A 254,443-nucleotide genomic window follows, 5' to 3' on the forward strand; every position below is an offset into this window, starting at 1 on the left:
TGCAGCTGCTGGAGAGGCAGTGGCCAAGCAGGGGCTGCTCCAGCCACTCCCTTGAAGGGGAGTGCCAAGACATGTTGGAGATCTGTGGCAAAATTGTGCCAAGATGGGTGATCAGGAGCCTTGCTCAGGCTGCTGCATCCCCGAGGGCAGAGCTGGTGCTCGCTGTGCCTTCCACGCTAAGTGCCACCATCACCACCTTCTCACATCCTGCCAGGAGAAAGCAGTGGGACAAGGAGGCTCTTGGTCCTCCCTACTGAGCACTCTGCACACACTCAGTACCAGGCAGATCTGGGACAAGGCGTGCAACCAGAGGAAGAGTCCACACCAACCCTTACAGTTGCTCCTGTTTTTGGAAAACACTTCCAAACATGGGGAATAAAATAGGATAGAGCCGGAGGGATGGCCAACTCCTGGCAGACACAATGCCCTGCTCCTCCTCTCCATCCCACTCTCCAGCACCTGCCTGGGGGCAGAGCTGCCTCCTGCTCTCCCGCGGCAGATTTTTAGCTGCCACAATGGCGCAGGCAACGATGCCGGGGCGATGCCAGGCACATCCCGGGCGAGCGCTGCCGCCCCTTTTGTCTGAGGGCATTAAAACCCCAGAAACGTTGGGGTGGCGGTGGGGGACCGGGGGGCTGTCAGCGCGTGATGAGTGGCTGCGCAGCGTTACCCGTCTGGCACCGGTGCCCCTCACCACAAATGCCATTGGCACAGCTCTGCACAAACAGCTTTTCAGGGCTCGCCTGGTTCTCCCGGCTGCCATAGAAACCCCTGTTCAGCTGAAAGTATATTAAAGGGTGGTGCTGGCCCTCGCGCTGAATTCATCACATTGTATTCCCCCAGAAAAAAAAGAGAGAGAAGAAAGCCCACCCCTTTGTGCCTCTGCCTTTGCTTTCTCTGTCCGAGGGAGATGGGTGCTCTCCGGTCCATTTGGAACCTGCATCCCCCCTCCCCGAGCACAACCCAGCCCTGGGAAGGACCCCTGTGCCCCACCAGCCTCACTACTGGGCCTCCTCACACTCCATCTCCCCAGACACCACCAAGGCAACACAGAATAATTAAAAAAAGCAGATATGAGAAAATATGGGGGTAAATGCCTCCCTACTCTTCATCGTTCCTCCCCAGCACTGCAGACAGTCACGGAATAAAGCTGGAGTTCCAGCCAATGGGTCCCCACAGGGTTTTTTGGGAGGCAGAAGCATATTTGGGCACACACGTCCGTTTCCTTACAGAACCAGGTCGAACAGGAAGTGCCCAGCTTGAACAGCAGCAAAAATGCAATGGAATACATCTCAAATACAGATGAAATTATAGGTTTGAAGAGGAATAAACCTGATTCTCCCCAACTGCCGAGAGAGCTCATCCCCTCAACACAGGCGAGGACCTGGTTCCAAAGCCCCCCTGAGCTGTGCAGAGCAGCCTCTCCTGCCCTCAGCAGCCCAGGAGGGACCTCGGGGCAGCAAAGAGGTAATTTAGTCATTTCAGGCACATCGGCCGGCGCGAGCTGGGAGTCACCAATTCAAGCAGATTTCATGCCCTGCCACTGCCCGTATCTCTCTATCAGGGTGGCCGGCGGAGGTCTCACAGCAGCACCCGGGGGAGATCTCCAGCCTGCTCTGCACAGCCGAGCATTTGTCCCACCACAGCAAAGACCCAAGGAGCCTCAGAACACTCCAGATTTACACCTGGGACAAGTCAAAAGCCCGTGTTAGTCCAAACCCAGCTCTCTGGGGTTATAACCTGTGTTTGCACTTCCAGAAAGAGAAAACTTCCCTCTGTCTTGCAGAATTTGCTCAGGGTTTGTAACAAATTCTCCTGCAGTGTCACCACGTCCCATTCCACCCTCCCCCCACCCAGGATTTAAGTTTATTGGATAATTCCTCCCCAAGCTTCCCATTTCAGCAAAAAGGATCAGTTTTGCCCAAATTGATTGGCCTTTGTTTTTAGCCAGAACAACAACCCTACACTGACTTTACTTCTCATTGCTCATGCCAGCCCCCACAGAGGTGCCTGAGCTCGGCCACAGCCTCAAATCTGCTGTGAAAGTATTGCTGAAATTTAAAAAAAACCAAACCTCGCACCAATTTAATTTTTAAACCATTTATTTTACCTCCACCGACAATAAAAGCAGAAAGGATCAAAGTCAGGCCCTTTTGTGGCTCGGGGTGCCCCCGCCATCAGCGCGCTTTGTTCGAAACACCCTCAAAGAAACTCTCATTTTGGTCAAGAGCCAATTATAAAAATTGGGCTGGGGGTTTGCTTTGCTTTAGAGGTGCAAAATTGTCATCACATCTGTAAAGCTACCAAATGGCCCTGCTCAGGCGGTGCACGAGGCAGAGCGAGGGGAGGGTGCGGTTGGAGGGGACGCGGATGGAGAGGACACGTTGTTCAAAGGCTGGTGCAGGAAAGCAGTTTCTCAGCTCAGGAACGAGCCCTCTGTCCTCATCCCTCCTGCACAGCAGCATTTCCCCTTCCCCTGCCACATGCAGCAGGTCCTGGGTTGGGTCCTCAGGAGCACAGCATGGGCTTTGCTTGTCTCCAACAGCTCAGCTGATCCCCACAGATACCTGACCCCACACAGCCCCTCAGGTCCCAGCAGCAGGACCAGGACCGCAGGAATCACCTGGATCGAGCTGACACAGGTGCAGCAGTCCTGGGAAGAGTGACCCAAAGCCATCCCCTTCAGGCCCACACGGGCAGGGGGAGCTGGATGTCTGCTCTGAGGTGGCCCCACACCAGGAGCCAGCCTTGCTGCCAGGATGCCCCTGCCCCAAACGGTTTGTTAACGTCCTCCCGGTGCTGCAGGAGCACCCACACCCACAAATCCCACACCACAAACCAGCTGAGGGCAGCCCTCGGTGTCCCCCACAGTGCCCCCCACTGCCCGGGGAGAGGGGCAGACCCCCACTCCGGCCCATGCCGGCACATCGGTCCCGCTCGACGTCACTGTGGGGGGACGTCTGGCCGCTCTCTGCCGATCTGCATCACAAAAGCCCCATTCTTGCGAACTTGGGCGACCTCCCGACCTCGCCAGCTCGGGGAGTGAATGGCTTTAGTCTGCCACGACCATCATGTCACTTTGATTAGTGCGTGAATAAACTCTCAATCCCGGGCTGGGGGAGGCAGGGCTGGCGGGAGCTGCGCTGGATCGCGGGACCGGCACTCGCAGTCCCACACCCAGGGATGGCCACAGAGATCCCACCAGCACCCAGAGCACCCTCACCCCTCTGCCAGCCAAACCATACCCACCACCCTGCCCTGCGTGCATTGAGTCCCACCCCAGTGTTTGGGGGGGACCCCAACCCCTTTCCACCACTGCTGCCTGCCCACAGGACCTTGATGGTGAGCAGAACAGCCAAAATTAAATGTTTCAGGATGTACAGGGAAATACTGAGTTTCCCACATCACTTCAGTGCCAGAAACTCAGGCAGCAGCACCCAAAGCATCAATGGAAGCTCCCTGTACAAGCACTGTTGGAGCAGACTGGCTTGGATCCAGCCAAAGGTCCCCTCAGCCCCTGGAGGGGTTTGCAAAGGGCCTTCCAAAACATTGGACTCTTCCCAAATTGCACAGGGAAAGAGCAGCGAGGGCAGTCACCTCTCCCCAGCCTGGGGAAGGATCTCCCGAGCACACAGATCTGTGTGGGGCTCAGTCATGTATTTCTGTGACAGCAGGCAGCTGGGTCCCACTCACCCAAAGGAGGGATGGGTGCTGTGGGGACAACTGGGTGCCCCAAGGATGCATCCAGCTCACTCAGGTCCAGTGGACACATCCAGCTCTGCAGAGGTGGCCGCACTCTCCACCACAACTCCCAGCTTCACTTAAAAATCAAGCATCAACTGGGGGATCAAAAAGGTCCACAAAAGTGGAGAGCAAGCTTTTGGACAAGCAAAAATTTGTCCTTTCAGGGGAAAACCGGGGGGATCTTGTCTTTCAGGAGGTCCTGAAGTACACCTCAATTTATAAGCCAGCCTGCAGTATGTAACAAGTCTCAAACATCTGCTTTCGAGGAAAAGCTGAACTCCTGCACATCCCTCCCACTCACTACTACAACATCTAATAAACCCTGAGTTGCTCAACACCCATCAAACCTGCCAAAATATCACGATTTTAAGTCTGAAAATTCAAGATTTGTAGGAAAGGGTTAGGAAGACAGTAAATTAGGCCCTGCATGAAGGGCTCTACATGGGAAGCTAATGACCTTTTGTCTCTCCTGTCTGCAGACAGGCCTCATTTGCATGTATGCAGTTGGAATAATCTCGCCCATATTTCAAGCGTGTGGCTGCATCCCCGTGTACTCCTCCAGAGAGGTTCCCTCCCGCTGTGCATGCCATTATCCTGGTGCAGCCACTTCAGGCTGCCTTTAAAGCCACCTAGACACCAGCCAGGCTTCTCCAGCCCCACAGGAGCCTGTGCAAGAGAAAGAGAGGTTTGAGGCCCCATGTGTGACAAAAGAGAGAAGCCCTGATGTGCCATTACTGGGGGTCACTCCAAGCTGTGAGACCCCGACAGCAGTGCCCACACCTCAGCTATGGGGAGCATCCCTGGGCTTTGGGGGAGCTGCTCCAGGAACAACCCCCTGTCCCTCTCTGGGAACCAAGATTTCAGATTGATCTAAGGTTTATGGAGCCCAAGTATTTTACCAGATCCCTGTGCTGTAAGCTGAAGCCCTGGAATGCCCTTTCTTCAGTGCTTTTGGAATATTTTTGAAGCAATTCCAGAAGTTGCAGGTTAAAAATGTTGGAAGTGGAAAATCTGGATGTCACTTGAGGTCTCTCCTCACATCTCCCTCCTCATATTGCTTCTCCTCAAAGCCTGGAGGTCTTTCAGAGGTGGTTTAACAGCCTGAGGAGGAGCTGTGAGCCCGACGGGGGCCAGCTGATGTTACTGGGGCCAGATCAGCTTCTTGCAATGCCCACAAACCCAATCCCCACTCAAGGTGAGGGGCAGCAAGGTGACTGCTCTGGCAGGGTTGCCTTGCCCAGCAGAACCATCTGGTACCCCTTGGCTTCACACTGGCCAGCCTCACCCACAGAACCCCACAGAGCTCCCCACAGCAGGACCACAGAGATCCCCAGAGCAGGATTAGCCCCAGTTCAGATCCATCCAGATTGCAACAGCCAGAACAAAGCAATCCAGGTCCCCTGGAGAACTCTCTGTGCCAGCACCACCAAACGCTGAGCACCGATGTCCCCCCACCTCCTTCCCAGCCCTTCTAAGGCTTCTAGTATTAAAAATAAAATCTCTCTCATTTATGCTCACATCCCACTCCACTGAGCCCCAAGAGCTGGTCTCAGCCCCTCTCCCTGTGCCAGGATCGGGCCCGCGCGGGTGCGGAGCGGCTCCGTTAACAACAAACACCTCCCGTCCGGGAGCTGGGAAGGCAGAGCCGTGGCAAACACAAGCCCTCAGACAGGCAGAGCTGTCAATCCGGCCCCGATCTCTCAAAAGATTGATTAAGGACAAAAAAAAACAAACAAAAGAGAAAAGAGAACTTATGGACATGAGCTGAGAGGCGGGGAAAGAGGGGAGGGGAAATGAGCCGGGCCAAGTTAAAATTCCGACAGAGAAGTTGCAGCTGAACTATAGAGTCTAGACAAGCATTCACAGCCCCGGCCCCGATTGTTATAGAGCCTCTATTGTCTTAATTAACCATTTTAGCTGCAATGGAAGCAGACAAACCTTTTCTTCTCCATCCCACCCCTCCTCTGCTGCACACTCATGCAGACAAACACCACCGAGTCAAGTGCTTTGATTTAAAAACCCCTCGGCATATCCACACACACCTTCTTTCGAGGCAGAGCTTTGCAAGGTTCGTTGAGAAAATCACTCGCCAAACAAGCAAGGGGAGAGGGGCGAGCTGGAGGTGGGGAAAAAAGAAATGCAAATCCTGACGCAACATGAATGGGAACAAATGGGTTGATTCTTTTAATCTCCTAATGTGCTTAATAAAGCATTATTGCAATGCAAATTTTATTTTAATGCTGTACATATTTTATTTGACATGCTGGTAATTTTAGTTGGCTGAACAATCCACTGCTTTGTTTTACTGAGTTATTTCTGTTTGGGGGGATATTTTTGAGGGTGTCATGGGACTTCTGCCAGTCGATACCCCCTGGGAATCTCTGCAGCACTCTCTTCAGAGGCTTAAGCTAAAAAAAATAAATAAATAAGAGGGCCAAATTCTCCTCTCATGACCCCGGTAGAAAGGCAGGAGCAATCCAGAAGCACGTCTTTCCCCCTTCTCTGAACCCTCATGAGCCCCACAGACTCTCCTTACTCATCCCACACTGCCTTGCTGTAATTCCATCCCATTTGCACTGATTTAATGGGTTTAGTGGGAAAAGCCTGACCAGCAAAGCAGGTGGTTCCCCTCACTGAGGACACCAGTGTGAGGCTCTGCTCGGGATGCCCAGGGGAAGTGCATCAGTGCAGAGCCCTGCCCTGTCCTGAGATGCTCCAGCCCAAATCAAATCCAGGGAAGAGCCTTCCATTTCTGCATCCAGACTTCTCTAGAGTGGGGTTGGGATTTGCCTGCTCAGGAGGGTGACTGCCCCTTCAGAAGGGGTTTGCACGAGGCATTCCCAGTCCCTGGCTCATGGTGTTGTTAATATTGTCCTTCCCTCGCCTAAAGCCCAAACTTGGCATCTCTGCAAAGGCACCACAGAGCAACACCAGCTTCCCCTAAAGAAATCAGGGGGTACAAGAATTTTGAGAGTGAACCTTGCCCTGAATGGGGGGGGGGATCTCTTTCATTTTATGCCAGTGTGTCAAGGTACAAACTGATTGCCAAAGAAAGAAATTAGTGACAATTATAATCACCGTGCTGGGCTGCAGCTCTCTAATGGAAAACTGTCACTGTGGAGGATAAATGCAGCTCAGGAACTTTGTAACACAAACAGGGACGTGTGCGAGTGTGCAAGACTGTGAGTGCTCCCAAGGCCACTCAGAAAGGGGTTTTTTCAGGACAGAGATGAACATCTAACTGCTTCTTACACATCAGAAGCTTATATTTTATATAAGGAAGAAGGTTTTTACAATGAGGGTGGTGAGGCCCTTGCCTAGAGCAGCTGTGGCTTCCCCATCCCTGGAAGTGTTCAAGGCCAGGTTGGATGGGGCTTGAAGCAACCTGGTCTAGTGGAAGGTGTCCCTGCCCCTGGCAGAGGGTTGGAATGAGATGAGCTTTAAGGTCCCTTCCAGCCCCAAAACAGTCTGTGATTTTATGTAGGGAATCCAGGGACTGCTCTGCTCCACCAGGAGATGAGCTGAAATCAGGGAAAAACCACGTGAAGCACTTTAGGAGACAAGAGGCGCAGCTGGAGAAGCACAGAGAAGGGATGCAAAAGTCTTTAGCAAATGCATTTGTGGGGTCCTGGAGCTGGAGGTCCCCACAGCAGAGTCTGCAACCCCTTCCTGTTTCACTGAACTCCTGCCATGGCATCTCATCAGGGCAGATGGAAGCACTGCTCTGATGGTGGAGATGGGTCCTCTGACGGGGGGGAGAGAAGGGAGCCTTGATGTTTTGCAGTGCAGAGGGAGCATGCCTTGCTGCAAGCCTGGAAATGCAGACCCCAAATCTGTGTGGCTGCAGATTCAGGAGCAGGCAGGAAGCTCTCCCTGTCCTCACTCAGGCCTACAAGTGACCAAGACTTTGCAGCAGAAGGTGTGGAACCCAGAGACACAAAGCAGGTCAGTGGTCATCCTGTCACCTCTGGGGAGCAGGGATTCCTCTGCAATGAACTTTAGCAGTTCAGAGATGGTGTCAGGAAGCCTTTCATGGCTGATCACCACCAGGGAATGGCTGCAGGAAGGTTTAAGGGGATTAACATGATCCAGGAGCTACTTCCAAGAGGTTTTCCCCAACCAGAAAGCTGGTCTGCAGCACAAGAAGGGCCTAGCAGGGACCCTTGGCCTCATCGAGGGAGCACGGAGTCTGCAAGTCAAAAGGGGTCCAAAATGTGCCCTGGCCTGTAATGGTCCTCCCTCAGGACCTGCCACAGCTGTGCAAACCCAATGAGTTTCCACCAGTGCATCCCTCAGGATGCAAAGGGCAGCATTTTTGGGGAGAAAAAGCCAGTTCTGCCTAGCCATGTTCACAGCCACGTCTGCAAACTCCTGAATTCCCATGGCACTTCATTCCTACAGAAACAAGGACCCCAGAGGCTCCTCACTTTGAGCCATTACTGGGGACACCTGAGGAGCATGAGACCCTTCATGCCACCTTGACCTCCAGCCACCACACAAGGGGGGGGTCCTGTTCTGCAGCAACAACCCCAGCTACACATCCCTTCCCACCTACACCACCTTCACTAGGGCACTCCAACCACTGCAAAAGCAGCTTTGCCATGGTCTTTCAGAAGAGCGGATCCTACAGAGATGATCAGGGTCACCAGCACCCTAACCCTTTACCATCACCCTCAGCACCAGCCAGAGCCTTCAGCTCCCACAAAGAGCAGGGGCAGAGCTGAGAGCTGTGGTGCAGGACTGACCAGGGTGTGGATGCCCATCACAGCCTGCAGCATGGGCAGAGGCTGAGCTGAAGGTAGAAGGAAAGCAGAGCCTTTCCATAACCTCCTGGCAATCAGATTGGCCCCTGCCCTGATGGCTCATGGGTCCCAGGTGGCATCTCCTCAGGCTTTTTTTCTACCACTCAGCTGCTGACACACTGCTTGATGCCCACGCAGGAGGGTGCAGGAGGGACCTGGAGCAGGTCAGATGAGGGGGGTAGTAGCTTGGTGCATGGTCTGACCATCACACGTGTGCTCCATCACATGTCCTACAGCCATCACATGTCCTACAGCCATCACATGTATGCTCCATCATGCGTGTGCTCCATCCATCACATGTGCTACAGCCATCACATGTCCTACAGCCATCACATTCATGCTTCAGCCATCACAGGTGTGCTCCTACCATCACGTGTGTGCTCAGGCCACCACATGTGGGTTCCAACCACCACAGGCATTATTCCGACCATCATGTGTGTGCTCCAACCATCACACGTGTCCTTCATCCACCACATGTGTCCCCCAACCCCCATGTGCACACTCCAACCATCACCCACGTGCTCCAACTATCACATGCAAGTTCCAACCACCCAGATCTCTCTTAGGGAGGGCACAGACAAGTCCTATGCCCTGGAGAGGGGCTGGAGAGGCCCAGAGGATGGCGAGGGTGTTGTTGCCCCTGCACACACACTGGAGACTTCATCTTTGTTGAAACCTCCAGGCGTGCTCTTAATGTTACCTCTCTAATAATAATATTTCATCTGCCTGGTCTGATTAGGTTAGGCTCATTTGATTTTTGCAAAACACCTTTAATCACCTTGCGAATTCCCCATCATTACAAACTGAGCCACCACAAACATTATCGACAATCCGAGTTTTATTTTCAGCAATCTTTTTTTTTCATAGGCAAGAAAGACAGTTGTAAAAAAACATAATTTTAAAAATATGAACAAGACAGAGGCTGAGAAAACATTAACAAGGCCCTGTGCTTTCTGCTAAAGTGCCTTCATTTCATTATCATTAAATTTGCCTAGTAATTAGATTTCAGTGCATGAATATTTTAAAAAAAATGTAACAGACAGCCTGTCAAAAAAAAGCACTACAACATCAATTTGATAATTTTTTAGACAGAGACATTCATAAGCAATTAACACAGATTTCCTGGGGTTGGAGACTCTTTTTCCCTTTTTTCTTCCCTTTTTTTTTTTCCTTCCAGCCTTGTGTTCTTGACCTGAAATTAAAAGAAAAATAAAATCACCGTAAACATCAGCACTTTGTGCCATTTTTTCCTGGTTTGCTGACAAGATTCCAGTGCCATTTCCCCCTCGCTTAGCATGCTGGGGCGCTCCTCTCCCCTGCCTCCCACCCCAGCCTTGCTAAACACGGGCAGGCACAAGGTTGGGTCATCCATCAGACCTCCCCACTCCTGCAGGACCAGATTAAATTAAGGTTGCATGAAGCTTCTGTCTTGATCTTCAGGCATTTCTGCTGAAAACAGTGATTTTGATCACTATTTGCATAATTGTACAGCTACGTATTCACCGGGTCCCTAATTACACGATCCGTGTTTGACACCGCTCCTGACGTGGGGAGGCTTGTGAGGGGCACCAACCACTGCTCCAGCTCCAGGTGAACCCAGGATGATCCATCCCTTTCCCTCAGCTCCTCCCTGCAGGCTGGTGGCCACCTGACCACGGTGGGGACAGCCCTCCCCCCTTGTTTCGGGGGTGATGTGCGCTGAGAGCGACACCAGCCCCCCCCCAGTGGGTGGGATATCAGTCCCTGCCCTACAGCTGCCAAAACACCCTCCTGCAGGGCCATCGTCCTCCCATTTTTACCCACAGCCAAGCTCCAGCACCACCACCCTCTCTCTTGCCCATCCTGCACATTTCCAACAGGGCCAAAAGGTGGAAGGAAAACAGCATAGTCCCAAATTTTCACCCTTTTTCCCCTCCTCAGCCATCCCAGAAGAACCTCAGATGCCAGAAAGAAATCCATCTGGGAACTGTTTGCTGCTGTGATGCAAGGTCTGAGCTGGTTTGGAGGTGGGGGTAGCACAGAATAGGTTCAGTCCATGCCTGGAACTAACACAGACCCCAGGACACATTTCCCATACAGCTGATACAGTGTCACTGAACCCGTGGAGGTGCCCAGGAAGGAGCTGATTGCTCACCATCGGTTTCTTTCACCTGCACAGGGCAAGTTCCTGCTCCCTCCTGAATTCTTTGTTTGGAAAGCAGCAACATTTGTGGGGATTTTCATAGAATCATAGAACCATCAGATGGTTTGGATTGGAAGGGACCTTAAAGCTCATCTTGTTCCACCCCCCCTGCCTTAGGCAGGGACACCTTCCACTAGACCAGGTTGCTCCAAGCCCCTTCTAACCTGGCCTTGAACACCTCCAGGGATGGGGCAGCCACAAGCCATTTTATTTCAGACAAAGCTTCCAAAATTCCTGGGTTTAGTCCTAAATCAGGACCAACACCTGAAATACTCTAAAAAGACTGTGCATACCAAGTCCTTACTTCAGTGGAGCCCTTGGAATGCCAACAGCCCACCCAAACCCTGGCGTCAGGGCTGTGCTCTCTTACAGGAGCAACGTTTTACAGTAAGTCCCACCCAGGACAGCTCAGGGGTACTGCAGACAGGTAGCCAAAATTAACTTTTCAGGTGTTAAAGACCATAAGCCAGAGCTAAGAGGTGTGTTGGGAAGAGAAGACAATAACCAAAACCCCAAAGCCCAATTATTTGACCTAAACGTACGCGGATGTTAAAAACCCATGTCTATGTTATTTTTGATTATTGCTATCATCACGATCATCACCTCTGGCAAATTAGGAATACACAAAACAGCCACACACAAAGAAAATCCTGGACCTCAACTCAGGTCATGCCTTCCTAAAATCTCCTTTGCAAGGTTTTATCGGCAAGAGCAGGGAGTAGAAGCAGTTGGTACAAGCAGCTGAAAGACCAAATCAAAAGCATGTGAGCAGATTAAAGAATCAATCTCTCCGTTTGATGCAGAGGAAATCCCACTAATTATAAAGAAGGGGCTTATTTCCTGGAGTCACTCTGTTTGAAGTCATCAAAACTAGTAATACTTAATTACTCTACTTTATGGAATATATAACATCGAGGCCCTTCCCCACTCGCCAGCCCTCTGCTGCCCTCGCTGGCGCTGGGTTTCCAGGGGCTGTGGTGATGTTCCTCCTGTACCTATGCCCTTATTTATTCAAATGAAGCCCTTAACAGCCCTCACACGAGCCTGCAGGGGAGCATTTAAACACGCTTTAAAAGGAGGTTATAATGAAAAAAAAACCCGGAGTGATTTAGCCCTGTGAGTTACCTGGCTGTTCCTGCAAGCGTGTGTGCACTGTGCATGTGCCAGCAAACTCCTTCAGAACCAGGTCCTGAGGATTAAACCAAACTGAAGGTTTGCCTCATCCTAATCCTTGAAAAGGAAGGGGACTGGCAATGGTGTGACTGAAACACGGCCTCCACAAACCATTCAGACCCTGCTGAGCATCCTTTGAAGGGCCAAGAGCAACCTGCCAGCTTCTGTTTGTGGGTATATTTAGGTGACATCCATAGATAGGGGGAAAAACACGTTCAGGTGTCTTGAGGAAACCAAAGGAGGCACAGGATCTTCTCAGAATTGGGATAAAGATATTTAAAATTGAGGACTCTCATTCCTCATGTCTCCAGGTGGCTGTAGGGCAAACCTGGTCAGCATGTGCTTTGTCCAAGGACTGACAACCCTCAGCCTCATCAACCACCACAGTAACGCTTGAGTTTCTGACACTGGGTGATTACCAGGGAGGGGAATCATAGCTTCCAGAAAAAATAGCAATAATCATATTTTTAGAGGTTGAGAAAAACCTCGGAAAATGTGACCCAGGAGATTCAAGCAGGGAAAGGCAAGTAAGTTATTTTTTGCCAATCTTGGTGAGATCTCAAGGGGAGTTGAGTATTCCTGAGTGCATCCCTGGCACTGATGCTGCTCCCAGGACCTGAGTCCTCAAGCGAAGCTGTTCCTGGCAAGGGAGCAAAGCCTATGGGATCAAAACCTTCTCCCAGGATGCAGTGAGGCTCTTTAAGCCCATCACTCATCTAAAGGCACCTCCAGGGAGCAGTTTTGGTGAAGAGCTGCCCATTTCCATGGCTGGGTAGCACCAGATCAACCCAGGCGTGGGTTTGTCTTGCTCAGGCCTGCCTGGCTATGAGACTTTTTTAGAATTGCTCCTTTTCCAGCAAAGCTGGTAAATTTTGCAGAGGAAGGACAAGATCTCAGCTCTTCCTTCATCACCACCTACACACACCCACCTGGGGCTGCAGGAGCTGCACAGGCAACACTATTACTAGTGGCAATAATAAATCTGCTCCATCCTGGAGTTTCTCCCAAATAATGGAGTCCAGCTGGGGGAGCAAAAGGAGATGTGGAGCCATGTGCCACTGTTTGAAATTCTGCACATACCACCGGCAACAGGAATGTCCCAGGAATGCTGCTATGGAGTCATGAGGCCTCACAGCCAGGAACTGGGAGTGAAAAATGGTTTTTTTCCCTAAGATGGAAAGGGAAGAAATCTGCTAAACCCAGGTTTGACCTGACTGGGAAATGCAACTGGGCTCCAGACTAGCTCGGCTGCCCTGAAAAATCCCTTTTAAGATGTCTGAGCTTTGTGAAAGCCCCAAGCAGAGCACATCTCTAAAAACCCTCCACCTGCACGAGGCTCCTTGGATTCTGCTGCCAGTGGGAGAACAGGCAGGTGTCGTGCAGAGCAGCATCTGCAGAGCAGGGATTGGCACCTTGCTGCTCCTCTTGCTCTTGGCTGTGCCCTTCCTTGGTCCTTTTTTGCAGATCAGGCCCCAAAAGGGCCCCAGCACTGCTGGGCTCTTCAGGAGGATGGATGTGCAGTGAGGCATCCACACAGTTATGTGGGGTGAGAGCTCAGTTCCCAGCTCAGTGATATGTTTGCTCCAGGTGCCCAGGACTTCAAGGCCCCACTGGGACTTTTCCTTGGGTTTCTCCTTTGGAGAGCAAGAATCCACCTGGAGAAGCACAGCTCAGAGCTCTCTTCACTGCTTTTTGATGCTTGGGAGACATGAATCAATATATTTCCCTGAGCAACACAAAGAATTCCAGTATTTTGCCCATTGCAGGTGGTGGGAATAGTTCAGGGAGGACATGAAACAAAACTCTCACATCTCAGTCCCTCTGGACCCGAGAAATACCCACAATGAGCCTATAGCTGAATTTTTTGCCTCACTTCTGCAGCTCTAAAGTATCAAAGGAGGAAAAGAAGAATCCTCTGTGAGGTGAATGTCCCTATCTTTGCTGGCTGGCAAGAGACCAGCAAGGAAGGAATTTTTTTTTATCCGAAGAGGATTTCTAGGGCTGGACACATCCTTCCCTGACATCTATCGTGCCCCAGGCAGCAGTGGACCAGAGCCAGGACTGAGCCCTGGGTCTCCATCTCAACCACCAGAGAGAGGACCGGCTGCAGGTGGGAAGGAGCCTTGGCTGCATCCCCCAGAACTCCAGGCAGATGGATGGACTCGACTCCCTGGTTCTAGCCCTGTCCTAGGTCAGAGCTCTGTGCTCTGCTCCTGACAGTGGAGCACAAACTAAAAGCTTGGGAGCTGCTGCTGTGCCCTGAGGCCACAGGCAATGGACCTTTTCCCTGTGCAACCTCAGAACGTGAGCTCGAGCTAAGGTGGGTTTTATGCCTGGAAAACAAACACGTCCACAAAACCTAAACCTTCCTGAAAGTGAAGGACAAGGGCTTAAACTCTCTGCTCAGAGGGGTGTGGAAGGGGGTCCCCCTCCCTGTTGGCTCTCCCCAGAGGAAGGGGTGAGCCAGTCACCACCACCACCGTCGAGCGAGGACCTCGCCACAGCCTGGCCGAGGTCTGTTTGTCACTTTTCCTTCATTATTTGCAGTTTGTACACAGCGTCATTAGGGATTCATTCGGTTTCCCTAGCAGCAGGCATTAGTCTGGCTTCCCTTTCCCCCTTCTCTCGCCAGCGCCCTTTATTTTTAGTGTCTTATTTACAGTTTGACAGAGTAACTGTAACCCTTGCAAGCTACTCCAGCGGCTTTAATCGGGGGAATAATGAGTCCTGTCTGGCGATGAATAGAATTTAGGGGACAGATTGTTCCACACTCGCCCGGTGGGGTAATTTATTTATGTGCGCACTTGTCAGGAGGAGAAAGGGACGGGGGATCTGTATGCACCGAGGACACTGCCGGCGCTGAAAGGGAAGGGAGAATGGAGCCAAACGCCCCAGATCCCGCTGCCCCCCCTCCTCCCCTCCGGCAGCTGAATGCCTCCGGTGGCCGTGAACTTGGATGGGCCGAAAGCCCCATTCCCAGGCCCTCGGCACGTCAGCGGGGCCGCCGAGGGCCCGGGCTGCCGGCAGCGGGCTCGGGGCTCCAGATGGGTCCGGGCGCGGCGGGCAGCCCTCCCCGGCACTGCCCCGCATAGCCGCGGCGCGGGGAGCAGTCCCATAGCAACCGTACAGTAGCGGGAGCACAGCGGGGGGCTGGGAAGAGAGGCAAAGCCCTCGGAAAAATACAGGATGGGTCCAGACAATGGCCCTCTCTCATATCATAAATTACACGGCAGCAACAAAAGGCGACGGATCCTGCCCCCTTTCCCGCTCCCACAGCCCGTGCGCTCGCTGGGTGCCGTGGGCATCCTCGGGCACGGGGGCAGTGGTGGCATGAGGGGTTTCTGGAGGAGGGAGGTGAAGGTATTGCACCTCCCAGCTCTCAACATCTCCCTCACCCTTTCCCTCTCCCCTCAAAGTGCAATTGCCTTTGCTCGGCAGCATTCCTGCTTTCTGCTCCCAGATGCTCCCTGAGCATCCGCTGCCTCAGCACTGGAGTCGTCTGTCCCACCATGGCTGTGCTCCTTCAGCCAGTGCTGACCGTGTGCTGGATCAGAGAGAAGCGGCTCCTGGTCCAGAGGTGGGATGCTCTCTCCTTCTGCTCTCCAGGGAAAAGGCCCTTTTGCTCCTCTTTGCTCTCCCTGGCTCAAAGCCAGGAGCATTTTGCATCTAGAGATGACAGCTCAGTGTCTTCTAGAGGATGGCTGGGGCTGGACCAGACTCCACCGCAGCCATCCCTGGGCTCCTGTGCAAAGCAGGACAGTGGGATCCACCAAGCTCCAGGGTCTCCTCAGCCGGGCAATGGTCCCCCTTAGCAGAGAGGATTCACCCCAAGAAAAGGCAGGAGAGATGTGCAGGGGGTCTCTTTGCCCCCCCAACTGCCAGGCAGGATCAGACTAAAAGAGAGGGGGGGCTGAGGCTGAACCCATCTGCACTTAGACATGGAGGTGCTCCAGCTCCATCTGAATTTGTTGCTGGTATTCCTTAAACCTCTCCCTGCTTGGCCCAGCTCCCACCTATGTTTGGCACCTTTCCTTTCCCAAATAGCCTCAAAGAGAGCCCACAATTACACTTTCTACCTAAGTTTAAAGTTTGCTAGTGTGGCATCAGGATGCTCTGGCTCTGGCAACACCCTTTTCACACCCATTTTGGCTGCAGGGGATTTGCCTTCACTACTCTGTCAGGCGAGCCAGGACTGAAACGGTAGCAGACTCCAATCCCCATTACCAGCAGCCACGTTGATTCCTGGGGTTTTACCAGTTTAGTGGTGTACTGAGAGAGATGCTTAGAGATGGGTGAGCTGCATAAGTCTGGGAGACATCCAAGCAAGCACCCCCACACACCTCACCCAGCCCAGGTTCTTCTCTGCAGGTGAGGATGCTACAAGGACCACAAGTTCTGGCTACATTAGACTCCAAACCATGAAATCGGGAAGCTGCCGGGTGGCAGAGAGGATTAAGCCAGGCAGAGAGCACTTGTGATGTCATCTCCAGGCCATGGAGCAGAGAAGTGCCAAGTCTTCTCTGTATCTCCACTGTCTGGAAGAGAATCCATACAATGCTTCTGGCACTTCGCCACCGCAGCCCGGGGACCAAAGGCAATGTGCTGATTTCTTCTGCCCGATGGTTCCCACCGCCCAGTCCCATGGTTGGAGAGAGCCCTTGGCCAGCACACAGGTGTCTAGAGGGTGGAGACAGTGTCTGCCCAGACCCCCAGACAGGACCTCACCCCAGGGACCCTCCACCAGCTCCCAGCCAAGGGACACTCTCAGCCCAAGAGCCTGTTCCAGGGAACACCGTTCCTTTGGCAGAGAGACCGAGAACTCTCCTTGTTTGGCCGAACCCAAGGCGAGTCCTCACATACACTTAAAAAACGCAAGAAAAGGTCTTTGCACCAGGAGCCTGTGGGGCTTTTTCTGCCCCAGGCAAGGGCTCTGGCGGGTGGGCAGCCCAGCCCTGGGGTCAGAGGCAGCCCCTGCCCTGCTCCATCCCAGCTCAGGGGCAGAGCGGTGACGATCGCAGGGAGACCTGCGGGGCTACATCAGGCCTGGGGAGGGGGAAAACCTCCTCCTCGGGGTACAATGACTGTCTATTCTGCTGATCACAAGCCTAATCCTCTTTGGTTTTTAATTGGCATTTGGGCTAAGCTGATTTAAACCTCTTCACCTTGTTGGGTCCCCCCCTCCCCACTTCTTTCTTTTCTTTTTTTTTCCCTTTTTTTTTCTTTTACACCAAATAACAACGCTGCCATCACCAAGTCCCCGGCACAATGACAGCTTTGTGCGAGGGCGAGAGGAGAGGAAAGGGGAAGGGAGGGGGAGAAGGGAAATGTGCTGAACCCACTCGGAAACAATGAGGAGTTTGTGATTCAGACTTGACCACTGGCAAAGGACCCGCTTCAGCTGCGCCTCAATAATAAACACACTGTCCCTTCCCAGCACCTCTCCCCCTGCCCATCACCTCCTCCTCAGGCCAGCTGCCCACCGGTGTGGGCTCTACCTGAGGTCCCCATCCCTCAGGGGATGCAGTTTCCCCGTGCCCCAGTGTGACCTGCCAGAGAGGTGCCCACGTCCCATCCCAGTCTCACCAGCAAGTGGTCCCTGGGGTGTTGTGCAGCAGTGGGATGGGGATGTCCCGGTGTCCTCTCCACCCATCCATCCCTGAGCTGGTGCTGTGTCCCCACGTCGAGGCTGCTCAGCAGCCCTGCTCAGCCTGGACGGACGCTGGTGCAAATCATGATCTAAGTCGTGCTGCAGGCCGGGGTCTGCTGCTTGGAGGAGGAGGAGGAGGAGAGTGCATGTGGGATCAGCCGTGGTGAGGGGCTTCTGCTGAGGGTCCCACAAGGCAGGTCCTGTTGTCAGATCCCCGTAGGCAGGGGCTCATGGCTTTTGGAGGGTGGGGGTTTCCATATAGCCCCCACTCCTGGGTTCATGTGGTAACGAGCTGATCTGAGCTACAACGAAACACAAGAGAAACACCTTTATTACCCCCTTTCCATTTAAAAGGTAGAAAAAACTCCCCAAAGACCTTAAAGGAGCCCTTTGTTCCTGCATGTGGGACAGACATCTCTCCCGGGGTTTGGGAATAACAAACCAACAAACCCACAAGAACAGATGTTAAGTACAGAACAAAATCCCTGGATGGTTGAGACTTTGGGCCAAGTGGTCAGCAAGGAAGGTGCTGGTGACCACAGAGCTGGTGACCACGGAGCTTTTGGCCCCTCTTTTTCCCAACAATGTGGTCGCCGTGGGCAAGCACCAGTCCCCAAACACTTGCCATAGTGACACTCGGCCCATCTCAGCAGAGTGACAGTGCCAGAGCCTGGTGTAAGAGCTTAGGGAAAGCCTATAAAACATTAAATTTTTTTTAAAAATCCACTTACCAGGATATTCCCTGTGAACTTTCACGGGGGACAGAGACCTGCGACTCGTCGGTCAGAAAATGAGCTTCACATGGGATGAACTCACGTCCTCCCTGACAGGAAGAGAAAGAAAAGTGGATGGGAACACTTTAAATGTCAGCCCCATGTTCCCTGTCTGCATTACACCTGGACAGGGAGATTACAGCCACTTTTCTGGCAGGAAAAGGGAATAAGGAAGAGAGAAGAAAGTTGGAAAACTCTCAGCATCAGGGCAGGTTTACAAATCTGAGATGCCCCAGTGGAGCTTCTGCCCCGTGGGGAGCGAGAGGAGCCGGGATCTGCTCCGGGGGGATTTGAAATGGGGGAAAGCTCTCACTGCACCATTCCCTGCCCCCGGCAAGTGTGGGGCCAGCCAGCATCCTGCTGTGGCCACGGTGGCAAAGCCAGCCCCAAGTATTCAGGAATGACAAGGCAGGACCAAACCCCATAAATCTAAGGCAAAAACCCACCTTTATTTATTCTTTGCCTTCAGGGAAGCTGTGTTCTCCAGGCTTCCCTCTCTGCCCAGGGCAGTGGCTGCAGCACCAAGGCCGAAAGCTGAACCCAAACCCAGAGCACCCTGTGGCCCCTGCTTGGGGGGATTTATCCTGATTGCCCCAAGCACTTCCCCCCCAAGCCCAGGGACACCACCGGTGGGAGCCACAGCAAGGGAAGAGGCTTGGGATGTACTCTGTGCTCTGCAGGGTTCCCCCTTGCTGATGCAGTAGGAACCAAGCGGGAAAGCTCCAGCACTGCACATCCCTGCCTAAAAATAACAAAACCAGGCAGCCCTGACCCTTGTGCTGCCAGCCCCTGCTCCAGGCTGCTTTGGAGCATCCCTACAGAATTGTTTTATATTTTAATAATGTATTAATATTCACTTTGTATATTTTTCCTCTGTGTAAACTCTGCTTTCAGTTGTGGCTACTCACAGGCTACACATCGATTTAGACACCCAGTACAGAACTGACGTGGCTTGTTTAAGAGAGGAAGGGCTCAGGCCAGAGAAAGAGCCTGTTCTCCCGTCCATTAGCCCCATAAATCATTTATAACGCTACAGAAATCAGAGACAATCCAATTCTGTGGAAATTCAGCAACGGGGAGCCCGAGTGGCACTGATGGGACCAGAGCAGGGACACCCAGACCCATCCTCTCCTTCCAGCCCCACTTCCAACCCACTAATGTGCCCCATCCCAGGGAAAGAAGGAGAAAAAAAAAGGAAGAAAAAAAAATAAATCCCCCAGCATGGACTGAAGTTTATAAATAAAATCAGTGAGAAATGGGCTAAGTAGCTGCAGCTTAGCCCAAGAGCTAAGAGCCTTAGTGCATTTTTGCAAGTTTTAGGGAAGTATTTCCCATTCCTGACTAAGCACGTTTGGCAGGCGGAGCAAGCGCGTGGCCACACACCCTTCACAGCTCGAGCTAAAGGGGTACGACTGTGACAGTCACCCCTTCCCCAATCCCTTCCCACCTCACAGACCCCACCAGGGACCAGGATTGAGACGAGCCCAGCCACGGTTCCCCACGGGGCCACCCCCAGCCAGGTGTGTTCGGGGCCCCACCGTCAGCCCACTGGCAAAAAATGTGATTTATTTTTCTTCTAAGGATAAATTTCGAGGTGGTTTTAATCTGCTTTCAAAATTCCCGTCACACCAGGGTTAAACTCACTCAACATATTTAGGCTTTTAAGTTTCCAGGTCTCATGGCAACAGAGGGATGGGGAGAAATTAAAAAGAACAACTAACGCTCACCTAACCCACAAGCCTCTCACAACAGGTCTTCAGATAAAATACCCCAGAACATTTCAAGTGCTGTAGTAAAATTAACCAGTTCACACCCCACCAGGTTCTATGAGGAGATTTTTCGCCTCTCTCATATTAACCTGAGCACAATAACTTTGTGCTCACAGATCATCTGGACTAGGTGAAGTCTCTCACACCTCAGCCCATCATGCACAAGGAGGGGATGGAGTCACTCATGATTCACATTGATTTTTTCCCCCCTTTCCTGAATGGCCACAAAATGGTTTCAGCAGCAGAAAAAATGAGGCCGTTGAATTTTTCTAGTCCAAAAGAAGGAGGAGGGGTAAAAAAAAATAATTAAACAGCTGTTTCACTAATGCTATCATAGTACACAAAGAATGAAATGTCATCCATTGCATCGAGGAAAAAATCCTACAGCCGAGCCTCAAGCCCCACAATGTCCCCAGGAGGGCATTCCAAACAATAATTATAAAAAATCTGGTGAAAAAAGGACCACGCACTCGCCTTTGGTGCCGTCCCCATTGCAGAAGACGAGACAAGAGGAGGTTGGTTTGGGGTTGGGGTCGGTGCCTCGTGCGTGACCCGGGGGGTTTCGTGGCTGCGACGCCCTGAGCTGGGAACAGGGACCAGGGAAATCCGCGGCCGAGGCCGGGACGAGCCCCGCGGTGCTGAGGACACGGGACCGGGGGCACCACGGGCAGGATCCATCCCCGCCCGCGGGATGCAGCCGGGATGGAGCCGGGATGGAGCCGACCGCGTGGCGAGGAGCAGGGGAAGGGAATCAGCCATTTTACACGGCAGTGCCTAAAATGGTGGCTCCCACCTTCTCTCCTTCCCCTCTGCCGCCGTTCCAGCACGCATGCACCCGCGGGGAGGGGAGGGAGAGGGGCCGCAGCCCCCCGCGCGAGAGGGCGCCGGGAACAGGAGCCAAGATGGAATTAGAGGCAGAAATTAGAGGAGGGGAAAGGGGGGGAGCGGGAAAGGATGCGCTTCGCCTCGACACGGCCCATCCGCCCCTTGGTCGGCTTTGTGCGTCCTGCGGAAAGAGAGGCAGGAAGGCATCGAGGGGGGAAAAAATGGGGGGAAAGAAGGGGGGAAAAAGAGCATTTGGGCGAGGCTGGCGAGGGGCAGGGATGCGCGTGGGGTGCAGGGAAAAATCTTCCCTTCTTTCTTCGCCGACCCCCCTTCGCCCTCCCCGCAATCCCGCTTTGACTTTTCCCACAGAAGTAGCCAACCTCCAAGAATGCAAATGACATTCATTATGCAAATGCATGCAAATCAGGTTTAACTATCGGAAGAAGGGCTCGGAATTTCTAATGGGTTAACTCTTTCGCGCGCGGCCAGGATAACAAGAGCCCCGTGTCTTCCTTGGGGCTTTGTGTTTCCCAATCCATCCCAGGCACCCCGATCCACAGCCCTCGGTGGGCACCGTGGGCCCTGGGGAGGGTCTTGGGTGGAACAAAGCATCAGGAAAATACCAACAACAACAGACAAACCCCATTGGCGTGGGAGCGGCTGCCCTTCGATAAATGTTCTGGCAGGAGACAAGACAAAGCAGGCTTAAATGAAGAATTAAGGAAAAATGGAAATGGATAGAAAACAAAAAAATAAACAAAAAATAAAAGCAACGGCAAACCCAGGAAAAATAAAATTAAAGAAAAATAAAAAAATAGAAAGGAAAATAAAAAAATTTCAAAAGAAAATTAAAAATTTAAAAGGAAAATTAAAAAAATAAAAAAAAAAAATTTAAAAAATTAATTAAAAAAAGGAAAAGGAAAGAAAAGAAAGGGAAGGGATAAGCAGGCCACTCTCAGCAGAAGGTGAAACCTTCCCTGTGGTGCGGCGAAAGGTTCTGGCAGCCACGAGGGTTCTGCTGTTCACACCCAACCCGCTCACCAGGGTGGGCACGGAGCCACCGGCTCTTCGTCCACTGGAAACAAAGTCACAAAACGCACCAAGATCCCGTTCTTCTTTTTTTTTTCCAGCTTTTTTCAGTGAGGAAAAAAAATAAATTATGGTTTCCCCCGGTGCTGAATGAGCCTGTTGTCCTCCAGGGAGGGAGAGAGGAGCAGAAGGATGGCAGAGGTGGCACAGGCCCCCCGTCCACATCCCCGTGACCCACCTGGCATCTCGGGATGCTCAGAGTGTATTGGGAACATACACAGCATCGGCGTGGGATCACTGCCCTGCTCCTCCAAACCTTTGGAAAAACCCCGATGCCCAATCCCAGCCCCAAAAACACAAAGGCCCCTGTGCTGGGAACTGAAACAGGAAAATTCTGGGTGCGTGGCCTCATGCTCACCAAATGTTGGGATTGCAGGAATTATAACTATTACAATGGCTGTAAAGTGGAGAAATAGATGCACTGCAGAATTCTAAACATTTTGTAGCAATGCTGTGTTGATTAGCAATAATTAAGCGGTTTAGGATTATTGCTGTGTTTGGCTAAAAATTATTCCTCATTTTTTCTGAAATCTCCTGATTATTCTGTTGTTTTCTATACCTCCTTTTACATTTGATTTTTTTTTCCCATCTAATTAAAAACTCTTGTTATTTAATCTGGAAGCTATTGAGAACAGGAGAAATAATCTGTGCAATGGCAAGAATTTCCCAAATTTTAGGGGTTTGGTTAGAGACACCATAAAAATCATTGTTTTAGAGTCAATCTGATGTGCTCTGAAATGCAAAAGCCCAGAACTACTGGTCAGTAATAAAAAAAATAAATCCTTTTGTTTTGTTAAGGTGGTCCCAGGCTGGTAAGGCCTCTGCAGAGTGTAAAATATACTCAAGGTTTGCACTTTGGAAAATTAAAAAAAGAGCAAGCCCTTTCCCTACCAAAAAAGAAAAAAAAAAAAGGGTGAGGGAAAATAATAAAAAAAAACCCAAACAAAGAATAATAATTTTTTAAAAAAATAAAGCACCTGCAATTTGGTTTCTTTGTCTTCTGCCCCCCAGCCTGCAGAAGCAGAAGCCTTGCTCTGCTCCACTCATCTCGTTTTGACTCCAAGCCCCAATTTCCAAGTTCATGCATCATTCCAAAACTGGAATTAGGTGGTTTTGTTTTAATAATTATTGTGAAATATATTTCTTAAAAAAAAAAAAGGAGGCAAGGAAAGCCCAGTCCTGTGCAGCAGAAGGGCTGGGGGGTGCTGGTGGGCACAGCCGTGCCCGGGCACAGAGCTGGCGCTGGCAGCTGCTCCTCACTAATGGCTAATGTGCAACTGCCTCACCCTGGCGTGGGGCTGAGGGGACAAACGCCTTCCATGCTGCCTCATGAGCACCCAAACAGCACAGAAATTGTTGTTTCCCAGGAAAATAACAAGTCAGGATGCACTTAACAGATACCTGGTGTCACGGGCACCCCCGGAGCTGCGGCAGAACGGACCTCGGGCTGCAGGACAGAAAACCAGTGTTGGGGTTTAGCACAGTGTTAAGTTAAGGACTGGTGCAGAAATTGCTGAATTTAAAAAGTCCCAAGTGGAGTCACGTGAAAAGGGGTTCGGCACCAGCTCCCAAAGGGATTTTAAAATTTTTACTAGTTTTTTTATTTAAAAGGCCCCTGTTCATTCACCTCTTTTTGCCTTTTCTTCTCTGTCAGGTTTCACTGCTCACATCCACATCTGTTTCAAACCCAGTTGTTCTGCTTTTCCCTATTCTTGATGCATCTCTTTGGCCCTGGAAAACTCCCGAAGGCACCTGGTCGTGGCCTTCGGGCACAGGGTGAGAAAAGAGGTGCTGTGGGCATTTGCAGCCTCTACATCAGCCCATCAAAAAATTCAACTTTCAAAATGTTTTAATCCCTTGGTATTAGAAATAAACTGCCAAGTAACACTCTCCAGGAGTGTTTATCCACACAGAGGGTGGAATGGAGCCTGGCAGCTTCCACAGCTATTCCTTGTGTGGAGGGACCTGTAAGATCACAGGAATGAGGGAAAAACAAGAGAGGGGTAAAAGTTACAAAGGAAACATATTTCTTGTCAATAATTTCAAGCAGCTTCTCAGTGAGGTGCAGGGGCTGCACGTCCCATGGGAGATGAGCGACGGAAGCAAAGTGACTCCATACAGCCACTTTCTTCCCCATTTCTCCCACCAGCCACTTGAAAAGCCACTGTCCAACCTTTCCAACATGCCAAGGAGTTTTCTGCCTCAAAAGTCCTATTTTCCCCCAAACCCCTATGTTCCCTCCTTGCCATAGGGGTGTTTTCCAGGTGGGATGCTCTGGGCTTCACATGGCCCTGCTGTGGGGAAAAGACAGGCTGGGAGAAGGTACTGCTGGTCCTTGAAGGAACCCAGCATAAGATCACAAAAGGCAGGGACATATGGAAAACGCCAGATCCTTGGAATGGGACGTGGTGCAGCAGGAACACCACCAGGAGTGACAGTCCCAGGTGCCCCAAACCAGCCTTCCCAACGGAGAAGAGTCTGGGCAAAACTGTGTGGCAAAACTGCTGTGGCAAAACCTTTCGGTTTTCTTACCAGCAGGACATCTGTGGGTGTTTTAAGGAAGATCTGAGGTTTGGACTATTCCAGACAGCAGAAGGCTTCCCTCCTGCTCGCCCACACCATCACTGGTCCTGCCAGGAGTGACCAGGGGACAATCCTGCACCAAGCACTTTTAGGGAGAATCTCAACTTTTCCTCACTCCTGTTTAAGGGCAAGAGGAAAAGAGAAATTTTGCAGCAGCCATTCAAACCACCTTGTGATAGTTGATGCTCATCACCTCTTGGAATGCAACGGGATGTGGAAGCGCCCTTGGACCATGAAACAATTTCCATTGGGGAAATTTGGAGTTTGATTATTGGGCCTTAAAAAAAACATCAGTCAGAGGCTCTCGATACTGTTATTTTTGGAAACAAGGGCTCTCGATACTGTTATTTTTGGAGGCAGGGGCTCCAGATACAGTTATTTTTAGCTGGTTTAAACTCATCTCACCAAGCCCTTTTTTTAAAGCCAGCTCCCCAACCTTGCAGGGCCAAAAATTTATTTTTTTTTTGCCAGACTCAATTCTCCAGTGACTGGGGCTGCCGATAACGTTCTAAAAAAAAAAAAACCTACCCCCTCCCCCCCCCCCAAAAAAAAAAATCAATCCCACCACCCTTTTTTTCTAATTTTCCCAAAGAACCCGAAGGCGTGAGCACTGAGAGTCAAATTTGCCCAGGACCCGCGTTCCCTAAGAAAGCAGGGCTCATTCGCCTTCCACAAACTCCGCAGTGGCAACAAAAGTCCCTTTCAAGCCCTTCCAGACGCAAGTCCTTCAGCTCAATTAGTCAGGCACACAGAGACACAAAAAAGCCTCCCATTCAGGCCAGTGGCTGGCTGTGGAGGACAAGGGCGAAGAAAGGATCTTTCTCCCACGCTTTCACTGGGTGTCATAACAAGCAGAAAGCCCTCTTACGGGGGGATTATTGGAGATAAGAGTCCGATGGAGGGGTTGGGGCAGGAGCTGGGGCTGCAGAAGGAGGGGAGGAGGGGATGGGGATGGGGTTGGAGGTTGCAGCTCCCAAGGTCGGGTGAGCACGGCCGCCGACGGCATCGCACTCTATCAAAAATGTTTAAAAAAAAACCCCGATATTCCCCCCACCCCGCGCACACACGCGCAGAGTAATCCCGGTTCTCCATGGCAACCCGCGCCGTGGCCATCCCTTGCACCGGAGGAGGGAGACAGCTTTGCCTTCTCTCCGGCCTCTCGGCCGGCTTGTTCTGGTGCTGGCAGAGCCTTGGCTGAGGGGGCAGAGTGGCCAGGCAGCACAGCCAGGCTTCCTCCTGCTCCCCACCTCTCCAAAAATCAGTGGTTTTCTAGAGCAAAGAGCACCAAGGAGATGCACAGCTCGGTAGGAAAGCTCTCCCTCCAAAAACCCACCCCGCCCTGCTGATGCTCCTGCAGGTGGATGGGTTTAAGGTTAAAAACAACTTTTGTTCATTAAAAACAAAAAAAAAAAGAGAGACAGAGAGAAGAAGAAGAAGAAGAAAAAAGAAGTGTTTGTTAGTGTGTGTTAGTGGGTTTTGCTGTTCAAAGCCAAAACAAAGAGGAAGATGGGAGAAAATTCTCCAGAGAGTGGGGTTTGTCTGCAAAATTGTGGGGTGGGGCAGTGGCCCAGGGCCATCCATCCCCCATGGTCCCTGTCCAGCCCAGCACAGCATCCAGAGACCTCAAACCTCCCACCAGCCAGAGGGGTTAATCCTGTACCTCCCCACCAGGCCCCAGCGGGGAGAAAATTCCTGGATACTGACAGTGCCCTGCAGGATTAATCAAAGTTCCTGAGTGAATTACGTGCCTAATTCCCTTGAACAATCCAAGTTATATTATTAATTCCCCATCACTCTCCCATTGACTCTATAGGTGGCTGTGGAGGCCAGTGCCCCTCCATCTCTTTTCAAAGGTATGATTCCTCTCCCAAAACCAGGGCACAGAGGCAAATTCAAAGCAAATGCCAGAAAATTGGGGGTATTTTTCCTCCTGCTCAGCCCCAAGCCCCCACCAATTGCCACAGAGGGATTGCCACCACTTGTGGCACCGTGGAGGGCCAGGTGACAAGAACATCCAAGTTCAGCGACATTTTACAAGGATCAGGGAGGGGATATAAACTCTCCAGCTCAGGAATGGAAAGCCAAGAAACTCTCTTGGAATACATTATCCCATAATTGTAGGGTTTCAAGCACTTTCTTCCCAAGCAGCTGGTGCCTGCTGATGCCAGAGGAAGGTTATTTGGCTCTGGCACATTCCTGCCCGGTTCAGCCCAGGAATCCCTAAAGCAATCCACTCCTAAGAAATACTGTGAAAGATGAGTATTTCACTCTTACCTAAAATAGCAGAAATTTACTAAAAGCCAGAGGAGGAGGGACAGATGAAACAAAGCAGATTCCCCAGGGAGAAATCTTCCTCCTTGCCAAAGAGCACCCAGTGCCTCCATAAGGGTGACAAGGATCTTGGGGACCCACTTTCCCCTCCCCAGAGCTCCCATGCTGATCCAGCAGAGCTTTTGTGGGTTTTTTTCAAAGGACGTGTTCTGAGCTTCCAGCAGGCAGGAACCTTCTGAAGGTCAAATTAAACCTGGTTTACCTGCCTTGACCTAAACACCACAAGGCCACAGGATGAGCCAAACAGGCCCCTTGAGCCACACACAGGTCTTGAGGCCAGGCCATCCCACCACACCAATGAGTGTCCAGTGTTTTTCATTCCCCACACTTATTAATCTGCCTTTTTTTCTCTTTTTCCTCTGAGAGCCTGAATTTTCTCCCTGTCCCAAAGCAAGGTCCATCTCATATCCTCCGCCTGCCTGTAAAAATTCTTCACACGAGACCCAGCAGATGCACCCAGTGCGGATGCTCCCTCCTCCTGCTCCAGCATCCTGGCACTACCCCCTTTGTCCCTGCTCCAGCAGTACTAAAACCCCTGAAAGTAGAATTACAATGATTTTTACACCTAGCCTGGGCTGTCAAAGCCAGAGCTCAGGCCGCAGCCGCCACTGCTGGATGAGGATTACACAGCTTAGCTGTACAGTTACAGATGCCAGGTCCAAGTCTGGTCTCAGCTGTAGCAGGATAAATCCTGGAGTTATTCAGCGAGTAAGAGACTGTGATCCACTGATAACCAGAGATGGACTCAGCCAGGAGCACCGATCCAAGACCTCCCCGTTAGCTTTACAGACCTCAGTACATGCAGACACCCCCCACCTGGAATCTCAGCCCCAGGATTCGGGGGGTCCGTCACAGCAGCTGGCACGGGGCTCCTGAACCAGAATTTCTCAGGGCCACCACAGCTTTGCCGGCAGCAGATCCCGCCCGCTCCCGGCGGCTGCCACCCCTTCCCCTGCTCTCGCAGCGAGAGAGGCTGCGAGCAGGGAGGTGTCGGGACTCACACGCACACGTCCCTTTCTATATCTGTCCCTGAAAATCCCGCAGGGCAAGCCGGAATGCGGCCCCAGGACTATTTTTAGGGGCCCCCCGTCACGCTGGCAACGCTGTCACACAAGCCCGGGCCTGCAGAACCTCCCGCCGCGGCGGCGGGCGGCGCGGAGAGGCGAAGCTGCCGGCGCGGGCGGCGAGAACCGCGGCTCCGCTTTCACATCCGATCACCCCGGCTGCATCTGAGCGACCTGCCCGCTGGCGCCCGTCTCCTCCCAGCAGCCCGAAGACCACAGAGCTCATCATTTTCCTTCCAGCTGTACCCTCCTCGGGGCACTGCCACCCGCTTCCCCCCTGGCAGGGTGTAGTGAGAGCCACCCGGTCTCGTTTTTGGACACTCAGCACCACGTTTGCAGCTTGGAATATTAAGAAATCCCCTCTCCCTCCTGCTCCTGCCGTACAGAGACCAGCGCCGGCTACTCTAAAACCGTCACAGGGTGGTGCAAAGCACCTTGCAAAGCGCTATGGGTCGGTGGCCAGACCCATCGGCAAAGCCACGGTGGGGACAGGGCCGAGATGACCCTGCCCGCACACCTCCTCGGGTCTGTGCTCCGAAACGGGGGACGCCGGGGCCCAGAGCCCAGACGGTTAATTCCGAGCATCGCCCCAGCCTCCGTTCCCACACACCCGCCACTTGCTGAAATTAAAGCAGGGCCTGATCTGATTCCTATGGCGGCTTAGCGCGCCCACTCAGCCGGTTTATCATAATCCCGACATAAAAATCGTTCCCTTGAAAACGCTCAGGGGTTTGAAGCCCTGATTGTTTGAAGAGGAAAGACTCTGTTCTCGGCACAAAGACGTGCTCCCCTCTCAGCCCCGGTCCAGCGGCTGGAGGCTTCAATCAGCATTTTGACCCCCATAGGTACCGATGGCAGGAAGCCTCATGCTTTGCTTTGGCACAGAGATCCCCCCCAAGCCAGTCCCGACCAGCTGGACCACACACTACACAACCTTGACACCCCAAAACCAGCAGAGCTTTGAAGAGCAGTGCTGGGAGCAAGTCACTGCTGGCTGCCAGCCCTGCCGTGAGAGCACCTTTAAAAACCATCCCCTCTCCCACCAAATCTGGATGCAACTGCTTGGAGGAAGGAATAATATCTGTATCTGTATAGATACACACATATTCCTATTGTATCAGCATGATTTCTTTGTGGTGGCACTGCAGTGCCATTCCACACCTGCCCAACCCACGGCACATGGGACTGTGCCGAGAGGGAGATGCTGGGGAGAGAAAGGGACAACATGCTCTGGGGAGACCTAGAAGGCTTGAGCCATCAGGGCCTCCTATTGTTTTCAGCTGAAAACTGGAAAAGACCAGCAGAAAATTCCTTCAGTGGGGAAATATCTTTTTTCCTCCAACACCAAACAATCCTGACTATTTAAAAATATTTTTTAACTATTCTTCGTCATTTGAGGGTGAGAATTTTCTAATATTAAATATTAAAAAATATAAATATTTTATCCATCACAAAATAAAAGTTCATATCCACTGGCAGCACCAACCAGCATGAGTATTTCTGCACTTTTGCCAGTCCCCTGACTCACAGCACATCGTTCATATGATGAGAGTGGTGTGAAAGGGCTTTGGACTCAGCAACAAAATGCCCTGCTGCATTTCTGTATCCTTGGCATAAGCATTAAAGACAGGAGCTAAAGGGGATTTATTGAATGAAATTAATAATTTTCAATAATTATGTTTGTATAGGCTTGTTCTCCACAATGACTCACCGAATCATGGAAAAATTAGTATTGCATTTGCTCCTTTTTTTTTTCCCTGCTCCAAGCTGCTGCTAAGCAAGAGAAGGGATGTGGAGAGCTGATCCCTTGCTCCTGAACATGCGAGTGTGTCTCCTATTAATGTCTCCAACAGTTATACGGCCAGAAGGGAGAACAGAGTAGACAGTGCTGAGTGTTAACCAGTCAAATCATAGTGTCCAGGCAAGCTTAAATGGCCACATGTAAACTGCAATTTGGATCAATGTCATACCAATACACGGGGCTTACTGCTAGTGCACTCCAGGAGCAAATCAGAGAGAAAAGGGGGAAAAAAAATAAAAATCAGCTCTTTGCAAGACTATCCTAAAAGCCTTTGAGAGAGCCAAGCTCGCAGCCATGCAGCCAGTCTTGCCACTGGGAATGGCCACCCCCCACAACAAAAATCCAAATTAAAAAGGAATCTCCACCCAGACGAAGAGCAACACGCTCCGACAGCACCCACAGAGCCCACGGGCCACGGCAAAGCTCGTGGCACCGGGACCCCCAAGGACCCACCGAACGGTCAAGGGGCAGCGAGTGGGGTGAAACTGGTTCCCATTCACCCTGCCAGGCTGGGAGCACAAAGGGATGGGTGGTGACCAGGAGATGCTTTAGCCCCATGGTGTCACCACGTCCCTGAACGGGGAGAGTCACAGCCATTTTAAGGGGAGTTTTTTGCAGCTCGAAATGAGGTGCACGGGCTCCAGAGAGCCAGGTCGGGCCTGGTGGGCTTTAAACCCACCCTCTCCATCACAGACCAGCACAGGCACATCCTGCCCCTGGGTCTGGGCCCACCACACATGGTTTGCCAAATTCCTGGCCGAGTTTCGTCCTCATCCCAGTTTGCATCCCCCCACTCCTGCCCGTGCCTTTGTTACAGCCAAGCAAGTGACACCATCAAAATCAGCCTATGGCAGTGCCACACAGACCAGGATTGGTCACCCAGGAACACCAAAAGATGCTCACATGGCATCGCTCCCAGCCCCTGATTGGAGAAAAGGCGCTCTCCCCCCCCTTGAATGAAGACACCGGCCAATGGTGGGTGGCACATGGCAACTCCCCAGTGCTCACCCAGAGGAAGAGTCCCTTGTCCCCCTGGGGAGCCACTGCCCCTCTTCACACGAGGACTTCAGGCCACTGCTCAGTGCCGGTGTCTGCCCACAGACACATCCCAGTCCCTCAGCCTGGCTGGAGCAGCAACTATCCACACTATCCATCTGGACCAGCAACGAGGCTCAGTCTGCCTGGGAAGGATGAAGGAGGAGAGCTCTGTGTGGTAACACCCCACTGTCACCAAAGCCAAGAGTGTCCAGCCTCATCCTACGAGACACTCAGGTGTGAGTGTCCATGGAGTATGCTCTCTCCCCTTCCATGGAGGATGCTCTCTCCCTGTCCATGGATCAAAGCTCAAATGATTTCTGGAGCTGGCTCCCTCTTGCCCTGTCCTCTGCAATGTCCCCCTTTGACTGGGGATGAGCCACCTGGCCAGGAAAGCAGCACTTCACTCGCCCCAGGGAGGAGAAAGAAGAAGGCAACAAGGAAGAGGGAATCATATAAGAGCCTGTAAAAACTTCCCTTGCCACCACCGACATGGGCTGCGGGAACAGCACCAGGAACAATGGCAGCACCCAGGTGAACCTCGATGGGAAGACAGAGAGGAGGTTTTCCCTAAGCTTTCCCCTAGAAGATCATTACATGAACTCCCAGTTAACACAGGCACTAAATTATTTTGAATTACAGGGCCATGGGTGAGGGGGAAAAAATACCTTGTTTATTAATTTCAAGCAATCATATGAGCAGGATAAATCTTTCATGTCACACGCAGCGCTACAGCCCTTCCCTGGATGAGGTGCCAAGGGACAGTTTCTTCTGCCCTTCTGTTTTTTTAAAGATCCTGATGAGCACATGAGCAAAACGAGCGGGTCCAGCATGGGTCAAAAGTCAGCTCATTTCTACATCTCTCACAAGAGGGTTTTCATAAAGTCACAAAGCTATAATTGCTCCTTTCCAAAATTAGTTCAGGTGCCGTCACCCGCATTAGCTCTTTATTATTATTAAGACCTTTCTTTTTTTTTCCTCTCCTTGGAATCACCATTCTGAGATTATTTTTTCTTAATCCACCATGAGATCTTTGTGTTCTTCTAAGCAACATCAAGACACCTTTGCAGATATTTTGCTGTATTTTGAAGGTAGCATCTAAGGCAACCAGTCTCACTATTAAAAATGAGTGGGAAGCACCCAGTTCACCTCTTTGATCCAAAATTCCCTTCTACAGTAAAGCAGGTAAAAAAAAAATCTCAGTTTCCACAAGGAAGAGGTTGACACATAATCCAGTAAAGAGGGGTAAGAACCAGCATGGATTTGCAGAGAAGATAAACTAAGCAAAATCAAGTTTCCCAAATAGTCTCACACGGTTCCATACACAAGTTATATATATCTATATATTTTGTGAATCCCCAGTCTTGGAATCTTGAGTCTATGCAAAGAAGTGTTCATAGACAAAGGGTTAAAAGAATAAAGAAAGTGTTTGGATAGATACTAGGGAAGAAAAACAAAGAAAACTGCAAGAAACCATTTTCCAAATCACCATATCCTTCTTTCTAATCCTGATATCAAGTTATAGCTGTCAGGGAAGAAAATTAAATGTATAACAGATAGGGAAGAGTGGGGGAGGGAAGTAAAAAAAAAAAGGAAAAAGAATCCAGTACTCGTATTTGCAAAACAACCATTAATAAACATTGCTCTGTTGCTGCTTTATTAAACAGATAATCCAACACAGTAATCTGTATTGATTTATGGATTCTCTGATGCTCTACGACTGGTTATGCAATGAAAGTTCATCCTTGATCTGTAGTCTGGGTCCTGGACTTAACTAATTCATAATCTGATTGGAAGTTTTACTTTGTTAATTCAATTACGGTTAACGGCCGAGGAGAGAGCGGCAACATCCTTGTCTTTCTCAACACAGACGGTTTCTCCCCATGCCCAGAATTAGTAAACTCTTAAAATCACAGGAGGAAAATGAGTTCTAAAAAAAATAAAATAAAAAAATCCTACCTCGGGTTTTAATTCCAGACTCTGAAAGTTGTCTTTTTCCCCATTTTTTTTCTGCCTCTCATTTCCTTTCTCTTCCTTTTTTTTTTTTCCTCTTTTCATTTTTTCTTTTCCTCCTCTTCCTTTTGATGAATTTCCTTTCTTCTCCACATCCTCCTCAGGCGTGTAATGGGGTTATTTTTACTTTCGGTTATCTAGCTTTATGAAGAATCGACACCACTCATACAGCTAGATAACCAAAGATAACAACCAACCCCTGGAGTCTACAGCATCATCAGGAAAAAGCCAACCTCCTCTTCTCCAGGGGTTCGGGGGCACGTGGCTTTTAAGGAATGAACGAGGGAGGAAAATGAATAAAAAGAGATGCAAATATTAGCAGCCAGATCCATAATATGTGCACACAGCTACAGCCCTGGCACTGTTCCCGCAGCCCAGCCAGCCCAGGGCACAGAGTCCTGAGCATCACTGGGACAGGCAGGATCAGGCCCCTCGGAAACACAATTTGGAGCAGAATTACAGGATCACCACGCAGGAGCTGCCTATTTTCTGCCGAGTTTCAATTTGTTTCATTTGCAAACCAAATGATATTCTGCAGGTGCCGAGAATTAAGCCCACATTATTTTTAATAACTATCAAATTAATGCATTCAAACTGGTAATAATCAAAGCAAATATAATTTGCGCCCGCAACTTAAGATATGCAGAGAAGACCAAAAGGACATTTCCCCACCCAGAAACGCGTTTAACGCTCTCTAAACAAAATGACTGCGAGAAAAACCTGCCGGTTAATATAAATAATAACTTGTGATGCTTTGGATTCAGCCAAGATCTGGGGGAACAGAAGCGATGAAAAACACAGAGGAAATGATGAAAGGAGGAAAGAAGGAAGGGAGAGACTCATGCTCGCGGCTCAGGACCCCGGCTCTGCACGGGGACCGGGACCCGCATCCCTCCGTTCGTTCGGGGGGGACCGGAGCTTTCCGCTGGTGTGGACCCGCATCCCTCGCCTTCCTCTCCCCGTATCCCTCCGTCCTTTCTTCTTTCGCGGGGAGCACGCATCCCTCCATCCTTCCTTCGTGGGCTCTGCATCCCTCCATCCCTCCTTTCTCCAGGGGTGGGGGAGAACCCTTCTCCTTTTCCGGAGTGACCTGCGTCCCTCCACCTTTCCCTCCTCTGGGAAGGAACGCGCATCCCCGCACCGCTCCTCCTCTCCAGGGCATCCCGCATCCCTCCATTCTCCAGGGGAGGAACCCTCACCCCTCCCCTTCCCCGCGGCACCCCGCAGTCCCGGCCGCCCGCCTCCACCCGCATCCCTCCCCTCGCCGAGCGACCTGCTCCGCTCCCATCCCTCCTTCACCTGCAGCCTCCGCGCGCTGCGGGGAAGACGCGGAGCCCTCGCTCCGCCGAGATGCCGCGGCTCCTCCGCCCCCGCCTTCTCCCGCGAAGCGGAGCGTCGGCAGCGCGGGGCCGGGGCCCTGCCGGCAGCTCGGGGCCCTGCCGGTGGCTCGGCTGGGCTCGGCAAGTCTCGGCTGGGCTCAGCACGGCTCGACTGGGCTCAGCAAGGCTCGGCTCGGCTCATACCTGCTGCCCGCCCCGCTGCCCGCAGCCTCTGCGCCGGGGGGAGCGGCGCGCGGCACTTTTCATTCATGCTTTCCCACTCCCGGCCCTCTCCGGGCGAGCCCATTGGCTCGGCCCCTCCTGACGTCACCCGCCCCGGCTCCCACCCCTCTGCAGCGCCCATCGGTTCATCAATGGGTTTGGGAGGGGCCGCGAGCCGCGCGCACACGCGCGTCGCCGCCGCCCGTCACCCCCCCATCCCTATCGCCCTGCCCTCGTCCCTCTCACCCCCGTCTCTCTCACCCCCATCACCCTTCCCCATCATCGCCCCCCACCATCGCCACCATCACCGTCTCCACCATCGCCATCACCCACCTCAGAACCACCATCGCCATCACCAGCACCATCACCTGCCGTCACCATCACCCACCGTCACCATCACCCTCATCACCATCACCCTCATCACCATCACCCTCATCACCATCGCGTGTACCGCCCTCAGCACCATTATCACCACCATCACCCTCACCATCGTCTGGTTCACCACCCTCAGCACCATCGTCCTCAGCACCATCCTGTTCACTACCCCCAGCACCATCATCACCACCGTCATCCTCATGTCCACCCCGTTCATCACCCTTGGCACCATCACCACCACCATCCTCATCACCATCACCCTCATCACCACCACTGGCCACCACCCATCGCCACCACCCACCCCCAACACTAAGTGTCCCCACCACCAGCCATGACCATCATCCCACCTCTCCAGCTCTCCTCCTCTCTGCCCCCCAGGCTCAGCCCCCCAGGCTCTCCTTTCTCGGGGAGGGGAACCCCTGCTCATCTGCGCTGCCGCCGCTGTCCGAGTGGTGCCAGTGCCACTGGGGCCCAGCCGGGCTGTGCAGCTTCCAGATGGAATCAAATGCTACTTTATTTTTGTAGTTTTAACTAAGTGCTCTGATTTTCCTGCTGTAATACAGATCCCACCAAAAATAAAGCCATGATTTTTCCTTGAACAAGAATGGAGACTGGGGGTTGGTTCCCCCCTCACCCCCTGCATTGTCTCTTAAAATTCCTCTTCACCTTGGAATTTTTTTTCCTAGCATAAAGCCAGCTGGGTTTGGGTCTGTGAGTTTAGAGTGGGAAGTTACTCCCACTGTCACCACCAGTGCAGCTGGTGGCATGCCCACCCTGTCGGGGTCCTCTCTCCCAGTTGCCCCCACTGGGAAAATGGGAGCCCACTGGTCTGGCTCCCATCAGGCCCAGCACTTACAGCTCTGCCTGGGAGTGGGTAAAGGGGGCCAGGGGATGTGGAAATAACCCCAGGGAGGGTCCTGTGAGGCATCGAGGCAGCAGAGAACTTTCTCAGCCCTGGGGGTTCCCAAACTTTCCCAGGGGGGTGGTCCCAACAGCTCAGCGTTATGGACAGCCCAAACCATTCTGGCCCCATTTCCCGGGGCTGGGGCTCTGCCCCCCAGGACTGTCGCTGCTCCGCCGGCAGCCTCTCCCCGTGGCCTCCAGCCTGGCTTCTCTGTGGGCCCCGTCTGCACAGAAGGGTTTGGTGTGTGGGGTGTTGTTGCACCTTTCCCCCTTCCCTTCGTCTGCTTCTAGACTTGGTTGGGGAGGAAAATGTAGACTTCAGGAAGACTCTGTGGGTGCTCGCAGGGGATGGAGGGCCGGGTTGGATGCAGCACCTTTTGGAGGCATCAGGTGATTCCCCCCCACCTGCGACCCTCAACCGAATTGCAGCCCCCAATTTCTTTTAGGCAAAGGGCCCTTCCCACGCCCTCCCGGAGCTGCTCGCGCCCCGGGGCTGGTGGTCCCCGGGATTTCTCCCTCCTCGTTTCCCCGTCACCCACCTGAGCCGCGCTCCCCACGCGAGCGGCTTCTCCCCCGTGGGCAGAGCGGGGCTGGGGCCGGCCGGGGGGGAAGCAGCCACTGGACCCGGAGCCAGGGCTCTCCTGGAAGAGAAGACACAGAGAGGGGCGGTTAAAGAGCCGGCAGCGCCGGGGGTGTCCGCGCAGCCCCCACACGTGGGTGTCGGCGGAGCAGCTCTGCAGGGTCCCGGCGGGGCCGGCTTTAACCATTCCCCACCCTCGCTGAGATGGGATTTTAGAGACACAACCACACGCCTTCCCTCTTTTTATTCTCCTTTTCAGTAAATCCACATTAAAAAAAAATCTAAATTTCTATTTCAGGCTCCTCCAGAAATTATAATTATTTTTTTAACCCGTCAAAAGAAAAAACGACGAATTTTGCGATTCATCCTGAAAAAGGCTGCAAAGACACGGATTTCGCTTTCAAACTCGGATTCTCCCCGGGATTACCCCGATGACAGTGCAGTTTTAGTTCTAATTTTATTTAATAATAACATCGCGTTAGAGTCATCCCGATCTGGGAGGATTTAGGGAAGGACACGAGCGATTAACAGAAGATGCTCGGATGTATTTTGAGTCTCTTGGCAAATAAAAAGCTATTTGCTGTTTTCCCGAAAAAAAAAAAAAATCCAAATCGCCGGGAAACAGAAGGAGCCGCCGCGATCGCGGGATCGCCCCAATAACGGCAAATTTGAGGATTTCCAGCCCTAAAATTTCCACGCACACCAGTGCATAAATAAAAACTTAATTTTCGGGGACTAAAAACGGAGCCGAGCCGGGCAGAACCTGACCCCGTGGGTACCAAGTGGTTTTCTGCAGAGCAGGGAATCCGTGCACGAACTGAAAAATAACCTAAAATAAGCTCGGTTTGATTTTTCCCCGCGCACTCTTTGAGCGCAGCTTCTTCTCCTTCCCCGCGCAGAGGGGAGACTCAAGGACAGACTGCAAGAATGAGGATTTTAAAGACACACACACAAAAAAAAAAAAAAAAAAAAAAAAAAGGAAAGAAAAAAAAAAAGAAAAGGAAAATAAGAACTAAAATACGAGTTAAAAAAAAATACAAATTAAAATAGAAATTAAAGCTTCCTTAGCAGAAAATAAAAAAAAGCCGCGAGGGATTTTCCATCGGTTGGCAGCACCGGGCGCCCGGGCCCGCTGCAATCGAGAGGCGGATTTCGGCCGGGGTGTCACGTCTGGCTCCAGTAACTGCTAAAAAACCCTAAATCCACTTAATTTGGGTGCCCTTCGCAGCCTGATGAGGGGGAGCCTCGGCGGGGCCGCCTCACGGCCGGTTATTTACGGCGGGGGGGGGGGGGGGTGGCGAGTGATGGAGCGGGTCGAACCTGATTGGGGTGGGGGGAGAAATTTAAGAAATGCCACGCAAGGAGAAGTTTGCGAGGCTGGGGAGGGATCGTGTCCTCTCCGCTCCGCACCCGCTGCGCTCCGCCGCGCACGGAGGAGGCGTGGAACCTCCGCACCGGCTCTGTTCCCACGCGGGTTTAATTCACTCCCAGCCCCATCAACTGGGATTTGCTTATTCCATAACGGGGTGCGGATCCGGGGAACACTCGGCTCTGCGTATCCCACTCCCCCCCCTCCCAAAATCTTACTCCGGGATGGAGGTGACAGGTCCCTCCACTTCCCGGGTCACCCGTGTGCGTGTCCCCACGCGACGCCGCCCACGCTCCGCGCTGCGACCCGGCCCGGCCCCTGTCGGCCCCCTCGGCCTCTCCCGCGGGGAAGCCACTTGCAGGAGCGAGGATTTGGGGGTGCCTCTCCCCCCACCGCGGGCGCAGGGATGGCTCCACGCCCCACGAGCATCCCCTCCAGCAAAGCTCAAAGCCCCGTGGCCTGGCGTGGAGGGCAACAATGAGCCCACGGGCGCGCGTGGATGGGGGACGAGGACTGGGAATGGCCACGTCCTGCCAGGCCTCTCCCATTCCCTGCCCGAGGTGGAGAGGGGGATTCCAGCGGGGCACCCGCACCCCAAAACTGGGTCCTCGAGCCGGGAGAAGGTGGAAGAAGTGAAACCCTCCCTCACTCGGAGTGGGTCTGGGTCATCCGCGGACCGAGAGAAAATCACGGCGGTTCGGGAGACCGCGCTCGGCCGTCCCCAAACTCTCTTAGCTCAGATGCCGGGGTGCCGGGATGGGGGGAGAGGGAGAGGGGAGAGGAAGAGGGAGGGAAGCTCCCCCTGCCCTCGGGGCTTTGGGAGAAACTCCCACCCCGCAGCCGGCCTTGGGTGTACCCGCGCCCCCAGCCGCAAGCAGGAGCTGGACCCGCTCCCGGGGCATCCTCCACCCGGCCCCGCAGCTCTGCCGCCCCCAGCCCATAATAAAGACGCTTTGAGAGTCCTCCCTCCCCCCCCGTCCGCCCCCCGCCCCCCCGTGCCCTCCTTATTTTTTTTTTATTATGGTTTTCTTACCGAGTCCAATAAATCGCGCGGCTCGTCTGGCCTCAGACGTGTTCAGCAACTCAAGCCCCGCCGCTTTTGTTCCGCCAAGTCTCACATTGTTTGTCCGGCTGCGGGGCCGGCCCCGCGCGGCGCGGGAGGCTGCGGGGGCTTCGCGGGGGCTCCGCGGGGGCTCCGCGCCCCGGCCCGGCCGCGAGTGCGGGGCGGGGGTGGATGAGCGATGGTCGGCCGGCAGAGTCCGGCCCGGCCGCTCCTCGTTCTTTCTCTCGGGTTCCCCCTACTTCTTCACCCAGCTCGGGGCGTCTGTCGGCGGGGGATGCTCCCGTATGGGCAGTGGGTCCTTTCTGCGCTGCCCTCTCTGCCCTGCTCTTCATCCTGCGCTGCTTGCCCTCCCTGCATTACCCTGTCTGCACCTGCCTTCTCTGCCTGCACTGCCCTCCTTGCCTTCCCTCCTTGCCTGCCTACCTGCCCCCCTGCCTGCACTGCTCTCCTTGCCTACCTGTCTGCATTACTCCGTCTGCCCACCTGCCCTCCCTTCCTGCTCTCCCTGCCTGCCTATCTTGCCTTCCCTCCCCTGCTCTCTTTGCCTGCCCGTTCTGCCCTGTCCTCACCTGTCCTACCCTCACCTGCCCGCCCCCGGCCCGACTCGCCCCCGGGCCCCGCGGCCCGCGGGTCTTCACGGTGGCCCCGAGCCCGGAGCCGCCGCCGGAGGAGCGGGGGCCGTGCCCGGCGTAAGGATATATAGGAGCGGCCGAGGAGCCTCCACGTAGCCGATACGTAAAGTGTACGTGTGAGAGTCAAAAAAAGTTGGGATGCAAATGCGGGGCCAGCTCCATCGCGAGGGGGGGTTCGGGAGGGGGGTTGGGGGAAGGGGGGAGCCGCGCTATTTCCAAGCTTCCTTAACCTCTGGATTGCTCGAAATCGATCAGCAAAGCGCAGCAAGCCTGGCAATTAGGAGCTCATTACCATATATGCAAATATGGCAACCTCTCTCCTCCGCAGCCACGGAGGCGCGGGGGGCGAGAGAACCGCAGCAGGGTTTGGGGTGGGGATTGGGGTGATGCCTGCGGGGGAACGGGGACAAGGAGGGGAAAAGGTTATTTGGGGGTATTTGGCGGGTTTTAAAAGAAAACGGCGAGGCCGCTGGGGCAGAAAGAGCTCGGGAGTGGAGGGGGGGCGCAGACACGCGCTCCCGGGGCCCGCGTGGCTGCTCCGAATTCGCTCCTTAAATCAAATAAAATTTTTCTCCCTTTGAAACAAACTCCGAGCGAGCAGCACGGCCTGGCCGGGGTGTGTGTGGGGGTCCCTCCGCCGGCCGAGGAGCCCCCAAAAACCGCACGGTTCCCGCAGCATATATCGGGGATAACCCGGTACTTCGGGAACACGCGGGGGGCCGGGGCAGGGGCCGGACGGCTCCAGCTCCGCTCCGAAGGAGTGTTTTAAGGTAATTCCTGACTCCTTGCATTTTATTAATTAAAAAAACCCACCATAAAGCGGCGATCCCCGGCGCACGCACTCGATAGCGAGTTTCCTTGTTACCTGCGATTTTATAAGCATCGCAGGGTTTTTTGCTTAATAAGCACGGATTAGGGGCAAAGTCTCCCTGGCATTTCCTGAAGGCTGATTAAAGCCGGGGGGTCATGGCAGGAGCAGCGCGGGGAGCGGGTTTTTTCCGCGGTGTGGCTCGGGGTGGGGGCATCGCAGCGTCTCCCTCAGTGGCACCTCATGAAGTTCCCCCCGGCTTCCCCCCTCGACTGAGGAATTGACTTTGTTTTCCTCCTTCCACAAACCCTAATCACGGCGTATTAAAGATGAACAATGCCCGTTTCAAGCTGGGCTCCAATATTCTACCCTGCTCTAGATTATTTTTAATTTTTCCCGCAAATAAATAATATTTTCTCTCTTTCAGCCGCCGCCCAAACCCCCAAATAACGAGAAATAACTGAAATCAGGAAACGATTCCTTACGCTGAGCGTGTTTTGCGGCTTGGTTTAAATACTAAAAATATAGAAAAAATAGTCAAAGTGAACAAAACACTCCCAAGGGCTCTGGGGGGCATGGGGGTGGCAGCAGCCCAGCCCTGGGGACACCGCAGCATCCCCGCAAGCCCGGCCGGCTCCGTGTGCCCGAGCCCGGGTTATTCCTGCTTGCAAGCGCAACAGCCGTGGGGACAGAGTTAATTGCGTGGATCTTTTTTCTTCTTTCTTTCCAGTTTTTCGAATTTATTTTTATTTTTATTTTATTTGGGGAAAGCTCTTTTCAGCCGTTGCATTCACACCTCGGCAGCTGAGCCGCTTTTCTCAGCCCCGTCTGGGTCGCTGCTCTCTGCGTTCCTCTACCCTATCCCTCTTTAATTCCCGAGTCACCAGGATTTATTATTATAATAATAAATTTTTTCCCATTCATTTTTTTATTCCGAATGGCCAGAACTGGGAACAGCCGCGGCCCCGGGCAGAGGGACCGTCTGTCACCCCGAGCATCTCCGTCCGTCCCATTCTATAGTTTGATTTGGTTATTATTTATATTTGAGGAATTCAGCCGCCCGTTCCTGCAAACCTCCTGTGAGCTTCGAAATGCAGAGAACACTGTTTAGAAAGGAAATTAAAAGAATTAAAATTCCTTTTCGGTTTCCTCTCTCTTGGCAAATTCACGGCTACCGACGACCAACGAGATGAAGCGTTTTCCCTGCAGAAATCATCACTCCAGCTCCGAGACCCTCTGGCATCACTTCCCCGCCCGCCAGCAAGGACGGCGGCTTCGCCCACCAGCTTATGCAAAAAAAAAAAAAAAAAAAAAAAAAAAAAAAAGTGGATTATTGTTTTTTCCCTCCTTATCCCGAAGTAACAATTAAAGAAAGTGGGGACCTTTGCCTTCTGCTGGGACAGACCTTGATTTTTTTTTTTGGGGCGCCGCTCTATCTTACCTAATACTGAACTTTAAAGAGGAGGGGTTGGAATTCCCTCGGCATTGCTGGCTCCTCCAGTGGAAGGCACGCAGCCTTTCCCTCCAGCCCGTTTTGTGCCCGTCTCATCTCACATTTATTTTTCCAGCGCCAGGCGCTGCCACAGGGCAGGAAAAGGGTCGTTAGTGCCGCAAAATGGGCGCTTTAAACTTATTTTTAAAGCGAGTTTCTGCCGGAAGGCAAATCCCGGGCTGCGGCGGCGGGGGCGGTCAGTCTCGGATAATCCAGGAGGATTTTCACCTCGGAAAACCGGGATTTTCGGCGGTGGGTGTCCCGGGGGAGGCAGACGGGCAGGGACCCGCGTAACCCCCGCCGCCGCTCCCGGTCCCGCGGTACTTGGGCTCCGCGGAGGCCGCGGAGAAGCCGCCCCCACAACCCCCTGCCCCCGCAGGGAGCCGCCCAGCCCTCGCACCCGTAAAAAAATGCAAAACCCCCTCCATAAAACCCAAAGAAAACTCGCAAGTCCGCCCGGAAGGGTCTGGTTTGCAGCGCGCAAGGCGAGGAGTGTCCCCAACCTGGTGCAGCCCCCCCCGGGTTTTATTTGTAAGTCTTTGCAAGGTACCACAGCACTGTGGGTGCAGCTTTGTCCTCCCAGCCCCTTCCCCACCCCCTGCCACGGTGAGACCCGGGGAGGGGTCACACGCATCGGGGGGGGACGTGATTCGACAGCAACACCCCCAAAACTGCTCAGAAACCCCCGGGGTGTGCATAAACCCCGCGTGTGCTGCCCTATCCAAGTGTACCCACCTCGTGTGTGCCCTGTGTGTGCATGCCCTGTGCACGAAGGGTGTGTGTACCACAGGTGTGGCACACGGAGGCCCCGGGCAGGGTGGGGGCACAGTGGGATTTCCACCCAGCTGCACGGGGCACACTCCAGCTCCATCCACCCAAGCAGATCCGGGCTCCCTCCTTGCAAGGCTCCTGTAGGGAGATACAGACACTCCCTCTGCCCCTGTGAGTGTGGAGGTGCAAAATAGCCACTGCAAAACGCCCTGCCTGCAGCCCTTCCCTGCCTGGGGAAAAGCAGTGGGTGCTCCCTGTGCTCACTGGTGGGTGCTGGACACCAGCGAGCACCTCTGAGGCTGTGCAAGGTGCAGGGAGCCTGCAGGGCCCCAGCATGGAGCTTCCCTGCTGGAATTTTTAAGGGAAATTCCCTTCTTTTTTCCCTGCAAGCTCAGAGGCTCCATGCGGGAGGTGTTTCAGCTCTGGAAGAAATGTCACATATGGATCAAAGATGATTTTTGGCTTTTTAAGTATTCGCTCTGATATATCCACAAATATGTGTGACTTTAGACAAACCACATGTATTCTATATAAACCACATCTACACAACCACCACTGCCTCTGAACCTGTGTGTGACTGCTACCATGGGATGTTCAGATACAGGTTTTCATTTGGGATTCTCCCAGCAGTCCCAGTCACCTCAAAATTTGGGGTACAGGTGCCTGGGCAGGTTAGTGGCTCATGGATTTGGGTGAGGAAGAGGGGTCTGGAGCTGGGTAATTTCTAAATAAATGTCTTTGTCTCAGTGCAAACCCCCAACCTTGTGGATGGCCCTTCCCTGCATTCGCTGGGCACTTGGGCCGTGCGGTGCCACCAGACAAAGAAAATGGCAACAAAAGCCGCATTTTGAAGCAAGCGGGTGCACACTGAGGGAACAGCATCAGAGAAGCTCCAGGGCCATCCCCAGGCCTGCAGGGCTGTGCCAGTGGTGTAGAGGCAGCCACTGCCTGCCCGCAGCCTCCACCCTGGGCACCTGCTCCCTTTGCTCCAACCTTGACTGGACCCCGTAGTGAGACAATCCCTTCTCCCCTGAGTCCGCTCAGGGCTGCAAAGCCTCGTGCCTTCCTCCTGCCTCTCTCCCCAGCAAGTGTTTTCCTACCTCAGGTAGAGATTTTAACAACTTGGGAGATTTTAATAGTTCACCCCAGAGGCCAAACAGTGGCTCGATGCCTTCAAAGGGACCCACGTAACCTGGTAGCTTCAGAGGGGAAGGGGGCTGGACCCTGAAAACAAGCAAGTTCATTTATATCAGACCATCTCAGTCTGAGACGTGATGTTATTATCCTCAGCTTCAGCTCATCCCCAAACCAATAGCAAGAAAAAAAAAAGCTAGGAAAAAAAGAAACCCAAAGACTAAACGTAAACCAAATATCAAAATTTCCCTCTTGTGAGAAGAGGGGAGCTCTGTTTTGTGTAGGTAAAATTGGGTGAAGTGTCCCCCCGGCACCTACCCTGGCTCACCCAGCTTCCCAGAGCCCTCAGTCCAGCAGGTGCCTTTTCTTCTGCCTCAAAGGGCTTTGATCTGGACAGCTCTTTTGGAGAATGGCTGTTGTAAGAGATGCCTGGCACGAACACGGCCTGATTGCAGCCCAGCTCGTTAAAAAAATGTTCCCTAGGTATTGAAGGGGATAACAAGGATATTTAAACATTCCCAGCGTGCACCTTTAAGCAGCAGAAAATAAGGGAAATTGCTATCGTTTAATTCAGTATTGCTCCTTTTGAACTCCCACTGGCTCTGCCTGCAATTGTTCCCTTCGCAGGAGCTCGGAGCCGACTCTGGATTACAGGGACGATGGGGCTGCGGGTCCGGAGGGCTGGGAGGGCTGAGCACAGCAGGACCAGCCTCCCCCTGACAGCAAAAGGCCGACGAGGCTGGTTTCCATTTGGGCTTTGAAAGATTTCCCTCAATAGCTCAGAGCAGGGTCCAGGTTTGGGGCCCACAGCCTCAGTTTGTAATTACTCTCGTATTTTGTGTGCGCCAGGGAGAGGGTGGAGCGGCGTTTCTTTTTTGTCTGTATCTCTGAGGAAGCTTTTTCCAAAGCGAGAGCAAAAAAATCCACAGCTGGTGTTGGTGGATGAGACACTCAGCCATGTTCTGGTAGGGGGAAAAAAAGACAAAGTCTAATTTTAGATGTTCTGAAATGCTTACAACATGCATCCCTCCAATGGCCTGGCACGGGCACCGGTGGTTATTTCCACCCCAGCAGAAGGAGAGAACAGGGAGCTGGGATCCGCCGTACCCTGCACTGGGCTCTCCCCAGGTGACCCTGAGGGATCTGCCCTGGGCAGGCCCATTACTTAATATTTATGGAGAACAGCTCCTGGCCAGAGGAAGAGACAGGGCTCCCCTTATTTGAGGCAATTTGCTCACATTTTGGCTGAGCCCCTCCTGGCCAGAATTCCTTTGGGAATGTCTCTATCTCCAGAAAAGCAGCTTTGGGAGCCCCACTGATGACAGGCTCAAGTCATACTCCAACAGCCCATTGTTTAACAGGAAGTTCGTTATTTCCCAGGTTTTTTGCCCTCAACACCTATGGTCACCCCCTCCACGCTTCCCCCACGGTCTCCATTCCTCTGCCAACCCTGTGTGCCAGTGGAGCCCCAGCCCCATCCACCCCTCCCACACCCATCTCCCTCCCAGACTTTTCCTGCCAACCCGGTGGATTTTGGACCCAGACCCAAACAATTCCTCGTTTTCCCATTTAACCCCGAGAGAGCTGTTCTGAAGAAGTACTTGAGTACAGGAGAAGCTTTCGGGGGAGCAAAGCCCCTGCGTTCCCGCCCCGGCGTGGGGAATGTGCCATAGAGGCAGGACAAAGCGGCTCAAAGGGCTGCAGCCCCCTGCCCGAGCCGAGCCTTAGGGGAGGGTGAGGGTCTCAGCTTACCCGGCCTCTCATAAAAGTCTCCTCCATTCTAGCAAATAACCTTTATGTCCAGGGACTTGCAAAGTTTGCTTTCTCCCTCCAGGGTTAGTCACAGCAGGAGCGACAGAGAAAGCAACCGCTTGTAGGAGGTTCCTCTGCATAATAACCTCAGAGGAGTTTAGGTCTAAAGACTAAAAGGCTCTATTTACTTTCACTGACAAGGAACAATCTAAGCAGATGTCCTTTGATGGGATTAGTTATTAATCCTTGAATCATGGGTAAATGGGAAAATGATCCATTATTTTCTGCAAAATCCTTCACTACTTTAGATTTCAAGGATGGGGTGGAGGATTGTTAGCAGAAAGGTCTCGACCTGTCTGTTTTGGCCGTTTTAAAATGTATTTTTACAGTTTGTGCCATGGAGCGTGACTCTGAAATAAAATTAAAAAAAAAACCTCAAGAAAAAGGGGTTTGATTTCACTGACGGCCAAGAACAATGTGCCGAGTCAGACACTCGGCAACGATGGACCCAGGCATTTCTTGGATAAATACCTTGAGGTTTAAAATAACAACAACAACAACAATAATGATAATAATAATAATTACTCCCCCCTCTAAAAACATATTCTGCAAACAGCTTTGGCAGCTCTGCCTAAGTGTTTAGATCCTCCCGATGTCTCTGTGTCCCATCAGTGACAAACAGCAGCGGAGCCCCGTCGGTCAGGTGGGGCTCAGCGTCGGCTTGGGCATCCCATAAATAGTGTGTGTAGGTGGGTGCGATGGGTGGGATGAGGGAGGGATGGGAATTGCTGGTGAGACACACCGGGCTGGCTCAGGGGGCTCATTCTCCCCCGGGTGTAAATCCGTGCAGCCGATTTCTGGTGCAGGGGGAGGTGTGGCCACACGAGCATCATCCCACGGGCTGGGTGGAAGATCCTGTCCTGCACCGAGGGGCTGGAGGACACGCTGGTGGAGCTCCTACCCATGGGTCACCACCCCAGCCCCTTGGCCCCCACGGGAGAGCAGAACCAGGAGCTGCAGTTCCCAGCAGCTCATCCATCCCTCGGCGCTGTGGCCGCAGCTCAACGGAGTGAATATTAACAGTCCCGAGACAGCCACTCACCCCGAACTCTGCCTCCAAGTCTCCCATGTAGGGAAAGCAGGAATAGATTCCCAATGAATAATTTACTCCGCTTTCTTTTGATTTGCGTTCTGATTGTGCACAGCAGTGCAGGCTCGGAGGGGAAAACATATTCTGATTAAAGATTTATACTGGGCCTATAATTTTGTTGTTGCTGCTTAAATCTACTTCAAAGTGTGAGTAGGGTGGCTGTAAAATAAACACTCTGGAGAGGCTTTTGGACCATCTCAGTGTGCGAGTGTGGGGGTGCACAGCATGTGCAAAGCATGTGGTTTCATGGATACAAATTTTGCACTGGCTCTCTGGAAAGGTGCTGTCCCAGGCATCCTACTCATATCAAATCCAGCCAAACAGGGATTGAAATGCCCTCTGTTGTCTCAGACTACTGACTCTGGGTTCCTTCTCCTGAGCTGAGACCACATCTCAAAAAATGAGAAATAACATGAATTTGGGCTTTATTCTTTTACTACTCTTTTTCTGTTCTTTTGCTATTCTTCCATCACACAAAGAACAGTGTCTGGCTACAGGGAGTGATTAGACCTGGAGCTGGAAGAGGCTCTAACTAAAGGTAACCCCATATATAGGGAGGAACCAAACTTCAGCTTCCAGCTTCCTCTGTTACCAAAACTTGGAAATATGGGAGTGCAGCACTCCAGGCCCTTCCCAGGCTGCCAGCTGAGTGAGCAGGGCAGAGGATTTTTCTTTCCTTCCTCCCTCTTCCTCTGGCTGCTATGTCCCCAGCAGGCAGACCCACTTCCCAGTGCAGCCGAGCTGTGGGACAAACAGGGTCATCCACCATCCCCTAAAGAGCCTTTGGATAAACCCTCGGTGTTGCCATCCCCATGTCTGGTTGACTGGGGAAGAGGGAGACCCGGCTCCTGGAGCTCCCAGCCTGCTCCTGGGAAACAGCAGCTTGGATGAAGTGGAGTTTTGTAACAAAAATGTTTTGTGGGATATTTTGGGGCTTTTTTGTGGGCATTCAGCTGACTGAACACGTCACTACAAAGCCCTGCCAGGAGAAACCCCTCAGAGATGGATGGCTTTGATCCCACTCTTCAAACTATCTTCCCAGGATGGGGAAACTCATCTCTGGAAGCACTGGGAAGTCTGTGGATGCTCCAGATCCTCAAAGGGAAAGACAGGTCCTTGCCTCACCTGCATGGGTTGGAAACTTTGCAGGCTGCCCACAGACCTGGCTGCTGTCGTTGGCTCGGTCAGCAAAGAGTCAGAGAATCATGGAATGATTTGGGTTGGGAGTGAACATAAAGCTCATCTCATCCCATCCCTCTGCCATGGGCAGGGGCATTTTCAACTAGACCAGGTTGCTCCAAAGCTTGTCCAACCTGGCCTTGAACACTTGTAGGGATGTGGCAGCCACAGCTTCTCTGGACAACCTGTGCCAGGGTCTCACCACTCTCAAAGCCAAGAATTTCTTCCCAATATCCCATCTTACCCTGCCCTCTGACAGTGGAACCCATTTGCCCTTGTCCTGTCTGGCCAGGTCCTTAGGCCATGGAAGGGGCTCTCAGGTCTCCCTGGAGCCTTCTCTTCTCCAGGTGAACACCCCCAGCTCTCTCAGCCTGTCTCCAGAGCAGAGGGGCTCCAGCCCCTGAAGCACCTCCGTGACCTCCTCTGGACTCACTCCAGCAGCTTCACATCCTTCCTGTGCTGGGGGCAGGGCCGGAGGCAGCTCTGCGGGTGTGGATCTCACCTGAGTGGAGCACAGGAGCAGAATGCCCCCCTGAGGTGCTGCCCACGCTGTGGGATGAGCCCAGGCCAGCGCTGGCGTTCTGTGCCGCCGGTGCCCGGGAGCGGGTCCCGCCAAAGCCCATCCCTGGGGTTTTACTCCTGTCCGAGGAATTCAGGCCAGACCGCGGAACTCCCCAGCCACGGAGCACGGGGAACACGGAAACAACCCGCTGAGGCCCGAAATTGCCCCGCTCTGCAGCCTCGCGGTGCCCCAAAGTCGCCCCCCCGGCCCCCCGGCCGCGGTGATTGACAGCTGTCAATCAGCGCCGCCAGCCCCGCCCTCTGCCGCCACCTGGCGGCGACACGGAGAAACGCGCCGAGGCGGGGGCGACCCCCCAACCCCACCCCCCTCTCCCCAAAACCGGGTTGGCATCGGGAACACCTTGGCTGTACGAGCATTAAAGGGAATAAAGGGTCAGAGCAGAGCCCTCGCGGGGTGGGGAAGGGGATCTTTCCCCTTCCCCCCAATCAATTTTGGGGTGAAGAGGCTATTTTTTGCTGGGAGGCAGTTCTTGGCCTGGTTTAGTTGAAACCATACAATCATGGAATTGTTAAGGTTGGAAAAGGCCTCCAAGATCGAGTCCAACTGTTCCCCCAGCACTGCCAAGGCCACCACTAAACATTTCCCAAGTACCATGTCTGTTAAATCCCTCCAGGGATGGGGACTCCACCACTGCCCTGGGCAGCCTGTGCCAGTGCCCAACCATCCTTTCAGCGAAGAAATTCTCCCGAATATGCAATCTAAACCTCCTCTGGTGCCACCTGAGGCTGTTTCCTCTTGTTGTGTCCCTTGCTCCCCGGGAGCAGAGCCTGACCCCTACTTGGCTCCAACCTCCTGTCAGGCAGTTGTAGAAAGTGAGGAGGTCCCCCCTGAGCCTCCTTTTCTCCAGGCTGAGCCCCCCACAGCTCCCTCAGCCTCTCCTTGTGCTCCAGACCTTCCCCAGCTCCACTGCCCTTCTCTGGACACACTCCAGCCCCTCAATGTCTTTCTCATTGTGAAGGGCCCAGGATTCGAGGTGAGGCCCCCAGGAGCTGGGTGCTGCTGCCCTTCCTGCAGGCATCAGCCTCACAGCATTCCTGGGTGTATCCTGAACCCAGAGGTACCCAGCTGGGGTATGTGACTGGGACCCCAAATCAAAGGCAAGTCCTCAGGAGCTCACACTTACCTGGGCATCCTGGCTTTCCAACAGAAATCCACCCCTGGGTGGACGGAGGCCCCGTTCTTAAGTCAAGCCCCAACCAGAAAAACCTTTGGGTAGGAAAGGCAGTGCCTGACCTGGAAGGAGACTGCAAGGGTCCGTGGGAGCCACAGCACGACGTGTCCTGGGGTGTCCATTCCAGCCCAAGGACTCGGTGCCTCCAGCAGTAAGGCACCAGAAACTGGGTGGTGGGGACCACCATCTCCACTGAGAGTATCCCAGGGGAGCCAAGAGCATCCCAAGGCATCTGAGAGCATCAAAGAGCAGCCAGGAGTAGCCCAGGACAGCTGTCACCCCTCCTCAGGGTGGCCTGTGGGGAGGGGACTCTCCATGAGCCAGGGGTATCTTGGTCCTCAGCCTGGCTGAATCCCTTGTGGACATGAGACAGGGAGACTGGGAACACCTGAGCAGGACAGAGGGTAACGCCCTCCTCCTGCATCCCCAGGGCTGCTCCAGGTGTGTCCCTCTGCCAGGCCACTGCTTTTCATCCAGGTGATCTCAGGCCCGTGTGCCCAGTGGAAGCAGGGACAGCAGTGTTACCTGCAGCCACCAAGAGCAAGTGACACAGGAGCAGCCCCACCTTGCTGAGATCTCTGGCAGGAGCTGGAGGCCAGAGAGACACACCCTGCTGCACCCTGCCATGGGGAGGGCAGGAAAGAAAGAGCCAGAGGCACGGAAAATTATCAGAAACGTGTATTTTTTTTCTTTTTAATAGTAAACCTCTTTACAACAAATATAGTGAAAGAGTTTCCAAACAAAACTCATAAGAATTTCTCATGGTAATTATTATTATTATCATCATTTTTTTATATATTTTTTTCTTATTGTGGAATATACAATAACGCATCACCATACAGCACAAAAAAGGAATATTGAAAAAACGAAACAGACGTCTCAACCACGTGCTGCAGTCCCTGGGAAGGAGCCACTGATTGTCAAGGGAGCAGGGACAGGAGGGGATGGGGATGGGGGGCGACAGCATCCCCAGGGTGGGGGAGGTTCTCGGTCAGGCCAGACCCCAAGGGTGCAAATACTCCAGAGAAAGATGGAATTATTCAAAAACCACGGTTGAAACGTTACAAGCTCTCAGCATAAATCCTCCCTCCCCTCCCACTGCTGCTTCTGGGCTTCTGCTGCATCGCCCCTGGAGAGCTGGACACGGGGAAGGGGACACTGTGGTCCCCTGGAGAGCTGGACATGGGGAAGGGGACACTGTGGTCCCCTGGAGAGCTGGACACGGGGAAGGGGACACTGTGGTCCCCTGGAGAGCTGGACACGGGGAAGGGGACACCGTGGTCCCCACTCAGAATCCCTTGACTCGCGCGCACACACACACACACACACGGGTGGAGGAGCATCAGGAAAAGAAAAGAGGTTAAAAATATATATATATATTATAGATACACAGTTTATTTTTTTTCCTTTTAAATTGCTTCTCAAAACAATAAATAAAACTCCTCAGGGGAAGTGCACATCCTGTTTTGTTTCTACCTGCGCAGCACCCTGGGGAGAGGATGCAGAGCTGCCTGTGCTGTTACAGATGGTCTGAGCGGGGAGATCCAACGAACCATCACACAGAGAAGCTGAGGGAGAGGGGATTTATGTTTGTTTTTTTTTTCTTTTAGTGCATCATTTAAAGGGTCTATTCTATTTTACAAAGGTTGTTGCAGACACCCCAGAGTTTGCTAACACCTACCTGCTTTACTGAGCTACAGGGAACCAGAGGTGTGAAGGGGATGGGGGAGACCCAACCCAGAGGCCATGTGGGACACAAAAGGGGAGCAGCAGCACAGCCGTGATGGTCCCCACCTCTTCAGTGTCCTATTTGCCTGCACACTGCTCAGAAAGAGCCGTGGGGAGGAGGGGTGTCGTGGCCCGAGCTGGGCTGCTTCACCCCTCGGCCTTGCAGGAGATGCTGGGAGCCCACGGGGACATCTCAGCATTGTCCCACGACAGCGTGTTTCCCTGTGGAAAGGATGTTCCATAAGGCTCTGCAGTGGGTTTGTGCCCAGAGAGCGAGGAACTGGGCTGGTCTCTACATCTCGGTGGCACCAGCAGGAAAATCCCGCTCTGCAAACCCAGCCGAAGGGAAGAAATCCCTCATTTGTGGGTGGGATGCAGGGGGGGAACAGCTCACCCCGGCTCACCAACGCCTCTCCCCGCAGCACTGGGCTGGGGATGTTGTAAAACTTCCAGTTCCCGGAAAACTACTTCAGACTGCTCGGAGACGATCCCGGCACAGTCTGAGCCACACCACCCTCTTCTGGCTTAAGGAAAGCACATTCCAAACAGGCATCGCTCCAGAGAACGGAGCTCGGGAGGAAGAAACTGGAAAACAACGTGGTTTTCCACTCGCTAGGGAGGAGAGGGGAGCTGGAATGACCTCATCCATTCCTCCGAGGTCCTTGGTTCCTGCCGGGAGCGTAGCAGAGAGCGGGAGCATCCCTGCACACCAGGAACCTCCTTATATCCAAGGCTCACTTAAATATCCTCCTGCATGTTTCTGACTTCTCCAGACCCACGGGGGGACACGCCAGCGTGTTGGGAACCCTGTGGAAAAGCATCCCTGGTGTGAAGCCATTGCCAAGTGGCTGCTCCCAGCTGGGAGCTCGGCCAGGTCTGGGTCTGGGACAAGGAAACCTGGGAAGCAGGGAGGGACGGGGAGGGGAAGAGCAAGGGAAGAGCCAAGAGGGTTAAACAAGAAATCGCTGTACAACTCGGCCATGTCCAAAGTCAGTATTATTACAATATACTCTGACAAAAATATAATCTCATTTCATATCAATACAACAAAAAAACCCCCCAAAACCAGTTTTCTGTACTGTTACCATCGCTAACAGATTGAAACTCGCTATTTACAGTTACAGTAGCCAGGTAAAACACTACAGGTGAGAGACCAGAGAGAGGAGGGACAGAGGGACACAGAGGAGATAAAATCTCTGGAGGAAAGGGGAAAATAAAGGGGGAAAGGCCCTCTTACATCCCAAGCATGGCTTCTGGCATCGGAAAGGGAAGGGTGATGGATGGAGGTAGTGAAAACATAATACTTGGTTTACGGGTCTGGTTGGGATTTTTTGTGGAAGAGAAAAAGAAACAAAAAACCAAACCAAAACGAAACAAAAAAAGATAGAAAAGGAGAAAAAAGAGAAAAGAAAGAAAAAAAGAGAAGAAAGAAAAGTGAAGTGAGAGGGGAAGGCAAAGGATAAACATGGGAAAGGGAAACGAGCAAACGTTCAGCTGAAGCCCATAGTTATGGACTCGCCCACAGCCCTGGGAGAGGTGGATAGAGATGAATTTTTGCCACTTTAAGTGGTAAAAATCCCCAAAATATTCCCAAATTGTGCCCTCAGCCAGAAGGATGGGAGGGCAAGGCAGGATGTGGCACCAGGGATGGCACGACCAAGGCATGGCTGGGAATATCCTTCCTCATCCAATGGATGCTCACCCCAGCAACACAGAGGGACCCGTGCGGAGGGGACCCCTGAAACGTTGAGGGCCCCTCACCCCTGGCAGAGCTCTAGGCTGGCAGAAGCAGTTTGCAGCCTTTTCCCCAGAGCTGGTGACAAACTTCACAATTCCCATCCAAAGCGTTAGGGGGAATCTCCCAAATGAGCAACATAAGGGAAGAAAAAAGTGCAGGAGGTGAAATTTTCAAGGAAAAGGTGGTTTTTTTTGTAAATTTGCTTTTTTCCCTGGTTTGCCAAGATTATTTTGGGAGGGAAGATGGAAGTGAAAAAGGGGGGAAGAAAAGGAAACTCTTTCTCCTTGCCCCACTTTCCCCCAGGCCCACGCACAGCCCGTTGCCAACAGCTCTGGATTTAACACTTCCATCACCCTCCAATCCCAACACTGGCAGCAGCCCCAAACACACAACAGCAGCAAAACCCTTCCCCAAGGGTCTCCTTGCCACCACCCCTGGTGGTGCCCCTCGCACAACCACAACCCACTGCTGGACCCCTCCAGCACCGACGCCCTCACCCAAACATCCAACACAGCCGAGCTCTTCGCCATCACCCAAAACCACCCCAATCAGCAGGGGGTCACCCTGTCCCCCACACCCCACCCTGGCACCAGCTGATCAGCCCCGCAGCCACCCAGAGCAGGCGAGACCATCCCCCTCGATCCATCACCATCCTCACCACAGCCAGCAGCCCTTCCCGGGATTTCAGGTTCGAGATAACATTTAGGGCCCGCTCCATCCCTAAATCTCCTCCCGGGGTGGGCAAGCAGCTTCCCACCCCATCCTGCTCCTATTGCTACCAGTAGCAGCATCACCTGAGCCAGACCCCACAACCTCCTTCCATCCTCCTCCTCCTCTCTGCACCAAACCCCAGCCGCTCCGGCACACGCTGGCGGCAGAGCCCTCGCACGCTCCGTGCTCCTGGCACGTGGGACTCATCCCTTCCTCTGCATCTGCCCCCTGCAACACTGCTCCCCTGGCATCATCCCACGAGGGACACTGCGGTCCTGGCCAGCCCTGTCCCCCCGCTGCCGGCACAAACACCCCAAAAACAGCCAGCCAAGCCCCGGGAAAGACCAGCCTTCCCAGGACGGGGGTCACAGCCCCTCCCACAACACCAGCACCGCGCTCACATCCACCAGCACCCCAAATCAGCCGCCCTGGGGCAGGGAGAGGAGGGGGTGACGCCGGTGCCCCCACCCTGGCTTACCTGTGGCCGCGGCGTCAGGCCCCGGCGGGCGTGGGCTGGAGCATCCACAGAGAGTTCAGAAGGTAAAGATCAGAAACAGACTTTGGTAAGTAACCACACGTTTAGAAAGGAATATATCAGTTTGGAAACATCTCAGTGCATACTTCTTATATGAAAATATACACAATTGTATTTCATTCTCCAAAAAAGGAACAATTAAAAACAAAAGCAAACTAGCCCAAACACAATATATTAGCTGTTTTTTTGTTGGTTTTTTTCTTTTTTTTCTTGTTGTTGTCATCCTTTAAAATCTTTAACGCTACACTTTGTTCAGGTTACACTTTTTTTGTCTTTTTTTTTTTTTGTAAATGTTTTTTTTCTTCATGCATTTTACACCTTTATAGCCTTTGAGAATAAATAAGCTCCATTTTGCTTCCACATCTCTAAAAACTGCAGCATTTTAACTATTGTCATTTAAATCGTGCAATTTTTTTTGCAACACCCCTTTTTAAAAAATGGAAAATATATATATATATTTTAAAACTAAACCCTATACAACGCAAAAATTCCAAATTAAAAAAAAAATTATACACAATTGTAACTGTCAACAGTACAGATGAGCACAAGAAATAAAATTAGATCAGAAACATATTTATAGAAGCACAAAGGAGGGTGTTGGTTTCTTAGATTGTCATTCTTCTCGTTGTCTTTTGAAAATTAGGAGGAGTTTACCGGATACTACAGTCTGGGGGGAAATAAAGGATAATGACCCGGACAAAAAAAAAAAAGAATAATAAAATAACCCTAAGCCCCCAACAAAATGAAGACCCCGACAAACAGCCCCCAAACCCCTTTCACCACAACGTGAAGCCATGTCTGACCCGGGGCAGCCCCGCCTTCCCACGAGCCATACTTGCCCGTGGCACCAGCCCAGGGGATCGTGGAGTTCTGCTGCCGCGCTGCTGCGGATCCGTCCGGCACGACACAGCCCGGCGCTGAGCCGCCGGCGCCTTCCCCGCCAGGCACATCTAAACCTGCATCTACGGAACCCAGAGCGTTTGTGTCTTGGATTTCGGGTTTTTCCAGGCTCTCAGCTTCCAGGCAGAAGTGTGAAATTGGGAGTCAGGGCGTGAAGTCCATGAGCAAAAATGTTTTTTTGGTTTTTTTCCCCGCTCAGGGTTTCCTCTGCACCGGTGGCGTCAAGTGCCAGGGGGGGTCTCGCCGCCGCCTCCCCGCAGGGGTCTCTGGAGAAAACTGCTCTGCTGGGCCCTCCTGCTGTGTCGCTCCCAGCGGGGCAGACCTCGGTGAGTTGGGTTGAGTTTCTTTTTTGTGAAGGAAAAAAAATTGAAATACAAAACAAGAGCGATGAGACGTCGTTATCCCGCCTAATTTCCAAAGCAAAGGCCGTGCAAAGAGCTCAGGTGCGCGTCCGGTACATCGGGCATCGCCGGGTCGGGGGGTCACAGCGGGGGCGAGGAGGACCACGGTCTGCAGTGTCTCCCCCACTTCTCAATGGACAAACGGAGATGGAGGGAGGGAGATCCGCTTCTGCCACCGATGCCGCGCTGGCATTCCGGAGGCGAGAGCCGAGCATGTCCCTGGCACACAGTGGTACCCACTGGGTTCGTCTTGGGGAGGGGAGACAGGGGGTGTAACTGCACAAAGCCTGCCAGGAGCCCTCCCTGGCACCACGGGGCTTCACCCTTGTCTGCCCAAGGCCCTCCAGAGCGCAGGAACAGGAGAGGGAACTCCAAATTTATCATTGGAAAGGAATAAAACCATTATTTGGAAAAGCCTTTGTCGCAGGAATTTGATATGACGAGATTTTGATGGGGCAATTTTATCCCCCACATCGCTCCGTGCCTCGTTCTGCAGGCAGGGGATGCCGGTATCTGGAACCCTGGCACTGCCAAGCATCTGCCATCCTGGACCCTTCCCCAGGTCTCCACACCCAAATCAATGAATCCTTGGGAGAGGAGAGAAGGTCAGGGCAGGTATCAGCTCAGGAGGGATGTGTGGGTGACCCCCCTGCAAGGATTTTTGGAGGATTTCCTCTCCTCCCCCAACCCCTCCCTTTAGGTCACCCCTGTTCATTTCACAATAATCACCAATTTTTTTGTCTAGTTTTTCCAAATTAGAAACTTTGGGATAAAGGCTTGGTTGGGAAACGTTTATAAAAAAACATACATTTTCTTCTGCTTTGCCCTCATTCTGGGACATTTTTATGCCATCCACCTCATTCCAAGGCTCAGCTGGTGCTGACACCTGGCAGAGGGATGCAGGAGGAGGATAAATCCCCCTGTGACTCTGCTCCTCTCCCTCTGCTCCAACTCGGGGGAAGCTGACCCCAAAACAGCTCCCAGCTCCTCTGAAGCCCCCCCAGCCTGGCCAGGCTCCAGCTGCTGAAGGAGTTGGCAAAGGTGGCATCCAGGCAGGTTTTGTGCCAGTTTGTGACCGTGAGCCCAGGGGTGAGCAGGGCTGGGGTGTCCCTGCACAGGGTGACAAGGCAGGCTGGCAGGGGGATGGGGAACCAGCATCCCAGAGGAGAGCGCCTGCAGGGAGGAAGCTCTCCCTAACACCTACACAGGTCGGGAACAGACCCTTCTGCTCCAAATCCTCCAGCCCTGAGTTGGCTGCTGCATTTTGGGATCAGAGTGCTGACACCTTTCCCCGGGAAACCGCCAGAGCAAGCGGCAAGACAAGGAAATTCCTTCTTTTTCCTTTTTCCTTCCACTAAATCACTGCATCGAGACTTGAGTAGATTTTCCACACAGCTCACCCTTACCTCTTGAGGCCTAGAAACCTTCAGGCAGAATCCCAAAGGATCATTATTTCAGTTGCATCCTTCAATAAAAAAATAATTTCTTCCCATTTTCCTGATTTAAAGCTTTGGCCCATGTGGAATGGGAATGCATTTTTAAAATGCTTTTACGGATGTCTTTTGATAAACCCCACCATTTTCTTTGAAAAGCAGCACTAATACATCCTCCCTCTGCACACCCACTGCACCCAGGCAGAGGCAAGGCTTTCCTGGGAAAGAGGAACTCCAGTGTTCCAGTGACCCTGGCCAGAGATGGCAGAGTTCCCTGCTCTGCTAGGAAGGATGAAAGGATGCTGTCTGCATCCATTTGTCATGCAAACTGCAAACGGGATTAAGCCTTAAAAATCTGCCTCTTACTCCTTGCATTAAGCTTTCCAGTATCCCGGAGGCCCAAGCAGGCTGTGGATGCAGCTGCATCCTGTTTCATACCAAAGCCCCCTCAGCCTCCCTTTCCAGCTGGTTTAGGAAAACTGGTGTAGGAAAACCCTTTTTGAGGAAAACTGGTGTCTGCCAAAGCCCTTCAAGCTTTCGGAGAGCTGGATCGTGTCTGAACTGCCCCTTCCTGCGCATGGACCCAGGAGTGTCTGGGCACGGCGTGAAGGTGCATTTCAGGAGTGCTCTGTGCCGTCTCCCCCCGGAGCCCTTCCTGCTGCAGGCGCTCTTCCCAAGGGATACGGTCCCACTTCCCGGGGAGGGGTCTCGCCAGCCAGTGGGCACCGACTGCCCGGCCCGCCCGCCCGCGGGGGAGCATCGCCAGAGGCTGCTGTTTTTGGCAAGCACACAGATATTCCATTCCCGTGCCCCGTTCCCACACCCTTGGCTGTTCCCGAGCCCGCGGCCCCGGCCAAGGAGAGCCGTATGTACTGCGTGCGTCGCCTGCTGCGCTAGAATGAATGCCTACAAAAATCCTAAAGCTATTTCTCAGGCAGTTTATGATAATCTTCCCCCCACCCCAGCCCATCCCCATCACCCGTTTCGCCCCCCCGCCCCTCCCGCCCCCTTCCCGCGGCCCCACCGGAGCCGGCGGCGCTCCCAGGGACGGCGGGGACGCGTTATGTGACCCAGGTATCCAACCGCATGCGCTTTACGGAGGGGCTCTCCCCCTCGGGCTCGCTGCTGGGCCGCAGGAGGCCCAGGGATGAGCCGAAATCGGGGCGGGCGGGATCGTCCCGCTCGCTGCTGCCCTCGTAGGAGCTGGTGTTGCTGCTGAGGCTGTCGACCGGCGAGCGGCCGGTGGGCTCGTGCCGGGGCTGGTGGGGGAAGGTGCTGAGCGGGGTGGCAGTGTTCCTCTCCCGGTTGGGCGAGACGGGCTCCGACTTGATGCTGATGTTGGGGTTGGTGTTGACAGTCAAAGTGGTGGTGTGGGACAAGTGACTCCCTTGTCTGGGCATCCAGAAGGCAGGGGAAGAGGTTGGGAAAGGAGGAGGAAGAGAAGGAGGAGAGCAGGAGGGGAGGGAGGGGGAGAAACAAGTGAAAAAAGAGATAATGGTAAATTTCTCATTATTATCTTTTTCACAGCCTTTTACCCTCCAATACACAGAATTCAAAACCTGCACATTCCACAGCCAAATGAACACAGGATTATGAACCTGGATTAGATTACTAATCTGGATTCATAATTAGAATTATGAATCACTATGACTCCAGAACACACGAGCTGCGCGCTCACCAGGACACGTCGCTGCCGACCTGGGACCTGCAGAACCCTGTGAGCAGCACCTATTCTCCCCCAGCACCCTGTGATCCAGCTCCAATCCTACCCACCGTCCTAAAGCAGCAGGAGGAGAAGGACAGGGTGTGACATCCCTATCCCATGGGTATCTGTACAGCTCTGCCCCCGTGGGCTGCACAGACATGGTGGAGGGTTTTGCTCCAAACTGGGAACCTCTTTGCTACAACCCAAAATTTCATCCAGACTTTCCATACTGGTGCAGGAGGTCTGGGTGGCTGCTGGGAAATCTGCTGTCTGCCCTGCCTGGAAATGTGCTCCAGGCAGTGAGGAAATGAACTGAACTTCCTGCACAAAAGCCTAGTCAGTCCACCCCTCCCTCTCGCCGTCTATCCGTCCATTCCTCCATCCATTCACCCGGCACTTCATGCTGGGCATATCAGAGTTTGGGGCAAAGTCACAGATTTCCCCTCTTCGATTCCTGTCTCTTTCTGTCCCACAGTCTGTGTCATCTCAGGCAAGTTGCTTAAATCTTTATTTTGACCAAGTAACTTGGTGTGTGGATGCTTTATTTCAGACTAAAAGGAGATCCACTTCAGAAAACCTGCTCCAATATGTAAGTGCTTGTGTTTTCTTCCCTGGAGGAAAGCAATCCATTTGCAATACTAAAAGCCACCTTCTTCCTACACCAACAGGGTACAATTCCAGACACCTTATCCTGCAACTTCTGTTCCATCTAATGCTGACTCTGACTGTATCTCTGGCCCCCCAGTTGAGAGCAGGGAGCAACCCTGCTGTGCACAGACAGCAGGATGCAGCTCTTGGAGCATCCCTGAGCATGCCACTGCTCTGATCTCAGCTGGGGACTCTGGGTCACTCCTATGACAGAGGCAGGGACAGGACTCCCCAGACTTCCTGAGCTGGCTGGGCTGGCTCCTCTTGCAGCTGTTCCTGCCCCCCAGAAACACAGCGTGGACCTACCGGGGCCCAGCAGGGAGGAGTCACAGCTGGGGTTCTGCAGGTTTGGCACCTCTGAGGAATTCCCCATTTCTGTCTGAGTGGCCCTGGTACCTGTTCCACTTACATTAAGTTTCCTAATGACACAGGGACCAGGTGCTGCTGCTGCGGCTGCTGCTGCGGCTGCTGCTGTTGTTGCTGCTGTTGCTGCTGTTGTTGCTGTTGCTGCTGCTGCTGCTGTTGTTGTTGCTGCTGCTGCTGCTGCTGCTGCTGTTGCTGCTGCTGCTGCTGCTGCCAGGCAGAGATGTTGCCAAGGGACAGCCCTCCAGGTGAGCTGAATGCTGGCAGCGAGGACAGCTCAGCGCTCGTCAGCTGATAATCTGGAAGAGAAGGAGCCCTTCAGTCATTTCAGTGTCAAACCTGCTCCCACAGCACCCTGAGTGCTGCGAGAAGATGGAGACCTGCAAGAGACACAAACACACAACGTACGGAATATTGTCTCGTGCTGCAAGTGGTACAGGGATGCTAGCTAGAGGACACAGCTCTTGGAACCATGGAATGATTTGGGCTGGAATCACAGAATCATGGAGGTTGGAAAAGACCTCTGAGATCATCAAGTCCAATCTATGACCAAACAACACCATGGCAACTAGACCACGACATTATGTGCCATGGAAGGCACCTTTTAAAGGCCATCTAGTCCAACCTGCAGGGTCACCTTCCACTATCCCAGGTTGCTCCAAGCCTCATGCAACCCAGCCTTGAACACTTCCAGGCATGGGGCAGCCACAGCTTCTCTGGGAAGCTGTGCCAGTGCCTCAGCACCCTCAGCATAAACCATTTCCTCCTTATATCCAGTTGCCTTCTGGCCTCAAGGTTGGCAGGACCCTCCACACCCCCAACACCCACTGGTGCCATTAACCCCCACAGCAGTGGAAGGGGCAACCCCATGGTGCAGCTGCATCCAGCTCCCCCCAGGAAGGCCTGTGGGCATGTGAGACACCCCACAGCCACCCTCCAGCTCGGTATACAGAGCACAGATACACGTCCTCCCCTCCCTGGGCAGCAAACCTCCAACAGCTGGTGAGACCCACCCATACCTGGAGCATCCTCACCCCTACCTGGGGCACCTTCACCCACAGCTAGGGCATCCCCATCTGTGCCTGAGGCACCTTCACCCCTACCTGGGGCATCCCCACCTGTGCCTGAGGCACCTTCACCCCTACCTGGGGCATCCCCACCTGTGTCGTAGGCACCGTCACCCATACCTGGGTCACCCCCCCGTGTGACAGCAGGGGGCGCTCCCCACCCGCCATGGGGACATTCAGCAGCCACCGTGTCCCTCCCCACGGACACCTCACATCCCGGTACCCCCCCACGCTTGCAGGACGATGCCCTTCCCCTATAGGACCTCGGGAGCATCCCAAATCCCCGTGGAGCACCCCATACCAAGGGGGGATTTTACAAGGGGTGGGAACGGCAATGGAGAAAACTGGGGGGAAAGTGCTGCTGCTCCTGGAGATGGTGAATTCTTGGTCGGCCACGTCAACACCTGACACAGACACCACGGACCCACAGGTCAATCGAACCTTCCCCGTGCCCTCTTCCTCTCCCTTTCTCTAATTTTGGGTGTCTCGTGGTTTCAGCTGTCCCTGCCCAGCAGCACACACAGAGGTGGCTGTGCTGGTGCTGAACCGCTGCCAACGCCGCCGGCGGATCCCCGGCACACCCCACCCAACGTCCTTCACCTCCCACACCGGCCGTTCTGGTTTGGGAGCTCCAGACACCCACTGGTTACAGTGGCCGCCCCCACAGCCCCCACCAGGGCTGGAGCTGGAGCCTCTCTGGATCACAGAGCTGGGAATGGTTGGGCTTGACTGAATCCAGCTGCGGAGCCGGCATGGGAAAGGGCACGTAACCCTGGCCAGGCAGCTTGGCACAACTGCACCCACTCAAAATCCAGATAATTCCCACTCAATTAACAGGTGAGTCTTGGAAAGAACAAGTGGCAACGCCTCAGGCTGGGAGTTTGCTCAGGGTATCTGCACCCCACAGTGACCCACAAAATGATCATCCTGGCAGCATCACAGAATCATGGAATTATCTAGGTTGGAAAAGCTATCCAGGACCATCAAGTCCAGCCATTCCCCCAGCATTGCCAAGGCCACCACTAACCCATGTCCCCGAGTGCCACATCCACACATATGTTAAATCCCTCCAGGCATGGTAACACCACCACTGCCCTGGGCAGCCTGTTCCAATGCCTGACCACCTCTACCACGATGAAATTTTCCCTAATATCCAACCCAAACCTTCTCTGGCACAACTTGAGGCCATTTCCTCTTGTCCTGTCACTTTTTACCTGGGCGAAGAACCTGAACCCCGCCTGGCTCCATCCTCCTGTCAGGGAGTTGTAGACATTGAGGGAGTCGCTCTGAGCCTCCTTTCCTCCAGGCTGAGCTCCCCCAGCTCCCTCAGCCACTCCTTGTGCTCAAGATCCTTCACAAATTGAGATAATTCCCACTTAATTAACAGGGCAGCCCTCGTAAAACAAGTGGCAACAGCCCAGGCTTGGAGTTTGCACCCCATAGCGATGCCCCTCACGCTCACCCTCACAGCAAACCCCGTGGCACAGACACCGCTGGTGCTCGGGCAGGAACACGGCTCTGCCCGTGGTCAGCTCTGAGAGAAAATAACTACAGAGAGCTGAAATTCAGCCCCTCCGCCCTGAGCAGCAGCACAGGGCTCAATTAAAACCTATTTTGGGGACTCTGGCTGTGCCCAGCCTGGCTGGCGAACGGCACGGCCAGCGCCGGCTGCCACGCGGGGAGAGGAGCCTCATCACGCACAACCGGCATCTTCAGGGCTACACCTACTAATTTAGGAGAGGGAGTTCCCAACACGCCTGTTCTGGGTTCTTCCAGACAAGCAGCTTTTTACATTTTTGCAAACTTTCCTCTGAGCTCAGAGCAAGTTACACAGGCAACCAGCAAGTCCTCAAAGTTTTCACGGAGGTCTGACAGGTGGCAGATGAACAACCCCTTTGCTTGGGCAACTGTGCTGTCACCGTCGCCTCGGGCTGGCTTGAACCCCGCCAGCCTGAATCAGATGTGCCTACAAGCAGGCTGGTTTGCATTCTTCCCAAACTTTTGGGGGCCTACGCTCATTGTCATTAAGCCCCTATTACAGCATCCCCCGAGCTCTGGAGAGCCCAGGGATGGGTGTAGCTGTAATTAGCATCCACTTGCACAGTTTGATGGGCTACAGTGGGGCAGGATCAGCCCTCACAGCCCTTCTGGCTATGACAGCATTTATATAATGACTTTCCCCTTGATTTTAATCCTGTGGAACCTTCGGACTCAACCATGTCTTGCAGCAGCAAGTTCCGTGAGCGACGATGCAGCTGCTCGGAGAGCACAGGCACATCCCTGCAGCAGCACATTTCCCTCTCCTGTTAATTCACTCAGCGGAGAGCTCAGACCCGGCCACTGCTCTTACCTGTGTTGTACGCTGTGGGCATGGCAGAGAAGGGCAGCCCCTGTGTCAGCAAACTCGGAGTCGCCACGGAAACAACCGGTGTGGTCAGAGAGTGAGTTGCTTGGGAGACACCCAACCTCTGCGTGTTCTGCTGTGGGAGCAAACAGGGAGGGAATTAAAACCCAGATGGTTGGACTCTGTCGTCTTTGTGGGTTGTGGCCCCTCAAGACCCCCTAGGCATGCACTGGGGTTGAGCACAGAGACTGTGGGATAAGCAGGATTGATCCTCTGGCCATTCCACACTGCAACAAAGCAAAGTGCAAACCACACCAGCTACTGCCACTCTGGACCTTGTGACACTCATCTGCAGGTCACTTGGCCTTATGTCCCCTTCGGGCCCAGGGCTGGGCTTCACCCACCAGGACCAGCCATGCCCCTCTGTGCATGGGGGGCAAATGTCAGCAGGATGCTTCAGACTATTCCTCACTGCTTTCCAGAGGTTGTGTGTGAGGTTTGCTGGGCTACCAAGGAGTGACAAAGGGACCACCAGGACCAGCCAAGGCAGCACAGAGCCAACACATCCTCTTCCCTGCAGCTCCAGTGGCCAATATCTGACTCAAGGGAAGCTGAGGACGCTGAGCATTGGCCTCAGGATTTTAAAGGGACTCTGTGGCATCCCTAAACTTGAAGTCCAGTGCTCAGCAACCTGCCAGCTCGGTGCCCTCATGAGGTTTGTGTGACTCAGGCATTAGCAGGTCCACTGTGGAAAAATTCTGCCCTTGGACCAGTGCACGCCAGCCTCCCCCTGTGGTTTTCCAGGCAGTTACGTGGGCGGATCTACAGGTCAGATTCAGCCCTGTTTACAAGGCAGATAATCTGGACTGTCTCTGCTGATCTGATTTAAATCAGACTCAAGAGGCTTGCCTCTAATCCGAAGCACCCCAGCACACGTCACCCTGTGAAGACTGGGGCAGTGCCCAGCTTAAATCATGCCTGGCACGAGGCTGGCTGCGCCCTCAGCACACAGCGAGGAGCCTTCCTCCCACACCGAGGGCTTCCAGGGCCTTGGAGGGCTGGGCATGGACCATGCAATGCTTCATGGCCATGGGGACTCTCCGGGGATAAGGCTGGAGGCTCAAACCCTGCCCTGGCCACCTCCAGAGGGTGATAGCACCCGGCTGTGCTGGATTTGCACACCCTACGCCCACATGGTGCCCAGCCCGCAGGTCCCTCCCGCCGCCCGCCCAGGGAAGGCGATTACCAGGACTCTAATTGCTAAAGCCCTGGGCTCTAGAAGCGGGTTTTCCTGGCACGCATCCTGCTGGCAGCCACCCTCGGCCATGCCCACTGCCATGGGTTAAGGACACAGCAAGAAATGCCTCCACAGAGAGCAGGACCCAGCCCCATCCCTCTCCTGCGTGTACTGGACCCCGAGCCAGCTCAGCAGGATGCAGCCCGCAGCCCCCAGCCCCATCACCTCTGCCCCTTGCTCTGGGGCTCTGCAGCTTTCCCAGGAGAGCGGAGGCACAGGGACAAGTGTGGCCACACTGGAGGGCTGGGCTGCTGGGACACGGGCTGCGCCAGGCATATCAGCCCTGGGAATCACAAGGCGAGTGCAGGGATGTCATCCTGATTTTCACCCCAATCCATGCAGAGAGGAGGTGTGCAAGCTGCCCCCCACCCCGGGCCACTCACTCCATGCCCACACACAATGCTCCAGTTGCAAACTGCCATTCCAGCTGGCACCAAACCATGCACATGCTCCCAGAGAGCCCATGCGTTGCTGTGTGTCCACGAATGGATCCTGCTACCCCTGCCATGTTAGAAGTGTGGAGACAAATGGGGGGATGCCTCTCTGAACCCTCTAAAGGAGCAGAGCGTGCTCAGAGCCCAAAGCTGCAGGAGCGGAGCCGGGGCTGGCAGGGCTGGGGCTGCCGGCAGAGGCTCTGGGCAGAGGGGCAGGACGCAGCGGAGGGGCCGCTGACTCATCCCGCTGCTGCCTGGAAAGAGGTGGGAGCTGCCATTTGGAGAGAGGATCTGGTATGTAGGTTGAGCAATATGGAGGGAGCAAATCTAGGGAGAAGGTTAATGGAGCAGGGGGGCAGCTGTACCGGACAGGAAGGATCAGCAGGGACAATGCTCCGCATTCCCTTTCCCGATCCAGTTGTGCCAAAGTCCCTGTCCCCCACTCACCGTATTTCATCACCCTCCACCTCCCTTCTGCCACCTCAGCTGCGGAGAGGATGTTCTTCACTTCCCGGAGCCTGGGAACGCCTTGGGCAGTGGGAATGGGGATGAGCAGACCGGGAGGAGGGGAGTGACTGCTCTCTCTCTGCACATGGGGAAACTGAGGCAGGGAGCTGCTGGGAGGGGGCCACTAAGCAAGAAGGGTTTGGGGGCACAAAGAGCAAAAGAATCCACGTCTGCCAAAGCCCTGGCCCATCCCTGGCCTGGCCAAGAGTGTCTCCTTGCAGGCTGCCAGAGGGACTGGCTTACTCCTGTGTTTTGGAGAGCTTTTCCCTGTCTGTGATCTGCATCCTGCAGCAGCTCTTGCCCTTCCCTCGCTGCGCTGACCTGTCGCCCATCTGCCCTGCACCAGAATAGCAACAGAGCAGAGTGAATCATTGCCACAAACAAGGTGGCATTCACTTTGCTGGCAGGAAGAGGAAAAAAAAGCCATAAAAATAACACAGAAAAGTGCCCTGTGCACAAGGGAGGTTTAGGGACTGCACTAGCCAGCCCATGGATTTACACAGGCTTTAAATAATATCCTTAATATGGGAAGAGCCTGATTTACTCCCTGTCTCTCATGTGCTGGCAATGGACCAGGTCTTCCCGTGCTGTAACTGTGGTGGCTCCAGCAAAGCCCACAGGGCAGGTCCAGGCCAGTGGCGGCGCCCAGCTTGGCTCTACAGCCCCCAAAGGGACCCTGGCTCACCTCCCTGGGGTGCCCAGCACAACTCTTTTAGCCTTGGTAGAGAAACAGATGCTTTACAGCTCGTGTCAGCTCCTTCTTTTCCATAGGGTACTCGATTTTCCTATAAGTGCATTTTTCCTGGGATTGATTTTCTGAGGCAGGACTGGATGTGTGTTTGGTGCCCACATCCCACCACATTCCCAACGCAGGGCAAAGGAGCCAGTGTCCACCCCTCCGCATGCTCCACGCCTCTGTCAAGCCAGGGCAGGGTGTGGGGACCAAGGGGGACAAGTGGCCCACGTCCCACCCTGCTGCCATGCACACTCAGAGGGAACTCACCAGAGCCAAGTGGTCCTCGGTCTGCCCGCGGGAGAACAGGGAGAGAACCGAGAGGCACCGTTAACTCGAGCGCCCCATCCCCGCCGCACCCCGCGCTCGCCGGCACCACAATGGGAATCCAAACCTTCCTCCTCAGATCTCCCTGCCGGCACAGCCCCAGCCAGCTTCCACTACTACTGTATGGAACAGGCGCCTGCCCTGCATCTGCTCCAGCACCAAGTCCCCCTGCGGCCTGTCCACTGCTAGGGGACCCGCTCCCACCCCAGCTGGTGTCCTGACAGACCCACGGGCACTCACCAGGTGGTGCATCAGCCCCTTCCCGCTCTGCGAGGTGATCACACGCAGGTCTGGCTTGCGGCTGTTGGCAGCGAGCTGCGTCCCATGCGAGGGTGGTGGTGGGGACTTGGCTGGGATGATCTTGCCCAAGCTGCTGCCATTGGACACAGGAAGGAGACTCGGCGAGGCTCTGGCACTCACATAGCCATTTCCTGCAAGAAAATGGGTGACAGAGATGAAGGAGGTAAGTTCATGGTGTGATGGCGAATGCACGGCAGCGAAAGCACGGCAATGGCAAGTGCATGGTGGTGAACAGGTACAAACTGAGAGAAGGGACATTTAGGCTGGATATTAGGATGAAACTCTTTGCTGTTAGGGTGGTGAGATACTGGAACAGGTTGCCCAGGGAGGTTGTGGATGCCCCAACCCTGGCAGTGTTCAAGGCCAGACTGGAGCAACCTGGTCTAGTGGGAGGTGTCTCTGCCCATGATAGGGGGTTGGAACTAGATGATCTTTAAGGTCCCTTCTAACCCAAATCATTCCATGATTCTATGATTCTACAAACACATGGCAGTGGTGAATGCATGGTGGTAAATACATGGTGATGGTGAATGCACATGCACAGAAAGCAGTGCCACAGCGGGGTTCCATGGATGCTCCTCCCAGGGAGAGCAGCACCTCATCCCCCCAGGCTCCCCAACACCCTCCTGCACCCAGGCAGGCTCACCCTGCAGGGCAGGCAGTGGCCCCGAGTCCCCAATGCCCAGGGCAGCTCCTCAACCTGCAGAAACTCCCTTTTGTTCCTGCAGTAACCTGGTACATCTCAGAGGCCTGATCAGAGGCTCTTTACATGCTCTGGCCGGGCACCACGGCTCTGCCATGGCAGGTAATTACTGGCACATTCACTTGTAAGGTCTCCTTATGGTACCAGAGCAGCAAAAAGGGGCTATGGTCAAGTGAGGACTCAGTTCACTGCTCCCATTGCCCCTCTGAAGATCTGAGGTTCCTTCCTCCTCCTCCTCCTGATGCCCCACTTAAGGATTTTATGTGCAAAGAGGGGAAAAAAAAGAAGAAAGGAAAGGAAGAAAAAAATTAAAAAGGAAAAGATTTGATGAACATCAGGAAAGGAATAAATTGGATCAGATTACTGTTCTGATGAGGGTTGTTTTTTTTTTTCTGAATAGGCCCCAAAGATAGAAAGGCGTTCAGCAATCACCAGGATTCAGCCCTCATATTCATTGCACGTTAGACCAGGAAAAATAGGTCGCTGATTGCATTATTAATCACATCTACCATTGCGCTGCATCTGCATTTCAGCAGGCGGCTGTGGCAGTGACGCCGCAGCCGCGGCGTGCGGGGGCCGAGTGCCAGCCACTGCCTCTCCAGAGCTGTCCCGGGGCTGAACGCAGCGGAGATGGGGTCAACCAGGCACAGGGGATGCCCACGCTCCCTGGGAGCCATGGGTCTGATCCCACCGATGCCACCAGGGACGGGAGGTGCTGCCCCACCAGGCGCCTGGGAGCTGCCATTGGGGATGCCCATGGTGGCCAGGCTGCTGCAGGCTGGCAACTCCGGTACCCATGTCCCTGATGGAGGGAGAGGACCAGCTTTCCTGTCCCCAGTGAGGTGTCCTCCAGGCCTGAATCACCGTGAACAGCCCTGCATAAGGCATGTGCCTGGTGCATCAGGTCCCAGTACCGTGAGCTGTCGGCGTCCCGCTCACAAGGCCACTGGCTTTTAGATTTATTAACAACAAAGGTGCAGAAATTTCCTGGGTGACCTTTGCTACCCACAGTGCCAGTGGCCATGGATAAGCCAAAAGAAATGTTAAACCCCTTGATATTATCCTGCCCAAGGTGGCACCGACATGGGTACACACGTGGCTCTCATGGCGACTCCCTGTTTGAGGCGTGGCACGTTATCGTGTGCGTCACCTGGGGTGTGGATCGGGGTGGCCCCTGTGCTGGAGGGGAGCTGGTTTGGGTTCCAGTGCTGCCACTCACCCCAAAAGGCAGGTAGCCTTGAGCATTGTCATCACTGTCTCCACCCAGCCTGGACTCGGCCACCCCAGTGAGCCAAAGAGAGAAGGGCTGTGCTCCTGCCCGGATTTCCCAGCAAAGGCCCCACCCCCAAAAAAAGAGGTCTAAAAGTGAAGCACTCTGGGCTGCCTTTGCACCACCCCAATGTGAATCTGAGCAGAACTGGGGACAGCCAGGGCTCAGCATCCCCTTCTCGGGGCAGGCAGGGTGGGCCGGGTGCCGCATCCCGAGGGTGGCACACGCTGTGGTGCACGGGCAGGGATACAGCCGGGATACAGCCGGGATACAGCCGGTATCGCTGCAGGATCCAGCCAGAGGCACCCGCAGCTGATGACTCAGAGGCAGCAGGTGATCACTCAGTGCTGCAGAGACTGCAAGGGAGGAGGAGGAGGAGGAGAAGGAGGAGGAAGAGATGTCCCAGGTATCTGAAAACCGCAAGCGCAGTGCCAGAGCCAGAGCCAGAGCCACGCTCCCCTCCCGCAGCCGTGAGGGGAGCCCCGGGGCGGGCAGGGGGCCGGGGACAGCGGGGGTCCGGGGCTGGCCCCGGCCGGGCTGTCCCTGCTCCTCACACCCGTTTCCTGCAGTGGCGGCAGGAACGCGGGGAATGCTCCGGTGACGTCAATGGTGACATTCACGGGCCCTGCCAAGCTCCGACCGCCACGGCTGCTCCCGACAGCTGACGTGGGGGCGGCGGGGGGACCAGGGCCGCCAAGGTGCCTGGCGGCCGGGGCACGACGGCCCCTTCCCTCTGCCCTCAAGGAGCAGCAAAGCTTCGTGTCGGGCACTGCGAGGCCCCGGGGAGATGCAGCCTCCCAAACCACGCTGGCAGGGTTTGCTCTGGAGGCGCAGCTGGGAAGAAATCCCGCTGGCACTGGCATGGCTGCTGCCCAGCACAGGGAAAAGACTATTCCCAGGAGGGGCTGTGGTGCAGGGCACAGGGACAGGCGGCCACAGTGCTGCCGAACTGCAACTGGACCAGCCCCATGCACACAACCGGCGGGACCCAGCTCCAATGTGGTTTTAATTGGGGCAATGTGGAATTTCACACTCCTACTCTGTGCTGTCAGCTGGAGCCCTGCTGCAAAAAGGCCTGGAGGGGGTGAGAAGCCATGCTCCTGGAGCAAGGCTGCCTTCACCCTGGGACGGATGGCATCCACCCTGCCAAGCCCAAGCCCATGGCCTGCAGCAGCTTCCCAGCAGGACCTGGGGCCATCACTGGTTTTTGTGCTGTGCCCACACCAGCGCTGGGCTGACACCCTCAGCCTGCAGATGGCAGAGGCAGACGCGGGGATGGAGATGTTGTTAATGCGTTTTACAGCCAGGGAACTGAGCCACAAGGCCTGAGCCTTGTTAGCATTGAGGCTCTCACAGTGGAAAGGGACCTTAATGAGCTTTTTTCCTTGCAGTAAAGTTGCTTTACAGGGCCCAAGCGTGAGGAGGAACTGAGTGTTAATTGATCACCTGAGGTCAGGGGGGGAACTGGCTGCAGCGTGAGGAGCTAAACCCAGTGCTGCCCAAATCCTGGTCCTCAGGGATCACTTCTCCGATCTTCGGCAATCCCAGAGACCCAGGGGAGATGGACACACCTCAGTCTCTGGGGTCTTCACTGAAACCAGCACTCCCCACAAAGGCTAGAGCTCCACATGCCAACTTCTCCCACTGCCAATGGCAGCAAAATTTTCCCCAGCGCTTCCCGCTGAATAGCAAAGCAAAATCTTATTGGACACATGGGGAAACCATGGGCAGGAGTGGCACACGGGGCCCTGGGCACAGGGCTGAAAGGCTCCTCACTTACCCACAGGGCTTGGGCAGGCTCCGTTTGTGTTGTTCAGGTCTCCCCCAAGCATCGCCCCTGCAAAGCAACCGGAAACATGGGGTCACCATCCACACAGAAACAGGGTGAGCATCCCTACTTTTGGGGAGCAGGAAGTGGGGGAGGAGCACAATGGAGGAAAGCAGAGGAATGTAAGTGGGGTTGCAGCACCGGGGAGAAAGTCCTGGGTGAAATGAGCAGCATTCCTGGTGATCAGGTTGGGAAACATTATCCAGGCAGATCCGTTTCCTTTGGGAAGGAGCCAGGTGCACAGGAGCCTGCTCCAAAGGAGGCAGCTTGGAAAACACTGCAGCTATTTTATTCCAAGCCCCCCTTTGGGGTACACGGGGCCGGTGCTGCTGGGGAAGAGAGCCCCAGCAGCACGACGTGAAACACTATCCCCCCTGTAATGTTCATGCCGAATGGAAACCATCCCTGCACTGCCAGGACGCTGCTACGGTCCCAACGCTTGGAAAGTGCCGCCACTCCCCACCAGGCTGGGAAAAAACAGACAGGGGGCTTTTACATTCCCAGAAAACTGAACATTTTGCCTCTCCTGCAAGAAGATTTGACTTTTTTCTGCCATGTTATGGAGTCACTTCTGAAAGCCACCTATTCCCCAGCTGGGGCTGCCTGGCTACGCCGGGGGCGGCGATTGTGGCCAACAGCCGGCACGGAGGCTCTGAAGCTGCAACCGCAGTCATCCTGGAGCCCTGGGCTGGGGAACGAGGAGCCTCTGATCCCAAACCCCACCTCTAACCACCGCCCAGCCCTTCTCAACCCAGATGGGGAAACCTGAGACAGAAACCTTTATTCAGCCCATGGCTCTTGGCTTCAGGCTTGCAGCGAGCCCCTGACACCGGGAGGAGGGAAGGAGGGCTGAGCCATTGCTGTGCAGGGTAGTACAGTTGCTCCCCACATGGGAACAGGGTTGGGAACAGAAGTGGTCCCAAATATTGTACAGCTTGAGAAAGGCCAAGGTGACCCACAAAATGTGGCAGACATGGCACCACAGCATCTTCCCTTCAAGGAACGGGGCTGTAAAGCCAGAGGTCCTGGTGCCTCTAAAGTCCTGGAGGAGGGAACCCACCAGGATTTTAGGGCTGTGCCCTGCTATGGGACTCCACTTGTACCCCAGCCTCTGGTGCCCAGGCTGCTCAAGTGGGCTCACTCCCTTGGGTGAGTGATGCCAACCCTGCTCCCAACCCTATACAACCCCTTGTCTGCCCTTCTCCCATCCCTGAGCCGATGGCACTGGGCAGTGCAAAGGCACCCACCCAGAACTCGCTGCACATTTGCTTTGGAAACAACACTCCCGGCTCCAGTGCAGTGCTAAAAAAAAAATTTAAGGGAAAAAAGGGAGTTTTTCTAACATGCAAGGCCCTGGCTCCCACACGCAGGATTTCTTCTGTGTCCCAGGCAGCAAGCGAATGAGACACAGATGGCCGGACTTGGAACACCTCTGCACTCGCAACCACAAAATGAGCCCCCTCAAACGAACAGCGAGCGAGCTGGAAACGGCGAGCCCCCAGCGGGGTCTGTTTTACCAGGGAGCCTCTTCTGTTCTCAGTTGAGGGGCCTGTGAGAGGGTGGAGATCCCTGCAGCCGGAGCGCTGGCTGCCTGTGCCTGAGGAGGGTTCTGCTGCCCTGTCTGCAGTGAGATGCTGCTCTGTGGGACCAGACTTAGAACGGAATGAGCCCTGTCCTGCAAGTCTGGGGCTTCATCCTGATACTGATACCTGAGCACTTCAAGGCACCTCAAAGACCCCCTGAGGGGAGAGCAGTGAGCAAACAAGCCATCTCTGAACCACGGCTCCTACTCCATCCCAGCCAGGCAATTCGCTGTGCTCGCCCCGACCCACCACATAACGTGCTTCTGGAGGCACCTCCCAGCCCTTCTCCCCAAATCCACCCCCTTTGCAGAGCCCCCACGAGCTCTCACAGCGCCGGGGGGCCAGAGCCAAGCACCCACCGCCCAGACATCCAGGCAGTCACAGGCACCGGCTCTGCCATTTTGCAGCCCATGCAACTTTCACAACCATCTGTGACACCCAAAATAGCAGGCAGGGGCTTTCTGCACGCTATTATTATTTATGATCGCACTGTGGGAGAGCTGGGCTGTGGTCACACGTCGTCCTCGTCCCCCCCCCCCCCCCGGCACTGCAGGGGACACGGGTGACAACTCCTCTCCCCCACCCCGCCCTCCGCCACCCATCACCGGTCCCTGCTGGAAATGATGGCTCCTCCAATCTGTCAGCAGAGCCACATGAGTAATCACTGGGACCAACTGCAACCAGCCCAGCCCGACTCAGAACAGCCCTTTTTAGGCAGCAGTCCCATGTCACCGGAGTGCCACCGGCAAGCGGGATGCCAGCAGCCACCCCCAAGCCTGGGAATGGCGCTGGGTGACTCATCTTGTGCTGTCCAACCTTGAAACAGATCCCTGCGGGGATCCAGCTCTCAAAGAGATCTGGATAAGGCGGGGGGGTTGCCCTTCATTTGGGGCCAAGGCACAAACTGGGGGCATCAACCTCTGGCAGGAGGACAGGAGCACACGGCCAGGGGCAACAACACTTCCAGGCTGCTCCTGCCACCCACGGATGCTGGGACACGGACCCCTGGGTAGGGGATGGAGGCAGCAGGGGCGTCCCCTGCCACTCGGGATGCCCTGTGCTTGGTGCTGCATGCCCAGCCAGGCTCTGGGCAGGGAGTATGGGGAGGGGAGGGTGTGAAGGGTCACGGCGTGGCTCACCTGCGCTGGCTGGCCGCTGCGGCAGCCCCGGGGACACCGTGTTCCTCTGCAGTGCCGGCTGCTGCGGCGACAGGAGCCGGGGGTCTGTCAGCGACGAGGTCACCAGGGACTGGGTCACCAACGAGCTGCCCGGGTTGCTGAACTGCAGCGTGTTTTGGTTGGTCACCGGCACCGTCACGGGCATGGCAAAGTTGGGAGCGGGCACTGCGGACTGAACAGAGAGTGGGGGGTAAAGGGCAGCCGGAGCCGAGTTCCTGCAGCACAGCAGCAGCAACACCCACTGCTGACCAAGGAGGGACAGCCAGGGTCCCCAAACCTCCATCTCACTGCTGGCCTGCACTGCTGTGCTTGAACCCACACTGGCCCTTCAGGAGGATGCACCAGAGCCCAGACTTCACCAGGGAACACGGGAAGAGCAATGGGCTGTCCCCTCGGACACAACAGAGCTCTGCAACCTGCTGTTCTGGCCTCATTTTCAGACTATTTATTTACCCTCAGTGTGTTCAGGGTAGCCACGGAGGAGAAGCTGAGAACATCCCAGAGCATGAAGATGGGCAGCACCCCAGTGGTCTGCCCCACCAGCACCAACAGTGGCCGAGCTCGGCACTACCCTTCACTCCAGGAGCCAGCAGGGGTTTTATGAGGCCATTCCTCATCCAGCGGGGTGGAAAGAGCCCTCCAAGGAGCCAACAGTGGATGTCAGTTTGGGCTGGCACTGGTGCTGGTGGCCGAGCACCTGGGAAAGACTCATTTTGCTCCACACAACCCCCAGGTGACACTGTCATCTACCCTGGTTCCTCTGGGAGCTGCTGGGAAGGAGGAGCTGACCCCAGGGAAGCAGGAGCATCGCTAAAGCCCTATCCTTGGCTGCAGGTCGAGGACCAGCTTCACCTACCAGTGTCCCCGTGGGAGCCAGACCCGCTGCGATTATCCAGGCTGTCTGTCTTATGTCACTGATTTGCTCTTCGTTAACAGGAGCGGGCACCTGCTTAGAAGCTTTAGCAGGGGCTTTGCTAAAGTCCCACTTTAATTTGCTCAGGGATGGAGAGGCAGAGTAGCCCAGCTCTGGGTGGGACCATGGCAGGACCAGACCCAGGACCCCAGAGGCTGCTCTGGTGAGGGCAGAGGGAGTTGAGAATCTCCCCACTACAGCTGGATGGAGGCTGCTGCCCTGTGGCCCCTTCCCCTCCAGAAATCTGCTCTTGGACGGGGTGCTGCACCTTGGTGGCAGAGGGGAGGATGGGAGGAAGGAGTGGGATGGCGCTCACCCACGCCTCGCTGCCAGGAACCCTCCCCACCTGCCTCCAAGGACACCCCGTCCTTCAGAGATATCCCGTGGTCGCAGCCGAGCTGCGAGGACGGCGGCTCTGAGCCTGCGCTGCAGCACTGCTCCTGTTCACAGGGGCAGGGCTCGGTAATCCCCAGGCTGCTGGGGAGAGCCCGAACGTGGAGCCCTCCCTCTGCTCAGCCCCAGGACCTCATCCTGCACAGCAGCAGAACCAGAGGAGGAGGAGGAAGGTTTCTTGGGCGTCGCACGAACACCGGAGCAGTTGTGTAATAAATCACTGCCAACACGTCTGTGTGCGTGCACATTCCCAGCGAGGGAGAGGAAGATCTAAACCCCCTCTGCAACGGAGCGTGAGTGATAGAGCCAGGAGGTGAATACACCGGCCCGAGAGCCGAGGTTTGCCTTAATTCAGCTCTATCCCACTGCACCTGCAGACCAGCGTCAGGCTGATGCTGCCCCAGCGTGCAGCAACACATACCCAGGCCACCAGATTCCCCTTGTCCCAGGGAGGGCACAGCTTGGGACAGTGGTTTGCATATTGGTCCAAAATTTGGGGGAGAAGATGCACACGTCAGCCAAACTCCAGGGTTTCCGCTCTCGTTAGAAGCAAGGACAAACACCAGAGGCAGAAGCCCCGTCAAGGCCTCTCGTTAGCAGACACAGCTGTCATTAAGCTGCCCCGGCCACCCTGTCGGGTTAGTTCTGGTCACACACCAAACCAACCCAGCAGTTAAAATGGAAAAGCGTCATCTTCAACCACACACGCTCCACCTGCACCGCTCGGCCCCTCGCTGCCAGGGAGTTTAGTGGGGGAGCCGGATGCTTCGCCCTGACCAGGAGCCGCCCAGTGCCTGAATGCCACCAGCTGTAAGGACTTTTGGGATTGTCCCTCTGGATTGGCATGTCTGGATGACAAGGGTCTGCTGGGAGCCCTCCCTCTGCAGCAGATATGTCCTGAGGCTGAGCAGCCCCTGCTTCCCAAGGGGAAAGCTCAGGTGGCTTTTGGGCCTGTTCTGTGCTAGTGGCAGGGCTTGTGCCAGGTGCTAGGGAGGTGCACGTCCAGCTGGGGTTGTACACCACACAAGCCCTGGTAAGGTGGACACCTGCCCCCCACTAGTGAAACCAGGGAGGATGAGGTAGACCAAGCCTCACCAGAGCTAATCCTGCCCTGAACCCACCCGTGGGCCTGGGCTCACTGTCACAGCAGATTTGCGAGCAACCATCACCTCCTGCACCCCACTTTTCTCCACTCCTCAGCCCTCCCAGGTCTCAGAGCAGTCTCCTCACCCCGTCCACCCCAAGATGTAAGGGATGGAGATGCAGATTTTGGGGTCCTTGCGAGGCTCCTGGAGTAACACAGCACTGAGTCAGCAAAATAAGAACTGGGGATTTCACAAGACCTAGCTCTCGAGAAAAGCCAGAATTTTAACTTGTGGGGGGTTTGCAAAGCATAGAAGGACAGATTATCTTGCTGGAGGGGGGTGTGTCATTTTTGCTGTGCTGCATCCACCCCTGGAAAAGAAGCCTCCCTCCTGCTCCCACAGCATTAATTATGGCTGCAGCAACTCGGGGCTAATCCCCCTGAAAAGCCGTTGCCTGCATCGACAGACTCTGCTCCCTTGAACTAACAACTAATTTGAAACACGTCCCCCTCCTCCTCCTGTCTCCTGACACAAATCCCTTTCAGCACTGTCCTGATGCCACCCCGGTGCTGGTGACAGCTCTGGGATCACAGGCTAAAACCTCCCTGGATTTCTGCCACGGCCACCAGCTGCCCTGAGGGCTCGGTGGATTTGGGGGGAATTAATGTGAAACAGCCCAAAATGGGCTGAACCCTGCAGGGATGTGAGGGGTCGGCACCCACCACCAGCTCGCATGAACATTGGAATCTTAACCCAAACAAAAATTCTTTTTGTGGGGAAAAGAAGGTGAAAAAGGAGGCCCTAATTCAGTATTTGCAGCAGAGGAGGGAAGAGAGACAATATCCTCCTACACTGTCCAGACAGAGCTAGGAAAGCTCAGGACACTGGAGCTAATGGGAACCGTTTTCTCAAGGGTGGGAAACAGGAGGGACCCTCAAGGCCCCTCGTGCATCTCACCTGTCAGAGCCGGCTGCATTCGGGGCTGTGGGGGCTGCGGGCATCGGCTCCCAAGGCGTGGCACGGCTCCGAAGCAAAGCCATGCAAAATCCACCCCCCGTCACCTGGAGGCACCGGGGAGGGGACCGGGGGGCTGCAGGCCACCAGCTACTCACTGCGAGCCGGTAACTCTGCATCATTTTATCAAACTCCTCATCAATCTTTTTATATTTCTCTTCCGTCTGCGGGGTCAGCGCAAACACTTCATCCCCTTCCGGGCTCTCGCACTCCCTGTGCTTCTTGTTCAGCGCCTGTTACGTTTGGGGGGACACGGGGGGTGTCGGGGAGGGAGCAGGGGACGAGGTTGGGAGGAAGTCGAACAGAAGAGAAACAAAACAGAAAAGAACATATAATGAGGGTTTTCCAGCCATGGGCAGGTACTTACACCGTATCGCTTGAACAGGATATCCAGATCCTCGCTGCCTTTGCGGTATTTATCCTCCATCAAAGGGCTCTGGTCTATGGAGTCGTCACCGTCGGGCTCTGGGCTGTCACAGCCGTTAAAACCTTTCTTTCTTAATGTCTGAAAACACAACCGTGACAGTCTGAGATCCAGGAGTGGGGATGGGGAGCACGGGCAGGTCCCCCTCAGAACACCCACCAGCCCGGACGGATCACGACTTGCCCTCACACAAATCAACACCATGGCCCCAAGATGCTGTTGACCTCAACAGGGTCAAAAAGTCAGGATATAGATCCTAGGTTTTGATGACAGGGTATCTCTAATTTAGGAATTACAGCACACGGAGGAATGGAGAGAAACTTCCTTGCTTTCAAAGGCTCTGTTTATGCTGGAGCTGAACTTGGCCCCACACCAGCTCAGGCACATTTGTCACCTACAAGTACCACATCATAGAGGGGAAATAAACCTTAATGCTCTCTGTTTTACTGCAAAAAACAGGGAAAACCTGCTCACAAACAGAAAAATAAAACCCAAAATTATAAGCAAAGAGTAGCTCATCCTTGACAAAACCAGATGGGTGGCATTTACCAAACACAAAGGTGCCACAGGAAGAGCATCACAGGACAGGGCATGTGGCACAGTGACAGCTGTGAGCTCTGCTGGGGGAGGCACAGGGGGGTGACAGTGACAACACTGGGCAGCAAACCCCACGCCAAGACTGGACTCACGAGCAGGAAAGGTCCCCAGCATTGCTGCACCAAGGTAACAAGGTGACATCTCCTCGTTAGGAGGAGCCCAGTGACCGCCCGTCTGGGCCATGCACAGGGGACAGTGACACCCCAAAGTCCCTCGCTCGTGCTCAGCAGCCAGTTGAGATCCACATTCAATCACTCTATTTTCAACATAACAAAAGCAATCAGGCGTTATGATGGAATCAGCACTTGCCAACTCAGGTTTTTTTAGAAGTCAAAGCTACAGAATTTCCTGGAAGTCTCAGTCCCTTTTCACGCCAAAACCAGCAGTGGGGGGAAAAAAAAGTCTTGACAATTCTCTGTCTTCCTAAACAGCAATAAACATCTCCATTCTGAGGCCAAAGTGTGTTCAGGAGTGGCTCTTCCACTACCTGTGAGCTCTGGGAAACACAGGGCTTGTAGGGGAAGTTTTGCTGGAGAGAATAAAAACCGGGATGTCTCCAGAAAGGCTGGGAATGCCGCGGGTAGGATATGCTCGGCACTGGTCCGCACAGCACTGGTGCCACACGGCTCCACTTCTCCCGCAGGCCTGGCTTAGTGGATGCTTGGGCCAGGTGGCCACGGCCAAGCAATGGGCACCACACCCACCCCCAGCCTGTTCTCCATCCAGCTGAAGCTTTTCACAATATTTTCCATTAAAATTACTCCTTCCGTGGCGCCATTTTCACTCTCGTTGCTGGATTCAGTCACAGAAGGGAAACGTCCTCGTCCAGGTCCAGCTCCAGCAGTGAAGGACCAGGCTCGCTCCCGGCCACAGCGGCATCTGACACTCTGCTTGGCATTACCAGTAATTCCTGCTACCTAATAACTATTAACTAATTACCTAATAATAATGATTCTGAATAATTCTTATACACAACAATAATATTCCCAATAATTCCTGGTACCACGAGTTCCTATGCTGTCCCTCTATAGAGAAAGGCAGTGGGCATTGGAGTCACTGCCATGAATGGGAGATTCCCAGGGCTCGTTCTGCAGGTTCCCGAGGATTTTTCCCTACTATTTTTCTATTTTTTTATGTGTCCTTGTTTGTTCTCAGAATGGCCCAAAAGAGGAAGAGGCACTGCTGGTGGGGAAGGAACAGCTTAGCCTTCTTTTTTCTTTTTTGAAACTGCTTTTTGTGGATTTTTTTTTTCCAAAACCTTTTGTTTCACCAACGCAGCTGAAAGACGGAAAGTTGAGCTTTTCTCTAAAAAAAAAAAGAGTTTTTTCCTTTTTCTCTTTCAGAGGAAAAATGGAAAAAGTTGTTCCATGATCAGCAGAAGGGCTGAGGCTGGGTTTCCTGCGGGTGCTGGGGAGACTCTCCGGTGTCTCAGGGGCTGTGCCCATCTCGCCACAATTCCTTTTGCAGGGACAGGAACTGGACCTCACACCTCTGCCCTCCCATCCCTGGCTGGGAATTGGGAAAGCAATCCCTCACATCCCTGGAAGCTCCTCTCCTCCAGCAACAGCTGCTGGCAGGTTCAGAAGCTGTGGGAACGGACGAGCCATGGCCATCCCCTGGGACCTTCGAAGGAGGGAACCTCACAACAGAATTTTTAAGAGGTTTCAGCCAAGCAAAAACATCCTTCTCCTTCCTAAAACCTGCAGCAATGACACAGAGGCCTGGATGTTTTAGACAGCTCCCAGTGCCCCTGCCTCTGCCCCCCATTCACCACCCAAACCAAGAGCAGGGATGAGTGAGGGGCTGCTGCCACCAGCCGCAGTATTTTGCCATTTCTAAGTCCTCATGAAATCATCCCAGGGATTGCTTCCTCAACAAGGCTGTCAAGGAAAGCAGTGGAATGGGGTGGACGTGGCTCTGCTCACCTAGACCCTGAAACAGCTCACAGCATTGCCCTTTGCCTTTCCCAAGGTCTTTCTCTGTGGGTCTAACATATTTAGTGCCCAACGCAGCTTTACCTTGGTCTCCTCGCTCTTCCCAGCCACCAACTTCTTAAAATCAGTCATAACTTCATTGTCTGCGAGACCCACAGCTCCCTGCCTGGGTGGGTTTGGAGCATCCCGAGCTGTGAGGGGCTGCTGCAGCACTGTCATCCCCGCCCCAAGCCTGTTGTAACCCTGCCTGTAACCCTGGCCACAGCGAGGGGCTGCTGGAGCTGCGGGGAAGGGGAAGGGGACGAGCTCCAGAGCTGGCACAGCCGAGGACGGGGCTGATCTGCAGCGCAGTGGGACGGGAAGCACCGGCGGCGGTGAGTGACCAGGGCCCGAGTCGCAGCAGGACACGAGCCAAGGCAGCCCAGCTCGCAGCAATCTGCTGCTCAACAAGAGGTTTGGGACAACAAAATGCCATTTTCAGCCATACAGGCATTGGCTGCTGGTTCTTTCATTTTTTTTGACAAAAAAAATGTGTGTCCCACATTTTTAGCTTTTTAAGATGATGTAAAAGGAAAACAATCCTACTGGAGGGGGAATCAAACCCAAAGATTCCTGTTTTCGGGATCTCTGCAAGGTCTTTTAGAAAAGAGCTTTCCTTCTCATTCCTCGTCATTCTCTTTGCCAGGGTAAAAACAGAAGATACAAAGAGGTTTTCAGGAAACCTTTCTGTCACTGGGCTGCAGCCAGTGGAACACGACTATTTTTCATATAAAAGAGACTTAAAAGCAATTCTTTCCGAGCAGAAAATTTTCAGAGGAGAAAACCAGGGTGAGAAATTCCCACAGCAAAAACTGACCTCGCTCATCGTCTGCCCCTCTTGCTGCCACCCCCAGGACCCCCATTCTATCAGGATTCACTGCAGGTCCTTCTTTTCCAGGAAATATTCCCACTCCCATGATCCCAGCTCACACAGGAGCACACTTCCAACCTGAAGAGCGTGAGAGAGCAGCAGGAAATGCAGAACATGTGAGAGGAAACGATGCTTGACCAGGATGTGGTTGACTTCCCTTAGAGGAGGGAGACTCAACCATCCTGGGCTTTGGGGAAGTCTGGACGAGGATAAGCATGAGAATAAGGATGAGGATGAAGATGCGACACTGGCAGCTGCCTCTGCACTTCGCCGCCTCCCCAGCATCCTGCAAAATGCCTGATTTTACACATCTTGGGGAATGACAACTCCAGGAAGGAGAATTAGGGGGAAATCAGCCCCCCTGCAGAACATTCAGCCAAGGAAAGGACAGAAATGGCTGTGTGGTTTTAACTGGCTGTGGAGCATCCCAGTGCCCAGTGAGCTCTGCTCTGCCCAAGTCCCTTATCAGAAACTGGCACGTCAGCCGGGCTGCGAGGAAACGAGAAGCGACAGCGAGGAGCAAAGCCGGCGTGATCCCAGGCCGGGCGCGCACGTGGCACCCAGCGTGCCTGTCTGGGGGCTCAGCTGTCCCCCGCCTGATTAAGGAAACCCCCCTCTCTGCATTAGAGAGATTTTCTCAGACTTAAAAGCTTCCAACAGCCAGGACTTTGCCGGGCACGGAGAAGCCGCAGGGGTTGCGTGGCTGAACCCGCTCACGACAGCCACTGCCGAGCCCTGGCATGGCTGAAACACAGGGATGCCCCCGTGGGGGATGGTCCCCAAAAGGCAGTCAGGGGGTGTGGAACCCCTCTTGAACTAGGGCTGTGTACGCTCATCCCAGAGCTGCTCTGCCTCCCGCTAAATATCCAGGGGGATAAACTGCTCCAAGGCATTCCTGTGCAGCATGGGCTGGGGTGCCTCCAGTGCTCCCCACACAGATGCCTCTCCCCACAGCCAAAAACCAGGAGATCCTCACGTTTACTGTTGTTTTAAAACATAATTTGGACAGAGAAACTTGTCCTGCCCTGAGCTGTGGTAACAGTGCCCAACCTCCGGAGCCACCACCCACTCCCCCTCCACCAGGAAAACAAAATCAGGAGGCTTCTGCCTTGATTCCCCCAGGTCCCAGCTGCTCTTCATCCTTCCTGAGATGATGCCAGAGTCCCTCGGAGCTGCATCCCTCGGCAGGAAGGGGCTGTGGGCATCACAGGGAAGGTGGGTCCTTGAAATCCACTTAAAATCATATTTGGTGACAAATTCCCAGCCTCAACCTTCAGGGTCTCTAAATGCTTAACACGGGAAACTTCTGAAATGTGAAGATACTTTCTGGGAGTCATGTTCAACTGGGAGACACCAAGAAACATGAGATAAATTGGGTTTGTGTGCAGTGGGGACACAGTTGGGCTGGTGGGACCTGACCTGGGCGAGGGGAAATGGAAATCAGCACCAGGAGCACCCATGGGGGCATAGATGTGGGAGAGAAACTGGTAAAAATCTTAGAGCAGCCCTAACCCTGTTCCAAGACAAGATGAAGATGAGGAAGGAAGCTTGAGCAGCCTCCAGAACTGCCTTCACCCCAATGGGTTTCGCTCCGTGACAGCTCTGCCAGCAAGATGTGCCGAGCCCAGCGTGTTTGGGCTCTTTTTCTTGCCATCCACCAATATCCTTCCGCTCCCGATGTTCCTCTCCTTGGCTTTGGATGCAGATCCAGCTTTTCATGTGGTGCAAACACAGTGTTTCTTTGGGTGCCAAGGACTGTGTGTAACTTGTCGGCTTGGGAGTGTTTGCATCTTGGACCATACGGGAACAGAGAACGCTGCCCAAAATGTTTACGGTATTTTTAGGCCAAGACAAATCTGTTCGGCACTGCAAGCGCCGCAGTCTGAGCATCCCGGAGAGGCTGCGCTGGCGAGCGTGGCAGGGAAACATGCCTGCAAAACCCAAGCATCTTCAGAGAGAAGGGGCATCACCTGGCTCAAATGGGCCAAAAAGGACATTTCTGAACCATTTCTAAGGCCCCTACGCAACTGTGCGGTGGCAGAAGAGTCTCCAAACCCCAGCGAGAGAAGGCAGATGCTGCCAGATGCTTGGCCATGGCTCAACTAGATGGACAACGAGGTGAAAACCTCAAGTCCAAACCTCTCAAAAAGACACATTTCATAGAGAACAAAAACAAAAAGAAAGCAAGATTTAGGGGGCTGGTTGGGTTTTTTCCCTTCTCCTTCATGAAATCAAAGCCTGAGCATACTGGCCAAGACGCACCAAAGGGATTCAAAGGCAGAAGTGGTTCAGCCCGATTCCTCCAGCAGCACAGGGCTCCTCTCTGTCACCAGTGGTTCTGCAGGCATTAATTGATGCCATAATGCTGCTAATTACCCAGCCAAGCCCTTCATTTGCCCAGATTTAATGGCACCTGATGACCCTACAGCTCTATCTCCATGGATGTGACCAATGGCTGAGGCACCGCTGGCACCTCTTGTGTGAGCCAAACGCCGTGTGCTTGGGTCCGGTGATGCTCTGCCAGCACCAGGGATGAGGACAAAGCAGTGGAGAGGGCCAGCACAGGGGCACTGACAGTACATGGCAGCTGAGCATCTCCTGCAATGCCAGCAGACCGGAGAGAGCAGCCTTGGTATGAGCACCGTCTGGACGTGTCAGTGGCAGTGCCAGGGTGGGTCAGACTGGACTTGGTTGGGTCATCCCTGGAGACCCACAAAACACAGATGGACAAGCCTTGAGCAACCCCACCAACCCATGAGCTTGGCCGTGCTTTGAGCAGGGGCTGGACTAGAGGCGCCCAAGGTCCCTCTCATCTGAACTCCTCGTGCCCTCCCACAACCTCACTGTGCCTGTCAGAACACTGGGCTGTGGCAATGCCACCAGCTGCACCAGGCACCCCAGTGCAGCAACCCCATGAGATGCCTCCAAACACGTGGTTTGTCTGGACCACAGCAAAGTCCCACAAAGCAAACCTGCACCTCAGTTTCAAGGCAGCAGGTCAACACATAACTTGAGACAGCTTCAACTCTACCACCCAAATGGAGTATTTTTGTAGGCTGAACCAAAATGATGCAAAATCCATCTGGCACTGAGTGTGGAAGGTCTGGTCGCTCCACCCCCACCCTGCACCAACCTCCTGCGTTCGGCAGGGTGCCAGACCCAGCCCTGGCTCCACCACAACAGCAGAGCCGGGGAGCGGACGGGTGGCCTCACCTCGATGATGTCTGCGTTGGTCCGGCTCTCATGGGGCTCGTTGTACTCGGTGTACTTGAGCAGCACCTTGTCCATGTCGGTGCTGGCATACTGGAACAGCTTGTTGGAGTGGTTGAAGATGATGAGGGCGATCTCGCAGTCGCACAGGACACTCAGCTCATAGGCTTTCTTCATCAAGCCAAACTTGCGCTTGGTGAAGGTCACCTGAAAGCAAGGACAGCCATGGTCAGAAACTCTGTCCATGCTGCCACAGACCTGACACCTCCCAGAGACAAATGGAATGACCACTGGACAAAGAGCAAAAGGAAAGGGAGGGCAGTTTCCTCAAATGGACCCAACCCCAAGCTCTCCTCTCTTTTTTCCCTCTTCCAACCAGTTCATATCGATGCCTATTTTGGGATCCTCCAAAAGCAGACACTTCACAAGCACAAAGATGATTATCAGCGTTGGAAATCACATATTGCCAAATCAAGAGAAAATAAATTTCAGCAAAATCCCCAGCAGAGCTGCCATCTGTCTGGGGGCTGCGGGTTCTCGGCGGTTTTTAAGTCGAATGTTCAAGTGATGGAGATCTCGTCCTCGCTTGCTGCAGCAGCACTGTGAGCACCCAACCTTAGGGGCTGCAGAGCTGGGGGCTCAGCGCCCTGAAGCTGCCTTGGGGTGCCCACCCCACCCTTGACTCACTGTCCTGCTCACCAGCCCCGACTTCTCCTGGGAGGCTGTGCTTCCCCAAGGGCACCCTGACCCCCCCGTGCTCCCTCTTGCTGTCCCCATAACCCTGCTGGGGGGTTTTCTGCAATGCCTGCCTACTGGGGTCCCCTGTCCCCCAACCTGCCCTGCCTTGAGCTGTCACCAGAGCTGTTGGGTAATGAGGCAGCTTCTGCAGGACTGATCCTGGTGAGCTGGTTGGGGCCCGGGGCCAAACTGGGTGCTGGCTCCAACACCCGCTCCAGCTGCCGGGCAGACATTGGGCTGCGATTCCCAGCCCACACTCAGCTCTTGCTGCCACGCTCCTAACAGGACCCAGCTGGAGGGGAGGGAGCTGGTTTGGGGCTCCCAGTCCCTGCTGCAGTGCAGACAGCTGTTGAGGGTCCCTCACCCCTCCAGAACACGTGGCACACTGCTGGGGAAGGCATGATGCTTGGCCAATGCCCTCTCAGCAAATAAAAAGCAGAAAAAGACAATAAAAGGCAGGAGATCACAGCTTTGCTCTAAGCATCGCTCTGGGGGTGAAGCAGCCGCCGGGTGAAGGGCTGGAGTCGAGCTGAGATGCCCTTGGGTGCCGAGAGCTGCTCCCTCGCTGCACAGGAGGGCTCGACCCCACTTTGGGCCTCCACCACAGCATCGATTTTGCAGCTGAACAGCTTTAATGTGCAGAGCTGAGGGAGGAGAGTGAAGGAGGCTGCTGCCTTTGCTCAACCCGAGTCAGTGGCGTCACAGCCACAGTCCAAAGAGCTCAACATGGAGCTTCCCAGCCCACACCAGTGCCGAGGAGCAGTGCCACCACAATGCTGCCACAGCACCCAGCACACACCCCCCGGGATCCTGCACCCCTTGAGACAGAGCCGTGTCCCCGCGTGTGGTGGGAGGGCAGAGCAGAGGCAGGTCTGGGCACACTCGGCACAGGGAGCTGCTGCCCCTCCCCACCATCTCCCAGAGATGATTAAGCAGTAACGAGATTCGGCTCTAATCACCTCATCCCCTGGAAAGTGCAGGGCTGGCACCCCACGCCGCTGCGCCCTCCACGTGCGCCCGCTCTCGCTGCAGCCGGGCTGTGAGCACTGGGGCTCACGTTGCCAGCGCTGCCCCAGCCCTGGCACGCTCTGACGCAAATTAAATTACTTGAGGGCCAGCTCTGGTGTCATCAGCAATTTCCCCTCCTCGGTGGCATCCTGGGCCTCTTGGCCACCCAAAATCACTGCTGCCAGGTGCTGGACCCGGCTGCTCCCAAGACCAAGAGCTGGCAGTGCCACGTAGCAGCCAGTGGCCGCATGGTCAGCTGATATTCTGCTCCTCCATGGCAGGACAGGCACTAAAACCAAGCCAGGGCTCCCCAGCACTGTGGCAGCAGCGTTTCTGGTCCCACGTCCCTACCAGAGACCACGTGCTCTGCCGCAGCTCCGGCAGCACCACAGCCTGGCACGACCTGCCTCGCTGTCCCGCCGGGACAGCCCCACAGCTCTGACTCACCCTCCAAGCAGCCCGAGGAGCCCCTGAGAGGAAAACACACCATGTCTCTGCCAAGACAGAGGGAACAGCCGAGGGTGGTTGCTTCTGCTGCTGCCAGTGCTGGGGATACCTCACCAAAACACACCTTGCCAAGCACCATGAGACCTCTCATCCACCAAGATCGGAGGCAACAGGGGGAGGCCGAGGCGTGTGAGCAAGGGGGCAGCTCTTGGCAATGAAGACCAGGAACAAGTTTGGTTTGGGTTTTGCCCTTGAGTGTGGGGTCACCTTCCCCAAACCAACCAGCAACCTGGGCAGAGCTGAGCAGAACCCAAAGTACCAAATTATCCCTCTACAGATGAGGAGATATTCCCTCTGCAGACAGGAACAGGGCAGAGGAGCATCCCTCTGTCTTGGCACCCTTGCTTCTTCCAGAGAAAAGCAAAGATTTACCATTTAGCCACCACATAACACAAAGGCATCACCTAATGCTGCCTTGGGCATCCACCCATGACCCGGGACAGAAACCCCAAACCTTCCCCTGACGCTGTGCACGAACCCGATCTAGAAGAATTAACCTCGTAAGTCTAAGAAGGTAATCAAATCTCATGCTTCAGGGCATAAGCCGATCACCAAAGGGGTCAGGAAGGAATTACTGCCCCACACTAGCAGGGGATTTTTGCCTTTCCCCTGATGCAAACCATATTGGCGGTTGCCAGAGTCAGCGGCCTGGCCCTGAAGGACTGATGGCCTGATCTGTCGTGGCAAATCCTCTCCAGTAATTCCTCTAATGACATTAGTGACTCTTACTTGCTCTCGTCCCCTGGTTTTGGCTGCTGCTGTAATTCACAGAATCGCACAGTGCTTTGGGTTGGAAGGGATCTAAAAGCTCATCTTGTCCCATTCTCCTGCCACAGGCAGGGACACCTTCAGTGAGACCAGGTTGCTTCAAGCCCCGTCCGATCTGGCCTTGAACACTTCCAGGGATGGGGCAGCCACAGCTTCTCTGGGCAACCTGTGCCAGGGCCTCAACACCCTCACACAGAAAAATTTCCTCTTAATATCCAACCTAAATTCTCCCCCTTTTCAGTTTAAAACCATCCCCTCCTTGTCCTGTCTCTCTAGGTCCTTGTCCAAAGTCCCTCTCCAGCTCTACTGAAGCCACTGTAGGCACTGGAAGGCACTCCAAGGTCTCCACAAAGCCTTCTCTTCTCCAGGCTGAACAATCCCAGCTGCTCCAGCTTGTCTCCAGAGCAGAGGTGCTCCAGCCTTCAGAGCATCTCCGTGGCTTCCTCCAGACCCACTCCAGCAACTCCACGTGCTGTTGGAGCCTCCATGTGGGTTTGTGGTCTGTGCCCCCATGAAAGGCAGAACGTGGGACATGAGCAGGGTCAGACTCACTGATGCCGCAGGTTCAGTGTGAGATGCAAGGGAAGAACTTCATCTCACAGTGAAGGCTCTGGAGAGCCCCTGTTCAGCCTTAACTCTCCCTGAGGTTCACGATGCCTCAGCAGCCCTCAAACTACGGTTAGGGATGAAATCCTCGGCAGCACAAGCGGAACCGCAGGTGTCGAGAGCGGCTCTGCCTCCAGCTCCTCGCACAACCATTCTCCAGCACATCCCTGCGCTACTCCCATTCCTCATCTCTCCCTCTCCCGACAGGCGCAGGTGCCATGGGAGCCATCCGGGCACACCAAGGATGGTGCACAGAGCTGCCAGCCCTACATTTCCAGCAGCAGCACCGCGGCACAAAGCCCCATCCATAATTCATCAGTGCCAGGCTGCTCCGCTCCTGGGACATGGCACCGTAGAGCCGAGCGTGCCCCCCACGCCGAGCCAGAGCGGGGGGGCTGCCGTGGAGGCAGGGGTGGGCTGAGGATGCTCCCAGACAATGGGTTTAAGCCAGCTTAGCCAACAGCCCACAGCACGCACGGACGCCTCTCACCGCTGATCCGCAATAACAGCCGGAGAGGGAGGACACGGGAGCGAGAAGGAAGAGGCAGCTCCAGGGAGACCTCACTGCGGCCTTTCAGCTTATAAAAAAGATGGAGAGGGACTTTTCACATGGGCAGATATTGATGGGACAAGGGGGGATGGTTCTAAAATGATGAATGGGAGATTTAGGTGGGATGTCAAGGAAGAAGTCCTTCCCTGTGAGGGTGGGGAGGCTCTTGCGCAGGTTGCCCAGAGAAGTTGTGGCTGCCCCATCCCTGGAAGTGTTCAAGGCCAGGTTGGATTTGGCTTGGAGCAACCTGGGCTAGTGGAAGGTGTCCCTGGTCATGGCAGGGGTGTGGGACAAAAAGGTCTTTAAGGTCTCTTCCAACCCAAACCATCCCATGATTCCATGAGATGAAGCAAGAGGGGACACTTCTGACTCTGGGGAGCAAATCCTGGCACTGCTCATGGACAGTGTGGAACAGGAGGGTTCTCACCCCCTTTACAGCTCCCGCTGTGGTGGATAGAGCAGATCAGCAACCCACTGCCTGGAGCAGCCCTTCACAAAATGTCCCATCTTCCTGGTGTGTCCTTGTTTCCCAAAGAAAGGGAGCAGCGAAAGTAACTGATTGCAAAGCTGCACTGATGACCAATTAAACAGCTGCAGCTTTGCTGACACTCAACTTCAACAGGGCTGGGTTTTTGGGAAGCAAAGTGAGACGTGCCGTGCTGGGGTGGGGAGCAATGCTCCCATACTGGGTTTTGGAAGAACCAGCCCAGCCAGGGCTGCAGCTGCTACCAGGGGAAAACCAATGTCCCCCAGCCCAGGGAGCTGGGCTTTGGGGAGAACACGTGACATGGGAGACACGCTAAAGCCACAGCACCCAGCTGGGCAGAGCAACTCCTGCTGCCAAATCCCACCTGGTGCAGCAAGACCCCCAAAACCAGCCCCACCACCTTGACTGTTGTCTCTGGCAGAGAAGTGCCTCCTTCCTTTCCTGAAGCCTTATCCAGCAGGGCCAGGCTGTGCCACCCCCCTCCAGCATTACCAAATATTTTCCATTTGTCTGAACTTCCAACAGGGCTCCAGTCGCTGTGGATCCCTCACTTCCCCCCTCAGTGCTGCCCCATAAAATACAGCCTGGCTCCTTTAATAACCCCTAAGGCCCCGTTTCCTCTTCATTATGGACACAAACAGCGCCAGGAGCAACTGGGACATCAGCAAAACCCATTTGATGTTCATCCCAGCCCCCTCCCCTCAAATGAAGCTGTAATGAGGAAAACCTGCCATTTCCTATTGTTCTGCTGCAGAGCAATAAACTGGTTATCCAATTCTGTTCTTTGCCACTCTTTAAGCATTAGGAATACATCCACACTTTTTTTTGCTGTTTTTTTTTCTGTTTTTATGTAATAAAAGCATCAGGAAAGAAGTGTGGCAGGCCATTCTGGGGTGTGGAGGTTGCTGGACTAAGGGCAGTGGCTTGGATCTGCTTAGCCAAACTCCAGGAGCACAGGAAGCAAAGGGACCTGCCTGGAAGTCTTGTGGTTATGGGGAGTACACCGATGGAGTCATCCCAGAGCAAACGTGGGCCAGCAAAGAGCTGCTGCTCCGCTGCTCCGGCTCAAGGAACACGGCAATTTGGGAAAAACCTGATGGGTTTTTTTCCCTCTGAGATACACAAATGCATTCCTACACACATGCACATGCATGTGTGTCTCGGGCTTGGCTTCAACACAGCCCAAGGAAAAAAACCCTGGAGCCATGTAAGTTTTCAATTGAGAAGAAGAAAAAAAAAAAGGAATAATTTGGGTTGTTTGCGTTCAGCAAAATGGATACTTGTTGTGGCTGTTTTTTATTGGAAAAACCACATGGAAAATGTCAACTGAAATATATTTTCTGCAAGACAAAAAAAAAAAAAAAAAAAAAAAAAAGGGAACTAATTAAGTGGAGAAGATACTTTCTTCTGGAAAAGCACTTAGATGGAAACGGCGCAAGGAGCTCCAAGGCGAGGAGCAACGCCTGGGTGGGGGCCGTGGTGCAACGGGGCTGTTTGCCTGGTTCTGGGATCTGCCTGGATCCAGCCCCAGCACCGAGTCTCACCCATCTGCTTATTTTATGGGTTGGGAATAAAACAGCACCAGTGGCCCAAAATGAGATGGAAATGGGTTGTTTTGAAACAGAACCCCTAAAATCCCCGACGGGACAGGAGGAGAAGGGGTGAGGAGGGGCAGCACCAACCTGCCGATTGCGCTCGTCCGTGATCCGCTGGATCTGGATCTTTTTTCTCCCCATCTTCTCTGGAAATCCTCACTGCACCCGGGACGACTTCGGCTCAGGGGAGGGGAGAAGTAACCCGCTTCAAAACGCTTTCATTAAAGAGTGTCGAGGGGCTTTTTTCAGGGGTGGAAAACAAACCCAAAAAAAGCCAAAACAAAAAAAAAAAAGAGAGTTTTGGGTGTCTCCGTGCTCAGTTCATGGTACCCTCGTGTGCGGCCGGATCCAGCGGGGCTGAGCTGTCAGCAGCTGCTCAGAAACCTGCACAAGGAGAGAGACAGGAGTGAGCCAGTCTGTTCCCAAATCACATCCAGGACCCAGCACCCTCCCGGCATCCTCCCTCCGCTGGTGCGAATCCCACTCCCCAGGCCATGGGGGTCTCTGGTCCTTCCTCCCATTCAGCTCTGTAGCCAGAAAGGCTGCAAAGGGATTTATCCAACCTGGTCTTGAAGAACCCCAAGGACGGAGCCCAAGAGCACCGCGCCACAGGACACGTGTGGGCCGGGCATGGCGATGCTCAGGGAGGAGGAGGAGATGGCAGCAACGCGCCCATGAATCATTATTCCTCTGTGACACTCCAGACTTTTTTTTTCTCTTAATAAAGTCATAAGTAGTCGAGTGGCTGGTGATTAGCTTGGGCAATTTAAATCCGTCTCCAATTTCTGCACTAATCTTCAATTTGGAATTTTAAAATATCTTTATTTGATTACTTAAAAAAACCTTATAACCAGGCACAGAAACCTAATTCTTATGAGAAAGGAAGACTCTGAAGGTAGCTGAGACAGCCTGGCCTTCCACTGAGCTCAGCCACAGCCAGACACTGGATGTTTCCATTGATCTGGGGGGTGTGTGGATTGACTCGGGGGTATCTTGTGCCCTAAGCTCTCCCAAAGGAGTGAGTCCACAGATCCCAGAGCATCCACTTGGTTCCAGCCTCACTCTGGGATCCCACAGCAGATCACAGGGCAGGGACTCAGCCCCCCTGGGCACCTGCATCCCCTGATGCCAGAAGCTCTATCCAGATGTACCAGGGCACTTCCTGACACAGCCTGCCAACCCCATTTCACCCCCATTTCTCAGCATGTGCTGCAGTGCAGTGAGGGAGACAAAGAGGGAACGGCAGCCAGTTCATTTTCCACAGGTATGTTTTTCTCCCAGCTCTCTCTGCGAGCGGCTGGATAACAGCAGTGATAACGTTGCATTTAAGGCGAGGTGCCCTGTGCCAAGACCCGGACAGAGGGAAAAGCCAGTCCCAAAATAGCTTCCTATCTGCCTTGACTTGGCAGTCCCCAGCTCTTGGTCTTGTTACAAAAAGCATGGAAAAAAAAGCTTTTTCTTCCATCCCTTCATCCCAAATGCACTGCAGCAGCCGCAGCCAACCCTGACCGAGTTCCTCCTGCTCCTCTCCCACCCTAGAGCCCCCTCAGGCCCCACTGAAGGCCCCCAGGGACCTTGGCCCCGTCCTCTGCCCTCTCATCAGACCATGTTTCAACAACAAACAAGCCCTGATGGTCTCACTTCCACACTTGTTTTTGGGGTTCATTGAGTCATGTGAGTCACTTAATCTTTTTTTTCGGTAAAATTATTCATCGTGCACCATCTTTTATGCCCAGAGGAGAATGGGGAGACTTTTTCCCCCCCACCCCCAAAATCCACCATTTGCCCTTCAGGGAGGATGCGCAAGAGGAAGCACAGGAAGGAGACCGGAGAGACAAAGGGCAGCAAAACCTGCTTTTTTTTTCCCTTGTAAATCCCACCAGGAAGACTCTTTACAAGGACAGACCATATAGGGATGGCATTTGCTGCTTGGACCATTATTTCTCAAAATTGGTGAGTGTTTCCCTCCCAGCAGCAAATGGGAGGGACCGTCCAGCTGTGAGGAGCATTGTCACCACGGGGGATGCTGAACCAGTGCCAGGGATGTCCTTCAGCTCCCTGTCCCTCTGTGGGCAGCCTCAAAAAGATAGGTCCCAGAGTATTGCCAGTCCCAGAGCATCGTTGACCCCAGAGCATCACCAGTTCCAGAGCACTGCTGGACCCAGAGCATCACCAGTCCCAGGGCATCACCAGTTCCAGAGCATCACTGGTTCCAGAGCATTCCCAGTCCCAGAGCATCACCAGTGCCCCAGCATCACCAGTCCACAGCATCACTGGTCCCAGAGCATTGCCAGTTCCAGAGCACCACTGCCCTGGCTGGCACCAGCAAGCAGGGAATGCGGGTGCTGGGCTGCCACAAGATTATCCCTCAAAGGTTGGTGATATGAGAAGAGCTAAAAGGAAAATGAGGACTTTTGTTACATCCACCTGGAGTGTCTGCTCAGTGTTTCCCTCACTGTGAGGCCGCACGGGACAGAGTCCACAGCGCAAGGCTTGAGGCCAAGGTGAGCATTTTGCATGCACAGAGAGCTTTGGCAGAGGAGAAAATTTCTGCTGGGTTTGCTTTGCCACTTTTCCCTTCAGAGATGCCATTTCTTTAAACTGGCTGAAAAATATTCACCTTCAGCATCTTCAAAACCGCCAGCAGCAGCACGAAGTAGCAACAGCTCCACATCCGGACCCAGGGCAAGATGCTAATTCTTTCCGAGTGCTGCAGCTCTTGGACAGAGAAACCCTCTGAAAGACGGTGGATTTACTGTCCAAACCAGAGAGGAACTCTCCAGAAGCAACAATAAACACTGGAGAACAACGGGCAGTAAATTTAAACTGAGTGAAAGGAAACATATTTTAACACAATTTCGTTGTGGGACTTGTTCACAGGATGCTATTGCAGCCAAAAGCTCCAGAGTGCTCAAAAAGAGATGGGATATTTGTAGGGATGAGAAGATCCCAATGCTGCTCATGCCTGCCCTGACCTCTGCACGAGCCGACACTTCTTGCATGGGAGCAGTGGGATTCAAACCACATTCCCCTCCCTGGGCCACAAATAAACCCCAAGTGTTTCAATTCAAATCCCCTTTTTCAACCACCAAACCAGATTCCTCCTGCTGCTCTGAATCCCAAATCCTGCATCCTCAGCACCTCGGCTGGATGGGGACCGCTGTCCCAGCCTCAGGGTTTGCTCGTGCCACTGGGTAAAGTTCTCCACAAGAAAAAGGCAACTTAACAGTTTCTTGCTCATCATCATGGGGAGAAAAGGAGCTGCCGTGTGATGCTCTTGATCCTTCTCCCCTGCACGGGAAGGAAAACACCCCATTGCAAGGGCAACCATCAGATGGGACAAAGAGGAGGGATGGAGAAGAGCAAGGCATGTTTGCTGCCCTCCAAATGCACCCTACAGAGGGGATTTCAAACTCCTCCCTTTTCTCTTTATGCTCCTGGTGTTGGAGTTGGGGTTTGGGGGTGGGTTTATTTGTTTTTAGGTTGGGGTTTTTTCCCCACCATATTTTTAAACCCAGGTATTTTCACGTTTCCTGCCCGGGTGGCTGTTTCAGAAAGTCCAACCACAGGCTCGAGTTTCTGATCAGCACCTGGAAGTGCAAGAAACCTGGAGAGCTGCCTTTGTTCCTCCTGCCCCCCATGCCAGCACTGCCACTGCCGGCTCAGCCCCAACCCAGGAGCACCCCCTTTGCCCCTGGAGCTCCCTCTCCTTCACCACCAAACTGCTCTGTGTCCCTGATTGCCCAACCCAAGGCATTGGGATCACCCATGACTCTCCATGATCAGGTGGAATTTAAGCACCTGAACGTTTATATAGAGAAGCACCCGGAGAACAGGACTGTTAAAAGGAGTTGAGCTCCTAAATAACTTTCAGCCTTTGGGGTCTCAGGTGATTTTATTCAACACAATAACCCCAGTCATTAAAACATGTTCTTTCTCAGATAGCAGCTTCCTTCTCCTGAGCCTGGTTTTCCAAGGAAAACGCTACAGCCTGACCAGGAAGGTCCAAGGGCATCGAAAGGGACCTACAAACCTGCTGGAAAGCAAACCACTGGCACTGCACCGGCAAAAAGCCACCCTGTCCCTCTTCCGCCCCAGGGAATCTCGGCAAGGATCAGGGAATTCAGCATCGCCCCGGGGAGGCAGCGAGAAGCGTTGGGAGAGAGGCAGCCGCCAGCGCCCGCACACCACCCCCCCGCCCTACACCACCACCCCCACCCCCCGGCACTCGCACAAGTGTGACTATCACAGCAATTAGCACACATGCCAATTAACTCCGAGCAGGTGCTGGTTAACTCTGTGCTGAGTAATTCATCCCCGGCTCCCAGTAAATTGCTCCAAATTGGAGAGACGGGCGAGGGAGCAGAGTTAGCATTTTGCAAATGGGGGAAGAAAGAAAAAGCAAAGAGGAATGTCAGCTGGGAGATGTTTTTACAAAACAAGGCATTTGGGGGGCTGGATCCCCAGCTCCAAGAGCTGGGAGACACAGGGGAGCTGATAACTCTTCTAAGTCTCTATTTCTGTATTTTTTTACCTACATTTTTCTGATCTATTCTACCTGTTTCTAAGTGGCTTCACCTTGGCTTTGCACAAGCAGTGGGGTGCTCTGCACCGCTCTGTAATTTGTCACTTTTCCATTCCTCCTGAACAGCCCCACGTTTCTGAGCGGGGACACTCAAAGTCTCACATCCACTTTCTATGGCCATTTGCTATTTTTAATATACTTTTATTGCATCTCTTTTTAGTTGCTCCTTACTAAAGTTAGCACAACACACTGCTCCTCTTGAGGGCAAAGGAATTCAGCTGCCCTTCCTTAATGCCCGCCTTGCAAAGCCCTGTGCTCTCAGCACAATGTCAGCTGAGATAAACCAAACCTTGGCCGTGCAGCTGCAGGGGGAAGATCAAAAAGATGAATCCAAAAGCTTTAGGAAGATAAATAAAGGGAAATAAACGCATCCTTTCCAAAAATGTATTTGCCTTTGGAGCTCTTTGTTTTTCCCGGCGTGTGGCACCACGCTCCCCAGTCCACTCGTGCCTGTGCAGAAACACACAGCAGAGCCAGCGACACGGGTGACAGCAAAACTGGGATGGGTTCAACATGGCACTGGTTCAAGGGACGTTTCCCCCATCTCCATCCCCAAACCAGGGCTGGCGCCATGGGGACGTCCTTGGCTGTGAGGAAACCTGCAAAAGCAGCTTCAAAGGACAGTCGGAGCTTGGGCAAAGAAAGGATGGAAAAGGGAAAGAAATAAAACACTGTCCTGTGAAGATGCAGCTCATCTGATGGACGAGGTGAATGGGAGGATGTCTGATCATGGCACAGAAAGCCCCAATTTGGAGGGAGAAATGCAGGTGACAGGCAGAGCACAGCCCAACTCAGCACCTGCTCTGCCCAGGCACCCAATGCTTTCACTGTAGGATTAATCCACCTTTTACCCAGGATTTGCAGGAATTCTCCCAAAGATGGGTTTGTCCTTACTTGGCTCCATCAAGTCAAAGGGCTGGCTGAGAGTTACGGGTCTGAATGCAGCGAGATGGGGTCTTCCCCACCGGGTACCCCCCTCCAAGGCACAGGGCACCCAACAGGACTGAATTCACTGACCCCAGCCCAGCGGGACCAACACATTCGGGGGAGGGCCTCAGGGTTTGTTCACATACAGAAGTTACTGCAATAACATGTCCCCGTCTTGCAGCATCTCCATGGGAGGGTCATTGCAAGAGAGCTTCAGCACACAAGCAGTGGGCACATGGGGTACGAGGTGCAGGGTGTTACAGAACTGTAGAACAGTTCGGGTTGGACAGGACCTTAAAGCTCATCTCGTCCCACTCCCCTGCCATGGGCAGGGACACCTTCCACTACACCAGGGTGCTCCAAGCCCCATCCAACCTGGTCTTGAACACTTGATACAGGGGCAGCCACAGCTTCTCTGGGCAACCTGGACCAGGGTCTCACCACCCTCACAGCCAAGAATTTCTTCCCAATATCCCATCTAACCCTGCCCTCTGGCAGTGGGAAGCCATTCCCCCTTGTCCTGTCGCTCTAGACCCTTGTCCAAAGTCCCTCTCCAGCTCTCTTGGAGCCCCTTTAGGCACTGGAAGGGGCTCTAAGGTGTCATAGGACTCTTCTGCAGGCTGAACAATCCCAGCTCTCCATAGCAGAGGGGCTCCAGCCCTTAGAGGATCTCCAAGGCCTCCTCCGGACTCACTCCAGCAGCTCCACATTCTCCCTGTGCTGGAGGGCTGGAGGCAGCACTGCAGTGGAGTCTCACCAGAGCAGAGCAGAGGGGCAGAATCCCCCCCTCATCTGCTGCCCACGCTGTGGGGGTGAGCCCATGACAGTGCTGGATTTCTGTGCTGCAAACCAGCCCACGAGCTCGGCCTGCCATGGGAAGTGGTTTACACCCACCACGCCGAGCCACTGCCGAGCCCTTCACCACCCTGTGCTGGGGTGTGGGAGAAAGGGCCAAGCAGAGGGAGGGAGCGGTGATGCTCTCAAGGTGGCAATGATACTTTAGAAAGAGCAGCCCCCCTGCCCTGCTGCATTGCTCCCTGCCACAAACCTGCAGTCTTATCAGGAGGAGCGGCTGAGTTGAGGTGCAGTGCGGTTGCCCTGCCCCGGCAGCCCCCGGCACAGCTCTGACTCCCCACCCGCTGCAAAGAGCCATAAAAGCAATTGCAAATAAAGCAGCAGCCGCAGCCGAGGTCTCCAAGCCTCGGCTCGAGGCTACCGAGTCCTGCACTCGCACAGACTGACGGAGTCACTTCCCCACCCACGACCAGGGCTGGATCCTTTCCCTTAAGGACGAGGATTTAGCTCAAGTCACCTCTTGAACCCGCCTGTTTAACTGCAGTTCTTGCCTTCCTGTTTCCTTTCTCGCTGCCTTTTGTGAGTTAATTGTTGTTTTTTTAACATATCCTCCATGCTGACACCAAGGACTTTTAGTTTCCTTCTTGGTGGTTTCTGGATCTGCAGGACCGACTTCCTTCTCCTCTGCAGAGGGGGAAAAGCGTTCTTCCCTAAAATGCAGTGCCTGTACCCGTGTTAACATTGGTCTTCCTCTCCGGCAAAGGCACCCGCGTGGTGCCAGCCATCGCCCCGGTGATGGACCCGAGCTGGCTTTGCTGCGGGATGGGGGGCAGCACTGGAAGAAGCAGCCCCAGCAGAGGGATGTGGCACCCTGGAGGGATGTAGCACCATGGAGGAATGCGGTACCTGCCTGGGGATATCCCCAGCAGGGCAGCAGGCAGCTGCCATCGAGTTCACCAGCCCCGCTGCACACACTGTGAGGGACTCCAACTCGGCAGCTTAGCATTGTTTAGCACCTCTTTATCTACAAACCGAGATCAAAACCGCACAAACATGCTCAAGTCTCCTCCAAGGCTTCTATTCTGGTTTCAGGATGATGCTATCTGGGTTCCTGTGTCGAGCCTCCAGATGCAGGCAGGGGGAGGGGAGAGGAAGGCGTCTGAAACACGGCTCCAGAGCAAACCTCCCGCTGGGAAATGCGGCTGCTTGACCCTCCCTGGGGCTAAATCCCACTTGCCTGGCAGGTGCCAAAGCAGAGCTCCTCCTGCACACCTCATGCCTGCGGCAGGGCCCCGATTTCCCCGAGATGGGCACCAAACTCGGTTCCTCCTGCCTGCACAGGATCGGTCCCGCCAGCTGCAGGTACAAACCTTGGGAGCTGAAGGGAGCAGGAGCGAGGCTGGATCCAGTCAGGCCCCCAAGGAATTTGAAAAAGACACATATATTCCTGACCCAGATTCAGGCACTCTCTGGAGAAAAGCAGATGCCAACCGCGCAACCAGCTCCGCTGAGCTGTAACAAAACCTCGCGCAGTGCCAAGCCCGGCAGAGGCTGGGGAACAGCACAGCCCTGACATGATGCTGGAGAACCAGCATTTACTGTGCAAGGGCGGGTGAAAGAAAGGATTTAGGGGAAATTATTAAACCAGGGTTGATCTTCTCTTCCCCTGCAGCTCGTATGCCAGTGTGGACCCAGACAACACCCACAATAAGAGTGTCAGCACCAGCGAGGACTGGAGGCAGCACCCAAACCAGGCACCCTGGTCCCCTGCACCCCAAATCCCACGGTTTTATCCCACGCCACAGGGAGGCCATCACATCCACCACACCAGGAGCACATCCCAGGCTGGGGATGTGTTCTGCAGAGGCTGGGTGGCAGCAGGGACAGCTGGTGACCTTCTCTGCACTGCCAGCGTGGCCAGAGCCAGCAGAGGCTGGAGGAGACATGGGAAAGGGAGGCTGGGCAGGAGCCCTGGGCGAGGTCACTGGCAAACCTGTGGCCCTTGGCCAAAAGTCAACCAGGGAACCATTGTCACCGCATGCCAAGGTGAGGACGTGGCCTCCAGGAGGAAGAGCCCACAGGACCAGGACAAGCAGGGACTTGCAGCCCCTCATGCCACATGGCTTCCCAGGGTGGCAGCTGGTCCTCTCTCCTGAAGGGAGATGCTGCAGGGAGGGACTAGCAGGGACAAGCTGCTGCAAGGCTCAGTGTTAAAATGGAGGGCTCAGACCACCCCTTGCTAAAGTGACCTTCAAAGCACCCTGGGAACAGCAACCAAAGGCTGATGCAGCTGCCAGAAAAGTCCTATGACCTTGAGCAGCGACCTTGGCAGTGGCATCCTCGCAGCGGGGGTCACTCATCACCCCGAGCCTGGTTCTGGTCTCCAAGGTGGTTCAGTGGCTTCCGTGGGTGTGCACAGCAGGCTGGGGCACCCCCATACGGGTACAGCATTCCCTTCCCTGGCTGGGACCAACTGCTTGCACAGGGCAGCCCTGTCATCTCCATGCCCATCTACCCTCCATCTGCATCCATCCTCGTCCCCGGCCACCTTTATCCCCTTCCACCCCCATCCACTCTCTATCCCCATCCACCCTCATCCCCACCCACCCTTGGCCCCCATCCATCCTCCATGCCCACCCCACCCCTTCATCCCAAACCACCCTACACCCCCAGGGAGGAGCAGCCGGACCCTCCAAAAACCACTCCCCTTCCCCCATGGTTATCCATAACCAGCTCCCGAGCTGGAGACCGGGGGTAATTTTCCCCTCTACACTAAGTAGGGTTTTCTAAATGATGGGAAGCGAGAGCCCATTATCCGGCTCCATCGCCCACCCCCACGGCTCCCTGCAGGGCATGAAATAACCACCTGCCAGCTCCCCAGAGCCCCGCGCCGTGGCAATGAGATCGCAGCTTCCCCTGTCACTATTGTCAGAGCAAAATTTAGATACCTGGTAATGAGGAGGTTTAATATGACAGATGAGAGGTTGACTCATTAAAAAAAAAGAGTGAGAAGGAGAGGGAGCTGAATTCGGGGTCGGATCCTGCGCTCATAAATCTGGAGGCCGTCACAGCCATCCCCGCACCGGTGGGGAGCAGGAGCAGCTCTCCACCCCAAACCAGCCCCATAGAGGGGACTTTGCTGGTGTTGAGGCCACATGGAGGAAAGGGAAGGGATGGAGAGAGTGGATGTCGCTACAGTTTTTGGGTCCACCCAGTTCTGCTGCTTCACAGAGCTGCCTCCCCCTCTGGGGTGGGGGGTTTGAGCCCAGGAAGAGCCTCAGTGCCCAATGGCAGCAATGTCTCACTTTGAGGGTTTTTCTCCGTCAATGAACAGCATGGCAAGATGCAAACCTGGGGAGTGGGTGCAGCCAAGGCTCCCCACACTCCCAACACCACCCCTATCCCAAGTGCCCTAGTGCAGCCCAGCAAGTATCCTGCTGCCAGCACCTTCACGGTGGTCACTGTCACCACTACGGTCACCAAGGACATCGATGGCTTGCGAGTCCCAAAACACAACAGGCGAAAGGGGGACAACCACTGCCTTCAGCTCACACACAGGGGGCAGGATCCCACCACTGTGACCCAGTGAGGCTCCCAGGGGCAGCTCAGCAGCATCAGGGCAAAACCCTCCCTGCAGGGAATTTAGGGGCTCTCCATGAAGGGGACAGGATTTCCCCCAGCAACAGAGGGGACAACTCTCTCCCGTGGTGGGTTTTACCCAGGGGAAATTCCATGAGACCTGACTGTTGCTCTGGGCCATCCATGAGAGCAATGGAAATGCACAGGCAGCCCCGTGGGACACAGCAGAAAGTGAAACTGTCCCAGAGGAAACACTGCTCTTCCCTCCCATGTCAATGGCACGGGGATTGGGGATGTGTCCTCTGCAGCCAGCCTGGAGCATCCTGCTGTCACCGTCCCTTTGCCCAAGAGCAGTGTGGTACAAATCATGGAATCCTAGAATTGTTTGGGTGCGAAGGGACCTTAAAGCTCATCTAGTTCCAAATTCCCTGCCACGGGCAGGAGCATCTTCCACTACACCAGGGTGCTCCAAGCCCCATCCAACTTGGCCTTGGACACTTCCAGGGATCCAGGGGCAGCCACAGCTTCTATGGGCAACCTGGGCCAGGGCCTCACCATCCTCACAGCCAAGAATTTCATCCCAATATCCCATCTATAACCCTGCCTTCTGGCAGTAGGAAGCCATTTCCCCTTTTTCTGTCACTCCAGGCCCTTGTCCAGGTCCTTGTTCAAAGTCCCTCTCCAGCTCTCTTGGAGCCCGTTTAGGCACTGGAAGGGGCTTTAAGGTCTCCTCGGAGCCTTCCCTTCTCCAGGTTGAACAGCCCCAGCTATCTCAGCCTGTCTTCATCTCCATCCCCAGCCCAGCCCCACTTTCAGGGACCCCAACCAGGAAGGGACACCCCAGAGCAGCTTTGCAGATCCTCCAGCACCCAAAGCCCAGTGCAGGCTCAGTCTGGGAGCCAGGGCTGTTAAGAGGACAGAGGCCCACAGTTGCCACCTCAGAGCTCAGCCCTCTAACACGATCCTCCCTCCCAGTGCGTGACCTCGGCAGCGCTGCTCCCAAAGACTCAGCCCTTTCCCAAGGGCCACCAAGATCTTTCAAACCGGCCTCCCAAAACCACTTCTTTGTTGGTTTTTCACCCTCAAGCACTGGTGAGTAACAGCTGCAATGACCAAAGTCACGAGGTTGCTGATTTTATTTGCATCTAGTGACTGCTGACTGCATCCATGCCCAAGGCAACTGTCGCTTCCGTCGGGTCCAAAGATATGGAGGCAGCAGAGAAGCAGATATTGCTCTCCATCAGGGTTTACATCTTGAGCTCCTGGGCAGGAAGCACCAGGTTCCTCGGGGGCTGCAGGATCCATGACTCATCTGGAGTGTGGAGGAGCTGGTGAAGAAGCCAGAAGCTTCCCATCACTGGGGAAGGAGACGGTGGTCACCAGCTCCACTTGACCACGAGAAGGATAAGATGCAAAAGAGCTTAATTTGTCAGTGATATGGCAATACTGATTACTGGGAGGGTGATGCTGCAGCAGAGCTCACCAGAGTCCCTTGGAGTGATAGATGGGAAAGATTGGGCCAACACCATCAGGAACAGGCAAGACCAGGCTTCTGCCTGCATCCCAATGCTCAGATTCAACTATCACAGCTCCGACCTGTCCCTGGAACTTCCAGCCTGGAAACAAACCCACAAAAATTGTCATCCTGGCTATCTGCTTTTCTCAGAGGTGGACATGCCGATCCACCTTTACACATTCCCAAAACCCCACTTCGGTCTGTAGCCACAGTATCACACTCAGAGTGCACTGCCATCCAACACCTGGGAGCTCACCACCAGACAGTGCTATTTCAGTGAATAAAGGAAACAAAGGCCCAAACCCAGCGCTAGGTTATCTGGGTTCAAGGCCCTGGGCATGAGAAGCTGTCGCTTGGCTCCAAGATCTACAGCCCAAGTGTGAGAGGAGGAGCCACTGATGCCCAGGGACTGCGGTCCGGCTGCCACCAAACCCAAACTGAACTCACTCTAAGCAAACAGAAGGAACCAGGACAAGATGCTCCATGGCAAAAACGGGTCTAACTTCCTCTTCCCCTGCACTGCTTTGAAAACACAGTGACTCCTGGCACACAAATAACATCAGCCACCACCAGTGCTCCTCATCCAGAGCCCAGGCACTGGAGCAACCTGGGGTGCTCAGAGCTGCTGCAGCCAAAGCCAGGGTGGGGAGGAGGGCACAAACCAGATCAGGGTCCCTTGTCCCCAGCACGACCCTTGGCTGCTGGGACCAGGGGATGCCCACTGTGCCCAAAGGCTTTGCTGTCAGCCAGGACAGGATCCAGCCCCGCTCCTCAGCTCAGACACAGCTTGCACCCACATGTATCCTGAGCTGAATGCCAGCAAGCCGGAGGGGTGAGGATCCGGCTCCGGCTCATCAGGCAGCCGAAATCCTTCAGGACAGCTGGCTCTCAGCTGTTGCTACTCACTCACAGGATGCACATTCTAGGCCCAGGTGCACAAATCCTGTCCTTCTGCTCCCTGGCAGCAGCCAGGCCACCACAGTGAGGCCACGAGGTCTGCCAGCCCCGTGGCCAACAGTGGCAGCCGCAGACAGACCCACTGGGTGATGGTTCCCACTAGAGAGAGACGGATTCATCCAGAGCTCATCCCAGCACACAACCTCCAGGAACAGTGGGGAAAAGTATTCTGTTTTTAAAAGGGAATTTTTTAACCCCAAAGACTGTGTTTCAGCAAGGAAGATTTAGGTGGGGGGAAGGTCCCCGACAAGCTGAGCCCTTCTCCGCAGCTGCACCAAAAGCCATGTGCCAGAAGAGTGCTGATTTTGACCAGCCTTGTGCTTTGGGGGTGTGGACCCTGCCCATGTGCCCCTCAAGGACATCCCAGCAAACCATGGGGGAAATGGCCAGGAGAGCAATGGGGATGCCCAGCCACTGCCGAAAATGTCAAGATTTGGCACTTTCCAGAAGCACCCAGGTCTGGCACACTCCACAGTCCCACATTGGAGCACCACTCCAATGCACGGCTATGGCTCAGGCCAACAGCTTGGTCATGGGTTCCAGCTGGATTATGAGGGATGGCAGCAAAGCCACTGGGATGCTCCTGCAGCACAGAGGAGATGTATCCCAAGGCCAGAGCCATCATGAGTGCAGGAGTGTCACAGATAAACATCAGCCACAATCCCTCTTGGAAAAGGGTAAATACTGGGAAAAAAACTCAAATAAGGCAGCTTCTTACGCATACATGCAAAGGGGGGGGAAGAGGAAAAGTGAGGCACAAGTTTGCAGGTAGAAATAAAAATACTTCAGTCAAAAGTTTTGCTGAAGGGTGGGGATGTAAAACTGTGTCAATAAATAATTGCCCTGATGGGTTGTTTGCCCAAAAGAGGAGGAGGAGAAGGAGGAGGAGGAGGAGGAGGAGGAGGAGGAAAGGGCTCTGCAGCCCAGGGCAGTATTGGGGCAGCCGCTCGGTTCCAAACCCCTGTAGTAGGTTCCAGGACCCTGTAGTAGCTCCTGCAACAACAGGGACCATCCTGTGACAAGTTCCCCCAAGTCAAGCAGTGATGGGTAAAGAGTTGTGTTTAGCCCAAAGTGCAGTTTAGCCTCCAGTCCTGGTTGTGTTCAAGCCATCCATGAGCATCAGAGCCAGGGCAGTGCACACCTGGGAAGGGAAACACTTTTCCCTCCCTCTTGGGAGGGAAACACTAAAAGCACTTCTGAAGAATGCTGACCCCCTTCCTACAGGCTCCACATCTCCATTTTCACAGGCGTGGATAAGCAATTTATCAGTATTATTAACTCTCACCCCAAAGCAGCAACAGCACAAAAACCTCTGAAAAAAAATTGAATAGAGAAAACTTTTTCTAGGATGAGCCAAGCCCAGCACTGGTCCCAGCCCTATCACATCCACCCCCACCACCTCCACCTGGGCCAGGCTGGGCTCTAGAGCAAACTAAGCATTTAAGAAATAGTCAAGGGAGGAGAAGGAACTGGAGAGAGAGCCCCAGTGTGACATTCCTGCCGCCCCTGATGCCCGGTGCGTGGTACCCGGCTCACCTCCGCTGTGGCCGGTGTGAGCTCCCGCCGCACCGGGCATCCAGCCCCGGCCAAGAGGATCCGGCACTGAGCAGGAGGGTATTAAAAACCCCCGGTACCAACCTCAGAGGAACCACAATAAATAATCTCCGAGTTAACACGGCAGCTGCTCCCCACTCGCCTTCCTGTTTGCTTTCGCAGATCCGGGCTGGGACGTCCACTTCCAACTGCCAGCCCTGTCCCGGCGCAGCAGAGCTCCGGCCGCAGCACCCTCCACCCGCACAGTGTCACCCCTGGAACCGTCCCTGCCACAGGGGACCCGTGAGCGCGAGCTTCCCAAAGGGATTCATCCCCCGGGACAGGCACCGATCCTGCATCTGAGCCCACGCCTGCTGCCTTTTCCTTCCTTGTCTATGTTTGTTTTGATTTTAAGAGGAGGAAATCCCGGCTCACCCACTCCCCGTCGGTGAACCTTGTCTCCCCTCCTCCGTGCCTCAGTTTCCCCCCTCTCTCCAGCAGGGGAACCCCCCATCACCCAGACCCCCCCTCTCCTTCCCTGCCCACGCAGCCCTCGATAACAAGCAACGGGTCCTGATTTACGGGCACTTCAGTGCTTTACCACGAACACAAAGGAGAGGGGAAAACAACAAGAGGCAAACTCACATCGAGGATCTGTGTCAGAAGCAACAGGGGGGTCCGGGGCAACCCCCCCTGGCAGAGCTGCGGCGACCGTGGAGGCTGACAATAGATAAGGGTCTAAATTCGGCGCTGGGCTCTGCCCCAGGCTCTGTAAGGCGATCGGGGTGGGGGTGCGCCGGGCTGTTTATTTGGCTCCGAACTCCGCACCGACACTGCAGCGTCACCCGTGTTTAAAAAAGGAAGGAACGAAACGAAGGGGGGGGGAAATAAAGAAATAAAAAAGGAGAAAAGTGCACGCACACGTTCAACAATAACAACAAAATAAAAAAAAAAGAGAAAAGGAGCCGGGGGCGGGGGGGTGGGGGGAATAAAAGGAAACCCAGTTGGGCTGGCGAGGTTTAAAGCGACGCCTGCTTTAAAAAAAGAAGTTGCTAATTTTAACTCTCCAGTGGAAAGAGTGAGAGGTACTTACAGGAGACAGGGTGGCTGCGTCCTTCTCCACGGCTGCTGCGCGCTGGCGGCCGGGAGGAAGCACACGGGATGGAGCCGCCGTGCCCGAGCCACCGTCACCGCTGCCGAGGCCACTGGCCGGCCCCCGAGTCCCCTCCAGACCCTGCCGGGGGGGCACCGGGGCGCTCGGCGGCGGCTGAAGGGCAGAGGCAGATGCGGAGGCAGGAGGGGGTGGTGAAGCGTGTGGGGGGAAGGGAGCGGCCAGAGCTTGCCAAAAACAGCGCCCTGGTCTCGCTTCCTCCACCACCCCAAACCCGGGGACGCGGGGACGGTCGCCGTAGGACCCCCGGGGAGGATGAGCCAGCTGCTGGGTTAGATGACATTTCTGCGCAGACATTTCTGACCAAGTTGGCTTTTCCCCAAGGGAAAAGGGCTTTGAAGACATTTTTTTTTCCCCTGCCAGTGGCAAAATAGCGGATGAGCTCAGAACCCAAAGCGCAGGGCAGAGCCGTGACCAGGAAAGGCCACCTGGCTCCGCAGGGACTGGAAAGGTGACCTCCAGCAGCTCGGCCACATTTCAGCTGCCACAAGGGCAGCGGGAACCCACTGCTTTACCAAATCCAGGATCCCATGTCCCAAAGGGGCAAGAAGTGGAGGTTTAGGTTTTGGTGTGCCCACCAGCTGGCTTTTATGAACTCTCCCTGGAGAGAGAAGGAAGATCCCACCAGATGCAAAGAGCCAGGTGCCAGGCGAGGTGGTACACTTGCACCTCGAGCATGGCTGGAGCCTGGAAGCTGCCAACTCCAGTCTCCACCACCATTAAACCTTCAAGAGAACACAGGCAAGGCCTCAGACAGTGGAGGAGCAGATCTGGTGACCCAAGGGCTCTTCCCAAGCAGCTGGAAATCAGCCTCAGGCTGCAAAATCTCATCAGGAGAGAAGCAAGGCTGGTACAGACCCCGGGGTGTGTGCATGCGGGGACGGACACATGATTTACTGAGCATGGCTGCAGTGAGACGATGCGACTGTCTTCAGGACATAAAAGAGTCGATTCAATTAAGGTCACAGGCCCTAGAAGAGTTTTCTGCTGCAGAACAAGGTTTTCCTGGTGTGCCTCAAACAGGACTGGCCTCAGAAAGACAAAATGCCTATTGATCATGGGCAGCGATGCTGCACGTCCAGGACGCAAGGACGTGGCTTCGTTGGGATTAAATCGCCCGGTGCAGGCCGTGTCACGCTTCCCAGGCTGGGTCGATATTGCTCCTCTAATTGCTTGGCTCCTGTTGCTCACAGAGAGAAGGGGATGAGTCTCAAAGCAGTCCCTGGAGGTGCTTTTCTAAATCCTCCTCCCTAAGTGCACCACTTGCTGCACTGCTCCTCGGAGCAAGCAGTTCTGCAGTGGCAGAAATCACTAAACTGCTCCTCCCCACCTCAAAACTCTGTGCCGGCGCCAGTGGCAGCGAGGGGCTTCGTGGGAGGACACTGCCGACCCGAAAAACAAGAATTTGTGTGAGCCTAAAAAATAAGGAGCCATTGTCACTGGTCAGGATGGAGCCGGCGGAGCTGAGCATCCTGTCTCCAGCAGCAAACCGTGATGTGGGGGAGAACGCAGTTACAGAGTGATCCTGCCAGTGCCCACCAGCATCCGGGCTGGGGGACAGGACATGCACAGAGCACCAGGACCACAGTACTTGGGACCCAAGGAGGGTCCTGCCCTCAAACACACCCCACAGCAGACAGACCCATCACTACAGTGCTCCATGTAGTGATTCACTGCGCTAAAACACATTCGCAGAGCGAGTGGACCAGAGACGGTCCCGTACCACCCCCTGGAACACTCCCACAACACCGTGCTCGGCCGAGCTGCAGCAGGACAGCCAAGCCCAGCCCTCCAGCCCTGCTCTCCTCCAGCACACCACGGCCCATCCCTGGCACACACTGAGCACCACTGAGATACAGTGAGGCCTGTCTGCTGCACTCACCCCAATCCAGGCTGGGGAGCTGCTCTTGGTTTCTATCAGCAGATGAAGCCCTTGGTGCTGACCTTGCGGAGGAAGCAGCGATGCTGTCCCCATCTCCCAGCATCAGGCCTCTACATAAATTACCTGCCCCTTCTCCGGCACTAAAAAGCCATCACAACCCCACAAAACTGCTCACTAAGCAGCGGCAACAGAGCTCCCTCCGTTCAGGAGCTGGGGGCAGATTATTTTTAAAAATCTTTCCTTTTTATTGATTTTACTCTCAGGTACAGAAGATGCATTACATGAAACTGTAGAGCCCTCATAAACTGGGCCCACGGTGGTGTCTGTACCACAACCTCACTGCAGACACAGGAGATGCAAACATTTACTGTAAGAGCAATAAACAGGCCAAGAAGGTTGAGAAGGGAAAAAACCTGGACATGATGCCCTCTCCCAGGGGCACCTTATTTCAGAGGAATGCAAGGGACAAAATAACAGCAGGTTTAGCCACATGTCTCGTCCACACAGGGAGAAACCAGGCCAGGAAAACCCTCCTTTGCACGGATACAAAGTGATGCATTGCAAAAAACCCAGAGAGTCCCAGATCACTGCTGGGGCCATGGCTGGGACTCAGCAGAGCTGTGCCAGGCAGGGAAGCAAAGGGGAGCATGGGCACTGGAGAACAGCAGTGACACCCACTGTTGGGTGCCACCTTCCTGCCCTGCTCTGGGGGCTCTGCTGCCCCATCCCACTCACTGGGACCCCCGTGTGCGGCAGCACGTGAGGGGTGCACAGCCAGGCAGGATGTTCCCTGTGCCCTTGCAGCACCAGGACCTGCTGTTCCTCCTGCCACCAGAGCAGGGCTGCAGGGTCTGGTCAGCACCACTGTGGGATTCTGAGCCCCTGAGCTGCACCCAGCTGGGGTGACCTCTGTGGGGACCCCCTGCTTGCCCCCAGCCTGCAGAAACACAGTCCCTGGCAAGCAAAGCCAAGGGGGAAGGCAGGAGCCCAGAGGCTGGAATTTCCACTGTACCTGCTACGCAGACTCCTGCATCTTCTACTCCTGCCAAGGATGAGCTGCAGCCACCACTCCTCAATCCAACTGCAAAGACAAAGCGAGCAGCCATCAGTCTGAGGGAATGGAGGCAAGGACAGGGCTCCCCACACACCCCATCTGTCTGGCATGGTGGCCACAGGGGACAGTGAGGGGCTCCCAGTGTCCCCTGCTGAAGTCCTGGCGGCAGGTCCCCTCCTTCGCTGCCCTGAAGCTGAGCATCACTGCTAAGGCCACGCAGGTGGGGTGGGACCTGGCTGGGAGCCTGCAGGGAACCAGGAGCCCTGAGGCTATGCATAGAGAGCATCCCAGTGTCCGAGGTGGGGACAGGATACAGGAACTTGTGGGACCGTGAAAGGAAAGGGGGAAAAGGAGTGAGGGAGACATGTATAAAGAGACCAGGGGGAAAGTAGCTAAAAAGAGTTCAGGAATGAAACAAATGGTAAACTGAAAGTTATCATTAATGAGGGACACAGTTCAGGCTGGCAGCGTGGCCAGCAGCAAGTCACTCAAGGTTTTAGGTGAACCGGCGATTTCTGGGAAGACCCTCACACACATCCCACAGGGAAAAGCACCAACCTGCGTGCTCAGATACCCTCCTGGAGAGCGAGCACAGCCCACACGAGGAGAAACTGCCATGGCCCAGGAGGAAATGTGGCTGCTGAACTCATCCCACTCGCCACTGGGAGACAGGAGGTGACCCACAGGGCAAAGCCCAGCAGCTTCAGCCAGTCTCATCATTTCATCTACCAGTGGCCGTCACCATCCTACGTGGGACAGCCCCTGCCCTGTGCAGAGCCCATCCCCAGGGCACACTCCTGCAAGAGGAGCGTTGCTGAACAAAAGGGAAACCGAGGCATGGAGGCCAACACCCGCTCTCCAAACACACCATCAGCTCCCGAGCTGCAGCCTCACCCCCAGTGCCTGCAACAGAGCGAGGAATTGTGCTCGGCTTTCCGGCGTCCTCATCCTCCGCTCCAACCACAAAACCAGCCTTCCTCCCCCGGCTGCCTCCCCTCCCACGGCCAGCTCATTTCCTGGCATTACAAAATTCAGCCTGAACAAAGCCCGAGTGAGGAGCGTGTGGCTCCAGTCGGAGCTGCACCTACCCCTCGCTCCCAAGGAGCCGAGCAGAGGGGACACCCCAAAACAGCCGAGGTGCAAGCAGCTTTCCAGCCTCCAACGTCATGCCACATCATCTGGGGTCCTCCAGATGGACTACTCACAAGGTTTCTCTCATCAGGACAAACAGATGAGTCTGACTGTCACCTCCACAATGGGGGAGTAGTGGGTACAATGATGTGGGGCTCCTGCCCCATTTGCACCTGTCAATGCCCAGACCAACCTGTTGAGCTGCCCAGAACCACCTCTTTATTTCCCTCAATAAAACAGAGCATTCTACAGAATGACCGACCACGTGGGGACAAGGGGACCCACAGAAGAAGCTCCACCTTGCGAATGCCACACTCCCAGCCAGGATGAGGGAAGCTGGTGTTTATTGCAAAGGGACTCTCGACAGGCTTCTGAGCTCCCCCTCGGTGTCCAACCAGCTCTTGTTGGTCTCAGCAGTGCCTTGCAGGGCTGGTGGCAGAGCCACACGGGGACCAGGGACCACGGGCTAGGCTGGGTGGAGGATGTGGCTGAGGTTTGCCCCAGGCTGGCTCTGCTCTGCGCAGCTGAACCCCCCCTGCCTCGGGGGGCTCGAGGCCAGCTCTGCCAGCCCCCTGGGATGCAATGGGGGACACCTGGCCAAGCAAGACCTCATATATCTGTACACAGAGTTGTTCCCCTCCGTGGGGGACACTGATAGACAAGCCATGAGCGTGTGTTTCCGTGGGCTCCAGGATCCCCAGAGTGCCACGGGACAGCTGGTACAGCCACACGGTCACTGCTCACACAGACCCTCATACTGACAGAACTGCCCATGGTTGGTTGTTGGCAGCAGCCACATCCTCAGCTCCCAGAGCCCACCAGGCTGTCAGGACAACAACTGTCAGACAACACCCAATTCCATGCAGCCTTTGGCCGTGTCACAGTCCCCAGATCATGACAACTAATGGCAGTGCCTCTGCCGACCACTGGGGCAAGGCGAGAAACTCCAGAGGGACCAGGATCAGTCTCAGGGTGTTTAGCCCACAGTGCAGGGTCACACCCCAGTGTCACCCAAGAAAGGGATGAACAGCATGCATGGGGTGACAGTCTGGAGCCCTCAGTGCACACAGACACCAGCTCAAAGCCTCGACCCTCTCCAGCCCCACAGCTCCAGGGCTGCTTCACACCCCGGCCAAGCTGCAGAAGCCACTGCTCTTTGGACCCAGTGGTACATCCAGCACCAGTAAACCCCATTTTTGCAGCATTTTTTGCTGCAAAGGATCAAAGCCCCCACTTGCCAGCACTGCCATCTCCCCATGTCTGTCCATGCACATCCTGTGCCCCGGTGGATGACCATCCCGGCACTACTCCCAGAAACTCTGGATTCTGGAGTATTTTGAAAGGTCACCGTCTCACCCGCTGCAGCTCTGTGAGACCAGCTCCCAGGGAGGGGCTGGGGCTGGGCCGGGCTGGGCCACCAGCAGCCCCCATGGCCCCCACACAGCCCACAGCTCTCACCCCTGTCACACATCTGCCTTTGAAGCCTTCTTGTTATAAACAAAGAAATGCTGCCCAGGAAAGGGGAAAAGTATCATGTTTTCAAAATGTTCTGTTATTTCATAAGCTGAGGGGGAAAAATCACGTAAGGAAGGGATGGAGGCGGCAAAGCAAGTGAATTCCCCTTTCTGAGTGAAAAGAGGAGGGGAGGAAAAAGGGGAAAGAGGAGACAATCTTTATGTCCAGCTTTGGGGCAGAAATGCTGAGCAGGCGATAACATTGTTCCTGTTTGAAAACCAAAGCTTCGGTTTCGCCAAGCAACAAACCAAAACTCCTCAGGGCAGGGGGAACCTCCTGGGACTCCTGTTTTTAACTGATGCAGTAGGGCTGGCACAACCTGCCATGCAAAGGCAGTGGATGCTGGGAGCTGCTCCAGCCTGCCCAGAAGGATCCCAGAGGATGTGCAGGGATGGCTTCCGGAGACTTCCCTGGATATCTGCTCAGCTGATGCTCAGCAGTCCCCATGCCACAGCCAGTCTTCACTAATACCCCTAAACACAGGCATATTCCCATATATATAATGCCACCAAAATATATGCATATTGCCTTATATGCAACCCTCCCAAAATATACATACTCCCATATATATAACCCCCCAAATATATGTATTCCCACTTGTATATATAACCCTCCAAATATATACATTCCCACATATATAAGCCCCTCTCAAATATACATATTCTCCTATATATAACCCCCCCAAATATATATTTATTCTCATATATATAAACCCCCAATATATACAAGTCCTGTGTACATCATATATACATGTAATACCCCCAAATAAACAATCCATGGCCACTGCCATGGCAGGAAAGCCAAGGGGAGATGGATGGGCAGAAAAACCAGACCCAGAGCCAAAGGGGCCAAGAGGGAGGCGCAGATTGTGGAAGGGAAGAGCAGCGACCGCAATCTCCCCTTCCTCTTTTTTCATGTTTCCTTTAGCAATGGGGTCAGGGCTGCAAACATTTGGATGCCAAACCTGAACTTCCCCACCCTGGGCTCCCAATTCAGCTCGCCGCTCCTCTGCCAGGAGTCCATGGACGCCCACCCCAAATCAGGGAGATCCCAGATCCCAGTTCCCAGGCTGTGCCGGGTTGGTTTTGGGAGGATCCCAGCAACAGCAAGGAGCAGACAAAATAAAAAATAAAAAAAAAGAACTTTCTCCATGTTTCTCCAATTTTCTCCATTTCTCCAGCCCATGAAACTAAAGCATCTCAGCCATGGTCTGGCCTTTGGTTTGCACCAGCCACTGGGAATATCCCCAGGGCTTAATTAGACCTGATGAGTCTTTTACAGTTGGGTTTCCTCTGGCTTGACATCAAGAGGTGGGAAGGGACAAACTGGGAGAGATCCCACTCTGGGCAGGACAGGCTGGTGGTTAAATGCAGCGAGGAACCGCGGCTCCATCACAGCAGCACAGCACAGGAGGCTGTGGAAAGGGGGACAGGAGGGCAGCATGTCAAGTCAGGAGGGAGAAACCCACTTCCAATGGCACGGGATGCTCGGCTGCCTGGCATGACAGCACAGGGGTGAGCAACGGCCCAAGCCAGCTGTGCTGAGGGCACATTCACACCACCCAGAATGCAACCACCACCACTGGAGCTCCTCCAAGCCTGCACAGGGATGAGGTGAAGGTGTCCCCAGCTCGAGGCAGGGTGAGAATCGTGGAGGGGCATTTCCCTGCTCCTCCAGGTAACCTTGCAGAGGCTTTGCCCCACAGAGTCCCAGCACGGGCTCCCTGCCCAAATCGAGTCCCCGGATTTGGGCAGGGGAGCTGGGCGACCGCTCTGTCCCCGCTGAGCTGCGCTCCAGGGAAGGTCACAGGGGCCGAGCGTGGCACAGCTGTCGCTGCAGGTGTTGCGACAGCGGCTGCTGGCCCTGCCAGGACCTGGGGGACACGAGGGGGTGTCGGCGGGGGGGTGGCGACCATGTGCAACCGTTGGAGCCACCGAGTTTCGCTCTCGCTGGCTGAGTTCCCCTTGGGCAGCGGAGATGCAGAACTGAAACCTCCAGCTGTACTGGACGCGGGGGCGGCAGGAGGTGCAGGAGGGCTGGGGACTGGCACGGCTTTCGGAGCACGGCCACACGCCGTCACACTGGTGACCAAGGGGTGCTGGAGGGACCAGGGGAAGCAGAAGATGACAGACAGACAGGAGTCTCCTCTGCCTCACAGCACCCACCCTGCTTCTGCCCTCTCTGCACAGCTGGGCCACCCATCTCCTTGCACTCGGCACATCTGACGGGAGCAGAAGCACCCCGGGGCATGTGGGTGCTCACACCTGGGTTGGCACATCTCCACTCCACAAGCCTGGCAGGACGCCCCAGCACATTGGGCAGGAGCTGGTCAGCAGGACCACAGCTGCCCACACGGGGTGGTCTCACCGCCAGCAGCACCACCTGAGCCTTCCAGCACAGGGAAACTGAGGCACGGAGAGGGGAAGGTAACAGCAGAGCTTGACACACAAGCATCCCCCAGCCCAACCCCCAGTTACCTCCCCCTGAGCAATCCCCTTGACTCCCTCCTTGTCTCATCCTGCTCACCCACCAGGACCAGGAAGACCCCAAAACCAACTCCAAAACAGCCAAGGACATCACCAGGACTCCCATGAGAGCACAGGGATGCCAAGATGTAGGTGTCCCATATGCCAAGCACCCAGTGCTTGCCCTTGCCCTGGTGACAGTGACAATGCTTCAGACCACATTGCCACCTGCTGGCACCAGCCCCGGGGCCCAAGGGCACCAGCACCTTCCCCGAGGGAGGCAGCAACTCTGTGCTGGGCACCGGGTCCAGGTTCAGGTCCAGGTCTGCGTCCAACTGGCTGCTGCCACATTTGATCAGAGCAGCCACCACTCACTTTCCTGAACTAATTTTATCCAATTATCTAATTTAACTTCATGGCAGCCTGGATGGTGCATGTGCAAAACCTTCCCGGGGGTGCCAAGAGGGGCTGCAGGTGCCTCTACCGTGCTCAAAGCCCTCCGTACTTGCCAGGGCACCATGTGAAAGGCCCCGGTGCTGTTCCAGGGATGCAGGAGATTTCACAGCAGCACTGACAGCCACTCCGGATTTCTAATTCCAGCTCCTGTTGGCATTTCCAGGCAGAGGTAAAGCAGAGACAGCACCATCAGATGTTTTGCCCCCCAGACTCCTCCAAGCCTTCCTGACTCCCCACTAACCCCTCCTGTCCTCTGCTGCTTCTCCCAAAGAGGCCACGGATCCGATTCTCACTCATCTGTCAGGCCAAGCTCTCCCTTCTGTCGCATGGGGGGACGGATCCTCTGTCACTGCTCTGCAGCCGCTTTACATCAGTGTAAACCCCACGCAAGGCACGGGGGGGATGCAAATCCCACCTGCACAAACACACAGGTAAAACAGCAACTCATCACTGATGCTCCACAACTGGACCAACACAACTGCCCACGGATGGCACGAGTGGAGCCGGAGGAAAATCAACGCTGAGTTTGGTTCTTCAACACACACATAGAGAGCCTCCACTGCCCCCGGAGGGAGGCAGGTCCAAGGGGGTCCTGGCAGGAGCAAGGACCAGGCAGAAGATGCTGGAAGGAACCCCATCCATGACCCCGTCCCGGTGCGCCAGGCACACATCGGCACCAGCCTGGCCACCACCGTGGCCTCACGTCAGGCAGGGCTCATGTGTTTGCAGCGCTGACGTGGATCCATGTGAACGGCTCATGGAAGGCAACAGGAGTTGCTGTGTGTGTGCCCAGCACGGGTGAAGTACACGGGGTCACGGCAAACGGGTGCCAGCTCCCCTCACCGCCTCTTCGGGAAATACCCCCCGTGGGCAGGTACCCAAGGACCCCAAGGGAGTTCACCCAGGTGGATGGAGCACTTGTCCCCTCCCAGAACATGGGAACCCGACCGCTCTGGGTGTCCCTGCACCCGCCGGCATCGAGACCAGCTCAGCCCCAGCCCCGGCTCTGGCTCAGTGAGGCAGGTCCAAACTCCAGGGCCACTGGATGAGGTGTGGCGCTGGAGCCGGGCAGGAGGGAGGATGGGAGACAACCGTCATCGTTAAGAGCAAAGCCCTGACCCCTCATGGCCCTGCTCTGCTGTCACCTGAGTCAGCAGCCACCAGCCCCGGGACATTCTTCATTGCCACAGAAACCCCGGGCAGCTCGGGCTGCCACCGGCCACTGGGCCCGGCCTCTCCCCATGGAAACCAAACAAACACCATCACCACGTCCAAAACCTCCAGCCCATCCATCTCCCTGCTCTGACAGATGGTGGCAGGTCCTAAGTCACCTCTCGGCTGCAATTGGGTGATGTGCTGGGGTGGCACAGAGCTTTCCCAGGGCGGACTAACCCTGTGCCAACACCATTGCAAAGGCAGAGGGAGGAGGTGGGCACGCACTAGGAAGGGGGATAAGGCAAATCTCCCCCTGCCCCTCACTGCTGTCCCCCACCCTGGAAATGGGGACAGATCCCAACCCAGCTCTGTGGCCCTTGTTGGAAGCTGAGAGCTTTTTTTAAACCTGCTTGTAAGGCGACTCACAAACAAGAAAGAAAAGGGAGCTCCTTGTGCGGAGGGGATGTGGCTCCGTGGTCAAACGCCGGCGCCTGGGAGACTCACACTTAATTCTGGGTTGTGCTACAGCCCTTCTGGTGTGCCCTGAGCAGACTCAGCCGCAGTCAGGGCTGCTGCCACCTTCCAGGCCGCAGCACCCTTCAACAACACCTCCTGGCCTCGCTCCAGCACCCAGCCCACCAGTGCCAGCCATGGACCTCAGCACCCACCAGATACAACCCCTGAGAGGGGCTGGAAAACCACCTGGCACAGGTGACCTGAGCTAGAGCCGGGGCTGCTCAGCCCTGGGAAGCATAAAGGGGGTTCATTCCCGAGCCGATGTGCACACCCTGACCCCTCGTGCAAACTCTTTGAGTCCAGCAGCTGAGCACGGCTCCTCACCAGCTGCAAAGCGGGGGTTGCATCCAGAAAAGTGGGAGTCACATCCTGATGGAGTGAGACTCTGCCACCCAGCCGCCTCCAAAAACCCAGCAGGGGAAAACTCCAAGCCAGAGACTAAAAATCATCCTTGGGGTTACCCAAATCTCCTGGTTCAAGCCCCAGACCCCCTCATATCCTCAGTGAATCTCTGTGGAGTGGGCACCTACTCCTCAAACTTCAGATCCACTATTTTTTTATTAAAAAAGAAAGAAAAGAAAAAAAATATTAAAATATTTCTCCCCAGTGAGGTGCAGAGAAACACTTGCACATTCGGTGCCATCGTCAGCAACTCCTACACTGCCCCCCACGTACGCCACTGCGAGGGGGGAGCAGAAGAGGGTGTATAGGCACCTACAGTGACAAAAGAAGATTTCTGTGTAATTTGGTTAATCAGTCAACTGAACAGCACGAATCCATAGGAAACTGCCCTGTGCTCCCCAAACGACTCAGTCGCCTGTGGGGCAACGAAGCATCCGTGGCTGGTACAAGCATCACCTGCCTCTAATGGATCAACACCAATGACCCTTGCAAAAATCCCAAATCCCAAATGCAATCCCCAGTTTGAACACGCTGACACCAGCAAATGCAAAAAAAAAAAAAAAAAAAGAGTTTATCAAGTCTTGCAATCCCCAGAAAAACTCTTGGTGCTGCCAAAGGGGACCCTGCAGTGGCCTCACAGACCTCAGCATCCTTAGTGCTTCTTCCCCTCGGAACCCCTTAGTCCTGTCAGCTAAAGCAAAAATCAGAGTGCTTGGATGTGAAAGGGATGTAAAAGCTCCTCGCTGGCCCAGGAGCCAATTACAACAAACGGAAAGTGTTTTGCTTTTTAATCTCGTGATTTTTTAGCTAATCTCTCCTTTGGAAAGGGACGATCAGCTCAGCAGTGAGATGCTGCTGGGGAGATACAGCACGTGCAGAGTCCCAGCTGGGATGGCAACTCGAGCCCTCACTCTCCATTCTGTCCTTTTTGGGTGGATTTATCCTGGCTTTTTCTCAGAATGACAGTAGAGAGGCAGAGAAACAATAGCAGAGCTTTGGGAAACTTCCGAACAGGGGATTTTGCTGTGTTTTTGTCTACATTTCCTGAAAAGGGGAGTTCTCTCTTTTCAAAATATTCTTTTCACTTTGAGTTTTTCACTGGTTTGCACAGGAGGGCTCATAGGCAGGAAAACCCTCCCCAGCCCCTGTAGACCTCTCTGCTCCCGTGGGCTTTGCCCCTTCTTGGGAAAAAAGCTGAGTCCTATTCGTCATCTGCCCAGAGGTCATGGAATCGCAGAATTATAGAATCATTTCAGTTGGAAGAGACCTTTAAGGTCATCAAGATGATGCTTTTCCTGCTGCAAAGGGAGTCCTGCTCCCAGGAAATTCATAAAAATGGGAAGTTTTAAAAGTGGAAAGAACCACAAACACCCAAAAATGGGTTTGTTTCCTTCTCCAGCCCAGGGCAAGACCTTGACAGGATCCAGCAGAAGGAGAAAACCAGACCCAGCAGTCCAGAAGAAGACAGAGGTCTCCTCACCCTCCGCCACCGGGGCAGTGTTCAGCAGCACACCAGAGTCAGGAGCTGGCTGGAACCTCTTCGCCAACCCAGACGGACTCATCCATTCCCCCAAACACATGGAGAACCAGAGCAGGGAGGAGGCCATCAGATGCCATCCCCAGAGCCCATAAGTTACAGCAGGGAACAGAGTTGCATTTGCCCTATTTCTTATCTGCTTGGAAATTGCACCGCTTTCCCAGCTGCAAAGGCAGCTCTGTTCCCAAGAATTTCAGCAAAGCCATGACCTCTTTCCAGGATCGTACAGTATATGGTGGCGGGGAGCCAGGGCTAATTATAGGCACAGGAAAAGGGGAGAGAGGGTTTGGAAAAGCTCTACCTTCCCAGCAGCAGGGAGTGGGGCGTCACAGCCCCAGCCAAGCCCACGGCAGGAGCACCCCAAAGGGCTGCGAAACCCAGGGAAGGAGAAAGAAGGCCAGGGATAGGTGCTCCTGGGCATCACTATCCCTCTTTTCTGGGAGGATAAAAGCCAACATAAATCTCAGCTCACAACACTCCCCAGTTCCTATGTGCTCTGGTGTAGAAGAGAAGCCCCTCACGGGGAGTGGGACCAACGCTGCCCCGGCACAGGACAAGTGCCAGCACAGCACTGCCCCAGCTGCCAGAATAAACATGGCAAGAAGCAGTGTTGCTCAATGCTATGTCGGGAATCTGAGTTTGGGTTCCCTATGGAGACCCCATCTCCTATAGCTGAGTGATGCCACAAGCCCCTACCATGCCCTCATGCCCTGGCACTGCCCAAAAGCTCAACCTGCAGAGATGCTCCCCAACCTGGAGGCAAATAAATGTGCATCAATTTAAATGCCAGCCAAGGCTCTCAGGCAAAGCCACGCACAGGCTTAGAGCCAAGTTCATTGTCGCTTGCTGGGCAATGTCACAGGAGCCACCTCCCTCCCCCGACTCGCCACAGGAGTGGACAAGGACATGGAGACACACATGCCCACGAGACCTTCCAGCACGGAGGAGGCTGGGCAGGAAAGCACAAAACAGGCAGCAACTCATTTAGCCACCAGTCTCCTCTTCAGAGCCACATTGCTGCACAAAACAAAGCCCAGGTAAGGTAAAAATCCCACCTATTATTTTCTTGAGGGAGGAAAAAGAAAAGCCAGGAACTCTCTCGCTTGCCGCAATGGTTTTCATTTTCCACCAAATCAAATCGAGTCTCGACTCCGGCTGCTGGCAGATCCCCTCCCTGCCTGCTCACTGCCGTGTGTGCCTGCGCATGTGGGAATGTGTGGGTGTGCGGGTTTTGTTTTGCTTTCTGCACAGGCTCTGCAGACCATCTCCTGCTCTCGCCGATCGCAGCCTGCAAGGCTCAGTTCTGCTCTATTATCCGGCAGGATGGACTTCCCATTTCTCCAGCTTTAGCCTCATGCGAGGCTGCTCTCCTCCTTCAAAAACTTCCAGAAACATGGCTTGCAGGTATCCCAGCCCCCTGGGTGCTGCAGAGCTGTTGCCATTGCCAGTCGCCCCAAGAAGGTCCCTGTGTCTAGGGGGGTGTCAGGGCTGGGTGCTGTGGAGGGGGAGCATGGCTGTGCCAGGCCGGGACGGGGGAGCCGGCAGGATGGAGCAGGGAACCAGCTCAGCCTCCCAGCGGGAAAGCAGCCGCTCACTAAGGGAAGGAATCTGCCTGTGCACACTGAGGCCAAACGATGCCCTTTTTTAAGGCTCCAGTGGCAGTGGGAAGGGAGTTCAGCATGTGCTGAGCTCACCTGGCTCCTGGCAAGCCCCTCGGGGTCACCTCCCACCAGCTCCCCACATAATCCCAGCTGAAACCTCACCCTTGGCACCTGGTCCCGCCGCAGTGGGGGCTCCCAGAAACTCTCCTGAGGCCAACCAAGCCTTGGTGCAACCAAACCCAGCACTTTTTAATGTGACACCCCCATCCCCAGCTCCGACACCCCAGATGGGCACATCCAGGGATGGAGGGGAAGATGAACAGAAATGGCATCCCCACAGTCCACAGCAAAGACCCTGGGACTGCCGTGCCTGGTGCCTGCCCAGCACCCACTCCTCTGCAGCAGTGGGACAGAGGGACAGGACCCATCCCCACGGGCAAAGCCCACTTCGCCCAGCTCTGCCAGCACATCCCAGCAGAGCACGTGGCCATGGCAGGGCTGACACAGTCCCTTCCCACTCGGCTCCGCAGGCGCCGCCGCGCACGGCTCAGCCCTAACGGGATAACAAGCTCACAATGAGATCCTAATGAAGGATTAGCGAAATACAGTTTAAAGAGATTAAAGCTGGGTGCAGCACTGAAACTTTCTTATTTATTTAATTTTTTTTTTCCTGAGAGCCCGGCAGAGGTGAGACCCAGATTACAGCCAACACGGACAGAGCTGGCATTCACTGCCAGCTCCAGCGACTTGGGATGGTTTTTCCATTGCATTCATGCAAAGGGGGGCTGGGGCTGCAAAAAGTATGGAGGAACACACAAAAAATGGCTAAAATGGCTCGTGGCGCCTGCAAGCCCTGCCCGAGGCACTTCACAGCGAGCCAGAGGCTTTCTTCATCTCTCCCTTCCCACACCAGTCCCTTCCCATCTGCATCCCAGCTGCGCGATGCTCTCGGTCCTGTTCATAATGACTGTTGATGTTATCCGCCGGAGCCAGAGCCTTCCAAGGAGCCCCAGGGAAGCAGGTACTCAACTCTCATTCAGGGAAAGTTATTAATAGTAATTTCTTGGCTCTACACAAACAGAGCAAGAAGTCAGCCCTGGCCTCGGAGAGCTCGGCGTGACTGCCAGCCCCACGCGCTCCGAAAGGTCAGGAGTCTGGTTCGCCCCCAAATCAAAGGAGAATGTTTAAAATAGAAAGCAACACATCTGGGGTTGCTTTTTGGGTTGTTTTGGCCACTCGTATTGTCTTCTGCAACCACCAACACCACAAATTTTCTCCTCCCAAGAAAGGGCAATGTGACTGTCACCCTATCACAGGAATCCAGGAGTGGGAATTCACTAAACCAAAAGTGGTAACGCCCCGGCAGAGAAAGGAATGGGAGAGCAAGGCTGGCACTTGGGAATGGGCTTATCTCACGGGCAGTGGGGCAACCGCTCAAAGCCCACCCCTCATTTCAGCCAAGTCCTCAAAAGCCACACGATGAGAGGGAGGTGGGGAGCTGAGAAACATCCCTGTTGAGAAACTACAAAACAAATCAAATGAAGATGTTTGGAGCAGATCCAGATGTTTATTAGTGACGCACATGGAGGTATAAATAATTATCCGGTAGGAATTTTGTTCACAGGCAGCTCTCCCTTATCTAATCAGATCTCAGTGCGACATGGCCCTGGCCTCCCCCTGCTTAAAAAGTCTTGAGAAAACCAAATGCAACATTAGAAAAACCCTCACTAGGGGCACCAATTTAATCCCATTAATCACTGGACACTAGGAGCAGAGCTGCCAGCACTCAGATCTCATACAGGCACAGCTCAAGGGAGGATTTTTTCCCCCAGTGGAGGGGGGGCAGATCCTGCGCGAAGGTGCAGAGCGGAGCCAGGAGCCGAACCCTCGCACCCTGCCCTGTGCCCGGCACAAGGCACAGGTAAAGTGGCCCATGTGGGAACAGAAGGCACCATGGCATCAGCCGAGCTCCTCCACACCAGCACAAGGAGCTCGCCAGGCTCTCGTCTGTAAGAAACCAACTGCTTAAAATACACTGGCCAACAAACCCCTCCCTTGTCCGGCTGCGTGGTACTGACCAGCCACTCCAGCACTCGGACACTGCAATTACCTAAAAATAAACGGACCACAAACCTCAAGAGGCCAAATGGCTGAGGGGGATGAGGATGACGGGGAAGGTGCCCCCAGCAGCACGGGGGTACCGGCAGCTGCCAGTGGTTGTTGTGACACCACCAGGAAGTCCAAGCCGAAGGATTCACATGCAACCAAAAAATAGGTAGAAAAAAGGCTTTAACATCTCAGAAAACCCACCTGAGCTGATTTTTCCTGGCCCTTAGCATCACCTAACCCGTGGGAGGTGCCAGCCCACGGAGACAAACTCCAACCCTCCGCGCCAGCAGCCCTCGCCCCGCCAACCCCCCCCCGCCAGCATCTCCAGTGGTTTTCCAAAAATTCAACCAACCCAACCCACCGTAGGCGAGGCTGCAGAGGGTTTCACAGAGGCCAGAGAGGAGCAGTGTTGGAAACTTACTGTAGGAAATTGGCCGCTCGGCTCCAGCTCCTTGTCCCTACTGGTGGGAAAGTCTATAAATCTCTAATAAAGAAAAAAAAAAAATCCCCTCCCATTTTATTCCTTCTCTCTCCCCCCAACTCCACTCCAAAGGATTGCGAAACAGAGAGGGCAGCCGGGGCTTGGATCTGCAGCATTTCTGAGTTCCTACAGAGTCTGGGCTCTCTGCCACCAGCAACAGCGGCTCTGGGGGTGTGGAAAAAGGGAGGAAAAAAAATAAAAAGAAGAGGAGAAAAAAAATTGTATAAAAAAAAAAGTCCTGTTTATTTTGGGGGATGAGAGGAAAACTTGCACTGCACAAAGCGGGGTGGAGGGGGAGCAAGGCTCTGGCACTCCTGCAGGCACTGCACACTTGGGAATCAAAAAGACTTTTGGTTAAAATGCCTGGATTTTGGGTGGGAATACTGAGCTTGCAGAGGATGCTCTTTCCCAGGGTGTACACGGGTGATGAGTGATCTCATATAGAGGGAGGGAAGCACCTCCTGGGGCAGCTGGACCCCCCGGGGGCACCCATGGGTGCCAGCGGCAGCTCTGCCCTGCCCTGACGCGGCCCCGGGCGCTGTGAGGGGAATTACTGAAGACAGGCTGGAAGAAAAGTCTGCTCCAGCCGTGACCCAGATTCCCCTCCAGCCTGATCCCTCACTGAAGTCATAATCCTTGGAGGGCTTCTGGTCCTTTTTTTTTTTTTTAAATACATCCCTGTTCGTTGCCATGGTGACGAGGGGGATGCTATAATTTCAGCATTATAGACTTCAGCACAAGAACAGGAGGGAGAAGGTGGTGGAAATATGGACGAGCTGCACTGGTAACACATTTAGGGAAAAAGAATTAAAAAAAAAAAAGAAAGAACCAAGGCAGCACCTTGGCTTCAGCAGCAGAGGCTGGAGGAGCAGGGCTGTGTTGCAGCTGGAGGGATTCAGGGAATCATGGAATGGTTTGGGTTGGAAGGTACCATAAAGCCCGTCTCACTCCACCCCCCTGCCATGGACAGATACACCTTCCACTAGACCAGGTTGCTCCAAGCTCTGTCCAACACTTGAACACTTCCAGGGATGGGGCAGCCACAGCTTCTCTGAGCAACCTGGACCAGGGCCTCACCACCCTCACAGCCAAGAATTCCATCCCAATATCCCATCTAACCCTGCCTTCTGGCAGTGGGAAGCCGTTCCCCCTTGTCCTGTCACTCTAGACCCTTGTCCAAAGTCCCTCTCCAGCTCTCTTGGAGCCCCTTTAGGCACTGGAAAGGGTTCCAAGGTCTCCCTGGAGCCTTCTCTTCCCTGGAATGTGGATTTGCTCCTGTCCCCGGGCCAGAGTACCCACTTTGGGGCACTGTTTGGGCAGCAGTTTCCCTGGGCATGGATGCTACAGACCCTGCAGGGCTTTGGGAGATGCAGCAGACCTTGCAGAACTCGAGGCAAACCCGCGGAGGAACACCCTATTTTGGGGTGGCTTTAGCCTTGCCCACCATGGCTCAGCACCTGGATGGGGCCAAAACCAACCTACTTTGCAAAGAAGCAGCTCCAAAAGAGCTGCCCTCCCCTTTTTACCTTTATTCCCCACCATCTTTCCTTTCTGCCCTGCTCTGCCCATGGCAGGTCCCAGTGGCATCCCATCAGCAGCAGGATGTGGGAGATCCTGAGTTCCTGTCCAGCTCCCAATTAGAAAAAAAACCACCACTGCCCTGTGTTTTTGCAAGATCATGAGACACTTCTGGGTGCTCTTAGTGTCACTCTATCATGGTTCAGCCCCAAAGAGCCCCTGGGCTGATGTCAATGAGTTTTCAGGCTCGTAGGTGACCCGTGACCCCATTGGAGGTTTGGACTGTTAACCCGAGGGCTTCAGCCCCCCCAAATCCCAGCAGCCTCAAGCTCTCCTACGGCACAGAAACAGTAAAATTGCATGAGCAGAAGCTAAACCAGTTTTAGCCACGTTTCCATCCTTCTCGCCCCCCTTCTCGCCCCATCGTCAAGCACTGAACCGGCACCTGCCGTGACGAAAAATTTCCGAAAGACACACAAATAAAAATAAGATTGCACACAAACACCTCTGCCCAAACCCAGCCTAACGGCCTGTGACCCCCCCATCACGAGGGAGACAGGCTGCTAGGGGCTCACAGGGTCCCAGAGGAAGCCAGAGAGCCCCAGGGAACGCCAGGCCCACACCATGCTCGCCCACGCGCGAGCAGGGAGGTGAGAAAAAGGCTCCGGTCCGGTGCGCGGCACCCGGCACAGTGTCCGGCACTGATCCGGCCGTGCAGCCTGCACCCCTCAGCCTCGCTCTGAGGGGCGGGAGAAGGACCCCAACAGCAAAACCCAGGTGGCCAGCACCAGGGGGAATGGAGACACCACCATCAGTTCTGCACTGGAGCCACAGCGCCTGGGAACAGCTCAGTGGGGGTCCTCAGAGGGCGATGTGATGCTGGGGCAAAAGGGTCTCCTGAGTTCTAAATGCTTAAAAAAACCCCACAGCACATCATTGCAAAAGTAGGAAATCCAGGCATGGGGCAGTGAGTGCCAAGGACCCCCCACCAGGGCTTGCAATGCTCCTCGCTGCAAGAAAATCTTGTATAACTCCAGGCGGAAAAACAGAGAGAGCGTTTTGTTTCCATGCCCAAAGCAAAGCCAAACACCCAAACCACCACCTTCAGCATCCGACCTGTCAGCCCTTGGGCCATCAGGGCGCTTTCAGCAGTGCCCCAAGCTCCAGATTTAGCCTCAAAGGTATTTATCTCTGTGAAGCTAAAACCAAAGATGCATTTGCATAACAAAAAGACCCCGATGCTTGGTGGGGACAGGGCATGCAAAGCAGCCTCCCTCACCAAGCAAAGGCGCTCAAGGTCACCCTGGCTGATGCTGAGCTTGCTGTGGCCTGTTCTCTTCCCTGGAAAGGACAAGGCAAGAACATCTTCCCTTATGGGAAGCATCTTCCTGACCTTCCCACTTCCACTTTGTCCAGGTGGAGCAACCCTCTCTGGTGCAAAGCCAGGTGTGAAGTCTTCCTCACTAACACACACACGTCTGGCCCTAAAGCTCAAAGATCTGAGGGCAACTAACAGGTTTTTTCCAAACTCTCTCAATTTGCGAGGAGACCTGGGCTCACCATTTCCTCTTCTGGGTGCCAGTGGCCAGAGCAAGGACGGGCAGCTTAGTCCCCTCAGGAGCAGCGTCTGAAGGGGAGCAGGGCAGTGAGGAACCCAGCCCTTGGCCCTTCCCCAGCAGCAGTCCCTTGGAGGAAGGAGAGTTTGGCCCGAATGCAGCTCCCAAAACACCTGGGGACCCCAGGAACAACCAGGAACTCACCCCACCAGGACCCCCCACCCCTCCTGTGGGAGCAGGCAGAAGGCACGGAGCCGTGCTCAGCCCTCTGACACACCAGGTCAGCACCCACTGCCCACGCTGTGCCCACAGCTCAACCTGGCACCTGTGTCATTGTTTTGGGACAAAGTCCCTTCAGCAACTGGCGCCACCCAACTCATCTCCTCCTTATCTTGCACTGGCACACGCTGCTGTGGCACATGCCGACCAAACCCCCTCCTGCCCACCATCCTCACAGCCCACTCAAAGCTCAACCGTTCCAAAAACCCAGGAGGTCACAGCAAACCCCAAAAACCACCGCTGTGCCCCAGGCTGCCCCAAGAGCCAGATGCTTGCCTCTCCTCCCACAAGGAAACGCCAGCTCTGGGGAGAGGATTGATGGAGGAGCAAGAAGCAGCCACCAGCTGCCGTGGGAAGAGCCTTGGCTGCCTTTGCCACCAGCATCCTGCTCCAACCATTTGTTCTGCTTCTATTTTAGAAAGCGCTGGGGCTTGGCTCTCCACGGCTCCCAGCCTCCCTCCCAGCCTCCCTCCCAGCCTCCCTCCCAGCCTCCCCTCCGCCAAGCAAGGCGACAGATTTCTGCAAAGAGGTAGCGCCGGCTCCGCTCCCCATCTTGGCAGCGGCATCCGCGCGGGGCCGGGGATATTTTTGAACGAGCGAGCCGAGAGGTGCTAGTTTTCCTGGCAGCTCATTGCCGGCGCGTGGGAAGGACGGCCATGCCGAGTCAGGGAAGGTTGAGGATGGATCCATGATTGATCCCTGTGCTTAAAACCCTGGAGACGAGGCATCGAGTCCTCCTAAGTCACACAAAGTGAGATGTCCAGCAGTGCACGGAGCTCTCTGGGAAAGCATCACCCAAGTAATGAGGCTGGAGATAAGGCCTGACTCCAGCTACATCCCAACCCACAGCCCTGAGCCCTTCCTGGGAGCCCCCACACTGGTCTATGCTCTTGAAGGAGAGCCTGGCATGCACACACTGTCCATGTGATCCCAAGTGCTGCTCCTCACCAGAATACCAGATGGAAAACTGTCCTAAGCCCACGTCCAAGCAAGCTCTGCCTCCACCCAACCCTTCCACCCTGTCCCAGTTATTGAAATAAATTTGCTGTTTTCAGAGGGCTTTCCTAAGGGCAGAGACACACAGGGAAAATGTGGTTTATCCCCTGGGATAAACCCAAGGGTTAGAGCGAAATGATCTTTAAGTCCCTTCCAACCCAAACCATTCCATGAGTCTGTGATGACCATGCCTGAAGGCACCTCCTCGCCTCTACCACAACCTCCCTGGTGATGCCAGTGCCGAAGGAGATGCTCAGTGACACACACAAATGATTTGCTTTCCCCCATGGTTTTTCCAGCAAGTTCTGAACTGGTCCGAGTGCCACATGCCAGGCTCCATGTTCATGGCAGAGCCAAAGTCAGAGCTCCCTGCAGTGGAATTTTAAAAGGCAAAAATTCCCCCTACAGTGCCCAGCAGGGAGAGGGTGCTGGTGGCAGAGCCAGGCTCCAGCAATGCCAGGATTTTAACAAGCTCTGGGGTCTTCAGCCACTCCAACCTGCCACTCATTGTCCACCCGAGCAGCACCGGGGTCCCCTCCTGGAGGAGGTGCCACGTTTGCCACAGGACACTACAGCCCAGGGATGGACACCACTGGCATTCAGACCAGACAGGCTGTTCCTCTCAAGCCTGGGAGCTTGCTCTCATGGCAGTGGGAAGCCTGTGGGTACCAGCTCCATGGGGACATTTATCGGGATATTTAGACAACACACCGACAGCTCAGCCTGTGGTTACACAAACACATGACCCCTCTCTGCCTCCGGACCATCCAAGACTGGTGAAAAACATGCATTTCTTGGCAGTCCCGAGCTTGCAGAGAGTCCTCTCCCACAGATGCCACCACAGACCAGGAGCACCTGTGCCTGGAGCCAAATCCCAGCCACTCCCTGCCCCAGCCCTGCATGATGCTGGTTTATCTGCTGGTCCCAGGACTGACCACCACGGCCCAGGGGCAGGCTGGTCTCAGTGACTGCCCTTGCAACAAAAAAAAAAGGCTGGTCGGTCAAAATAATTTGTCTACATTCTTCATTTTAATTTTTTTCTTCCCTGTCAGTGGAAACTCCTGCTCCGGCGCTGTGTCTCAAGGTTACTGCTTGGGGTGGGGGAGGATTTCAGGTTTTACAACTGAAAAATTCCAGACAGAAGCCCAGAAATGTTGCCAGTTTTTCACTAAACTGAAGTTCTTCATCCAATTTATTTAATTTATTTAAAGGGTTTTTTCTTACACTTGATGCAGCAGGTTTTAAGCAAACTCCATTTTTTCAGCCCCCCCCAATTTTGTCAGCTTTAACAGAAAAGTGTCACTGATGCCTTGAACATTTTCCATTCTCAATTTCTTTTCTAAGGAAAACCAAACCAAACTAATCTGACCCCACATATTTTCTCCACCTGCACGACATGGGATGTGTTCCTGAATATGGCGCCTAGCAATTTTTCCCTGGAGTCTTCCAATAATTGGAAAGGAAAACATTTAAAAGTAAAAAGAAAAATTTCATCTTCAAAATAAGAGAAAAAAAAAAAAAGATGCTTTCCAAAAGGATGGAGGAAAGTCACTTTGTTCCAAAAGGCACTTCCATTTAAAACGGAAGATGAAAACTTTCAAGCAGGGCTATTTATAAGCACTGCTTATATCCATCAATAGCACCTTCCACCCAAAGCTTCACCGCATCCTCCGGAGCAGGAACCCCCCTGCCGACAGTCCCAGCACCCCCAGGGCTGCAGGATCCACCTCCTGCTGATAATCTCCCGTATTGCAGGAGAAGGATGAGGAGGAGGAATCCTACTGGGAATTCTAAGATGATCCCTTGGCAGCCCTGGGGTGGGCTCAGGTCGGGGACCCCACAGGCTGCCTCCCAAATCTCGTTACTATTTTTTGGGGCTAGGAGGAAAAAAAATTCAGGAGCCATGGATTTGCCCTGCCTCCTTCCAAAAAAAAAGGCCGATGCGGCAGCAGTGCTGCAGTGGGAGGTCACCCTTCCCCACAGCCCACAGCCCCCCACCCGTGCCCCAAGCCCCCCAGCTGGGGGGCGACAGAGGCACCTCCTCTTGGAAGCGGTTTTGGGTTTGTGCCGGACGCTTGCTGGAAGCTGTTTGAAGCTCTGGAAAGAAAAACGATTCCTCCTCCTTCCCTTCCTCCCTGCCCAGAAATAGGTCACTTAATTACCCCCTTTCCAACCCCAAACACCACTGACTCAGGACAGGAGGGGGGAGCTCTTTCACCCCGTGCCGGCTCATGCCCGGCAGCAGCCCAAAGCCACCGCGCACGGCTTTGACCTTGAGCTACCACACTGGCAGGACCTGGGCGCCAGGACACGGCCAGCACAGATGGCAGGGACTCAGCTCCCCCCCTCTGGACTCCAATTAGCACTGATCAATTAAAGAGAGGATGGTCAGGGCCGTGGGTGCTGCCGACCCCCTCCATGAGCAGCCACGGGCACAGCCGTGCGCCGCCTCCAGGAAAACCAACGGCTAATTGCATGTTGGGAAATCATACGTGTCCTGCTCGGCACAGAGTGAAATGCACAGCCCTGGCACAGTCTGGTCCGGCTGCCTGGGGATGGGACACCACGGTGGCTCCTGGGTGGTGGCAGGAGCCTGACACATCCCGGCACAGGCATCACCCCGCCCTTCCACCTCGTCCTCACTGCATGCACCGAGACACCTGCCCAGCACCGCTCCCGCCAATTCAGGCTTCGCTTTTGGCAGCCAGGGAGCAGCAGCACCGCGTGCCCGCTCCCCTGGGAACCAGAGTGGCACGAAGCTGTTTAAAGTCCCACCGGGTGCCACAACAGCACTCGGCATCAGGAACAGGCCCCGGCAGCTGCTTTGGCATCCCAGCACTCAACGACAACCGGGACATCTCACTGCGACCAGAGCCCTCCAGGTGACAAGGAAGGTGGCAGCGAGGAGCCCCACAACCACTGCACAGACCTCGTCTCATCACCCCCTTTTATACAGGGCTCACCCACAGCTCAAGAAAGCAGCGAGGGAATCAGGAAGCAGCTGCTGCACACCCCCAGCCTCGGCGTGACCCACACAAAAACAGGCTGAGTTTCCCCAAAAAACTCTCCCTGTGCAGTTCAGTGGTCCTGCTTCCTCATCTTTTTAGCCCCCATTTAAGAGAAAGCAAACGTACAGCCTACCCCTCCCAAAATAAATCACCCCAAATTGATTTCCTGCATATTTAACAAACCCTTGCTCCAAGTGGGCATGTTTTTAACAATTTTTTAAAGGATGCAGCCTCTTGTCTGTTTTGTAAGTGGTGAGGACCTACAGCAAGGAGACACCAAGAGTGAGGAAAAAGGAAAAATTAAAGAAGAACCACAAGCAAAGCAAAGTGGAGCGCGAGATGCAAACCGACAGATCCAGGGAGGCAGAGCTGCTGGCAGGCAGACGGCAAGATCCATCTTGAAAGCAAAAGCAAACTGCTGCTCACACAGGCAGAGGGAAAAACCTAGAGGTCTTCAGCACTGCCTGAGCTCTGATCAAACAAAGTGATTAACAAATTTCAGCTCTTCATTGAAAGCTTCCCTAATTAGAGGAAAAAAGGAAAAGAAAAAACAAAACCAAACCCCTGAGAGGTGCATCAGGTGGTGAAGTCTCAGACACCAGCGGGGGGGGGGGAGGCAGGGGGTGATGCACCCCACAGTCCTGCCAGCACAGGGAGGGCCCGTGTGGCCAGGGGCACCCGCTGCCTGCCCCGCGGCACTGGCATGGCCACAGGTTTCCGTGCCTCCCCAGCCTTCCTCCTCCTCCTCCTCCTCTGACTCACTTGCTTTCTGCTCACCGCATCGGGCTCAGCGGCAGAGCCGAACCTTCCCGGGGGCAGGACTGTCATCTGCAATAGAGTCACCTCTGAACTCGGGACGGCTCAGCCTCCAGGAACTGCCGAAATAGTGATGAAAATAAGAAACAGTCCCTGGCCCGAGGAGTTTGCCCTCCGAACAGATGGGACGGCGGCGGGGCGAGGCAGGGGGATATTTTTAGCTCTGGTTGCAGATGGGGAAGTCCGGCACGGCACAGACATGGCATCAGCACGGCAGCCCCACCACTGCCCGTGCAGCTCACCGTGGCTTGGGCCACCTCCGTGTGCACTCCCAGGTATTAACGGGATTTAAATGGGATGTTGTCTGCTCACTTCTCGAGCCTCAGGCATCACCTTCCAGGCTGGCTCACACCACCGTGGCTCCACATGGCAGGTCACCAGCACTGGGCTGTTGGGGGCACCCAGTGGGGCAGCAGTGGTCCAGCGAAGTGGAGTTGATGCCAGCAACCCACATCCCTCCCCTCTGTCCCCTCTGTTCCCAAAACAGCCATGGCCCTGCAATCCATGACACAGGAGGGACACCACACAGCACCCAGTGGCAGGTCCCTCCTGGTATGCTCCAAGCGATGCCAACCCGACCCTGGGAAGCACTCTGGCTTGGGAAGAAGAAAGCATCTGCCCCTCGCCACAGATGCTTTTCAAGATTTAAATGACTCGCCCAGGGTCCCAGCGAAAGAGCCCATACTGAGCCCTCCACACCTCGTCCAAGCTCTCCTGTTCCTTCAGGATGAGCTAGGCAGCATCTCCCCCCATCCTCATGTCCGTCCTCTCTCCATGAGCCGGGGCCTGCACCAGCATTGACACCTCCCTGCCAGACAGCTGCCAGCACTGGCTCCCGGCACGTGCCAGCACCGCGGCAGCTGGGTCCCACTCCCGTACTTTTCGTCCGACACTTTTGGCTTTGTTCTCTCTCGCACAAAGCCGCTGTGAGGCTGCCCTGGCAGCACGAAGGGACCTTGAAGTGGATGTGGTTTATGACCATATTTAGGCTCCTTTACGTTGCCAGAGTCGCAATAAAGGGCTGCAGCGTTAAATGAGACTCAGACCCCACTTGTTTCACTTGGCAGCCTGGGAAAAATCCACCCTGGGTGACTCCAGCACCGTCCATGCCTCCGCCCTGCCCGCTCGGGGACAGCACAAAATAGCAACAGCCCTTTCCAGCTCTGCAGTTACACTTCCCAAGCGCAGCCAAGAGCCCCACAGCAGTGAGGAGGGGGGAATTAAACCCAATTAAACTCATTAACCACCCCCCCTCCGAGAGCAACACCAAAGCATGGGGAAGCACAGGGACATGCCCAAGGTCACTGGCTGACAAAGCTGGCACTTCCCAAGGTTCCCAGAGCCCCCCAGCAGGACCGAGCACGTGCACGGATGTGACCACTCAGCCCAAGGAGCCCCCAAGCCGCTTTGTGCCCTGGGGAGAGCTGGGGCAGGAGGGGAAGCACCAAGCCACCTGACACGGGAGCTAATGCCCCTTCAAAATGAGCATGTTAAATCCCTGCCGTGGCAGAGGCACTGGAGAAACCCGAGCAGCGGCCCCACTGCTGCGGGGACATCAGCCACCTGCTCCGAGCCAGCACAAGTGTGGATGCCTCAGCCTGGCAAAGTCACGACAACTGCAGGGGCTGAAGGACAAGGTGGTGGGGGAGGAAAGGAGAAGCCATGAGGCCCGTCCAGAGGTCTATGACCTTCAGGAGCCCATGACAGCAATCCCGAGGGCAGGGCAGGCAGCTCACTTTGAGTTCCCAAGGGACACGAGCAGCCCCAACACTCCCAGGCCAGGGCCACCAGCACCAAATCGGCTCAGGGAAGGGAAGAACATACCCAGAATAACCCTTACCTACACCCAAAACCCGCAGCCTCGCCTGGTGAGCATCCCCATCGCACTGAGGCTGGCAAAGCCCTGTCCCTGTCGGCAGTGAGGATTCAGGCTGGCTGTCCTGGGACAGTGCTTTGAGAACACCCACCTTGGTGGAGCAGAGCCAGCCCGAAAACCCACGTGTGGCCACAGGCACTGTGGGAGAAAGGGCTTTGGAGGGGCAAGATCAGGCCTTCCCTGGAAGGCAGGCAGACAGACAGAGACGCTGAGCCAAAGTGCCAGGGGAATTTGCACCAGCACCAGTGTCTGTGTGCCTGCCCGGACCCCTCCCCTCAGCAGCAGAGAGTCACCGGCCAAAACCTTGTGGCAGCTCCGACAGCCGGGGAGGATGAGAAGGGGGGTGGGGGGCTCAGCTCAGCTGGTGGCCATGCAGAGCCAGGGGTGCCATGGGGCTCCCGGGGGGAAGAGGGAAGCAAGCACACACGTGTGTCTCGCTGACAGTGTGCTGCTCTCGTGCACAAGGCGGGGGGAGGGGGGGAAGGAAAATAAATAAAAAAATAAAAGCCAATGACAAAGCCAAAGGGGTTTGGGAACTGCGGGGAAGGGATAAGCCGCGGGCAAGCAGGCGTCACGGATGCCGAACAGCCGCAGATGCCGGACACCCTGTCACTGCATCCCGCCCCGGCACCGCTGGCCCCTTGCACCGCTGGCCCCTCGCACCGCCGAGCCAAGGAAGCTTTCGCCGCCCCGGGGTGGCCGCGGGGGCAGTGCTGGGGTTTGCCCCCCACCACGGCACTGAGCCCCCCCGCACAAACAATCCCAGCTGTCGGGCTCGGAGCCGGCGCTCGGCCAAGGCATGGACGCTCCCGGGACTCGATTTACCGCCGGCTCTCCCAAAATCTGCTCTTGCCAATCAAACCGCAGCCCACACCGGCACCTCGAGCCTCACCGGCGGGTCCCGCCACAGCTCCCCCGTCTCATCATCCCGGGGGAAGGCAGCCTCCAGCCCCCGAAAGCCGCTGGGCCCTGCTTCTCCCCGGGTCCTGCCAGGCCGCGGCGGGTCCCACTCGGGGGTGGCCGCGGTGTCGCGGGTGGGCTCGTGGGCCGTCACCACGGATGTCCCACGGGGACGCAGCCCACCGCCCCGGGGCGGGGTGGGCACCCCCAGTGCTGCCCCCGCCCCATCGGCAGCACCCAGCGGGACCATCCCGGCGCGTCGCACCCGGCCACCGCATCCCCCCGCGTCCCGCATCCCCCCGCGTCCCGCATCCCGCCGTGTCCTGCACCACCCCCCGCGCCACACACCCCCCGCCCGTGTCCCGCACCCCCCTCACCTGTCCCCGCAGCGCCCAGGCCGAGCCGCCACCTCTTCCCCTTCCTCCCGCTCCCTCCTTCACCTCTGCACCATTTTGGTGACGGTTTGTTTTGAAGCGGCAGGGGGAGGAGGCAGGAGGGGGGCGCGGGGGGAGGATGTGCCGCCGCCGCCGCCGCCCCCGCCCATCCCCGCCGCCTCGGGGCGGCACCGCGCGGCGGTCGGGGGGGGTCTCTCCGCTTCCCCCCACCCCAAACACCGACAGGCCCCCCTCCTCCCCCGAAGGCTGCCCGGGGAGAGGAAGGGAGGGAGGCGTTCTCGGAAGTAGCGCCAGAATCGCGAAACGTTAAAAAAACCCACCAAAAATAATTTAAAAGAACAATTAAAAAAAAAGGAAACAAAACAATAAGCAAACCAAATCGGCGAAGAAGAGCGAGAGGGACCCACCTGAGCGGGGCGCGGACCGGCCGCTGCCGGGGCTGCGGCGGAGCCGGCGGGGAGCGACCATGGCCGAGCCCGGCCCAGCGTCAGGGGCGGCGGCGGCGGCGCGGGCGGCCAATGGCCGCGGCGGGGGGGGCGACCGGGAGGGGACCGGGAGGGGACCGGGAGGGGACCGAGGCCAAGGGGGGGCAGAGCCGGGACCTCCCCTCTCTCCCCCGCAGGGTCTGGCGTGGCCCCCCCGTGTCGGTGGGCGAGGGGGGTCCGGCCCATCCCCGCGGCCGAGGCAGCTGCCCCGGGGTGGTGGGGGGACGGTGGGTTCTGCCCCTGCTTCCATAGGGTGTCATGCTCAGAGCAGTGGGTCTCTGGGGTCCGAGTGTCCCGAAAGCCATACGGAGGACATCAGCTGCCCGTGAAGGTCCTAGTTCTGCTGCCAGGATGCTGGATCTGGGACTCAGAGGCAGTGGAAGGTCCCGGTTCAGTGTCTGGCACCAGCACAGACCCCTCGTGGGTATGACCCTGCCCGTTTTACCCTGACACAGGCCAGGGGGCTGCTCCTGCCTCTGGCATCCCCACTGCACAGGACTCCGGGGGCTCCCAGGGCTCCTGGGGCGCCCAGTCCTGTCCTGGCCCTTCCTGCAGTGCCATGGGCTCAGCCGAGCACCCGGCACCATCACTGGGATGGCTCCATGTGCTCCTTGGTGGCAGGGCCACAGCTCCCAGGCCCTGCTACAAGTCGGGACACTACATTCCCTGCTCCTCCAGTAGCTGCAACCTGGATAAATTGCTGTGTGCTGCCCTCAAGAAATCCATCAGGTCAAACAGTGACTCCCACCTCCATGCTAGGACAGTTTGGGGCTGTGGATTGGGGCAGGACTCTGATTTTTAGGGGGTGCTGTCCCTGTCTTGCTGCCATGTCTGGTGCTGTGCATCCACGGCCTCAGGACAGTGCTGGCACCAGAAGCCTCGGGGTTGGGGGTGCGGATGGAGCTGATGGCTGGTGGGCTGCAGACCTCCTGCCTGCACCCCAGGTCCCCAACGAGGGGCACAGCAGGAGCTGGTGTTCCCACTGGATGAGTTCTCCCACCACTGGGAATGCCAGAGGAGTGCTGTATGGCACAGCTGGGGCTCAGCATGGGGCACAGGCTTTCCTTTCCCAGGGCTGCACGTGGCATGGCAGGCCTGGGCGGGCTCCCACGCGCTGCACAAAGCAGTAAAAATAAAAATGAGGCTGGTGTGGGACTGCTCCCGGTGGAAAAAAGCTTGTGCCAGGGGTTGGAGCCTCCACAGGAGATGTTTCACGGGTCCCCCTGACCAGTGGAATGCAGCCCAGCTTCCGATACCAGCAGCAAGGAGCCAGCACCAGTCCAGTAGGACTCCAGTGCCCCATAAGTCAGGGATACCAAGTGATGACTCTATCACATACAAGGCCACTGTCCCAGCACAAGGGGGACTGGGGACCAATGACAAGGATGTCTAAGTCCTTTTGGGTCACATTCAGCTGGAGCACTGGGAATACAGGCACTCCCAATGTCCTTGGAGCACAAAACCAGATGCAGGGGAGCTGCTGGGGATGGGGGCAGAGTCACTGCATTTTCACCCAGACGATGCCCATAACCATTAACACAGCATCACATGGTCTTCCTGCGCCAGCCCCCACGGCACAGGGCACTGCACAAGCCCAAAACACCCACTTCCCTCCCCAAAGGCCTGGGGTGACACAGGATGGGGCTGGGGTGTACTCCCATAGGGACTCTTCGTCATGGCTGGCTCTGCCCTGAGCCCCATCCCAGGCCGGGAGGGCAGGAAGAGGTTCCCCGATGCCAGTGACTCAGCTGAGGGGGTTGTTTTGCAACACACTGGGTGTGGGAGGCTCCTGGTGCGTGGAAAGTAGGCGGAAAATTATCCGACTTATTCAAGGTGTGTGGTGAGCGCAGGGCCAGGGAGGCTGGTGGGCAGGGAGCAGGCCGGGGGGTGATGGACCTGCAGCCCGAAGCTGGGGCAGGGGGTCCCGCTCGAGGGCTCTCAGTGGGACAGCAGGTGCTGAGGGCCAGGATGGTGACTCTGGGCTGAGCTTCCTCACGATCTGGTGCCTCTGCACCTTCCCCACATTGATCTGGAGCAAACAAAACAAAGGCACAAATATCTCCATTAGGGCAAGAGGTAAAGATGGTCCTGACAGAGAGGCTGGATCCGACTGAGCATCACCGGTGGCACGGGCACCTCAGCCTCCACCACCCCTCTGACTCACTGACACAGTTTTCTGCTGGCTCCTTCCCCCATCCTGATACATATTTCTAGTGGACTTTTCAGTGTGTTTGGCTTTTTGGGGCTGTTTGTTGTCAGTTAGTTATTTTATTATATTTATTGTTAGAAATAGGGTTATTTTTAGCACGCTGTTGGTTTAGATAGAGATGGGATTAGTCATCTCACCAAGAGCTGTTTGCAGTCTCTCCTCAAGGATTCTCTGGGGTTTGTTTTCCAATCAACTGAGATCATGTATCCAAAGAAATAAAAAATAAAAATAGTCAGAATAACGCGCAGCAGCCACACTCTGGTGCCTCTCCATGAGTTACGGGATGGAAATGAGGGAAGGATCCAACCCAGGATATTTATGAGACAAAGACAAGAACATTACTATGAACCTCAAAGTATTTTGGAAAGTCAGTTCGAGCTGGTTTTTTTTTTTTTTTTTGTCTCTTGGGAACCAAATGCTGAGTAACTCCCTTCCCACACCAGGCTGCTGCTCCGTACAGCTGGTACGCAGCCTCTTGACAGTGGAAACTGCTTTCCCTTGCCCTATGCCAGCGTGAAGAAGGCAGGACTCCTGGGTCTTCTGAGATATGCAGCCACCTACACGCTCAGGCTATTAAAATAAAACCATAAAAGACACCCAAAAACCTAAAGTGGGAAAAACATTTGTTCCTCTCCCACACCGAGCGCAGGGACAGGAGCGGCGTGCGGGCTGGAGGCAAAGCCAGGAGGCCGAGAGCAGCGTCCTGTGCGTGGAGCAGCATCTCCACCCTCCTTGCCGCGACTTTCTGTCTCTCCCTGCCGCCATTCCTCCTTCTGAGCCAAGCAGGAGCAGACTCCCATGCCAGTTTCGGGGAGACCAGTTTGGCTCTTAAAGATCGGAGTTGGATGTAGGGAGGAAACAAAGTTTGTGGCTCATCTCATCACTTGCTGGCGTAGAAGTGCCACTGCCAGCTCGTCCCTGTCAATGCTGATGCCCTTGGGATGCAGAGCTGAAAGTGAGAGAGGGGATGGGGGTCCTGTCAGCCCCACATGAGCTGGACCCTGGCCTGGGGTAGGGGGGGTGATACCCTTGGTGGTCACACAGCCTGTCTTTGGGGGCAGGGAGAGGAGCAGAGCTGTGCAGAAAGATACACTCACAGGATCAATCCCAACTCTCCAGCCCCGAGCCGAGGGACAGCCCCGATGACCCTCAGGGTCCCTGTCAGCCCTGTCGCTGCGGCTCCCGTGACCCCCGTGCCCGTGCCGGGGTGACTTGCCCAGGGCACAGCGCAGCACACCAGCTGCATGCCCGACCCGCAGGAGGACAAGGGTGGCACACGTGTGGTGATGAGACAGGGGGGCCGTACGAGCGGGGAGGAAGCATCGCCTTCACGTGGCCCCCCCAGCACCCCCCTCCCGCCGCCCACCCCGGCTCGGGCGCGGGAGGAGGATTATTTGCCCTCGCAGCTGGCGGAGGCCCCAGCATATGCCCGGGGCGGGGAGGGGGGAATACTGCACGGAGCAAAGCCGCCGGCGCTGTTCCCGGGTGACCCTGCAAGGCTGGCTGTGGGGTCCCTCCTTGCCCCGGCCGTGCACCCCCGCCGGCCCCCCGCTCCTGCAAACGCTCCCTTTCCTCCCTGTCCCCCCCTTCCTCTCCAAGTCTAAATTCTCCCACAGCGTCCATTGACGTCCTGCCTGCGTCACCGTCTCCAGCACAACCAGACAGCACGTGGGAGAGGCAGGTTAAAGCGGCAGGGCCCTGGGAGGGCTCCAGCTGCGCACCCCACCGAGCGGGGCCGCGTGGGGAGGGGGCCCGGGAGCCCAGCGGGGGTGGGGGGGCTGCCCCGGTGAACCCCCCCCCCCCCCCCAAACGGCACCGGGGTGCTGGTGCTGTCGGGAGGTGTTTCCCACCTCACTCTGGGAGGAAGCAGTGCAGGCTGGGGTGAGATGAGGGGGTTTTTTCCTCTCCTGTCGCAAGGTTTGCACAGGAGCATGAACACATTTTGCTTCCAGGTCCGTGCCCTCATCCTCCTTCCCTCCCTGGCGCGCTCCAAACCCACCCCAAATGGGGATCAGCAGCTCTGGCGGCCAGGGAAGACAGCTTGCTTCAGATGTGTGAGCTCCCTGACCCTGCTCCCAAAGCCAGAGCCAGACTCCTGGGTTTTTTTCCCGGCTGCCGGGCCCCCAGCCAGTCCTTGTGCCTTTACGTCTGGGCTTTGCCTCTGCCCGAATTACGGTGCAGCTTGGCTGGGTCCTGGGGCTGGGAACGGGGTTTGCACGCAGGGGGAAGTGCCAGAGCTCTGCCAGGGCGTGGGATGCAGCGAGTTTTCCAAGGGCTCAGATGTGGGGTGCAGTGAGTTTTGCAAGGGCTCAGGTACCTTCCCTGAAGCCCACTCATCATTTCTGCTTTGGGACATTGTCTGACAGCCCCAGCTCTGCAGGACATCCCCTTCCCTGTGACTCAGGGTGTCAGGGTGGGCAGGAGAGCACCCCCTGCCCCAAAGCACAGCCCTGCCTCCCCTCTGTGACCACGCTGCAAACCGGGGGGCTATTTTTGTCCCTTCCCTTCTATTTATTGTGCCAGAGCCATGTGCGGCTGGAGAAGGCTGTGGTGTTTGCTTTGTGATTACTTCCTTCCCGCCCATAACCTTTTGCCTTAAAACGGGATTCGCCCTGATCCTGGACCCAAGGCCGGGAAGCCTGGGCAGCGTGCCATGAGCGCTGGCACCACAAGGCTCTTGGGGGGCAGAGATTCCTGGCTCTGACCCTGATTCTGATGCAAATCTGAGTACAAACATGATGCCCTTCAGCTCCTCAGGGAAATGCAGCCCTGAACCTCCTCCCCTGGAGCATCCCCAGCCCCTGCCCCGTGCCACTGGCACTGCTCCATTTGCACCCAGCCTGTGGAATGCTCAGCTTCCAAAGGCAGACAGATGGGCAAGTGGGAACCATCATGGTAAGCCCTCAAACAGGAGCCACCACGAGAGAAGGGAAAAAAATTTAAAAACTCAAGTTGCAGAAGGCAGCCACCTTCAGTGGGGACCACTCCTCGCAAGGGCTACCAGGGCTGCCGAGCTTGGACCAACCTGGAGATCAGCTGATAAATTGTGGGGGATGGGGGAGGACCCCACTGCTGTTGCAAAGCATCAGTGTAGCCTTGACCTGGCCACTGGTCTAGGACTGTTTGCCATCACTCCCAGCAAGCTGCTGCCTCCACCCCTCTGTGGCACAGACTGTGTGGGACCTGCTCACCATGCCTTATGCTCCATGGGGTAACCACTGTGGCCAAGCCTTGGTTGGGAAATGTCCAAAAGAGAAGGACTTGGAGCTGTTGGGGGATGAGAAGCTCTATGTGACCTGGCAACACAAGCTGGCAGCCCAGAAAACCAACACTCTCCCGCGCTCATCCCCACAGCATGGGCAGCAGATGAGGGGGGAATTCTGCCCCTCTGCTTGGCTCTGGTGAGACCCCACCTGCAGTGCTGACTCCAGCTTTGGGGTCCCCCGCATAGGAAGGATGTGGAGCTGCTGGAGCAAGTCCAGAGGATGAGATATTGGGAAGAAATTCTTGCCTGTAAGGGAGGTGAGGCCCTGGCACAGACTACCCAGAGAAGCTGTGGCTGCCCCATCCCTGGAAGTGTTCAAGGCCAGGTTGAACAAGGCTTGGAGCAACCTGGTCTAGTGGAAGGGGGGCAGGGGGTGGAATGAGATGAGCTTTAAGGTCTCTTCCAACCCAAATGAGCCTGTAATTCTGTGATTCTGCAGGCAGCAAACCCAGCTGAGGTTTAGCTCAGCCCAAGCTGGTGGCAGCTTTGCTGGTCTGTGTTGGAGGTTTCCAGCTGGGGCAGCAGCAGTGCCTGGGGCAGATCAGGCACAGCAGACCCCCTCCATCTCCTTCTGCTGGGGGTTTATCAGCCAGGGAGGCGTCTTTTAGCACCTCAGAGGGTTAAGCCCAGCATGAAGCTTATCAACTAATGGAGACTGGGAACACTTTGGAGCACCTTGCAATTTCAAATTAACCTGATCTCTCCTTTTTCTTCCCAAGCAGAGAACTGCAGCTCCACTCTCCCCGTTCTGGTGCGGCGGTGGCTGCCGCAGCCGGCGGGTAGAGCTTCAGCAGCTCCCCAAGGAAGTGCATCTCCTCCATGTGTAGGAGTAGCTGCTGACTGGGAGCAGCCCAATTTCCAGGAACTCCCAAAAGTTACAAGCCTTCACGTCTTGCTGAATCAGTGCGAGATCCAGAGCAGCTCCACGCTCTGCAGCCTGGAGAAAGCAAAGACCTGGGTTTCTGCAGCCAGAACTTCAGTGCTGAGCATGAGCATCTTCATCCCCTCGTCCTCGAGACACTGTCTATGATTCCTGCATGCACACCTGGCCCTAATGAAAGGGCCCAGCGCCTCCCCATTGCTCAGCCAGTTAAACCTGCATGAACTGAGCCCAGTGCACACAAAAAGCCTCTCCTGGGTGAGGTCCTTATCACCCGTGAGTCAAGGCAGCCTTGCTGCCGTGGGCCCGACCCAACCTTGGCTGGGATGGGAGGTGCCCGGGGCTCTGCACCGCAGATCCGGCTGTGTGCCACCCTGCTCTGCCCACAAAGGGAGGCTGGAGCCCTCCTGGCCACGGCCCTGGGGAGCGTGACCCTCCGTGAGGCTGCGGCCAGGCTGCCCTCGCTGCTCACTTGATCCCGTCTCCTCCCCGCTTAATCCCCGCTCCCCTCCCGGTATCCTCTGCTCCACTTTAATGCCAAACGTTGGCCGGCAGCCACTCATCTCCGAGGACGCCTTTTTTCCTGGTTATGCAACGCACGGCTGAGCTGTTTGCCTTTCGCTGTGAGGAGTTTGGGGAGGCTGGGCTGGGTACCCTGTTCTGGGGAGTGGGCAGGTCCTGGGGTGCCCCAAAAGGGGACTGAGAGGCAGCACAGTGGTTCCCCTCCCTGCTCTGTCCCTGAGGCTTCCATTCATTCCTAATCCATTCCCCTTCTCCTCTTTCCAGGTGTCCCCCAGGGTTCAGCCCTGCTCCCTTTCCATGTGGACTCTATGCTGCAAGAAGAGCTTTCTGCAAGCTCACAGCATGCCTGGTGCAGCATCCCAGAGAACCCCGCCACAGCATTCCGGCTAACCCTACCATGGCATCCCAAATAACCATGCCATGGCATCCCAGCTAACCCTAAAACAGCATCCCAAGAAACCCTGCCATGGCATCACAACTAACCCTGGTGCAGCATCCTGGCTAACCCTGCCCTGTCATCAGAACTAACCTTGCCACAACGTCCCAACTAACCCTGGTGCAGCAACCTGGCTGACCCTGGCACAGTATCTCAGCTAACCCTGCTATGGCATCCCAACTAATCCTGCCATGGCATCCTGGCTAACCCTGGCACAACATCCCAGAAAATCCTGCTGTAACATCCTGGCTACCTCTGCCGGCTCCCAGTCGGGATCCTCACTGACTCTCAGTGTGGTGGTGGCAGCCCTGTTTCACACACCATGGTGCCCTGGCACTGCTGACACCAAGTCCTGTTTTGCTTTGCACACAGGTCAGAGCAGCACAAGCACTGTCCAAGGACCAGGGGGCACAGCCCCAAATCTCAGCCAGGCCCCCAGGGCCAAGCCTCCCCAACCCAAGGCCTCTCCTCTCCTACGAGCAGAGGCTCCAATAGCCCCTTCCAGACCATGGGTTTATCTACTCCACCGCAGCCTTGCTTCCATGCTGGGAGCTTTGGAGATAGGCGAGAACTCGGGAGAGCAGGGATTTAAGGCTCCAGCTGCCGTGCCTGGGAATGCTGTTCCTGGGCTGACGTATGTGGCAGCTTCTGCACTGTGGGCTGGGAGTCAACTGTGCCACCAGCTTATTTTGGGGGAGATCTGGGGTGCCCACTGTCCAGAATGGAGGAGATGCCTTCAACTTAAAGTTTGGGGTGCCCAAACATGTGCCTTCTTCGCTGCAGCCTGGGACCCCCAGCTGAGGCTGCCATGCCCTTCCAAAACCCACCATAGCATAAGAAGCTGCCAAAGAGCCTCTTCCAGGGAACGAAACATCCCCAAACCAGGCAGCTTTGAAAGGCATCCCAGCCACCTGCTACCAGACCCTTGCTCCTGACACCCAGCAGCCTCCCTGTGCCCAGCTGGAGCCCACCAAGGCATCAGGGGGAAGGTTGGGACACTGAGGACATTTTGTTCCCTGCTCTCCCCTTAAATTATCCTGCCACATATAGTAGATCTTGGTGCTATTTTTAGGCCTTGCTTGTTTAATTATTGAGAAAGATTTTGAAGGATCTCTTGAAGGCAAGGAGATGAGCACCCAGGGTCCTCACTAGATTTCCCTTACCAGAGCACAGGGCAGAGAGCAGGGCCACGACAGCTGCCATCTCCCCATCGCCACACGAATCCTCCAACATCAGCTCCAGCCTGCATTGCATTGCCTGCAGGGATGGCCACAGGGATGGAGGGAGCGGGGCTGGGCTTTGGAGCTGGCAGATGAGCTGTAACCACCTCTTGCAGACAGGGTGAGCAGCTCAGGGGCCAAAATGAGGGACAAACCCCATCCCCAGAACAACACCAGGCTGGCAAAAGGGACCGTGTTGGAGCTGGGGAATGCTGAGTCCCAGCCAGCAAAAAACAGTGCAATCCAAGTGTTGGCTTCCACCAGGAATGGATGTGGCCCAGAATTCACTAGTTTTAGTTTTAGCTAAAACAGCCACTTTTCTTGCTGAAAAGTGACCTTATTCTCATCTCACCAAGCAGAATCGCAATGGCAGGAGATTTTTTTTTAAACGGTTCCTTTTATGTTTCCACTTACAAAAAGGCAGAGAATGGCCTTTATTTGAGATTAAAGGGGGTTGGTCAACTTGAAGTCCACTGAGATTTCAGCAAAATGGTACATAATAAAGTACAAGCCAAATCCTCAACTGGCATCCACTGCCCAGGCTTCAGCACCTTCATCTTTCCAACACCTTTTTGTACCTGTCAGCAACCTGGCCCAAGACTTCAAGGGAAACACTGATTTGCCCCAGGTGCTGGGCTCAGCCAGCTAGAATTGACTTCCACCAGATATCCAGGGTATCTGTGATGTGCCCAGGTTTCCTAAGGAATATAGGTGTATAGTTATGTATTTGATCTGTTCGTCCTCCTCCTCTCAACCACATTAGGTACAAAGTAAAGATATCAATTTAATGGTGCAGATTCTGAGGTGCTACAGGTTGCATGAAAGTAATTATCCTCTGTGTGAGATCCCATGCTGACCTCAGGGAAGGATGGTGGGATCACCTTGGCTCCATCCCAGACATCAGCCACGCTGCAGTTGGAATGCCTCAAGGGAAGCATCTTTGATCTGAATCCCCCACAGCCACCTCTGCATCAGCCCCCCTGCCTGTGTCTGGCCCCATGTCATCCCCAGGGAGGTACTGAGAGATGCCACACTGCCAGGATGCTCCAGGGACTGGCCTGAAAGGAGTTGCCACACTCAAGGATGGGATGAAGCCAGGCCTGGGGTGGGGACCTCATGGCAGAGCAGGGCTGCTCCAGCAGCACAGGTGGGGGGGCGAGTTGTCAGCCCCTGCTCCTTAACACCCTGACAAGCTTATAACTATTTCATTTGTTACACTGTGAACCTTTTTAAATTAATGAACATAAGGTTGTCACGGTTGCTGTGGTGACGACACGTTGCTGGGGCAACGGCAGCGATGCAGAGCCTGCGGAGTGTAATCAGGGGTCAGGCTGACGATGGAGAAGGGATGCGCGGGGGCTGCGGGAAGAGGTGGCCAGCCCCAGTGCTCCCACCACCCCACGGCCCCCACGCCACCCCCCGACCCCCAAACCAGCACCAATAGTTGAGAAAACCACCATTGCAGTGCTCCCCTGCCATGGCCACCCTGGCCCAGGGACCGACGCTGCCTCAACACCTCGATGTCTGCACGGCCCAAGGACATGCGTGCTCCATGCAGGCCTGACCCACTAACGGGGAAGATAGACAACCTATACGCCCCATCCCATGGTCTTATCACCTCTCCTCTCCAGTCTTCCCGTCCCCTCTGGGTCTGTCCAGCTCTCCAGTCCCTCACACCACTGCAGGGTCCATCCAGACCAAGGGTGGCTGAGGCAGAACAGACATGGTGGGGCAAAACCACACCTCTGGGTCATCTCCCAAAGGAACACGAGGATGCTGAGGTAGTTTTCAGGTGGTTTAGGAACAGCTGCCTCGTTTTTCCCACCAGGCAGGGGCTGAGGCCAGAGACACTGCCATAGCCCTGCCCTGGGATCTCCCCACCCTGGCAGTTCCAAGCCTGTGTGTAATCCAGAGGTTTTGCAGTCACAAAACTCTTTAAATGTATTTATTTCCCCCACCCCAGCAACAAGTTAGAAAAGGGAGGAAAGGGAGGGAGCAACAGAACAGCTCTGCAGAGAAACTCCCTGAAATTTGAGCAGGAAAACGTCTTTGCAAGGTCTCTGGGCACAGGGGCCTCGAGCTCCTCTTCCTAAATCCAAGTAAAAGGCCAGATAGTACAAGGGGGAATGTTTTTAAACTAACAGAGGTTGATTTAGATTTGATAAAAGGAAGAAGTCTTTTACAATGAGGTTGGTGAGGCCCTGGCACAGATGGTCCAGAGAAGCTGTGGCTGCCCCATCCCTGGAAGTATCCAAGGCCAGGTTGGACAGGTTTTAGAGCAACCTGGTCTAGTGGACGGTGTCCCTGCCCATGGCAGAGGCTTGGAATGAGAAGAGCTTTAAGGACCTTCCTGCCAGCACCAAACCATTCCATGATTCTATGACCTCCAGCCCCTCTCTCCCCAGGAAGCAGGTCAGCAGCCCCAAACACACAGTGCTGCAGAGATGCCACGTGCATGTGGCATCCACATCCAGGGAGCTCATGTAGTGGGGACCCAGTGGGGAGAGTGGTGGGTCAGAGATCAGCCCTGGGAAGGCACAGCCCTGCTAGGTGAGAAGGGAGGCTCTGTACCTCCTTGGAATGAGGCAGAGCGATGGGTGAAGCCTGAGGGGCTGGGATGAAGGGAGTGGGGCACAGGATGGGAACTGTTCCCTCCCCAGTGCAGGGCGCGGTGGCCGCTCTCTGCTCAGGGCTGACACGTCCCCAAGACCAAAACCTGAGGGTGTGAGCAGGAGAAAAAATGGGGTGGGGAAGGCAAGTTTCAGGGCTGGGGATTTCTCTGCCTCCTGCAAAGGGAGGTTTGGGCTCATCCCAGAGCCATCAGCATGGAGGAGGGTTGCTCTGTCCCTCACTGACACTCCCGAGGTCCCTGCAGCATCCTGGGGCTGCAGGTGGGCTTTTCACTGGCCTTTTCAAGGTACATCTGGCCCAGACATCCACTGACAGGAAAATGGGGAGCTGGTATGGACCACAAACACCAAAGCCCTTTCCAGCCTTGACAGATGCACAATATAATGCAAAATATATATATTTTAATACATATACTACTACTTATTCAATACAAAACTCCTACTATAGTGGTTTTTATTATGCTGTATAGTATATTTTAATATATTATGAATATTTTTATATACCCAAGATTTTATTTATATATATATATATATACACATACATACACCCCCCCCCCCAAAACATCCCCAAATCCAGCTCAAACCCATTTTCTTTCAAAGGCAACTTGGTGCTGGGCTGCTGGCAGGAGGAATGACCTGTGGGGTGAGCACAGACATTCCACCCTGTGGGGCTTGTGGTGCTGAGGACGCTGCATCCCGCAGCCCAACTCTTTGTGCTGAGCTTTCATCAGCACACGTGAACGGTGCTGCACCGCAGCTCTTCCAGCTCTGCCGCCTGTCAGGGAAATGTCTAAATATTTCTATTTTCCCCAAATACATTTTTCATCAGAATTCTAAAGGGGGGAAAAAAATAAAAAAAAAAACATGAAAATATTGAAATCCACATTAGGGCTCAAACAAAAGCAGTGTTTAAGCATTAGGAGGAGGACACACCCGTAGGGCCTCAAGGGATGCTCCGCATGCCTCTGGGGCTTTGCTGGGCTGTAGCATCCATAAAGCCCCGTTTCCATCCTGTCAGAGGGAGGTGAACCACATGGAGTCCCAGGGGGACAATTTACTGTGCTATCTCCTGAGGATATCCACATCAGCCAAGGAACAGGGACCGGAGTGGAGCCTGCCTCTGCTTGTGTCCCAGATAATGCTGTCACCCCAGAGAAACCAGGCTTGTCCCAGCAAGCTCAGCAGAGGCCAAGGGGTGAAGGAGATATGTCAGAACTGCCCTCCCGCTGGGAAAAGCAGGACTGTGATGCCCAGGAGGGACGAGTGTCCATGAGACCTTCCCTGGCTGGCCCCAGCACTGCTCTCTGTCACTCGCCAGCAGCCACTGGGAGCTGTGGCCAAATCTCACATGTGCAAACTGGGAGGAAAAAACAGTAAATTAAAAATGAGAAAAGATAATTTTTTAAAAAAATTAAACTCTAAAACCTCTCCATGACCTGCATAGGTGCTTGGCTTAACTCAGGGTTTGTTTCCCCGTTGCCCTTGGTCGCTGCTCACAAGGTCCCTCACTCCCACTCCAGCCCCCCACCACCAACGCTGCTGCCTCTCCCAGGGGGCTGCCAAGCCCCTGCCTGAGTTCCTGCCCTGAGCTTGGCAAGACACCACTTCCCTTTCCAAAAGGGTCATTTCCAGAGGCCAAACTATGACCCGGCAGCCAAACCACAGCTTCCCCTTCCCGCAGCACCAGAGTCAGCATCATGTGCCTGGTGATGCTGCTCCCTCCCTCCACTGCCTTTTGTGTGTGCAAGGACTGAAGGAAAGAAAAAGGCAAGGAAGGAAGAAGGAGCCTGACTTCACCGAACCCTGCGACTTCAAGCCAGGGCCAGCCTCAGAGAGGAAAGGACCAGCAAAATCTGCTCCAGCAGCCGTCAAGGCTAATTAAAGAGCAAATGCAGCCGTTCCCAAAGGATTCGGCACTCTCCAGCTGCAGCTGGACCTGCGGCACGACCTTGGGCTGCAGCCAGCAGTTGTCACCTCTCTTATGGTGGCTCAGCACCCCAAAATCCAAGGTAAAGCTCACTGTTGGGGACCCCCCAGTTTGCCCCACTGCCTGCCCATTCCCACTGATTCAGCCAGGGATCGCCGGGTGCCATGAGGCACATCCTGGAGTGCATCCCGGGATCTGCCATCCCCGTGCTCATCCCCAAACCCTGCAGGTTCCTCTGTCCTAAAGTCAAAGGCAGTCGTGCAGAAAGACCCTGACAGCTCTCAACACCACTGGGCACAAGGGACTAATCCTGTTTTACAGATTAAAGAAGCATCCTGCCACGTGATGGGTTGGAAATAGTGCCTGGCTCCCTTCCCCACTCCGACCCACAGCCATCCTGACTGCCAGCACCCCTGTTTTACCGTGTTAGCCCTAATCCCAGGATTTCAGTCCTCCCATTCCCCAGGTGCAGGGCTCAGTTTCTCCTGCCACCTCAGTCCCCACTCCCTCTACCCCAGCACCAGGCACACACTGCACACCCACCTCTGCTCCCTAATCCCTCTAATCCTCATTTCTGCCTCTGCCTCGGAAAGCCCTTATCGAGGTCCCTTGTCTAACTCAGGGGGCAGAGATAACTCGCTATCTCCCACCCCAATCTCTTCCATAGTCTATTTTCTTCCTGCCCAGAGTTGATTTCCCTCACCTAATTGCCCAGAAAGCTCTTTTCCCTTCCTCTAATCAGTCTGGAGCAGACTTTCTCTAGATAATTGTGCCGAGACCTGATCACCCTTTTCATCTCCATCTCTCCAACACTCCCATTTCTTCACTAAACTCATCTGCCGGAACCGCATTCCTTGGTCTAATTATTTCAAGGCTCCGTTGAGTTACTTAATTGCTTGTTCGTCTGGCACCCATATCTGGAAGCTCCCAGAGCATCTGGGACGGGGCGCAGGGCTGAGTTATCCTGGTGTAACTGCCTTCCCAGTGGATAAACTTGCTCCAGGTGTGCGACGGTGTGAGCCCAGAGCAAAACCTGCTCGAAAAAAAGAAATTCTCTGCAATTCACTGGCACAGGTTGCCCAGAGAAGCTGTGGCTGCCCCATCCCTGGAAGTGTTCAAGGCCAGGTTGGACAGGGCTTGGAGCAACCTGGTCTAGTGGAAGGTGTCCCTGCCCATGGCAAAGGGGTTGGAACCTGATGAGCTCTAAGGTCCCTTACAGCCCAAACCATTCCATGAATCCATGACTCTATGAAATATAGAACTTTTTGCTTCTCTTGGTTGGAGGAGCAGCCATCTGGAAATGCTCTGCTGGAGCCCACAATGAGCTGTGTGGGGCTCACACCAGCCACAGCCAACAATAAATGAACCTGTAGGCCAGGTGTAAATTCACCTGTGCCAAGGCCAAATTGAAGTAGCCCACCAATCTCAGCCCAGTGCCCCAGGTGCCCGCAGCCCTTGGAGGCTCCCACTGGGACCATTTTCCCTCCTTCCATCTCTTCCCTTCTGCTCTACCAGTCCCACGCTTGGAGCCGTAGGGGTTGGTTTGACTGGCCCCTATTCCCATTATCACCCAGCCTCCTCCTCTTTCCCAGGCTAATTGATCCACTGTTTTGTTTTCTTATCAAATTGCTCTCAGCCTCTGATGCTCCTTTAATCAATGCTCGGCCCTATCAGTTCCATGGGCCACCAGGAGACCTCTGCTTGCAGCCACCACTGTGTCTAATCACTCAGGGACTTTACCTAATTGGTGTAAAACCTGATTTCTTTCTCTAATCGCTCCGAGGCCCTGATTCACTTATCTAATCACTCCAAAGCCCAGGCCTTGCACACCTCTCTCCAGAGCTCTGGCATATCCTTCTCCTCCATAGGTTTCCCCCCTCCCCTCCGCAGGTGGCCTGGCTCTCTTGACTCCCTAATCCCTCAGCTGCTTGATCTCTTTAACTAATCCAGCCAAGATTCGGCACCCTGGCTGGCTGCTCCCCTAACCCAGTGCCAGGAGGAGTAACCCCCCCCCCACGGAGCCACTTTCCCCATCTTCCACCCCCCCACCAAAGCGCAGACCTGCCACGGAGGGGCTTTGCCTGCTGCTCCCCTCCGAAGGTCCCTTGGGAAAGGCGATGCATGTCCCCAGCACCTGGTCCCCTTGGGGTGTGGTGGCCACCCCAGTGACAAAGGCACAGCCCCCCAAGTGTCAACCCCCATCAGAGGAATCTCCCCTCTCTGCCAGGACGGGGTGCACCGGCTCAACCAGTTCCCCCTCTGCTGCACCCACTGGGCTGGGCACGGGGAGGGAACAGCGATGGGACAAGGGGAATGTTAGCCCACAGTCTGGCTCCTCACAACCAGGGGGATGTGGACGCTGCTCCTGTGGTGTCCCGTGCTCCAAAGGGCCCCGGTGCCTTGGATGGAGCAGCTCATCCAAGCCCTTTCTTTCCTCCCAGTGAGTCATGTCCGCTGATTCAAGCAAAAGAAGTTGATGGGGGGAAAACATTCACAAGCGCCAGCCTGGAAGGATCCCAAGGCTGAGGACAGGATGGCAGGAGCAGAGGGGAGTTTCATCTGTTTTTCCCTGAAGTTTCACAGGAAAGTGAGTCCTGTCACAGCATGGCTCACAGATGCTGCTCATCAAGTCCCAGAGCACACTGCCAGCAGGTCAGGAGTGCCTAAACCCTGCTCCCTGCTCCAGCAGGCCCTGATGCTCTCCCCTCAGAGACAGGGCACACCCCAGACCCTCTCTGACCTCTGCCCTAGTCCCTTCCAGACAGCAATTTCAGTCCCAGAGCTCATTCTTTCCCCTGGAGCATCCATGCTGAGCAAAAGCTTCCCCTTCCGTAGCTGACAGGGCCACGGCCCCCAGCCCACGCTGGCTCAGCAGCACAAGGTCACTCCTGCCTCGGCAGCAGCCACACAGGGTGACTCAGGCTGGCTCCAGCTTCTGCTTAGCCCCGTGGGGGGAAGTTTTTGGGGTGGAACGTGCTGCCCTTTCATCCTGGGATGTGGATTCAAGTCCAGCTCCAACCTCTTATTGCTTCCGTTTTCCTTTCCTCCCAAGACCTGGGCTTGGGCTGAAGCTGCACCCAGAGATCCTGTGATGGAAACCATGTGCCAAAGAGGGGATGGAGATACCAGAGCTGTAAGCAAAGAAATGGGAATTGGGTCTCGCCTGGTGGGCACAGCAAGGATGTCACAGAGCTGGGACCTCCTTTTGGAAGAGGGAACAGGGCAGCAAATCTCTGCCCTTTGGGATTTTTCAGACCCTCATCAGAGCAAAGTGGTGTTTCCCCCCACCCCAGACAGCTCCAGGTGTCACCAAAGCCCCCCTTGCTCCAAGGGTGGGAGGATGCAGTGGGAGGCAGGCGGACACTCAGCCTCTTCCTGGGTCCCTGCCCTCCGCGAAGAGCCGGGAGCACGTTCCCAGAACCCAGCAGTGGGAATTTGGTGTGTTTATTTGCAATCCAGCGCTGACCCCAGGACTGGGAGGAGAATGAGTCAGCTTCCAGCTCAGGGCAGGATTCCTCATCAGGCCTCTCCTTTCAGTTAAAAAAGCGCCATTTGGAGATGTGGCAATTAAATAATTTCATTAAATTGGCACTTCTGACCAGCAGCAGGCTGAAACCTTTCCTCGCTGGCACTTCTCGTGCAAAGTGGGACAGGAAGCAGCAGAGCCCCCAAACCACTGGTTTGAAGAAATATCTAAATATCCAAGCCCTGGGATCTGCAGGCTCTGGGTGGATGGTGCCCACAGCCCCGAGGAGCTCAGTTCTCCTGCTGCAGCCCCCAAAGAGTTAACACACATCTCTGGAGCTGCACAGAATGTTCCTGGTTCCCAGGGGCAAAGCCTTCACCCACCCCCTGACTGCTCTGCCCTGGGGATGCCGCGGGGCACACTGCTCTGACGGATGTCAGCTTGCACAGTTCCCAGGGCTGCAAGAGGGAGAGAGTGGCTCTGGGAGCATCCCCATCCTCCCCGAGCTGCTCTTGGCCCCGTCCCCTCCTCGGCCAGGCTCCTCTGCCCTGGTCCCCCTAGTCCCACGCTGCCCCTCAGGATCCTGGCTCCATCCCCCACTGCCACACAGGCAGCAGCCCTCTCTGCCCCACAATGCAGGAGACGGAGCTACAGGAGACAGAAAGCAGCATGACCCTGCCCGTGTTAGGCCACGGTTTGGTGCTCCAGTACCAGAGGAATGGCTCCTTCCTTGGATAGACAGACGTGCCCTCACACTCGGCATTTCCTGACGCCCCTCTGGCAAGCACTGCATGGCAGCAGCTGCCCCTCCACAACACGGCTGTTTCGCTCCCTTTCCTCTGGACAAGAAGGGAGGGGATGAGCCCAGACACTCCTAGGCTCCTGGGGAACAGTGGGGCTGGCTGCTGTCCCCATGGCAGAGATAACCCATCGGACCCTCCAGTCACTCTTCCTTTGCTCGTCTCTGAGCCAGGTCCCTCTCGGAAGGTCCATGCGGTGCGAAGCAAGTGCCCACCACAGGCTCGCTCAGGAGGGCAGCAGCTGAGCTGGGCACAAACGTGACCCCATCAATCCCCTGCCTGAAGCCCTCCAGCCCCACCGGCGGCTGCCACCGGGCCGGCAGCTTGGCCCTGTGGGAGCGGAGCCCCGGCTTCTCGCACGCCGCGCTGGTACCCGCCATGCTACAGCCTGGCATATCTTCCCGCGGTTGCCAAAGCAACCGCAGAAACACAACAAACAGCAACAACACACAGCAGACAGTCGGCAAACATTCCCCTCTTATTTTCTCCCCAGTTCGGTTTGTGCTTTTTCCCCCTCTCCCACGAGGAAGCTGCTGCCATCGGAAGGGAACAACAATATTACTCCTCAGCGCACGAAGCCTGCGCCACCCCAGCAGGAGCCGCGGTGCAGAGCCCCCGGCGCTGCCGGGAAGGCGGCTGCTCCCGGGGAGGGGCTCCGGCTCCGACACAGGAAGGTTCGAGCCGCTCACCTGCCTCCTCGGTGCTGCCGCCAAGGTCGTCGTGCTGAGTGACCGGGGCTGTGCCGAAGTCAGGTTGGCCAAGTAAGTGAATTCCTCCCTCCTCCTGGGCAGCGCGGCGCTTCCAGGGACTGCTGAGATGTCCTGACCGGCTACGGCCCAGCCTCTATCAAGGTGTGTTTTGCGGGTGTCCAGGACTCAGCACCCGTTTGCACAGGGCAGGGAGCACCTGAGCATCCTCGGGGCTTGGAGAAGAGGCAGGCAGAGGATGTGGGCTCAGGTAGATGTGCCTGTAGAGGGGACCCAGGGGCAGGGACACCCTGGGGCTCCCCGAGGCAGCGCCGAGCCCCGCAGCCGTGGCACTGAGGGGGATTAGCGGGTGCAGTGCGGGACGCGGGCTTTCAAAACGGGATTAGCATCGCTGTGGCACGTGACAGCGGGGACAGCGGCTCTGGGGGAGCTCTGCCTTCGAGCCGGCCTGCCCAGCACCAGCTCCAGCACCCAGCACGATCGTCCAGCACCAGTACCCAGCACTCAGCACCACCTCCCAGCACCCAACACTCAGCACCCAGAACCAGCACCCAATACCCACCACTCAGAACCAGCATCCAGCACCCAGCACCAGCTCCCAGCACCTGCTGCACCAGGCCATGCAGTCCCAAGCTGGCAGGATCAGGACTCGTGGCAGCAGCTTTCTGAGCCCAGTTTAACAACTTTTCATCCCTGTTGGGTGTGGGTTCCCACGAGCAGGCTGGAGTGGACAGAGGATGCTGCCAGAACAGTGAGCTCCCAGCCCTGAACCTCCCAAAACTCCTCCATCCTATCTCACCTCTCCCTCCCAAAACCTGGGAAACCCCAGCAGCCTCTTTCCCACCCCAGACCAGGGCAGCAGTCCCAGTGTGGGTTTGGTGGCACATTTCCCCATGGATTACACTTGGCAGCTGCCTCCAATCTCCCTAATTCCTACACATGCAGGGCCACAGGCTGCAGGATTTATACTCAGTCCAGCTGGGTGAGATGTGGAATATGTAACACATATCCAGTATCCGGGTGCCATTTTTCTCTCTCTCTCACACACACATACTTATAGTATAAGGTGCAGAGTGGGGAGGTCAGTGAAGGGACTCTCTGCAAGCACAATGATTCCCTGTCCATGCAGAGAATACTCGTGGGTCAGGCATTGGACAGGACCTGCAGAAGCTGGACAAGGTGAAACAGTACCTTTCTGTACCTAAAGAGTGACAGGATGTGGGGGAATGGCTTCACACTAACAGAGAGCATGGTTAGATGGGATATTGGGAGGAAATTCTTCCCTGTGAGCATGGTAAGGCCCTGGCACAGGTTGCCCAGAGAAGCTATGGTTACCCCATCCCTGGAAGTGTTCAAGGCCAGGTTGGACAGGGCTTGGAGCAACCTGGGATAGTGGAAGATGTTCGTGCTCCATCGCAAGAGCCTGATGAGCTCATGGAACCTGATAAGCTCTAAGGTGCCTTCCAATCCAAACCATTGTAGGATCCTCTGATATGAAACATGAGCTTCGGGGGGAGCCCAAATCTCTTCCTTTCTCCCCATTCCCAAAGAATACCTCTCAGCATGGGCTTTCCTCCCAGGCCCCTTTCACAGTCCCAGCCTGGGCAGGCACCACAGAGCCCCTAGTGAGCCCAGTGCCCTGGGAAAAGCTGCCAGGGCAGAGGAGAGGCCAGGGGCTGTGCTGTGAGGATGAATCCCTGTCACTTGTGAGCCTCAGTCTCGCTTTGTCCCATTTGGGATGTCCTGGGATCACTGTGATGGATCCACCCCTCCAGCCGGTGCCTCACCATGTGTGGTTGCAGCACAGTCCCTCAGGACCCTGTGGGGGGGCTGCTGGTACCCGCAGTGCTGTCGGGTGCTCCAAGCACCTGCGGCTGGTGCCCAGGTGGCCACAGCCACGAGCTTATCCCCAGCTTGCAATGACATCTAGTGGAGCCACCTCGGGAGGAGCTCAGCGAGCCAGTGCCAGTGCCAGGCCTCCCCCAGCGCTCCCAGGGCTGAATTCTCCCCTCCAACCTTCTCTCCAAAACTTGTGGGCACGAGGCAAGAGCCAACACCCCATTTCTGAGTCATGGTTGGGCACAGCACAGCTTCCTGGGAGTCCAAAAAATCACCTTTTCCACAGCAAAACTGAGTCCCCTCCAGTCGTGCTGCGACTGTGCTTAATGAAGAGCTAGGGATTATTATCGTTACGTGGAGTCTTTACCTCAGGTTCTCCTCCATCCCCAAAACATCCCAAATAAATGGTTTTAGTGTGCCAAATGCTGCTGCTGCAAATCCAACAGCTGCTCTGGGAGGTGGCTGGTGGCAACAAACCACACCGAGCCACAGCCAGACACACTGGATTCTCCTCTGAAGGCAAGGAAGGTAAGAAAAATAAACAAATATACTAACTAGAATAAAAAAAACCCCAGCGTGGTGATGGGAACATGCAGCAGCAACTCCTCTGGATCATCTCCCTGCAGACAGAGCAGCACCCACAGCAGCCAACAGATCCTGTTTTAAACCTGGAAGAGTGCTGCAGCTTGATCCTGCTTCACTCCTGTAGAGATATAATCATAGTCTTTAGGAGATGTAATCATAGTATTTATTTAAGAATTAAATGTGTCTGAAAGTGGCCTAAATTCCCCATGCAAGAGCTGAGTCAGTGCCTCAGTGCCTGACTTGGCATCACTGCGAGGGAGCCGGTCCCCATCTAACGGTGGTTAATGGCTGGTGCCCACGGCCACAAGCACCTTCTTTGGACATGGGAGACTGCAGAGAATGTCATGAGTCTGAAAGACCCTCATAAGCCAGGGGAGAGGCTTGTGAGGACCACGGGGAAACAATGATCCAGAGCAATTCTGCATTTTCTAATACAATTTTATTTAAAGTAAACAAGCAGAGGCAGCACAGCAGGAATCCAGCATGGGCAGGGATGAGGGTAAGCACCGTTTGCAGCTTTTATATGACAGAAGGGAAAGAAAAAACACATAAAACCCTCACAAACAAACATGACTTTTCAAAGACAAGACGGAGCCCCAGATGGCAATAGATGAGGTACCATTGAGCCAGCTTCAAGGCTAACCCTAACCCAAGGCAGTTACTTGAGCAGTGAGGGAGATTCCAAATCCGATCTCACCAAAAAGTTCCTTTATGGAGCAGGTTTGGGACTTGCTGCTCCTATGCCTGATGGAGACAGGGCTGGGGGGAGGTTGGGACTGCCACCAGCTCCCTTCCCATCCCAGGGAAGGGGCTCACATGAAGAGAAAGTGCTTTAAATGCATCCGTGGACAAACTCGATCATTATCCACATTTGAAAACTTTGCTCCCACCAGAGCAAATAAAGAGGGGAGACAGACATCACCATCCCAGCTGAGACAGTGCCATGGGATTGCTCCACATCCAATACCAGGCAAACCCAGAAAGGGGAGGTCCCTGCTCTGGTGCCCTGTGGCATCCATGGGAGAGCAGTGGCTCTGAGCCACCCTGCTTTGTATCTGTTCTCAGCCTGGCTGGAGAGCAATGAAGTTCATCTTTGGAAACCAACATTCTCCTATTGCACCTCAGTTTAGTAGGGAACAGCCACGGATGTCCTCACAAGCAGTTATTGCCTCTGTGTTCTGCCCCTCTCCTACCCCCCAATATAAAGACTGATTCTGACATTTCTCCAGCCTTACTGTGAGGAAGAAATATATATATATATTAAAATACCTTTATGACATCACTAAAAACCTGTGTAGTGTTCAGAAATCCAGTGTCCTTGAGCAGCTGGCTGTTGGCAACACAGGAACTAAACAGCCAAAATACCCACAAAAAAAAATAGATTTTAAAAGCAACACGCGCTGCAAAAGCTTTGGCAGCCGCATCCTTCTGCGAGGAGGTCGGGTACCGGCTCAGTACCGAGCTTGGGGTGCCCAGGGCTGGGGCTGAGCCAGCTGCAGGTGCTCAAGCACTCTGTGTCCAGGCAGGAAAGATGCATGGCCAGCAGAAACTTCCCTGCCCCAGGATCACTAACCCCAAGGTGCCTTTGGCAGGTTTTCATTGGTCCCCCCGTCCCTGTAGCCCATTCCACCCCCCCCCACCCCTGTTACTTCTTGAAGAACTTCTTGTTGAGGAGGAAAATGAGCAGGTTAACGTTGACCTTGGCCTTACCAAACATCTTCATGACTGCTACACCCTCGTACTGCAGCTGCAGCAGGTCCTGTGGGAGAGGTGACTGTCACTGCCACCAGCCCCATGCCCGGGAATAAGGATCAGCTCAGAGCTGGGCTTGCAGTGGGAGATGCACGACAAAGCTGTCCCCAGCTCAGGGCAGGGCTCCCCATGGGCTCTGAGTCCCCCAGAAACTGCAGGTGGGGGGACACCACCTGTCCCCTGCACCCCCTGGCCTGGCTGGGCACCGGCAGCCTCAGGACAGGCTCCCCACCTGGTAGTGCAGCTGGAAGTGCTCCATGTCAATTCCCATGAATTTGGCTTTCACCTGGAACTTGCCCGATTCCTCACAGGGGATGATGTCAAAAATCACATTCTTGAACCTGAGGAGACAGAGCCACTCACTGCCAGAAGGAGCTTCATGGCTTTAAGGCAGCCAAGGAGCTGGTCACCCACCCAGCACAACCCCTCAGCACAGCAGCCAGACCCACAGCCCAAATCCCCCCTCCAAATCCCAACTGTCCCTTGTTCTCCTACATGAAACTACTTGCCCCATCCCAGGAGAACAATGGTGGCTCATGTGCATTCTCCTCCTGGGTTATTTTCCTCTACCTGCCCAAGCTTTCATGGAATATCCTGAGTCGGAAGGGACCCACAAGGATCATCGAGTCCAACTCCTGGCCCTGGCACAGGACAACCCCAAGTAACAGCTCCTCCCATGGAGCCAGGGCTACATACTGGCTGGGTGGCAGGTCCTGGATCTCCAGCAGCACTCCCTTCTCCAACAGCCGGGCCGCCGTGTAGTGCAGCGACGGCAGCTTCTTACTCTTCCTGCTGACCCTGGAAGAGGAGGAACCACATGCTGAAAGCTCATGTCCAGCCACCTGTGTCCCCTTGGACCCCCAACATCTCCAGGAGTCACAACAACCAGGGAGCAATGAAAACAAATAATGTTTTTTTTTAAAAAAGTACTGATTTTTGGTAAGAAACCATACTTGTTGCTGGCTGCCAGGTTGTCGAGGCAGGTCTTGATGTACTGGTTGTAATAATCAATTTGCTCCTCATAAAATAAGGTCTTGGCATCGAGGCTGTGCAGGGTCTGCCTCAGCTTCAGGAGTTCCGCGCGGCGGTGCTGCCGGTGGCGCCGCTGGTTCCGGATGTCCTGGAGGGAACAAAGCCAGGCAAGAAAGCCAATATACCTCATTCTGAGCTTTCTCAGAGCACCAGAGCAGGATCTCAGGGGGGCTGACTCAGCACACCTTGGCCAGCTCATCAATGAGCTCCTGGTACTGGTGGGCAGAGTCCACCAGCCCCAGGCTCTCCAAGTGCCGCAGGTTACGGATGATCTTGCGCTTCTTCTCCTCCATGGAGAGTTGACCGTTGGCAGCCAGGGAGCGGTGCCACTTCAGCTGGGTGGGGGTCTGGGCATCCTGCAGCACTCGCCTGTGCACAAGGCGGTCGTGGGCAGCTTCCTAGGGATGAGAAGGCATTGAGCCTGGAACGCAGCTGAAATGGGGCACGAGGAGATGGAGCAACCAAACCCCCTCTCGCACAGTTTGATGTGGATCTCTCCTGGTCCAGAACACGTTTCTGGAGCTCTTGCTGGAGCACAAGAGCAGTGGCCAAGGCTCCAAGAGGAGCAGGGCAGCTTTTTGCTGAGGGTTTTTTTGCCATTTCGCTGCAAACATTTTTAGCTCATGCCCAGCAGCAGCCTCACTCAACCCACCTCGTGCTCCAAGGCTTGTGTCCACAGGATTTCTGGGAGGGAATCTCCTGACTGGGACTGGATCACATCCACCAGCATCTGCTTGGTGCTAGAGACCAGAGTGAGATGTCAGGCATCCACTCCAGACCACCACCCTGGCTCACAATATTTACTTTCCACGCAAGGGTTTCTTGCCCCTCTAGAGTATCCCAGCCCCCAGCACAATCCCAATGCCCGTGGGGCCCATCCTCACCTCAGCAGCAAGCTCCTCGTGTCACTCTCCTCACTGCTGGCCGCTGGCAGCAGCTTGCCAGTGAGGGTAAGGGAGATCTCTGTTCTGCTGAGCTGAGAGAGCACCTGCTCAGCACCACTGTCTGCCAGGCTGGCAACACTTTCCCCTACAAGGGCAGAGAGAGCCCTGCTAGCTGTGTTGGGCTCCAAAGGGCCAGTTTCCCACACAGAAGGAGTCCAGATCAAGCTTCATGCAAGTCAAATTGTCCCCATGTCCACCCTGCTCCTGACAGTGTGGGTGGTATGTCCCAGAGTTTGACCTACCAACCAGGGACTGGACTGTAGGAATCTCATCAAGATCCTCCAGGAGCTCGTGCAGGGGGTCTCCGTGATGCGGTGCGATGGAGTCCTGGTGCTCGAGCAGGAGCTGGACGGTGCAAGGGATAAGTCAGTGGCAAAGGAGGATGCAAAGGAAGAGAGGGCCCCCTTTGCATCCTTTACACCCAAAAGGGGATGGAGCAGATATGATGTTCAGGGAAGGACAAGCAGCAACAAACCTGCAGAATCTGGGTTATTTCCTTGCTTAAAAAAGAAAAAAGAGTCAGGAGGAAAGGAGCTGTGCTGGGGGTGGGACACAGAAGAGTGTGAGGAAATGTGGCAGAAAGCCCAGGAGGTGGGAGCAGAGGAAACAGAGCTCGCTTGCTGTGAGCTTTATGCCCTTACCTTGTGTGTGTTGATGAGCTCCCCCACAGTGATGTAGATGACTGGTTTGGCCACCGCCACCATCTCTGAGTACTCATCCATATTAAACCTCTCTTCTGGTTCAGGGACACAGCAGGCAGCAGAGATGAACCTCCTGCAGAGAAGGACCCCTTCGGTCAACCCCAAAACCCTGCCACTGGCTCACAGTCGCCTTCTCACCCCAATGCTGTCCTGGTGCCCACCTGAACTTGTTGTGGGTGTCCTCCAGGTACTGGTTCACCCCGCAGAGATGCGCGTTCTCCCCGTCGAAGGCCTTGCGGGCGGCTGCGTGCTGCAGCACTTTGGCGATGGAGCCCAGGCTGCGGCGCTGCTCGGGGTGCAGGGTCGCCCCAGCCGAGATGTCCACGATGTCAAAGCCATCGGGGGCCACCACAGCCGGGTTCATGAAGCGGTAGTAGAGCAGGTTGCCCACAATCTAGGGCATGAGACAGGCTGAGGGTTGGAGGAGCAGGCAGGCTGAGGCCCGAGGAGGTGGTGGCTCAGCAGGGAAGGGTGTTGCATCCTTGCGCTGCCCTGTGGGAGTCTCCCAGAGGGGATGGCACCCTTGAGAAGAGCCCACCTTTGGCATTTCCTTAGTGGCTCATGGAAAATACTGACTTGGAGGTATTTTTAAGTCCAGAGGACTTGACTTTCTGTGAAGAGATACTGGCCCTTCACGTGCAGACACAGATGAACCCCACCAAACGGCACAGAGCCCCCCAGCCCCAGGGTACCTTATCGATTTCCTCTGCCGGGGCCTTGGGGAATTTCTCAGTCAAAGATGTCCTCAGGATTTTGGCCATGTAGCGCATGCCATAGCTGAGGAGAGGGCAGGGAAAGGTCCATCAGCATGAAGGACCACCCTGCCCCAGCTCTCTACCACCCACAACTCAAGATACAGGAAACCCCCAGCCCCGGGGCAATGGAGGAGCCCACAGGAGGGGCCGGCAGCTGCAGCATCCCTCAGCTCCCTCCTCTACCCTGCTGCCAGCCCAGACATCCCTGGAGGAAGCCTTCATCCTCTGAGATGACCACAGCTCAGATTCTCCCTGGCAACACCTCAACACCAGCAGTAAAGCACTCAGAGTGGCCCAAAGAGCCAGCCCATGGGGCACTGCTGATATTTGGTTTCAGCTTGCTGACAGTGCAGTAAAACAGCCCTGCAGCACTGAAGGGGCAAGAGGACCCCAGTCACCAAACCTCCTTTCTAAGGCCTCGCTAGAGACACCTCTGAGCCGGCAGTGCTCCCGGGCAGGCACTGAAACCATAGGGATACATACGGGATCTTGTCAACGGAAGAGGTGATGGCAGAGACGAACTTGTCTGTCATTGCCAGGAGGTTTTGGATAGAAATATCCAGCCGCCTTTGGACCTCAGGGTGGCTAAGAGCCTGCTCAGGGCTGACCTCATATGGGAGCTTGCTGTGAAAGGAAGATCCCCATCACCATCCCAACGCCTGTCACCCTGCAGTCGGGCCAAGCCTCCTCGCCCAGGGCCTGACCTTCTCTGCCCACTCTGTGACTCAGCCTGGTTGATCCACGCCTTGTAGATGTCCACAGGGTCGGTACGGATGCCAAGGGCCTTGTCCTGCAGGACCTCCTGCACTGGGCCTCCCAGGATCTGCCGCAGGGCGTTCTGCCCACGCGTGTTGCGGTAGAAGCTGACCACCAGCCGGATCACCGTGGCGTTCCCTGTCAGGATGTCATGGACATGGTCCACCTTGGACCTGGGGAGAGAGACAGGGCAGATGGGATGAGGGGATGGACCAGTATGTGTGTTCTCCAAGCAGGAGGGAGTAGCCAGAGGAGATAATTGCATCCAAGATGATGCCCTTGGTTCAGCCTTTGCCCAGGCCTGTCCCCAGACCAGGACACCCATGGACACCCACCTGACCTCCTCCTGCAGCGCCACTTTGAAGAGCTGGAGCAGCAGATAAGCCTCCCGTGGGTTGGATGCGTAGTTGTAAAGCGTGAAGATTACTGACTCCATGAATTTGGTGGACTTGTTCTGGGGCATCTGGAAGATCAGCCTGGCCAAGTAGACTGGCTGTGTCTGCAGGCACGAGGGACACCAAGCTAACCCAAATGTTGTGGAGTGCTGGGGGACCAGGTCCCCACACTGCCTCCCCGCTGTGGGCGACACAGCAGATCCCCACCAGCCCCACCTGCAGCAGGTAGAAGAGGTGCTGGTAGGCCTCCAGCTTCTGCCGCTTCTCCTTGCTGAGTGACTTGAGCCCCTTTTGCTTGTCTATGGACATCATCTCTGAGAGCTGCTCCTTGTTCTTCTTTGTCAGCTTCTTGCAGTGGGAGACCACCTCCTGCAGCCACGTGGGCAGGGAGAGAAGTGCTGGGGACTGCCATAGGCTCCGGCATTCCGACCAGCCTCTGGGAAGAGCCTGAGGCATCCCAGCGCTCCTCAACCCCTCCCAACCCCTCCAACCACTTGAAGAGTGAAGCAGAGATAAGTCCAAGCTGCAATGCCATGGAGAGCAGGACCAACGGGCTCAGGCATTTTGGCAGGACCACATGAGATGTCTGAGATCCTCCCCTGACCCCTGCCCTGCTCCCCACCTGCAGCGTGATCCTGTTCTTGACCAGCAGCCCGATCTTGATGTCCATGAGGTCCAGGTCACTCTCCAGCTGCCGGCTGGCACGGATCCTCTTCACCACCTCCTCCTGCAGCCGCAGCACCTCTGACTCCTCCCAGAAGTCATGCTGGCTCTGCTCCAGCAAGTGGATGAAGCGCCGGACGATGCTCAGTGGTGGCCTCCTGGTATGGACTGCGGCAAGACACAGCGACACCGTGCATGCTTGCAGGGGGCAGAGCAGCCACCCCCATCACAGACCCTTGCACCCCCAGGATCTCACCCAGAGACCCCATCCTCCTGGAAAAAGCATCTTCTTGCAGTACTAGGACATGGGACAGGGCATGGCCACACCACACAACAGCCCCTAGGAAGCTTTTGGGGGCAGAGGGGCAGCTTCAAGGCTGATGCCCAGGAACCACCAAGGATCTGTCACTCCTGTCCTTACCACAGGGACACCGATGGCCAGCCTGCCACCACCTCCCCACCATGCAAGGCCAGTGAGGGAGGAGGTAGAGCCCCCTTCCCAATTAGCCCTCACACTTCAGAGCAGCAATGAGCAGACACTTACCCAGCATCCTGTAATCCCCACGGGCCTTGTTCGCTCGCACAAAAGCCTGGATTTTAATTACAGCTTTAATCTGCCAAGACAAACAAGGGAATGGGGAATGTTTCCTCACAGCATCCCTGACACACGTGGGGAGTGGAGGAGAACTGGACAGGCATTTGGGTGCCTGCTCCCACTGCTGGCAGTGTGCCAAGGCCTGGGATGAGGGTCTCCACAACCGGGGAGGGATTTTGGGATTCCACCCTCCTCAGGAGTTGTTCTCCTGTGCTCACTGTATTTCAGAAGCTGCAGCAACTCCAGACGTGCAGCTTCACTTCCTGCAGCCAATACCTCCCTTTCCCCCAAAATTTCCTTCCCCTCTAATGGGCATCTTGAATTCCCTGGGTTTTGATGGAACTGGAGTGTTTTTAGTCTCTCCTCACACCTCAAAGAGTCTGATAGTTTGGCTTCCAGACCCCCCCGGCACATTTTCGTTCCCATCTGTCCCCCTTGGCCAGGATGCAGCAGTTCTCCCTCCAGCTGTGCCACAAGCACTCAGGGAAGGAGATCCAACCATGGGCTCCAATCATTCTCCTCCATCCCCACCAACATGTTCCCAGGAGCTGTTTTGCTCCCATCCCATCACTGACATTCTGCCTGAAGTAGCGCAGCCTCTCCTGGTACTTCCTCCGAGCCTGCCACATCCTCACACCCGCCTGGATCTGGAAGAGATGTTCAAATAGTTGGATTCTGCAAGGACTCACTTGGCCAAAGCAAGTGGGTGGAGAAGGGGGAAACTGAGGATTTCCAGAGGTTTAGATTGGACACTAGGGAAAATTTCTTCATGGCACAGGCTGCCCAGGGCAATGGTGAAGTCACCATCTCTGTAGGAATTTAACAGACATGTGGCACTTGGGGACATGGGTTAGTGGTGGCCTTGGCAGTGCTGGGGGAACAGTTTGACTCAATGATCTTCAAGAGCTTTTCCAAGCTCAACAAGTCCATAATTCTATTCAATGATTTTTGCAAGATGTTCTCCCTTATCCCCTCACACGCTGCCCTGGCCCAGCTGCCATATCCTCCCTGGCTCCTCTGCACTGGGCAGGGGGTAGATGCCACCCTGCAGCTGAGCAAGAGGGTGGTAATGCCCAACGAGGGAGCAAAGGCTGAAGGAAGAGTCTTCCCAACCTTGATTGCAGCCTCTGCGTTGGCTCGCAGGTAACACAGCCTCTCCAGGTAAGCTCTGCGTTGCTTGTACCCCCTCCAACAAGCCTGGGCACAAGAGAAGACACCAGCTAGAGACCTGCATGAGGTCACCATGACTCCCAGTCAGGAGCACACAAGGGAAGAGGATAACGCAGCACAAGAAAAGAGGAAAACAGCACCCAAAGCAGCTGCTGTGAGAGAAACAAGCCTCACACCACCCTCTGCAGCACCTCGGGGGGCCCCAGCAGTGAAATGGCAGAGGTCGCTGGACCCGCCAGAGGATGCTGTGTCCCTGTGCACAGAGGTGGGATGGATTCTGGCTGCATCACCTGGATCCTGACGGCAGCTGGCTGCTGCTCCCGCAGGATGTGCCGTCGTACCGCGAACTCCCGGCGAACAAGGAAGCCCCGGATCCGAGCCTGCAGCCTCACCACGAAGGAGGTGTTGGATGCCCACAGGCACTCCCGGTCGTGCGCTGCCGTCACTCGGGTGACAACCAACTGTGGGGACATGAGGCACCAGCTCAGCCCCAGTGATGCCACCGGTGCCCACGCAGCCCCGTCCGAACTGTACCTGGATCTCCTCCCGGCTCAGGTGTGTGGTGTTGAGGCCGCTGTCGCGTGGGCACTGCCAGCTGCCCTCAAAGGTCTTCAGGCTCAGGTAGTACTCGGCACCGTCTGGCAGCCTGTGCCGGATCCAGTACAGCTTCTCACTCCCTGCACGCCAGGACAGACAGGAACTGCTGGGTGGTGCTGCTCCCCTCGAACACCTCAGGTGGAGGGGGGGGCAGTTCTGCAGCTCCCAAGGTTTTACCTGCCGGTCTCTTGGTGGCCACCAGAGCCGCCAGCTGCTCCTGGTAGGCACCGGCACAGGCGCTCACCACACCACACAGGGCCACGTCAGGGTTGCGCAGCACCCGCAGCGTCTGCGCCGTCTTCCCTTCCTTGATGGCCTGGTTGATGGCAGCAATGCCCAGAGCCACTGAGGGAACAGAGGGGGCTCACGTCAGCACCTTCTCATCCTCTGACCCCCACAGCAGCGCCCCAGCCCACAGGGGCTCAGCACCCAGAGCCTGTGTGGGGAGAGCACTCACTCCTTCTGGCTGCCACTGTGTCCTGGTTAGCCCGGCAGACTCCTTCCTGGATCTCTTCCCACCAAAGCACAGCTCCGTCATCCCCCATGGCCTGCGAGACAGCAGAGTTGGGCACGGGGAAATGGAGTCTAACAAGCTGGGCAGCCCCCCTTGAGCACCTTCTGCTTTGCAGAGTGCTGCACTGATGGAGGTGGGGGGTACTTCACAGCCTTGGGGGATGCCATGCCACCAAGGTGGGGTACCCCACATCCAGGGCGGAATGCTATGCAGTCAGTGGGGTACCCCACAGCCAGGGGATAACGCAGCACAAGAGGATAACGCAGTACCCATGCAGTCAGTGGGGTACCCCACAGCCAGGGGGGATGCCATGCTTCCATGGAGGTACTCCACAGCTGACGACCCCCACCCCACCTGGGCTTTCTGCCTCCGTGCCCGGGACAGGACGTCGTGGTAGCGCTGGGCGGTTGGGAGGGCGATGTCGGGTAGGGCAGCCTCCAGCAGCAGCAGCGCCGCCAGCGTCTTCTCGGGGTCTGCCTGCAGCAGCGCCTCGTTGACCAGCCTGACCGCGTGGACTCCTGCGTGGGAGGAAAGGGACATGCTGCTCAACCCCCCGTGTTCCAGGCACCTAAGGGAGTCACAGCCCAGGGTGGTGCGAGGTTCTCTGGGGCTGGAATCCCAGTGCAACCTCCCTAGCTGGGGTGTCTGCAGACCCCCCTGCACGCCCAAACTCCATGTGGGCAGGACTCACTGTCATTTTCATCCTGCACCAATGAATTGGTGCTGTTCACACTGTCCTGAATGTCATTCCAGCTCAGGAATTCAGCTCCCGCTCCCCTAGGCTGGCCTTTCAGCTGCTGCAAGTCCTCAAAGTACCTGAAGGAGAGACACAGGGCAATGGCTTGGTCCATTCCAAGCAGGGTTCAGTGCATTCCGAGCAAGATGGTGCCTGCCACAGCCAGCTGCCTGGCTCTTCAGAGGGGAGAGGCAAGGCACAGGGCAGGAGGCTGCTGGAACAAACCCACGAAAAGCGCAGGCCGACTGACCATCCCCTCCCACTGGATTTCTCCACACTGACCCCAAACACAGAGCCCATCTTCTCACCGTTGTGCATTTGCATCCTCAACTCCCGAGAGGCCCAGGGCAGGGCTGACCAGGCTGCTCCAGAGCCCGTCGGGATCCCCGACATCCAGGGCTTGGTTGACCAGCGCCACAGCCGAGAGCATCTCCACAGCCACGAACAGCTCCTCCTGTGCCAGCTCACCCTGCCCGGGGCAGACGGAGACACTGATCCCTCATAACCCCCTCCTCCAGCCCAGCACCCCCGGGCACAGGGGAAGCACCAATCCCCCTCATCTCCCATGCCTGGGGATCTCTCACCTGTGGGTGCTGGCGCTGCAGCAGGGCCAGCTGGTGCTGGTACAGGGGGGCAGCAGAGGGGTGCACATCGGGCAGCTGCGCCGCAGGGTCCATCAGCGCTTCCAGGGTTTCAGCCAGCATCCCTCGGCGGATGGCGGCGTTGATCCGGCTGACAGCCAGCAGCACTGAGGGACAGACCAGGGGAGCTGGCACAGGGGGGCTGCAGGAGGTGGCCGTGCCTGGTCTCCCTTTGGCCGGGCTGCTGGCAAGGGCACCAGCTCCTGGGCATTCACAGGGCAGCACTGCGAGCACCATCCCTGTTGGCACTCACTGGCTCGCTCCTCCTCGCCCCTCCTGTTGGCTGTGAGGATCCCTGCCTGCACCTCCTTCTGGTCCAGCATCTCCAGGTAGCCCAGGTCCTGCAGTGGGCAGAGATGGGTGTTGGGTCTCACACCTCATTCTGCTCACACCGATGGAGGAGCCGTGCTCAGACCCTGTCAGAAATCTGCCAACCCACAGAGCAACTCCCACCCAGGGGACCCTCCTCCTCCTCAGGACCACGGGGGTGCACCCCCAGCACAGGTACCCCACACCATGGGCTCCTGCCAGCACCTACCAGTGCCTTCTGCTCCCGGTCCATGCTGAGCTGCTCCAAGTAGAGCTGGAGGTTGTCGCGCTGGAGGCAGCGCAGGGCCAGGACGGGGTCCTGCAGCACCCGGTGCAGTGCTGGCACATCCTGTCTCTGCAGGGCATCGTCCACCTCCTCCAGAGCCCCGTGCACTACAAGAGGCCAGTCCATCCCAGAGGTCAGCAGGTAAATCATCCCACAGCTTCAGGGAGCAAAGGCAGCTATGGCTGAAGCCTGCATAGCCATCATTTTAATTTCTCCTTGGAAATGCACATCCAGCCCTGATCCCTGATGGGTCTGCATCACTCCTTCCTGCTATAGCCATCACTCTCCTCATGCTCTGGGGTACTATGGTCCCACCATAAGCCCTAGAGCTCCCCCCAAGAGGAAAGCCCCACCTTCCCTCACCGTTCACTTTGTTGATGTTCCCTTGGATTTCAGCCTGGGTCAGACACCAGTCATAGACATCCTCTCCCTCAGGGATCACCTGCAGATACTGGAGAGAGACTCCTCACCCTGAGCTTTCCTCCCAAGCTCACCCCACAGCACACAGCAGGGTCCCTTGCAGGTGCCTGGGCTCATTTCCCAATTCCAAGCCCTGGGGATAAACTAGGCCCCCAAAGAGGAATCATCTCCCCCATCTTCTGCTCAGCACAAGGGCTCCCAGGCTGTGTTTCACCCAGCAATCACCATATGGTCTGTGGCCAAGGGACCCCTCCAGCTTGAAGCACCCATCAGCAAAGGGGCTGCTCCTCTCTCAGCTGCCCCCCCCATGCCCTCCTCACCCTGTTCCTGGCATTGCTGCCCTTCTCCAGCTTCGCCCGGTGCAGCACCTCCTGGTAGGCACCTGCCAGCTCCCCACGCAGGTCCTGCAGCATCGCACTGGGGTTGCGGAGGGTCTCCATCGTCTGGGCCACCACCCCCTGATCCACAGCTTCGTTGATCGCCAGCACTGCGGCATGGACTGGAGGCAAGGTGGGAAGGAGGGGGGTGAGATGAGACATGGAGCAGTGAGATGGACCATCCACTATAACCCTGCACACAGTGGGACAAGAGCCACTCCATGCACAATGGTGGGAACCACCAAAGAGTGAGCTGCATCTCCAGAACATGGGAAGTCTGTGTCTCACAGCAAGAACAGGTAATGTAGAACCCCCGGTGCTGCCAGTGGGGAAGGGGCTGTGCCAGCCCTTGCAGCCACGTGCGGGGCTGAAGGTGAGCAACCAGGTGCCTCCGCTGCATCCCAGACCACCACCACCTCCCAGAGCACCACCTCTCAAGTTTGCTGGCCTCAGATCTGGTATCCAGGGGCTGATTGCCCAGCCTTGCTCCCCACCAGCCACCCGTCACCTGCTGCTTCATCCACTGAGAGCTCATTGGCCAAAATGCCACCGATCTTGCTGAAGGCAGGCAACTGCAGCCCATACTTCTCCAGCTCACGCTTCATGTTGTTGATCTCCTCCTCTGGAGCAGAGCAGAGAGACAGCACTGGAGCGGGGGCAGCCAGCAGAGCCCCTGTTCCCCTTCCAAACCAGAGGGGTGCAGAAAATCCCCATACTGGGGTGAGCATCCCTGAGGCAGCTTTGGCAAAGCTCACCCAAAATCTTCACTCCTCACACCCCTCCTGCCACAGGATCCCAAAACATCAATGGCAAACCCCTCCTCACCAGCGCCCAGCCCAGGTCCCTCCACACAGCAGCATACCTGTGAAATTCACTTTGCCATACAGGTCCTGGATCTGAGGAGCCAGCCCCAGCTTGAAGAGGTACAAGCTGAAAGACAGACCATGACCGTAACATCACCTGCTTCTCCCTCCCAGAGCTTCTGTGGCAGCCGAGGCCGGCGGGTGATGCCACCAAAGGGCTCGTGAGCACAAACATGAGCGGCTCATGAGTGGTGACAGCCAGGCCAGGCCACCCACCTGAGTGCGTGGATGCAGTAGACCACCCGGGGCATGTTCTTCTTGTCATAGATGTCGGTGGTCTCTGGGTGGAAGATCTGCCAGAAAGACAAGAGACAGCTCAGGTGGGGATGGCATCGAGACGGTCCCTGGGCAGGATGGTGCCCAAGGGTGAGGGGCAAAGACAAAGACCCCCTGCCACACCAGCACTCCCCACGGTGCTGCCACAGGGCAGAGGCCAGCGTGTCCCTTGGCTGGGGAGAGCAGAGGGGGGACATTACCGAGGGAAGGCCCACATGGCTCATGGCATCACGCCAGTAGTTGATGTTATCCGTGTGCCGAAAGTGAAGCCCAGCTGCCTGGAAAAGTGGAGCTAGAGTCAGGCTGAACTCGTACACCCTAAGGAACACACCCCTGGTGTCACAGCCTTACCTTGTACCGAGTCTGCTCACAATCATAGATCTTCTTCAGCGGGACCACAGCCGGGGCGAAGCAGTGGCCCAGCTTGGCCAGGAGGACCCCGTTGCGCAGGGTCTCCTCCAGCTCAGTGGGGGGAGGCAGCCCCTCACCCAGGCAGGCCTCCATCCAGCTGGCAGGGCAAAGATGGGGCACATCACAGATCCCAGCATCCCACCAGGCAGGAAAAGCACCCAGAGGAGACCCCCTCAACCCCCTCCCCAGAAATTCCCCCGGCAGGGGAGGTTGGCCTCCAGCCCTTTGCTGCCAGGTGGTTCTCAGTTTGGGTGCTTGGCTGAGAGCCTTCCCCCAAAAACCACCCCCAAAAGCATCTTTGAGGGCCACAAAGACCCAGAGCCTGGGCAAGATTCTGCAGCATTATAGCTGCCCCCCACCCAGACCCCTTGCTCTCATCCCCTCCCCTTTGCACCCCTTTTCCCCCCCAAATCTGAGCTCGAGGGGCTCCCTGGGTGCAGCCCCACCGCTTGGCTTCCTCCAGGCGACAGAGGTACTGGTAGGCAACGTTCTGTCTCCTCTGCTCGTCCATCTCGGCCGCAGTCAGGCGCTCACCTGGGCAGTGATGGGGGTGCCCGTCAGAGCCCTCTGCTTGGGGGGGCTTTTGGAAGCCCCCATGGCCACCCAAACTAAGATCTGGGAAAGGGAGGCAGGCTTTTGGCACAGCAGCCTCCCACAGCCACATGGGGGAGGCACCAGCATGACGGTGACACCAGCCAGGCCCTTCAGGCGGTTGGAGGAAAAGTTTCCAACTTCCCTTTTTCCCAAATAACGGCCACAGCTGGCACCCAGAGCTGGCACCAGGGGGCGGGGGCCCAGAGCCAGCACTCAGGGGGACACAGCTGCAGGTTTGGGATCCTTTGGCACTGCTGGTGCTGGAGGCACCCATGACTGCTGGGGGGCACCCGGCTCCCCACCACCAAGCAACTCCTCAAACACGTCCCCCTGTTTGTCCCCAGGTGCCTGGGACCCTACACACTACTGCCCTTCCTCTATGCACACCCTCAGACCTGCCTGTTCCCTCATCCCTCTGCATCCTCAGACCTACCAGCCCCTACATCCCCCTCTCCCCCCAGATCACCCTGCACCCCCAGACCTACCTGTCCCCCTAGATCCCCCTGCACCCAGACCTCCCTGGCCAACCCCCGCACCCCCAGACTTACCTGCCCCCCAGATCCCCCTGCACCTCCAGACCTACCTGTCCCCCCAGCAACCTCTGCACTCCCAGACCTACCTGTCCCCCCAGATCCCCCTGCACCTCTAGACCTACCTATCCTCCCAGATCGCCCTGCACCCCAAGACTTGCCTGCTCCCCTCATCCCCCCCTACCCCCGGACCTCCCTGTCCACCCCTCGACTGCCCCAGGCTTACCCGGCCCCCATCCCCCTGCACCCCCAGACCTGCCTGTCCCCCGGCCCCCCGCACTCCCCATCGCCTCTCCTCCCCCGGCAGTCCCCCCTTGCCGGTGCTGGTCACTCACAGCGCCCCGTCCCGGTTCCCTCCATGGCCGCGGCGGCGGCTCCACCCGCGGTTTGAATCTCCCGCCGCCCACGTGGCTCCGCGCGGGGGCCGCCGGGCGCTGCAGGCCCGGCACCGGCACCGGGCGGGGGGAGCGCCGGGGCGGGGCAGCCCCTGCGTGCGGGAGTGACACACAGTGGGGGACGGGGGCCCCCCGAGGGGAGTGGGGAGTCGTGAAGAGGGGGGGTGACCCCGGAGGTGCGGGGGCCGGCACACACCGGGGAGCGGGGGGAGCCCGGGGGTGCGGGGAGTGGCACAAAACGGGGTGCGTGGGGACCACCGAGGGGAGGGGGGGAGGCCGTGGGTGCGGGGGTTGCCGCACGCCGGGATGCAGCGGTCGCCTATGGGTGCGGGGGGTGGCACACACCGGGGGGCGGAGGACCCCGTGGGTTCAGGGGCTGGCACGCACCGGGGTGCAGGGGGAACTGGTGGGTGAAGGTCCAAGCAGGGGCTGCTGAGGGACCCCACTACGGGCTGTGCCCAGGGGCCAAGGCTGTGCCAGGCCCAGGGTGCCAGCCCTGGGGTTCACTGTGCCCTCCTTGCTCTGCAACTGTCCATCAACCTGCGCCAAAGCACAGACCTGCCCTGCCACGAACCAAGCCCCCAGCGCCTGCCATGAGCTGCCGAGACAGTGAGGGGCCAGTTGTGCCATCCATGGCGTGGTTGTGTCATCCCTTGTGCCCGTGTCCTGTCCATCATGCGCTGGTGCTGCCCAGCGCACAGTTGTGCCCTCCACTATGTGTTTGTAGGATCCATCAGTCCTGGTTCCGGCTGGCATGGAGCTAAAATATTCTTCTCAGTAGCTGGCACAGTGCTGTGTTTTGGATTCGGAATGAGAATAATGTTGATAACGCCAATGTTTTGGTTTTTGCTAAATTGTGTTTCTCCTAAGTCAAGGGCCTTGAGGGTTTTTTGTGCCTCATGCTCTGCCAGTGAGAAGGTTCACAAAAGAAACTGGGAGGGAGCATAGCCTGGGCAGGTGACCCAAACTGGCCAAAGGGATATTCCACACCATAGACCATCATGCCCAGTATATAAACTGGGGAAATTACCTGGGAGGGGCTGATCTGGGTTTGGGAAGGGAGTCTGGCATCAGTCAGCAAGTGGTGAGCAATTGTATTGTTTATCACTTGGGGGTTTTTTCTTTCCCTTTTTTTAATTATTATTACTTACCATTATTATTGTATTTGACTTTGTTTTCTATTTTTAGACCGTTCTTATCTCAACCTACAAGTTTCACTTTTGATTCTCCTCCCTATTCCATGGGGTTGGAAGGGAGAAAAAGGGGGATTGAGCGAGTGGCTGTGTGGTGCCTAATTTCCATCTGGGCTTAAACCACGACACTGTCACCCAGTTTGTGCCGTCAGTCCATGACAGGTCTCACACCGGTGCTGCTGCACGGAGTTGCCATGGCGCTGCACACCATGCTGGTGACAGGGATGAAACCAGAGTCAGCGGAGCCATTGCAGGATGTGCTTCCCCAGGAGCTTTGTCCCAGCCTGTGCCAGCTCCTGCCATGCTCCTGCCACTCAGAACTCGCTGTGCTCCAGCACCAGGCGCCAGCGGCCATCACTGGGGGGCTGCGACTTGCTCGGGGCAACTTTCCAGGAAGCCCAGGTGGAGAGGCCCCTCGGACCCCCTCCATCCAGCCCCATCAGAGAGCTGTGACTTGCAGCAGCGACGGCAGGGATGCCCTGTCCCTCCCCTCCCTGCTCTCAGCACCCTTTGCGCCTGAAGAGCAAACAGTAAGTATGTGCAAATGGTTATTCTGCCTCCCAAAAAGGCACCCCGGGAACTTCCCACCCCCCTGTGCTGCAGCATCTCCCCTGCTCCCCCAGAGTGACCTCTCTCACCTCTGGTGGCCACCGAGGTTAGCAGGGTCCTCTGTGGAAAGGCCTTTTTCCTCCTTGAAATTTTAGCAGCAAAAAAACTGCAAGAGTTCCCTAATTTTTCGTAAATAATATAAAATAACTCTGCTCATTTGAAGCGATCCCTGGCAGGATCATGCCAGCTTAGCTGCCTGAGCCTCTGCCTCTCTTGTAGACAGGTCACTGCCCCTGCTTATGGCTTCAGAGGAGGCTGCTGACCCAGGAGTGCAACCCACCGCCCCTGACAACCCCATCCTCACCACCACCACCACCCCTGCAGCCCCTGCAGCCTCCACAGCCCCCACCAACCCTCCCAGCTGCAAGAAGAGCCTGAAGAAAAAGAAGAAGGCCAAGGCCAGGGGAGATGCCCAGGAGGGAGGTGATGAGGTGGCGGGGAGGGTGGCTGCGATTGAGGGGCTCACACAAGCCGGGCGCCAGGCACTGGCACTGGGTGCCGGGCAGGAGGCAGTGGGGTGCTTCAGGAAGGCCCTGCTCCTCTCCAGGGACATGGTGAGCACTCAGCTCTGCAGGGCTTGTGCCTTCAACCTGGGGGCTGCCTACGTGGAGACCGGGAAGCCCAGAAAGGCCCTTAAGTTCCTCCTCCAGTCCCAGCCCTTGGAGAGGGAGAATGGGGAGCACTCGGGGGACCTTTATTTCAACGCTGGGGCAGCTCAGGAAGGGCTTCAGGACTTTCCTAAGACTTGTTTTGGCAAAACCACTGGCCACAGTGACGGCGGTCGAGCAGGGACCCACATGCAGATGGGCTGCCGCTACCTGGGGATGCGGGAGCCAGCACGAGCCGCACGGTGCTTCCTGGACGCGGCACAGACCTACACGGCAGCAGAGAGCCCCGAGGCCGCAGCGGTGGCTCTGAGCAGGGCGAGTGGCTCCATGCTGCAGAGCCGGCGGTTCCGAGCGGCAGAGATCACAGGGGTCCTCGCCCAGTGCCGCTCGCTCTGTGAGACCATCCCCGACCCGGCCCTGCGAGGTAACGCTGTGCTGCACCCTTTGCTCTCAAGGGTCCCAGGTAGCAGCTCCTGCACCCACTTTTCCTCTATGCCCCCAGGGAAACTCTACTTTGACATCGGCCTGGGTTACTCCCAGCTCCACATCTTCTCCCTGGCTGTTGAGAGCTTCGAGCGGGCCCTCGGGCTCTGCAGAGGAGAGCTGGAGCGGGACTGGCACCGGGAGGCTGCACTGCTGCAGAACCTGGGTGCTGCCCACAATGCCCTGTGCAGTTTTGGCACAGCGCTGGGCTGGCACCAGCGCGCGGCCGCGCTGCACGGTAGGTTACACTGCTGTCTCCGGCTCTTGGCTTTGCTGGATGTACTGGCTTGGGATGGAGCCCCGTGTTCCCAATTCCAGGCACTCTGGGGAAACGGAGGGCACAGGGGCAGTGCTTCGGGAATCTGGCATACGCCTGGAGCCGGCTCGGGAACCATGAGGCTGCCGCGGAGAACTACCTGCACGCCCTGCAAGCCTTCCGGGACTCAGGTAAGGGGAGGCACAGGCAAACCCCCCCGGGCAGTCTGCAGCATCCAGGTGCTGAGTGGACTCAAGCCGGGTGATGCTCCCTGCCCAGGACCTCGACTACACTGTGCTAGGACTGATGCTGCCCTTTGCTTCCCAGGGGACGTGCAGGGGCAGTGGCAAGCATGTGAGGGGCTGGGCACAGCCTGCTTCCACCTGGGAGACCCCCAGAAAGCCATCGGGCACTACCAGGAGGCCCTGACTTTGCTTTCCCACTGCCAGGTAAGACACACTGGGGAACCTCCAGGGCCAGACTCTGCTATGCATCACGGGTGCCCCAGCCCTGGGGACAGACCCACTCAGCCCATCATCTATGTGGGCTCTGTCCACCACAGGACACCCCCAGAGCTGCCCGAGAGCAGGTTGTGCACAAGCTCACAGATGCCATCCAGCACCGGCTCTGCCTCAGTGGCCGCCTCTCCCAGCGTGGGGGCCGAGTGCCCACCCCAGCTCTGGTGAGCATCACCCTGGGTGTGGGACACACAGGCGGGCTGGGGGCTGGGACTCCAGTAGGGGTTGGTGGCAAGAGGTGCCCAGGTTTGGTGGGCAGAGGGACACACATATGAGCCCCAGCCATCCCTCCATCCCAGCAGGAGCTCAGCCAGCTGCGGTTTTGCTCCATGCTGCCCCAGGCCAGCGGGACACGGGTCCAGAGGAGTGAGGTGTGAGTAGGAAAGCTGCTGTCCTCTCCCTCCTTCCTCTGGGATGAGTTCCCAGCATCACCCAGGAGACAAACCTTCCTTCCTTCACTCCAGGTCCTTTGGAGGGAAAGCCCAGGACCAGCTCTACATGTATGTGCCAGGAGCACATCCCAAGCATTCAGGTGAGAGGGTTAGAACTAAATGCAGGATTGAGCCATCCAGGAGATTCCTGCCGGAGCTGAGGCTTCAACACAGTCTGATACTCTGCTCTTGCCTGTTTGTCCTTCCTCCCCGGAGGCAGAGGAGTGGCCCTGACTGATGGCCTCGCGCTGGAGCCCTGCAACCCACACAGCATCCTGAGCACCTCTGGGGAGGATGAGGGTGGTCCCGATGTGGCTCCAGGGTGTCTGAGTCAGCCCCAGGCTAACAGGTAGGTGGGCGAGAAGGAGTCACCCCAGTACAGCCCCTGGTACCCAAATACCCCTGCAGCAGATGTAGCACAATGAGTGGTGTCTCTCTGGGGACTTCTCCTGGTTAATGGGGAAAATCCAGAGATTTTTAAAGATCCGTAATTCTGGGGAGTGGGTTTGGGGTACTTCCAGCTGGAACCTGGGGAGGGCTCAGTCACGATGGGGTGGGGAGAGTTTGTCACGCAGATGCTCTCTGCCACCTCCACATGAGCTGCACTTTGTTGCCAGTAACAGGACCACCCCCCTGTGCCTGGCCCCACCACCCCACACAGACCTCCAGCCATGTAAGTATGGAATACAACCAGAGTGTCACTTCCGTGGAGAGCCCAGGGCTGCAGGTCTCACACCGTGTTCCACAGGGCATCGTGACCACCAAACCCTCCAGCCAAGGCCTCTGGAGCGGTAGGTGATGCCCTGGGGGAGTGGACAAGGGAGCAGACAGGAGGTTTGGGCTCCAGGGTGTCCTCTGAGAGGAGGGTTCAGGGGTGAAGACCCCCAGCAGGGCTTGGGACACCCCTGATCCTTGCAATGGACAAATCTCCAAGCCAAAAATCACAGGGCCTGGGGATTTTGACACCTTGTAGCCAACATCAAACCCTACCCTGTGGATGGGGCAGTAGATCTGAGGGTGGTTTCCAGCACCCCAGTATAAACCTCCTGCCTGCTACTGCCTAAAGGGGCTTCAGGAGGACTGGAGAGGGACTTTGGACAAGGGCCTGGAGTGACAGGACATGGGAAAATGGCTTTCCACTGCCAGAGGGCAAGGGTAGATGGGGAAGAAATTGGGGAAGAAATATGGGGAAGAAATTCCTGGCTGTGAGGGTGGTGAGGCCCTGGCACAGGTTGCCCAGAGAAGCTGTGGCTGCCTCATCCCTGGAAGTGTCCAAGGCCAGGTTAGACGGGGCTTGGAGCAACCTGGTCTAGTGGAAGGTGTCCCTGCTCATGACAGGAGGGTGGGACAAGATGGGATTTAAGGTCCCTTCCCACTCAAAGCAGTCTATGACTCCATAACTCCATTTTGCTTCCCGCTGGACACCCCCACAACCTGTGATGCCTCCGTGATCTCGCAGCCCTGGCGATGACCCCACTGCCACTGTCACCAGCTGCTGGCCCCGCCGGGAACCTCGCAGAGGGACCAGGACACTGTCCCTTGTCTGCAACCTTGTGTGACCAGCAGGACACGTGGGAGATGCCGTTTCTCGGGAGGGCTCTCCAGCCCCAAGTTGGAGCAGGGGGGCCCATTGAGCCAACACGGTTTTGACCCCACTCCGTTTCTGCCATCCTTTCCATGCCAGGGTCTGGCGGTGAGGGGAATGAAGGGACTGGAGGGACCGCGGGGGTCCCGGGGGAGACTGGAGTGGAAGGAGGGGCTGGATGAACCGCGGGGTCCTAGACGAGGGCTGGAGGGACCGCGGAGGTCCCCAGGGGACTGGAGAGGGCGGAGGGGCCTGGACGGACCGCCGAGTCCCGCCGCGGGGAGGGACCGAGGGCTCTGCACGGCCCCGCCCGGGCGCTCGGTGACGGTCGCTCCGCCCCGGGGCGGCCCCGCGCCTGCTCCTTCCGAGCTCCGCGCCCCGTTCCGGGCCGTTCCGGGCCGTTCCGGGCCGTGCCCGCCGCATGCCGGGCCCGAGGGCGCTGCTGGGGCTCGGGCTGCTCGTGGCAGCGGCGCGGGCGGGCGGGCGGTGCAGGGGCTGGGGTTGGGGTCAGGGCCGGGAGTGGGGCCGGTATCCCCCCAGCCGCGCCATGCACGGGCCCAGCGCGGGGCCCGGCCCGAAGGGGCTCCGCTTCCTGGGGTACGGCTGGGTGGGGAGGCGCGGGGGGAAGGAGGAGGTGGTAGAGCGGGCGAGGGGTTCTGGGGGTCCGCAGGGTGCGGGGGGGGCGGGCAGAGTGGAGGGGGCACGGTGAGGGGGTAAGGGGTCGAGGAGGACAGGATATGGGGGGGCTGAGAGGTGCAAAGGGATCGGGCAGGACCTGAGGTTTGGGGTGCAGATATACATGGGGGGGCTCAGCATGGGGAGCTGGACCCTGTGTGTGTGTCCCCATGGCTCATGCAAAGTCGAGGGGATCATAGCAGCCCCCAGCCCTGCAGACCTTGTGGGTGGCTGAGTGTCGGGGTCCCCATCCTCCTCCCCCCAGGCAGGAGGAGGCCCAGGCCATCGACCAGGAGCTCTTCACTGAGTACAAGTTCAGCGTGGACCAGCTGATGGAGCTGGCAGGGCTGAGCTGTGCCACTGCCATTGCCAAGGTGGGGGTCCTGAGGGGCAGGGGAGGTCCTGTGGGGTGCCAGCACTGTGTACTGAGCTGTGGCACCACCAAGGTGGCAGGTGGGAATCCTGGGAAGGGTTCTATGGAGGTGCCAGTCCCGTGGGCAGAGCTGTGTCACTGCCAAGGTGGGGGCCCTCGGGAACAGGGGGGATCCCGAGGGTGGTCCTGGCACCATGGGCTGAGCTGTGCTACTGCTAAGGTGGGGGCCCAGGAGGCAGTTGAAGGTATTGGGGGGGGAAGTCCCAGCACTGTGGACTGAGCTGCACCACTGCCATTACCAAAGTAGGGGTTCTGGGGGGTCCCAGCACCGTGGACTGAGCTGTGCCACTGCCAAGGTGGACACCAGGGAGGCAAGTGGGGATCCTGGGAAGAGTCCTAGGGTGGGGTCCCAGTCCCATGGGAAGAGCTGTGGCAGCACCAAGGTTGGGATCGTGGGAGGCAGGTGGGAGTCCTGGTTCCATGGTGTGGCCTTGCTTTCCCACCATAACTCCACATCTCCTACCAGGCCTACCCACCCAGCTCCTTCACGACGAGCCAGCCCGCTGTGCTTGTGATCTGTGGGCCAGGGAACAACGGCGGCGATGGGCTGGTCTGTGCCCGGCACCTGAAGATGTTTGTGAGTCTCTGCGCGCTCCCCGTGAGGCTGCCAATGCCCATGTGCCCCTGTAACCGCAGGCTTTGGGGTCCTGTTCCTCTGGCTGCTGCTGCTGCTAGAGCAGGATTAGTTCAGGTTCCTCATGTTCTTGTAGGGCTACCTGCCCACTGTGTATTACCCCAAGCGCCCCAGCAAGCCCCTCTTTGAAGGTTTGATCACCCAATGCGAGAAGATGGACATCCCCTTCCTCCCAGAATTCCCAACTGAGGTGAGGGGCAGCTGCCGGCTCGGGAGCAGGGGGAGCAGTGCCCAAGGCTGCCCTTCACCTGCTGCCATCCCTGCTGCAGGCTGCATTCATTGACGAGCTCTACGGCCTGGTGGTGGATGCGATTTTTGGATTCAGCTTCAAGGGGGCGGTGCGGGAGCCCTTCGGCAGCATCCTCAGCACCCTGGAGCGTGTCACGGTGCCCATCGCCAGCATCGACATCCCCTCGGGTGAGTAACGGCTGCACCCCCTGGAGGAAGGTGCCCAGCCAAGGTGGTCCCAGCTCCAGCCCAGCCATGGGGCTTGTTGCAGGCTGGGACGTGGAGAAGGGAAAGGCAGACGGCCTCCAGCCCGACATGCTCATCTCGCTCACGGCGCCCAAGAAGGCAGCAACGCACTTTGCTGGGCGGTACCACTTCCTCGGGGGCAGGTTTGTGCCACCCGCACTGCAGGAGAAATATGCTCTAAACCTGCCAGCATACCCTGGCACGGACTGTGTCCTGCAGCTCACATAGGGCTGGGGCCACAGGGGCTGGGCTCGGCTTCAGTACTGCACATCAGGGCCCAATTCTGCCCAAGCCTCTGCTGGGAGGGTGCTCAGCACCTTGCTGGGCTTCAGCCCAACCCAGCAGGATCAAAGGTCACTGCAGACCAAAGGCCCAGGAGGTGGGAGTGATGGGGGGCTGCTGGGGGGGGCTCTGTTTGGGGTTGCTGCCTGATCCAAGTGATCTCTTGCACCACTCACACTTCAGGGTGGTCTCACTGCAATAAAGATTTATTTGTGCCCTTGAAAAAATACTTCAATATGCTGCAGGGTCTGTCCCCTTGTGTCCTTCTGTGACGAGCCCACAGCAAATGGTTCCCTGCCCCAGGCCCTGGGGGGAACTGGGGTCACCCCTGACCAGTGAAGGCTCAGGTGAAATAAAGGTCGATCCAGCTCCAGACCAACCCAGCCCAGCCCAGCATCCCCAGGCTGAGCCACAGTGCTTGGGCTCTGTCAGGGACGAGCCTGGAGCACCCTTGGGCACCCACTAGCACCAGGATCAGAACCCTCACAGCAAGGTGGGACTGGCAGCTGCACAACACGGCAGCCGTGGCACTTACTCACTCTGGCTCCCTCTTCCTTTTCTTCTTTTTTCTCTTCTTCCTGGGGCTGTGTCCCAGGTCTGGCTCACCTGTGCCTTCTAGAGGTATGTCTGTCTCAGCTGGCTCTTCTTTGTCCTCCTCCTCCTGCTTCTGTTTCTGTTTCTTCTTTTTCCTCTTTGCAGCTTTCCCCTCCTCTTCTGCCACCTCTTGTTCTGTGTGTGCCTCTGGCTTCTTCCTCCTCTTCATGACATTCCCCTCCTCTCCTGCCACCTCCTGTTCTGTGCATGCCTCTGGCTTCTTCCTCCTCTTCATGACTTTCCCCTCCTCTCCTGATGCCTCCTCTTCTCCGCATGGCTCTGTGACCTTCTTCCTCATGACCTTCTCTCCCTCTCCCATCAGCTCCTCTTCTCCACTTGGCTCCCAGATCTTCTTTTTTTTCCTCTTCACAACCTTCACTTCTTTTCCTGATACCTCCTCCTCCTCCCCATTTGATTCCTGGCTCTGGGGCACCTCAGGGTCGGCTCTGTCTCTGGACTTTTTCCTTTTCTTCTTCTTTTTGCCCTGGCTCTCTGCCAGGGGGCTGCTCTCTAGGAGCTCCTGCTGCTGCTCCTTGTGCTGGTACGTGGCCAGGAAGGCTCGTTCCTGCTCCTCCAGGCGCGCCAGCTTGGCACTCATGGTCAGGCCATGACGGGCACCCCTGCAATGACCACAGGCAGTGGGATCTGGCATCTCCCTGGCAGGAAACGTGCCCCCCAGCTCGGCCATGCAGCCCCCCCAGCCACTCACTTGTGTGCCGTGCGGCCCCCACACGCCTGCACCAGCTCCTCGTCCGTCAGCCTGCGGGACACAGAGAGGACGTGTCACCCCCCAGCAGTGTGGCAGGGGCACGGTTCAGACCGGGGCTGCCCCTCGCAGCCCTCATCCCTCCTCGTCGTGGAGATGGGGCTCAGCCTTGCCTCCTGGCTGAAGAGAGGTCCAGCTTCTCCTCCTCCTCCTCACTGCTCTCGGAGCCAGTGGGCAGCGTCACGGACTCCTCCCCACAGGCTGTGAGTGTGGCCGACTGCACCAGGGACACAGAGGGGCCGTGAGGAAGGGGGACACAGCAGCAATAGGCTGGGGGCTGTGCTGCAAGGCAGGTGCAGAGCTCTCCACAACCTTTGCAGAGACACCAGCTGCTCTCTGAGCTGCATCCCAGGGCCAGTTACCTTCACGAAGCGGCCGTACAGCAGGTCCCTGGTGCCACCGGCCTTGCGCGGCTTCTTATTGCTGATCCCGCCTCCCTGCTCAGAAAGCGCCTTCACGGAGATGCCATCCTGGAGGGGAGAGACAAAGGGCTCGGGAACGATCTACCCAAGGGGCTTCACCCCTCTAGCAGCACGTCTCTGCCACCACGGTCCCTATGCTGAGAGGGGCTGCGGGGACACACACAGAGCGGCAGCACAAGGACCACCAAAGGGACCCCAACCCCCTCCCCTGCTTTCCACCCTTGTCTGAGCAGGGTGCCCCTCCAGCCCTCCCACCTGCCCGGCCTCCACAGCGATGTTGGCAGCCGCCTTGTTGAAGACGTGGTCCCACCAGTGGAAGGTGAAGGGCTCCGCCGCGTCGTGTCCCACCTGCGGGGTGCAGAGGAGCCGCCGGAATGACTGCGGCGGGCGGTGGGCGCGGGGCCCCGGCCGGGCAGGGGGGCTGCACTCACCCCCGCCGTGTCACACTTCACCTTCACCCGGATGGCCTCGGCGATGCCGTCCTGCCGTTTGCCCAGTCCCTGCCCTGCCGACACAGCCACTCATCACCCGCCGCCGGGGAGGACTGGGGACCACCGAGGGCTGGGGACCACCGGGGGCTGGGGTGGGGAGCTGGGGCCTGGAGGGTCCCGGGGCTCGGGCGTAGCTGGGTACTGGAGGGAGCCGGGAGCTGGAGGGAGCTGGGGGGGACATGGAGGGAGATGGGGCTTGGCAGGGGGAGCCGGGTCTGGGGGGTCCCGGGGCTTGGCAGGGGAAGCCGGGTCCGGGGGGTTCTGGGGCTTGGGCGGAGCGCGGGGCGCTCAGGGGGGGCCAAGGGACGGCGGGACAGTCGGGGGACCCCCGCCCCGGGACCCCCGCCCGGCCCCACCTCGGCGCCAGCCGTGCCGCCGCAGCTGGGTCTCGGCGAAGCGCATCCCGCGGCCCGGCGGTCCCGGGGCGCTCATGTCCCGGGGAGCCCCGGGGAGGTCCCGGGGGGTCTCGGAGTGTCCCGGCGGTTCCTGGAGGGACTCGGGGGACTTCCCGGAACCGCGGCCCGCGCACGCGGCCAGGGGCGGGGTCACGGCCGGGGGCGGGGCCCGCCGGGAAGGGGCTCTGCGCGTGCGCGAGAGGGGGCGGGGAGCGGGAAATGCGCCCGGAGAGGGGGCGGGATACGGGAAGGGGCGGACGCTGGGATATGGGAACATGGGGGTACAGGGGTGTGGGGATACACGGATATGGAGATACGGGAATACAGGGACAGGGGGATACACAGATACAGGTACAGGGGAACGTGGGGATACATGGACACGGGAACATGGGAACAGGGGGATACAGGGATGGGGATACACGGTATGGGGACATGGGAACAGGGGGATACACAGATATGGGGATACGGGAGCAGGAAGATACACGGATATGGGACACGGGGATACAAGAACAGGGGGATACACACATACGAGTACAGGGGAACGTGGGGATAGATGGACACGGGGACATGGGAACGGGGATACAAGGACGGGGATACACAATATGGGAGCATGAGGATACAGGGATATGGGGACACGGGGATACAGGGGACATGGATAGGGGAACAGGGGAATATGCGGATATGGGGATATGGGAATGGGCATATACAGATATGGGGATGGAGGGATACAGGGATGGGGAATACATGAGTATGGGGACACAGGAATGGGGATACACAGGGGGATATGAGAACATGGACACAGGAACATGGGAATGGGGATACAGGGGTGAGGGATACACAGATATGGGTCACAGGAAGATGGTGATACAGAGATATGGGGACACAGGGATACAGTAACATGGGGATACACAGATATGGGGATACAGGAACAGGGGGATACATGGATATGGGGATATGGGAACGGGGATATGGAGATACAGGAATATGGGGAAATGAGAACGTGGGGGTACAGAGATATGGGGATATGGGAACATGGTGCCAGGTGTGCAGTGGGGTGCACGTGGGGTGTGAGCTGCATGGTGGAGTGTTTGCCTCCGCAGACACACAGCAAAGGCACCAGCTCCACACTTGGCTCTGCTGGAGCCCTTGCACGTGGCAGCAGCATTGAGGGATCAAGGGACATCCCCTCCCCTACGCCAGCCCTGGCGTCCCTCCTGCTTTTCCTCATGCTTTGTTTCCTCTCTTCCGCTCCCCTTGATAACTGGGGGCTTATCTCCAGGGCAGCACCAAGGTGGGAACCTGCAGCAGCCCAGAGCCCACAGGGCAGCAGCCTCAGCCACTTTTACCTTCACCACTTTCTGCTCTCTTTGCTGGGATGAAAGAGCAGCAATAACTTTTGCAGAGGAGCCATCTCACAGCTGCACTCCAGATGTGGCTCACGGGCAGGGAAACGGAGACAGCGAGTCTGGGGATGTTCCCACCAGGACAGCCAGGGAAACAGGAACAGGAGCGGGGCACGATGCAAGGTCCCAGCACTGCAAAATCTGCCAAAAGCAGAACCCCTTCCCAGGGCAGTGTGGGGAGCAGGGGGGTTTCTCATCTGTCCTCAGCAGAGCTGGGCTGGAGCTGTCCTGGGCAGGAGATGGGGGCAAAGCTCAGGCTCAGCCCCATCACTAACACTGGGGGGACACTGGGGACAACCACTGACCTTGTGTCACTACTGCCAGGAGCAGCCAAGGGCTGCAAAGCCCCTCGGGCACCCTGGACCCTTTCCCAGTGCACATTAGAAATCCATTGGGTTTCGTGGGTGACACAGCTCTTGGTGGACCTGTGGGTGCCAGCTCAGGGGCACCAGCCAGGCCTGATCCTACGTGGGGCCACACAGAGGCCCAGCAGACCTGGAGGGAAGGGCAGGTGCCAAAATGCCTCCCCTCTCCCTTCCTCTGTCCCGGGACAGCTCCAGTGAGTGTCTCTGGACCACCCCTCCTCTGTCAGCTCTGGGGCAGGCTGGAAGACTTGTGATTTTGTTGTTTCCAATCTCAGAGGGAGCAAACAACAAATCCCAGTCTCTGTCCTGCCCCAGGAACTGGGCAGTGCTGGCTCCAGCACAGTCGGCCCTGCGAGCTGGGAACACCCCCAGCAAAACCCAGTGAAACGCAGCCAGCACTGGCCAGGCAGAGACTGGGAACCAGGTGTCAACTTGCTGGAGGAATTCAAAATAAACCAAGTCAGAGCAACATGAATATGGCCCTGAATGTGCCGTGGTTGGGTCCTGCTGCAGGAAGCCACCCAGGCTGGCCGTGGCCCAACCAAGCTCTAAATCATTGTTTTCTGCCCCAAAATGTTGCAGAATTGAGCCGAGAGGCCAAGGAGCATTGTTGAGTCTTTCCTCATGGCTCCTGTGGCTGAGCAAAGGTGCTGCAGCAGCTCCACATGCACACACATATATATTTTCCAAGCTATTCCACTCCATGACCTCCTAATCCCGGGGTATTTCCCTACTGACCCTCTCTTGGGATACTTTGAACTTGCCACACCATAATAAGGGCTGTAGCTGCAGGAAACCACCTCTCTCATGGATCTTAGTAATAAAAAAATGGTTTCTTGAAAGCAATGTAAATGTTGGTTTCCTGCAATCTCTCCCTCCTCCACATTTCAGAGGTTTGATTTTGTAGTTGGAAGTGTTACATTGGGATATTGTAGGAAAAGGCTGCAGATCTGCTCCAGGGAAGGGGGGAAGGAATGAAGTGAAAATACGTCCTTGACAGCAGAAATCTCTCCCAATCAATCAACTGGATTCACCACTACTTGCTGTGGAAATTGCTCCCTCCATTATATTTTGAAAGTATTAATTCTATTTATTGGAGTAAAATAAGAGGAAAAAAATCAATGAGAACACCTTTAGGCAATTCTTTTGGGAAGGAGGGATATGGAAGCAAGAAAGTGTGGTCATTCCTTTGGAAGTGGGCTTTTGAACAGCACCTTACCAGGGACTGGGGAAAGCTCTAGAGGGGATTAAGGTTTCACTAAATGGCTCCTTCGCATCAGCCTTCAAAGCACCTTTATTTCCAGAGCTGGGAAGGCCAGACCTGCATCCCCTATGGGTACCAAGGGCCAGGCCCCCCATCCCCTGCAGGTATCAAGGGCCAAACCCCCCATCCTCTGTGGGTAACCATGGCTGGAGTGGCTGCATCCATCACACCTCCAAGCTCTCTGATCTCATCCCCACCATGTCCCACCCCATGGTCCCATTCTCCTGCTAGCAACACCAAAGAAGCCACAGGCCCTTCCCTCCCAACTTTCCTTCCCCATGAGCAGTACAACAAAGCCCCTGGGAGCAGCACGGAGTGGGTGGCCTTGCCAGGCTGCTGGGGGAGGGTGGAGAGCTGGGAGGTGGCATCAGATGGATGCAAGAGGTTGCAGGCTTCTCTGTGTCTCTATTTTAGCATCTTGGCTGGTGGGCTGGCAGCAGGTGAGGAACGGAGAGACAGGAGAAATGTGTTTTCCTGCTTAAACAAGCAAGAGACACTAAGAACTGAACGAACAGCCTGTGAGGACTCATCATGGCCTTTCAGGACTTAAGGGGAACTCGTGAAAACAATGGACAGAGACTTTTTACACAGGCAGAAGGTGATGGGACAGGGGGGAATGGTTTTAAACTGGAAGAGACTGAGATGAGATGAGATGAGATGAGATGTTAGGAGGGTGAGGGTGTGAGGGTGGTGAGACACTGGCCCAGGTTGCCCAGAAAAGCTGTGGCTGCCCCTGGATCCCTGGAAGTCAAGGCCAGGCTGGACAGGGCTTGGAGCAACTTGGGCTAGTGGATGGTGTCCCTTCCCATGGCAGGGGATAGAATGAGATGAGCTGTGAGGCGTCTTCCCACCCAAACCGTTCCGTGATTCTCAGGCTGCTCTGGACTCTTCTCAGTGGTTCACAGCCATCTGCCCACACTGCAGCAGGATCTCTCCACCACACAGGGATTTATTTCCAGCCAGCTTTGGACTCACTGGATCCCTCCATCCCTCAAAGTCCCTGTTCAGACACAAACCCCCTCGCACACACAGATCCCTCGCACATACAGAGATCCCTCAGGCATGGGCGGATCCCTCACCCCAGATCCCCTCGCACTGGGGTGGCTGACACCAGTGTCACGCTGACACCACTGAGTCACACCTTGCTGACACCGAGGGGGGTGGAAGAACTGTTTCTGCCTGGCCAGACACAACAGGGTTGGGACTAGTTTTGCTCCTCAGAGGTTCACACACACCATGGGGGTATGTCTCCCTGTGATCCCCCGTGCTCCCTTTGCTCCCTCCCTTCCCTGCGTGCCCCATCCATCCTCCCAGGAGCAAGCGCTGGCATGTGCAGGGACAGAGACCTTAATGCCAGCAAGGGACATCCAAGAGATCACAAGGATCGCAGGCCTTTTCAGGAGCCCATTTCAGGGGCTGATCAGCGACATTTGGAAGAGCTCCAACCCCTCCAGCTCCCATCCCTACACAGCCGTGTGCAAAATTCCCATGTCTGAGGAGAGCAAAGCACAAAGCAATCCACAGATCTGTGCACGGCCTCCAGAAGAGGTTAAAGCTGCTTTCCAAATCTTCCTCCAAGGGATCCCAGTCTAGTTGGGATACACACACAGAGGCAGGAGCATTTCCAGCTCGCACACTCGTGTTTTCTCCACCACCACCTACACTCTCAGCAACATGAGCACCCATCGAGCCCAGCTCCAGCTCAGGAGCCCCTGGGTGCAACAGGTTTTACAGGTATGCAGGAAGCAGCGCCAGGACTCCTCCTGTTCCCTCTCACTGCCCAATCCTCCCACACTGAAAGCAACTTGAAAGTACCAAATAACACTAACTCCCAGCTCACAGCAGTTCCAAGGGTTGCTAATTGCTAATTGCCAATTCTAATTGAAAGGAAGCTTTCAAATAGGCACATTTAGAGCCAGAGTTTGGGAACCTTCAGCAGCATTCCTGAAGTCTCGAAACGTTTCCTGCCACAGGGGAAGGCAGCAGAAGGGGCCAAGTGGGGAGGGAGCATGACACCCCCACTACCTGCTCGAGGTGAGCACAGGGCACAGCATGGATTAATCCTGGGGAACTGGGAATGCCCCAGCTGAGGCAAGGCAGGCAAGGACGAGACAGGGATGCAGGGAGACAGATGGTTGTGCGCATTTATTTTCCTTTGATAAAAATGGTGTATGCAAATTACACAGCCATGGAGGCTCCTGGGAAATACCACCCTGCTGGTCCTGGGGAGTCTCTTGGAGAGAGTCAGAACATTCAAACACATCAAAATGGAGGGGGGGGTGGAGGATGGATCTAAACTGGGAAGAACATGAACTTCAACATTTTCCAGTGAAGCGATCATTAACTTATTTTTCCATTTCCTTTTTAGTTTTTACACTTGGAGAAATGAGCCCACCGAGCACAGGAGTCAGCGGCCCCCGACACCTCTGCTCAGGAACCACATTGCTTGGGCAGAAACACACCTTCCAAACACCTTCCTCTGCACAGCACCTTCAACTCAAGCTCAAGAACAGCACACCTGGTCCTTGCAGACCCCTGGACTCTGTTATACCACCCCAAGAGCATAAAGACCACACTTCAAATGCAGTTTTTGCACCCATTAACCCTTTACCAGGAGATCAGAGGCACCTGTGAGTGAGGGATACGGGCTCGTTTCATCCCAGGGAACATTAAGACAAATGACATCAGAAATTTCCAGGTAATTTCAATTTTTCTTTTGATCCATTCCCAACAAGATGCTGAGAGAAATAACCAATCCCCAAACTCGGCTCAATTTTTTAAATATTTGCCTGAAAGGAGGGCTAGGGAAGGGAATCATGTACAGTTAAAATCAAGCTACTCAAAACACAATCATTCAGGTAAGTAACTAGAAGTATCGCCTCTACCATCTAGAGAGAGAGAGAAGAGTGTCTGAGACAGGGCATATTTAGGAAAAAATACACATCTGAAGTCTCTGTGGCCACGATGAGAACTGGAATCCACATACAAGCCAGTTAAAGAGCATTTCAACATGAAATCTTAACTTAGTAGGAAGGTCAGGGGTTAAGCTGTATCTTTTTGTTTTAAATACATGGACAGCTGTCAGATATGAAAATGATGGTGGGCTTTCCGGAAAGATCCCCTGTGCATGTGTATGGATGCATGTGCTGACGTCTGTGGGGCAGCAGGACAGAGTTTAGGAAGGCTGGGAGCCCAGCAGTCTCTCGATAGCTGCGTTGATGTCCCCGCCGGTGGCAATGAGCGCCTGGAGATTGGCCTCACGGTTGATGAAGCCCATGGCATTCAGCTGCTCCAGCTGCTGTTGGAATCGCACTTCGGGACTCTGCGCCTGTGAGGGAAAGGACGGAGAGAGAGCAGAGTCAGAGAGCAGAGACAGCATCCAACACGGGCAGGGCTGGCAGCCACGGCTGCACAGGGACCCTCAGCTCAGCCTCAGGCTTGTGTGGGGACAGTCCCCATGTCCCCCCAGGCTGTGGTACAGCAGCCACACCAGAGTCAGTCCTGGCTTGGTACCGACGGCAGCAGCAGTGTGAGGAGTAGGATCCCCAGCATTACAAGCTTAAATCTCTGCAAAGGGTTCCACACCCCAAAGAACCAGCCAGACCCCTACACCAAACCCGGCCTAAAGCACCACAGCTACAAGAGACTGTTGGGAACCACATCCCCCGAGCAGGGTGGGATGGGGAGCCCCCTGGAGACCTCCCTGCCTGTCCCAGGAGCCACTGGGCATTACGTACTTGAGAGTTTCCTCCGGCCAGCAGCTGGATCATCTGCTGCATGAGCTGCTGTTGGGGGTTACCACCCCCGGCTGGAGAGGCACTGGCCGGCGTCGAAGCAGAGGGAACGGGGTTCTCCGGGATTGTGCTTCCTCCTGTGGAGGACGGGGGCATTCGGGGCATGCCGAAGGAGCCGAGGCTGCAGAGGAAGGCAGGGCACGCTCAGGGGCATGCTGGCACTCTGGGCAGCAGGGCAGCCAGCAGGCCAGCTATGGGGCAGCTCTGGAAACAGAACCGGCTGTGTCCGTGCCTCAGTCGCACGTGGCGCTGTGAGTGAGCAGAGCCAACAGAGGCCTGCAGGGAACTGCTGAGATTGAGCATGACACCCAGTGACAGCGAGCAGAGGGCCAGCAGCCCAGCCTGCCCCAGCACACCCACCCAGCCTTGTGACTGTCCATCTCTCTCCAGAGACACAGTTCTTGAGCTCAGTCCACACTGAATACAGCAAACAAAGGATGGGGGAGGGACCAAGTGCATTCCAAACCTTTTCTCCAAAAAGAAAGGGTCAAGGACTTCCCAGCGAAGCACAAGCAAGGAGCAAGTGCTAGTTAGCCAGGCTCAGAGAGGCCTGCAGGCACACACCCAACTGCCCCAGAACAGAGCACCCTAAGCAGATCTCCCCAGTGAACTGACAGCCAGTTCTGCCTGCTGGTCCCAGGCACAGCAGCTCCGCCTGCATGACCCCACTCCGGAGTGCTCCGTACCTTGGCACTAGTCCAGGGGCCTCCGTCTGCAGCGTCTGGAGTCCCTGCTGGATCTGGAGCAGGGCCTGCATGGCACGAGGATTGGTGAGGATGGACAAGGAGTCTGGGTTCTGCATCTGGGGACCAAGGCAGAAAGACACCATGGTACCAACCAGTGAGAGCTCGGGCAGCCCCAGATCCAGCACTGCTACACTCGAGCAGGCGCCGAGCTGCGCCTCTCGCCCGCGGCCAGCGCCGACCCCCGCATTTGGATCCTCCTCCGAGGCTCCAAGACCGCAGGGTTCATCTGCAGGGACACTCACAGAGCTCAGATCAGGTTTCCTAAATGAACTGGGTGAATCAGATTAGAACTGGGGGCACATGCCTTTGGAATCTAATTTACCTGAGAACCAGCTGCTCTAGCACAACTAGCTGTGTTAATTTTTGTAAACTCAACACAGTGGGAGACTGCCCACACAGGGGTTCCAAGTAGCTTAATGAGCGTAATTTGGAGTCCACTTTTCAGTAATTTCGATGAGTTAATTCAGACTGCCTTGTCTAACCAAGCTCTTCCTCTCTGTCTCCCCTGTGCAACCTCTTTCCTTTCTCAGCCCAGCCCCCCAAGCCCACATGCTTCCTAGTGCACTTGACCAAGCAGCTGAGATCCTGCCTGTCCCATAGTGGGGGGGAAGAAGCTCTGGAGCCAGGGGCTGAGGGCAGCACAGGGCCAGCCAGAGGCCTTTTACCTGCTGCAAGAAGACAGGGAGCTGAAGGCGGAGCTGTTCTTGAAGCTGTGGATTCCCAGCAAAGAGGGGGACATTTACCATGATCTAGCAAGAGACAGCACACGTAGGTAGGGTCAGAGGGTTGCTGCCACTGACTGGCTGTTAAACCCTACACAACTAAGCCATGAAGAATAGATCATTCATGCCCCTGACTCCCTCCCTGGGCTTTCAACATGCTCCCCTGCTAAGAGGGACCAAACCAGGACAGCTCAGTTCCTGACAGCAGTGTTGAACAGGGGCCACTTGGCCATGGGAAAAGAGAAGGGCCATTCCCATGTCCCTCTGAAAGCCACCTCTTGTGTCAGGAGCTCTGCTAAGACACAGGGCTCAGAGCTGGGGCTGCCTTCAGGCTATCAAGAAATACAGCCAAACTGTGTGTATTCACTCTGCTCCGGTGTCTGCAGGAGGAACCAGTCTGACCCCGCAGCAGACTGGTCTCACTGTGCTCACAGCCTGCCTGGCAACAGCAGATGACTGCAATACTTTTACCTGTGCTGCAAAGTCCGGGTTCTGGGCAAGAGTTTGCATCATGCTCCGCATGTAAGGGGCAGAGATCATGTTCTGCATCAGCTGAGGGTTTTCAGAAATCTGCTGCAGGAGTCCTTGCATCTCTGGGCTGTTGAACATGCCTGCAAGGGGAAGGGAAGACAGAAAAAGATCCCTGATGAGCCTGAGCGCCACTGCAATGTCCGAAATACAATGTCACTGGTAACGGCACTGCCTGTAGTCCATCCCCCAGCCAGCAGCAAACACCACTGTGGACACCATGGCAGCGCTCTGCTGGCCACTCTCCTGCTCTTGAGAGTGCAGGGACACCAGAGTTCCCAAAGGGACCCTCGGACAGGCACACCAGAACAATCCATTTGTGCTTGCCACTGGGCTAGAACCATTCCTCTGGAGAACAGCTCCGGACAGGGCTCTAATGCCAGAGGGACTGGCCCCCCGACGAAGCCTGGGTGACCTGTTCAGCCAGGAGCATCCTCCAGCTCCCCCCTCACGTACCAGCCCCGATGCTGGCAGCGTTCAGCCCAAAGGGATTGGATACAGTTGGGGTGCTCTGGGTGGTTGCTGAGCCCGTGCTCCCTTCGCTGCTGGGTGCTTGGCTCTGGGAAGCAGGGGGCGTGGGGCTCCAGGGGTTTGGCAACGGCTCTCTGTTCTCCGTCCGCAAAGGCTGAGAGCTCGAGCTGTCAGAATTCCCCGTCAAGGAAGAGAAAGGATTGTTGCCAAACTAGGGAGAAAGAAAAAAGAAACAGCCGGAATCACTTAGTCCCAGCAGAGAAGGTCAGACCAACCCCAGCACTGAGCGAGCCAGGGAACAGCCGATCACATTCAGCCAAGTCCAGAATATGCTAAACACGTGCCATGATTTGCCTCCTGAGAAATCTGCAATCCACAACACACCTCGCTCGGAAAAAGACCAGGCTCAGGAGTGGCCACAGCCTCCAGATTTGGCTCCTAAATGCAAGGCTTCAAAACGCCTCTGTAAAACCAGCGCCCGGACATACCAGTAGGTAATGCTGGACTGGAGTATGTCTGCACAGCCCTCTGCAGCCAGACCTGCACTCCCTCCTCCTGTGCTCCAAGCCAGCTGGATCTGAGCCAGCTCTGCTCCAAAGGCGTCAGGCTCCAGCTAATCCAGAGAGCAGAGGGCTGTGCTAACAAGGCGACGGGGGCCTGCCCATGGGCTATGGCTGACATCAAGCCTGCTGGGGGACTGCAGGAGCCAGGGCAGGTCTCTGCTCTGACACCCCAACCCATGTAACAAGAGGCACTGCAGGCCAGTGCCTGCACTGGAGAGACACGAACAGCCACGCTCTAGAAAAGCTGCCCCACCAGCACGGGGGCCAGGGAATGATCCCCCTTCCCACACTACACCCCACTTAGAGGAAGGCAGCCAATACCTGCTCCCTGGCTGCGCTGAACATGGGCTCCTGGATGTCTGTGTACATTCGGCGCAGGGCGTTGTATCCTCCTGGAATGCTCTCGAGATTACTCAAAGCACGGTCCTGGTTCCGCATCATCTCCTGCATCATGGCAGGGTTACGAGCCAATTCCATCGTCTGGGAGAAGGAGGAAAAGATGGAAAGCTCAGGCTCATGTGCGCCACGGAGGACCAGGGTGGATCAAGAACCTGGTCAGCAGCCCAGCAGTTTTCTACTGATCCCCTAGCCAAGTCCCGAAAGAGTTAAATCTCAGCTCCCAGGAGAAAGAGGATAATTAAACCCGTTTCACAGGCAGAGAGCAGAGAGATCATTTATCCAAGCAAAGAGAGCCCAGGGATCCCAGCTCCTCCCCAGCCTTGCTCAGCCTCTCTTCCTTCTCAGCCTCAGTTCAGCTGGATGAAACTGTTTTGTTTCTAAGCAGTATCAGGACATCCAAACATCTAACACCCATGTGTTCCGGCTCACACTGGATAGACTACATTCAACAGCTGGGAAGGCGGAAAAGGCTGAATCCTTCCACCTTCTCCAGACTTCTGATGGGTCTCTCCTGCACAAGGAATATTCAGGTCTCATTGGAGGATCTGCTTACGTACGGATTATTCACAATTTAGTCCTGCAGCTCTGGAATTTCATGAATGGCTGACACAGTTGAAAGCAGAATAACCGAGAAGCAGATGGAAACTAGGCACATTCAGCACAACCCTTCTGACAAGCCTTCCCAGGAAACAGCAGAGTCCTATTAACACCCTCAACTTCTCACTCAACCCTTAAGCTTCCCTCTAGCCAGTCCTCTAGGGAACTGGTCCTCTCTGTTCTGGGGAAAATCAGAGCCCTCTGGGATCCCAGCCTACACTAGTGCTCCCCACTGATATAGGTAGTGAAACACTGACTATACAGCTCGGGGCTCTGTACTTTATCTGTCAAGAGAACTAGAGAGAAACAAAGAGCTTTTGCAGTAGCTTCACTTCTCCAGCACTGCTTTTACTCCCATTCCTGAATCAGAACACAGTAGTCTTGTAGGCAACATGCTAGGATACTCCCAGCATCCTTTTTTTCCCCAACACACCATGGATTCAATAGCTCTGAAAGGGAGACAAGATTTGCAAGGATGTGGGTTGTGTAATCAGTATTCACATAACTCAAGACCACCATCTGTTTGTTGGGAGCTCACAGCAGGAAGGAAGAGATCTCCAAAAACCACTGTTCTGGCATTCCCACTCCCCCTCAGCAGAGCAGACACTAAAGCTGGTCCACAAAGACTCTCCTGAACGCTCTTTACCAAGGCCCTGGTGTGACTCACCTGTCTCATGAGCTCCGGGTTATTCAGCATGTGGCTTATCTCTGGATTTCGTTCCATGAGCTGCTGCATCTGGGGATTGGCCATGATCATCTGCCTCATGAGGTCAGGGTTAGACATCATGTTCTGCACCAAGGGATTCTCCATGATCTGGGAAAGCATCTCTGGGTTGGACATCAGCTGCCGCTGCATTTGCTGCTGGAGCTCCATGAAGTTGGCAGAGCCCATCCCAAGATTGCCCAGCCCAGTGATGCCACCGAAACCAGCTGGAGAGGGAACAACACACGGGGAGAGAGGCGTGAGTCAGTAACTGTCGGCAGCTGCAAAAAGAGGACAGGCACATCAGCTGAACTGCACCCCACAAACCCAGGGGTAACCCACGTTCCTATGGCAGCCAGCTCTGAGGGAAGACACCCCTACAACACACCTCACTAAGGGCTGTGGCATTACACTGAGCAGGGACACTGAGGTTTGCTACGGGAGTGACTCATGCAAAGCCCACAGCGAGCAGAGACAACAACGGGGGTCAAGAACCCTGACTCCTAATCCCAGAAAATCCTTCCTTCTCACAGCCCCCACTTACAGAGGATGGATGTAGCACTGTTGGGGCCTCCGTCTGCAGGACCTCCCATGGTCCCTGACCCGCTGCTCCGTCTGCTGCCACTCCCTGTGTCCGGACCGGCACTGCTGGATGTGGAGGGCTGAGATGGGGCAGCAGGAGAAGAGGGGGTTGCAGTGGGGGCAGAAGCAGCATTGGGGGCAGAAGCAGCAGATGTTGAATCTTGGACCCTGCAAAGGATCAGAGGGTGTTAAACTCCTGGGGCTAGGGAAGGGCGAGCAGAGTCCTTTGTGGGGTCACGGGACATGCAGCCCACGCTGACCAAGGTCCCAGCACACCGGTCACCCCCGCAGGAGCCAGCCCCAGCTCCTATCCCAACCCTGCCTGCACGCATCCCAGCTGTGCTCCCAGATGCCTCCCATCTGCTGGATTCTGCCTCCCATCCTGATGTATTGCAGCCCCTGTCATGTTGTCCTCGCCCATACAGAGCAGTTGGACAGGTCTTACCCTGAGTTGTATCCAGCTCTTCCTTGAATCCCACTGAACTATTTACCTCAGCCATATCCTTGAGCAATGAGTTTGCTCCAAACAGGAAAATCCTCCTGCTGCTCCCACAGAAACCACAGGAGGTTACAGCAGGGCTGGTACAAGGGGTAAACGAGAGTCTGCACTTCTAAATATTCCTATCAGTGCTCCTGGGGCAAAAAGAAGTACCAGCATTACTCTACAGAGAGGGAGACTGAGGCACGAGGCAGCAGCACCTGTCCCACAAAGCTATGGGCAGTTTGGCTCCAAATTCCCAGCTCTGCCATTGGCTGTACCTTCATGCAAGACTCCTGCATCCAACACAAGTTGTCTGGAGCTTATTTTAACACACCCACGCAGCCACTGTGCCATAGGCCACTACGCAGTAGGTGCTGGACGTCAGCTTTGCTAAGTACACCAACCCAGTTCAGTACCTTGTCACCACAGTTCCTTCTCAGGAGTGTTACAGGAATTTGAAACAGAACATTTAAAGATTCTCTGAAGCCTCTGCAGTCACAACAGTGAGTCCTGGACTAGTGCTGAAGAGCTTTCCCATGAATTTAGACCAGAAAATTCACTTTACTTGCCTCAAATAATGCTATTATACCTCTGAAAATAAGAACAATTATTTCTCTACTTTTTCTTTTCCAAACCAAGAATTATTCTTTTTGTCTAACTCCCTTTCCTTTTTCACTCTTATTCTAGCACTTGTAAGATCAATCCCAAAGGTCCCTGTCCACTGTCCAGACTCACCCAACTGCTGCTGAAAACCAGCAGCCACTGAGAGAGGCAGAGAGCGGGGAAACAAAGTAAATGGGAAGCTGAACAAAAAAGGAAGAAGGAAGCTGGAGAAAGGGCACTTGGTTTCTATGAGCACAGGGAGAAACTGTAATGTATTTAGGAGAAACTGTAATGTATGCAGGAGAAAAATGAGCAACTCAGGACAGCTCTGATTCACCCTTTGAAATGGTTCACCAGTACCACATTTGCTGTGGAGACAGTGGAAGAAGAGCATCAGGCTTTTCAGCTACCTGGAGAGGCAGAACCCAGGGAGAGGCTCCTGCAGGACCTGATAATACACATCCCTCTCTTTGTAAATAACAGGTGGGAAAAAAAAACAGGGCAAAATAACCATTTTGATTAATGCAGCTCTCCCAGAAGACGGCAGAACTGCACAGAGATGCCACCCTGGAGCTTCCCAGGAGCCCAGACACACCACGGCAGGAGCCCGAGGCAGAGGCAGCCCTGGAGACTCCCACACTGCTCTGTGCACGTGGTCACACAGCCTGAACCTCCACACACTCTCGAGGTGGAGCACCCACTGTGCTTAGAGCAGAGTACATGGCAGGAGATGACAGAAAAACTTGGGTGCTGGCTTCCACAGCAACACAAATTCATGAGAAAGTAATTTCTGTTATCAGCAACTTGGCTTTGTTAGAACCAGTATCAAGTTCCTTCTTCCAAGATTAGTGAATTCTAAAGGCTCAAAATACATGAAGCCACACACACAAAACTCATGTTAAAGGACCAGCCCCACCAAGTACCTGCCACACACCCATGGAGCACACAGGTGGGTGACAAACCCCATTACAGGCAGGGAGAGCCTGGGAAAGCTCATCAGGAACCTCACCATCAGCTATTCCCAGCCCTCATTTGCCCTCAGCCCCCCAGACCAAACTCTTACTTCTGTGGAGTCTTAATGACCAAGTGCACAGTCAGCCCATCTTTGATCCCATGTTGATTCAACGTGTCTCCATCCTTCAGGATCTTCCCAGCAAAGATCAGAACCAGCTGATCCTGTTTGGCTTTAAACCGCCTGGAAATCTCTTCTTTGAACTGGAAAACAAACAGAGCATTTTTCAGGCAAAGGACCAAGACCAGAAATATAAAGCTCCAGGGACCAGATCCACTCTGGGAACAGCACAAGGGAGTGACAGGGCCTCGGAGCCCAGGTACCACTCAGGCACCAGTTGCTGAGCATGTTTGAGGTGTTTAAGGAAAACCAAAACAAAGTAAAGACAAGCTCTGCACTCACAAAACATGGAGTAAATCTTGGAAAGAACACAGTCATTCCCTCGGGAAGAGCTAAAGGCTTCCAAAGCCAGACCAACTGTGTCTCAGGCCTAACCCAAACACACCATTTATTCTGAATGACTGAACTGGTTTTGTCTCTGCTTATTTGAGCTTTTTTCCTAAGGAAAGCCTAACTCTGATTCAATACAGGACAGAGCTCTATGGAAAAGGGAACAATCCTTTATCAGCCAATGGAAATAAACTAGGTCTTCTCCAATGCCTATTTCTGCAACCGAATTCCCTGTGAGCGCGCCACGGAGCACGGCATCTCTTCCTTACTGTGTGGTGTGCTGGGATTAACACCTGCCAACACCGCTGTCACTGCTGGCCCCACCAGGGCATTCCCAAACTGATTTGGAGGAAACAAAGCCTTGCACTTGAAAGCCACAAATTACAGGGAATTCAGAGGGGAAGGCCAGCACAGAGTGCAAAGCCCATGTCTGCCCCAGAGCTCACAGTCTTCACGCCAGAACCCTAAAAACAAGGCTGGGGAGAGCACAGCCCAGGCCCAGAGATCACCCTGCCCCCACAGCTCTGTGCCTTCCCTGCACAGCTCCATGTCCCACCCTTGCACAGAGCCCTCACTCCACACTCCCTGTAGCCATGGGCTCCCTGGAGCCGGCAGAGGAAGGAGCAGGAGGGCCACATGTGCACAGCCCGTGCCCACACCGTGACCTGCTGCCCAGAGATTCCTGCCAGGTCCTTCACAGGCCGACCTCATGCCCTGTGCTCAACCGACCAAGCAATGACACCTTCTCCCAGTGGGCACTGCCACTTCCACGGCACTGGGGCCAGCCCCGGAGCCAGCCCTTGCCAATCCCAGCCTTTGCCAATCCCAGCCCCCTCCTGCTCCCTAGCAGGAGCAGAACTCCCCCCAGCCCACCCCTGGAAGGGCTGATGCTCCTTTTCTTCCTCCCCATCCAACCCTGTCCCCAAACACCTGCCCGGCTCCTCTCCCCTCGCCTCGGGGATCCGCCTCCAGGGGGGTCCAGACCCACCCCACGACTCCCACCTTTCCCCCCCTGCAGCTCCCCACGCACCCAGCCGGCTCTGCCCGCAATTCCAAAACCCTTCCCACCCCGCCCCGCTCAGGGAACTCCTCCCCTCCCACTCCCCCGCTGCCCAGCCCACGGGCCGAGCCCCCAGACCCCACCCCGTCCTTCACACCCCTCCCACAACCGCCACCCCCCCAAAAGCCGCGCTCCGAGCCCTCACACACCCCTCACACGCCCGCAACAAACGTGGTTTCGACATCCACGACCCCTCCCACGGGTGCCTCCCACCCCGGACCAACTCCCCCCGCCCGGGACTGTCCTCTCCTAAAGCCCGCCAGCACCTGCCCTCCCCCGGTCTCCCGGCTCCCTCCCAGCCTGGCTCCAACAAGGCCCAAAGGCCCGGGTTGCCCCCAGGACCCCCCCGCCGCCCCTCCAGCTCTGACCTGGTCCCCGAGAGCTCCACCGGACGCCCTGACACCCCCCCAGCCAAAGCTCCCTGCTTCTCACGTCCCCCCGAAAGTCCTCCCCGTCACAAACCTCAGCTCGCTCTCCAAAAACCCCTCACCTCGCTCCCCGGCCCCGTGAACTCCCCCGCACCAGCCCCCCCCCGCCCCTCACGCCCCCGCCAGGCCCCTCCGCCCCCTCCGGCCGCCCCCGCCCTCACCTCGCGCACGGAGGCGCCGTCCGCGATGGCGATCTCCTCCTTGTCCTTGGGGGTCTTCACGGTGACGCGGATGAGCGCCCCGCCGGGCCCCGCCTGGCCCTCCCCGCCGGGCCCGGGCCCGGGGCCGCCGCCGCCGCTCGGCTCCGCCATCTTCGCCGCCCGCCGCCAGCCCGGGCCGCCGCCACCACAGAGACCAGCGAGCGCCGCCCCGGCCCCCTCCCCGCGTCCCGCGACAGCGCCCCCCGGCGTCCCGGAGGGCCAGGGGGTGGGCGGCTCGGGGGGCAAAGGGGGGAGGAAAGGGGTGGGGGAGCAGAGAGGGCACGGGTAGAACGAGCAGGGACAGAGCGGGCAGGGGCAAAGCGGACAGGGGGTGCTGCCCGCAGGGGCCCCCCGGTGCCCCCAATGACCCCCTCGGTACGCGGCTCCATCCCGGATCCCCGCGGTGTCACCGCGGTCCCACGCCCGCGCCGTGTCCCCTCCGGCTGCCGAGGCCTTTCTGGGGGTCCGGACCCGGCCGGGAACTACAGTCCCCGGGATGCTCCGGGCGCGGCGCGACCCCGCGCCGGCCCCGCGTCGGCCCCGCCCGCGCAGCCGGGGCGGCCATGCTGCGGCCCAAGGCCCTGACGCAGGTGCTCAGCCAGGCCAACACCGGCGGCGTCCAGAGCACGCTGTGAGTGCGGGGGGCACTGCGGGAGCGGGGCGGCTTCCCCCGCCCGGGGGCTACGGCGGGCGGTGCGAAGGGGGGATGCTGCCCCTGCCCGGGGGTGCTGCCTTCCCTTGTTCCTGCTCCTGCCCCGGGGGATGCACCCAGCCCCTGCCCTCGCCCTGCCCTGGGAATACTGCTTGGCCCTGCCCTTGGGGAAGCTGTCCCTGTCCCGAGGATGCTGCCTGCCCTTGTCCCTGCCCCTGCCCTTGCTTCTGCCCCTGCCCTTGCCCCTGCCCCTGTTCCTGCCCCATCCCCGGTCCCTGCCCCCTGCTCCTGCCCTGGGGATGCTCCCAGGCCCTGCCCAGGGATGCTGCTTGCCCTTGCTCCTGCCCCCAGCCCCTGCTCCAGTCCCTTCCCAGGGGTGCTCCCTTCTCCTGCTCCTGTCCCTGCCTGGGGTGGTGCCTGTTCCTGCCCCTGCCCAGGGATGCTCTCTCTCCTGGCCCTGGAGGGTGAGGGGCCCCACCAGGGGTATGCCCACACACCCTGCATGGTGCTGGGCTATGGGCAGTGCTGGGGCTGTGCGTGACACGGGTGTGCAGTGTTGTGATCCCCGTGCACTGTGCCAGGGCTGTGCGTGCACAGGGTTTGCCCACCAGGCTCGTGCCTGCTCTGCAGCAGGTCCCACTGCTTCAACAGATGCAGCCACTCAAGCCCTGCTTGGGCCTGGGGCCACCCAAGAGCTTCCTGGCTTTGAAGCCCCCGCGCCCCCTGCCAAGTGGGGGTGTCCAGGGAGCAGCGCTTGGGACTGGGCAGGGCTTCACTCTGCCCCTGGCACTGCAGTGGGGTCTGATGCCCCACTGGGTTTAGAGGCACCAGTTCACCCCCCCATGTCGTTTCCAGGCTCCTGAACAATGAGGGGTCCTTGCTGGCCTACTCTGGCTATGGGGACACCGATGCCAGGGTCACCGCGGCCATCGCCAGCAACATCTGGGTGGCCTACGACAAGAATGGGCACCAGGCGTTCAATGAGGACAACCTCAAATTCATCCTCATGGACTGCATGGTATGTGGGGCTGGGGGCTGCCCTCCCCTCCCTGGGGTGCTGGGAGTCCCCCGGGATCCTGCCCGTGGTCCGGGCCAAGCGGGGATGTGACAGATGCTGTTTCTCCCTGGGCAGGAGGGGCGAGTGGCCATCACACGGGTGGCAAACCTGCTGCTCTGCATGTATGCCAAGGAAACAGTGGGATTTGGGATGCTGAAGGCCAAGGTAATGGTGGTGGGGAGGAAGTCTGGGGGGCTGCAGGGCTGAGTCCCTGCTGTGGTGTGGGAAGGAGCTGTTGAGGATGGGAATGGGAGGATTGGAGGAAGCTGCCATGCCTGGGATGCCTCTTTCCTCCTTGCAGAGGCTCCTCTGTCGCCCATGCCCACCCAGGCACCATACCACACCTTTTTAAGGCTCTAAACTGAAGTATAAATTACAATAAGCACGTGGGCAGTTGGCACAAAGGTGGCAAAACCCCCGTGGGCACGGCTCACACTGCTCTCTGCTTGCAGGCGCAGGCGCTGGTGCAGTACCTGGAGGAGCCACTCACACAGGTGGCCGCATCCTGAGCAGGGCAGCAGAGGGCTCTGAGGTGCTGCCAGGCTTTGACACCATCACTGGCGTGGGTGGAGGGTGAGCGGCCCCATGAGCATCCCAGAGCTCTGATGTGGCCTTAAAAATAAGGTGGGGGGAGCACAAAAGCTGGGGGTAATAAAAATGTGTCTGATGCTTGTGTCTGTTGTGAATAAAAGGGGGAGCTGGTAGGGTAAAGCATCCCGGTGGGATCCCCAGGCCAGGGGGGCCTGGGCGGTGTTTTGGGGCTCCTGTTGCTCTGCAATGAACAGAGACCCAAGAGAAAAACAGGGCTGGTGTCAAGGGGGATAGGTACAAGAAAGTCGAGCCCCCCGACAGCCCTGCCCAGCCGCTCGGGGTAGCGAGGGCAGCGGGGGCTCCTTCCCGTCCCAGTTTTCCCGACTTTCACACGATGGCAGCAGAGGCGAGGGAACGTTCAGAGTCGGCAGGAGCTGGGCTGGGGAGGGGGGGCTCTGTTTCTGCCACGACTGCCCTCGCCCCCCTCGCTGCCCACACTGCCCTTCTCTGCCCACGTTGCCCTCGCACCCCTCACTGCCCATGTTGACCATCCTGTTCACGCTGCCCTCGCTGCCCCAGCCTGCCCCGCGCTCAGGCAGGATCAGGCCCCGGCTCCTCCTCCGGCCACCCCGTGACGGTCCCAGGGGTGACACTACCTGCCCAACCTGCGCTGCGACACCCGGTCCCACCCCTCGAGTCAAGGGCCGCGCTGCGCTGCCAACCCGGCCGGCCCCGCCGCCACCGCCGCCACCCTTCGCGCCCCCTGGGCCCCCCTCGCTTTTCCCACCCGCTCCCCGACGGAGAGGAACCTTTGCCCGCTCCGTCTCCTCCCTCGGCGCCTCCGGGAGCTCGGCCCGCCCCGCCGTCTGCTCGAGGCTTGGCAGCGGGAAGGAGGAAACCCAGCGGTGGCCCCGCGAAGGCGGGCGGCAGCCGGGGCGACATGGGCAGCGCCGAGGAGGATTATAACTTTGTCTTTAAGGGTGAGTCCTGGGCTCGATGTGAGCCCCCTTCCCCTAAAGGGATGGAGCAGCAGGCCAGGGGCTACGGGGAGGGAACTGGGGTGGCTTCCCCCGGGGCTGCTGTGTCCTGAACCGGGACGTTGTTGACTGTGCAGCTGTGATGGGCACTGGAGCTGCAAAGGGTCAGGGAGTTGGGGAGCAGGCACTGGCCTTGGCCGTGTCCCCAGCTGACAGCAGCGAGGCCAGGGCTGACAAGCGATGTCTGGATCCATGGAGTCATGGGGAGATCCACATACCCACGAGCAGCAGGCGTCGAAAAGTCATTCTGCTGTGGTGACCAGGGTGGTGGCACATGCAGAGGACATGCGGGTCAAACCTCGGCTGGAGAAACAGGGGCACAGCCTCACACCTTCCAGCCTGAGCTCCTCAGACACAGGGCCCTGGCATCCTGTGTCTCTGCTAGGTGCTACTGGCCAGACCCCCCAGGGGCTCAGAGCTCTCCTTTGGCAAGCAGAGACGGACAGGCTCTGGTGTGCCACTCATCCTGGGTGCCCACTGCAACAGGGTGACCCAGGGCTCACCAGCATCCTCACCTTGCTCCTGCTGCCCAGAGCCTGGTAGCTGTGACTCTTATGAACAGCTCTGGGACTGTACCAGCAGATGGGGAGCATAGCTGGGCTGCGCCGAGGTGGCTCGGCCACACTCAAGGGGCTGAGAGCTCATGGCACAGGGACAGACCCCAGTTTGCTGAAGGAGCAAACACACCAGGTGTTAAGTCCACACACCTGCCCAGCTTCTGTGCCCGGTCTGGGGTCACTGGGCAATGAGTGATGCCCATGCAGCCAATGCCAGTAGCGGGGCAGTCTAGTGGGATTTCTCCTTCCTCCCACAGTCGTCCTAATTGGGGAGTCTGGGGTGGGCAAAACCAACCTGCTCTCCCGCTTCACCCGCAACGAGTTCAACCATGACAGCCGCACCACCATCGGCGTGGAGTTCTCCACCCGCACAATCCTCGTGGGAGATGCTGTGGTGAAGGCTCAGATCTGGGACACTGCGGGGCTGGAGCGGTACCGTGCCATCACGTCAGCGTAAGGATGGGATGCCCGAAATCTGGGCTCCTCTGGGACCTGGGGGGTGATGCCCTCATACTTGAGCCCTATGGGTGAGGTGTTGAGGGGGATGTCCGGAGCGTGAGGTGACGGTGGGGTTCTGCCATAGGTATTACCGGGGGGCCGTGGGTGCCCTGGTCGTGTTTGACATCACCAAGCACCAGACGTATGATGTGGTGGACCGCTGGCTGAAGGAGCTCTATGACCATGCCGAGGCCAGCATTGTCGTCATGCTGGTGGGGAACAAGACCGACCTCGCACAGGCTCGGGAGGTGCCCATGGAGGAGGCAAAAATGTTTGCAGGTACAGGCTGGCACCCTGCCACAGGGGCTGGGGGCTTGGGAACCCCCCCCGGCAACAGGGATCTGCACCAGTGCAGGCACCTGAACATCTCCAAAGGGGCTCTAGAATGGAGCCGTGCCCTTTCTGGGGTCTGCATTGTCCCAGGGACTCCTCTACTTGCAGACAACAAAGGGCTGCTATTTGTGGAGACGTCAGCGCTGGACTCCACCAACGTTGAGCAGGCTTTCGAGACCATCCTGAAGGGTATGGGCACTGGTGCCGTGGTGCAGCAGGGTCCTGGGCCATTGCAGGGTCCATTCTCAGGGACGCAGTCCTGGGCAAAGGATGTGCAGAGCTTCTCTCCTCTGCCCTGCCCCACCTGAGCTCTTTGGGGCTGGTTTCGGTGTTGGCTTTCTGGCTGGTTTGGTTTCCAGGCTTTGGTGCTGGGTGTTTCTCTCCCCACACCCACAGCTTTGTTCTCATGGCCCTTGGGCATTCCCAAAGCCCCAGAGACTCCTTCTCCCCCATAATCTCCAGTCCCCTTCCTGTTGTCTTGGCTCCTGACTCAACGTCTCCAGCACCCTGCTGAACTGGCCATGGGGACCTGGGGATAGGGATGGAGGGGAGTGATTCTTGGCTTATGCAGGAGCAGCTCTCCAGGAACGGCAGCCAGCAGCACCAGGGCAGCCAGATGTGCTGTGCCATGCCAAGTCATGCTGTGCTGTGCCATGCTGTGCCAGGCTCTGCCGAGCCAGCCTGGCCCAAGTGAGCTGCCAGCCCTGGTGCAGGGCGAAGCACTAATCCCAGGTTGGGCAAGAGGAAATTGCCTAAGCACAGGGTGTTCCCCTGGTGCCACAGGGATGCAACCTGGCAGAGCTGCTCCTTTGTCACCTCTCAACTCACCCCTCTGCTGCGTAGAGGGGAGGGAGAGCCATGGGCGAACAGCAGGGGCTGCAAGCTTGAGGCTGTCCCTGCTTCCCCAGGGGCCTGGGCTGACACACAGACCCCTCAGCACCTCTTCTTTTGCAGAGATCTTCCACAAAGTGCAGAAACAGAAGCAGAGGAGCAGCCAAAGCAACACGGTGTCACTTGCCAGCGAGAGCCCTGCAAGCACGGCCCCAGCACAGGCGGAGAGGCGCCCGTGCTGTGTGGCCCTCTGAACCAGCTGGGCACCCTGGGAAGCCCCCAGGGAACCCCACAATCCCGGGACATGCCAATGGCATAGAGCTGGGTCTGCCTCTGGCTACCAGCACAGGCTGTGCTGCCTGTGGTGCCACCCTCGTCCTGGTGCAGTGGGGACCAGCAGCCTGGACAGGGGCCAAATTCTGCCATAAATGGTGAGAAGCACCTGTGCCGGGAGCTCTTCTCTCTCTGTTGTGTTTTTGCCGGGCCCTGATTAGTATCACCACCATCATGCACTGTCCCAGTCCCTCTGGACCTGCAGGACAGAGAACTGGAATACCTCTAAGGCACTGCTGGGGAAGGAGCCAGGAGGTTCTGGCCAGGGTTATGCCAGCAACAGGAGCCTCTCAGATTGCCTCTGGCCCTGGAGTTGCTCCTGTGCCACATGCTGGGGATGTGGCTGACCCCCAGGTGTCCATCCTGCCAGGGACTGCTCTGGAGTTGAGCCAAGCCCTAAGGAGTGAGTGGCAGCACTCAGCCCTTGGCTCACTTCTGTCCCATCCCAAACATGGGCAAGTGTGACAGCAGGACCAAGTGAAGGTCCCTGCTGTCTGCATGGTGGGACAGGACTCGTTGCAGGGCCCGGTGCCATGGGGCCAGGAACAACAGCTCTATGTCCAGAGCAGGGGTGACGCAATCATTAAAGGACTTGTGAAATGCAGGTTTGCTGAGCTGGAATTCCTGCATGTTTGTGGTCGACTCCCTGGGTCCCCACCTTCATAATGTGCTGGACACAGCGGCCTCCAAAGCAGCACAGCTGGATGCCATGGCCCCCCTGCGCCCCCTTCCACACCAATGCCATGGTTCCTCTGTGCCCCCTCCCACCCTAAAGCCGTACTCCCCCTGCAGCCCCTCCCCAGGCAGCCTTTACCAGTCCACATCCCCCATTTGGACTTCATCGGTCCAAACGATGATGCAGCCTCCGCCAGTTATCCGAAACCCCTCGGAAATTCCTGCTGGATTCTCCATGTCTTCACTCACTTTCCCTTTGCACCATGCCAGCTGTGCCCTGCCCAGGTCCCTGTCCCAGCCATGGTTCTGCGTGGAGTGTGTGGCCATCACCGTCCCTATCAGTGGCAAACACAGGTGGTGGCCTGTACCTGCTGCTGTGCAGATCCCTGCCCCCCCTTACCTGGCCCAGGTGAGCACACCTGGGCTATGACGGGCAGCCCCAGCTGCCAATGGGTGTGGAGCAGGAAGGGCTGTGGCCACCAATGGGTGGCACGGGACAGCCCCTGCCAGGGCTGGATAAGGCCTGGAAATCCCGGTTAGTCCAGTGGGAGTGGGGCTGTGGTGCTGGGCGAGATGCGAGGCAAGGACGATGAGTACGATTATCTCTTCAAAGGTGGGTCTCCTGCCTGTGCTGTGCTGGCCATGCCTGTAGTGAGCTGTGCCAGTCTCAACCTCCTGCTAGCAGGGCTGGCTCCATGCAGCACCCTTGGGATAGGGCTGGAAGCTTGTACTGGGATATAACACCCAGTTCCCAGTGCTGGGGTCCAGCATGTAGGCTTGTTGTGATGTTTCCCTCTGCTGAGCAGGGAGTGGGTACTGGTGGGACTGGGGTTGAAATGCTGCCATGGTCTGAGGGTTTCCTTAGAGCTGGGCTGATGTTTTGTGGTCCCAGTACTAATTACAGCAGCTCGTTACTGCTGCGGGAGGAGGCTGGAGCCCTCACCTGAGTGCAGTGTCCTGGGAGGGGTGGCCGTGGCTGCAGCAGGGTGCTGGTCCCTGGGGGCGGTGGGCGAGGCAGGTCTGTGGGGCTCTGTGGGGCTCTGTGGGTGCTATGCTTGTCCCTGAGCACCTGTGAGTGCTCTCCTCTGCCGGGCTGGCTGGGGGGAGCATGTCTGGGGGCTGAGTGAGAGACCCCAGGAGGGAAAGCTGTGCCAACCCCCAGCATTGGTGGAGGGGAAGGATCCTGGGATCTGGGGTTGTCCTTCCTGGTGCTGGTCCTGATGGGACACCTCCAATGTGCACAGGAGGACAGGGACTGGCCCTTGGAGACACGGTGTTGGCATTCCTGGCTATGGGAGCCCAGCACCCCTGTGGAGCATCCCCATCCCTGTGTATGGCAGGCTTCCCTACCATCTGCTGTGGCTGGAGCAGGTCCTGGAGAAGCAAGGGGACATTTTGGGCCAGAGTGGGTGCTGGCAAAGCCAGGGGACATCTTAGCAACGCCACAACCTCCTGAGCCATAAAACCGGGGCGTGAGCTCACCGGCGGGCGGCTGTGAGTCAGCCTGCCCACACAGCCCTGCCCGAAAGGCCCCGAGTAATTCCAGCCACCGACACGATGTAATTCCAACCAGCGACATGCTGGTAGCCCCTGGCTCCTCACACACCTCCGCTGGCCTCTGCCCAGGAAAATCCTCCTCCCTGGAGTTATTCTGGGACCTGGTGAGGGGGAAACTCTGATGCTGGGTGGTGCCTTGAGCGAGGCACCCAGGCAGGAGCTCCCCTGGCTGCTGTGCCCTGCACTTCCTGGCCGGTGCTGTGCCAGCAGAACAGCTCTGAGGGGGCTCCAGCACATGATCCTCCTGTGCCTATCCGTTCCCTGTGTCCAGGGGCATGGAGCTGGGCTGGTGCTCCTGGGCTACAACAGCTCAACTCCTCCCATGAGAGAAGGAACATGATCACAGCTGGAAAGCAGCATAATTCCAGCTTTCACTGAGACAGGAGCACCAACTGTTGTGATGCTCATTCCGGCTGTGCTTGTGGGAAGGCCCTGATGCTGCTGGAGGGGCTCAGGGTGGATGAGGCACAGCTCTGGGCGTGGCTGCTTCTGGGAGCCCTCCTTGGGGCCCTGTGTGGAGGTACTGGCTGTTTCCACGCCCTCCCCTGCAGTGGGACACGGTGTGCTGAGGATGTTTGCTGGTGCTCGCAGGATGCCTGTTTGAAGGCGATGAGGACGGAGTGTGTCAAATGCTTTTGCTGCTCCAGCCCCTCGCACCCTTCAGGCTCAGGGGGATGAGGCTCAACGCATTTCCCCTGGAGGCTGCAGGGCCCTGCCCACCCACCCCTTCCCTGCATCCATGGTGTGGTCCAAAGCCCTCTGGAGCCTGCCATGGAGCATGGCACTGCCGGGACGGGGGTTGCAGCTCAGGAGTTGCAGTTGGGAGTTTAGCTGGGGAAGCAGCAACTTCCCTTTGGTTAAGGACTGAGCCCAGATCAAAGCTTCGATGCTCAGGAAGTGTTAACGAGCCTGGCTTATCACTGGCCTGCATTTTCCTGTGGCTGGTCCAGAGTACTGCAGACTGTCACAGTCCTCCCAGACCTCCATGCAGTGAGCAGCAGCCGAGAAGCCAATGCTGTCCTGGGCACATCCCCCAGCATGGGCAGCAGGGCAAGGCAGGGATTCTGCCCCCCTGCAGAGCTGCCTCCAGCCCCGGGGCCCCAGCACAGGAAGGATGTGGAGCTGCTGGAGTGAGTCCAGACAAGCCCATGGAGCTGCTCCGAGCGCTGGAGCCCCTCTGCTCCAGAGACAGGCTGGGAGAGCTGGAGGTGTTCACCTGGTGAAGAGAAGGCTCCAGGGAGACCTTCGAGCCCCTTCCAGTGCCTAAAGGAGCATCAGGAGAGCTGGAGAAGGACTTGGGACAAGGGGCTGGAGTGACAGGACAAGGGAGAATGGCTTCCCACTGCCAGAGGGCAGGGTTAGATGGGATCTTGGGAAGAAATTCTTGGCTGTGAGGGTGGTGAGGCCCTGGCACAGGATGCCCAGAAAAGCTGTGGCTGCTCCATCCCTGGAAGTGTCCAAGGTCGGGTTGGATGGGACTTGAAGCAACTTGCTCCAGGGGAAGATGTCCCTGCTCATGGCAGGGCACCCCCTAGATGGGCTTTAAAGTCCCATCCACCCAAACCATTCTGTGCTGCTGTGGAGGAGCTGCCCTTCCCTCTGTCACTGGCTGTCCTGACACGGTGATTGCCAGTGAGGCTCAGGTGCTTTCCAGCTGTCCTTGGTGACCCCAGGGACCTGCTCCATGTGCTGTTGGGCTTCCTGGAGCCGAGCTGTTTGCTGGCCGCCCTTCACTGAGGGTTTTGGCGAGGGAGTGGCTGCATTGTTGAATGTTCTGCACCCCAGTCCATGCAAGAGAGCCGTGTCAATGAGCTGGAGCTGGTGGGCAGGGGTTATCCAGGACATGGAGCAACATCCTTGGAGGATGGTGTCTGCTGAGCTTTGGCTGAGTGTAGCTGTGCCTTGCTGTAACTCCTGCAGTATGTGGCATCCTGGTGATCCCTTGCTGCTGCTGCTGCTCTGATGTCCTCCCCATCGTGGTCACTGGATGGTCATGACCTCAGCTGTTGTCTGACCATGGTGGGGAGAAGTGTCCGACAGGGTGGGCAAAGTGAAGTGTCTGAGTGCACCTGGGGAACGAACAGGCTTGGCAGTGAGGGAATTAAAAATAAATTAAAAAAAATAAAAATGAAAACCTGTTGAGTCATAAACTCAACAAACTTGACAGGGGAGGCATATGATAAAGCTCCCCAGAGCCTGTTGCACCAGGTTTTACCGGAACCAGCCAGATGTGGGACAAGCAGAAAATGCACTTAACCCACATCCAGGGACTTATCGGCTCATGGGCTGGACCAGCAACAGCGGAGGAGGAGGAGGAGGAGGAGGAGGAGGATGCTTCTTTTCAGACCTTGTCTTTAAGTCCTCCTGTGTGCCCTCAGGGTGGGAGGCCACAGAGGGTTGGAAGGAGGAGCCCCAGCTCTGCCTGGCTTCTGGCCTGGCTGTTCCTGCACAGGTCCCGGCCCTGGTTTTCTGCCCCTTTTGGGTACATTAGTGCATACGACACCTTCCTGTCTCCAGGGCTGGGACAGAAACCCCTGGCAACTTCCCATTGATGGCAGGAATTTTCTTGAGGGATATTTATAGGCAGTAGTGATGCCACCAGGAGGAGTGGAGGAGGCTGATCTTGCTCTGCTTCGCCCCTCACCCAGCAGCTTCTCCTGGAGGAGATAGAGGTGGAGTCTGGGCTGTGGGATGGGTGGCTTTGCTGGTGTCTAGGGGAGCTGACACTGTGCTTGTGCTCCCCCCAGTTGTGCTCATTGGGGACTCTGGGGTGGGGAAGAGCAACCTGCTGTCACGTTTCACCCGCAATGAGTTCAACCTGGAGAGCAAGAGCACCATCGGGGTGGAATTTGCCACGAGGAGCATCCAGGTGGACAACAAGACGGTGAAGGCTCAGATCTGGGACACAGCCGGGCAGGAGCGGTACCGCGCCATCACCTCAGCGTGAGTTTCTTTGCTCCCCACCTGTGGCTCTCACCTGGGGCCCTGCTGTGACCCCGTCCCCTCGCTGTCCCCCAGGTACTACCGGGGGGCGGTGGGAGCTCTGCTTGTCTACGACATCGCCAAGTACCTGACATATGAGAATGCCGAGCGCTGGCTGAAGGAGCTGCAGGACCACGCTGACGCCAACATTGTCATCATGCTGGTGGGCAACAAGAGTGACCTGCGGCACCTGCGGGCTGTGCCCACTGACGAGGCCAGGAGCTTTGCAGGTATCTTCCCCCATCCCATCCCCTCCCATCCCATCCCATCCCATCCCCTCCCATCCCATCTGGCTGAAGCTCACAGAACCCATCTGAGCTCACCCTGTCCTTGCAGAGAAGAATGGGCTGTCCTTCCTCGAGACATCTGCTCTGGACTCCACCAATGTGGAGATGGCTTTCCACAACATCCTCTCAGGTAAGGGGCAACCAGGAAAGGGAGGGGGCAGGGACAGGGATGACTTTGGACCTTGTGTCCTCTCAGGATCCTCCTGGGGACCCCATCTGTACCGGGTGGGATTTGGGGTGGAATCCTTCTCCCTGGATGGGGAGATGTTTGCATTTGTACCCCTGGAGCTGTGTGTTTGGAGAGGGGGCAGATCCCCCACTGACATATGTACTTAAAAAATTGTTTTTTCTCTTCCTTTCCTCTCTCTGTTGGCAGAGATCTACCGCATCGTGTCCCAGAGGCAGATCACTGGGCAGCCGGAGTCAGAGTTCGGCCCCAGCACCACCATTGAGCCCATCCGGGTGCTGCCCACGCAGCAGGAGGGCCGGCAGACCCCCTGCTGCCAGAACATCTGAGCCCCTGGACTGCCCCCACCGTGACGGTCCACCACCCAGCACATGGTGGCATCATGTGTCTCACCCTCTGCCTCTGCCCCCCACAACCCCCTGAGCCAGACAGGCTGGCAGCTGCTTTTGTCTGCAACCTCATGCTGCCCATGCACTGCTCTCCCTGTGTTTATGTAGGACCTACAAAAATAGGGGGGGAGGCAAAGCATCAGGGTGTCTCCCCTCTCTCCCCGTGATTGGGGACATGCCATTCCCTGTGCCCCTGCTCCCTCTAGCCCTGCAGGCACAGTCACCGAGTGGCTGAGTGGCACTGAACAAGCCTGAACGTGATGAGTCCCTGTTTGGTGACGCCCTGGGTGCAGCCCTGCAGGGAGGGGGACACCGGGTGCACCTTTCTCCCGCCCAGTGAAAGGAGCAGCAACATGGCCAGTTGCACCCAGCCCTGCCCCTGTGACACCGAGGGCTGGGAGTGCCCCTGGGTGCTGCTGGGGACATTGGGGTGGGGTGTGGGGATGACACTGTTTTCATGCTGTGACCCCTTCGAGGCATGGCCCCAGCTGTGACTCTTTCATGGAAAGAGATGGGAGCAGGAACTGGGGGGCCATGGCTTCTGGGGAGGGCTGAGGAGGGGACAAGGGGGGCCAGGGCTTTGGGGGCTGAGGGTGAGGGCATGGATAGGGTGCTGAGGGCAAGCACATGGTCCCTCCACACAGCTCCCCGTGTGGGGGCCAGTGCCAGCACTGGGGACCCCTTAGCTCTGGCTCTCAGGAGCCCCTGGCACGGGTTGACCCTGCCCCACTCCAGTGTTTGGCCACTGGTGGCTGGTGCCCTCATGGCCCAGCCTGGGGACATGGTGCCATTAGATGGAGCATCTGCTGCACCTGCAGGGTGAGAGTGGCCCTGTCCCCTGCCTGGAGGGCAGCAGCCACCCCCCAGGGTGGGCACCTCCGAAGGTGCTGGGACAGACTGGGCTGGGCCCAACCCCTGTCAAGGGTCATTGGCAGGTATCAATCAGGACTGGTGCAAGTGGGAGAGCCTGTCCCCACTGAACCAGTGCTGGGGGTCTCTGTCTCTCCGTGGCTGCCCCCCATCACCCCATCTCACTTGACTGTGTCAGCAGGATCTGGGCCAGCCACTCACCTTGGGGTGAAATTTGTCAATGAAACAGGAATTGAGGCAAAATCCCCAAATAAAGCTGCTATTGAGAGTCTTTCTCTCTCTGCCAGGGCAGTTCCTTGAGGCAGGAGCGGTGCCAGCCCCACAAGGGGCAGTTGGGCAGCATTCCCAAGCAATGAAGGGTGACAAGAAGGAGGGCAGGGAGGAAGGTGTGACTGTAACCTGGGCAAGGGGGTGCCCTCCTGGGAAATTGGAGAGGAGAGCTTGGAATTCAGGCTCAGAGGGGCAGGTTGGGTCATGCTGCCAGCACAGGGGCAGCGTTGCAGGGCACAAACCGGGCATGGGAGCAGCTGCACTACGTGGATGTCAGCCCCAAGTGGGTCTGGGTTGCCTCTTTTACCCAACTGGCAGGACAGCCATGGCAGCATCTTAACCTTGGCTCCAGCCACCCCTGCATGGTGTGTCCCTGCACCGCAGCACTTTTCCATCCCAGAGACAGCCTCATCCCTGAGCCAGCCAGTCCCATCCTTGGCTGCATACTGGGTCTCCTCATAGCTGGGGGCTGTCCCCAGGTGAGCAGTGGTCATCGCCCCATGGACTGGACTCTGCCCTGTGCCCACCCCAGCTGGCAGAGTCACGGTGACACACAGACCAGCTGGAGCTGCCAAGCGCCACCCCCTCCCACACCATCTGCCCACACCAAAACGTGGTGCCAAGAGGTGATGTCAGCCCTGCCGGCAGGAGAGGTGGGCGTGGGGGCGGATGATGCTCCAAAGGGCTCCTCAAAGGGACAGGGCTGAGCCAAACATCCCTTGGGGCTCCCTGCCATCAGACGTGCCATCAGCCAGGCACCAGCACGGACATGTGGGATGATGAGTTCATTTAGGCTCGTGGAGACACTTGGGCTCAGCACCTCAGTTTTGTTCCAGGCTTTCCAGCTTTCAGATGATTTCTGCAGGGATGAAGAAGTGGGCAGGGTGAAACGCGGCACAGGCTGGCTCATGGACCTGCTGGCACCAGGACTGGGAGCAGCAGCAGGGGGCTCACCATCTCAAAATGCTCTAACAAACCCCAAGAAGTGCTGCCAAAGGCACAGGACTGGTGGGAGACCCAGGAGGGGTAGCAGAGGGAGGTCTGGCCCCACCACCTTGGAACTTGGCCCCTCAGGGCCCTGTTCCCAACCACTGCTCCTGCCCCCTCCTAAAGCATGGACAGACAGAAACCAAGAGCAGATACTGAGTTTCTTAAGTAATAATACTTTAATAAAATTAAGTTCTTAATGTAATTTAGCACATTTAATACATTAACCCTTTCCCTTCTTTGTTTTCTACAAGTTGTGCAACATCATTATTTTAATTTTATTTTAATTTTTTCCTTCTCCCATTATACTATATGCCTCAAAACTCAGACAACGAGCCTAACTCTACTTCTATGTTCGGTTACATCTCTCTCTCAGGCCTTTATTTTTGCGTAACGCCGGAGAGATGAAAATACCTGGATGGAATATGTGATTGGTTTCCAATAGTAACAATCCCGACTACAGGTTTCCTATGACATTAAAAGAAAAGAGGGGAAAAAAAATAACAAACACAACATAATAGGGAATGGACTTTAAATGGAAGGGCCACACAGTCGGGACGGCCGGGAATCACCGGGCGACTCCGTGGCCACTGGCTCAGCGCAAGGTGGGAGTACCGTGGAGCAGGACCCGCGACAGCGCCCGGACCCGAGGGAAAGCGAATACACACCAACTTGTACAGCAATCTGGAGTGAGGATGAGGGGGAGCCAGCGTAGTGCTGGGCAAGCAAAGCCATGAAGGGCTGGGGAGGGCTGCCCTTCCCCGTGTGGGTATTGGCGAGATAGGCTGCTGTGAGACCCTGTGGCTTGGGTTTCGTTTCACCTCATGTCTCACATGGGAAATCCCACTGGAGCTGCTCTGACAGAGTCCCGAGGGCAGTAAGCTGAAGCCTGGATCTCTTTGATACCAGGGCAGAGCCGGAAGAAATCCTCTGCAGCCCCACAGGCTCCTGACTGTGCAGCCAGATGCCTGAGGGCTGCTCTGGGCATCCCTGGGGATTTCCCTGGCTTGCCTGGGACTGGGATCAGAGCCAGCTCCACAGTGGTTGCAGCTCTATCAGACCTGCCAGTCTGGGATCCACCAGCCCTCATGCCCATCACCTTTCATGTTTGCTTAACACTGCTTCTAACCCAGGAGCAAATCCCATACTGCAAAACAGGATCCAGCCCCTGGTCTTTTTATTTTTCCTCTTTTTTTATTATTATCTTGAACAAAAGGCATAAAGAAAAAGGAAAAAAGAATGCCAGTGGTTTCACAGATGAGCAAAGCAGCCTGAGACTGCACCTTCCAACTCAACTCTCGGGAGCCAAGAGCAGATCTCCTCAGCCACACCACACTGCTCCATCTCCCTGCTCCGTTTCTCTGCAAATTGTTTCCAAAGCATCATCACAAATCCAAAAAAGCACATCCTGCCATCACCAACCCAGTGCCACTGTCAGAGGGAAGCTTCATTTTCGTATCCCTGCAAAGATACCAGTGGAACAACTCCAGATTTTACATTAGTGTCACTTTACTGGGGGTGACTTTCAATTTGCTCCATTAGCAGCCCTGAAGTGACGCTGGAGTGGATCCAGCGGGAACGGTGCAGCCTGCCAGGGCTGCCAGGGCTGAAGCAACTCCAGATTCCAGTAGAGTAACCCCATTGGAACAGGGGAGTCACACGGGAGGGAAGCAGAAGCTGCCCAATCTCTGCCATCTCCCACTGGCATGGCACAGGCAAGTCTGCCCAGCACAATTCCAGCTGAATTTTTCACCAGGTCAACTGACAGCAGAATATGACTTCGAGTTTCTACAGTATGTGAAAACCCACACTAAAACACAGAGATTGCTCCCTAACATCCTCAAAAGGGTTTTGGAAGAACCAGCCCACCCTGGCTCTGCTGCCACCAAGCAGAAGCCTTGCTGGGGCAGAGGCAGGATGGGACTCACTGTCCGTACACAAGTGATGATAAAGTGCATCCACTTTCCAGTCCAGGGTACCACTGTACAATGTCCATCACTGACGCTTCTTCAAGTATAAAACAAAAAAATGAGGTAAAGCAAAACTGAAAGAGCAAACAGGCCACCTCACCGCCCCAGCAGGGAAGGACCAGGCGCTTGATTCCACCAAGCACAAACTCCTCTGGAAGTGCGGGAGACATCGTGCCCTGCTTCCCAAAATGCCCCCGTGTGCCGGGAGGGTCCCAGGGAGGGATCCTGGATTCACAGTGCTATTTATATGCAGAAACCGAATGAGAACTGTCTTCATTCCTGTCCTGACCTATTGCATGGCTTTGCTGAGTGATGAATGCTGGTAACGGCTGCCCCAGCCACCTGAAGCAGGTGCCATCAGGGAGCAAGGGGCAGTCACCACGCTTCTTGAAGGCTTTGGGATCTGTGTGGATGATCCCGAGCTGCAGGGCATCCCTGGGTTTGCTGTGGCTGAGCCACGACACAGAGGACAGGAGCAAAGGCTAAACCCAGAGGGAACCACCTTCCAAGCAATTTCTTTGTGGCACTGAGCTTTGCTAACAACGGCATTGGCGCTTGGTCATTTCTTTCTGAGTTCTATCCTGTAAAGAGAGATTTTGGTGCAGCGAAAAGCATCACCAATGCTCTGCAGAGAAGTGCTAGCCTGGCTCTCAAACACATGGAGCAGCTGGCGGGGGCATGGGGCACATCCTGCCCCACCACCAGAGCCAGGGCTGCGCTACCTTGCCCTGCAGTGCCCAGAGTGGATCTGCCATCTCTGGAACACTCCACCAGCGTGCACGGCCCTGCCAGCCAGCCCAGCACACCACCATGCACCACCAGCTCAGGGAGCCCTCAGTCCCACTCTTTGCACTGCAGGGACTCAGGATATGGCCAGAGCCCAACACGCTGTGCCGGTCAAGAGTGACCTTCAGCCTCCTCCTCGCTTTCGCAGCCAAAAACCAGGTGTGTGCCACAAGTGTCCCCCTCCCATGAGCAGGACAGTGTTGGGGCGGCTGTCAGGAAGCAAAGCTGTGAGATCAGGGATGCCACGGCTCGGCACAGCTGTGGGAAGGACCTCTTGGGTCAGCAGGGACTTTTGCAAAGATCTCACCCGCAGCTCCAATGCTAGAACCTGATGGTTTGAGGCTAAGTAAGGAAACACCCGACAAACCAAATCTGGCCTCCCGGGAGGTGCCAGATGCCAAGCAGGAGCTCGTCCCAAGGCTCATGGCATCTTCCGGTGCAACGCAACCAGGGCGAGAGAGAACCAAAAAAAGAAAGAAAACAAAGAGGGAACAAACCAACTCTAGTGCCCTGTCCCTGCCCAGTGCAAGGGCAGAGCCTCCGCACGGCACCTCGCTGCCTTCGAGCTCTGTCCATCACCTTACAGAGGGGAGATCACCCAATCTTCCTTTCCTTCGCCTTCCCACTCAGGACAGTCCCACCTGCCCGTCTCGGGACCCTCCCACACCTTTGGTGCTTGGAGAAGTTCAAAAACCAAGAACAGTCCAAGGAAAGTAACAGCAACTTTAACATTTTTCTGCAATTTCCCACTTCAAGCTCAAGGCTGGAAGTCAGAATAAGGCAAAAATTAATGGCCTAAAACTTCCTTATTTTGTTCTGTGACTAGCCAAATCTGTCTATTTTTATTAAAAAAGCAACATAAAACCCCAAACGTATCTTTTTAAAAAAATACATATTATTAGATCCCTTTTTTTTCTTTTTTTTTCCCCTCTATAAAAATAGCTTCAGGACTTTGATTGACAGAAGGTACCAGTCGGTGGCTGTTATTTTGTTAGGCTTTTGGTTGTTTATTTGTTTGCTTCAGAAAAATAGGACCAAAAAAAGATGGAATTCCTGGGGAAGTTAACAATGATCGTGTTCACAAGCTTATTTTACATTCTGCTCTGTCTGGGATCACTTGGATCTACTATAGATTAAACAATACGGATAGCATCTACTATTTGAACTAGTTAATTTTTTTTTAATCTTTACTCTAGGATTATATGAAATAAATTTGAGTGTTTATTATTATTAACTTTTTTTAATACCCATCAACACAAACTTTTTTTTCTTCTTCTCCTTTTTGGTTAAAAACAAACAAACAAACAGAAAAAAAAAATCTTATTTTAAAATGCTTCTTTGAAAGGCAACAGAGCAGAAGCATCGCCCCGTCTTCCTGCTACTTTGGGACAGGGAGAGGGACACGGGCTGGATTTGGAGGGTTGAGTGACCCAGCCCATGGGGACGTCATGGCTGCTCAATGCATCTCTAAAGCAGCTCCTGGGCCAAGATCCCATGAAATGCTCCGGGATGTGCTGGAGCCAAGCACATGCTGAAGTGCTATCCTGGATTAAAGCAATCCCAGAGCCCAGCCAGGAGCACTCCCCTCGCTCTGGCTGTCCCTACGATCCATGTCTTGCAGGAGCTGTGCCCACACTGGCTTGAGGGAGCACATGTCCCTACCTAGGATGGGATGGAACTGGCCAGGAGCTCTGTGTAAGCTCAGCCTCTGGCTGCTCAGAGCACCAGGACAAGCCCACAGCTCCGATCTGGCTCAAGCTACAAAGGGAAGATCACAGATGTTCTCAAGATAACACCTGGCCTGAATGCTGGGACCAAATCCTCCTGTCCCTGCATCCTGCCCAGGGCAGGAAGAGATGGAGCCAAAGTCTAAAGGGAGGCAACAGAAAGCATCCACCCCCCTGATCTGCAGAGCCCCCTGTGAATGCCCTCTGGCCAGGGGTCCGTGCTGGAACTGGCCATCAGTCCCTCCCAGCAAGGCTGTGGAAAGGACCTTAAATCCTCTCACTACACTGGGCTCTCTGGAACCAGATCCAGGGCAAAACTCGCCCGGCTCTCTGGGATGGGATTGGGGTGGTAGTGCTGGGAACGAGGAGGAGGAGGGTGGAGAGGTGGTAACACCAGCTTTGCCACCTGAGGGCTTAGCATTCTCCAAGCCCCCATCCCAGGGAACCACAGAGGGAGCAAACTCCGTCCCTCAGTGCCCGCTCAGGCGGTGGGTCGGGTCAGGTTGAACCCCAGGACACCCACAGGTGCCCTGGAAGTGCTTGGCCACTGCAGGGCCTGGGCTCACCCGGGCCAGCACGGAGCAATGCTGCCCAGACACCCCCCAGACCCAGCCCGGAGCCAAAGCCCAACCAGACCTTAACCCATTCCAAAGGGATTCCCAGACGGAGCAGCCACAGGATGGGGGCACAGGCTTGGGTTCATAGTGGTTTTTCTCTTCTACTTCTCTGGTTTTTAATTACTTTTTTTTTCTCTTTTTTTTTTTTTGTTTAAATACATCCAACTGTGTTAATTTCTTATTTCTGGAAAGGGCTATCTGCACCATAACTATCACCTTTACATACACACACGCACACACGAAAAAGGAAACATATATTAAAAACACTTTTTAAGCAATACTCTGGATACAAATGTATTTTTTAACCTACATATATTCTAAACCTTCTAAACTTTTAAGGATCACTTTATCATAAAATAAAATATCCTTTTTTCTTATAATAAATTACCTAATAAAAAGTATTTTTATTAGCCCAGTTCCTTGCTACATTTACATGTAATAAATGCATTTATTAAAATAGAATATTAAATTATAAAGAAATGTTCTAATTTTAAAATCTTAGTCTTTTTTTCCCTCCTCTCTCTCTCTTTAAAAAACACCAGGAAATGCATCAAAATAAACCCTTCAAACGCCAAACAAAACAGGTTGGAGCATTTTGATTTCAGAGGTTCACAATATTAACAGTCTGAGCCGTTGTATGTATGGAGATTATTATTTTTTTAAGAAAGAAAGAAAAGAGAAAAAAATAATAGATATCCCTCCAGCTGAAAAATACTTTTGCAAATGGGAGCTAGGACAAGATATTTTTATAGTATCTCCTCATTAAATATAAATCCAATTTTGGTTCTTTTTTTTCCTTTTGTTATGTATTATAATACACACTATTCTCTATATAATTTATGTCGATGAGGATGACATCACAGCATGATATTACTTTATCCCTCTGTTTCCCTTTGTCATGTTTTGTCACCCACTCCCCTGCATCGTCCCTTCTCCAGGAGTCCCCGTTCCCCCTGTGGCAGCTCACGAGCACCGGCTGAGGACGCAATTTTGGGGGACATGGCACCACCCTGACACTCCGAGCACCCCACGGCCCTGGGTCACATCTCCCTGCCACGCCGGGACTGGGGAGCCCCTGCTTCCACAGCCCTGGCACCAGCTTGGCTCTGCCCAGGAAATCATGTCCACAAGGAAAGGTCATACGACAAGCCCCAAATCCAGCACAGCCCCAGCCCCACTCCTCAGTTTCAGCGTTTGGCAAAGCACGTGTGTAAATCCCAGTGGTGCTGAACTGGGGAACTGTGCTGGTCCCATCAGAGTCACTTCATCCCCCCTGCGGGGCTGATCCTGCCTGGACCTGGATGCCTCCTGCCAGCAGCTCAGCACCTTCCAACGCAGCTCTGCTCCCACCCCTCCGGGTTTCCAGGACCTGCTCTCGGTCCCACCGCTTGTGCCCTTGGAGGCCGTGTTGCTGCCTTGCAAAACACCACCACTGGCATTCACCCAGCATGGCAGGGCACAGCGGGGGTCACCCGGGTCCCCTCCTTGGCTCCATCAGCCCCACAGGTTCATGGAAACCCCGGGGAACACCCCCCTCCCCAGCCTGGTTGAGGGGAAACCATCCTGCCAGTGAGAGTGCCTGTGCTTCACTTCACCACTCCCAGGAGCTGGCCTTGCTTTGGTGGGACATAAAGCCTCTGAGGGATTTTGCAGGATGGGGGTCTCAAGGACCAGGCTTCCCACAAGGGTCTTGCTGCTCCTAAACCAGAGGGAGGGAGAGCTGGGCAGCTTGGGGTGTTGGGTCCCAGCCCCATCTGCCTCCCTCCACCCCAGGTGCAAGTGGGGTGTTCTGTATCACCTCAGCACCCTGAGGGGGTTACCCCAGAGGCCTAGGAGGGATGTTGAGGGGGGTCACCAAAGGCATCCTAGTGGTGGAAGGGAAGGGGAGAAGCGCAGGGACCCTGCTTGGTGGGTGCCACAGAGATGGGATGGGTGCAGGAGGAGGGGGCTGTCTTTAGTTATCATTATTGCTGGTGAATTAGACCAACAAGCCATTTTTAGTCACCTATCAAGGAAGATACAAGTCAGAGCAAATAGTTAAGGTCATGGGCATTTTTCTTGTTTTTTGTTTTTATTTTTTTTTTTTAAGATTTTTATATATATACATATATTTAAAAAGAGAGAAAAAAAAATTACGCAAATTTGTTGTTTAAGCCCCGCAACCGGGCTCCCCATGGATGCCAACAGGCAGGGCCCGGGCTGCCCCTCTCTGGGTGCCCCGTGGAGCCAGGGAGTGGGCTGAGCCCCCCGAGCCCCCCGTAGCCCCACTCGGGGCAGAGGTAGCTCTCGGTGCGTTTACAGCGCCTGCTTTTTCTTTCTTCCAAAGTTGCTACATCAAAATATGGAGTCGGTGGGGGGTACAGGGGGAAGCAGGGGACAGGGAGAAATCAAAATAAAACAGGGGCCGAAATACTTCTATTAATTTTAAACTAGAACTGCTACATCAAGCTTTCTTTTAATATATATGTATATGTATATATATATGTGTGTATATATATATATATATATAAAGGTTATTGGAACTGAAGATTTTATTAAAGGCCAACTTGGAGACTTGAGTAGGAACCTTGTCTGCAGAGAGGGGCAGACCCCTAGACAGCCCCACTCTGGTTCCCATCAGCAAGCATTGGACATTTGTTTGGGTCATGATTCCTTTTTTTTTCCCTTCTTTTTTTTTTTTTTAAAGAAAGGTTTTTTGTTTTTTTTTCTCTAACATTTTTCAGCATGCAGGAGGCTTTTACATCGTTTTCGCTTGTTAAGGTGAGAGAGGAGGTACAAGAAGCAGAGGACAGCCCCCCATACCTTCCCCCCTCCCCACTCCCAAGGGTCAGTGCTAGAACAGGTTCCCCCCCACCCCAGGTCCCCAACATAGGGGTCTCCTTCCCCCCTCCCCGTTCCCACCCACCTCTTCACAACCTGGCATCAAATAAAGACATTGATCAAGAACTTGCTCACATTACCACGAACAGACTCCACTCAGCCAAGAACGACTACTCACTCACTAACACAGCGGCCGCCGCCGCTTCCAGCTCAGCCCCCTCCAGCACCAACACGAACATTTCCGAACGCCCCTCTGAAGGGTGGTTGGTCCCCCCCGTACCCCCCGCCCCCCAGGTTCATGCCCCAACCACTCTCTCGACATCAGCGGGAGAATTTTGCGCAATGAACGGATAAAATACAACCCTGGGGTGGGGGGATGGGACACAATGGAGGAGGTGGCACTGGGGAGGGGAGAGGTTGCCAGAGAACAGGAATGTCACCCTCTCCCTTCTCTTCTCTTACTGGGACCAAACCGAAGCTAGATTTTGAACAAGAACTGGGCCAGTTTTAGGAAGGACATGGCCAGTGCTGGCCGAGGCTCCGAAGCCTTTGCCGAGGCCGCGCTGCTGTGGGGATGGATGGCTGCCACAGCCATGCCCCAGGATGGTGCCAGGCCACGGGGGCTCTGGGAGTTCGTCCAGAGCACCCCAGCCCTCCGTCACCCCACAGCCCCCACACTGGCGGGTCCAAAACACGGCGCCTTTGCCCGGGAAGTGCTCGCACTCCAACCCAGTCCTGGTGCAAACGGCTGTGCACACCACAGGGCCGGGAGAAACGCACGGCTGGGGATTACTTAAAGCTCTGGGGAGGAGTACCAGTTCTGCCCGACAGTGTCCCGTTAGCACGGTATTATTACTTTTGTCTTTACTTTTTCCAAAACATCAGCATCCACCATAGCCTGGCAACATTGTCCACATCTCCATCCACCTCTTGCCTCTACGGAATATTTCACCATTGACACAAAACGGTGGAGGCATCCCATCATCCCATCATCATTTCACACCCTCCAACTGGTATCTGAAGATCGAAAGTGGATCTTTATCAGTGCAGAGCACCGGTGCTGCCTGCCCCAGTGCGGCGAGCTCAGCCCCTCCGGTGACCGCAGCCGGTGACCGAGGCCGGCCCAGCCCACCCTACCGGGGGCTCAGGCAGCAACCAGGAGCAAGCAGCAGCACACTGAGCAGAAGAAGGGATGTTCCCAGGAACATTATTACGATGAAAATAAAGTCTCCTGTAACTGAAGGGATTTAAAAAAAAAAAATCTCATGATTTTTTTTGTGATTTTTTTTCTTTTTTTTTTTTTTTTTGCTGTTAGAACTGTCTCTGCCAAGTTGTGAAACTTGTTGGTTCAGTTCTAAATCAGGGTCCAGGATCTGTGAGTAGAAGTCGAGGGGTAGGAAATGGGGAAGCAGTGGTGGTGGGAGAAAAATTATATATATATGGGTTTATATACACATATATATATATATAGGTGCTTGATTAGTTAAGTGCCTATATATATATATACACATATATTTATAGCTGGGTGTACTGGTACTTGATAGGTCAATCCAACACATCTTTTACCATCACAGCATTTTGGCATCCACAGACTGGCTGAACAAACCTGACGGAGTGAAGGTGCTGGCCTACACCTTGTGTGCGTTGGCACAGGAGCCAGATCTGAAGCCCATCCTCTCCCACTTCCCAATGGTTTAAAGTATCTCATTTAACAAAATCAGGAGTCTTGAAATGATTAAAGGATGTTCAACAAGGCAATTTTTTTTCTGTTTTGTTTTGTTCTGAAAAAAATATAATATATAAAAGTGGCCAACCTCAGGAAGATCCAGGAAAAGGACAGCTGAAGAGGTTTTGGTCCATAAAGAAATACTTTTTCTTCTTTTTTTGTTTTTTTTTTCCCCCCACTTGGTTTTGGGTAACAAAAGTTTTGGTCCAGTTTAAAAACAACAACAACAAAATTATCTCTATAAACTCGGGGTTTTTTGCTCTCTGTTGGGATGCATGTTGGTTTCATATGGGCTCATTGCCTGTATTGCATGATCGTCTCTCTTAGGTTTTGGTGCAATAGGTATATTTTTTAAGAAAAGAAAAGCACAACGTGGTGTGTGTGGGTGTGTGTGTGTGCATGGTGCGTGTAGCTGCAGCTGGCATCACTTGGAGAAAAGGATGAAGAGTGACCTACGGAAACATGGAAGTCGATGCACTCCCCCCATGGCTGGGAACTCGGGACTGCTTTGGAAATACCCTGTTAGTGACTCCTGATTCGGCTGATGAACAAATCCCTGCTCGGATAAGGAAAAAAGAACAAAGTTCCAGACTCCACGGTGGCTCAGAATAACAAAATAAATGCTCGTCGCCTGGTGTGATCCCAATAGGTTCTTCCAAACCTTCTTCAGTTTCACCGGCGTCGTTTTTATTTCTTCACCTTCTTTTTTTCATTTTCTTTTTTTTTGTGGTTTTTTGTTTGTTTTTTTTTTAAAAAAAGGAAAACAATAAAAGTTCTTTAGCTGTTGATTTTTTTTGTTTAAATCTTTGAGGTAATACAGTTGTGCCCTCATTCTAACAGGTTCCCAGAGGTTGATGTTTTCTTTCTTGTTCTTCTAACTCCCCATCATCCGTTTTCTTTTCTTTCTGTTTGTTTCTTTCCGAGTTCCCAGTTGGGCTGACATCCCTGGGGGAGAGGAGAGTGGGGGCTTCAGGCCAAGACAAAGGTTGAACATGGCTGGAGAAAGGCTGGCAGGGTCCTCCTCGTGTCCCTGCTCCCTTCCTGGCTGATCCAGGTGGCCTGGCTTGGTCATCGCTGAGAAGTCCCAATCTCACCACCAAAAAAAACTGAACTAAACCGCTTTGCTTGCAAGATCCGAGTGTGCGTTCAGAGTACTTGGTTTACAAAAGACATTGCAGGCTGGAGCATTGTTCGCCCTTCAAAATTTCTGGCTTTGCTATTCATTTTAATTTTATTATTCACTTATTCTTTTTTAAAAAATAACATACATTGCTTGTAAAATAATTTCTTTCTTTTTCTTCTTCTTCTTCTTTAAATTAATTTATTCTTTCATTCATTTGTTTGTTCTTCAGATGTCATTATTATTATTATCATTATTATTATTATTATTATTATCATCAGCATTTTTCTTTCGTGGACCCCCCCCACGCTCCCTTCCTACCCCCCACCCCCCAGTGCCCTGCTCTGTCTCTTTAGGAAAATATTCTAATGGCCTGAGTGGCTGCTGCGTGGCAAACCGGGCACTCCGGATCAGTCCTCTCGCAGATCCTCACGGCACACTCCATACAGAAGAGGTTGTGGCCGCACGGCACCAGCGCAGCTGTGACCTCGCTTTCGAAGCACACCATGCACTCGCGGCTGCTGGCAACGGATGTCCGGGCAGCGGCCGGCGTTCCCAGCTTGGAAAACCCCTGGAGCGGCTCCCCCTGCGACCTCCTGGGCAGCCCAGAGAGGCTGGGCTCTGGGATGGAGGAGGACGGGGAGCGGTGGGAGTTGGGGTGGATGGTGCCAGTGCTGCTGGAGCGCTGCTGCTTCGAGAAGAGCACCGAGACAGGGTTGGTGTTCTCCTGGCCAGCCCACATCGGGGCCCCCGACTCCGGCACCCCGTAGTACAGATCCTGCTTGTTCACGCCGTAGTTGGGGAAGAGGTAACCGTAATTGAAGTCATTTTGGTCGTTCAGCCGGGGGGTCTCGTAGACAGGGTCAACAGAGCAGTCGCCGATGCAGCCCAGGCTGTTCTGCCGGAAGGTGGAGAGGGGTTTGCAGCCCGGCGCCGGCGTGTGGACCCGCCAGGCCTCCGAGTAGCGGTTCTCCATGCCAGAGTCAGGGCTGCTAGAGAGGAAGTCGTTCTCGTTGTTGTACTCCAGGATCTTGCCCGTCCTCACCGCAATGTGGGTCTCGATCTCCTCCCGGGCGCGCTCCACGTTGCCTGGTGCACCAGTGATCTCGAAAACGGGATCCCGGTCCCGGCTGGGCGTGATGATGTAGGTGTTGGTCTGCTGCTGGATCCGCTTGATGGTGGCTCCCTTGGGGCCCACCACCAGCCCCACCACGCGGTAGGGCACACGCACCCGGATGGTGACCTGCCCCGGCAGGGTGGGCGCGCTGCCGAAGGTGGTGCCTGCCTTGTTGCGGGAGGCCCTGATCATGGAGAAGTGCTCAGCCGCAGAGATGATCTCCCGCCGGGCCATGGCCACATCCTCCCGCCGCCCCGTCACCATGAAGACTGGCTCCTCGCCCCGCACCGGGGTCTTGATGTAGGTGTTGGTCTTCGCCCGCAGGGCTTTGATCTTGCAGCCTTGGGAAGAGAGAGGGAAGAAGGCACGGCAGTTAGCAAGGCCATCCCACCGCCTTCCCTGCTCTGCAGGACACTGGGCTGAGCAGCCACGATCTCCTGTGCCACATGGCAGCTGCTGCCCAGGACCTGGAACGAGGGAAAGACCCTTTCCCCGTAACCCTGATAGGGACATGCCGCCAGAGGGAGGTCCACCCTCACCATGCCCAGAGAGTCCCTCCCTCAGGGGCGCCACACTCCCTCATCCCCCAAAATGGGAGTCACCATTTTGTGCGCTGCCCTGCATCACACAATCCCACCCCAACTGCCTCCCCTCAGAGATCATCCCCTGAGATCTCCCTTCCACACACCCCAACACCAATGAGTCACAGGGGGATGGATCCAAGCCACCCGCAGGGGCCAACAGTCTCCATGAAGAGGCCTGTCTCCAGAGCCCTCGGATCTCGGATGGCCCCTCAGAGAAGATGGCCACCTGGGATTTTGGGGACAGGGTTGAAGTGTAGGGCAGCCAGAGGTGACAGGAGAGAGCAGGGGGACACTAATCCCACAGCCTGGGCGGTAGATGTGGTGCCCCTGGGCCACCCTGTGCCAGCTCATGAGGGGAGTCACCAGCCATGACTCCAGAGAGCAGAGCCCTCCATGGGGACATCTGTACTACTGAGGAGGTTTTGGGATGAATCCGGTGAATTTCAGGGGGCCAAGTTTGGAGGGGAGTTGCAAGAGACGCAGCAATTTGGCCACCCCACCCCAAATATGGCAGGACCCCAAACACTGGCAGTACTAGATGGCTGGGGGTAGCAGGACACCAGGATTTGCTTCGGGGTCAAAACAGCAAGAAATGGGGCAGGGCTGCCCTCCTATGAGCCCCACAGCAGGCTGTGCACAGATCCCTGCTCTAGGTACTCAGGCCCTCTTCTGAGATCACTGGCCAAGCCTGTGCTTTTGTGTACCAGTATCCACTTCCTGGACACCAGCAAGCCCATTCCCCATCTCCCAGAGCCCACCGAGTCCATTCTCTTGCTGCTAGGGCCCACTGAGCCCCTTCTCCCAGCTCCAAGAGCTCACCAAGCCCATTCCCCAGCTCCTCACAGTTCAGAAAACAGTCTTCTGCCTTCCCAGAAAGGGCAAAAGACTTTCCAGTGTGTTTTGGCTTCCAAATGGTATTTTGGAGTGTCTCAAGCCAACTGTGTGACTCCAGGTTCTGAGACAACACCGCGATGCCATCAAGCAATGAAATATTTTTACAGATGTGGCACAGTTCTCTAAACTACTCCTGGATGTTTCCTTGCTGCTGTCCTGCCCCTCGAACCCCTCTCTCCAAAACCTCATTCAAGTGCCCAAGGCATTTCCAAAGCCTGACTCCAAATTCCTGTGCAAACTAGGGGTTCCTCTGCGGGAGGTTTGCTCTAAGCTCAGATCTCCAAGAAAAATTAAAATCCGTGATTCTCCAGGGCGCTGCATCTTCACCAGTGCAGATGGAGCAAGGTGAGCACTTTGCCCTGGTTTCCCAAGGATTTGGGTGTCTGACTCAGGCTCATGGAACCAGAGGATGAGGACGCAGCATTGGGACCTCTGTGAGATCCCCCAGCTACTCCCACCCCACCTTCTCTCCCCTGAAGAGCCCATCTCTTGTTCTCTCTAACCATCTGAGACCAGCAGGTTTTCCCCAACTGCGCTCCACTGACATCACACTTTAACACACAACGACCTGCAAACAATGCCTCTGCAACCACGAGATGCAGATTTCTCAGCTCGCGGGCTGGAACATCATTATTTATACAGATCCTAGTAAATAACAGCACCTCCCCAGCTGGGAGTTCAAGGGCTGCCACTCAGTGCTGCCACTTATCCACAGCTCGCCTCGTGAGACATGGGCTGGTGACACCGGGGTGTTCACCGGAACGCAGCTATCCCACCACTCTGTGTGGTTGGCAAGGATCGAACTCGGGCACCTGTGGCGATGGAAACAGCCTCGTGCCACTACAGCTGACAGGAATTCCCCGTGCTCGCAGGCGCTGCAGACGCTGCAACCAGCGGCGCCCCGGCACAGAGCGCGCTCAGCCCAGCCGGCTGTGCCCACACCAGCACCGCGTGGGCACGGGGCACAGCCCCGGCGAACCGCAGACATCGGCACGCACAGAGCCCTCCCGGTGCAGCTGTGAACCCCATCGCCCGTCCGAGGGTCTTGGCAGTGCCGCGGGACACGTGCCGGCAAATCCGGACTCCGCTATCGACTCACAGCACGACTTTTAACTCCTCAGAGCTACTGCAGCTCCCAGAGCCTCACTCCCCCATTTGTGGAGTGGGGAGAATAGCTGCCTCCTGCCTTGGGATCCCACAAAACTTCCTCTAACACTCCACATCGCAGTGCTGCTGCGCTAAACCCATCTCTGAGCCACGAATTCCATGTTCCTGGGGAATGGAAATGCCAGATCTGACATCTGAGAAGGAGCTGGGCAAACCCCCAAATCCAAACCAAATCCACCCCTTGCCAAATCAAGCGTAGCTCACAGGTTACTCCCCAGAGTTTGCACCCTGAGGTAGGTTTGTGATGCTTTGTTGCGTAAAGTTTCCAAATGGCCCATGTGGACTGATGGTCACCCCATGGTGTGTAATTAGCACCCAGGAAACCCAAAGGACAGGACCTCATGGAGCCAGGCATGACTCGACTGTAGGATAAACCCACGCAGACAAAATCCAGAACAAAGGTTCACCCCAAGGAGGGTGGGATAAAACTCCGAGGGGTCACCTATGCCCTCTAGCAGACCCCGGGCAGGGTGGGCTCCTCCTGACCCACCCCTGGTAGACATTTCCCTGCCCTGCTACTGTGCCGCTCGCTCCAAAGATGGAGATTCCATCTTAGGAAGATTAACCGAGATGCCACCATTTCCCCAGGGATATCACCGAAGCGTCACATGGAAAGACAGGGGGGTGTTCACGGCAAGCATCGAGCTGCAAACGCCTCCCATGCATCACCCCAGGGTGAAGCAGCTCTGCCAAATTCCGCGGTGACCCGCGCCCTGCCTCTGGAGCGCAAGGCTCACTCTCCTGAGCAGAAGGACCTCAGGCAGGCATGTGGCAGGGCTGGGCTTGGGCTCCGCGTTGTTCTGAGCTGTGGGACAATGACGGCGTGTGGGGGAGAGGGATCTGAGCCCGGCACGACAGGAAACAATCACAGAGGCGACACGGAGGGTCAGGCAGGCAGAGCGGTGACAAAGGATGGGGGCTCCATGCTGGGGACAGATGGAAGGGAACGGTGGCAGTGAATAAGAGCAAATGTAAGTGTGGTTCATGAGCTGGAGGGGTGGGAGGGAGTTAGGGATGGAGGAAAGGTGACAGAAATTGAGGGAGAGGCACACCCTGATCCCTCCAAGAGAGGAGGAGAATAAGAGGTGTGGAAGCAAAGCAGAGACACCCCAAAACAGCAGAAGGAAGATGGGCAAGGAGAGAGCACGGCAAGAGGGAGGGGAGGGAGGATCTGGAACGGACAAAAGGACGCGTGGTGCAGTCGGCTGTGTGAGAAGGGGGGGAGGAGGGAGGGTCTCCATGCAGGCCTGCAGACAGGAAAGCCAGCTTTGTGGAGACAGACAGATGGGGATCCTGTGCTTAAAAATGGGAGAAAATTACCCCACAGGAAATTAGACCAACTCTGGCAAGCCCAGCAGCCCAGTGGGTTCAGCGGCCCAGACCTCCAGCAGCTCCAAACTGGTGCAGACAATGGCCAAGCCATCAGCAGCCCAAATCCAAAGAACTCCACAACTTCCAGGAGTGCTGTGCTGGTTTACATCAGCTAAAACCAGGCTGTGCTTAAACCTGATTTAACCCCTTTGTGCCAAGGCTCCTGGCTCACCTCAGCCCCAACCCTCTGACCCTGCTTTGCACACTAAACAGGGGCTGATGCTCCTTTGAGATCGCTGTTTCTGATGGAGCCAGATCAGGATGTGGCCCGTGACACCCCAGCTGGATGAGCAGCACAGCCCAATGTGCTCATTCCAAATGAAATTTGTCCTGTATGGGGGTGGTTTTTTTAACACTTTCTTTGTGTGTAACTGAAATTTGAAAACACCACGCAACAAAGCACTTTACTTGGTGGGTAATTCAAAGGAGAGGGAGGTTGAGGGAGGGAACTGTTTAGCAGGTGATGTCAAAATGTGAAACTAAGGGGAGTAAAGGACCCGTCGAAGCTGTACTAATACGTAACTTTGTGTATGCTCTCCTCATTACAGCAGCGCGCACACACCAGTGCGTCGATCCCTGGCACGCTCCTGCCACTTAGATTTTTATATTAAATAGGGAATTAAGCCCTTTCTCATTGAGTTTCCACGACCTACCTTCTATTATCCTGGTTTTTGCCAGTAATGCGGATTCCAAAGCATTTTACAAAGGAGGTTGTAAGCTCAGTTCCTCTCCACACCCCTTTTTCTCTTTAATTTCACTGATTGCCAATTGACTCAAAGTAAATGTTTTTGCAAATTACCTGAGCACACCACAAACATTCCCACACAGGACCAAACCCTGGAGGACTGGCGAGCCTCTGGTGCCCAGACCAGTCAGCTAACTGGAATTAATCCACAGAACAGCCAGCTCTGGCTGAAAACATATAAATAAATTGAGTCTAGACATTGCCAAGATGGGGGGCGGGGATCAGGGGGAGATTTGGATGCACAGCCACCTCCTCCTCTCTGCTTAGCCCTGCATCAGGGCAAAAAACCATCAAAACTACCAGAGAAGGCTCCAGGAGCTTGTTGCACCTCTCCAGCTAAGGCGGTTGTTCTCGAGGGCAGCGAGGGTGCCGGATGCACCAGATCTGTTTCCTTGGCATGAGCCCATCCCAAATGTTCTCTCTCTGAGCAGCCCAAAACCAACGTGTTTCCATGGGACCTCACTGGGGTTCACACCAACGCTCCCAGTAGCAGGAAAACACCGGAGCAGTGCACGGGATGGACGTGCCCACCACACCACACATGGTGACAGCGCCAGCAGGACAGTGCAATGGCATGTGCAGCTGTGCCCATGGTGTAGATCCATTGGATATTTCACTTTGGTGTAAATTCAGAGTTAAACCTGCTGACAACCTTCTTCTCAGTGCTGCCAGAAGGCCAGATCCTGAACAAGTACGTTCTGCTACTGATGCAGTCTAGAGGCTCTCACCTGGCACCAACTGGTGCCTCCAGCACAGGCCAGTTGACTCTCAGGAGCATGAGCTCCACCTGAAAGCCTCAGAGGCGCTGTACCAGCAACAGCAAACAGCTCCGGAGCCAGCCTCGAGGTGAGTCTTTCTGTTTCATTGATTTTTTTGTGGTTTTATTTTGAAACACCCCCCCCAATCACTCCAGGCCCTGTTATTTCTTGTTTTCATCAGATAGAAAATAATCCCTACAGACAAAAGGTTGTTAGCCCTCTTCTCATTTATCCCAAGGCACTGTTACACTGCATGGGTACAAATTACACCTGTAAATACCCCACTCAGGTTATTCTGACAGTGCCAGTGGGGTGTAAGAGAGTCTAAGGGCAAATTAGAACTTGGGTCTTTTTTTCTGTTGTAGTCAGAAAATTAAAGAGGACCATAAAATAAACAACCTTCAGCTACCTCAGGTAAGGTGGGGCGTTCTTTTCCCTGTTAAGATGAAAGCCATGTTAAAAGACAAGCACACAAAGAACCTCACAAATAAACCCTCCTGACGGCCTGTGGGGTAAGGTTTTGCTGCATTGAAAACCTGATGAAAGTGGTGTCAAAAAACACAAACACACACAAAAGGACCACAACCAACCAACTAAATCCCTTCGCATTGAGGGTTTATTGTCCTGATGATGCAAGTTGTGTTTACAAGAAGGGAAAAAAAACCCACCCAATACACCATGCCAGGAAAACCAGCGACCGCCTCGTTCCAGTGTGGAGATTTTACGCTTTTTCATGTCGCGATGAAAGTTGTTTATGGAAAAAAAAAAAGGAAAAACATCTTCCCCCCCCAAAACACCCCAAAGCAACAGCCCTGATGCCACAGACAATCACCGCCTTGTTGTGCGGCAGTGGAAAGTTGGGAACTGGAAGCCCTCGGCCCCAACAGCGATGCGATGCATCGCATGGAGTGGGTGTGCCTGTGGCCCCCCGCAATCCCGCCACGGCCCCATGGCACACGCTCGGGGTCGGAGCTGGAGCCGGAGCCGGCCGGAGCGCGGGGGAAGCGGGGCAAGGCGAGCGACAGGGGGGGGATGCGGGGAGGGGGCTGCCAGACAAAGGCGGGGGCCCCCACCCAACGCCAGCACGCTTTTCCCACTGCCCTAGATTCCGGGCGGCTGCGCTGCAGCGCGGTTCACTCGGTCAGCGCGGCATCCAGCCGCCCGATCCGATGCACAGAGGACCGTGTGTGTGTGTCTCCCTAGAAAATTCCCTTTGTCTCTCTCCCAGACCCATTTTCTCCTCCCACCTCCAGTTCAAACCGCACAAAGTCGATCTCGTTCCGCACTTTTCCCTGGTGTAAATTCAGACCGATTCTCATTAACACTTTATAACAACCCAGCACCAACTGCAATTTCTCTCTCCCTTTAAGGCTCATCCCAAGCTGCCAGAGCAGCGTATGGAGGTTGGCTTCAGGCTGCACCAGACCGGGTGGCTTTAGCTCCAAGATTTCTGTGAAGCAAGGAGACAAGAGGATCTGCCCCACTCGCTGCTCCTCGGATGCTGTACATTCATCCACCTCCACAGGGTGGGTGGGGGAGCTGCAATCATCAGGCTTCCTCAATGGAAAAGGCTTCCTTGGATTATTTTTAAATGCTGAAAGCGTTGAAGCATGTTTGGAGCTACACAAAGAGCCCAATCACCTAGGGTTAGTGAGGCCTCTTGTTATCTGACTTCACCTTGCCAAGAAAGAGCAATTTATGCTAGGCTCCTCTCTCACATAATCTCATTCCTGGTGACAACAAGCTGGTTGAAGTAGGCTGGGAGATGCTGCATCCAAGGGTGTCTCTGGGTACAGGTGACAATGGATGCTACCACTGTGATGAGACCAAAAACCCTTAAAGGGACCAAAAATCCTTAGAGGGAAGGTCCTTGCTGGGAGCAGGCGCAGCAGGAAGTTAAACCTACACCACACGTTCTCCCAACACCTGCGCACACCAGATACACAAAGAACCAGCACCATGTCTCCCTAACCACAACATCTGGCCTTAAATGTGCCCTGCAGCCTCTTCCCTGACTCCACCACCAGCAGCCCAGTTTGTCCATGGGAGTGGGCAGAAAAGTTGAATATCAAGCTTGATTTGGCTGATTTACACCCATCTCAGGTGACTTCTAGGGAAGAACCCAGATCATCACAGTGGCTGAGGATTTTCTGCCGCTTTCTAAGCTCACAGCACACATGACCAAGACGCGAGGCCCTTAAGACACTCTCTGCTCCCTTAGCGTCTCTCCTATCTAAACCCACACCCTTGGGTTGCAAGAAACTTCTCCTCCACAACTCCCTTAGTATCCCATCATCTTCTCAAAAACCACCTGTAAACCCTTCCAGTGCTTTGTCTTTACACCCTGGCAAATTCATCCACACAGCTGTGAGAACCCATGCAGTCCTAGACAGGCTGTTGCAGGCAAGACCTCCACAACAAGAGTTGGCAGGAGAAATGCAAGAGCCATCAAGCACCCCAACGTGCCACACAGGCCCTGAGTGGCTCCAGAACCAGGGAGCACTGTCCCTGCCATGGCACATGCTGGGAGGTTCAGTCACCCAACTCAGCACAGCTGGAGTTCTCACCCACCAAGGGAAGGAGGGATGATCTGCAAGAGCCACGACCCAGGCGGAGATGCCCCTGCCCCTCACCCTTGCAGCAACAGGAGGGCAGGCAATGGAGGTTATGGTTCCACCTCCAGCCAGAGAAAGGGGTGTCACTGGCAACCCTGGCCAGGGGCAGTGTTCATAGGCACCAGTCAAAAGGATTCTTATGACTTCATCCCCTCATCCTTCCTTTCTCAGTTTCCTCTCCTTCAGTTTGCGAAGCAGTCCTTGGCACATCCCACCAGCCGCCCAGCTCTCTGCCACGAACCCTGGGGCATCAGGTGAAGGAGCAGCTCTTGGTGCCTGTCTGTCCAGTTCCCACCAAGTCCCCCTTTCCAGGGCCCATCTCATGCCAGTCAGCCCTTCATGCCAGCCGGCTCGCGGCCGCGCTGCTGGAGATGTGCTGCTCAAATTCAGCGCACAAACCAGCCCCAGCGCAAACCCGAGCGAGGTTTCCAGCAGGCGATTGGCTCCGCAAGGGCACGTTCACAGTTCCCGGGGAAAGCAGGAGCTGCCAAGCTCAGGTTGAGCTCCTGCAGCATCTCTCACTCCAGGTGGAGCCACCCCCTCTGCCACAGTTAAACCTGTTCACAAACCACCCTTAGAGACAGTCCAATAAAAATATATGGGGCTTGAGTCTTATTTATGTTCAAGTGCCTTTACACTCGTTCAGCAAAATGAGGGGTGGCCTGATGGCAGGTGGAATTCCCATGGTCAGGCGTGGGCACCTGGGCCCCCATGGCCAGATCCAGGCCTCTCATATCCACACCTGCCCATGAGAAACATCTTCATATATGGTAAATATTATTTTAAAATAATCAAAAGGAACAGTGTGTTTCTTCAGATCAGAAAATAGTAAGTTAGAGAAAACCCTGTCACCAAGTAAAGCCCTGAAATAATTTTTATTTCATTAATACTTTTTGCAAGATGTTCATCACCCCATTCACAGGTACCCATAAACCACTTATTTTCCTAGAAAACCATCCACCACATGAGCAGTACTACCAAAGGGTGACAATCTGCAGTTTCTGGGATTCTTGGTCAGACATTCATGAGATTGCACGATTCAGTCCCCTGGGAGCCCCGCATCCAACTCCAGACCCTCGTAATCTGGCCTTCCACTCAAAAACAAGACACAGGAGACATTGGAGACATTCCTACAGGCCTTTAGAAACAAGTGTGAGCCACAATCTCTGCTGGAGTAAAGAGCCATGGCTGCGGGGTCTGTGCCGAAGGAATCCTGGCTTCTCCCAGCACAGGATCCATCCCACCTGCTTCCATGATGGGGCACAGCCTGCACCGTCTGCCCCACCGGCGGATGGAGCGCAGCCGCGGCCACATCCCCAGGGCTCCAGCATACTGACATTTCACAGTTTCCCAGATGTGGGAAAACCCTCACACATGCTAAAAATGGTGGAAAAAATCCAGGTCTGCACGTTCCTCTCCATCACTCTGGCCACAGCAGGCATGTGCTGCATTCTGAACACATCGGAACACACCCCCTTCTCGGGAGTCTGGGGCAGTAGTGAGATCCTGGAAGAAAACAGCCCCTGCACGTTTCCCCTCAGTTCCGCCTGCTGAATCCTCTCTCTTTCCCAACTTTATTAAACAAAGGGGGCCTGATTCTCCACAGCCTCACACCCGCCAGTGTGGAGTCGGTGCTGAGCCCGCTGTGTCGGCCCGTGCTCCACTCCTGGTGGTGTAAAGGCATCACGGGGAGGATCAGGATCAGGGCCAGCGGGATCTCCTTGGCCAGACCTTCACCCCGCTCCAGTCGTCTCCCCAACTCCCTGGCGAGGGGCCCCCATCCCAGCATGGTGGACGTCAGAGCAAGAGCTGTTCCCTCGGCTGCAGATGCCCCAAGTTTTGGGGAGGTCAGCACCCCACGGACTCTTGCCCACTCTCCATCCCGGCATAGGGACCAGACCCTTGCTCTGCGGGTCAGAGCGAGCATAGCCTCCGCAGGGCCCATTGTTCCCACCACACACCCCAGCATCATGATGCCCAGCCCGGAGCCATTTATGTCCCTCTCCCTGTGGCTTCCCCTCGCCCACCTCAGCCCTTCTGAGAGCACGGGGGGGAGGTCATCACACGCCGGGTCCCATCATGAACCCCTGCTCGGATGTCTGCAATCCCAACCCACGAGGGAGCATCTGCCCGTGGAGCCGCAGGCTCTGCCCGTCGCACTTCCAGAGCGACAAGTTACTTGTGCAGAGAAAGAAAGAAAAAAAACCCCGACACTTAGCCGCACTATTATTATTTTTTTTTCCTCTGTAGCGACACAAAACTTCTCTCGGCAGCACCGTGCCCCGGCTCCCGCAGTGCCCACGGGCAGCGCGGGGCCCCGCACCGCACACCCGGCAGCGGTGGGGGTGGGCGAGGGGTGACTTAAGAGTGGGTGTGGTATGGAGATAGATATATTTTTTTTTTTTTTTTTTTTTTTGTAAAGCCCTCCTCCATTCCACCTCGCTCCGAACGGAGCCGTGAGGAGAACAAAAGCATCACTGTGGCGGCGCGCGGGCAGCGGCTGCGGGGGGCCCACGCGGGACGGCGGGTCCCGCTCCAGGGTCCCCCCGCTCCCACGAGCGGCGGGAGGAGCTCGGCTCCCACCCGCTTTATCGGCCGCTCGGACCGAGCCCGGCACCACCACACCCCCTCCGCCCAGCCAACAAAGGGGGGCTCCGGGGCGCGGGGCCGGGCTCAGCCCGCTCCCCCCGCCCTCCCCCCGCCTTATTCCCAGTTTTTTTCTTTTTTTAAGGAGAGCGCGGCCGGGATCGGCTCTTTGGCAGAACCGGGAGCGGCGCGCGGGGCTCCGGTGCCGGCAGCCGGACAAGCCCCCGCAGCATTCTCACAGACTTCCCGTCCCACCCTTCCCAAAAACCCCCGTGCCGGGAGCGCAGCCACCCGCCCGCAGCTCGGGAGCTCCAGGGCTTTGTCCCCGGCGGGGCCGAGCGGCCCCGGCCACGAACAATGGGCGGGAGGGAGCGGCGGGGGCGGCGGTGGGGCCCCCCGGCCGCGGGGGGAGTGTCCCGGGACCGGCGACCGGGAGGACCGTGGTGGGGATCGGGGGTACTGGGGTCCCGGCGCTCACCTTGCCGTCCCACGATCTCGGCCACGTGCTCGGAGCTGGGCACCGGGACGCACTCGGTGGTGTTGGAGCTGCTCTTGAGCCGCAGCTCGGCCTCCTTGTAGAGCGCGCACAACTTGGGCTCCGCCGCCCCGGCGCTGGGCGCCGCCGAGCCCTTCGGGGCCGCCGGGGGCGGCGGCGGCGGCGGCGGCGGCGGCTGCTGCGGCGGCGGCGGCGGCGGCGGGGGCTGCTGCGGCGGCGGCGGCGGCGGGTTATTGTTGTTGTTGTTGCTGTCCTCCACGAGCACCACGGCCGAGGAGGAGGAGGAGGAGGAAGGCTCGCCTAGCCCCAGCAGACAGAGCTGGTCCAGGGCGAGCTGCAGCGCCCGGTCATCCTCCAGCAGCGCTCTGTCTTTGCCGCTCCCACCGAAACAGCCTAAATCGCCGAAACCCCCGTTCCTTTCCATTATCCCTGGGACTACCAGGCTAGGCATGGCTAACAAAGGCTTGGGAGGGGGCTGGGGGCTGAGGGGGGGGGCGAGAGGAGGGGAGGGGGGGGGGACACAAAGAGCTCGGGAGGGAGAAGGGAAAAAAAAAAGGCAGAGGGAGAGAACGAGAGAGAGAAAAGGACCCTCCGCCCCCCGCCCCCCGCCTGGCCAAGCCCCTTTCCCGTGTAACCCGAGCCCCGCGCCCGCCGCCTCCACCGCGGGGTCCCCCCGCCGCCGCCCCCGCCCCCGGCCGCCGCCGCCGGGGGGTGCGGGGGGCGCGGAGCGGAGCGCGGCCCCGCGGGGGGAAACTCTTTTGTTTGAAGGCGGCTGGGCGCTGCGGGAGCGGCCCGGCCCGCGGGCTGATGGGGGATGTAGTCCGGCCGTGGCACACCCCCGCCCGCGGCGGCGGCGGCGGGGACCGGGCGGTGGGACGGGGGCGGCGGGGACCGGGGCGGCGGCGGGCGCAGGGGGAGTGGATATGGGGGGGGGAACCTCGCCGTGACACGGGGAGGGGGATGTGGGGACCCACGGTGACACGGGGAGGGGGGCGGCGGGGCGACCGGCACGGTGGGGGGGATGTTTGGGACCCACAGTGACACGAGTGGAGTAGGATGTGTGGGACCGGCTGGGACACGGGTGGGGGGCTGCAGAGAGGCACACTGTGCAGTGGGTGGAGGGGTTGCAGGGGCACACACCGTGTCCCGGGTGTAGGAGCTGCTGCAGGGGGACCGACCGTGTCACCAGTGGAGGGACATGCCATGACATGGCTGAAGGGGGTGTGGGGGGACCAGCCATGCAATGAACGGGTGCAGGGCTCTGTGTGGGGACTTGCTGGCCAAATGCGTGGGGACCCATTGCAACACGGGTGTAGGGGGCTCCTTGGAGGCCCACCATGCAGCAAATGGGTGGAGGGGGCTGCGTGAGGACCCGCTGAGATGTGGGTGGAGGGGCTGCATGGGGACCCACTGTGAGTGACTGTGTGGATACTTACTGTGCACACCCTCGGCACGGAGGGGTCACAGGAGGAAGGGATCTGTGTGAGGACCCACCATGTGCCCCCCAGCATGGAGGGGTAATGGGTGAAGGAGGGGGCTGTGTGGAGACCTGCACCCCATCAAGGAGGTTTTGTGTGGGGACCTGCCACCGCCCACTCAGGAGCGTGCTGCGAAGGTGCCCAGGGTTGGGATCCATCCAGAGACCCACTGGGATAGCAGGGACGCCTGGGAGGTGCGGTGGCTCAGCAGGGACACCTCGGGGTGGTACCGCTTGGGCACAGGTTGGCAGTGACGGCAGGGTTGGGGGGCTGAAGGGTGGGGTGAGGGGTCTGGCCGTGATGGGGCAGGTCCTGAAGGAGTGAACGCTCCTGAAGGGGGGCAAGACCCCCAACCAAAACCACAAGCATTTGAGGGCCGATACTGCGTGTCCACCAGGTCTGGGAATCACGGAAAACAAGGAGAAGGGAGAACCCCCATCCCCCCAAGGCCTTGTGATGGCTCCAGGCGCAGCGACGCTTGGCGGGGCTGCTGGGGCTCAGCTCCCCGCCCTTGGCTCCGCGCCCCAGCGAAGCCCCCTCTGCAGACTGGGAATGCTGGGAGGGCCGTGGGACAGCCCTGCTCCCTGGGCTGGCCTTTCTCATTGAAATGAGGAGGGTTCAGCGCGGAGGGAAGCAGTGACAATCGCTCCCCAGCTCCCAGCCAGTCGGGCTGGGCGGTGTATGTGTGAGCGCGCAGTTCTCCCCTCTCCCCTTTCTTCCTTTTGAATCAAACCAGATGTCTCCCATGAAATGAGATTGCCGGAGCTCACACTGGAGAGAGACAATGCGGAGGGATGCGAGGCTCCCGCCGAGCCACATCGCGCCGCAGCTCTGGCAGAGGCGACGGCTGCGGCGAGGGCTGGGGGGTGGTGGCACTGGTGCCTTGTCACCGAGGCTGGAATTTTCTACCCCCCACTGTATCCTGTATGATTTCCTCTCTCTGGCTCTGGGATCCTTGCAGGGAGGTTTATTCTTTCCCCCCCCCCTCCCCTCTCTGGGTCTACCAGCAGAAGATCTCAGCTGCGGCTAAACTCGGCAGATGGGGCACCCAGCACAAGGAGATGGCTCATCCACTGACTCAGCCGGTAAGGTGCTGCTGGAGCTCTCCTTGAGAGTTTGCCCAGGCACTTTGGGAAGGGGAATTTTTACTTTCGGTTTGGTTTTGGCATCCAGGTTTCCTGATGCATTGCACAAACTCGGGAAGACGCCGGTCAGGCGGTCTGGCGGTGGCTGGTCCCCTCTGCAGCAGGATCTGGTGTGAAGCAGCTATGGGTTAGAGCTTGTGGTGGTTGTGCTGTGGATGTGCACAAGAAAGGAGAAAAAAGTAAAGCTAAGGGCAGGAGAACCCACCCCACTGCTGCATTTCACGTGACTCATTTTGGTTGTGGTTGTAGAATAGTGTCTTGGAATTACTCTTTTATTTCTTTTTTCACCTTTATGTGAGGATGGGACTCGTGAAAGTGGCAGTTCGGGATTTTCCTTCATCTAAGAGGTGGTGTCTATTTGTGTTGGGATATGATGGATGGTGGCTCCATAGGCACATACACGCCACATGGCGTATTTTAACACAGGCACTCAGCCCTGTGTGCCACATGGAGGTTACACAGACAAAAATGTGCATTTAGCACACATGGATGTTCACACAAACTGCTGGTTACCTTGCACACACCTGCTGGTACACTCCACACTTACAACCAGGTGAAAACACTGTGTGTGTCTGTGTAAGCACGTGTGTTATAGGTGTGTGTGTGCAAGTGAGCACAGGTACACAGTTATGTACACTGAAATATGTACATGAACCACAAGTATTTCTATACAAGGTGTTTGTGTGCACACACATCTACGTGCAGGGGAGTTCCCAGTGTGGATGTGTATCGTATGTGCACCCATGTGCAGGAGCACATGTGCCAACAGCATGTTGTGGTGCTGTTGGGATCCATCATGTTCTGCCCTGTAAATTAGGGAGTTTTCACCTGTCCAAGCTGGATCTCACACATGAGGCCAATAGCAATGCCTGCTCTGGAGGCAGCCTGTTATTTTAGGGGCACAGTTTTGCTTCCCATCTCCATTTTAAGTTCTGTCCCAGAGCTCTCAGGAGAAGAAAGGAGAAACCCCTGGAAATCAGAAAGTGAAAGGAAAAAAGGGAAAACAAAAAAGCCCAAACTGCCGAGCTCCAGCTCTGAGCATTCTGATAGCACGAGCCAGGCCCAGAAATCACCAAACTGACTAAAAAGTTTGTGTGACTCCAAAAAAATAGTGAAAATGGGGTTTCTTTTTATTCACCTTCTCCCGGGGCTGTCGGATTTCACTCTGGTTACATCACCTTGCTTTTCTGCACAGCCACAAGATCTAGCAACTTACTTTAAAAAATGAAAATTCCTACTCGTGCATATTCACATGACTCACAGAGCTGGGAATTTCAGGCAACCAGGAATGCTCATAGAAAAATTGCAGGAATTGGCAAAGCGGGCAGTGACTAATCCTGATGGGTCCCCGATAGCAGCGTCTCTTAGTTCATACAATATTTTGGGGGCGTAGCTGGGCTCCAGCCAAGACTTTGATCCTCTTCCCAGTGATAGCAGCTGCTTGGGAATGATCTTACCTCCCGTCTGGCATCGCTGCCTCTGGGGAAGCTGGATTTCAGGAGTAATTCAGGTTAAAGTTAGCGCTGCCAGGTGGCTTGAACCGGCTCGATGAGCTGGAGTAGGTCATGGGGGCTCCTGTCGTGGGGCTGTGGGAGGCTGAATTGTTCACAGCTCCACAGATATTGGGGTAAAAGGTTATTTTTTGGGTGCAAGTAGTGCTGGATTGCGAGTGAGGAGTTTGCTGCGGGTGTAATCTCCGCGCAGCTACATCTACTCTGGGAACGTCCCTGCCAAGGTTTTGGCAGAAACGCAGTGTTTCTAGTTAAAAAGTTGGTATTTCCAAATGATTTAAAATCCACATCCCTGAATTACTGTCAGGGAAGAAAAAAAGTATTAACTAAAGCCAGGGACGGCGGCAGAGTCCTCTGAGCAGAGAGGTCGGGATCGCGCAGCAGCGTCACGTGCTCCTCGTCCCTTCCTGAGGCAGGAGGCTGCAGAATGATCAAAGAAAAGGGAGAAACTGCAAACTGCAGCTGCTGCCAGTGCCAGAGTCGGGGAGGGGTGGCCAGGCACCATGGCTGGTGACAGAAAGCCCTGTGGGAGGCAGGAATAAAGCTGACATTGACTGAGGAGGTGCCAGCAGCCTGTCCTTAGGCAAAACAGCAACTTACAGTCACCATCAAGAGTCAACGCAGAGAGAAACATTCCAGATGAATTTGTGTCATCAATGTGAAGCCAAATTTGGCACTTCCCAGTGCTGCATCCCTCTGCCCCCTGACACAACCCAAGTCCAGGGTAAAGGTCGCAGCTGCTAGGAAAGGTGTAATGCCAGGGGAGCATCCCACATCCCGTAGACTGAGGTGACGAGCCAATGGTGGGGAGGCCAGAGGGAGCAAACACCTGCTTGGAACCAGGACACCATTTTTAGGCTTTTCTTCATTTTCAACTCACATAGAATCATAGAATATTCTGAGTTACAAGGCTGGAGCTGGGGTACTATCACCACGAGCACTCCCAGGCAGCATCTCCCCATCCCTGGAGAGCTCATTTCCAGAACTGCTCAGCCGCATGCAAAACAGGAGTATCCCAAATGCTGGAAAGCTGGAAAGGTTCCCTTCCACCCTGTGGGGCCGTGGAGCTCTGAGCCCACAGCCCCATGTGCTGGTCATTCCCTGTAGTAAGCATATGGTTCAGAGGTGACTCTGCCCTTCGTGGTGGCCTATCTGCCCAGGATGTCCCTGCGGCCTTGTCTGTGGCTACCACTGTCCGGACAATTCATCTGCTGCCCCTTGATGTTAAACCTCTTTGCTTTGTCGATGGGACTGGCAGCAAGAGGAGTCTTGCTGTCCGTGCAGGGATCCTAAAGTGCTTTGCAAACATTTGTTAATTAAGCTCTTCTATGAGATAAGTAAATTAGTGCAAAGCCTGATCCAAAGCTCCTTGAAGTCCATTGGTTTTGGTGAGCCCAGGTCCATGGGATCAGGCCCAGGAGACCAGATTTTAAAACCCCTCAATTTTGTTAAGAGCTCAGCATATTGTCTGCAGATGGGTGCTAAGCTATGGGGACAATCTGGTGCTGGGACCACGGGTGCTTCGCCATTGGTTGTGATCATAACTGTGGAGGTTTGGACTTCTGGTTGTGAGGGTTTTCTGGAAAAACTGCACTAAGTTTGCTGAAGAAATTCCTTCATCCTGAAATCTGGATGATTTTAGGTCTGGGATCAAAAGTGGAGTTCAGTTTCAAGGTCACACTCTTGCCTTATTCCTACTGCTTAGACATGTAGTTCATTTTCCAAGGAATATGTTTTCCTCCCATTAGAATCCCATCTTCTGCAAGCAGGTAATTTCCGATTTCAGTTTCTAGAAGGTCGGGTTTATCATGTGTTTCCTTGAGTATGCCCTCTTCTAAATTTTGTCCAGGGGCATGTTGGGGTTTTGGCCACTTGTCTGGTATCTCTGAATTTCCATCGGCCCAGAAATCTTGGTGCAGCCACAGATCAGCTCCGTGGGCATCGCACCCACCTCCCCTGCAGTGCCAGTAGGGCTGGTTTCTTGCATGTGCTCCCACCGGCTGTGTGGGGCATCCGCCGTCAGTCAGATGCTTCCTGGACATGTCAAGCCAGAGGCCCATGTGTTGGCCAGATGGTCTGTATGTGCCCAGCAAATCCAACATGTCCAGGATGTGTTGGATTCGCTGCACGTTCATTGTCAAGCTGTGCAGCGCATGTGCACATATTTCTGCCCAGGAAATCTTGTAGGGAAATATGGCAGCTCCATCCAAGGGACTTACCTGTCTCCTGTTACCCTGACAAACGAGCCCTGTCTGTATGGGTCCTCCTGAGAGAGGGGGATGTGCCAGATAAGGGGAAATGGTTTCAAACAAAAAGAAGGGAGATTTGCATTAGATGTTAGGAGGAAATCATTCCCTGTGAGGGTGCTGAGGCCCTGGCACAGGATGCCCAGAGAAGCTGTGGCTGCCCCATCCCTGGAGGTGTGAAAGGCCAGGTTGGACGGGGCTTGGAGCAACCTGGGCTAGAGGAAGGAGCCCCTACCCATGGTAGAAGCATAGAACTGGATGAGCTTTAGGGTCCCGTTCAACCCAAACTGTTCCATAATTCCATGATTCTAGGATTTCCAGTCTCGAGACAAGGATGTGAGTCATGGAGTCAAACCAACTTGCATTAGGTGCAACCAGAGGGGCAGTTGTATTTCCCTGAGCTACAGAGGAGCTCCCTCAGCACAGTCACATCTTGCGGCTCAGTGCGCCCACTTTTAACTCTTTCCAGTTATTTGTCATTTTACGTGAAAACAGGGCAGGTTCATCGGAGGGGTGAAGCCCAACGAAATCATATTCTTTCAGGAGTATGGATGTGGGTGGTGTGGGCTGACTGCAGCCACATTTTTAGCCAAAAAAGGCCAACAAAGAGATCTAAAGTATGGATTTGGACATCTGTGCATGGATTGAAGGATTGATGCCTTGTCCCCACTGCCTGTGGTGGAGAATGGTGACAGTGGTTATTCACAAACACTCTCAACACACACAGTTAAATACATATAACAGAGATTTTTTTTTTACCTTTAATCTGGGTGTTTACTTGCAGTTTATAAATCTCAGGTGGAGTTGGTGTGCATGATCCTTAAGTTTTTTGTGTCTTTCTAAGCAGTTTTACCAAAGTCATGCAGCAAGTCCATGGCACAGCCTAGCAGAGCCAGGATCTTGGTTTTTCTCCTCTGGACAAGCAATATTATTCCAATTTTGTGTGGGAGCACCTATCTCCCTCTCTCACTTTTCCCCATCATATTCCACAGCAGTTATTGCACGTTCCTTCAGAGATGAGGAAAGTCATTACGTTGCAGGTGATGCCTCCTTTCCAGGGAGGCTCTAATCATCCCATCATGCTCCAGAGCTCTTCCTGTTGGTGCTAATTTTAGTCTCATGGTGGAAGTTGCTGCCGGGTGCTCTGGATCGGATGGAGGCTGAGCCACACAGGTGTGTTGCAATCCTGATGCTGCTCCGGCATCCTGCACGGCCCAGCAGTCTGGATGTCAGACCTGGATGGGAAAAGTCCAAAGAACACATCTTGGGGCTTTTTTAGTGGATTTGCAGTTGCTTCTGCCACCTCAAGGGTCACTGATGCCTTTCCAGAGGCTCAGCATAGACAGTGGGGACCTGCTTTTCCAAGCAGTTCATTCTCATGCAGGCACCTAAACCAGGGCCAGGTTTTCCCAGGGCATTCACCTCCAGGCTCTGCCTGTCTGGGCAGGCTCCTGCAGGAATGCTGAGTGATTCTGAGCAAGCAGGTCCTCACTCTGCTGTGCAGAGAAGACCTTGTCAGCAAAGGGACTCTGGGCACAAACAAGCAGGTGATACCATCAGGCCTTTGCGTTTATTCTTTCTCTGCAATTCCATATCCTTTTGGAAGCATCTTGCAGCTTGAAGAGAGGGTGTTTTATCATGGCTCTGGGCTCAGCCTTGCACCGATCCACTCTGGATGCTGCTCTTGATGGTGAAGTTTGAGGAGTGGGACATGAGGGCCTGGCATGTATGAGGCACAGCAAAGGGACCTAGAGGAGCTGTGGCTGCTCCGTCCCTGGAAGTGTTCAAGGCAAGGTTGGACAAGGCTTGGATCAACCAAGCTCCAAGAGACCTTAAAGCTCATCTTGTGCCATCCACTTGCCATGGGCAGGGACACCTGCCACTAGACCAGGTTGCTCCAAGCCCCGTCCAACCTGGCCTTGGACATTTCCAGGGATGGGGCAGCCACAGCTTCTCTGGACAACTTGTACCAGTGTCTCACCACCCTCACAGGGAAGAATTTCATCCTATATCCCATCTAACCCCGCCCATTGCCAGGGTTAAGACACTCTCCTTTGTCCCATCACTTCAGACCCTGGTCCAAAGTCCCTCTTCAGCTCTCTTGGAGCCTCCTTAAGGCACTGGAAGGGGCTCTAAGGTCTCCCCAGAGCCTTCTCTTCTCCAGGCTGAATTCAAGCTCATTGAAGGTTTCTTAGAGTTCCCTTCATCTCTGCCTCCCAGGCGTTAAGGATCCTGGCAATACTCCCATTGCTAGGTTTAAAACCTGGGAAGAACAAAGTCTGTGCCCAGTCTAGAGTGGACACCTGGCCTCGACCCTCCTCGGTTTTGCCCAGGCACCACTGCACCAAATGCATGGCGAAGCAGAATCAGGCCCTGAGCCAATTTAACCCTTCTTCTTATCAGTCTAGACATCCTCATTATCCAGATAAAAGTCTGATCCCTCACTGAATCCCACTAAGCTCCTGCCTGTACAGTGCTGAAGGCAGAGGGCACTTACCTCACCCGGGACTCCCCTGCAGGTGGGAGATGCTGCCCCGACCCTGGTTCCTGTGCTGGGAGCAGGTCGTGAAGCGAGCGTGTATTATTCCGAGTACTTTACCAATTACAAGTCATTACTAATGCCTTTATTACTATTATTTAATAGATCATGTTAATTATTATTATTAATTTGCTTTAAAAGCAGTGTTTCCATAGCAACGGGGAGATGTGTGCTGCTTTTCAGGCACATCAAGTGGACATGTTCCTGCCTCCTCCCCAACGGGCTGGCAGCCTACTGCAGGGCCGGGTGATATAGGGGGCTGTTCTTCAGTCCCTGTGGGGATTGTACCAGCAGGGCCATTCAGGGAAGGATGTCAACACTGTCTCTGTCAATGGAGAGTCCCTCATGCCATTAAGAAGTTCCTGCGGGATGCACACTTTGTGCCTAAATGCTGCAGAACCCCCAGGAGAGTAGATCAGGTGCAGTAATGTTTGTACCCTGTGTGTGACCCAGGAGTGAAGGTGCCAGTGCTAATTCCTGCTTTGCTGATTCCCTGGCCCCAGCGCTCCCTCAGAAAGTGCCTTATCTCATTTTATGTTTTCCAGTCAGCTGCAGAAGGACCAAGACTTGGAAGTCAGACTGAAGTCCGACAGATCTTGCATTCCCTGGCTGCGAGATGCCAAATCCCAGAGAGGTCTGCAGTGAGCTGGGAGCTGCGGCCAGCATGCAAGGAAGCTCTGAGCCTCGGCAGGTGCCACAATGGTTCCAAGGGCAAAGGACCATCCAGGATGCTCAGGTGTCACCTCCCCAGTCTCAGGCAGTGTGCAGGCCCTGGTACAGGTACCCATGTAGTGAGAGGGGAGCATGGGGATGGTGTCGGCTCTTCCAGGATGTGTTCAAGGCTTTGCCGAGGGCGGAAAGGGAACGCGAGCACGCTGCTTTGCAGATGAGATTTAAACACTGAGCCCATGTTTAAAGTTTGTCTCTGACCCATCCTGTCCCTCTCACACTGTGCCCTTTGGCCTTTGCCCTGTGCTCTGCCACGGTCATTCCTCCCAGGAGGGATGTGCCTCACACACAGCTCCTGGGGGGCCGAGGGGCTTGGAGTGTAATTTGTTGGGGACCACGTACCCCACCAGCAGTGATGGTACCAGCATATCAGGCTGTGCGCTGTGACCTTGGGAGACAAGTTTGCAGCAGAGGAGATGCAAGAGGCCAAAAGTAAAGCTCAGCCAGGAGTGGTGGGCTGGGGTGTGTCCTGACCCCTGCAGTGCTCAGTGAGAGCGCGTGCCCAGCAATCACTCTGAAACAAGCTGGAGCACTAATTGCTGGCAGCCTGAACACAGAGCCCAGCGCTGGGGAGCCCATGGGGACCACGGCTCCATCTGCCCAACCTTGAGGGATCCCTGCAGGGCTGGAGCCAGACATGCTGTCGCCTCGTCCCTGCTGGCCCAGGTGTCCCCAGGAGTGGCACTGGGAGCAGACATGTGTCCCCACACTGGCTGGGTCCCCGGCCTCTGCCTCGTGCTGGCAGGTCATCATCAATTCCATTCCCCCACCGCTTTCTGTGTTATGAGAGCAGTGGAAATCCATCATCTTCATAAAGGTTCCCGCCAGAGGCTCGATCCAGCAGCTCCTCAAGTGGGTCTGGAAGCTGCAGCCTTAAGGCACACCAGCAGTGACACCCAGGCAAGCAGCAGTGCTTAAGGCACTTGCTATAAAGGTAAAAGCACTTGTTCCACAACAGCACATCCCACATCTCTCCAGTTCACCCTGTGCTGGCCTCTGCTGTCCTGGGACGATGGGTTCCCTGGGACTGGGTGAGGAGATAACCCTGCTAAGCTCTGCGTGTCCCCGGGGAGAGCAGCTCCTGTGAGTGTTTCAGCTGCTAAGGATCAGAAATGGGGATGGCAGGTGGCTGGGACAAAAGCCCCATGTCACTGTCACCCCCCATGCCAGCCGTGGTGTCCCCGGGGTTCAGGGGGCTCTGGCTGCCCTGACGTGGGGTGCAGGCAGGTCCTGTCTCTGTCTAGACAGGACTCACAGGGAGCACAGAGGTACCGTGGTCCCACAGGGACACCCGTGCAGCTCTGAGCTGCACAAAAGCTGCTGAATGCACCCGCTCCTCCCCCTGCTCCTCCAGAAGTGGAGAAACACAAAAGAGAGAGGCAGGAGGGCTGGGAGCGGTGGGAGAGAGGGAGGGAGGGAGAATCCCCCATGCCCGGAGCTAATCCCAGCTCCACTCAGAGAGGGATCTCGAATAACAACCATCCGTGGTCGAGGCCAGATGGATTTGATTTAATAACAAAGCAGGGGGGCTTGGGATCATTTCGGAGCCTGCCAAGGGGCCAGATCCTCCGCAAGCAGCAAAGAGCCATCCAGTGTAAATCCAAGCGTGAGCTGCAAACTGCTCACATACTTCCCAAACTGCCAGGATTGCCTCAACTGTGGGGACATCTCCTGCCCCTCAGGAGCTCTCTGGGTCCTGGCAATCCCAGCCACCCACAGGGCACAGGGCCATGCTGAAACAGAGGGGCTGCACATTTATCATGTGGACATGGCCAGGGGGGAGAAGGGGAAAGGCAATGCCTGAGGGCTTCCACAGCCCCAGCTGTAGTGTGTCACCTTGAGTACGGCTCAGCTCAGTGGGCTCAGACCCCTTTATGGGGTGTCCAATGAGAGGAGCATGGGACAGCCCTTGGCCCTGCTTTTGCAAAGCCCAGGAGACCCCCCCCTCTTCACCCCACAGTGGCCGAAGCCTCCCACTCCCTAGTTTCAGCATCTTGGAGGCAAGGAGGTGGCTCAGGACAGTGTCATCCTATCCTTGGTCCCTGCATCATTCCAAAGAAGGAGGCAATGCCCAGGAGAGGGGGTAGCACCTGGGGCAGTGATGCTGATCTCAGGTTTTACCCTGCTCCTGCCTCAAATCCCACCCTGGATTTGCTTTGGAGAGTGTAGGTGGGTGCAAGGTGGGTTCTTGCACATGGCAGAAATTCAGCATTTGGGGAAAGAGCCCCCCAGCTGGCTGAGCCTCCTCCTACCCTCCCAGGACACTTGGGGCCCTGTCCTAGACCCCAGTGTCAGGAGATGCAGTAGGTGCCTTTTAGCCATGGCTGACCTGTTCCCTTCCTTAAAGCAGACACAGAGTCAGCGTCAGCAGGTAGATACTTGGGATGACTTTGGAGACCAGGCTTGCTGAGGCAACACCAAAAAGGCTGCCATCCCCTTTCCATCCGTGTTCCACATGGTCCTTGGTGGTGCTGAAAAGGCGGTGGTCCTGTGGCAGGCAGGGTCATGGAGCAGCAGAGCGTCACCTCACTGCCAGGCCATCCCCACAGCCCTGTTTGCCACGTCTGCCAGTTGGTGCCTGGGCCAGGCAGCCTCCCTGGAGATCTTGTTTCTGGAAATCGGAGCAGCCTTGGCGCTGCCCCGGCAGGTCCCCGAGCAGCAGGAGGTGCTGCCGTCATCCCAACACCTGCAGGCTCAGTCGGCGACTGTTCCCGTCTGGATCACTTGGCGCTCTGCCGTGGGAGCAACGAGATCCCGGTGCCAGTGATGTGCCGGCAAGAGCAGAGGAGTGTTTTGTGCTCGGTGAAGGATGCTGGGGCCGTGCAGCTGGGCTGGAAGGACAGTGGGAGGCAGGAAGGTCCATCCCAGAAGCAGGGATCCGGCATGCTCTGTGCGGAGAGGACGGGGTGCAGGAGCTCTCACATGCATATCTCCATGTCTCCAAGGGACTGTGTGTCCTGCTCCAATGGTCCCCTGCTCAGGACACCATGTTCATCTCCATCCCTGTCCCACCTGCTCCCCGGTGGCACCATGTTTTCTTGCTCCGTGCGGGGGCTGCAGCTGGTTTCCGATTCTTGCTTCCACACAGCAACGCTGTTGGCAGCGTGTCCTGTCTCCTGGTGGGCTCACCGGGACTATCTGCTGTCCGGGAGCCTTTTTCCCTTCTCTTTGCTGCTGGCAAACGGCCTGGATAGAGAACCGGATCAGAGCAGGGTGATTGAGGGAGGCGAGGGCTGTGCTGCCGGTGCTGTTCCACCACTGGGGTCAGGACGTGGTTGTTCCTTCCCACACTGGCGTCAAGGGGATGCTCCCCACAACCCAGCGCTGCACTGGGTGCTCAGGGACAAGCGCTGCCGGCAGCACAGACTTCAGAGAGGGATGTTTTTTCTCCTCATCCCCTTGGGAAGACGCCAGCCTGGTATGGGAGCTCGGGACCACTTATTCCCAGCTCTGCTGCCCTAATGAGAAGCAGTCTCTCAGCTCTGGCCCCGTGCCTGTAAAAACGAAGCCGTGCCTGTGCTTTCGGTGCCACGTGCTCTGCGGCCAGAGCAGGGGTCTGTGGAGCCGTGTGGCACCGGGCAGCGAGAGGGTGGCATCCCTGGGGGCGAGCACCCCCGGGCTGCTGGGAGCCTGAGGGCTCTGGATGGCAGCCGGACGATACCCACGCCATACTGGGTCTCCAGGCTGGGACTTCTCAGAGACGAGTGGCATCTCTGAGTCCCAGCCTCCTGCAGGAGCCACAGGGTGAAGCTGACAGTGGCGCTGGCGCACCCGAGGCCACCCGCCGGGACACGGGGAGAGGAGCCGCCGTGGACAGCGTTGTCCCGGGTCTGGGCTCCCCGCTCTGTACTGCGGGCGTCAGACACGAGATGGAGCTGCCGATCCCTCCTGTGCCCTGCCGGGAGCCGGGCTGTGCTGAGCTGACTTTGGCCCCTGTCCGGCCGGACGACCCCGCTGCTGAGCACAGCTGGAGTGACCCTCCCGGGGGTCTGCTATCGCCTTCGGGGCTGTTGGCCCGCCTTGGCCGCGCTTCTGAGGGTGCGGGCAGGCGGGCGCAGGGCCTGGGAGTGCGGGTCCGCGCAGTGAGAGGGGTTTGGTGCCGTGTCTTTGCTGATGCAGAGCCCCACGGAGACCACGGCTCTGCTGGTCCCTCACTGCCCAGGGGAAGGGAACAAGGATGGACCTGGCCGCGTGTCAGCAAAAGCATGCAGCTGCTCAGGCCCTGGGGATTACAGAATCACAACTGGTTTGAGTTGGAAGGGATTTTAAAGCCCAGCTTGTTCCACCCCCTGTCATGGGCAGGGACACCTTCCACTAGACCAGGTTGCTCCAAGCCCCATCCAACCTGGCCTTGAACACTTCCAGGGATGGGGCAGTCACAGCTTCTCTGGGCAACCTGTGCCTCACCACCCTCATGCCTGAGAGAGCAAAGGTCTGTGCAGAGCCTGTCGTGTGGATGATGCTGTATAATCATGAATAATATGTGGGTTTATTTGCATTATGGTAGTTTCCAGCACCCTCATAGGAGAGCAGGGCTTGATTTGCAAGGGGCCATGTATGGATGTCTTACCAGAGAAGATGTGTCACTGGACCTGTTGGTCACCAAAGCAAGTGAACTCACTGGTGACATCAAGATTGGAGGCAGCCTGGGCTGCAGTGGCCACGCGCCAGTAGAGTTCGCAGCCCTGAGGGATGTGGGACAGGCAGAGCCAAGTTAGGGCCCTGAATTTTAGGAAAAAAACTGTGAGCTGCTCAAGGAGTTGGTCAGTGGGATCCACTGGGAAACTGCCCCTGGGGACAAGGGGGTAAGAACAGGGTTGGCAGGTCTTTAAGGACACTTTCCACAGAGTGCAAAAGCTCTCAATCCATGTGAGTAAGGAATCAGGAAAGAAGACAAGAGACTGGCATGTCTGAGTCAAGACCTGCTGCTCAAATCAAAGGGCAAGAAGGAAATGGACAGGCAAGTGGGAGCAGGGATCATGGAAAGAGGAGGAGGGGCAATGGCTTTAAACTGAAAACCAGTAGGTTTAGATTAGATATTAGGAAGAAAATCCTCCCTGTGATGGTGGTGAGGCCCTGGCACAGGTTGCCCAGAGAAGCTGTGGCTGCCCCATCCCTGAAAGCATCCAAGACGAGGTTGGATGGGGCTTGGAGCAACCTGGTCTAATGGAAGGTGTCCCTGCCCATGGCAGGAGGATGGAATGAGATGGGCTTTGAAGTCCCTTCCACCCCAAATCAGTATGTGATTCTGAGATTCTATATGTTTGAAGAGACCATCTCTATACAGAGAAACCCGCAGGTGTTAAGATGGAAAAAGGCTGGAAGAATGTGCTGAACCCAGCCTAGCAAATGGAGAAACTGAGGCACAGACCTGTGCATCATGAACAGATCAGCTTCGAGGACCCCACGCCCCACTGGAGGGTAGAGGGGATGTTTTAGGGGGTGGACTGAGCACTACAGACCAGGCAGATCTGAGTGGCCAGTGAGGGGGACCAGGCTTTGCACTGAGAAGTGCAAAGGTAGAAGCAGAGGTAGTGGAAGGAGGAACTCACCTCCAGCATGGAACAGTTTGGGCAGTTTGTTGCTCTCTGTCAGTGGAGCCGAGGGTGTTTCCTGACTGTCCGTGAGTCATTCCCAGTGGGGTCTGTCCTCCAGCTCCTCTTGTGCAGTGGCTCTTGGGGCTTGTGTTACAGCACCTTGTGCTCCAGCTGCCGTTGGCCTCCACATCTTCCATTCTCCTGCTCTCTGCAGCAATCGGAGTCTCCAGCCAGCACAGCCCCCTTTCCAGGCTCCATCCTGCCCTGTCCAACCCAACCCTTTGGTCTCAGCTCTGCCCTCAGATCACAGTGGGGATCTCCCTGGCTTTCCCATCCCAAACCCCCTTGAAACAGTGGCTGAACCACAGGGCTCACAGCTCCCAACCCGCAGCCGCGGGGCCCTTGGCAACAGGCAAACAAACAGCCCTGTTGCTGGCTCCGTCACTGGCGTGATTCATGGTGAGGCCGGGAGGGCTCGTTCAGCCACTCAGCCTCTCCTGCCTGGGACAAACCGGCATGAGGCGTTTTTTCATCACATTTTTCCTTTGATGTCAATCTGTTTGTCTCCAGTCTCCCTTGCCTTTTACGTCCAAACCCCATTAAGAAAACTCCCACTGCTCCTCCACCCACGCGTCTGGGGGTGCTGCAGGAGCAGCTCCGATGCGGATGAGCCTCGGCTGTGGGGCTGCTCCAGCTTCACCCCTGCCAGTCCCTGGTTCCCCCTGCAAACCACATCCTGGGGTCTCCCCATGGCCACTGTGGGGCTCCAGGCTCTTCCCCAGAGCCAATATCCAAAGCTTCCCCCCACGGGGCAGATTTGTCCACCATCCCTTGGGGAAAGATCTTTCCCCCCCAGCACAGATGAGAGCGGCCTCGGGACTGTTCAAACTGTGCAGGGGCAGAAGAAAGCGGAGGGTGAGTCCCCCATCCCCCCTCAGTGCCGTGCCATGAGCAAGGCTTCATGCGACATCCTACTCTCATTTCTGTGACTGAACCTGTTTCGTTTTCTCCTTTAACCTGCGGGACTCTCCCAGCGCTTCCGTTTTGCACTATTTTGAGTGCAAATTTTTTTTGTTTGGTTGGTTGGTTTTGATTTGTTGGTTTGTTTGTTTGTTTTTTCAGCACTAAATGTGGTAAAGCCAAACCATCTTTACCCATCCTGCTCCCATGCGCCCCCCCCGGCAGGAAAGCTGAGGGGACCGTGAGGGAGAGGTGTAGTAAAACAGCAGGAAAACAGCCCTGGTGCAGAATGCTCTGTGGAGGGAAATGAATGGAAACGGCTGTGGACACGCCCGTCAGGGCTGGCGTGATTTGGCCGGGGCAGCTTCCCCTGCTGACGGATACGGGGAGAGTGCAGAGGGGGGAAGGTGCTCGGCAGCCCCCCACGGCCCAGGCCCTGGGCTGGTGCCCATCAGTGCCCAGCAGTACAGGTTCCCTCCCTGGAGGCTGCAGCCCCTGCGCTGAGAGCTGGCTGCTCCCAGCAGCTCTCCACTGCAGGAGGAGCCTGTGGAGGCTCAACATGCCAAGTGCATGGGGAGAATGAGTCAGGCCTCGGGACTGGGCGAGAAGTCCCTGAAGGAACAGTGTAGATCTGTGTCAGCAGGGATTTAGGCTGAATATGCAGAAAAAGGTTCTTCCCCCAGCGGGTGGTTGGGCACTGACCACACTCCCCAGGGCAGTGGTCACAGCATCAAGCCTGACACAGCTCAAGGACTGTTTGGACAACGTGTCAGGCACTTGGTGGGATTTTGGGGTGTCCTGTGCAGGGCCGGGAGTTGGACTCCGCAATCTTTGTGGGTCCCTTCTAACTCAAGATATTCTATGATTCTGTGGTTTTTCCTGTCAGATCCTGCTCTCTGAGATTGTCAGCATTGCTCAGAGTTGCCTCTGCAGCAGCAAAAGGTTGTAGATTTAGGAGGAAAGAATGGAAGAATGGAGATTTCCGTGTCCCTGCAATTTTGAGCTGAAAGAAGCCAACATGATATTTTATATGAGAAAATGTCTGGGATGTTTCTGGCAGGATGTACTGTCACTGAGGGGTTTGTTGCTGTCAGATCCAGGACAAACAGGCTCAAGACAGGGATGAGATGGAGGGTTTGGAGGAGCAGTGAATTTATAAAACATCTCTGGCATAAGAAGACTTCAAGCTGCTTACCAGCAGCTGGATGTGCTGGGGCTTGATTTCCTTCTGCCAGTGTGGAAAGGGCCATCTGCTCTGCTCCCAGGTGGTCACAGACATCTGGAGACATGACTGCTTCTCTGGGGAGCTGCCAAAGAGGGACAGAGCCATCCCCAGCTGTGAGATGGTGGCACTACCTGAGGAACTGGAACAGCATGAAGTCTGCCAAGGAGGTGGGATGCTATTTGGAAACATGAGGTGCATCCACTCTGTCCCTTCTGCACTGAGGATGCCAGGAGGGAGGTGCTGAGGCCATGTCATTCCCAGGCCATCTCTGGCCTCTCCCTGCTTCTCCCTTCTAAAGGCAGTGAAAGGGATGTGAATATCTGCACAGTCAGTGTGGGGCTCTGGGTGTTTGTCCTGGCACTGTCCCTGCTCATGTGTCTTGTCCTTGTCCCCATCCCTTTCCTAGGGCTACAGGACTGCAGGAGTGATGTCTGGGGGTTGCTCTCTGCCACAGCCCCCAGTCAAAGGTGGGGTTTAATCACTGCAGTTGGAGCAGAGGGGCAGGGCTGGATGTTGTGTACATGGGCAAAGTGCAGAAGTGGGAGATGCCACTCTACAGGTTGGAATAGTTCATCCTGAAGCCATCCCTGGAGATATTTGTCTTGTGTGATCCTTAAAGTCCCAAGCAGTGAACACCCTTGAGCACATGGCTGTTTTACTGTGGGAGCTGCAGCAGCCCTGGGCTGCAGTTTCTTGCACTGGCAAACACCCATCCTGGGGATTCCCCAGGACAGAGTGAAGGTGCCAGGAGCCCTGCCCACTCCGGGACTTGGGCCCTGAGGCCCAAGTGTGGGGCTGGGTTGGCATCGTGGAGGATGCTGAGGAAGCTTAGCAGGGCTGTGGTGAGCCCTGGAGGCAAGATGCCTTTTATCCACTTTCAGCGTGGCACTGGGGAGGGCTGAGCCCTGCCAACAATCTGGATCCTCTACAGCTCCATCCTGCACAAACCTCCCTTCGGCACCTCCACTGCCCTGTGAGGAAACTGGGGAGCTGCTGCCCACTGACACAGCCGGGGATTCCTCTGGCCCAGGATGAGGGCTGGCACACCCACGTTCTGCCCACGGTGCTGACTGGGCTCGGAGGCTCTGGCTTTCTGCGTGCCAGGGTGAGCTGGCACAGACCGCGTGGCAGGAAAACCTCCGCTGCCCTGCCAACCCCATCCCTGTCCTGGCACCCCTGGCTGTGCCACAGGCTGGAGAGGCAATGCCACGGGACTGGCCAGGGAGCTCCAGAGCACTGCATTTAGGTCAGAGGGCAGACACACCCCATCTCCAAGGGGGGATTTTCCCTTTCCAGCCCATCCAGAGTGCAGCCCATTCCTGTCTGGGGTATCCTAAGGGGCATCCCATCCCTTCCTGGCAGTATCTTAAGGGACATCCCTGCTTTGGATCCTTTTATAGCACAAACAGTGAGAGTGGGTAGGAGTCACCACAGGCAGCTCTGCTGGTTTATTTGTGAAGTCCCCGGTCCCTGCTCTGCCTTGAGGCACTGCATGCCCACTGAGATCACCCACTGCCAGAGACCCCCAGCTCTCTCATGACTGAGATGACTGCTGCTGGACTGTGGGAAGCAGAGACTAATTTCCACCAGTGCTGAGTTTCCCCTGGTTTGCCCCAGGTGCCCCTTTGTCTTGCAGAGTGCAAAGGGATTTTTAACTTCTTCAGGTCTCCCCCTCAGAATCGATGTGGGTGAGCCAGGGTCCTGCCAGTCACTGTGGTTTGGGGGGCTGTTCCAAGGTGGCATTTAGTGGAACACATCCCTGGATGGTGGGTGTGTACGTGTGTGTGTGAGCCCCCATCCTCTGCCCCATGCTGGCCTGGGCTGGTGCCAGCCCATTGTCTTTTGGCTTTTCCTGTGCATGCCAAGCTCGGTGCTTTGGGAAAACTGGTCATGAGGATGTGAGCGTGACCCCAACCCCACAGCACCGGGGGCTGTGGGGAGCAGAAAACTGGCTTGTTTGGTACCTTACACTCATTCCTTTCAGTAAAATGGAATATTTCGAGCGGATGTTTGCATGGTCTACTGACTTTATGGAAAATAGGCTGACCCTACTCGATAGAAGCAACCCCCAGCAAAGCTGGAAAAGGGGCAGGAGGGCTCAGCATCCCACCTCTGATCCCCCATGTACTTAACTTAGGGGTCGGATAACAGAGCCACAAAGCAACATGGCACCAGATCAGCTTTTCCTTTATAGCTCTCCCCTCACGGGAAACCATGAGACCCATTTTCCATTGGGTCACCTCTTTCCATGTGGCAGCCCAGCCACAGTACCTGTGCTCAGGGTTTGGGAGGGTCTGGGGGAGTGTGGAGCAGGCTGCACACCCCAGAGCACACCCGGCACTGTGGGTGGGCTTCTGTCTCTGCTGCTGTACCCATGAGGCCCTGCACAAATGGGTCCCTGCTGTCTTCTAAAGAGGGATTCAGACACTGAATTTTAGGGATTTTTTTTCTTAAGAGTGAAGCATGGGAATGTGGGGGGACCTCATGGTGGTTGCTGTGGGCAGACATCTGCCCCAGCACAGGCAGACAGAGCTGTTCCCATCTCAGGAGCTCCAGCAGAGCAGAGGTGACTTGTTCCAGTGTCCCCAGGGGACATGACAGGTGCCCCATGAGCCTGAGCCTGCACCCACAGAGTCTCATCCTCCCATTAGGCCTGTTGTCTGTCCATCTGCTCTGCCTGGCTGCTGCTCATGGGGCAGTTTGCTGCTGCTGGTGGTTCCCAGACTGTCCTGGGTGGAGGGGCTTGGACAGGATCCATGCCAGAGCAGCCTGGGGGCTGCTCTCCTTCCCACTGTTGAATATCAGAGCAGATCCACGGGCACTGTCCTGGCTGTTGTGTGCTGCCAGTCACAGCTCCTCAATAAATACAACTGGTAAATCTATTCAATTTACATCTCTAATTGATGTATTGCTGTAATTACCTTTTATAACAAGGCAATTAAACCCTATTAAAGATTATTAGCTAATTAAAACTCCTCTATACACACACCCCAACCTCCTTATGTGCACAGATTGTTGACGGGGGGGGGTGGAACTGGAAGCCCATTGCAGCCAGAGCTTTGAGGTCAGCGTGGCATGATGTGATGGGTCAGGGTACTGGATGGGGAGATCAGGGAATCACAGGATAGTTTGTATTGGAAGGGACCTTAAAGCTCATCTCGTTCCAACCCCCTGCCATGGGCAGGGGCTCCTTTCACTAGACCAGGTTGCTCCAAGCCCTGTTCAACCTGGCCTGAAACACTTCCAGGGATGGGGCAGCCACAGCTTCTCTGGGTAACCTGTGCCAGGGCCTCACTGTCCTCACAGGGAAGAATGTCCTCCCAACAGCTCATCTAAACCTACTCTTTTTCAGTTTAAAGCCATTCCTCCTTCTCCAGGTCCCACCCTGGCCTCTGCCACCATCTCTTTCTTCATCCTTGGGCATGGCACTTAGGCAGGTCTATAGGGCTAATGGACTGCTGCGTGCACCCAACCCAGCAATTTTCAACTCTCTTGGGTCAAAGATGGGAAAAAATTTGGAG

The 254,443-nt window shown here is 55.7% G+C and overlaps 9 protein-coding genes and 4 long non-coding RNA genes across 48 annotated transcripts; 5 read left to right on the plus strand and 8 right to left on the minus strand.

Moving 5' to 3' along the window:
* Positions 1-9,366: 9,366 nt before the first annotated feature.
* LOC135403954 (uncharacterized) lies at positions 9,367-39,113 on the minus strand. 9 transcript variants are annotated; one of them, XR_010425532.1, is made up of 7 exons: positions 38,633-39,113; positions 36,190-36,291; positions 32,778-33,096; positions 23,406-23,451; positions 18,280-18,371; positions 17,485-17,850; positions 9,367-9,738 (listed from the first exon to the last, which is right to left on the minus strand). It is a non-coding gene; the product is annotated as an uncharacterized LOC135403954 (long non-coding RNA). The 9 variants fall into 9 exon arrangements; XR_010425529.1 differs by lacking the exon at positions 23,406-23,451 and having other exon boundaries at positions 38,633-39,093; XR_010425530.1 differs by lacking the exons at positions 23,406-23,451; positions 38,633-39,113 and adding an exon at positions 38,193-38,207.
* Positions 39,114-40,460: 1,347 nt separating this feature from the next.
* LOC135403955 (uncharacterized) lies at positions 40,461-41,575 on the minus strand. The gene is made up of 2 exons (XR_010425538.1): positions 41,544-41,575; positions 40,461-41,388 (listed from the first exon to the last, which is right to left on the minus strand). It is a non-coding gene; the product is annotated as an uncharacterized LOC135403955 (long non-coding RNA).
* An 8,424-nt stretch (positions 41,576-49,999) lies between these two features.
* On the minus strand, positions 50,000-151,136 carry MEF2D (myocyte enhancer factor 2D). 14 transcript variants are annotated; one of them, XM_064638315.1, is made up of 12 exons: positions 151,047-151,136; positions 107,764-107,832; positions 89,894-90,190; positions 83,551-83,754; positions 76,840-76,977; positions 73,029-73,239; positions 70,259-70,315; positions 66,446-66,636; positions 66,149-66,169; positions 62,914-63,043; positions 59,543-59,795; positions 50,000-58,172 (listed from the first exon to the last, which is right to left on the minus strand). In XM_064638315.1, the coding sequence occupies exons 3-12, from the start codon at positions 89,945-89,947 to the stop codon at positions 57,842-57,844; spliced, it is 1,590 nt and encodes a 529-aa protein (XP_064494385.1). In that variant the 5' UTR covers positions 89,948-90,190; positions 107,764-107,832; positions 151,047-151,136; the 3' UTR covers positions 50,000-57,841. The 14 variants fall into 14 exon arrangements, with proteins under 14 accessions (XP_064494385.1, XP_064494384.1, XP_064494393.1 ...); XM_064638314.1 differs by lacking the exon at positions 151,047-151,136 and adding an exon at positions 132,925-133,044; XM_064638323.1 differs by lacking the exons at positions 76,840-76,977; positions 151,047-151,136 and adding exons at positions 76,571-76,705; positions 132,500-132,593 and having other exon boundaries at positions 62,914-63,040.
* Positions 117,680-119,225, plus strand: LOC135403897 (uncharacterized). Its single transcript, XR_010425522.1, has 3 exons — positions 117,680-118,019; positions 118,234-118,386; positions 118,857-119,225. It is a non-coding gene; the product is annotated as an uncharacterized LOC135403897 (long non-coding RNA).
* Positions 151,137-153,711: 2,575 nt separating the features above from the next.
* IQGAP3 (IQ motif containing GTPase activating protein 3) lies at positions 153,712-169,279 on the minus strand. Of its 5 annotated transcripts, XM_064638305.1 has the most exons (37): positions 168,128-168,682; positions 167,622-167,778; positions 167,471-167,548; positions 167,211-167,287; positions 166,994-167,061; positions 166,640-166,753; positions 166,075-166,253; positions 165,698-165,785; positions 165,278-165,441; positions 164,993-165,080; positions 164,683-164,846; positions 164,407-164,567; positions 164,054-164,178; positions 163,717-163,880; positions 163,306-163,396; positions 163,026-163,193; positions 162,786-162,928; positions 162,542-162,712; positions 162,195-162,278; positions 161,657-161,728; positions 161,031-161,100; positions 160,446-160,654; positions 160,040-160,192; positions 159,764-159,927; positions 159,377-159,601; positions 159,156-159,296; positions 158,610-158,694; positions 158,079-158,311; positions 157,858-157,990; positions 157,459-157,561; positions 157,157-157,301; positions 156,925-157,012; positions 156,458-156,670; positions 156,194-156,360; positions 155,937-156,038; positions 155,473-155,581; positions 153,714-155,247 (listed from the first exon to the last, which is right to left on the minus strand). In XM_064638305.1, the coding sequence occupies exons 1-37, from the start codon at positions 168,547-168,549 to the stop codon at positions 155,134-155,136; spliced, it is 5,232 nt and encodes a 1,743-aa protein (XP_064494375.1). In that variant the 5' UTR covers positions 168,550-168,682; the 3' UTR covers positions 153,714-155,133. The 5 variants fall into 5 exon arrangements, with proteins under 5 accessions (XP_064494371.1, XP_064494374.1, XP_064494373.1 ...); XM_064638304.1 differs by adding an exon at positions 169,141-169,279 and having other exon boundaries at positions 153,713-155,247; positions 159,377-159,927; positions 167,211-167,548; positions 168,128-168,215; XM_064638303.1 differs by having other exon boundaries at positions 153,713-155,247; positions 159,377-159,927.
* On the plus strand, positions 166,408-174,953 carry TTC24 (tetratricopeptide repeat domain 24). 7 transcript variants are annotated; one of them, XM_064638308.1, is made up of 13 exons: positions 166,408-166,430; positions 170,556-170,923; positions 171,222-172,034; positions 172,113-172,331; positions 172,412-172,540; positions 172,677-172,798; positions 172,912-173,031; positions 173,167-173,240; positions 173,332-173,399; positions 173,515-173,647; positions 173,916-173,971; positions 174,047-174,089; positions 174,758-174,953. In XM_064638308.1, exons 3-13 carry the CDS (start codon positions 171,242-171,244, stop codon positions 174,855-174,857), a joined length of 1,857 nt encoding a protein of 618 aa, XP_064494378.1. In that variant the 5' UTR covers positions 166,408-166,430; positions 170,556-170,923; positions 171,222-171,241; the 3' UTR covers positions 174,858-174,953. The 7 variants fall into 7 exon arrangements, with proteins under 7 accessions (XP_064494378.1, XP_064494379.1, XP_064494382.1 ...); XM_064638309.1 differs by lacking the exon at positions 166,408-166,430 and adding an exon at positions 169,286-169,376; XM_064638307.1 differs by lacking the exon at positions 166,408-166,430 and adding an exon at positions 169,594-169,809.
* Positions 174,954-175,266: 313 nt separating this feature from the next.
* Positions 175,267-177,610, plus strand: NAXE (NAD(P)HX epimerase). The gene is made up of 6 exons (XM_064638328.1): positions 175,267-175,480; positions 175,824-175,932; positions 176,458-176,568; positions 176,702-176,815; positions 176,895-177,042; positions 177,125-177,610. Exons 1-6 carry the CDS (start codon positions 175,305-175,307, stop codon positions 177,325-177,327), a joined length of 861 nt encoding a protein of 286 aa, XP_064494398.1. The 5' UTR covers positions 175,267-175,304; the 3' UTR covers positions 177,328-177,610.
* LOC135403895 (G patch domain-containing protein 4) lies at positions 177,570-180,202 on the minus strand. The gene is made up of 7 exons (XM_064638327.1): positions 180,011-180,202; positions 179,595-179,668; positions 179,419-179,511; positions 179,104-179,211; positions 178,855-178,958; positions 178,685-178,735; positions 177,570-178,595 (listed from the first exon to the last, which is right to left on the minus strand). The coding sequence occupies exons 1-7, from the start codon at positions 180,084-180,086 to the stop codon at positions 177,917-177,919; spliced, it is 1,185 nt and encodes a 394-aa protein (XP_064494397.1). The 5' UTR covers positions 180,087-180,202; the 3' UTR covers positions 177,570-177,916.
* A 5,005-nt stretch (positions 180,203-185,207) lies between these two features.
* UBQLN4 (ubiquilin 4) lies at positions 185,208-196,554 on the minus strand. Of its 2 annotated transcripts, XM_064638471.1 has the most exons (11): positions 196,382-196,554; positions 194,334-194,485; positions 192,149-192,354; positions 191,569-191,831; positions 190,227-190,385; positions 189,328-189,553; positions 188,815-188,954; positions 188,287-188,370; positions 187,562-187,677; positions 186,819-186,996; positions 185,208-186,409 (listed from the first exon to the last, which is right to left on the minus strand). In XM_064638471.1, exons 1-11 carry the CDS (start codon positions 196,529-196,531, stop codon positions 186,257-186,259), a joined length of 1,827 nt encoding a protein of 608 aa, XP_064494541.1. In that variant the 5' UTR covers positions 196,532-196,554; the 3' UTR covers positions 185,208-186,256. The 2 variants fall into 2 exon arrangements, with proteins under 2 accessions (XP_064494541.1, XP_064494542.1); XM_064638472.1 differs by lacking the exon at positions 188,287-188,370.
* Positions 196,555-196,888: 334 nt separating this feature from the next.
* On the plus strand, positions 196,889-198,797 carry LAMTOR2 (late endosomal/lysosomal adaptor, MAPK and MTOR activator 2). The gene is made up of 4 exons (XM_064638478.1): positions 196,889-197,051; positions 197,928-198,090; positions 198,205-198,294; positions 198,582-198,797. The coding sequence occupies exons 1-4, from the start codon at positions 196,984-196,986 to the stop codon at positions 198,636-198,638; spliced, it is 378 nt and encodes a 125-aa protein (XP_064494548.1). The 5' UTR covers positions 196,889-196,983; the 3' UTR covers positions 198,639-198,797.
* A 120-nt stretch (positions 198,798-198,917) lies between these two features.
* On the plus strand, positions 198,918-209,467 carry RAB25 (RAB25, member RAS oncogene family). Of its 3 annotated transcripts, XM_064638475.1 has the most exons (8): positions 198,918-199,640; positions 200,512-200,707; positions 200,838-201,031; positions 201,194-201,274; positions 207,229-207,424; positions 207,500-207,693; positions 207,800-207,880; positions 208,127-209,467. In XM_064638475.1, exons 1-8 carry the CDS (start codon positions 199,601-199,603, stop codon positions 208,264-208,266), a joined length of 1,122 nt encoding a protein of 373 aa, XP_064494545.1. In that variant the 5' UTR covers positions 198,918-199,600; the 3' UTR covers positions 208,267-209,467. The 3 variants fall into 3 exon arrangements, with proteins under 3 accessions (XP_064494545.1, XP_064494547.1, XP_064494546.1); XM_064638477.1 differs by lacking the exons at positions 207,229-207,424; positions 207,500-207,693; positions 207,800-207,880; positions 208,127-209,467 and adding an exon at positions 202,040-202,853; XM_064638476.1 differs by lacking the exons at positions 198,918-199,640; positions 200,512-200,707; positions 200,838-201,031; positions 201,194-201,274 and adding an exon at positions 203,360-203,537.
* Positions 209,468-218,421: 8,954 nt separating this feature from the next.
* Positions 218,422-234,229, minus strand: MEX3A (mex-3 RNA binding family member A). Its single transcript, XM_064638473.1, has 2 exons — positions 233,535-234,229; positions 218,422-222,677 (listed from the first exon to the last, which is right to left on the minus strand). Exons 1-2 carry the CDS (start codon positions 234,001-234,003, stop codon positions 221,572-221,574), a joined length of 1,575 nt encoding a protein of 524 aa, XP_064494543.1. The 5' UTR covers positions 234,004-234,229; the 3' UTR covers positions 218,422-221,571.
* Positions 234,230-237,284: 3,055 nt separating this feature from the next.
* LOC135403984 (uncharacterized) lies at positions 237,285-249,305 on the minus strand. 2 transcript variants are annotated; one of them, XR_010425545.1, is made up of 2 exons: positions 248,753-249,305; positions 237,285-246,386 (listed from the first exon to the last, which is right to left on the minus strand). It is a non-coding gene; the product is annotated as an uncharacterized LOC135403984 (long non-coding RNA). The 2 variants fall into 2 exon arrangements; XR_010425546.1 differs by having other exon boundaries at positions 237,285-246,694.
* Between the last annotated feature and the right edge of the window lie 5,138 nt (positions 249,306-254,443).

Source organism: Pseudopipra pipra, chromosome 29 (assembly GCF_036250125.1).
Source record: "Pseudopipra pipra isolate bDixPip1 chromosome 29, bDixPip1.hap1, whole genome shotgun sequence".
Classification (NCBI taxonomy): Eukaryota; Metazoa; Chordata; class Aves; order Passeriformes; family Pipridae; genus Pseudopipra; species Pseudopipra pipra.

Excerpts from the sequence above, each read along its gene's own strand:
- UBQLN4 (XM_064638471.1), bottom strand. The coding sequence starts at position 196,531 with ATGGCGGAGCCGAGCGGCGGCGGCGGCCCCGGGCCCGGGCCCGGCGGG. Across the intron at positions 186,997-187,561 it reads GCCCCTGGACTAGTGCCAAG|CCTCGGCTCCTTCGGCATGC; the intron begins GTACGGAGCACT and ends CTTCCTCTGCAG. Across the intron at positions 186,410-186,818 it reads TGGCCGGAGGAAACTCTCAA|GCGCAGAGTCCCGAAGTGCG; the intron begins GTACGTAATGCC and ends TTTCCCTCACAG.
- TTC24 (XM_064638308.1), top strand. The coding sequence starts at position 171,242 with ATGGCTTCAGAGGAGGCTGCTGACCCAGGAGTGCAACCCACCGCCCCT. Across the intron at positions 172,332-172,411 it reads GCGCGCGGCCGCGCTGCACG|GCACTCTGGGGAAACGGAGG; the intron begins GTAGGTTACACT and ends TCCCAATTCCAG. Across the intron at positions 173,972-174,046 it reads CCACACAGACCTCCAGCCAT|GGCATCGTGACCACCAAACC; the intron begins GTAAGTATGGAA and ends CGTGTTCCACAG.
- IQGAP3 (XM_064638301.1), bottom strand. The coding sequence starts at position 168,549 with ATGGGTGCCTCCAGCACCAGCAGTGCCAAAGGATCCCAAACCTGCAGC. Across the intron at positions 167,549-167,621 it reads GTGAGCAGACTCGGTACAAG|GCAGCTGGGCTTCACTTTCG; the intron begins GTAAGGCTGTGA and ends CCACTTTTCCAG. Across the intron at positions 165,081-165,277 it reads ACCGGGAGCAGAAGGCACTG|GACCTGGGCTACCTGGAGAT; the intron begins GTAGGTGCTGGC and ends TGCCCACTGCAG.
- RAB25 (XM_064638475.1), top strand. The coding sequence starts at position 199,601 with ATGGGCAGCGCCGAGGAGGATTATAACTTTGTCTTTAAGG. Across the intron at positions 200,708-200,837 it reads TACCGTGCCATCACGTCAGC|GTATTACCGGGGGGCCGTGG; the intron begins GTAAGGATGGGA and ends GTTCTGCCATAG. Across the intron at positions 201,032-201,193 it reads GGAGGCAAAAATGTTTGCAG|ACAACAAAGGGCTGCTATTT; the intron begins GTACAGGCTGGC and ends CTCTACTTGCAG.
- MEX3A (XM_064638473.1), bottom strand. The coding sequence starts at position 234,003 with ATGCCTAGCCTGGTAGTCCCAGGGATAATGGAAAGGAACGGGGGTTTC. Across the intron at positions 222,678-233,534 it reads CGAGATCGTGGGACGGCAAG|GCTGCAAGATCAAAGCCCTG; the intron begins GTGAGCGCCGGG and ends TCTCTTCCCAAG.
- MEF2D (XM_064638315.1), bottom strand. The coding sequence starts at position 89,947 with ATGGGGAGAAAAAAGATCCAGATCCAGCGGATCACGGACGAGCGCAAT. Across the intron at positions 59,796-62,913 it reads GCCCACAGCGTACAACACAG|ATTATCAGCTGACGAGCGCT; the intron begins GTAAGAGCAGTG and ends CTTCTCTTCCAG. Across the intron at positions 58,173-59,542 it reads GTGTCATTAGGAAACTTAAT|ACAAGGGAGTCACTTGTCCC; the intron begins GTAAGTGGAACA and ends CTGGATGCCCAG.
- NAXE (XM_064638328.1), top strand. The coding sequence starts at position 175,305 with ATGCCGGGCCCGAGGGCGCTGCTGGGGCTCGGGCTGCTCGTGGCAGCG. Across the intron at positions 175,933-176,457 it reads GTGCCACTGCCATTGCCAAG|GCCTACCCACCCAGCTCCTT; the intron begins GTGGGGGTCCTG and ends ATCTCCTACCAG. Across the intron at positions 176,816-176,894 it reads TCCCAGAATTCCCAACTGAG|GCTGCATTCATTGACGAGCT; the intron begins GTGAGGGGCAGC and ends TCCCTGCTGCAG.
- LAMTOR2 (XM_064638478.1), top strand. The coding sequence starts at position 196,984 with ATGCTGCGGCCCAAGGCCCTGACGCAGGTGCTCAGCCAGGCCAACACC. Across the intron at positions 198,091-198,204 it reads TCATCCTCATGGACTGCATG|GAGGGGCGAGTGGCCATCAC; the intron begins GTATGTGGGGCT and ends CTCCCTGGGCAG. Across the intron at positions 198,295-198,581 it reads TTGGGATGCTGAAGGCCAAG|GCGCAGGCGCTGGTGCAGTA; the intron begins GTAATGGTGGTG and ends CTCTGCTTGCAG.
- LOC135403895 (XM_064638327.1), bottom strand. The coding sequence starts at position 180,086 with ATGAGCGCCCCGGGACCGCCGGGCCGCGGGATGCGCTTCGCCGAGACC. Across the intron at positions 179,669-180,010 it reads GCGGCACGGCTGGCGCCGAG|GGCAGGGACTGGGCAAACGG; the intron begins GTGGGGCCGGGC and ends CTGTGTCGGCAG. Across the intron at positions 178,959-179,103 it reads TGTACGGCCGCTTCGTGAAG|TCGGCCACACTCACAGCCTG; the intron begins GTAACTGGCCCT and ends TCCCTGGTGCAG.